General features: G+C 38.7%; 5 protein-coding genes and 15 non-coding genes across 37 annotated transcripts; 3 read left to right on the top strand and 17 right to left on the bottom strand.

Annotated features, from left to right (window-relative positions):
- Window positions 1-12,309: 12,309 nt before the first annotated feature.
- Window positions 12,310-91,813, bottom strand: LOC131930943 (glypican-1; the record flags this gene model as incomplete). The annotated part of the gene is made up of 4 exons (XM_059287608.1): window positions 91,443-91,813; window positions 73,504-73,680; window positions 22,091-22,794; window positions 12,310-12,572 (listed from the first exon to the last, which is right to left on the bottom strand). Coding segments are annotated over exons 1-4 (1,304 nt in total), but the record flags the coding sequence as incomplete, so codon positions are not given.
- Window positions 91,814-97,614: 5,801 nt separating this feature from the next.
- Window positions 97,615-101,705, top strand: LOC131930942 (DCN1-like protein 1). The gene is made up of 7 exons (XM_059287607.1): window positions 97,615-97,677; window positions 97,827-98,043; window positions 98,931-99,099; window positions 99,292-99,422; window positions 100,261-100,343; window positions 100,537-100,633; window positions 101,451-101,705. Exons 1-7 carry the CDS (start codon window positions 97,675-97,677, stop codon window positions 101,528-101,530), a joined length of 780 nt encoding a protein of 259 aa, XP_059143590.1. The 5' UTR covers window positions 97,615-97,674; the 3' UTR covers window positions 101,531-101,705.
- A 9,728-nt stretch (window positions 101,706-111,433) lies between these two features.
- LOC131930947 (glypican-6) lies at window positions 111,434-189,988 on the top strand. The gene is made up of 8 exons (XM_059287630.1): window positions 111,434-111,870; window positions 124,605-124,763; window positions 140,434-140,825; window positions 144,163-144,328; window positions 170,572-170,702; window positions 180,641-180,960; window positions 183,791-183,966; window positions 184,205-189,988. The coding sequence occupies exons 1-8, from the start codon at window positions 111,687-111,689 to the stop codon at window positions 184,552-184,554; spliced, it is 1,878 nt and encodes a 625-aa protein (XP_059143613.1). The 5' UTR covers window positions 111,434-111,686; the 3' UTR covers window positions 184,555-189,988.
- A 119-nt stretch (window positions 189,989-190,107) lies between these two features.
- Window positions 190,108-255,671, bottom strand: LOC131930945 (dedicator of cytokinesis protein 9). 18 transcript variants are annotated; one of them, XM_059287622.1, is made up of 57 exons: window positions 248,087-248,245; window positions 247,603-247,725; window positions 247,116-247,288; window positions 246,525-246,594; window positions 246,329-246,427; window positions 245,739-245,870; window positions 245,456-245,621; window positions 245,145-245,212; window positions 242,403-242,486; window positions 242,141-242,296; window positions 241,379-241,600; window positions 240,842-241,044; window positions 240,180-240,296; window positions 239,477-239,562; window positions 238,697-238,887; window positions 237,931-237,996; window positions 237,421-237,513; window positions 236,912-237,084; window positions 236,349-236,433; window positions 236,109-236,195; window positions 235,848-235,940; window positions 235,000-235,083; window positions 233,226-233,341; window positions 232,954-233,023; window positions 232,368-232,574; window positions 230,272-230,418; window positions 230,081-230,164; window positions 229,364-229,472; window positions 229,118-229,138; window positions 224,799-224,977; window positions 224,224-224,360; window positions 223,473-223,603; window positions 220,800-220,935; window positions 220,329-220,453; window positions 219,909-219,975; window positions 219,699-219,752; window positions 219,400-219,527; window positions 217,287-217,402; window positions 216,793-216,930; window positions 216,526-216,582; window positions 216,240-216,365; window positions 215,710-215,823; window positions 215,133-215,156; window positions 210,858-211,073; window positions 210,352-210,409; window positions 209,552-209,566; window positions 204,431-204,540; window positions 204,086-204,208; window positions 203,866-203,979; window positions 203,013-203,159; window positions 201,141-201,351; window positions 200,505-200,701; window positions 198,844-198,944; window positions 198,325-198,463; window positions 197,727-197,768; window positions 196,942-196,975; window positions 194,107-194,141 (listed from the first exon to the last, which is right to left on the bottom strand). In XM_059287622.1, the coding sequence occupies exons 1-55, from the start codon at window positions 248,231-248,233 to the stop codon at window positions 197,730-197,732; spliced, it is 6,474 nt and encodes a 2,157-aa protein (XP_059143605.1). In that variant the 5' UTR covers window positions 248,234-248,245; the 3' UTR covers window positions 194,107-194,141; window positions 196,942-196,975; window positions 197,727-197,729. The 18 variants fall into 18 exon arrangements, with proteins under 18 accessions (XP_059143604.1, XP_059143601.1, XP_059143602.1 ...); XM_059287621.1 differs by lacking the exon at window positions 196,942-196,975 and having other exon boundaries at window positions 190,108-194,141; XM_059287618.1 differs by lacking the exon at window positions 197,727-197,768 and having other exon boundaries at window positions 190,108-194,141.
- A 3,822-nt stretch (window positions 255,672-259,493) lies between these two features.
- LOC131930944 (2'-deoxynucleoside 5'-phosphate N-hydrolase 1-like) lies at window positions 259,494-261,211 on the top strand. The gene is given in 5 exon segments (XM_059287609.1): window positions 259,494-259,534; window positions 259,536-259,644; window positions 260,007-260,069; window positions 260,283-260,393; window positions 261,047-261,211. Coding segments are annotated over 5 exon segments (453 nt in total). The 5' UTR covers window positions 259,494-259,498; the 3' UTR covers window positions 261,181-261,211.
- A 3,266-nt stretch (window positions 261,212-264,477) lies between these two features.
- On the bottom strand, window positions 264,478-264,550 carry Trnak-cuu (transfer RNA lysine (anticodon CUU)). Its single transcript has one exon. It is a non-coding gene; the product is annotated as a tRNA-Lys (tRNA).
- Window positions 264,551-265,031: 481 nt separating this feature from the next.
- On the bottom strand, window positions 265,032-265,104 carry Trnak-cuu (transfer RNA lysine (anticodon CUU)). Its single transcript has one exon. It is a non-coding gene; the product is annotated as a tRNA-Lys (tRNA).
- A 4,161-nt stretch (window positions 265,105-269,265) lies between these two features.
- Window positions 269,266-269,338, bottom strand: Trnak-cuu (transfer RNA lysine (anticodon CUU)). The gene has a single exon. It is a non-coding gene; the product is annotated as a tRNA-Lys (tRNA).
- A 395-nt stretch (window positions 269,339-269,733) lies between these two features.
- On the bottom strand, window positions 269,734-269,806 carry Trnak-cuu (transfer RNA lysine (anticodon CUU)). Its single transcript has one exon. It is a non-coding gene; the product is annotated as a tRNA-Lys (tRNA).
- Window positions 269,807-270,319: 513 nt separating this feature from the next.
- Window positions 270,320-270,391, bottom strand: Trnak-cuu (transfer RNA lysine (anticodon CUU)). The gene has a single exon. It is a non-coding gene; the product is annotated as a tRNA-Lys (tRNA).
- Window positions 270,392-271,213: 822 nt separating this feature from the next.
- Window positions 271,214-271,286, bottom strand: Trnak-cuu (transfer RNA lysine (anticodon CUU)). The gene has a single exon. It is a non-coding gene; the product is annotated as a tRNA-Lys (tRNA).
- Window positions 271,287-271,578: 292 nt separating this feature from the next.
- Window positions 271,579-271,651, bottom strand: Trnak-cuu (transfer RNA lysine (anticodon CUU)). The gene has a single exon. It is a non-coding gene; the product is annotated as a tRNA-Lys (tRNA).
- Window positions 271,652-271,912: 261 nt separating this feature from the next.
- On the bottom strand, window positions 271,913-271,985 carry Trnak-cuu (transfer RNA lysine (anticodon CUU)). Its single transcript has one exon. It is a non-coding gene; the product is annotated as a tRNA-Lys (tRNA).
- A 474-nt stretch (window positions 271,986-272,459) lies between these two features.
- Window positions 272,460-272,532, bottom strand: Trnak-cuu (transfer RNA lysine (anticodon CUU)). Its single transcript has one exon. It is a non-coding gene; the product is annotated as a tRNA-Lys (tRNA).
- Window positions 272,533-272,811: 279 nt separating this feature from the next.
- Window positions 272,812-272,884, bottom strand: Trnak-cuu (transfer RNA lysine (anticodon CUU)). Its single transcript has one exon. It is a non-coding gene; the product is annotated as a tRNA-Lys (tRNA).
- Window positions 272,885-273,145: 261 nt separating this feature from the next.
- Trnak-cuu (transfer RNA lysine (anticodon CUU)) lies at window positions 273,146-273,218 on the bottom strand. Its single transcript has one exon. It is a non-coding gene; the product is annotated as a tRNA-Lys (tRNA).
- A 474-nt stretch (window positions 273,219-273,692) lies between these two features.
- On the bottom strand, window positions 273,693-273,765 carry Trnak-cuu (transfer RNA lysine (anticodon CUU)). The gene has a single exon. It is a non-coding gene; the product is annotated as a tRNA-Lys (tRNA).
- A 278-nt stretch (window positions 273,766-274,043) lies between these two features.
- Window positions 274,044-274,116, bottom strand: Trnak-cuu (transfer RNA lysine (anticodon CUU)). Its single transcript has one exon. It is a non-coding gene; the product is annotated as a tRNA-Lys (tRNA).
- Window positions 274,117-274,762: 646 nt separating this feature from the next.
- Trnak-cuu (transfer RNA lysine (anticodon CUU)) lies at window positions 274,763-274,835 on the bottom strand. Its single transcript has one exon. It is a non-coding gene; the product is annotated as a tRNA-Lys (tRNA).
- Window positions 274,836-275,250: 415 nt separating this feature from the next.
- Trnak-cuu (transfer RNA lysine (anticodon CUU)) lies at window positions 275,251-275,323 on the bottom strand. The gene has a single exon. It is a non-coding gene; the product is annotated as a tRNA-Lys (tRNA).
- Between the last annotated feature and the right edge of the window lie 434 nt (window positions 275,324-275,757).

Below are 275,757 nucleotides of genomic sequence, written 5' to 3'. Positions count from 1 at the left end.
ACCAAGGCTTATAATCTTACAACAGCAACGGGACTCTAATACAAGACTTGAGGATGTACCTTCAGGATAATTAAACATTCCAGGACTTTAAGTTAACCCTTTAACACTTGGAGTGGTGGAAAAAATAAAAATACAAAAAATGCAGAAGAAAGTGTCAACTGGCCGAACAAGCACTGCTGGCACACGGAGGGTTAAGATTTACAAGGTGGAATGTTGTCGCCTAAGGGGTTAACTTTTTTAAGGTTGTTTAAAGTACGTTCTGTATAGGTAATTTCGTTATGATCTATTTATAGACCATTCACACGTGTCACCGAATGACGTAGGTTCTTTATTTATTCTTTCGGCTGGACTGACCGCGAGTGTTACTTATTAATTAATTGTGCAGGTATTTCACTAGCCTAGGTCAACAATGGTTTTAAACTGTCAATGGTCTAGATAGATGGCCTATGGTCTAAAACTGAGGAAATCTCCGGAAATCACAAAGCCAACCTTTCTCAGCGCCCCCCCCCCCCCCCCCCCCCCCCTCTGAAAAAAAAAAGAAAGAAAAAATGGGAGAGAAAGCACATTTATCCTGAACCCTCAACTGTTGCACCTAACACTGCCGACGTGTGAAAAAAAAAAGGCAGTCGCTAAGTCCCGTTTCCTGTTCTAAATGAAACGCAAATAAGTCAGGGCTTTTCTTTTTTTTAACACCATTAGCAGAATTAGCGGATATCTTCTGTTTGTAGGTATGTATGACGTCAATTTCTTTAACTCTGGACGTCTCTACTATACTTACTAGTTAGTTCTCTATACATATTTACTTATTAAAAGGTTTAATTAATAGAGAGTTATATTATAATCTAATAGGAAATCTATTTTTGAATGGACAAAATCCTCTGTTTCTAGTAGGTTGTTGTCGTTGCTGTAGGATTCGTCGGCGTAACGATGTCGTCAACTAACAATGCCGTTGATAACTGGGTTGCTATACTCGTCTGACAAATACGAGTTGATAACCACAGCTGTCGACACTGACGTGATAGGCCATATCGCATCATGTGCGGGAGTGAACGAGCACTCGACCGCTCCTCGTGCTGTGCTCACGCCGGCCACGAGTCTATCTTTATGACAGACGAGAGGCGGCTATTGCTGGACCGTCAGACGGCCCGGCCAACAATACAAATTGAGTTTACGTCTTCGTTAACCGGAACTACGTCACGCCCGCACACGGAGCTGATGTAAATTATGCACCGCACGTAAGCCACGAGTGACGAGAACTTCGTGTACGGGAATTTTTTTTTTTGTGCGGTTCTTCTCGTCTGTGTGCGTGCGTGCGTGAATGTGTGCGTGCGTATGTGTTAATAGAAGACCAGAGCTTATTGCGAGTTGGTATGTCTGATTCAAGTGACTTGACCAGGATTGGCTCCGTTCCAGGGGAGAGGGGTGCGTCTAGACCCGTAATTAGTTCAAGGGTGTGTTGTGTTTAATAAAAACTTCATTAAGCTCGAAATTGTTTTTTCTCCTCTTCTTAAAGTGGGGTCAGAAGGGTCACCAAACATTCCTCTTAGTTATTTAACCATATAAATAATATTTTAGTTCAGAATATATATATATATATATATATATATATATATATATATATATATATATATATAGAGAGAGAGAGAGAGAGAGAGAGAGAGAGAGAGAGAGAGATAGATACAGATATATATATACCCCATATATCTCCCATAACATCTCTAAGACCGTTAATTATTATTAAAATCTTTACTTTGAATATCAAAGCATAGAAATCCACTAGGTTGCACTATCGCCAACAGCTGTATCTTGATGTGGGACAGCTGGCAATATCGGAAGTTAATGGAGTGGGGGTTCAGACCCCCCCCCCCATCCATACTCCACTGCGTTATGTATGCTAAGGTCCGACCTCCGCACAGTATTGTAATCAACATTACCGTATCACGGTACCGTGCTTTAGTCGTCTCAATCCTTAACCCCATCAAAGTCAAACTCCCGTTTTCCCAAACATTTTTTCAAACCGGCTAAAAGTCCCTAATGAGATTGTGCGACTTTTTGCAGTTGGACGTTAAATTCACTTTTCGTTCAATATCGAACCTTGCAAAAAGCCTTCTCCACCACCACCCCCTCCACTCTTTCATCCCCGTAAAGTTTGTCCACGGATTTCTCTAGCAAACCGACCCTCGTAGTCAGCCTCGGCTCCGACAGTCAGAGAGACGTGGGTCGGTTGTCGTCATCAGTTTTTTACTCAACAAAGTTCTCGGCTAAGTAGTCGGCATTCATCACTCAGACGAGGGCAACCATCACACAAGAGGGCAACCATCACTCAGACGAGGGCAACCATCACTCACGGCATTCATCACTCAGACGAGGGCAACCATCACACAAGAGGGCAACCATCACTCACACGAGGGCAACCATCACTCACGGCAATCATCACTCACACGAGGGCAACCATCACACAAGAGGGCAACCATCACTCACACGAGGGCAACCATCACTCACGGCAATCATCACTCACACGAGGGCAACCATCACACAAGAGGGCAACCATCACTCACACGAGGGCAACCATCACTCACGGCAATCATCACTCACACGAGGGCAACCATCACACAAGAGGGCAACCATCACTCACACGAGGGCAACCATCACACACACGAGGGCAACCATCATACACACGAGGGCAACAATCACTCACAAGAGGGCAACAATGTCCTAACGGATGACGTCCCACTCGCTGAGCCTCACGACAAATTCCTCGTCAGACTGACGAGCGTCATTTCTTCTTTGAGAGCGGAGGGAGGGGGGGGGAGAAGAGGGAGAGTGTCATGAGACGACAAATCTCGTGTTACCTCGCGTTGACAAATATGTCCGAGCATTCCGAGGGTTTTCCTTTCTCTCCTTCCAGAGCAAATGTTGCGCGTTGATTTCTGCCCTTTTTTTATTAGCCTCCTCCAAATATCTCCTTTCACCCCACAAAAGGACAGGTATTACAGTGCTAAAATCATCAAAGTTTCTGTTGAGGGGGGGGGGTACAGCTAACAATATTTTAATGTGCAAATTGTTATAATTTAGTTCAATGTCTCCCATTAGTTAATTTTATAATTCTACATTTTATAATTCTAAATTTAACCCAAACATCACTATGAAGAAAAGCTACACATTTGTTTACAAATAGCCGGCCATCTTTCCGATCCAAGCCTGCTTTGCGTACGGCTGAACTCTTGCATTTGTAGCAGAGCTTGAAATAGGAGGTCAGCCAAGGTCACTGGTCGCGAACAACTGCCATATTTTAGACTAGGAGTCAAGGACACGCCGTTTCAATCCTGCTAGTCTCGGTCAGGATCATGAGGGCGAAATATTTCCGGGCAGGAACTTCGATGAGAAGACCCTGCCAAGTGTTGAGATTTCCGAGGCGAATCTCGAGTTGAAAAGTTGAATCCGCGAGGGCATGTTTTTTTTTACGGGCGTGTTTACATAAATGGTGCCATATTTATAGAAGGTAACACATGATATGCATTGATTTAGTTGAGAAGGTAGTTTTAATTTATTGAAAAAATTAACATATTCGCTGGGTGTGAAAAATAATAAAGAAGTAGGTACACGTTGATCGCTCCATCAAACGGTGCATAACGGTGTGAGCCACCGGTTTATTTGATGCGGATTGTTCAAGAGAGAAATCTAATCACGAAAAAGATGTTTTTTTTTTAAATTGTAAAACCGTTTGACCACAAGTTCTTTGGCCCTTTAAGAACAAACTTTATTTAGAAGCAGGTACAAACAGGTATGAAGAAAGAAATGTCTGACCACCATTCCCCCCCCCCCCCCCCCCCCCCCCACCTCTTCTATTTTCTTTCTTTCCAACCTTTCCCACAGGCAAACAGCTTTATTCCGGTCGTGGGGCCGCGTCACCACACAGCTAATACACGCCGGCTTTGGCGTCAGCTGATTTGGAGCCCTCCAAACTTTCAAAGCCCGGGCGACGCATTAGAGTAGCCACGAGTACATATTGACAGAGGGCCGATCAACAACACACAAAACAACAGACAACGCTCTGATGTCATTTTCCTTGTTGGCTGCATCGAAGGAAGGGTGGGGGAGGGGGGCTCAGATGGGTGGGGTGAGGGCTAGGTGTGTTGTGAAAGTGAGAGGGGCTGGGGGTTAGTGCACTTATCCGAAACTTGAGGCATTTCGAATACTTGAACGTCTTTTCCCCCTAGGTACGAAACTTGTTAACTAATAAAGAATTAAGAAAAGTGCATCTAACATTTGCTGTAAGGTGTCAACCGGTTTAGAGAGTAGATAAAGTAGAGTTTAGCTATTTCTCTGACCTAGGCAAGAGTAATGTAATATCACATGTAATATATAATGTAATCAAATGTAATATATAAAGTAATCAAGTGTAATATATAACTTGAGAGTGGGGTTCTCTTTCCTTATCAACATTAAATATCTTTATCAAGGCCTCTGGTAGATTTCTTACCCCGGGGCCAATGTGTCGGGGAGGGGCTGGGGTGTGACAGTGAAACAGCAGGGGTGGGGCGAAACCCAGCAGAAAAATGTGGGTAAAATTCAAACATCACTGGACGAGATGATGTCGAGGGTACTTGCGTGAATGTGAGTACTCATTAGTTACACACAACCTGTTACGGGCAGGTGTCTGCTATAAACATAACCATCGATACACATAGCTGAGGAATTTTTTTTTACTTTATTTAGAATGTGGAAGGGGGTTGGTTGGGAGGGAGGGAGGGAGTAAATAGATGAGGAAAATTAGATAAGGAGAGAAATGTGAGAAGGCGGGCAAATAAAAACTCTGGAAGGCAGCAAGAGTTGCTTATGTCTGAGGGTTTAATAATGTTTTGTTTAGATAAAGATTGCATCTCGTTGGCTGGCTGGATGAGGAACTACGAGGGGAGCGGGGAATGCGAGGCGGACAAAAAAATTAGCGTTAAAATAATTTCGTTTTCCTCCAGTTCGGCGTACATTGAAAAACGGCGAAAGTTTTGTTTTTTAGGTTTTAACAGCTCACGATCTAATCCTAACGGCAATGTTTGTTTCTCTACTGTTCGTTAAATAATAACTCAACATATGGAACTAGCATGTTTATATTTTTTGTCTGTGAGTTTGAGTTTGTATGCATGTTAAGGGGGGGGGGGGGAAGAGGAGGAGGAGGGAAGTTGAGTAGGAATGTGGCGAAATGTGGGCCGTGTGTAAGAGGGACTTGCCTTTAAAACAATTTACAGTGAGTCTCACATAATTTACAGCGGATCTCAAATTTCGCTCTTTCGCCCACAAAGTCACTTATCAGGGGTAGGACGTGAGTTGAGGCCTCTTTTTATTTCTCAGATTAAAAGCATATTATATTTTTTAACAACCTCCCGTTTTACATAGACTTATTCCGTCAATCGAGCAATGAATGGACAAATCAGCGTCTAGAGTAACTTTAGGTAAGCTTCATAACGAGGAAAACCACAGCCAAGCACCACAGACCCTATCAGCGCCACCAGCAATTGACTTCAGTAGAAAACTGTCCACGAGTTAGTTCTTTGATCGTACCTCACCACAGCACACATGCAAATCAAACACAGGGACCGTCTTTGTCTGAGCCAGCTCTTGTGGCGAGGGGTTTCATTCGTGCAGCGTTTATATGTGTTAAAAAATGTCTTTAAGCTTCTCGTGCTTTCTAAGAAATCAGATTCTGGGAGTTGATCAGAGATAAAGTTACTCATGGCGAGGGTCGAGTGGAAACAACCCACCTGTCTCTTCCCCCCCCCCCCCCCCCCCCCCCCCCCCCCATACCTGCCTGTTCATTTTCTTTTCTTTCATTCCTACGTTTAACAAAGAATAATCTCGACTTTATTTAGGGGCGAAAATCAACATTCTCATCTAGAGGCGATCTTGTGGACATATGGTCGGGCGGTAGGACAAGCTAGGTCTAACCAGAGAGTTTAGATTCGGTTCCTCTGGACAGAGGCCAACCAGCTTTGATGGGTACCTGACATATCTACAGGACATCCCTGAGTCCACCCAGCTCTAATGTGTACCTGGCTTTAAACGTACATATAAAAATGAGGCATATTTCTTTAATTAGTGTCCCGACTATCTTTTTTACATTAATTAAATCTTTGACTACAATTCTATTCGAGATATGGTCAGATTTTGACAAAAAAATAATTAAGCTGATCCATGTTAGTCTCAAGGACCGAATGTTAATCTCATGTGTCGAACAATTTCAGATGATGCCGACACTGACTATTTACGGTTAGATCACGTGATTTAATAACCTAAAAATAGAATCCAATGCAGGAGGACACGTGACAGTAAAAACAGCCCTGTCGGTGGCAGATTAGCAGCCAGCTGTACTGGAGGGTGCGTGGCGCGCTAAGGGTTGAGAAACTGTTATTGAATCGTACACGTTGAAACGGGAATAAAAAGGGACATAACTGCGTCTGACAGGAGTTGTCTTGTCATGAAACCACTGGGGATTGAATGAAATTTGTCAAAGCCATATTCCAATAGTGATAGAGACGGGCAGATCGGAACGTAGAGAGGAACTTTTTTAACAGTCTCAGCTTTTTCATCCATCCATATATATATATATATATATTTATATTTATATTTATATTTATATTTATATATAAACAATATATATGTATGTCAGCCATTGTTCAAAGCAAAGTGGTCGAGGTCTGTGTTGGCTCAGCTGGTGATTTTCCCTGGCCACCAACAGACAACGGGTCTCTGTAGCGGCAACATGACCTCTCATGCCAGTCTACGGCAGTTGGTGGCGACACCTGCTGGACTTCCACACTTAAAGTGTGTGGGTGGGGGGGGGGGGGGGGGCTTAAACGTGGATACACCATAAGCATCTAGCATTTCATCTCAAAATGTCATTCTTTCCTGACCTTTTCTCCTAAATCAGCACTCATTAAATCGTCTATTTTGTTTACATAATTAATACATTAGAATTATTAACACAAGTGTTTAAACATAATTTATCACAAGTTGCTATAAAAAAAAAATATTTTTATATAAGCTGCCCACGCATTTCAATGTTTAGCATAAGTTTAATTAGGCTTACATGAAATATCTAGGAACACTAAGCTTACATTGGTAATGGCAATGGCTGGTCTGTAATGGTACCGCCCACTGTCTAGACTAGCAGAAAAATTCAGTCAACAATAGCAACTCGGATAATATATGCTCTCAACAGATGTCTCGGCAACAGGTTTTTGGTGTGTGACTACACCAGCATTTGTTTGGTCGACTCGTCAATGGGGCTAGACTAGAATTCATAGTGTGTTCATTAATGAGCACACCGTGTTGTGTTTGTCATGTGGAGATGACATCACACCCGAAGCGGTCTTACTCATTTGATGCTATGATAGTGTTGCCCATAAACAGTCAGTAAATGACACTCCGTTAGAATTCCTAACTCGCTTAACATAAGGGTACAGTTAAGCCCTTGACATAGCACTTAACCCAAAACTAACCGTTAAAACATAACGCGACCCACAGACAGAAAAGCAACCATTCAGAAATGTTACCAATAGACTAAGTACTTGTACGAAGTACCACCGTCCATAACCAGTAACGCCATTAAAAAACTGGCGCGAATTTCAAATTTCTTCAGCAAGCAGACGTAAACAGACGCCCCATTTGTATTTGGCATTGTAAACCCGTGTTTTTCACTGGGTATTGAAAGCCCGCCGGGAATGAATAATATCCCCTTGTGTGCGCCCCGGCAAAGATGACGAACGAGGCAGTAGATGGAAGAGTAGACTAGTCCGCTGACGGAGGGGTGTCAGGTTACGCTTATCTCTGTCTCGTTTATCAATGGAAGTGTGAAACGTTTTTGGCTGGAGAGTATAATTTTACGACACGCAAAGTTGAAGAAAGTCTATTGACAAAAAAAAAAGTTAGTTTTTTAAAAGTGTGGGAACGGTAGGGGGGTCTCGCCATCCCATATTGTAAATGTGTTGTTTTGTTAGAAAAGTGCTTTAACCTTCATGGTGACTCCCCAGATACCTTTTTACACGTATGCTTTAAATACGTGTATTTAAAAAAACCACCTGTCCTACCTTTTATAATATAAAATAAATGAAACTATAAACATTGAAACTACAACGCAGACTGTTGAATTATTATACTTAAAATTTTCAATGGACGAAAAATTATTTTTTTAAAATGTATATCCTGTGAAAATGGGATCGAACGAGGATATTTTCTGATGCATCAGCTGTTATTTGTTTATATGTCCAAGTTATGTTATAGTTGCTCGCCATTTCATATGTGGACGATCACTGGTGCATGTGTACTCACGCTGAGAGGGTGGTTGATAGTAGATGTGTTTTAGGGCACATCCGTAGACACAATGTGACAAATCACATGGTGAATAGATCTATGTAGATGTTCACCACTAGCTTTGAGCGATGTGAGCGATGTTTGCAATGTGTGTATCGCGGCAACAAAGTAAAACTTGGCTAAATAACAACATGACTCGTGTTGATACTTGAGATGTAAAACAACTGTTTTAGGTCAAAGGTTAAAGGTTTTAGAAGTGGACGTTTCAAAAACTTTTTGTCACACTGGGAGGGGGGGGGGGGGTGGCGTGATGGTGGTAGGGATGGGTTTGTGAAGTGGGATGGTGCAGATGTAGTGGGATGGTGTGGATGTAGTGGGATGGTGTAGATGTAGTGGGATGGTGTAGATGTAGTGGGATGGTGTAGATGTAGTGGGATGGCGTAGATGTAGTGGGATGGTGTAGATGTAGTGGGATGGTGTGGATGTAGTGGGATGGTGTAGATGTAGTGGGATGGTGTAGATGTAGTGGGATGGCGTAGATGTAGTGGGATGGTGTAGATGTAGTGGGATGGTGTGGATGTAGTGGGATGGTGTTGGTGCAGTCGGATGTTGAAGGACGGTAGGATGTGGTGTGATGGTGTGGGTGTAGTGGGATGGTGTAGATGTAGTGTGACGATTATAGGCATGGGTTTATGAAGTGGGATGGTGTGGATGTAGTGGGATGGGGTTAGTACAGTCGGTTGAGGTGCTGAAGGATGGTAGGATGTGGTGGTATGGTGTTGGTGCAGTCGGATGTTGAAGGACGGTAGGATGTGGTGTGATGGTGTGGGTGTAGTGGGATGGTGTAGATGTAGTGTGACGATTATAGGGATGGGTTTATGAAGTGGGATGGTGCCAATGTATACGTGATGGTTGGGGTAAAACTGTAACCCTCTAACAAATTAAACCCCCCCCCACCTCTACACCCATGTAAACCACCCCTCCCCACCAATGTTATCCACCACTCCCCACCAATATAAACCCCCCCCCCCCCAACCCCTGCCACGTCAAGCACCTCCTGCCTGTTTTGAAATATTCTGAGGGCTAAAAATGTGTCGAGAGCCGTGAATTATGGTGACATGTGGCTGAAGTATCCGTCTACCCGTACCTCGGGGAGGGGAGGGGGGGGTGGGGCGATGCTGAGAGGTCTAACACGTAGACGCCGCGACATACAGACATGCACTCATGCTCGTACAAGCCAAGTGTTCGTGGAATACCCAACATAAATAAATCAACCTACTCACACGGGCGCGGGGGGGGGGGGGGGGGGGGGGAAGGGAGGTTGAGTAACTCGCGGGGATTTCGCCCTCGCTGTATATCCAACCTCGGCAGTTTTTTTTGTTTGTTTTTTTTTTATCGAAGATTCGAGAACTTACGTTTTTGTTTCTTCTTCAGCCCTTCCCACTGCCATCATTATTGCCACCCCCCCCCACACACACACACAAACAACCTCATTATTTTTTTTACCATTGAACCCTTTAAAACTTATCTGCTAATTTTTTATGCTGTTATAAGTCGAAGTCAAAGAGATAGCGGCAACAGATGGTAGCAGCTTATGTTTGAGTAGTACCTTTTAAAAAAAAAAAAAAAAAAAATAATCGGGACCTATGTCTAATTTGTAATCCGGGCCCCCTTTTTAGTAATAAAAATGGGGGCCCATGTCTAAAAATGATCCGGAGGTCAGTTGACTAGTATATCACGAGTCCAGTGTATATCGTTACAACACTAGAAATATATCAGGGCAGGTAAAATGAAGGGTCTCTGCAGCTTGATCATCCCCCCTCCCCTCAACCCTAAACCTTAACTTAAAAATAATACGTTATTTCCAATAACGCTATCACCCCCCCCCCCCCCCCCCTACGAGTGGCCCCCGTCAAAGCTCGTCTCTCTCACTGTATGCTGATGATCACCAACAATGCAATGTCATCGCCACATTACCATTTATAGAGTCCGGCGAGTCACGATTATTGCCCTTCTGCTCATACACTACTTGAACATTGGCCCTGGTCACATGATACCCGTTCAATGAATGGAGTACACGTGTGTCGATGACGTCACGAACAACTACCGCAAAAATCGATAACAATCGTATATCAAATTGCTTTTTGTTGAAATAACATGATTTAAAGAAAAAATAGATGGTAGGCTATACTCTCCAGAGTGGTAGAGTCAGTGTCGGGATACTGTATATATATATATATATATATATATATATATATATATATATATATATATATATATATATATATATATATATATATATATATATGTGTGTGTGTATGTGTGTGTATGTATAGAAAGTGTATAAAAATAAAACAAGTATAAACACCTTTAAAACAACAAACTTTTAAATGTACTAAAAAAAGAAACTTTCTTTTGATATAACAGTAAAAGTTTAGGTCACTGACATGTGGTAGGGATGTCACTAATTAGACAAAAATTTAGATATTCTTGCGCTGTCATCGGGAATGAATTGGCCTGGAATGTTGGAAAGAAAACGCAGCAACATGAGTTACTAGATTGTACCACAAAGGAACCCACCCACAGACTAAACGATGTAAAAAAAAAGAGATGGCTAGTGAAAGACCTGAGTTTATTCGTTCATTGAACCGTGAAAGGTCAAGTTAAAAATAGAACGGCCCAAAATGGGTAAAGAAATGTACCATTCATTCAGAGAGCGACTTTAAATTTAAATGTAGTCTTAACTACTGTTAACTTTACCCGTCTGTTTCTTTTAAGCGTTGTGTGTGTGGGGGGGGGGGGGGGGGAGGAGAGATATTGAGTTTATAATTATTAACAGCTCATTGTGATTGCAAAGTGGATGATCTAAACCAAGTAATCAGCATATGACATTAAGTATGACAGCTGATTCTAAGATTCTAAAGTGTTCACCAAAAATGCAACATATTCCCCATGTACACTTAACTCGCCTGTTTTTCTTAGGTTCATTTTTTTTTTAAATTTCTAGTTCGTTGATCTTAAATGTTTTAAAATTTACCTTTCCAGTACTTTAATAACGTTTTGAAATCTAGGGAACAGATCTAGGTCAATAACATTCTTTTCTATTTTCTACGCAGTTTTTTTAACAAGGGAGTAGATAACGACCTGGACGTGTTCCCAGTTCTAGCCGGTCACTATCTCACATGCCTATCTACATTGAAATTCTTCTTAAGATTTTTATTTTTCGGACTAAAAATTATTTTTTTCAAGCTCCGGGTAATGTTTATAAAGGATTACTTTATTAAAAAGGCATTTAACAACTAATTTCTATTAATAATAATTATTTTTCTTTTAAAACAATTTCCAAATATAAAGAAAAACTAATTTTAATTTTTTTTCATTTAAACATATACTCAAACCACCCTCCCTACCCACCTACAGTCTGTTCTTGAATTATGAGCTCCATATGTTGCCCCATTCAATAATTTAACAGTTACATGCTGTGGTCTACAAACATACACGTTTAGCTCTTTCAATAATGACATCAAATGTGATACTAATGATTACAATCACACTGTGTTTAAATGATTTTTTTTCTCTCAAGCACAGCACAGAACGTGATGACCACACTTTGAGGTCAAGAAACATAACAACTTCATCTGCCCAATGGGTCGCTGGGTTTAAAGAGGATTCTTTACTTTACATTACAGAACGAGGAAGTTAGGGTTGTGAAAAGATTCATCACATAAGTTGTTAAAACAGAATTGTTACAAGTGGGAGACCACTAGCAATTTTCATCTATATTCTAACTTCTTATAGCTTAGAGGGGAGGCCACTTGGCTAACAGAAGAAATCTTTTTAGCTAGAGTCTAGATACTTGCCTATAGGGCTGGTAAGTAGGTCACCAACCAGCTCTACGGCTCAATAAACCTGCATGAGCCATAGAACTGTTTATTGACCTACTTACCAGCCCTATAGTTAAAAGAGGGAGGTAACTAGCAGTAGAAAATGTGTTTGACTTACTTTCCAACAGCTGTTCCATTCCAACACGTGTCACTCTGCATCTCCTGGTCGTAGAGCGAGGGCCGGCGACACAGACCATCGGCGAGTTGCTGCAGGAAGAACTTGGAGTCCTCTAGTTGCTGGACCAGGGTGCTGATGTCGTTACGGGTGGCCTGGAGGTGGGCGGAGGGGGTGTGGGGGGTGTGGTGGGCGGGGTTAGTGAACTTCTTGAAGACTTTTTCTTTGTTGGTGTCGTTGGAGGACTTGTTGCACAGTCTCAGTGTCTGATGATGAACAGAAGGTACGGTATAGGTACAGCACAGTACAGTAGTGGGTACATTCAATGATGGGTACAGTATTAAGTAGTGCTGACAAATAGGTAAAATAGTTTAGTACAGTGAGTATTGGCTACATTCTGCGACATATAGTGTAGGAACTATACAGTAAAAATGTAAGTGCGAGGCGTAATGTAGAGTAAAAATCTTGACATTGGCACGGTAAAGTGGAGGATAATTGCAGTATAACAATGGTACAGTGTGTGTTAAGTACAGTACACCAATGGTACAGAGGGTGATGGGCCAAGTACAGTAGTGTTGAGAGGTACAATTTAAGAGTATAGTATTGATTCGTTTACATTATATAAACATTATTAAAAACATTTGCGTGCATATCGACACAACTGTATTTGTTTTAACTACACTACACTGGTTATGGTTATGGTTAATGTTCATCAACTGTGGTTATTCTTTGTTACTTGTATCATGCTGTTTAGCAAACGATGCATTCAATCAAAAAGTGATAAGAAAGTTAATTTATACGTGTGGTAGTATTACATGCATGGTGGAGACAGCCTGGTGTTGTTAGGATATGGGTGGGGGTGGGGTATGGTTGGAATAGGGGGGGGGGTAAGGAAAAAAACAACATCAGAGTGGAAATGTACATAAGTAAACATAAAAGCGCACATTATGACCACATAACCGTAAACCTTTTTTTTTTTAGATGTCTGGGTATTGACGACACAGACGTGAAGAACGCTGTGAGTACCCGTGTTGGGAGGACGACATGACAAAATCATTACGGCAACACGACCCCCACCTACACGACCCCCACCTACACGACCCCCACCAACACGTGTTCTATCGCTTATCGCGGCGATGCAACTTTTTAGCGCTAAGAAAACTCTGCTAATATCGCAGATTATTTTTTTGGAGGGGTGGAAGAGAGGGGTGGAAGAGAGATATTTATTATTTTATGAGTTTATGATCTATGAATTTCATGCTTTTCTCATGCCAATCAGTTCGTTGCTTAGCAACAGTAGTGTTGGTTTTTTTTCCTCCAAAGAAATTGTTTTTAACTGAGTTTTTTTTAAATATATAGACCGACGTTTAGAAATAAAGAGATCGGCAGGATTGGAGGGGGGGGGGGGGGGGGGGTTACTGCAGCTGCCGAAAACGTTTTTTAGAATGGTTGGGGAAGCAATGCTAGCGCTTTCTTTTGATGTCGGGCGATAAACGGCCCTCGCCAGCCTCCTCGGTCACAGCGAATCGTCTTAATAAGTCTTATCACTGTTCAGCTTTCCTAGTGCTTGCTTTAGTTTTTTTCTGTACGTGAGACTTTTTAAAAACCTTTTTTTATTATTATTACCCAGCATGCTTTGTAGCAGTAGCTGAACGTTATTTGTTCAAAGCGTGAGATGATAACGCATGCATGTGCCATTATCTGGACACCGTCCTGAACGCAGAAGGCTACAGCGGTTACGTGACACGTAGAACGTCACCGTGTTGTTTTGTATTGCTAGCACGGCTACAGACGGGACAAGGAGCTGGTGTACATTTATAATTTTACTAGGCATGCTGCCCAGCTTCGCTTAGGCTTTCGAAAACATTGAGAATTTGCATGCTTAATTAATTCGCCCGAGGGTCGGTCTACGACCTCAAGAGTTATGAAGAGGTTTAATCCGTGGACATTTTTTTTCGATTTATAGCTCATATAAGGTACCGGTCAGTCGAGGTCAGTTTTGACCCCCTCATCGTAGACTTTTCGGCCAACCGGCCCCCGTGTTCTGTCGCCCCAAGGCAAGATCCTGCCAAAATTGAAGCGCCTGCGGCGCCGGGAAGTGCCCTATCGGACACCCGACAATCTAGATCTAGATCTAGATTCCTAAAAGAATTTTTTTTTAAGTTTAGCCCGAGCATAATAAAAATAAATACATTAACCAAGTTGACTTGGTGTGTCTCGAACCCGCACCACCTGCGTGGTTTAATGTACACTAACATCTTCGCTATTTAGGCAGATGACGTCAATAGTTAATGTATAAGCAATAGTGACGTCACAGTTTTATGCGTTCTTTTTCACATATATTAATGCTTTTCCGGTTGCATAAATAATACTGTTTCTCTACATTCGAATACGCCTTAAATTTTTATTTTTCTTCTTTAAATAAAATTGTGGTTATACATTTAAAACATCTAACATATTATTTTCAACAAAAGTCCGTAAAAAATTCTCGATATATCGCTGCCGATTCTGACGTGATGTCCGGCGAAAATTTTTTGCGGACAGAGAAAGAGAGAGAGAGAGAGAGAGATGTGCGCACATTGGGCTTTTATAAATTAGGATAGGCGAAAACTTTGATGGAAGTATATAAACTTGTACCTAACAAACTACTAAAAATCCAAATTAATTTAATTATTTTTTTTGGAATTTTTTACAATATACAAAAATAAATAAATAAATAAATAATTAAAAAAAAACGAGTCAGGGTTTTTTTGCCCTCTGTTTACTTAAAAAAGTTTTTAATTTTAATAGATCTAAGAGGTTTAAATAAACTTAATTTTGTGTCGAGTAAGATGCGGTTTAAGGGAGATATGTAACTGTAATTGGGGGTAATAGGCAGTTTTTGTGTAGATAAGGGCTAGTGGGCAAATATGGGCAAAAAGGGCAGATAATTTTTTTAAAAAGACAGACACGTAAATCGTGAGAAGCGCCACTCACATGGTGACGTCACGTGGTGAGCTGTCACCAAAAACCGTTAGATTCAAACCGACCACATCGCGTCTTATTATACACACATTTATCACCAGCCTGTGTTTTTGTTTACATGCAACTCGAGATAAAATTTTACCCTCGACAAAACGGCGTTTTAATAGCGCTAAATTCACATCTCTGCTGGAGCTCGTCCCCACATCACAAGACCCGGGGCACACGCCCTACTGAGTTACGTCACCGTCAAAGGGGCAGCAGATACGCTCGGGAGATATACGTCCTCGCCTTCCATGCGACCACGGCCGTAACTCGCGAGTTATCTTTGAAATTGCGCACCGGATAGGCGCAGATGCAACCGACAGAAAAGAAGGAGAGCCTCCATTTTTTTTTCAACACAAGTATGACGTCACACGCTAGAAAACGAAAGTGGTTTAAAAACTGTGATGGGATAAATGCAACGGAAATAGTTTGAAAGTGTGATGAAAATTCGTAATCGCTGGTATCACATAATTTAAATTTTAATCATAATCTTAAGACCAACCCTAACTATAAACCTATTTAAGAAGATCAACTATCGTACTCGGTAATTTCATTATACGAATAAGTGTGACGGCTATTGGATAAGAAACTTTTCTGCATACATCAAAACTCCGTTTCAGTGAAAGATTAATTAGAACTCATTTGGGGCAGGAGATATCTAAAGATACTCATCAACCTTACAGGAAAATAAATTCTGCCATCCGATACCAGGTACTCATTTAAGCTGAGTAAGCTCACATGTTCCCTTCCTTGAGGTTCAAGAACGTCTGCTTTCAGCTTCGTGCCTCTCGATCACGTGATACTTCCAAATTACGTATTTAAATTTGTGGGTCACGGCTATTGATCAGCCGGAAGAAACGAAACTTGGAATAAAAGATGCACGTCGGCTTGAAACAAATGATTTAAAGGGACGTAACCTCAAGGAAAAAAAAAAACTCCGGATTTTGAAAAAAAAATTCATTTACGAAATTAAATTAACTTTGAAAAGAAATGTATAAACTTTAAAATTCGGATAAATCTGTAAACAATTGTGGAAAAAAGGTTGCGTTTGTCTACATCCATCCACCCCCCCCCCCTTACTTCCCTGATACATACGCTTAATGAGTTAATGCTTTTATGTAAATACGCAAGACGCGAAGGAGAAAATGCATTCCATTCAAGTCACACATCGGAATTTCAGATTTCCCAGAGATAAATCAAACAAAACTAGGATTAAACGGAAAGCAATAAAAAATAGTTTATCTGTCTTTCGCTTATTTTTTTAAAGGGGCATTACGTGGGGGCGGGGTGGGGGGGTGTCCTAACCCTACACGCAATCTGATTTCCATGTCACTGGGGAAGACAAAGGCGCGCGAGGGCCGGGGATGGGGGAGATAATTCGATACAGGTCCCCTGGATTAAAACTTAACCCTTTTATTTAGTTTATTTTTAGAGCTACTTCCGGAATAGAGGCGAATCAAGATGGCGGGCTGTGTACACATTTTCTTACGCAGCCCAATGTATTATTTAAACAGAGAATTGTGGGGGATTTTTAAAAAAAATTCACGGTTTTATTGAAATAATTAAGGAAAGTAAAAAATGTTTTAAGCACTTATTGTAAAATAAAATGTGTTTTAGATGAACGCCCATGCATTTATTTTTGTTATTTTAAAGGCAGACGATTTACATTTGAATAACAACTGTCAGAGCGAATTTCTTGTCAATATCAGAACGTATCACTTGCTTATGTCGGAATGTCACAACGTATCACGTGCTAATGTCGGAATGTCACAACGTATCACTTGTCAATATCAGAGCGTATCACTTGCTTATGTCAGAATGTCAGAACGCATCACTTGTATAAGCACCAACAAGCACACGCGTAATTCCAGCCCTCGTTCTACCATCGGCAGCAAAAAAAAACAACAACCCAACCCATCAGGATCAATAGCGCCTATCAGTAACAGCACATTTATCACCGTCATAAAGCAGGCATCAGCAAGCGACAGGCTTTCAGGTCAGCGAACCGTTAAACGCCAGATCAAAACGTAAACCGATTTCAAGTCAGATAGTCAAGTGGTCTTCGATCTGTTCGACCTTTACCAATCATCATTTGAACCATTAGAGAATGAAAAAAAGATGAGCCGTTCAGCCGTTCAGAATACGAAATCAGCACACACAAATTTAATCAGTGAGGATGGCGATCCGTGTCTTGGCCCTAAAGGTACGTGTACCCTGGGGGTACGTCTATCCAACGGTACGCCTATCCTGGGGTACGGCTACCCTGGGGTACGGCTATCCAACGGTATGCCTATCCTGTGGTACGGATACCCTAGGGTGCGCTTACCCTGGGGTACGTCTTCCCTGGGGCTGTAAGGAGACGAGAATCAGATTTAAGCTTTGTTTCAGACCCAAAATATCCGAGTATTACCCTTTTTTTTTAGTATTAGCCTATTGTAGAAAGCATTAAGCACACATGTGTCTGAGGGAGTAATAGGCTTCAAACTTATTTTTCTAATTTCAGAAACCGCTAAATCAAATTCAAACTCCTGCTTTCAAATTGTTCCATTTGCCGCTGAAATTTGTTTTCTTTAAATAATTTTTTTTAAACTTTATTCCCGCGTAGCTGCGAGCGGTTGCTTCAGATAGGGATTATACAAGATAAACAACGTTTGCACTATTTCTAAACGCATCTAAACACAATTCTTTTTTAACACGACAGGTTAATTCCCTTGCTAGTCGTTAACTCGAAGCCTAATCCAAAACCTCGTTAAATCCTCGTGTTTAATTGATACGGTAATTCTTACATTATGCGTGGGTGTTTTGGGAGAAATGTCTCACTCTCCCCGCACACTCTCACACACACACACGCCCTCACACCTGAACTCCCCTCCCAGTTTCCTTCAATAAACTATCGCAGATAAATCCAACACACGAGCAAGAAGACACAATGATCTACTTATAAGGTGACTCATTGTTTACACGTTGTTGTTCTATTCATTCTTCTTTCATCGAGCCTGTGGTCAGGTGTATACACGAACACCGAGGGCCACCCTCCTATCGTGTTGCTAAATTCCCAGCATCGCCGTGTCTCCTCCTGATCCCCACCAGATAAAGCCCCAACCCTGCATTAGCTTAACAAACTCCAGCTAACGATTTGAAATTACACCCCACCTTTCCACACACACACCCACCCCTCCACACACACACACACACCCACACACACACCCCCACACACACACACCCACCCCCCCCCACACACACACACACACACCAGCGTTAAACAAAAAAAAAGCCAAAAATGGAAACAGCTTCCACGATTTTATGACACTTGACTTTTAATTAACTTAAAAAAAAACAGTAATTGCTCAACAGCTACATCTGTTTTAAAAGAAACAAATATAATATTTTCCCCCCACTAATGCTGCAGACACTGACGTCACAACGGTAATTATTTTAAAAAAGAAAAATTACACCAGCAGTTTTTTTTTTTCAGTGTAATATTTTTGTTTTGTTTCAAATAACAGGAGCTAAAAATGTAACGTTACATTCTAAGCTTGTAGCTTTCATTCATCAAGGACTTGAGTCTAACGCTTAGATTACTTTATGGCCGATATAAAACAGTAGCAGAAAGTCACATTTTTCTTTCATACCTAATGATGGTGTATTTACAAGTCATCGTGGAGCCGGCAGTGGATCTAGTAAGATTTCATAAAGCGGGTGGATGTAATAGCATGGAACAGCTGACCTAGTAAAATGTCAGTGCCGTGGGAGAATGTAATAGCAATGTAACAGCCAACGAAGACAATGGCGTGGTTTAAAAAGGGCTAGTGCGACGTGTACAATAAAGGGGTCTAAAAGGACGGTTAGTGAAACCCCTAACCTACACAATGAACATCTTAAAAATGGGCTTATGATACCGATCACCTACACAATGCACGTGGCCGACAAGGGCTTTTGTCCCATTCAAATGATGACGCCAATACGAGCCCCTGAATATCACCTGGTCTTTTGTCAAATCAACCACCAAATCGCAGAAAGGGCACGCTACCCAACCAACATTATAGGAAAGGGCAGACTACCCACCCAACATTATAGAAAAGGGCATGCTATCCACCCAACTTTATTGCACATTTGCCCCAACACGTTATCTTTTCATCACGCCCCACGACGGGGTGGCCGAGGGCTAATATGATTGTGTTTGCGCAGGTCAGGAAGCTGAATGGAAATACATACAGACGATAAATATGCTGTCCGGCGCGCAGACGAACTTTGAGACGAAATGGCAGACATCAGCAAACACACCAAGTTGTCATATAAATAGATATAGAAATCTGACAGCTTATCTCAATCTTATGGAATATTTTATGCTTTTTCGATCTCTACGTTGAAGCGAATTATGTGGTGGACTCAACGACGGCGGACTGACTTTAACACGGAAACAGAACCGGAGACATTCAGGTCAGTGTTCGTATGCTGTAGACACTATCGCGAGTTAAACTCTACTTCAACTGCCCTACGAACTATAGGATCTTTTTTTAAAAAATAAGCACGTAATGAATTACATAGAGTCATTTTTGTCGTGAACTTACTTTTTCCTAATTGTAACATCGAGAAAAAAGTGAAATTTTTTTAAAAAATCTATGTGACTTCCAATTTCACCAAATTTTAACCCTCAATAAAACAACAAACACAGCACAAGATTCACCCCTCGCGTTACGCTCGCCCACAGTTGACACAGTCCCCCTTGAACGCAGGGCCATCAACCCACCAAAATTACAAAAATCACCAACCCGTTTTTATGGTTGGCTGTCGTGTGCTGGGTGGTGCGCGGAGGTCTCCGGTTTCAGATATACGATCGCGTAATGTCGATCGCTCATTAATATTGCATTCAATGTCTCTTCCATCCCGTTTCGGTTGGCTGGTCACCGTTACCTTGGTTACGGCGTTATATAATTGGCTTCAACTGTCTTGTTTTCCTGTACTCATGGCTTTAATCATGCCTATATATGTATGTATGCATATATTTGTATGCCTATATTTGTACCTATATTTATATAGGACATTCCCCCCCCCCCAGTTGTTTACGCGAGAATCCAAGCAATCTATAAAATACCAGAATTAGGATGACAGTATAAATAAGCAAATAGTCGCATTCCATCTGGAACATTTACTTACCTAAACCAATATCCCTAAACCCCTTCGTAAAAGGTTTAGTCCGTGTCAATTAGTAATGGACAGGGTGGTGGGGGGACGGACGGAGGGGGGGGGGTCAATGTTCTACTATAATTTTCAGACAGGGGGTGTATTCACCTGGGTTAATGTCAGGAAGAAGTGGTAGGGAGGGGGTGGTAATTGACACGGGGAGCGTCCGGCTCCTACCCAAATCCTAGCTACGCCACCGTTATAATTAAAAACTTATACTCACTACTTGTTCTATCACCATCACTTAACTCCCCACTCAAAGAAGAAAAAAAAACATCTGTAATTTTTTTGTTTACCAAGTACATTCTTCAAGTTCGTACTTTAACAAAAAAACCCAAGGACACATACTTTACTGGTGACGTAGCTACTTCATTAAGCCGGGCACTTGCCACGTAGCATCTTTACATTACAGAGTCGGTACATGAGGAGAGGGGGGGGGGAAGAAAAGGCGGATAATAAAGCTGATTGACTTGAGTGATGTGAATTACTAATTAAGGGATTAGTCTATGGTCTTGGAGAAAGAAAAAGTTGATTTAAAAAGTTGAGTGAATTGAATTAGAGTTGAGGTATGAGTTTGCGGAGTGAATGTGAATTAAAGTTGAATAATTATTTGACGAGGTTGAGTGAAAAGGTTTCGTGAAGTGAACGGGGGTGGGTGGAAGGTGGGGGAGGGGGGTATGTTGATAGTGTGATAGTTGAGGAGTATGTTGATAGTGTGATAGTTGAGGAGTATGTTGATAGTGTGACAGTTGAGAAGTATGTTGATAGTGTGACAGTTGAGGAGTATGTTGATAGTGTGACAGTTGAGGAGTATGTTGATAGTGTGATAGTTGAGGAGTATGTTGATAGTGTGACAGTTGAGGAGTATGTTGATAGTGTGACAGTTGAGGAGTATGTTGGGAGTGTAACAGTTGAGGAGTATGTTGATAGTGTGACAGTTGAGGAGTATGTTGATAGTGTGACAGTTGAGGAGTATGTTGATAGTGTGAACGTGAAGGTCAGGGTAAGTTTGGATAGAGTGGTGGTGGGTGGTTGGAGGTAATGTGTGTGGGTGGTTGGGGGTAATATGTGTGTGGGTGGTTGGGGGTAATGTGTGTGGGGGTGGTTGGGGGTAATGTGTGTGTGGGTGGTTGGAGGTAATGTGTGTGGGGGTGGTTGGAGGTAATGTGTGTGTTGGTTGTTGGGGGTAATGTGTGTGGGGGTGGTTGGGGGTAATGTGTGTGTGGGTGGTTGGGGGTAATGTGTGTGGGGGTGGTTGGGGGTAATGTGTGTGTGTGGGGGTGGTTGGGGGTAATGTGTGTGGGGGTGGTTGGGGGTAATGTGTGTGTGTGGGGGTGGTTGGGGGTAATGTGTGTGGGGGTGGTTGGGGGTAATGTGTGTGTTGGTTGTTGGGGGTAATGTGTGTTGGTGGTTGGGGGTAATGTGTGTTGGTTGTTGGGGGTAATGTGTGTGTTGATATTCCTAATTGGGGAGTATGTTTGTACTTCAAAGGTGAAGGTCGGACGCATGTGCTGACGTGTTAACTGTGATTGGGTAACACGTTGGTACTGTGACGGTCGAAGGCGTGTGGTGATACAATCAAGGTCAAGGTTACCTCGTTATAGATCCGCAGGCTGTCGTCCATCGAGTGGAGCAGAGCGTCCGTGACGTTGCCGTCCATATAGGAGACGAACTCCTCGGCGTTGTGCTGCTTGACCATGACCAGGTGCAGGTTCTGGAACCCGGACACCACGTCTATCCAGGCAGACGACAGCTCGGTCACCTTGGCCAGGCAGCCCCTCATCACGTTGAGACACAGCCCTCGGCACGGCTTCACCTCCGCCTCCCCGCTGCACAGCGAGCAGAACTCGAGACGGGTGACGGCGCGCCGGCACTCCGAGTCGACGTCCACGTGGTCGGTGACGTTGACCGTGTGCACCATGACGTTGAGCGACTCGGTGAAGATGCGGGCCCGCTGGAAGGCGTAGGTGACCTGTTTCTCCAGGTACAGTGGAATGTTGCCAAAAGGTTTGATCGAATCGTAGTTCCTGGCCAGACAGCCATAGAACTCTTCGCCAAGGTGAGCCGTCTTGGAGGGGTCGCCGATGACGTACTCGAACACGAGAGGAAACAGGTTCTTGAAAAATTCCTTCATGGTATCCGACATCCGGGTCTCGCTCTCGTGCAACAGGTACCGGCGCAGACCGTGGAAAAACGAGTCGAGGACTTTTTTGTGGGCTTCTCGGGGTATTTTATACCACGTGGTCAGTTTGTCAGAGGTCCGTGTTTGAGCGTCTTGTAACGTTTGGCGCAAATGTTCTGGAAAAACAAAAAAAATGAACTTTTAAACATAAAATGGCATTTGTTGTTAATTTGCTAAATTCAAAGCTATGATTTTTACGAGAAATTTTCAAATAATTCGTTTCCTTATGTTAAATGTGAGGAGTAATTAAATGATATTTTGTTCTCATACTATATGCAAACTCAATTAAACAAGATTGTATCCGGGAATTATTCCAATCATGATTAACAAAATCACTTCATGTAAACATTTCATACATAAGCGAACAGAAATATAAAACATTGTTTCCATTCTATTCCAAATTTTAAAAACTCACAGGAAACATTTCAATACAACATTCACTTTCGTCATCAAATTTACAGCAAACATAATTAATTTTTTCCTCCCTTGATCTTCTTCAACCAAGGTTTCCTAAATATTAATGAAGTTATCTTAATTGATTCCTTTTTTTCCCTCACGAACCAGCAATTATTTTTTTAGCCCTCGCCCCACATCTCGTCCCCCCACCCTCCACGAGGATCGTAACGTGGCAGGTCATGACCTCCAGGCTAGATCAGAATATCCACCCATCAGCCATTTCCAACAGTTATTTTTTTAAACACACGTCACGTGCATCCATTCGGCCAACCAGAGATCTTCCATGACGCTGGTCATGTTTAACGGTTGTACCGGGAATATTATAGCAGGGGTCGGGGGGTGGCGATTAGACGCGTGGGTGTCGTTTTGACACAATGCGTTCTTTTTATTTATCCCATGTGCATTTTTACCCTGAGCGACGGCGGACTTTGAACGTGTGTAACAAAGGGCAATTAAGTCCAAGAATAAAGAAAATACCCCCGTCCCACCCCTTTTCTCTTTGCTAATGCATAAACTCGATTAAAACATTTGCACACCACAGGCCCTTAATTGCGTGAGTAACGCCTGGTTCAACACTGATGCAGCGCTGTGCTGGTGAAAAAAAGCGTGTTGTAGAGTATTGGCGCATACAACACGTATTTGTATATGGCAATATACATTCATAAATACACAAAGTGTATTGGACAAAAGTTCAGAGTGAGGGTTTGTAAATGAGGATTTGTATATATAGGCCTATATATAAATATATTAAATGACGTGTTAAAGATACCCATACAGACACACTTGAGAGAGATAAATAAGAGATAGGATCAACATAAGATTAAAAATCCATCGATACATTTCGGGCAAGTCTCCTGTTGAGTTGAACTAAAAAAAAAGGGGGCTTGATCCCTTCCAAAGATAGCGGTCACCTTTTTGAAGTGAATACATTTTAGTTAACCAAGTATCACTTGGGGGGGGGGGGGGGCAAAGTTTTAACTTGAGGATAAGTTTGCCAAGTGGTGAAAAAAAAATGGAGGGAACTGGGCGGAAGTAAGGCGTAAAAATAGATCTGTTTAGAAAAGAGATTTTTGTTTCTTTAAAAAATCGTTTAAAAAAAACCCTCCACTTTACCACGATCGTCCCCCCCCCCCCCCCCACCACTTTCAACCATCGCCCCACATTCTTAAAGATTTGTGTTTTTAATTGTTCCATTTTTACAATTTCCGTTTCATTTTTTTTTTAAAACTGTTGCCAAGTTTCATAATCGTGAACTTTGTTAATAGAAAAAACACATCGCAATGTGGGTGTACTTTTCTTTTCATGTGTTATTTTTTAGGGAAAAAAAATCCCTAGTTTTAAAGAACAAAGGCGACGTCTGACCGTTAAATTAGGACCGTTATTAAGGTCAAGTACCGGGGGAAATTAGCCTCGCTTTCAACAATTTTAAACAAAAAAAAATTCTTTAAATCTTGTGACGTCAGAAAACTCCGGCCATTTGACGGACAATGAAGGCGGACGTCTTGGAAACAGACGGCGCGATGACTTTTAGTGTCCTTCGGAGACAAGACTTGATTCACCCCCCCCCCCCCCCCCCCCCGACCCATTTCTACCCCAGCCCCCTGTCAATCAGATCCGAACGGCGATTTAACGTCTGGACGTATAAAAAAAACCGGTGCCAGTTAATCCGATTGGTAGTCGGTCTATATACAGTGAGTAAGGGCGGGGAGGTGAGGGGGGGGGGTGTATAGGTCACTTGGTACTTATGGTTTGATTCCAAAAAAATTTTGATGGGCATTTTTTTAATCTTAACTTAAGGTGTTTCGTGGGTCATTGCTGCTAATCTGACGTCGTTGTCTTTGTTACAGACAGCCGGACAGAAAAGCTGACAAACAAGCAGACGCACAACAGACAGACATGCAGACACACAGCCAACATGACATGCAAACATCCGCACCCAAAGAAATCAATTTCAGAATTATTTTTTTTTTTTGAAAGATTATTGGGGCGAGTGTACTAAAATAAAACCTAATGCCATTAATTTCCTGGCATATCTTAAGGGGGTAGAAGAAGTATTTTGTTTTTAAAAAGGGGGATAACTTTCCCCACTAAAAAAAAGAAAAAAACAAAACCGTAACTCCCAAGAGAGCACGACAGAAAGTAAAACTATGCCTGCAGGTGTATCGAAGATATTTCACGTCGATGACAACACTAGTGCTGCGCATCGCTCAGCGGGAATATCCGTTTTAAGTCGCACGTTGGAGATGCGCAGCAGAACTGAACAATCTTAACGACATCTTTTAATTAATTATTTTTTTTTAACAATGCGATAAATATTGATTATGCTGACAAAACTCGTTGGATGGTTATCCTCTGCTTCATTTAGTTTGAACTATGTTAAAACAGGAATTTAAGCGTGTTTGGTTTTTGGCTAAGGCAAAGCAGATTTGCAGAGTTAGGTAGCGATAGTGTTTAGGGATTGTTGTGATCCAGGGGTGGAGTGTATGGCCGTAAGCCAGTTGGATGTGGTTCGAAAACCAGTCTATAGATAATACGGTGCCACGCTGATACCTGTTATAAATATATACATGAATGTGTGTAGTCTGTGGGGAGGGGGTTGGTGTGTGTGTGTGTGTGTGTAAGACTGGCCTGTGTGAGCGTTGGTTAAGTAAGGTAGGCCATTCCGGCTTGCCTTGAGGCCGCCCCTTGTAAAATTATGAATGACATGTTAGATTGTCTCAATTTGTAAAAGCTAACGGTAAGAGATGTTATCTTCGTCTAAAAAAATGTTTATGGATAGGATGACAACAAAAATCCCTTTGCTAACTGAATAGATTAGCATAAATTAATACATCTTGTCAAAATATTTACATGACGTAAAAATAAATTAGAATTCCGATAATAAATTTTTCTAAAGCATGACACAACGCCGTGTGCCCTGTGGTGTTGACTGAATAGAAACATCGCTCCCAAGACTTGAATTAGACCTGACGAGTCCGCTAGATCAACACAGCTAGCCGCTAGTTGAAGAGATAAGGCAGAGACCGAGACCCTGGTCGAGTGTACGTGTGACGTCAAGCGTGAGTTCAGGTGACTGGAATTCACTCAAATACAAACACACCGACAAATTTGGAGGCGGTTTAAAAAAACGGAGAGGGGGGGGGGGGGTGTTATCGCCAAGATCAATTTAGCAGCTTCTTCGTATGGCGAAATGCCCGGCCTTGAGGTTGACCTTCGTCAGATGGTTTGAGTTGAAGCCAAGATGATTTAACAGGAGGGAGGGGGGATGGGGTGTACACTTTTTTTTTGTTAGCAGCAGTGGTTATACAGTACAGGCATTTTAATTTAGCTTGGATGTTGAGTCTATAGTTTTCAACGGTTATCTACACAAGTCCTAAGTCGAATTACAACGGACTTAAATACATGTCAATAGTTTACAAACGTCGATGAGCGATTGTTTTAGCTTTTTTTTTTCAAACACATTTTTTTAGAAGAATGAGTTAAACAAGATTAAACATCACGAGTCTAAGTCGAATCTTAAGGATCATCGAGTCAGGATAGGGATATTCGGGTCAAGAGGGTGGAAAACACGGAGACGATGGGCAGAAGGGGAGGGGGTCAAGTGCTTTTACTTCTCGATCACGGTTCATCTCTTTGACACAGTTAATCTTGATAATTTTTTTTTTACTTCTGTGAAAATTTAAATTGTAACAAGGATGTAGTTGGGGTTAAAGTTCGCCACGTTAGGACTCCTCCATTCCTACTCAAGACAAAATGGCAAGACAGGTGTTTTAAAAATGTCTTTAAGGAATTTTTTTTTTTAATGAAGAACATTACCCTATACAACACGCAAGTAACCAACGCTTTAAAATACAGCGGGTTAAAGGGTTACATTAAAACTAAACTTTGGAATTTTTGTTTATATTCGGGCAGAATACAGGAAACGTGGAAAGTATTAGATTGAGCTGTACACACCAATAGTGATACAATTACAGTAGCAAATCTACTGTATTAAATTAAAGAACAAGTAGCAGATATTTAAATGTTATGTTAACTCTACTAAAATGCAGCTACCTATTATCGAACATCTCAAGCAAGAGTTGCCCCGCTTCCAGCGCTACAATAATTAAGAGCAATTAAGTCGATGTCAGCTGTTAATAATTAACACGCGGCCACTTTGGAAGAGAAATTTAATTGACTCCCCGAGGCTTTCAAACATGTCGGACAACCTGCCGGACAACCTGCCGGACAACCTGCTGTTGGTAATAAACGAATTACTTGACCATTGGGGTAACAGGATGGAGTTAGGGTTTCTTTCAGACAATTTTCTCAAGGGGATGGGGATGGACTTGAAACTTGGGAGAGATAAACACTTGAAACTTCCGGAAAATTATTACAGTATATTACAGTATATTATTTCTATAAAAATTATATTTTTCTTTATTTCTTCCTGGTGGGGCGCAGTACGTGTTATTGGGTTGGGGGAGGGGGGGGGGGGAGAGAAACCTGAAGGAGACAATGGTTCATTTTCCAAGTTAACACATTTTATTCCAATTAAATGTTTGTTTATGTAAACTTTTTATGGTACAGATTTTACTGTATTAAAAATTATTTGGCTGATACTAACTTTATTACAGCCAAGTTTTTAAAAATTTGTACTGTATTAAAAAATTATTTGGTTGATACTAACTTTATTACGGCCGAGTTTTTAATTTGTATCACCAGCGAGAGCAACAGAGTCGCGAACATTGACCGAGACTTGGGCGATTTCTCTGGGGTTTTGAAAATGCAGAAAATCGTTCAGCTGGTTCGAAGGGAAATGTTTTAAAATTCAATTCATTTTCTCGGAGTTTTTACTGGTAAAGGGGAAAAAAGGGAAAGACAACATTGAAGTGACAAAGGGGGGTAAAAAAAAGGGTAGTTAAAAGCTGAATTTTCTATTTAAAAAAAAATTATTAGTTAAAAGAGGTAGAGACTGGGAAGTTTGGAAAAGTAACTGGTAAATATTTTATGCGAAAAATTGTTCGTTGTGATGTTAGATGTAATACGTGGTGAGATTTGGAAAAATTGGTCTGTCTACACAGAGTTTAAATTTGTAAAAAAAAATTAAATATTTTTAAAAATATACAACTTATGAATGTTTGGGAACAACAGTTATATTATAGTTATAAAAGTGTATTTTTATTAACATTTTTGAAAGCTATATTAAATTAATTAACATAGTGTTGAATAAAAATGAAATTTAAAAAAAAATGGCCAATATGGTGCACCATAAAAGAAAGAAAACTACAAGCTCTAGAGCTTGAAAACACGGTTCTACAATCTCGTTGATAAGTCTACTGCTGCAGTGATAGAACCACTAAGTAGGTGTAAAAACTCTAATCATATCAAAGAATAATCTTCAACACTTTAAGGCCACGAAAAGCTATACACGACGTAAAGGGGAGAAATAAAAACCACTGGCTTAAATATAAAGGGAGATAAACACACAGAGAAAAGGTTTGCATACAGTTCTTTATTTTTACGAGCATTTTAAAGCATCTCTGATACCCTCGGCAATGATGAGAAGTAAAAGAACATACACAGACTCGCGGGCGATGATGGCGAGGGCGTAAATTAGATAGGAGTTTTTGTGTGTCGAGATGGGGGAAGACCGCGAACATGTGGCCGATATTTATCCTGAAAGCGAAAAACAGCTGGACGGAGCTCAAAGACGGACAGGAGACTGGAGCCAATTTGCAAGGCCGGCTCTCGGCTCCTGTGGGCTCAGTGGGAGGGATACGCCAGGGTGTTCCAGGAAGCGTGACGGAGGGGGTGGGGTGTGGTGGAGTGGAGTGAGTAGTTGGGCCGGGGTGACGTAGTGGAGGAGCAGTACTGACGTAGTGGGGTTGGGAGGGGGGGGGGGGGTGTAGCTGTCTGGGAGGTGACGTAGTTTGAGGTGGGAGACAGTCTGGGGGGGTGGGGGTGACGGGGGTGACGTAGTGGAGGGTAGAATCTAAGAGGCTATGGGGTGGGGGACAGAATTTGGTGGGAGCGCCAGAGTGTAACGGTCGCAGATGAAATGGTGAGCTAGTCTGGTCTACTGTGGGGGGAGGGGTGGAGGGTGGAGAAGTAGGATGGTCTAAGATGGAAAGACAACAGGAGATTCAACAAATACTTCTCCGTGCCAATACCCTGGTTCGAATACCATCAAAGCAAAGCCAAGTCGGCCTTAACCAAAAACCAAAACCCGAATAAGAAATGAAGTAGAGAAATAATAGAGAGCAATGGACAACATTTTCTGCACGTTAGACGAATGCGGATGTGTTTAAACACAACAACCTATCGCTACATTGTATTCTTTCTACACGTGTAAAACAATTACTATAAATAGGCTAGCAAATACTTTTTTAAAAAACCCAGTGAATCTGATTAGGATTATTGAATTACATTTCGATAAGATAATAATAGATTACATATAATCGATAACAGTGTTATACATTATAGAGGAAGGAGACATATAACGGATGTGGAGGGGTATGAAGGGTGGAGGCATACAGCCACATAAACTGTAAACACAGATAAAGATATATTGATCGCCAGTGACCTTGAACTTTGATAGCGAAATCTCTGAACAAACTTTTTTACAAACCCGGGTACTAAATATATCCCAGGAACTTGAACTTTAAAACTGTTTTTAAAAAAAATCTCCCATTGAAATTTAAACCGGAAGATGCGCTAATGTGCTGCGCAGTAAACAAAGATCGTGAAAAGATTCAGTTTGTGCCGTGATCGAGAGACGGCGACCCGTCTGGAAACCGGCACACGGTCAAACCGGCACACGGTCAAACCGGCACACGGTCAAACCGTCACACGGTCAAACCGGCACACGGTCAAACCGGCACATAGTCAAATCGGTATACGGTTAAACCGGCTTACAGGTATCCGTACACACATTAAAGATCAACCCGGCTATGTTTAACCGGCAGGAAAAAGTTCTTCGCACGATTTTCACCGGGAATAAAATAAAAATTAAAATTTAGAATACATGTTAACCCTCTTCCCCCCCCCCCCCCCCCACCCCAACATAGGGTAACAGCCAAAAGGCAGGCCTAAGCTGAGATGGAAAGATGATGTGGAGAAAGATCTGCGCAGGGTCCAGATATGAACCAGTGGACAAGCAGGTGGTGAAGCTGACCAAAACTTTCCATAGGCTGTAAAGCCAAGGATGAATACATATTGTCAAACAAAGTTTAACATTTTAATTCCTCGCGAGGGTAGTTTGTTTGAGTACAATCTACTGATACATCGGTGAGATTTTTACCTCTTGATTTAGTAACTTTCTTCTCTCCTAACATCCGCTAGTAGAAGACTTAAGTCTGTAACGACAGGAATTTTTTTTTTTACAGTCGTGAAACAACAGAGCAGACGAGAGTGGCGTATCGCCGTTACCATCGCCAGGTGTGCGACGATTGTCAGGGTATAAAACTGACGTGTACAGGTAAGTCGATGACGGGCGATTGGCAGTTCCATTCCTGCGCCAGATTTTCTATAACATGACACCTTTTAGCTCCAGGCAACGGGAAATTCCGGAGGTAACACAACACGGCATCGGAAATTGCCGATTGCATTTCAGTAAAAAAACGATCGTAGATGGCGAGGGCTGTTGCACAACAAGGGCTCCGGCACTGTAGAAATTAGGTGGTTGTTTTTTTTTTTGGTAGACGGTTGGCTTGATAGTGTTAATATATGTAAATATGTTATATATATATGTATATGTATGCTACTATGTCATTGAGCACGCATGTGTCATATTACTGAAAAAGAATACTGACATTTTATAAAAAGACTGAATTAGAACGTGAGAAACGTTTGAATCGCTCCTATAAATTTATATCCAGGTCTTATGAACTGGGCTATCAGAAAAGTCTGCAAATGGCACCACGGAGCTTAAAATCTCGTGTCGTGAAGGGGTTGATTTGCTCGCTTTATCCTCGTTAGGCCGTCTGTGTTTGATAGTAACTACAACTTCAGCGTTAATCTTGAGGGTGCTAGAAACGGCTGCTTCCGGGATTAAAGGGAGAGGAAAGTTTGTGATTGGATTCAGGTGACTTTGTGGATCTGAGCTATGGCTATCGACCACTACCTTCAAAAGATAAGTACAGATCTTCTATTGAACAGTAAACGAGTTCTCTATAGATATCAAACAACCGAGGCTTTGTCGAGTGCTGTGTAAACTCTCTGACCCCCGGCAAAAAATTCGAACAACGAGTTGTTTATATGCGTCTGACACATTCTTGGCATCAGTCTCCGTTACCTCGTCATAACCACCTGTGGTATAGAGGACATAGACACACCTTGACCACCTGTGCTGCGGTGCGGTTAGACAACACGTTGACCACCTGTGCTGTATGTGCGTAGACAGCGCCTCGTTATCAACATATCACGTCCATTGCTGGCACTAAAATAAAGCCGTAGATTGGTGGTATCAAAGATCAAACAAAGGGCGGTAATCCAGTTACGATTGGTGGGTTATTTCCCTTGCACACACAACATATAATACGGGAATAGCTTATCGACTCGCGGCTGCCAGGTAATATTGCAAGGCGAAAGGTAGACGCCATCTTTATCTTCGTACCTGGACAATTCAAGTTATGGAGCAGGGAGGGTGCAGGTAGATGTGTGTAGTGGAGGGGCAGGTGAGATGAGGAGGGGGAGGGGGGAACTGAGGGGGTGATAACGATTACCGAGAACGTAAATACGACTGCTGAAGCTGAGGTTGCTGTTTTGGCCTCGTTTCTGTTTGGGTTGGCGTCAGGTTTTTCGCGAAGTATGATTAAATTACTACTAAGTGTGATTTAAATCACTACTAAGCATGATTTAGATGTTCACTAAAGCAAGAGTTAGATCATCACTAAATCATGATTAAAATCATAACTAAAGCATGATTTAAAGTATGATTTAAATTTATATCACTATGATATACGGCGGCCATATTGAACTTTATTCAAGACATTCGCCAAGTGTACTAAAGCCCACATTAAAAAAAATATTTGAAGGTGAAGGTCAACAAGTCTGGAGCGGTTAATCTCAAAACGAGGCAACCCTAACCTTATATTTACCAAGAGTAATCAGATCGACATTCAAATGTCTAAACCTTGTCTAAAGCTGTTGGGTTAAGTTTTGGTTATATATTTTTTGGTTGCTATTGTAGTTCATCTGGATCTATCAACATCGTTCACGTTCAATAATTTTTTTTCAACAAAATATGCTAATGGACAAAACCAGTTTAGCGTAAATTAGAAGTCGATTTTTAAAACAACTTAACGCATACACACATGGTCTTGTAGAAAAGATCTTGTATATTAACAGTTGACTCTGAATTATACAAACAATCTAGTAATTAAGATCTTGTATATTAACGGTTCTCCCTGACTTACACACGCATGGTCTAGCACAGGGGTCTCCAAACTTTTCAGTCCGAGGGCCGCATTAACTATCAAATTTCAGTTCGGGGGCCAGTTTCTTCCAGGCATGTCTTTGATTTTTCTGGTCCAACTTCCTCAGCCATCACCAACACACGATTTTTCCTTGGACAAAAAGATCTCCGCGGGCCGGATGAGAGGACTTCGCGGGCCGCATCCGGCCCGCGGGCCGTAGTTTGGAGACCCCTGGTCTAGCATGTAAACCGTTATAATGTTTGTAGTAACCATGGACCTGTCACGGTTCGTTGATCCCTGATCCACTAAAACTGATTACCGACAGTCTAGGTGCAATGGATCACGTCAAGTCGACAAAGCTATAAATAGATTGAACTGAACACGGAATCGCTTAAAAACTAATCGGAATCGATATTTTATCTAGGTTTACGCGAATCTCCTGCACCGAATCTAGGCAGGAAGGACGTCGCAGAGTCTACGAGTGGCGCCGAGGTTTCTTCCTGGAGATTGTTTATGACGTGCATGCGAGCAAACCCTCGGTATGACCTCGGGCGATAAAACGTTCGAGTGTTGTTTCTAATGGGAGCCGCTCGTGGTGGCGGAGTTGACTCGAGTTCAATCCACTCCGAGCTCGCGCCACAAACCGCCGAGTGCCCTATTCAAATAAGACGCGTCGATTGAAATAATTTACAGAATTATTTTTTTTAAGCATATTGCAAGCAGGTTTATACTTTATTTTTTTTTTATTTTTATTTATTTATTTTTTTTTTTTTTGCTGAATCGTTAACTTTCTCAAATCGTTAAGAAACGATAACATTGCCAATGGCTGGAACTTTTATTGAGATAATTACTGAGTACCTTCCCATTAGCGCAGGCCCAGAAGCAATAATCCGGGTTATGTGGGCTGTACCGTGTGAAAAAATGTCATTTACAGGTAGGCTCTTAAAATAGGAAAATACACGGTGAAATAAAATCGTGTCTTATTAATTTTAAGTAGAAATAAATATACATCTTAATAATTCAAGGTCACTGCAAATGGTCACGAAGAATGTGTGTGTGTGGGTATGTGTGAGGATATGGGCGTGCTGAAAACGGACCTTCAATAGAAGCAACGTCAAGCAATATTAATTTTTTTAATTGGGCAAATAATGTGACGGGTCTTGTGTAACAATAATGACATTCATCAAATGGTGACAGCGAGGGCTAAATTTCCAGCCCACTGTCATGATGGCATTGTGCTACAGCCACACCCTCACTACCACCCACGGTGTCGGGGTACGTAATGGACAGACACGCTGTGGCCTCTGACCCCCATGGACGTAAATACGTCACGTAATCCATGTCCTGCCCGACTCTTGTGTTTGAACCCTCGACCTAACCTCGTCAGGGACGAGATGTGGGACATCACGTGGCCGCCGGCTAGCAGGTGGGGCAGATATTTTGAAATTCTGTTGACATTGGCATGCAGCAGATGGTGGCGTTAACAAAAGGTGGGGGGAGGGGTGAAGATGGTGGGGGCATTTAAAAAAAATTAATTGTTGCGTTGAAATGTGGATAATTAGAAAAAAAAAACATTACGTAACAGCTAATTAATTGCGGCAATGGAATGCTAAGTGAAACTAATAGATTGCAATTGTACTTAAGTTGGAAAAAAAAGGTTTTTAATGTAGATAGGCATACCTTTAGATCAGATTAACGTGAGATTTTTTTAATGGGCGTTACTGATATAGAAAACTAATGAGGTTAACAAAGATGTGCTGTTGGTTTTAATTTAACCAGGATAATCTGGTCAGGATAAGGTTAAGATGTGTGCACATGTCCTGTTTTGGTGTAATTATAAAGGTATCTATCACGTAGACGGGAATAACCAAAGAATATAATATATAAACTATGTAAAGATGTTCAGATTCCTGAAGCTTCTTTCACAGTAAACCTTCATATAAACACGAGGTATGTAGAATCTTCAACAACGATATCTAATGTGACTGTAGTGTGTATACTACTGTACGGTCCGGAGTTCGGAGTTGTGATGGTCATCTCATTGTTGGATAGCAAGCATTACAGTAAACTGCTGGATTTGTGTGTATTAACGGGAGAATGGGTGGATTAACGGGAGAATGGGTGGATTAAGGTGAGACTGGGTGGATTAAGGTGAGACTGGGTGGATTAAGAGGGAAATGAAATAGGTGGATTAAGATTTTGTTGGCCGATGGTTAAGTTGATCAGCCGGCAAGACAACTCATGCCGACAGTCGACGTTATCAATTGCCCATACCCAGTCGCCCCCGCCCCCGCCCCCCCCCCCCCCCCCCCCCCCGTATGCGATGATTAACCAGATAGCTTCCCACGTGCCATTAAGGGTAGATGAGCCAGTCCTCGGGTAGTTAAACTTGATTAGCCTAGGCCCCGCCCCCCTGTGACGTTAATTGTCTCATGGACGGGTGGCTTTTCCTCCTTAGTAATGATGCCGTCAGTGAGGTCACTAACCGCTGTACAGATGACGTCACTGACTGCTGTAAAGCCGAGGTCACTACATCGCCATGGTAATGTTTTCGTCACACATTTGGACGTTTTTTTGTTGTTATACGAAAGTTGACTGTACAGCTTACACTTCAGATATTGTGGTATGGGGGGGGGGAGAAGACAGACAGAGGGTGAATACATTAAAAAATTAAGATATATAGCCAACTTTAAAATAGTACGTTTTCAAGAAATTATCTTCTGTGTGAGTACTAATTTTTATGCCACTATTACATAAATTGAGTATCTTTTCCTTTTATTTGTCTTAATCCCTCGGTTTTAGCGAGTACTACTGCTATTACTAACGCCGCCCTCTTGTAAGCCTCGGGCCTCATCAGAAAACGAGTATCGGATAATGCATTAAAGCTAGCGATATCTGTCAGCCTGCTGGCCGTAATGGTTATTGATTTTAAAGGGATTGGGGGGGGGGGTTGCTGTTATCTCCCCTGTGCTGGAGCCGGTAACCGGATGTGGAATATGCTTCCAACTTATTCGCAGAGGATTTTGGTTGCTCCACAGGGCAGGTGCTTGGTAGTGATTTATACCGGGGTTGGTCGTCTGCGGGTTGGTCGTCTGCTGAGGTTGGTATTGCTGAGGTTGGTATTGCTGAGGTTGGTATAGCTGAGGTTGGTAGAGCTGATGTTGGTAGAGCTGATGTTGGTAGAGCTGAGGTTGGTAGAGCTGAGGTTGGTATAGCTGAGGTTGGTAGAGCTGAGGTTGGTATAGCTGAGGTTGGTATTGCCGAGGTTGGTAGAGCTGAGGTTGGTATAGCTGAGGTTGGTATTGCCGATGTTGGTATAGCTGAGGTTGGTATAGCTGAGGTTGGTATAGCTGAGGTTGGTATAGCTGAGGTTGGTATAGCTGAGGTTGGTATAGCTGAGGTTGGTATAGCTGAGGTTGGTATAGCTGAGGTTGGTATAGCTGAGGTTGGTATAGCTGAGGTTGGTATAGCTGAGGTTGGTATAGCTGAGGTTGGTATAGCTGAGGTTGGTATAGCTGAGGTTGGTATAGCTGAGGTTGGTCATCTCAGTCATATGCTAGTCAACTGTTGGCGGGTTGTCTGCTTGTGTGTGAAACTACCCTACTGACCAGCTTGTGTACAACTTTCACACTGACCACTGTGAAAACTACCACACCGACAACTGTGACAACTACCCTACTGACCACTATATAAACCTACCACACAGACCACTATAAAAACCTACCACACAGACCACTATATAAACCTACCACACAGACCACTATAAAAACCTACCACACAGACCACTATATAAACCTACCACACAGACCACTATAAAAACCTACCACACAGACCACTATATAAACCTACCACACAGACCACTATAAAAACCTACCACACTGACCACTATATAAACCTACCACTCTGACCATTATAAAAACCTACCACACTGACCACAATATGAACCTACCACTCTGACCACTATAAAAACCTACTACACTGACCATTATGAGAAACTACCACTCTGACCATTATATAAACCTACCACACTGACCACAATATGAACCTACCACTCTGACCATTATAAAAACCTACCACACTGACCACAATATGAACCTACCACTCTGACCACTATAAAAACCTACTACACTGACCATTATGAGAAACTACCACTCTGACCATTATATAAACCTACCACACTGACCACAATATGAACCTACCACTCTGACCACGATAAAAAACTACTACACTGATCACAATATGAACATACCACTCTGACCACGATAAAAAACTACCACACTGACCACAATATGAACCTACCACTCTGACCACTATAAAAAACTATTGCACTGATCATTGTGAGAAACTACCACACTGACCACTATAAAAACCTACCACACTGACCACAATATAAACCTACCACTCTGACCACGATAAAAAAACTACTGCACTGATCATTGTGAGAAACTACCACACTGACCACTATAAAAGGCTACCACACCGACCAGTTAGTGTGACAGACTACAACATTAACGACCCGTTAAAAGTTTAGTTGCTGCAGATGTGACACACCGACCCCCAACTGTGCTGAAGATAAACGAAGCTCAAAACACGCTGGTGTTTAATGGAAGCTTCGGCCCTTAAATTCAAAATTTGACTCGGAACTCAAATTTACTGGGGCGAAAATTGTATAAGTCGTTTGATGTGGTTATTCGATTTACATAATAATGAGCTGTTGTAGCAAAATCTAATTTGGGGGTTGTCGCAGGTTGGGTTGTCACAGATGGGGGGATTATCTCAGGTGTGGTTGTCTAACTGCGGTGTGTGTTTGTGGGGGGGGGGGGGGGGGGGCTAGTGTTAAATGTGTGCGATAAAGGCTCACTTAGATTCTCAAGTTTCCCAGATATAATTTAGCTATAAAGGAATTGCCAAGGACGTGTGTCTATGGTTTCGTAATCTCAGGGCAAACAAGACAATAATGTAACTAACAAACGAGACGATTTGGAGTGGGGTGGGAGTGGGGGTGGGGGGTTACGGGAGGTGAGGGTGTGTGGAGAGGTGAAGGTCGAGATAGTGAAAGAACCTTCCATGTCATTGACAGTGACAAACCTCACAGACACGAGCCCTAGTGTCGGTAAAACTGACAATCACGTGCGAGACAGTGGCGAGGTTGAAAAACAAAACACGAGTCCAGTCGGTCTAGAGATTGTTATGTACGACACCCACACAGATGCGTGCAAAAGACGGGAGTTAGGTGTCGAGTCAGCTAAAAGTGTTAAATGACTAATGAGAAAAGCAATTAAATTACCACAATTACTTAAAATTGTCTGTCATTTGAACCCTCGTGACAGAAAAAAAGTGTAGTTATATTTTACGTGTGTTATTTTAAAGGAGTACATCAGTAGAAGAATTTTCGAAAGATAAGTAGTAACGGGTTAGTTTTAGTATAATTGTTTTGCCGCGAGATTCTTATAAGTGAGAGATCTAGACCGAGAGCGGTAAATGTTTGGTCACACGAGGGATAGTGAAGCACGATAAGCGAGCCCGGTAACAAAGGGGGGTAGAGATGCCGGGGAGTCAATACGAAACCTTATGTATACAACCTACCATTGACATATATTGGGTTTCAGAGATAAGCCAAATGTATACAATAGTCCGGGTTGCTTATCTGTCTAGCTACCCCACCCCGACCCCCTACATCGGCACCAACCCCCCCCCCCCCCCCCCAGCTTGGTGTTTATGGATACACACGTGATCGTTACATAAGTACACGTGTAGGTGTACATACAGGTACACATGTAGGTGTACATACAGGTACAGTTAGTCGTTAGGTAGTCCGACAAGGTAAAGGTAATAAAACAAACTATTGAGGTCGGTGCATGGAGCCACTTTCGGACGATGCTGGTAGAGGCACATTTAGGGGGGCAGTAACCCATCTCCCGTTAATCTCAGGGGGCAGTAACCCATCTCCCGTTAATCTCAGGTGGCAGTAACCCATCTCCCGTTAATCTCAGGGGGCAGTAACCCATCTCCCGTTAATCTCAGGGGGCAGTAACCCATCTCCCGTTAATCTCAAGGGTAGTAACCCATCTCCCGTTAATCTCAGCGCGAGTAAACAAGGGGATATCCTCAGTGCCGAGGCTGTGACGTGGGCCGCGAGTGTTCAAACATGACGAGGACTTATCCCCGAAACCAAAAACACTCGCAGGACGATTATCGCAGGCACGTGAAGATAATCCCAACCGCTACACCAGTTCCGTTACAACCCCACCCCACAAACGTCCACACACCTCACAACTAAACTCTCACACTTACGTTAACCAGCTCTTAAAGCTGCTAAATTATCTGCGTAACAAAATACTCCACAAAATTATCCATACAATTTATTTTTAAGTTTTACAATAGATATAAACATGCATGTTTTGAAAATATTAACTTAAGCAATTCAATTTTGATGTTATCTTTTACTACTTGTTTTCTTACCCATAAATTGTAAGTTGTACAGCACAGACACCTTAACATACAAGCATAGTTTATAAACTTGTAAGATTTAAAACATGACCATTAGGTTAACGGTTAATGGCGATAAGACAAAAATCTAAAGATAATGGTTGTATAGTGGCAGGTGAGATAGGTGAGATGAGTCTACCTGGGCGGGTATATCTACCGGACTGTTTGGAGCAAGGTGTGAGGCAGTCACAGGTCAAGTATGGTGGTCACATGGGTGAGCAGACTGCTGTTCACACCAGCATCAGCGGTCAGTTGGACTGGTCAGTCAGGTAGCCATGCTCAACTACACACGTCTGATCTTTCGGGGAGTTTTGTTTTGTTTTACTGGCGACACTAAGCTACTAGCAACTCGACCAGCACACTTCAAAAGCCCACTCCCCCCCCCCCCCCCCCATCTGCTGTAACAATACTCCACTTTACCCTATAGTTGTGCTGAATATTTAATCAAAATGGTCACGTGATTACCATACTGACGAGCACTACTGGGGTGCGGCCGATTCTTTAAAAAGTCAATTGGTCAATATTGTCTTGATCAGTGGTCACGACGGCATACAAAATAAAATACCTGTTACATAAAGGGGATGGGGAAGGGGAGCCTTTAAAAATGTAATGCCGATCTAGTGACGAGGGAAACTGTTGGCTCCGAGTGCTAGAAAAAAATAACTCCCCGAGTCTTGATGACCATCTGATCTGAGGACAGCCGCGTCGGGTAACAGATACCTAAACCTCGTGACCGCCGTCGGTCTGGGTGGGGGGGGGGGGGGGGGGTATGACAACAGTGGGGAGACATGTTCATGAACAGAATCGATCAGGAGAACTCACACGGGGATTTTCACCTCGACAGAGCTCATCTAGTGACCAGGTTGTACGTGTAAATAATATTAGACAACTTCCTGGCAATATGGGAAACGACGGGATGGGGCACGTTGAATTTGTTTAAAATATGTATGATATTATATGATGTATAGGATTACGATTACAAAGCCAACAGTAATAGATTACAAATGTTGATCTTGTATGTGACACGGAACAAAATTAAACTTTTTATTTTTAGATGCAGATATGGGTCAGTGGGACGTCTAAGGCTCCCCGGCTCTGTTGAGTACCTGACGCACGTTACGTCAAGGTTTCTGGACACAGAACTGACCACCTTCTCCTCATATACCCAGGTCACACAGGTGGGCGACCATGCTTACACAAGTGGACATGTTCCCCGTCTTTGTTATAGGCCGAAATGCAATTTATTTTACTCTAAATTAAAAGCTGGACTACTATTCTTAATGGCCGAAATGAAGCTACCCCACAGACCATGAAGCTATCAAACAGACCATGAAGTTACTATACTGACCATGAAAGTACCACACTTATCACTGACCAAGAAATGACCACACTGACCAAGAAATGACCACACTGACCAGCTCTTGTCACCAGCGTAAATCAACCTGCCAACCCTACAATTACCTTTCCAGATCCAACATAGCTACAAAACTAAATCACGGACCACGGTACATGTCCTCAAGGTAGCTGTTCTCGGCCGATACCCAAACGGCCTACACTACCACCGTCCGTACCTCTGACGTGTACCACCGTTATAGCTGGTTGAACCACCGTACATTTCCTGACGTATACCACCGTTACAGCCGGTCGAAAGGAGGCCGGAAACTTGGCGCGGTAACCGGCAAAGCTTTCACGACATCAATGGCCGGTGACTAACGGAGATTTGCTTCCAGTTTTTTTTTCCCCACTTCATCGATAGATCGATACACAAATCAGCCGGAACATGTTTCGGCTTTTGTCAATGGCACTCAAGGACGTTGGTTTTTTAAAAACCTGTTTTTGAGGTACTCAGGCGTCAATTTTGTGGGGATTTTTAAAATGGTTTATTATAATCATAAATATTACTAGGTACAATTTAAAAAAAAAGAATTGCTTCCGTTAGTAAGTGCTGGTTTTGAAAGAAGTACAGGACAAAATGGTGCATTCACGCATGCGTACTCCCATTATAATGAAGGTGTATAATGTGTTAGCGAGGCTGGTTAGTTCTTAACAACAAACAAACCTGAACTATACAATTAACCCTTTTAGGGCTGGAGTTGTTAGAATAAAACGTCTCGTTGTTTTAGTTAAAGTTTTAGCCCTCGCGGATGTTCCAGAAAAAATGTACTTTTGCGCTCACACAATTACTGTAACACCTCTACGTGTTTATCCCCCACTGATTGTGGTCCTCAGTTTGAAGGTCACTTGGAATAAACTGTAGTGTGAGAACCGTTAAAATGTAGCGGAGCCAAATTCCTGGAGAACTTTTGAATGTTAATTCTTATTCTTTATTTACCAAAAAAAAAAAAACATAAAAAAAAAACTAAACAAAATTTGAGCCTGGCGCAGACTTTAAACCGCGGTAATGGACTGTGTGATGTGAGCTAATTCGTTTCGGTAATGAGGACAAAGGCTCTTGATGAGCGCGCGAACAGGTGTGAGCAGCACGTGCCGCTACTACAGGGCTGGGGGTAGATGAGTAGGTACATGCTTCTGAGTGGTTCAAGAGGGGGGGGGGGGGGTTGAGTGGAACATACAAGAGGACTGGAACAAAGAGGCAACTGAAAACTTGGAATGTGAAGGACGATACGGTATTTTAAAGTAGACATTTTACATTATATATATATATATATATATATATATATATATATATATATATATATATATGTATATGTATATGTATATGTATATGTATATGTATATGTATATGTATATGTATATGCATATGCATATGCATATGCATATGCATATGCATATGCATATGCATATGCATATGTATATGTATATGTATATGTATATGTATATGTATATGTATATGTATATGTATATGTATATGTATATGTATATGTATATGTATATGTATATGTATATGTATATTGTATATGTATATGTATATGTATATGTATATGTATATGTATATGTATATGTATATGTATATGTATATGTATATTATATGTATATATATATATTATATATCTATATATATATATATATATATATATATATATTAATATATAAAGATAATTGACCATTTGTATACCAGGTCATCCTGGAATATTCGAACTTCAATTTCATATCAGCAAAAGTTTCACAAATCTAACACATTGAATTAAAAAAATCACTTTAAATGTTTTTCTACATTTATTTTCCAGGAAAAAAAATAGCACCTAAGAAGAAAATCGCGAAAATTTATAGTGTCACTGTCTTTATTTTTCTATACTAGAGTGGATAATAAAAAGTAATATTTTTCCCCTCTCCGCCTCTCGCCACAAACCGAGGTAAAATCGAGTTGTGATTCAAACCACGAGGCCAGATGTTGTCTCCCTTCATCTCGCCACGATCCTTGTCAAAACGTGCTCTGGCTGGAGTTATCCCACCTTCGTCTCGTGCAAATGGCGGAGGTTACCCCCAGCTTTGTGAATCACGCGCACTCGAGACCCCACTCGGGTTTCTTCACAATTGCATTCCTCAACCTTCCTAGTGCAACTCGTGAGTTTCATATTGGTCTCTTAGAAAACAGTGGTTACAATTTTTTTTACTCGTCAATAACATAATCTTCATTAAAAAACCAAGTTCTTCTAATTTCTTACTGGTCATTTAAATATTCTTTAAAAAAAATATCTATGTTCCTTAATTCCAACTCTTGTATATCATTTGTTTTGAAAGTTATGTTCATCAATATTCTTTTTTTTTTACTAAAGACAAATATTAGCAGGATAAAAACTGTCAATTCGTCTCGGTGGAGTTCGATTGTTATCTCGAAAATTCCAGAACCCAACAAAATTATTCTAATTCCACCTTTAACGTCAGAGTATAAACATTGTGCCAAGTGATATGGTAATTTCGTGCCTGCCATTAGTCCGCCGTGGTATTCAAATTGAATGGTTTAACGGTTTCACTTAAACGAAATAACAAGAGTATATATGTGTATATTTATATTCTGTTTGTTTGTTTCTGAATATGTGAAAGTAAGCTAATATGATGAAAACAGTTATAGAAACTACAATAACAATATGGAAATATTTTATTAAAAAAAAACAATCAGCTCGCCTTACATTATAAATCAAGCAAGTTCTACTTATTTAAAGGTTAACCAATTTGTCCTATTAAAAATTGTGGCTGACGTCACTTCCCCCCCCCCCCGCCCAGCTCCCTGAAAACTTCAGCATGACGTAAATCTAACGCGTCACTCTGACGTACCATTTTTTCCAAGGTTTATAAATCTGATGCCATCTCTAAGCAACGACTCGTGCAAACAATTTTTTTGTCTCCTCTATACCACCCAGTAACTAGCAGCTGGGGCGTGTCCGAGAAGAAATCTGTGGGGGGTGGGGGGGGGGGCTGAGTGGGGGGTGGGGGATTCAGAGACTAAGCAGAGAAATCCCCAGTTGTTGTTTTTTTTTTTAAATAATTTTTTATCACACTATTTTTTTGTTGCAAAAATCACCCCCCTCCCCCACTATTTACCATTTCTTAACAAACTCAGTCTTCTCAGCCAACGTTTTTCGAACGTTATCCTTACATCTTTCAAATTTTTTTCTCGATACGACCATATCTTCTGACTTAACAATCACACTATCAATCCTTCAGCAATTTTTTCTTTTTTTTTTTCTTTTTAAATAAAAAAAAAAAATTGCTGAAATGTGTTAGATAAATTGTATTGAAAAAAAAGTTTTATTTTTTATTAAAGAGTAGACCAATTTTTTTTTCAACGCTGTTGAACGAACTGTTGACCGGATCATTAAAAAAATAGAATCTAAAACAGTTGAAACTGGTTTAATAAGACGCCACGGAATTCATTTCCACTCGGCATGCGGACGGTCGGGCTGAAAATTTAACAACGAGCACAGAAAACATTAGAAGGCAGGGGCACATTTTTTTGTTTTGTTTTTAGGGGTTGGTTGATGGGAGATTGGGGGGGGGGGGGGGGGGGGGGAGAGAAATGTTAACTGTGATGATTCAGCAGTTATTCCCCCCTGCCAGTATGACGTCTAATAACTTTACCATGGGGCTTCTCTCTCGTCTCGCTGGTTACTTTCCAAAGTTTTTAACTCAAGCGTAACTTAATAACCGCTGCCATTTCTGCCCCAGTCACGTGCGCTGGCTTCATCCGGGTTCTGGTGGACTATTCAGTTTTTTACACCCTCCCCACCCCCCATCTTACACACTTTTTCAACGCATGCTGTCTGCAAGGGGAGTTTTTCGTTTTGCAGTGGAGAAAAAAAAAATCGTGTACGATTTTAACTCCAACAACCGCATGCAATACGCCATGACATGGGGGTCATCATACCCCAGGACTATCTCTCGCCCCCTCGCCAGACGAGAGGGGAAGAAGCCGTAGTACCCGAGGAGGCTGGGAGGGCTTTTAAAACGTAGATTAGTAGACTCGGTTTACCGGAGCGCTGGGTTGAGGATTTCTGTGATTGAATGTTAAGCGGGGGTTGGAGCAGGGGGGGGGGGGGGGGGGGCTCGCTTTAATTAGGTGCCACAGGCGGGTCGCGTTTAAGATGAAGTTGTGCTAATTAAGTTGGACAGGCAGAGGGTACGTCTGTTAAAAAAACCCAACCCACACCCCCGCTTTTTCATTAGCTTTTCATTTCGTCCTCAGTTCAAATTACCACCGTATGACTAAGTACCAATGCCTGTTCGGTAGTTGAACGAAGGCCTTCCTAGTTTAAATGTTTCTACTAACTTAGTGTTCTACGTTTTACAACTATAAACCGGTCCTAAAATTAACACGTTTAAAAGCATCAAGTCAGGTCTTACACTTACTTGCGTGTAGATCGCTCGCGTCGTCGTTATACTCTACAAAAGAACGACGTCAATATTTAAGACTAGAATCACCCCCCTTCCAAACACACGCGCACACACACCAAACCATTAATTAAAGAATTATGAATATCCCACGATTACCAAGTTAAACCCAATAGGATACGGGGATTATATATTACCTCTTCCTCCCCAACCTCATCCTCTGTCTCCTTGGTGCCTATGCTCTCATTAAAAAAAAAAAAAAAAAAAAGTAAATTGCTAAGCTACCCCCTCCCCCTATATCCCGTCCTTCAATTATTGTTTGCTGGGCCCTAATTATATTCCGAGCCCATATAATTAAAATTGTGAACACAGAAATTATATTTATAGTGTACAGAAGCGAAGACGTGTACACGAATTTGTATCTGTGTAGAGGGGTGTGTACGAAACAAAAACAGTGACACATCTTTAAAAATAAAATGGGGCCATTTTTTATTATTAACAAAACACGGTAGATAACGATACATAGTTTATGTGGATATAGATATAAAAAAATACTAGTAGGCAGTAGTGATTATAGATAGTATTAAAGAATCAGCTGTAAAAAATGCAAGCTAGAAACGTGGCTTCGATACCACTGTTCGCGCTCATACCCTTGTCCAAAACGTTAGACCCATTGAGCTTTATACACGGACATATTTTATTCCCTTTTGGTAAATTAGTAAATTATCCCCCCCCCCCCCCCACCTACACACACGCCGTCATCTACGTCAAAAACATGAGTAATATGATTAAATAAAGAAACACTAGATCAAATCATTTTTTTAAGCAAGTTGGAACTCAATATCATTACGTTCTCTCGGGCGACGAGTAAGTTCAATGAAACCGTAACTCCCATCGTCAAGTTTCTTAGGTTACGTCCCTTGAATTTAGTTATTAATATTTCATCATCATGATCAGGAGTTCCCGTGCCAACAAAAAAAAAAGTCAGAGCCGTAAGGATCTTCAATTTTCGGTGATTAGTACTTACGTAATTTTGAGAATTTAAGCTGGACGCGAAGTTCGTTTTGGTGCGTTATGTTGGCAAATGTTCAGTTCGGTGCGATTCATTACATTATTTTTGGTGCGTTTTTTTAAGGTATCGATATGCGTTTTAGGCAAAGTAAAAAAATGTTTAATGCAATATATTGGTATGCGTTCATTTAGATACACAAAGATAAGCTTCTTTTGTGCAAATAATTGACGTGCGTTCATTTTGGTGCGTCGTATGAGAGCCGGATGGTTTGCTTTGATTGTGATACACTTTTATGATAATGAATCTTCCAGGTTACCGTATTAAACAAAACAAAAAAAAAACTCCATCTTACAAGCGTCACAAAGTAAAGATTGTTGTAACTCTCCCCGCGTGAACTCTGTAAAGCTCGGTTATTTGCTGATCTCAATAAACGTGGAAATATGTTAACACTTTTTTTTTTAAACGGACGACGTTGAAAGAATAAGACATCGTAATTTCCGCCGTTCTCCGTGACTATCACCATGGTAACAGACGCGTGTGCTGTGATAAACCTTGAGTGACCCGATGCCGTGGCGAGGGGGGAAACTGTCATCAAGCCAGATTTGAGTCGGCGTGTGTCTGAGATATTCCAGACGCCGTCACAGAGATTCAGGTTTGTGTACAGATTTAAACAGAAACCTGTCATTGCCTGTTGGAATTAAGATATCGTTGATAGCGGGGTATGATGGGGTAGACCTCGGCGGAGGAGAGACTTCGACACACGTGACAAGACCTCGGCCAATAGAGACAAGACCTCGGCAAAAAGTGACAGAGCTCTGCACATGAGACAAAAAACTAGGCAATACGACACCAGACCTCGGCGAAAAGTGACAGAGCACGGAAAAAACAGAACAAGCCTCGGCACATAAGACTAAAACTCGGCTATAAGATACCAGACCTCGGCAAAAAAGAAACCAGACCTCGGAAAAAAGAGAAGAGACCTCGGAAAAAAGAGACGAGTCCTCGGAAAAAAGAGACGAGTCCTCGGAAAAAAGAGACGAGACCTCGGAAAAAAGAGACGAGACCTCGGCAAAAAGATATCAGACCTCGGAAAAAAGAAACCAGACCTCGGCAAAAAGAGACGAGACCTCGGAAAAAAGAGACGAGACCTCGGAAAAAAGAGACGACACCTCGGAAAAACGAGACGAGACCTCGGAAAAAAGAGACGAGACCTCGGTAAAAAGTTACCAGACCTCGGCAAAAAGTTACCAGACCTCGGCAAAAAGTTACCAGACCTCGGCAAAAAGTTACCAGACCTCGGCAAAAAGATACCAGACCTCGGCAAAAACAGAACAGTCTACGGCACATGAGACTAAAACTCGGCAAAGAGAAACCAGACCTCGGCAAAAAGATACCAGACCTCGGCAAAAAGATACCAGACCTCGGCACACGAGACCAGAGATCGCTGCCTGCTGATCCAGCATGGATCCTGCACGGATAAACCGGATTACCCTACCACGTGACCAGCCTGTAATCGACCCCGTAATCCACTAATTACCAGAGGGAAAAAACAGGCATGTAATCAGCACTATCTGCGGCCTGCCGGGTTCAATTTACGCAGCAGTCGTTAAAATGGACTCCATGGGCCCCACGTAGTTCAAGGCTGTCTTTGATGGCCAGACGGGACTTTGTGGTGGAACGGTTTAATACCATCGATTTGATGCACTGGGTCTTATCAGTCAATGCGAATCAGTTGTATCATCGATTTTTTTTTAAAATGTGGTTTTTTTTTTTTTTTTTTTGTTTAAAAAAAAACAAACCTTCTATCCTTCTTCCATTTTTCAACCCTCACTCCAATTTCTGCCCTCCTCATCTTCCACGTTATATCCTCTCCAGTGTGTGTCGAGTGTGCGCGAGTTCACATCTTCTGATTTAACTCCTGTATGACGACACAGAATATCTAGACGTGTCTTTCAACTGTGTCGCCACCCTCACACAAATCGAACACTCCATGGGATCAATAACGACAAAAAATCTTCATAATCAATTGAAGAAATTCTGACAATTAGTAAAAAAAAAAAAAGTTTCAGTAAATGGTTTTTCAAATGGTTGAGTCCGGCAACACAAAAAAAAATCCTGACCAGTGTTGCATATCCTGAACCTGGGGGTGGAAGGGAAGGGGTGGGGTAAGGTAAGGTAAAAAAAAATAACGAGTCCCTGGGAGTAGAAGGGAGGTAATTTCAGACGATAAAAATAAAGGAGAAAAACGAGGGCTCTAATTGGGCTGATTTCACAAGTAGATCGTATCACTCAAGCAGAAAAGCCTGCTAAAGCTTAGCCAGAACAGCTCTACAAAAAAGGCGCAGTGACTCACTCTTTTATATCGACACTCGCTTTCCCTCCATTTATTGACGCGTGTGTGCATAAACGCACATATCACAGCGCAGCGTTCCCGCTTTCAAAAATAAAAGCAGTAATATCTTCGATGATAATTAACCTGGAGGGAAAAAAATCTAACACACACATTCAGAATGAATTGGGGGAATGGGCAGAGAATTTTATGACTAAGATTATAAAAGTTAATTTTAGAGAGAAATGTATAGGACGCAGGAGATATAGAGGAAGCAAACGGGAAGTGTTTGTTTGCTACACATGCGCATAGAACGCGTCTTTTTTTTTTTAAATATCCGTTGAATATAAAAATAATATTCATTGATGTAAAATTTTACGTTAATTGTTAACAGCAATATAATACAAAACAAAGCTATGGACAATTTAATAGTTATAATTAACGAAAAATTGCTATTTCGTTGTAACATTATTTTATTTAGCTGCAATGTTAATTTTCATGACCTTTTACATTTATTTATCTAGAGAAACAACGTTTGAAAGAGAACACAATTTATACACTATATTCAAATTAAAAATGTGATAATAACTCATGACAATGCGACCATAAATTATGGCAATGTGACAATAACTTATGACATTGTGACCATAAATTAATGACAATACCACCATAAATTATGACAATAGGATCATAAATTACGACAATGTGATCATAAATTACGACAATGTGATCATAAATTACGACAATGTGATCATAAATTACGACAATGTGATCATAAATTATGACATTGTGACCATAAATTATGAAAATGATGATGCGAATGTCCAGGTAAAAACTCGACTTCAGTTACCACAAAAAAAAAATCTCAGGTTTCACTCACGAAAGAACAAAGCCTCACGCGCCGACCACCACGCTGACCACGTGCTGCCGTCCACCGTACGATAGCCCGTCCACGCGCGTGTGGTCAATACTCTCTAAACAAACCGCGTTTGTCGTACTGATGTTTGTTAATATCTGGTTACATTTCTTTATTTACCCTTCTTCTTCCCCCTACTCCTAATCCCCCCCCCCCAGCACGTGAAATTACTTGGTAAATATTGACAGACCAGGGAAAAAAGTTAAAGATTTGAGTGTATTAAAACAAGTAAAAAGTTAGAAACCAATAGCACTCAACAATACGTAACTGGATAACTATACTAGAAACAGAATGCTTTTAAAAAAATGTTAAATGCTGCTGGGTGCTATAACAATCGAGGGCGGCGTCGTGCTGTGGTGTTACAGGTTCGAACACAAGCCAGGTGTGAAGATGAATATTTAACAATGGCCGTGTCACGTGGCTACACCGGAAGCACGTGATTTAAAAACTATCAGCATAAAAACTATCAGCATTCTGTGTTCGCATGCGTGTCTACACCTCTACTTCAATTGGTGAGTTGAATAATATGACAAAATGGCTGCAGACAAGAATTATCCGATATATATATATATATATATATATATATATATATATATATATATATATATATATATATATATATATATATGTGTGTGTGTGTATATATATATATGTGTGTGTGTGTGTGTGTGTGTGTGAATTAGCGTGTGTATACACATACATGCAAATGGCACATGAACACTCTACAACAATGTCCAGTAATTAGGAGTGCGAGTGCTTATAAACAACACGGCGACGAATTAAATAGAAAAGCATGGTGTCCTTGACGGTGCCAGATTTTCCCACGTCGACCGTCTGGGTTTAATAACCCTCGCGGCAATTTGCATGTCAACGAGGTTCACTGTTCATTTATCGTCCGCTGTCAGATGGAAAAAAAATTGTACCGCAGCGCCGAATATTGATTGGCCATGTCATTAAGAGAAGGGGGGAAAAATAATCACCCTGTGTAATAATTATTTTTCATTCCCATCAATTCTTGTTAAACCGATCGGGAAAGGAAAGCCCTCGTAATAGCCTCGGCATTTGTCTTATTGAAATGTTTCGTTTAACTTGCATACAATTTTTGGGGCGTTATTTATACTTTATGGTGGGAGTTGTTATACAACAAATTAATTTTGATTCTGTTATAGCGCAGACAATCAATTTTCAAGAGATTTTAAACTGCTGGACCGAGAGAGAGACCATAGCTTTTAAACCCAGCATCATGTCATGTCCTTGACTGTTTGACTTGAGTCAGACACGCTAATGGTATTGCCAGCCCATCTCATTGTATCGTCTGCTGGCCGGGCAATAAACACTGGCCCTGACGGATTATTACCGCGAGGGCCATGAAAAAACCACGAGAGGACTCGTGACCGAGGTCTTGCCGGTGTAATAATAAGTTCGAGTATCCCAGGGTCGATTAGGTCCTGGGCATCGGTAATTTATGGCTTTATTTGGTATCGATTCCGTGCATAATTGATCGCTGGGTAACCCAAGTACCGGCGGGCGAGATAGTTAATTTCTTTCGTACACGCGGTCAGAACTGGATGACAAGGCCGGACAGGATGTGTACAGACATATGTACACACAGACATCAGACCGGACATACAGACGAGTGTACAACATACACAGCAGGCCGATTTAGGTGGATACTTACACTGTATCATTACTTCTCATATTTTCGTAAACTTCGACGCGCCCTAGTGCAGTTAAAGGATTGAGATCTGTCAATATGGCTCGTATCAACTGCATTCACCGTAAGAACGTTATCAGGGTGGGGATATCAAACTAACCGACAATGACATGTGGATGAGGATTCAGTGATTTGACGAGCTTTCAGTCGAGGGTTCCATGGTGCGGACATATCCAATATGATAGACCAGGTTGAGTCAGCGAAACAAGTAATAACTTAAGTCATTTATTCAAAATTTTATGTTGTTAAAAATGGACATCGGTGTACCTGTGCACGTCCCCATGATGGGGAAAGGTTTAGAAGAAAGAAAATGAAAACACACTCATTAGGTTGATATTTTAACACACATTCACATTTAATAACCGCCATAATGATATCCAAACCCCCCCCCCCCCTCCCATTCAGCATTGAAATCGTCAGCAATGTGTTTTTAATTACCGAAAAAAAAACGGCTTTAGCTGACACAAAAATGAAATCAAAGAATTTTATGAAAGAAACTTTCCCAGAATAGGACGCACCATCTGCTCTATGCCCCCCCCCCCCCCCCCATTAAACACACACAAGTAGACGTAATATTTCACTGTGCATACTGGCAAGTCACATTCACGCTCGTGGTCACAGGCTCAATTATTCATTACTGTGCCAGGTACTCGCCACGACAGATTTACAACTGTCTTTATATTTATAACCACCCCTCGTACAACTGACTTTATACCCACCCCTCGTACAACTGACTGACTTTATAACCACCCCTCGTACAACTGACTGACTTTATACCCACCCCTCGTACAACTGACTGACTTTATAACCACCCCTCGTACAACCTGACAATACACTACAACCGTCTTTACACCCACTCCCTGCAATACACTACAACCGTCTTTATACTCATACCATGCACAGCTTGGCAATACAGTTCCGGGAAATATTGTTCGGCTTCACTACCATTTAAAGCTTTAAATAAATTGTCTCCCCAACGTGTTTCCTAACATTTTTTAAAACAGCCAAACAGATCGTTTAAACTGCATATTGAGTGGGTTTCTCCAGGATTGGTTGGCCTCGGGAGAAAGTGAGAAAACCACCAAGTGTTGGCCATTGTTGGAAACTCGCAGCCCTCGTAGGGTCGAGTTTCTCAACTTTTCGTGGAAAAAAAAGTCCATCTTCCTGTTTCGTTTTTTTGATAGACTGCAAGTTCACGTTAGGTTATGCGAGCCTAGTGTAGAAGAATGAACATGAACTCATGATTATACACTGTTGTATACCGTGTGTATGAGAGCTAATGAGAGGCGTCGCGAGGTTGCTTTACACATTAAGGTGGGCTTTCAATTACATCACTAATCAGAATCTAATGTTTACGTATTTACGGGGCGAGCCGATTTTAAGCTACGTCTGTGAATAATTTTTTAGACTAAATAAAAAAATTAAATTTACATTTTGTTTTACGTTCAGCGCTTATGGGTTTGATTTTTCACAAGATAAATTATACAACACCATCTCCACTACATAGCAGTAGTAAACTATAAATTTCCGATGACATAAACATTTAGATCTGTTAAAAATAAACACAGCTTATGCAATTTTTTATTGGCCCGGTACACGAATGACAGTCAACAAATGAGTGTCATGCACTGTTATCTGCAACAAAGTACGAACCAGAGAACGAGTGCTCTAAAGTCCCGAGTGATGGGATAAAAATCTTTATTTCTCGAGGGAGAAAATATCGAATGTTGAAACTTGAGTCAGGGTTTACGGCGGATAACAGTACCCCGGGGACAGATGCCCGGATGGGGGTTGATCGCGTTAATGTTACCCAATCATGATTGTTAAACATTTCCGTGTGTAGAGTTCATTTCTTGGTAGTTTTTTTTTTAAATAAAAGGATTTAGGGGAGAGGGAAGAGTGGGGGCATGGTAAAAGAGAAAGAATGAAGAAAATGGAATGTATATTTTGTTATGTGTCTGTGTGTATACATATTTTAATAGCGTATTATGAGCATTGTACCGAGCACATATAGAATAACAGAACTCTGCGGCTGAGTTGAAAGCTTTCAGCGAGTGGCGCAGTCTAAAAAATAAAAGAAATATACAAATCTGTTGTGCCTCCACGTTTACGCCACATCTGTTTCCGGTGGGCTGAAACCGCTTCAACATGGCCGACCGCGAGCCGTTGCGGGGTCTCGTCGACCCAACAGTAAGCAGATAGGTGTCCACACCCACCTCCCCCCCACCCCTGGTCTTTACAGCCCGTGATCGCGCCAGTCCAAAAGCCAGATTTAAAAATAAACACGGTTTAAAAAAAAAACATTGTTTATAGTGTTATTTAGCAACAAGAAAACTTGACGTCAATGCGCAGGCTTGTGAAACTGCTCAACAGGGAATTGCCATTCACAAGACGGGGTCGTCCTTACATAACGTGACGCTGCCTAGTGGATTCTCTCGCCCCGTCGTCACATGTCGTAGCTGTTGTTTCAAAATCCCCCGGCCCCCCACCCCTCCTCAACCACTGATTTTAACGAAAATGTGTACATGAGTGTACGTACTTAAACAAAAAAAAAAAACAAACACCTAAACTTTAAGGAAACGCATGAAAACTAACAATTAAAATCATAATTTTTTTTTTAAAGAATTTTCATTTGCTTTTCCTAGCTTCCAAAATTCCCCTGTAATCAAACGTATTTTCTTTAACTCTTCAAGAATAAAGCCGGAGCATTATCCCAGCCCGAGGTTTTAATTACACTCGTTTTTAATTACCAGACGCTTAACACACGTTCATTAGCGCTGATTTTTCTACAGCGGTACACTGCTGGCGCCAAACATATTCAGCAGAAAGAAACGTGGGGGAGTAGATAAAAATATTGGAGGGAGGTGAAATCTGCGAGTAGCAATCAGACAGGAACACGCGTTCCTTTTACCTTAAAACATGGAGGTAAGTTGCTAAACGAAACAAATCTTCAAAAAGGGAAGATGAATTTTTTTTTTTTTATTAGCGTTTTGAAACATATTTGGGTATGTTTCATAAAATAATATAAGATTTAAAAAATATTTCGTAAAACATACCAAAAAATGGCATTTCATTTATATATATTTTTTTTACTTTATATAAAACACTATGGCTATGTGTATTGTTGGAAAATTCAAATGTATATTTTTAAACGAAACAAAAAGTTCCTGGTGTCACCTCAGTGTTTCGGTATTTACACTAAACAACAGCACCACACAGCGTGCTTGGCACGAGAGTTAACATTACGAGGGCTAAGACAACTCGGCCCAAAATTAAATTAACAGGAAAATTCAATTAACGCTGTACGATGACGTCACACTACGTCTAACATTCCGTCCTTTAAACACCCCCTCCCCCCAGTAACAAAAAAAAAAAAGAAACATATTCTCAATCCACGCTCTCGTAATTAAAATCACCTTTTTGTGCCCCAGTCACACCACACGCCCCTTCTTTCTCTCCACCGCCCCATCTTTCTATCCGCCCCAAATATTAACCATTCCATCATGCGTCTATTTAAATAAACGCTCTGCCAACTTATCCATTTTTTTCCGCCCTCGAGCGTCATAAAACCCCGAACTTTGCCAGTGATAAGAAAAAAAAACTATCTTAGTAAAGACTAGGAGCCAGCCAGCACAGACGACGAGCTGTGTTCACGGTGTGTGTGTGAGGATGTGGCGAGGGTAAGCCGCGAGATAAGTGCAGTCAGCCTTTGATACACCTGATCGTCAAATAACATTGAAGACACTTAGGTGGATGGTGGAGCTCTGTGCTGTAGATATTGTCGTACAGCAGGCGAGGTTTGTACTGATTCATTACTTAGACTCAAGACTTCCGTAAGGAAAATGTGTAGCTAAATTGAAAATGGATAGAGTTAGATTAAAATTAGATTGAAGTTGGTTTGTGACGGAATGAAAAGATAACGTTTGATGCAAGCAAACATAATATATTACCCAATCTCAGTTTTAGACACATATCAAATGTCTATTTTTAGATTGGCTGGCCTATGTGAACCAAATATATATATAGAAACCAGGGCACAACACAGACATAATGCCACGATCAAAGGTTATACAAGCCTGTCTGTAATTAAGTTTTATATTCCCTAGTTCGGAAAGTCTTGTCCAGAAATAAAAATCATATTTTTTTTCTTTAGACAGATGAAAGGAATCGAGAACTGGAGAGTTGTAGTTTAATGTTGGTGGCAAAGTGTATTTCATCAAAGTATCATCGCCGGTGTTGGCTACAGTGAGTGAGGTCTATGCATAGTGGGGTGGAGGTGGGAAGATGGGGGATACATAGTGAGGCGGGGGGGGGGGTGTAAACGCCAGACCGGCGTCAGTCTCCACTTCAGGTTCGCCGTTGATATTTCCTAACCCACTTTGATGAGCAGTTCAAACAGGTGTCCTACTTTTGACTCCTTCCTCATTCAACAAATCTCTTTCCCCCCCCCCCCCCACCACCTCACACCGTCCTAATTCTCGTCCACCAACGGACGACTGGTGACCACATATCGGTCAGATATTGACCAATACTCCTCAGTCCCCGGGGGAGAAAAAAATCGAACGAGACAGCAATCCCGAGCAAATAATTATTAAAAGTCATCTCACTATTTAAACTTCCAACAATTTTGTTTTTACTACAGCCTCAAAACATTATTTTTTAAAGCGGTGGAAGCTATTAAAAACCTTCATTAAAGGTAGTAGATATTTGAAATATAACATCACACTATATATATATATATATATATATATATATATATATATATATATATATATATATATATATATATATATATATATATATGTGTGTGTGTGTGTGTATATATTGTCGATTGCTGACAGTAAATAAATATAGTAGTTAAAGAGCACATGTTAAATATCACGTGCCCTGGGTTACAAAAGTCTGGCACAGTATTAAGACTTGGGCAACTCAAAAATTGCTCGCGTCGACCTAAAAATGGATTTCATTACCGGGCTATCTGTACAGTGAAAGGCTGATTGACATCTTGATTTGACAGATGTGGGTCATGTTGTGGGGGCCGGTGGTAGGGACGGTAGGTTGGGTGATACATAAAACACGTGGGGAATCCCGGGAGGGTAAACAATAGTCAGGTTTATGTGACGATTTTTATGGGGAATCTCATAACAAATTATCTCTGTGTACAGATTCGTGAGTCTATCAGGCTTGTATCAGTTAGTTGACTTGTGTTTAAAATTTAAAAAAGACATGTTAACATAATTGGGTTGTTTTTAACAAACCAGGTAAATGTTAACAGAATTGACTTGTTTCACAAAACAGACACGTTTTGACATAATTAACTCGTGTTGACAACGCCGAGCTGTGTTAACAGAGCCACGTTAACAAAACGAGCCATCCAGGGAAGCAGACGAACAAAGGACCCAGGGAAATATGTAGACACCGAAGAGCCGGGGACCTCAAAGGGATATGTGGGGTAGGAAATTGGATTATATATGATAAAACGAATCAATCAAACAAAACGTCAATTCCATTACAGCAATGGCCCTTTGTCAAGAGAAAATCTATAGCGCCCGAGAATATTGGCGAGGGCATTGTGTGACTTGTCCACGAGTTTTTTTCTCTTTTCAAAGCTTAGAGGATTTTTTTTAAAGATATGTCGGCTGTTAAAAAAAATAAAAGTAAGAAATGTATTTTTCTTTATTTCTTTAAAATATGGAAATTTCGATGCATCCTTAATAATCCTTTAATTCGTTTAACTGGATTAGTGGCCATACAAAAACACGTTGAGATTAATCTTTGTTTTGGATTTAAATAATAGTGAAATCAATTTTTTAAGGGAGGGGGGGGGGAGAATTGATAGGGGAGAGGCTTATTTTAAATCACTGAGATTTTCTATCAAAATTCCATTTTTGTTTTGATAGATAAGTCCATGTTTTTAACCGAATGAAGACACTTATCGCCATTGACAGGGTTATAAATCCCAACTATGACGATCAATTCCATCACACGGCGTGGGTCGATTCTCGGTGGAATTGGCCCTCGTTCTCCCCGCTCGGGGAGGAATCTTGTTGAAATAAAGGGGAGGGGACTCGTTCTGGGACACCGTGGGGGCTCGTCATGGAACAAAGGGACAAGTAGGGAAAATATGCTGTTTGTGTTGGGAGCTAAGTAGGCCTATAATACGCATCAAGGTAATGTCACGTCTGTCAGTTCTGTTCCATTTGTTGAATGGGCGCGGGAGATATATAGTTTGACTTCTAGAGCGGCCGCGTAAGGAGGTGGGCTATATTCCTCCCAGACCCTTAGATTTTTTTTTTTTAATGTGAAATTGTTGTACGAAGACATTATGTCATATCGTACAGAAATGTATTTACTTTTAAGCGACGCCCATACGCAGTGTGTATATGATTACAAAAGTGTCTTTTTCGGATGAAGTTTTAAATAAATTATTAGCCCAAAAATATACAAAGCTATGTTTCAAAATCTGTAACTGAAAATGTGTAGGGCTCCTTAGAGCATTGTTACCCCCTGATCCACATTACTAGGGTCAAAGAAATTTAGAACATAATTAGGTTGAAGATAGAATTAAGTCTTGTCAGCTGTGTTTATAGGGCCGGAAAAAAAAACCAAACCCAGGATTTTGTGGCGCTGTAATCACGTATCACGTGACTGACACTCTGTCAAGATGTGTGCGCAGATGTGTGCGCAGATGAAAATCTAACCTGACACCTGATGACAAATGGCAACTGTTCGAGGACGTCACGAGGGCTGAAATTCTTCACCCCTTCATTCCTACTACCCTCCACTACCCCTGGTCAATATTTAGAGTCCCCCACCCCCTCTCCCCCCCCCCCCCCCCCCCCCCCCCCCCATTAGTTCGCCTTTAAGACAGAACTACCCCCAAGAAATAAATGGAATGGACTGAACCAAATTTACTTTTATTTGTATAATCTGGGATACTCAAATAAAAAGCTGTTGATATCTTAAAACATGGAGGGTAGAGACATTGATCACAGTGTTGCACATTTCAAAACACAAATCAAAAAAACAATTCGCAGGTGAATCAGATGAGGTATGTAACGTGTACTTGTGCACAAAGTAATACAAATTAAGCGTAAAATAATGTTTCACGAATCATTACGGTAAGTTGTTATACACTTTGTTGAATGATTAATGTATGGTGATTTAAAAGGTCAAAACACGGATTTGTAATAGAACTGAAAATAGTTAATTTAAAAACACACGTTTAAAATCGAGTCGTGTTTTAAGAAAGTTTAAAATTGGCCCATGTTTTTAATTAGGCTAAAATTGATGCAACGCAAATATTTAAGATGACATTACGGAATACTTAATCACACGAGAAAGATGAATTTTGACTTATTCGTCCGCAATTTTTCACCCAAAAAAATAGTTCCTTCCTGATGAAAAAAAAAAAAAACTCCACCCTTAACTAATCAGCCATATTCATACTCCGCCTTCCCACAAAGGGAGGCGAGCACTGGCACATGATAATATCATTCCCTCAGTGATTGATGTGATAACTGACCTACTTGTCTCCCCTTGGTCGGGGAATCACTCTACCCATCTGGCTGAAATACTCGGTGCTATTTGCCAGAACAAAATACATTAGCTAAACTTGCAGGGGGAAATCTGTCTACAAGATTACAGAAACTCGTTCAGTTTGTACTCTAGTCGGAGATTAACGAAGAAATTAAATTAAAAAGTGTTTTTTTCTAAAGCATTGTTGGTCTCGCTAAACTCCCCTTATCATTCTACCTATCACAATAAATAAATATATACATAAATATATGAGCCTATATATAGGCTATATATGTATATATATATATGTATATATATATATATATATATATGTATATATATATATATATATATATATATATATATATATATATATATATATATATATATATATATATATATATATATATATATATAACAATAGGTGCAATAAATTATCCAACAGTCCGCAGACACACACCCTCCTCCCCACTACAAACAACAAAAAGACATTTACGTTAATAGTACACGCCTCCGTTATTGAGTAATATAAGGTGACGAAACAGCGGAAATGACGTAGCTTGGAGTTAACCGTAAAGCGGGCAGTGGGTTTATTTTATTTACTTACAGCGCCTACCAGCACAGCGTTAAGACAAATGAAGTGAATATTGACTTCACAGGGGCGAGCGAGGAAATCTTGGGCCGAGACTCTGGCCGAGGAGGGGTTTGATGAGGTAAGGGGAATGAATGGGGGTGGCCGAAAAAATAACGGCCCGGGGGAACAAGAGGTGGCCAACCGGCCGACCCTTTAGCCTATAAACCACGTAATCTTGGAGATTGGCTCCATTAAGCCGCTCCCTTATCGCGACCGCAAGAAGGGCGTTCTGGGGGGTGGGGGAATAGAGGGGGGGGGGGTCGTGAACAGACGGTGACCAGCTTGTAAAACGATCGATAAGGGGGCGAGGATCGAATGATTTTCCAGCTAAATATAATTTGACGGTGTTCATGGTGTTAGCAATGATCTTTTTTGTTTTTAAATTTAATCTTTACATAACCTGGGGTGGGGGAGGGGGGGGGGGAGAAACGCTACCTTGAACCAGACACCATACCGTTAAATGTTAGTCTTGTGTAGTCTCCACGTCCCCCCCCCCTCTCCCCCCCCCCCCCCCCATTGAAGAAAAATACAAAGTAAAAAGTAAAGATTAAGAGAAAATAAAATTAATATAAAGAGGGGGAGGGGGGGCGACAGACATAAAGAGAAATATTACGAGGAAGTTTACTGCAGTTTTAATGAGTTTAAGATTTTTTTTTCAAAAGCTCTCTCGTGAACACAAAGAGCTGAGCCTTGTGACGAAAACACTGAGGCTAAAGAAATTTAAAAGCTGATTTTAATCCGACTCGAAGAAAAACTTGGAGAAGAAAAAAAAATGGAGCATTATTATAAGTCGGGCGTAGGACGAGAAAATGGGCGCCCACGCTTCGTGGAAGGACGGTTGGGGGGGGGGCGTTGCTGGCGGTACAAATTGGCGGCAAATTACACTTCATTTATAATTATGAAAAGACAGTATCAAAGATGGCGGAAGATTATTTAATTTTAAACAAAATCTTGAATGTGGGTGGGGGGGGGGGGGGGGAAGACGACTTGAACACATTTTTATAAAATACTTTAAAAATATATTCTACTCTACATAAAAATATTCCGCGAATTAAGGAGGATATACATTTTTTTTTGTTGTTGGAAGGAACAGAATATGGGGTGAGATAGTTCAAAGTGGTGGTACAGATACACATGAGTAAACACGCTCGACCTCGACCTTCACAGTCCTCCCTCGTAAGTAACTCACCTTTAATGAATAATGAAGGTGATCACACACACACCACCTACGCATACTTTCCTCACTCACCGAGATCCAGTCTACCATCCGAGGGTTTCCTTATTACACACAACACACAAATATCGGCTTTTGGAAGGATTTGCGTTTGATTATTCATAACAATCAATCAATTTTATTTTTTTCAAACCTTTCAAATGTCAGTAAAAAAAAAGTTTTAAAAGCCATTGACTTTTGGGGATGTAGAGGAACGCTTAATTAATCTCAGTTTGGAGGGGAGTGAACTCGGGACAGGCAGAACGAAGGATGATTAGCCCCTCGCGATATTCTCTTTCATCTTATAGACTTCGGTAATGAACGGCAGCGCTACACGGTCCTAACTGGCAGAGAGCAGACTTGTAGGTACTGTCTGCACAGACTATGGTATGCTGCGAGTGTGTGTGTGTGTGTGAGTGTGTGTGTGTGTGTAATGTACTATTAATACTACTGCGTGGAGTGGAGTGGAGCCTATTTCGATAGAGCCAAAAGAACTCTAATGGACTTCACATGCGGTCTAAGAACGAGGATGATACCGTTAGTGTTTTAACTTTATTGTATTGTATACAATTTAGGGTTTCCGCTGTGGGGTAAGTGTGGGGAGATAGGGTGTGTGTGAGATAGCTGTGTATGGGTAAATGGGGGGAGAGGGGGAGGGGGGCAATAGCTATATGAAATACTGGAGCTGACCCCCCCCCCCCTATTTCGTACATCCAGGTGTAAGCTAAATCGTGTATGCACTTTGTGCTAGTAGAAACTATTATTACATCAGTCTTAACGATCTATATTTTAAACGTACATGTGTATTGTATGTGCACTTTTTAAAAAACAAACCACCACATTCAATAAGAGAATGTCTGAAATGACAGTACGACACACTAGAACGCATGAATCTGACGTACTCAATGACTCGAATACCAGGGCCAATCATTTGGTTCCGAGAGACGGGCGAGGGCGCTCTCCTCCACCAAGATAAGATCCCGGGGACGAGTGTATTATAGATAGTACAAATTGCACGTGAGTTTAAGTAACTGTTTTATTTAGCGCTCGCGTTCACCATCACGTAAACCTAGACAGAGTCACGTCTGCACATTTAGGCCAAAACAACGTCAGCACATTCAGGCCGAGTGAAGTCTGCACATTTAGGCCAAACAACGTCAGCACATTCAGGCCGAGTGAAGTCTGCACATTTAGGCCAAACAACGTCGGCACATTCAGGCCGAGTGACTTCTGCACATTTAGGCCAAACAACGTCGGCACATTCAGGCCGAGTGACTTCTGCACATTTAGGCCAAACAAAGTCGGCACATTCAGGCCGAGTGACTTCTGCACATTTAGGCCAAACAACGTCGGCACATTCAGGCCGAGTGACTTCTGCACATTTAGGCCAAACAAAGTCGGCACATTCAGGCCGAGTGACTTCTGCACATTTAGGCCAAACAACGTCGGCACATTCAGGCCGAGTGACTTCTGCACATTTACCACAAGCTACGCTAACGGAAAATATTTGCGATGTGTTCAGCGTGTACCTCTGTATGTTAATGTTGCATTGTAGTAACAATAAATAACACCCACGCAAGCAGTGGATGCAGTAATAGACAGCCGCTGACGTATAAGCTCAACATTTAGTCTGTATTGGCGGGCAGAAGACGAGAGAAATGGCTGTAAAATACGGCGCAATTGCACGTGCACGCTAGGAAATTAGGGCGGATAACATTCGTCGTGTCATCGTCCTTAGATGTAGTCACGAGAAACAAAATGGCAGCCTATCTTCCGGTAAACGAGAATCTATTTTCTCTCTAAGTACAGCGAGTCTAGAACCCACGGAAGTTATGCCGTCTGCAAAGGCCAATATAGTGTGTGTGTGTGTGTGTGCGCGTGTGTGTGTGTGCGTGTGTGTGTGCATGTGTGTGTGTGTGTGTTAGTGTATGTCAGTGAGTGTGTCAATGTGTGTGTTCACGAGTGCATTGACGAGTGCCACTCGGTAAATCAGAGCCAATGTTGTGTAGGTCTACTAAAGGGATGGCAAAGACTAATATTTGTGTGGGCAGTCACCAACTAAAGACTAAATTCCTCGTTATATAAAAAAAAAATTGCGTGTTTATTTTTTTTTTAACTCTAGTTGAAAAATTGCATGCAGTCTCAAATGTATCACGTTTTGAAGGAATCTATTTACTGAGAGATCTGGCGAGGGTTAAAATTTAAAAACACACGCGATGAAATAATCAATGTATCTACTTTTTGCGCATTCTAAACACTACGCTTAGTTAGACTACGCTGATGAATTAATTACAGCAACTAAAATATACTCATGCAATTTGTCAATTTATAGATGTAACATTAATATCTGTTTAATTAAATTCATATTTAACCTATTTTAGCTCATGTCATCAGATTCCCCATAATGGAATTACATATTAGAAAAAACTTAAACGTTGACCGACCTCCGCGGTGTCCAGTTAATTATATGAAAATAAAATTTAAAAAAATCGCTGCACGTGCTAACGAAAAGTGTGACATTGCGTCATTGCTAATTACATGACTTAAAAACATAATATCAAACCGCAGGCAATTATCATTTTAAGTTCAAACTTACACCAGACTCTTCACACACTTCAACATATAAGGACGCCACAGTACATACGCTATACATAACAAAGGCCCGCTGGATACGCCCCGTTAAATGATTATATGAACATGTTGCATACAGTCTATAGTCTATATAGTTTAGGGACAACAGACACATAAGAAAAGTCAGTGGTCCCCAGCATTTAGCTGACAGGGGCGTCAGACATTTGATTATTTTAAAAATGACAGTGGTCCCCAGCTAAAGCTGACAGGGGTGTCAAACATGTAATAAAAATAATAATTTAAAAAAATTACAGTGGTCCCCCGCACACAGTAAAAGACTCAGCTTAATCAATTGAAGAATGGAATGTGTGCATGTGTCGATGGAGGTGTGTGTGTGTGTGTCGATAGAGGGGTGTGTGTGTGATGGAGGGAGAGCCCTTATAAGTTGAGTTTTTACAAACACTTTTTTCTCCAAAGAATGTAAAGCCCGGGCATCAAGCAAAGTTTTGTATTGAAAAAATTCACCGTGTCAAGGCTATGGGGGCAGAAATAAACAATGGCGCTCGGGAAATTCCCGCCAACTGTCTGGGGATACTTTCATGTCTGGAGCATGACAAAATTGCCTACGTGAGCGCAGGTAAGCAGAAAATTATTAACGTCACACTGTAAAGATTGCAATTATGTCAGGGCTGGGATAGGGGGGGGTGTGAATTTTTTTAGCATGGCTTATAAGTGGCTAGCTGAACTATACACAGTGCACGTATACGTGAGGAAGTATTCATTTAAATTATACAAAATATGCGTGCGTTTTATTATACAAATGTAGACCTATAAGTGAAAGAAGTATTTACATACTTTAAAAATTTATTTTTAAAAAAGTTTTGGTGAGCCGAATTATCAAAACATCGTCAATTTTTTTTAGGTTTTATGATGTTTTTCTTTTCTAGTAGGGTTAGAGTAACACTGGCGTTAAAACTGATCCGATATAAAACCAAAACCTAACTAATTGTAAATCTAATACTGAAACCGTCAGACTATTTTCTTTTAAAAACCCGCTACATGTATAGTGATGCTGACATTTTATAATGATCGATGTATATGTTGTATTCATCGTTAAACTGAACACATTTTTATTCTAGAAATGAATCATCCCAACTCTCCCATTCATGAATCACATACTGATGACGGCGAGCGAGAATCTGGAGAGCTGCACCATTTGCTAATAGCCGTTTGATAGCCCCTCAGGAAACGTGATCTCAACAAACGCGTCGCTCTCGTCCATCACGAGTTGTTGTGCTGACCAGCGGCCTCCACTCCCGGGACCAGTGACACCACCGGCCAAGGTTATTACAACATTCCTCTCCCCCCAGCCCACCCCCCTCGTCAACACAAGCCCCGCTCCTAAAACCTCCTGTCATTGTTAAGACGCCCTCGGCGGTCCGCTCGGTCGTTGTACGCTACCGTCAGCTTATGCTCCCGAGCCTCTCTTTGAATCGAACTAAATGCGCTGCTCCCCAGGTAACAATAGCACGGGACAATAGCGACGAGTCGTCCCTCACCTCCCCCCGTTCCAACATTCTCTCTCCTAATCCAAACAATTCAGCGACAATTTTAATAAATCCTGGTCCTTTTTTTTCTGTTTCACAACAAAAAAAAAAAAAAAAAAAAAAAAAAAAAAAAAAAAAAAAAAAAAAAACCCTAGTTGTAAGAGAACTTAAAAAAGAGTACTTGAATCCGTTGTGTTTTATTTGACTAATTCCTGTCCCCTGAAAAGGTGTTGGCAACTCGACCACAATCACAAAGTCAACCTGGTTAAACAAATTTGACATACAACCAAGTCTCGAGGTTTCTGCGAGGGCCCGAGTTTTTCATGTGGGTGGCTTCCCTTGTGCACAGGGGAGAATAACTCCGCTCATCCGTTAGTAGCCACGTGATTACCACACCACTTGTTTACGAGAGACAGGCCCGGGGGGCGGGGTGGGTTATTATACCGTCCGGTAACTATTCAAAAGCTTGACAATGTCGTCCCCCATTCATTCAGTTGTCGTTTGGATACCACAGTATGGGTGGGGGAAGTGGCGGGAGGGGGGCTTACTATCTTTGTTGGAAACTACCACCCTACAATACAAATATCGAACGGAGAACCGATGAATTATCTCGTAGATAGCTATGTACTAAAATACTCGGGGGTAATAATATACCATTGAAAACACACCAAAGAGAGTGTAAAAGATTCGCATTTTTTTGTTTCTTTTGTGAATGGAATTATTAAAGGTCTGATTTTTTTTTAACCCTCGGCTACGGCTCGGGATATGTGGCATTCTTGCATATTTCTCTAAGTGGAGGGCTTATATGTGTGTGTGTGGGGGGGGGGGGGGGTCAGGCTAGAATAGAGACGAGAGAGGAGGAATCTTTTGTAGCAAGTCGACGTGATGGCATGCGTTAAATAGTGAACACAGTGGGTGGGTGGAGGAAGGGGGGGGGGGGGAAGTGAGATAGCCCCTCGGTAAAAAAAATAAAAGCCCTCGGAACCTACCCAGGGTGGCATTAGAGCGATAGAGATAACAGTATACTAAGTAAATAACGTGACGGAATGGTTATTGATCTCAACTGTGAAAAGTTTACATTCATTGTAGATAGCATGTAAAAATTGAAATTAAATCTATTCTTAATTCATATTGAGAATGTTTATAGCAATAATTAATTTAAAAAAAAAACATACATGATCTAAAAAAATAGTCACAAATATAGATCAGTGTTTACTTAATCAGACACATGTGAAAAGAACGGTAAGAAAACTTAATAACAAAAAAACTAGAATAGTTTTTAGAATAAATGAAAAATGGCTCGATGCCCCCCCCCCCCCTCTCTCTCCCTCCCTCACGAGCCGGTACACGAGTACAACAATCAGTGCAAGCTGTGTAAAGATAGTGGGGGCCCTCTAACCACAGGCACACGGAGCCGTGAGTCAGACTGCACTCCCTCACACGATGTTGAGTAACTTGCCAACCCTAACAACATTAACGGCCGCTTTATGCGTCGGCTGGTTACGTTGGCTTCTTACACCACCAAACATTGTTCATACACGATATACCACGCTGTTTGTGTTTGCTTTGCTCACACATATTATTCTATTTAGAATGCTGGGTCCCGATTAAGATTTATTTCTAATATTGCGACCTTTATCAAACACTACACATTCGTTTTTTAACGCAATTTTTTAAAAGAAAAGAACGTACTCCGATTAATATAATTATATTTGGAGTTTATTTAACAGACTTGTACTTAAGAGGGAGATGGCGCCTTCAAACTTGTGGATACCAGGGAGTAAAAATGCTGCCCTTAGACTTGTGTGGGCTGTGAGTGCTGCCCTCAGACCTGTGGGTACCGGTGAGTGCTGCCCTCAGACCTGTGGGTACCGGTGAGTGCTGCCCTCAGACCTGTGGGTACCGGTGAGTGCTGCCCTCAGAATTGTGGGTACCGGTGAGTGCTGCCCTCAGACTTGTGGGCTGGTGAGTGCTGCCCTCAGACGTGTGGGCTGTGGGTACCGGTGAGTGCTGCCCTCAGACTTGTGGGCTGGTGAGTGCTGCCCTCAGACGTGTGGGCTGTGGGTACCGGTGAGTGCTGCCCTCAGACTTGTGGGCTGGTGAGTGCTGCCCTCAGACATGTGGGCTGGTGAGTGCTGCCCTCAGACTTGTGGGCTGGTGAGTGCTGCCCTCAGACTTGTGGGCTGGTGAGTGCTGCCCTCAGACTTGTGGGCTGGTGAGTGCTGCCCTTAGACTTGTGAGCACCAGACAACGAGTGCTGCCCTCAGACTTGTGGGCTGTGGGTACCGGTGAGTGCTGCCCTCAGACTTGTGAGCACCAGACAACGAGTGCTGCCCTCAGACTTGTGGGCTGTGGGTACCTGTGAGTGCTGCCCTCAGACTTGTGGGCTGGTGAGTGATGCCATCAGACCTCTGGGTACCAGTGAGTGCTGCCCTCAGACTTGTGTACCATGGAGTGAGTGCTGCCCTCAGACTTGTGAGCACCAGACAACGAATGCTGCCCGGCCGTTATATTGCATGACAAGAGATTAACGTCAAGAACAAAATGGCGGACATTCATTTCCATAACCCCGCTGTTCTAATTATGGTCGACGTATTAGAGGCATATTTTTGTAGCATTTTGTCTTGCTGGGGGTGGGGGTGGCGGTGGTCGTTCTGGAGACTTGCCAGATTTAGTCGACAGTGAAACGTGCCAGATTGTTTTGTGTCAGAAGCTGGTTTAAGGGGAAGTGACGGGTAGGGAATTTATACAATGAGAAATTAATTTTGTACACATTAAGTCTGGTTTTCATTTTTTGTTGGGATTTCATCAAACACGAGAGACGGAAGGTACTGCTTTAGTTTATATTCTAGGTGGAGAAGAGTCAGGGTAAAGTTAAATCAGTGACTCCAAAGATTAAGGAGTCATTGTTTTCAAATAGATTCCACGGCTGTATTTTGTTAGTGCAAGTTGGTGTGGCGTTCGAAGTCTGATGATACCATTCAAAATATGCTCCAGATACATAGTCCAGGTTTCTATGGGCCTGGGTTCGAGTCCACCAATTCCAACGAGGTGTCTTGTTATACGAGCAACAAATGACAAACTTGATGTATCAAATATGCCAGCGATGTATGTATGTATGTATGTATCCTCTATTATGTTGTATCACGCCCGTGTCGGGTTTTCCCGATCACAAGCAAACAAGGGTTTAAAAAAAACCGAGTTTTGTGAGAGAGGGAGAGACAGCACAACATCGCCATACATTTGTATTCAACCGGTCCACGGGAGATATTTACATTGTTGACGTTGTTACGGGGTCAGTTTATTGTCCGTCACGTAACCTCGTCCCTGGTCAAAAGGGGTGCCGGACGCGCCCGACTCCCAGACGCGCCCACTAGACAGGCAAAGGACGATAATCTCGATGATTATACAAAGCGATGTATGTATCGCTGGGTCGGAGTGGTCCCGACCCTCGCGAGTTGTTCTGTTGACTCGATGTGGTCTCATTCTCTGTCAGCACGATTCGCACACGAGAATACATGGAAGTTGTATGCGTGACCACCTATCAATTAGCCAAACAGCTCGGGAAAGTGACGAGGGCTAAAACAAGATACAGACATAATGACCTAAAAGAAGGTAGACAATGCCCTAAATGAAGAAGACACAATGCCTTAAAAATATGTGGACACAATTGCCAATAGTTAGAAGACACAATTCCATAGGATACAGTTCCCTAAAAAAAATTGACAAAAATTCCAGTAACAGATGCAGAAAAAACTTCCCTAAAACAAGAAGCACAGACCTATTCCACTCGGAAAACAGAGAATTACAGCAACGTTTAGTTCTCCTCGTCGTGTATGGTCTGGCCGCCATAACTCACACTCGTGGTACGCCGTTTAATTACAGAGAGCCCTCGAGATCTCGTACAAAGGTCACGGCTGACACCGCACAAGGAGGGCTGAAATACGACAGCATAGGACAGAGATACAGGGGAGGGGGGGGATGGATAGAGTAACAAAGTTTTCACCGCTTTACACTTGTCAGTTAGTATGTCGCAATTCCTGCTGTGGGATATTCGAATACAATACAATCACACAACAAGTTACTAATATATTTTTTAATAAGCTTTTAATTCCCCCCCCCCAGCCCCTCTCCACCCACTGAAAAAGATAAATTATTTTAATCGATTTAGACAGTTAGCTCCCATCGTCAGCCGTGGCCGTTTCGCCCCTCGACCAAAACGTCATACGATTCCTATTTACTCTCAGCGACCGTCGTGCCAGTGTATCGATCTCGAGGGCTTTTATTTCAGGCGAGTGTCCCGACCACGGGAAACAATAGCTGGCCCATCAGTGATTTTGTTTAGACAATTAGAATAAGTGCCCTCACGACTCGTCGAGATCAACGCCTCGCTTTCAATCTGGGTCTCGTGTGGAGGGGGGGGGGGTGACCTTTGAACAAAAGAACATCTCTGTGGGGGTTTTGTAAAACGAAAAGGGTCATGGAAATTTAGATAGGGAACGGGATTGGTGACAAATTATATGGAAATTACAGGGGAATTGTTAATATTACTCCATTGTTTTAAACAGGATATGGTTACACGGAAGTATCTTTCAATGTTTTTATACACGCTCTATACGGAAGATGAAAGGATAAGCGTGCATCGCATGTGTCCAAAAAAAGCTTGTAACATGTCTGTCCACTGCCTGTCTCCAACAACGGATTGTCAAATTTGTGGTCAGCGCTATGTCCAGCGTATTAAACTTTCCAAAGTCCATACAAGTAGGCCTACTCGTCCAATCTGGTTTGGGCCAAGAACATCTAAATGCGGCTGTAGTTCTAGAACCAAAATCGACAAATAAGGCTCAGGCACCTAGCAGTTGTGTACTCTACCGCTTGACCACGCCGTCCCACTTTATTTTATACGCCCTCAGATTTCCTCCCCTCCCTTTTCAACACGCCACTCACTAGGGCTGCAACCCCATCCACGAGACAGGGTTCAACAATAACTCGACACTCACTCGGCTCGTTACCTGATTACCCCAACCATCTTCCCTCCGTCAACAATACCTGGGATTCTACCTGTCCATGCTGCACTCCGCGCCAGCCAACGATGCACCTGTGCACGTAAGCTCACCTGGATTTGTATTTTTATCCGTGATGTAACGCTGACCACGAGACCTCTTTCTGCCCCAGGTGAACCAAACTATCAAATTACTTTTCCTCGAGTTTAGTACCCCCCCCCTTACACACACTACCCTCACATAAAAAAGCCCTCGATCAGCATACGCTCGCTGTTTATTCTCATTCAATGCCGCGCATTCCGCGAGTCCCAAAAAACACCTCACCGTGAAGACATGATTGCGCTAGCTCTAAACTTATCCCCCAGAACTTAATCCGTCCACCCCTGGACGTCCACTCTAGCCCGCGCCCATAAAACCAGGCCTAATATCCCACGCCATATTAAAAGCTACTTTGTCCGACTGCGGTCCATTCATAAACGGAAATTCTCAGAGGACCCAAAAAATGCGATACTACCATACCCCCCCCCCCCTCTCCAGTAGCAGGGAGATAAACTTTAAGACCATTGGTACATTCCTGAGGGTTATCTTTCAGACAAGTGCCCCCCCCCCCGGACCCTGGATACCTGTATTGTATTCATACGCTCCCTAGTACCCATAATAATCTAACACTGTACGGTACCTTAAGGTATTCGCCTTTAAACGCTTTACAAATAAAAAGAGGGATTTCCTGGATAATAAATATCAGCGATAAAGAATGCCCCCCCCCCCTGCTATGATATATTAAAGATTACTACAAAAGAGTTTTAAAAATGTTTTTTATTATGTGTCATGGTTAGAAATATGCTAGCTTTGTGAGCATATACCTCGTCTTTTGTATAAGCGTTGTTGGCCTTGGGATCACGATATAAGAGGTCAAAGGTTTAAATGGATATTCTTTCAACGCCAGCTTTGATCTAATGCTAGGGTAGACATCGAATGTGGTGATGTGGTCAAGAGGTGGTGGGTGGTGGTGGTGGGTGGTGGGTGGTGGTGGGGGTGTCATGTGGTGGTGTTGGGTGGTGGGGGTGTTATGTGGTGATGTTGGGTGGTGGGGGTGGGTGTCATGGGGTGGTGTTTGGGGAAGGGGTGTCATTGGTGTCATATGGTCAAGGGGTGTTGGGTCCTGAGGGGTGTCATGTGGTCAAATGGTGTTAGGGGAAGGGGTGTCACACGGTCAACCAGAATACCATTACCCTCCGGTGAAGATCGATTCTTTTAGAGTATCACATAGCCATCCCATACTATCATTGTATCAGTCACCCCATACTATCACTGTATCACAAATTCACCCTTTAATACCATTGTATCACATAGTCACTCCATACTATCATTGTATCACATAGTCACCCTTTAATACCATTGTATCACATAGTCAACCCTCACTATCATTTCTCCCGAGTAACGACCGGGTCCTTAAGTGTATCACATACACAAGACATACACATAAAATCCATTTACATATATATGAAGCTTTTGAATACAATTGTTATTTTATGTAAATTTCCCCCCAAGAAAAAGGGTCGTCTATTCACTGTTAACACTGGCGCTCGTACATTAGACGGAGACACGAGAAAAGTTATCTGCCCTTGAAGAATTCACTTACGTCGTTACGGGTCATAAAGCGGGTCACAATTCCGTCTATTGATACACATAATGGCTCGGTAAGTTGGCTGTTCTAACAAACGGAAGTAGCGAGTAGCGGTAGGTTAGCGAGTAGCAGTAAGTTAGCGAGTAGTGGTAGGTTGGCTGTTCTAACAAACGGAAGTAGCGAGTAGCAGTAAGTTGGCTGTTCTAACAAACGGAAGTAGCGAGTAGCAGTAAGTTGGCTGTTCTAACAAACGGAAGTAGCGAGTAGCAGTAAGTTGGCGAGTAGCAGTAAGTTGGCGAGTAGTGGTAGGTTGGCTGTTCTAACAAACGGAAGTAGCGAGTAGCAGTAAGTTGGCTGTTCTAACAAACGGAAGTAGCGAGTAGCAGTAAGTTGGCTGTTCTAACAAACGGAAGTAGCGAGTAGCAGTAAGTTGGCTGTTCTAACAAACGGAAGTAGCGAGTAGCAGTAAGTTGGCGAGTAGCAGTAAGTTGGCGAGTAGCAGTAAGTTGGCGAGTAGCAGTAAGTTGGCGAGTAGCAGTAAGTTAGCGAGTAGCAGTAAGTTAGCGAGTAGCAGTAAGTTAGCAAGTAGCAGTAAGGTTGCAGTAAGTTAGCGAGTAGCAGTAAGTTAGCGAGTAGCAGTAAGTTAGCGAGTAGCGGTAGGGAAAAAAAGGACACTAAAATTCTTTCCGATGATAAGACCTGTCAGTCGGATAGACGGAGCAAAATTATGACTCTCGCTTGACTTGAAGAAAAATGGCGGCACATTTTTTTTTTACTGAGGTCATACAAGGTCACAGCCAGCACGAAGCAAAAGACATTATTAAAAGCGTGCAAATAAGCGGGTTTAACTATAGATTTAGTAGCTAAAGGCGCCTTGTTGGTGAAATGGACTCTCATATTACAGGTGAAATTATTATAAAATTGTTCGATAAAACAAATAAATAAATAAATAATTTAATAGTTTAAATAATTTCGTTGGGTTATCAATAACAACAATAACATCTGCTTAGTTTGGGTGGTAAATAGGAAGGTATGGCGAAATGTCTGGGTGGTAAATAAATAGCTACTGTGATATGGAAAAGGTAAATAGAACGTCATTTAATTCCGGACCGCAAATCTTTTAAAGTAGAATCAAATAAATGCTACAAAATATATGTGTAATATTCCAGTAAACACACTCTCGCTTATCACCGGGTAGACGTTCTAGACTAGTATTCTACAGAACGCGCAACAGAAGTTGACACTGACTCGAGATTGAATAGAAGTGGGACGCTACTGGTTGATTGAAACTGGTCACCCCCGGGTATACCAGGGGTCAGGCGGAGTCAGTATGATAGACAGTTCACATCGCCCTAGACTTGCAGGCTGAAAATACGCTTCCTTTTCAATCCCATTATCTAGATGTGGGACAGTGCTCGCGTTTTTCACACGTGAAACCAAGTCACGAGCGCTTCGTCGAGGATTAAAAAGTACATTAAAAATGTAATAGATAGTCAGTTTAAAGAAAAAAAACATAGCTATTTAAGTCACGTCTGAAAAATAAAAAAGAAATTTTCTATAAATTGAATAAAATAAAAATTGTAGAAATTTTTTTTTATATAATTAATTTGAAATACGTTCCCATTTCAGACTTAAACACTCTTGTATAATGAATAAGGAATATTACTAGACAACATTTTTTACCCTAAAACTACCTATACTGTTGTTTTCGCCTGGAGCAGTTACTAAAGAGGATGGAAAACGGTGAAAAAGCTGAGGCGCCATAAAATGTACAAATTAGTCACCCGAAAATATTTCAAGCTCTAATGGCCCTAATGTACTTTTCACGACATTCTCAAAAGGACAAAAATAAAACAAAAGGAAATTAACCTAATTCATCATAGGCGGGACCATTCACAATTTTAGAACATCTTTGAAGTACAGTAACGTATGGGGTTAGGCCCTAACAACAGACACTAAAAAATGGGGGGGGGGGGGGGGGGGGGCAAACAAAAGGTGAGAGTTTTTATATTACAGATGAAACACAGACGAAGAGAATGTTAAAGGGACGACACTCATCACTTTGTAGGACAACTCAGGAGGAAAATTACAAGAGCATTTGTTTTTCCTGGGATAATAATGCGATCTGTCACTGTAATGAACGTGTACTTCATAATGCCCCAAAGAGATGTTACCTCCCATGCCTCGACAATAATGTTATATGCACCCCCTTCGACGTGTGTATAATTAAAAGGAAATTACAATAAGTTACATTACACCTGCAACAAAATTTATGTTCCACCTGTAAAAAATGTGGGACAAAATTTATATTTCAGCTTTGAAATATGTGGAATAAAATTTATATTCCAGCTTTGAAATATGTGGAATAAAATTTATATTCCAGCTTTGAAATATGTGGAATAAAATTTATATTCCAGCTTTGAAATATGTGGAATAAAATTTATATTCCAGCTTTGAAATATGTGTAATAAAATTTATATTCCAGCTTTGAAATATGTGGAATAAAATTTATATTCCAGCTTTGAAATATGTGTAATAAAATTTATATTTCAACTGTGAAGTATGTGAAATAAAATGTATATTCCACCTGTGTGAAAGAGGGCCTTACCTTTGTACAAGTTTAAGCTCATCGTAATCCGGTCTTTAAGTTTCTGGTTGATGGCCCGGATCTGTGTGCGGAGGTGGTTCCCTGAGGCCAGGAGGAAAGTCTCCTCCATGGCCAGGGTGCAACAGGTGGAACCGTTCTCTAGCCGTTGGGAGTGGGCACAGGCAGATAGCAGGGGCTCTGTGGAGACACAAATAATGGGTTAAACAGTGGGAATGTAATGGGTTAAACATAGTGGGAAAATAGGAGTTAAACATAGTGGGAAAATGTCAGTTAATCTGTGGGAATGTAATGGGTTAAACATAGTGGGGAAAATGATGAAAAACCTTACAATGTATAGGTCGGAAATTTAAAGACGAGAACTCTGGTTATATAAAGGCCAGTGGTTATGTGGCGTTGGTTAAAAGGTTTGTAAGCCTGAAGGGTTCGAGGTTCAACCGGAATCGGATCCGTGGAGTAGATCCGGTCTAATGAATGAACCCGGTGCAGAATGGTTACGTTGGTGTCCTAGTTCGGAAAGTTCTGCTGTGTACTGATCGCACGGATGACCTTTAACGCCCTTGTCAAGGACACACGTGGACTTTTAAATCAGCTAACGTAACAGACGACACCTAACACCAGGTGTTTGCGGAATTATGGTATGTCCACAGCATATAAAGAGGCTGTGGTCAAGACCAGACACAGCTGCCTGCATTTGTCATCAGGGTAGAGCTCATTAGATTTGTGGGGTCACCCGCAGTTAACGTGTTAAACTGGGTTTCGAACTCGAGACTTCTAGTTTAATTCGGCACTATCGATACATTTAAATGTGTGTGTGTGTGTGTGTGTGTGTGTGTGTGTGTATATAGAGCAGGAAATTAGAGCACCATCATATGGTCTTTAAAAACGATGCACGTGGTGTTTTCGACCATTGTATATTACTACGTCTGCTCCCACACACGCCAAGTCCTTAAGATACAGGATGCCTTCTTTTTTAAAAAAAAAACATGGCATCCAGTTCAACGCCCACTTCAAACTCAATTGACTATCACAGCGCGTGATTTATGCCTTTCACCTCCCCCCAACTAAACCACCCACGGGATATTAGTGCGCTGGTAGCTCAGGGAACATTCTTGCTCTCGCCCGACTTTCGTTATCTCCAGGATAAACAAATTCATTAGCCGAGTGAGTTAAAAAAAATAATAAGCCTCTATTTCGATTTTTTTAAATTTTGTTTAACCCAAACTTTTGGTAAATCGAACCTATACATATTGCTAGATTTATTTTGTTAAAAGTATTTTTAAAAACAGTTTTGCTTTTCAGTTTACAACAAAATAAACCTTAATCAGGTCAGGTCTTATTTATATTTTGACTCAGCTTTTTCCCCAACTCTAACCTTAACCCAAATAACTCTATTTTTAGCCCTAACAACACCAGGAAGCACGCGTTAGCTAACGACACCTTTATGAATATTAATCACGGCGTAGATCTAATTAGCATCCGCGTCCAAAGTCCAGCGAACCTCGGGCCGACACAAAACCCTCGCCAGCGACTATAAACAAAGCCAGTCAAACATGAATGAATGCGATCGACGTCATAGCACAGACGTAAAAACCTTGAGCCTATGTAAATGACGTATGCGACGTCACGAGCATCAGCTAATGGCTATCACAAGTGGATGCGTCACAACTGTTTTTTCCCGTGTACTAGAATAGCTATTGTCTTTCTCATCAGCTCTTATATAAGCAGTAAAAAAAAATGAATCAGATATTGAATGTTTCAAATGGCTGGTTGTTTTGGGTTTTTTGTTTGTTTCAAATTATTGCCGATTTCAGAAGAGAAAACCTAAAGTGTCACATATATTGCTGCTAGAATATTTAATGAAGTTGTACATGACGGTCGCCATGTTTTAATATTTTGGCAACTGTCTCCTGTTCTATTTAAATAGGTCTCACATACTATAAAGTTAATGTTACTTATCACATATATACAGATACAAACTGCATTTGTTCCGAGATGGAGATTTAGCAAAAACTAACTTGTAGAGAGAGAGCTTGAAAACTTGATCATTGATGTAAGAAAAACATGTGAGGATACTGCGAGCATTAGCGAGGGTAATGCTATTAACAGGTGATTTCCAGGCTGGGATTAATAATTAATAGAAGTTGTTTCTTGTTTGAGATGAGATTATAGGTTGGTGTGGGGGGGGGGGGGGGGGAGTGTATGGGTTGAGGACTGTATGGGTTGGGGAGTGTATGGGTTGGGGAGTGTATGGGTTGGGGAGTGTATGGGTTGGGGAGTGTATGGGTTGGGGAGTGTATGGGTTGGGGAGTGTATGGGTTGGGGAGTGTATGGGTTGGGGAGTGTATGGGTTAGGGAGTGTATGGGTTGGGGAATGTATGGGTTGGGGAGTGTATGGGTTGGGGAGTGTATGGGTTGGGGAGTGTATGGGTTGGGGAGTGTATGGGTTGGGGTGTGTATGGGTTGGGGAGTGTATGGGTTGGGGAGTGTATGGAGGGTGGAAAAGATTGGAGATATTATGGTACGGGGGTGGGAGACTCAGCTCCTCCCCCACCCCACACACCATCATCTACACCACACCAGTATTTTTTTCATTGTGTTTATTTCACAATAATGAAAGTAGACCGAATTAGAAGAGTAGGTTATAACCAATGATTCTCGTTACTATGACAACTACTAAGTGAGATCGTAATTAGAAACGACGCCTCAGTGTGAAACCACGGATCTTACGTGGATGAAAGCATGAATGAAAGGCTATAAATAGAAAGAAAGGTATAGAAATAAAAAAAAAATAATGGGTACAGAAAATACGAGAGAAAAACATGAATGAAGACGTCATTGTGTGCACGTGATTTAGGGGAGTAAAAAACCGAGACCCGACTCGAGATATTTAAATAACGTGAGAACACGACACAATCATAATGGAAGGCACCTGTCTGACACCTGCTGTCATGGAAGACATTTTTTTTTAAAATTATAAATTGTGGTATGGAGGTATTAATCAGGATTTAGAATACTAAAATTGTGGTAGACAATGACTTGTTGTTCAGCGTGTTAGTTATGCGGCCGGCGGTGATTTTTATCTTTGTCGGCCTCAAACAATGGAGGGGGGGGGGGGGGGGGGTTGCACTGAATGGATTATATGACAGAATAAACTAATCCACCTGCATTAAAAAAAACCTAGACCTGCTTACTATTCTATTAACTCTAGCCAGAGTATTTTTAAACACATAAATCACTCTTTTGATAAACTTTGTCTGCAGTTTAAAAAATGTTTTTACCTGTAACTTGGATCTAAAATATAAATGATGGATGGTTCTCAGACTACGTTGTAAGAAACAAATTCTACAACGAAAAAAAAAAAATTGAAAAATTTAGCTCGGCCAAGCAGGACGGTTAAAAAAAATCATTTAACACCTATAGCCATGGTCCGGTGATCAAAGATGAAAAACGTTCTTTGTTGTAAAAAGAAGCCACCTCACCCCCACCCGTTCCCCCCTGCGGTGAATCAGACATATTCAGGGAATAAAAAGAAAGCAATACACTATCAGATACACAGAACCTTGGATAGATACACCCGCAGATAAAGATGCCACGCGCGCTGGCTGGGCCTTATAACGCGGCCGTAAAACCAAGATGAAACGACTCATCAATATTACATACATTTTTATGTCCACTCCTCGTTCGGGACGGCACACGAGTGAAATCGATGGACTAAGCAGCAATCAATAAGACAAGGACTTAGCCGCGCATTAATATAACATTAATGTCATTATTATTAATATCTAATACAGCCCTCCCACCGGTCGAATGCATGGGAACATGCAATTTTCATTAAGAAAAAAATGTTAATTTTTTTTATTTTCTTTAAAGATGAAAATAGAAAAAAGCGATAATGGCAATGGCTAAAAAAATAAGCACTTTGTACTTTACGCGTCCATTCTACCATACACTAATGAAAACGAAATAACAAAGCAGCACTTTTATAAACGACAAGATTTGCGCGTTTTTTTTTTTTTTGTATTGATTGTTTTAAAGAAAATCGGAAACTCCCCATCTCTGTAGGTCTTGTAAACAAACAAAACCCACATGGTCAAGGTATGACCACCACCCTACCTGCTGAATCAATGGTTTGTGATCCAAGTTTGAACAGGTAAATTTTGTGACTGTTACTTTTGTAGATCAATTGCAAGTCGGTTAATTATGATAATTAATGTTAATAAAACAAATTAAGTAGAACATACAATAAGATTTAACTTTTCTTACTATGCTTCACGTGGAATATATTTAAAGTAAAACTTATATAAATGTAAGTACGTTCATTAACCTGAAACTGGATCGGTTTAAACATCACCCCCCCCCCCCCCCCCCAAATACACACACATTACTTTTATCTTTCAAATTACTGTTTATAGCACAAGCTAAATTTAAAACTGAAGCCATTTCAATATTCCAAGTTAAGAAACTTCTATAATACAAATTTATATTGTAACGATACCGATCTAATAAATCCTCTTTCAGCTTTCTATAGCAGGTTAAAAAAAATAAAGATGCCTTTCACATTTTTTTTCTTAAAGTGCACGGTTCAAAGCCCAGCCTTAATAATTTAAGATATTTTGAGTTTTTAAAAAAAAAATGTAATTGTTTCCCCTTGTGCCCTTGGGCTTTCAATCAATGTTATAACTCCGTGGAGAAAATATTTGTCGTCTGCTCAAAGTTACAGGCGCGGGAAGTTTTGGCTCATATGTCATCATCAGCCTACAACAAAATGTCGACTTTTATACATTGTAATACAGCGGAAGAAAATATATCGATTTTAGGGAAATCGATATCTGCTGTGGGGGAGATATTTTTAGAAGTGAATTAATTCCTTCGTGCGTGTCCAGAATTTTACGACAGGAGAGTTAAACAAAATGGACAAGCTTGTAACAGGTGATGTAGGTGTGGAGTACCAGGTAATTTTACTGTACTTGTACAAGGTAATGTATGTGTACATGTACAAGGTAATGTAAGTGTACATCTAAGAGGTAACTGGTGGTGTACGTGTACCTGGTAATATTAGTGTACATGTACAAGGTAATGTTAGTGTAAATGTAAAGGTAATGTTAGTGTAAATGTAAAGGTAATGTTAGTGTACATCTAAGAGGTAACTGGTGGTGTACGTGTACCGGGTAATTTTACGACAGAAAACAACCAAGTTGACAGTCATGTAACCGATAATGTAAATGTTCGTGTAACATGTAATCTATGTGAAGAGATCATTGTGTATATATGTGCTACCAATCTTTGAGTGTACCAGCTATATAGTCGGACGTTATATTGATACACAGATGGTATTAAGATAAAACCTATCCAATCTTAGCTGGCCAATATTATTCCGGCAACTTCACTATTATGCTCTGAGTTGTTGATAATCTTTTCAATAGTCCAATAGGTTAGCTGACAACTGTACTACTGTAATGGCTTCATTATGTACGGTATTCTATAGATACGATGGCGAACTTGACACTAGTTTATTTTGGTACAAATGTACTTCATTTTGTACTGAGCTTTATTAGTTTTTTATTGTACAGAAATAAAGTAAATACAAAACAATAATATTTGGCCTTAAATGTTGATATACTTCTCCTGTATTTTCTTGAAGGTAAATAGAATAAAAGCAATATTTTTCCCTCATGTTTGGTATTTTCCTTCAAGTGAAGGCAATGAAAACACAATTTGGCCCTTATTTGGACAAGATATTCAAACCAGAAAATGCCACCAATAAAAACATTGAAACAAATGGAGGCGCTAGTGAATGGAGTTCAGGTAAGAATAAAGGTAACACGGGTGGGGAAGTACAACAAAGAACGTTTGTTGGGCCACTGGGGCGGGTGTTGCTGGGTCGTCTCTGACGTCACATGTTGACATCCCTTGGCAGTACCACAGCCAGCAGGTGGCTCGTTTTCCGTGTGTACAACACAAACCGAGGAGGGTGGCGAGGGTGGGTGGGGGTGACGCCGTGTTCGGAATGAGCCCCCCCCCCCCCCTGATTTGGGTCGACGCTCCCATTCACAAGACGAGACGAGTGTCGTGTAGGTGAAGATGTGTCATGTCGGGGAGATGCGTAGGAGATAGCGTCTTGACACTAAAATAGTCTATTGTGACAAGTTCCTGATAAACTTGGCGTTTCTTTCCTTCACATTTTGTAACCTCTCATTTCTGTTGTGAGTCAACGATGGAAACACGTCGGTAAAAAAAATAAACTGAAGTCGATCTAAAACTTGATCAAATGAAATTTTAAAAAATCAAAGCCGGGGCCAATCCCGCACACTGATTAAAAATCGACCCCCTGTGAGTCGACGTATCGATCGATTTAAATATCTGACTAATGCCGTGTCCTGTTGCTATTCTAAGAGCTAACTGCATTTGTGATACAGAAGAGTGTACCTGCTGGTACACAGAACACAGGTATGTAGTGTGTACAGACTAGGCTGATACATGTTGGTACACAAAACACAGGTGTGTAACGTCTAGGCTGATACATGTTGGTACACGAAACACAGGTATGTAGTGTGTACAGACTAGGCGGATACATGGCGGGTCATGGAACTATATAAATACGGTGTGTAGTACGGTACGTGTTGGCTCGGCGAGTGACGTATTCCGTGTCATCTCACTAACAGTATCTCTAACCCTAGCACTAATCTAAACTGTGTTCTAAACCTTAATCCTGATCTTAACGTGGATACAGGTAGAAGAGAACCCACTGTGTGATAGTGAATTGTCCTGCTGGTTCAACACACCGTAAACAGAAATTGGCGCACACGTTAAAGTCAGGACTTTTTTTTTAGGAGCCAGAAAAGCAGTTTATTTCAATGTAAGTGGTTGTTGTAGTGACGTTCATAGCCTACATCATCCCAGCCTAAAACACGTCCGTCACGTCAGGACATGTGTTTATGCGTGTGTCAGTTACACCACCACCCCATCCCTACCCACCTCACCCCCACTAGTGATTGGGACAAATCTGCATAAGCCTCTGCGCAATCAATACATGAAAGTTTATAAATCGCGCATAGAAATCTTATAGATAACTCTCTACACTGAATTTCTTTCGAGTAACGTGCCCATTGAAAAAAAAAAGAATGAAAAAAAAAAACCCAGAAAATAAAAGGTATAAATCTTCAAGTTCGGCGGGAATTTCCGCTGTCGACGGCTCCCAGAGAGTGGACCCGACACCGGAGACCGTTATAAACAAAAGGGGGCTAACCCGTGTCAATAGAAAGTTATTTCCCTTGCCCCGCCATTGTGTTGACAAAATACCAACGGCTGATTTTATCGAAAAGTTGGAACGAAATCGAAGAGAAAACAAAACCGTTTGCCTCTTTTTTTTTTATTGTGTAAACAGTTAAACCAAAATCGATGATCCGTTGCGTATAATCCTGCAGTTTACACTGTATGCAGATCTCGTGGTCTATACACACTATAACCCAGATTTAAGCCACCGTACAAATCTGAGGCGAATAGCGAGGGCAAGAAAACAGAAGAGTTGCCAAGTATTTAGTTGGATGTCTAGCTCTTTACAGAAGAAAAAGAAGCTTCACAAAGCACAGAATATTTGTAGTTATTGTTGGAAGTAAAGGCTTGATTTTTTGTTTGTGTCTTCTAAACGATAGAAACAGACACCTTTAAAAAAGATTCTACAGACACCTTTAAAACTATAAAAAAAAACTCAGACACCTGACTTTAACAACCCAGACACCTGCATGTCAAGAATGTCGAGAGCTTAAAGACCAAACAAATGTTCAAGTGATTCCCTACACGACGGTGTGGGTGTTACATGGTGTAGATGTGGAGAAACAGCCCTCGTCACGGCCTCGATAAGCCGAGGTGTCTGCCGGCTGTACTCTGTCTACTTACGTCATGCTGTCCTGTCCCACAAAGGGAAATCGCGAGCAGGAGAGTTTTTATATGGTTGATGGGGGCGGGTGTGCAGTGGCGATGTTGGGGGGTGGGGGTGGGGAGGTGGTGTCGAACTATCGATGTGTGGCACGAGAAAAGACCAGGTAATTAAAATTGACTTGGTTACCAGCAAAGACCTGGTGGTCAAAAAATGACATTTTGATCAGAAGTGACCTGATTGTGGGGAGTAAATCCGGTGACTTCGTTATCTGAAATGACCGGTCATTAACGACTTATCAGGAATGACCGGTCATTAACGACGTATCAGGAATGACCTGTCTTTAACTACTTGCCATTAATAACTTAAATCTGAAATGACCTGTCATTTACTTCATTAACGACTTATCAGGAAAGACCCGTCATGAATGACTTGATATGGCATGGCTAACGGTTGAAGAGAATCATCTTTGAACCTGAGTGTTCGTGGTATCAGCATCGCTTCCACGGCTGTAGTTCAGTTACCTGCTTGTTGCGTCACAGAATTTTTTTAACTGTAAAAATAGCATTATTTTTCCCTCGAGTGTCAAGTTTTCTTGGCAGCTTTTTAAAACAGCACTTCCCGTGACGCAACTTGATGATTGTGGTGGGGTGGGGCGGGGCGGGGGTATACTCAAGCTTTTAACTCAGCGTGGATGCATCCATAATTTGTGAAAATCCTCAAAAACCACACTAACGTAAAAAATGTTCTTATACAAATATCAGTTAAGACTTTTTAAGTACCGTTTGTTTTTGTTTCTGGCTTTGGGTTGTGATTGGGGGGGGGGGGGGGAGAATAGTAGTTTTGGGGATAACATTAGGGGTAGGGTTATTGTTGATGCAATGGTATGGGTATCGATTCTAGCAAAAAATTTAACGTCGATACAGAAAAGGGCTAAAGTTAGGATTAGTGTTATGAACTGGTAGCGATACTACCAAAGGATAGCTTCGATACTTGACTGCCAGAGTTTGGTCTAGCACCAACATAAACGACTGAGTTGGCTCGTGTCCTGCAGTGGCACCCGCCCCCCCCCTCTCCCCACACATAACGTTGCCCGTGGGTAACATTTTCCCTTCCATCCGTTAATGTAAAATGCGCGTTACTTTGTCACGTTATGTTGACGACGTTGACATTTCAGAATTTGAGACCCGCTGTACCTCAACATACCGTTGCTACACTTACCCCCCCCCCCCCCCCCCCCAGTATTCAATTAACACACGTACACACTCTAAACCGACATCTGTACTAATGGACATCTACTCCGCACACGAGAACGGCGAGTGATCCCTCACCGAGACTACCGGCGAGTACAGAGGTACAAAAACATTCACGACATATTGCTCGAGTATCGATTACCAAATAGATTCTAGAGCTAATTGGATCGACAAAGTAGTGTATCGATTCTGGGGCTAATTGGATCGACAGATCGATGCCTTGTCCTAAAGTAAATTCGTCTTTTCTTCCACGAGTACAGAGTGCATCAGATGCGGGCCAAGATCGAGTGCGTTAAAAGAAGATAAAAATAGCCGCGGTCGGCGAGGGTTTCGGTACTGTAACGTAGTGGAAGTTATGGAGAGCATCAATGATGAGAGCACGGGGAAATGGAGATAAAAATTTAATATAGGCACGAGTCGATGGTTGTGGTAGGGGAGGGGGGGGGGGGGGCTCAAGACGAGCGGACGGGGAGAGTTGATGCGTGAGGAGAGTTCAGTTTGACGAGAGCATCCAATTGAGAAATGGAAACATTTATGAAGCCAGGGTGATCAGACGAGCGGAACTCGAGGGTTAACGGGGTTCAATCGCTGGTGAAAAAAAAAAGCATAGGTAATGAGGAACTACTCGTATTAAAAGCCCTCGGCACCAGTGCTCATACGTGAAGCTTAAATAACACGAAACAGAACGTTCAATGCAGGTCACTGAGCATATCGATCAGTAATCCTTAACCACACCCTAATTTGACTTTAACATAAGCCTAACTCTATAATCGATTGATTTGCAATGCATGGATACTCCAAAGATACGGTAAAATAAACTACGAGTGCTTTGAGAAGTTTCAACTCATTTTTTTTAAATATCCGCTCTAAAGTATGCGACTCCGTAACAATAGGAAAGTATATGGTTTCGACAGGTTATAAACGTAACAATATGGAGATGTATACGATACTATTCACATGGGGATATAGATAACACGAGGCGCTGAATTAGAGGGTGGTGAGTAAAATAGCGAGGAAAGGTGCGAGGGCTATAAAAACTATATGGTGAAGACATTGATTGTGGTGGTGGAGGTGTCGATTTGAATCTACCGCCGCATGACTGTCAGCAGGTGTGGCCGGGGTGTGTTGATTGGTCAATCACTTACAGATAAAACACTGTCACGTGTCAATCACGGATGTTTTTATGGGAAACACGAGGGCTGATATTGCTTGATGTAACACGAAGGCTAACGACATTGCTAAACCATTATGCTCGATGTTGTTTAATATAACTAGACAGCTAACATTGCAAAAGGCAACAATTGAGCTGGAATTGCTAAATGCAACTGGTACTGTTGCGGTGTTAATAATTAGACTAGAACATAATTAAATAGGATTTTGAAAATATTTTAAATGCTTGCGCTACACACGAAATCAGATTTCCAAGATTCGAGTGTTATTGTGGCATAATCCCAACTAAACACTAATCACGTGGTTAATGTCTACGCCTATAGAACCGGAAGTATAAAAATACGGTCATATTTGTACAGATGTCTCATACCAAAAGTTGGGCAGAAAATAGCTGTTGTAACAGTGACATCGTGATAGTGACACCGTGGTTGGTAGTTGGGAAATTTCTAGAACATTTTGTGTTTAAAATAGGTCAGGTTAAACACCTGGACCGTGAGGGCTGAAAGTGATTAGAAGCCCCCAGCCTACATAAACCCCTAGCCTACAGAAGCCCACTGCATACAGAATCCCCCATACTAAAGAAGCCCACTGTATACAGAAGCCCCAATCCTACAGAAGCCCCAATCCTACAGAAGCCTCCATCCAACAGAAGCCCCTAGCCTACAGAAGCCCACTGCATACAGAATCCCCAATCCTAAAGATGCCCACTGTATACAGAAGCCCCAATCCTACAGAAGCCCCCATCCAATAGAAGCCCCCTGTATACTGAAGCCGTAGCACACATAAACCCCATCACACGGCAGCCCCTTACACACAGACGACATCAGCATAAAGAAGCCCCCAGTCTACAGAAGCCTCACTCTAAACTATCAAGCATTATAATGGTGAGACGCCCTATATTGTGACGCCGCCCATACATCAACCTACACCCTACACGAAGATCTCTTTGTTAGCTGACGGTAATTTAAGAATCAACAAATAACCAGGGAAACTGTGTCAAGAGCGCCCCTACAACACGGAAATGACGTCATATTTTCAGCCCTCGATTTGAATGAGCCCGGCCCCGGATAAATCCAGCCCGTCTGGAGCTCCAACCTCGCGTCACGCTCAACCCGTGACAACCGTTAAACAACCAGCGAGACCCCCACCCCCCCCCCCCCCCCCCCCCCCGCGTGAACATCTTCCTGTCCTTTCATCCCCCCACTCATGTACTCACCAATTTCACGCGTCACTGAGCGCCACAGGCACGAGACGTACCGGCGTCATTTAGCAGCATATCGTAGCTGAGTACCACGCAACACGCTAAATAGCTCACGCTCCGCACGTGGGCGGCTTTTAATTGTGATCTCTCGGAGATTTTCGCTAAAGGTCAGACCAGTTCCAGAAATAGACGGCGGCCATGTTTTTTTAAAGGACAGTTTCTATTTCTATACACTGAAACTTAAGGCGATTTCCGACTGAATAAAAATGGTGACCGAAAAAAGTATGGAATACCGTTATATTATTAGTGCTTCTTCACCCCCCCCCCAGAGGCGTAGGGAGGGGGGGGGGCTGGGGTGCGGACTGCACCGGGTGACACCAAGGCAAAAGATAGCAAAATATATAGAGAAAAATTATAATTCCACTTTATTAAGTGACTAATTCGAGTGTTAAATAGTGTTTTAAGAGGTGCAAATCGAAAGTTTGAGGGGGGGGGGGTGCAAAGTGCCGCACCGAGTGACACCCGACCTCGCTACGCCACTGCCCCCCCCCCTCATTTCTGAAACACCGCCATAATTGATAATAAAAGGGAAAGGTTGAACATTGTATTTTTCAGACGTTTTTAACATGCAAATCACGCATCTATCATTTTTGCACACACGATTTTGTCGAGAATTTTTTTCACGTATATTTTCTTAACTTTTTTCACAAATGACAAGTTTGAGGTTCAGTTCGCTAAAATAAATTAAAACTCGAATTCTAGGTTTGACATGTCTATTCCAAAAAAAAAAATTATCTTGAGAACCACTGACATGATCCCGTGTTACATAACAGCTTACTCGATCATTCACTCTCGCGTGCGTGCTACCTAAGCTCGGATTTCGCAACCTCCAATAAAAACCCTCCGACTCGCATCTTCTAATTCCGTCACTATCGGCATGTTCGGAAATCTCCGATCATTCAAATGTCAAACAATAGAACGCTTCTAGACGACTTCTGCCCAAAGACATATTCGGTGACCCGAGAGAGGGAGGGATGGGGGGGGGGGGGTTATCTGCTAGTGACATTTTATAAACATAAGGGTCGGGTAACTGCTTGTGACATTATATTTATAATTGTAATAAGTATACAGCGATGCAGTGTATATATAAACATGGACACAGATCTAAAACACATTAGACTAGTGGTTCTTAACCTTTTTGGGAGTACCGAACCCCATAAGTTTCTTATGCGCATTTAACGGACCCTTCTGAATGGTTTAATGGTTCAATGGTCCGCACTGACGAAATCTGGGTGTGTCTCTTGATACCCGCCAACCCCTCAGACTGATTCACCGAACCCCTAGGGTTCGATTGACCCAGGTTAAGAACAATTGTGTTAGAACGAGGGCTAAGACACCCGGTTGTATGGAAACACACGATGTACGACAGACCCCCCCCCCCCCAGCCCAACCCCACCCCTCACCACAAGACCCAGACAATCAATGTGTACGTCGTGTGTGTGAGAAGATTCCGACTCCAGCTATTAATAAATAAACACATCCTAATTAACTTGTTAATTATCCACTGATACACCAGCACCACCCCCACCCTCCCACATTCTCTCGCTATTGCTCGTGTTTGATAATCCAAAGTCACGAGTTCCCCTCTCCGTCATGAAACTGTGCAAGTTGAAATAACACAAATATTGATTTCTATAAAAGTTGTTTCTAAACCTAAGTCTATTATTGCACATACAAGGACGTGGCTATAATACGTAAGCCCAAAAAATAGCACCCCTTCAATGGCTGCATGCTAAGACTTTCTGTCTAGGTTAGGTTAGATCGCTACGATAGCTGTATATTTTTTTTTAAACCCATTCAACGCTGAGGTATGCACGCCGTAAGGCATTTATACACACCTGAATACACACAGAGGTGGGGAGGGGTAAGAAAGACATTAAAATACCTACAATAAAAGCTGGGTTTATAAAGGGGATTTTGTTTGTATTCATCATAACCCTGCTGTGTACGCTCGACGGCAACGTATGTGTATGTGTACATACGCCGGGCTGTTGTCAAGAGGATGTTTTGTTGCTGTTGCTATTTATAGAATGTTGGTGCTCGGAAAATCCGTACTATATATATATATATATATATATATATATATATATATATATATATATATATATATATATATATATATATATATATATATATATATATATATATATATATATATATATATATATATTCTAACAGACCAACAGATAGTTGTAAATAACACATATAATAGAAGTGTGCCAATTATTGAAGATTTACAATATTTTAAAAATTATCGATTCTGAAAGATTCTGAAAGAAACATTTTCAAAGTACGTTATACTTTAAAACCCAACTAATGTGTGAATAGCCAGGATCCGAACCCTCTACTACCAGCAACAACAAATGATCAGCGTTCACGTATGTAGATAACGTAAAGCAAGGAACAGCAACTCTAGAGACAGGGGACACAACTACCAGGTTACTCGAGTCTGTGTTATCAAAACAAATGTATTCGATGTGTTGTCGCATAATTATTGCTAATTAGTTCATTAGTATAAATACACGTTGCGGCATGTGTTAACCATTGCTCGCGGTGGTTATGTTTGTGATAGAAAAATGTATCCATTAAAGAGAAAGTATGATTACAGAAGTAAGAGAGAGCGCGATTACAGATGTAACAGAAAGTATGATTACAGATGTATTAGCGTTTATGTAAGCCGACAATAAATTACGACAATGGCGTCACCCGTCCCACATTCTTGTTCTCCTGAAGTTTAAAGTATGTAATTAATTCCTCACACGAGAACGGACAGATGACAGCGAGACTTCGAGAGGGAAATTAATCAAGTAGAGAGTTGGTTTTTTTTAATTAACAGGTTTGAAAATCCTGAACAGCTGAAACTAAGGCTAGCTGTAATGATCTTTAACTCCATGGAACTGTCCGTTGGTGTCGTTGGCAGCAATAACTAACTACAGCAAATGACAGTGACTTTTATAAATTAGAATAACAACAGGTTTCCATTAATAACTTAAGCTGTTTTTTTTTTTAAAAAACGTATCTAGGATACGGGGTTGGTCAACAACTAACCAGTGTCCGCTAATCCTTCACCAAGCGACCCGATACAATCCCAACTCGCCCACATGACCATTCCTCAAGTGGTCACAAATTTTGGGGCACTCCAGTTCACTTGATTACGCGGGGAAGGCTCGGCTTTGTTCCTTTAAGTAGGGGCAGCCCACTCGTGATGACTAAACCGAGTACTTATGACGCAACGATAGGGAATACCCGAATAGGATGGAGGAATCACAACAATGAGCTAAAAATGGATGCCTGTCCGTGTAAGAATAGTTAATAAACAATGGCTACCTTTATTCAAATACAGAATCGACATTATAAACCTAGAATTTTATATAGATCTACGAGTTTTATAAGACGAAGAAACCTCGGAAATATTACAAGAATTTAGTCAGTAAATGAAATAAAATAAATAAAAGCTTGTAAAAAACCAAGTGTGTAAGACGAAGAGATGTACACACACACACATAGTCACGTGTCAAGATAGAGCCCAGAACGAGGCCAACATCCCAGACATGTGGTGAACACCATTCACACACCATCCAGCCAGAAAAATCAGCCCTCAGACATCCCCCTCCTCCTCCCTTCACCTTCCACGCTGCACCTACAGTTCACCAACACCTGTTCAGGTATTCAAACTAAATAAATCTTCTAGCACGTTGTGCAATGACCTACACAGGAGCGCTTGATAAGAAATGCCGACCTGGAAACACACTCATCCGTGTGTGTGTGTATGTGTGTGTGTGTGTGTTGCACCCCACAGCCTCTGACCTATGAGAGCCGTGTGTGTGTGTGTGTGAGGGGTGCACCACACAGCCTCTAACCTATGAGAGCCGTGTGTGTGTGTGTGTGTATGTGTGAGGGGTGCACCCCACAGCCTCTAACCTATGAGAGCCGTGTGTGTGTGTGTGTGTGAGGGGTGCACCCCACAGCCTCTAACCTATGAGAGCCGTGTGTGTGTGTGTGTGTGTGAGGGGTGCACCCCACAGCCTCTAACCTATGAGAGCCGTGTGTGTGTGTGTGTGTGAGGGGTGCACCACACAGCCTCTAACCTATGAGAGCCGTGTGTGTGTGTGTGTGTGTGTGTGGTGCACCCCACAGCCCCTGACCTATGAGAGCCGTTGACCTTAAGCCATCAGATACTGATCAGGAGACAGCGAGACCAAAGGAGACCTACATTAAACTTGGCTAAAAAAAAAACTCGCTGGTGATACCCACAAGGCCAGATACTAGTAATACCAAAGTTCAGTGGCACGCGTGTTGGGCCATCTACACGTTAGCTGGTGTGTATGGCCGTGGGCCCACATATTTCAACATAAGAATCTCTCTACTGGGCCCGCATATTTCAACATAAGAAACTCTCTACTGGCCCGCATATTTCAACATAAGAAACTCTCTACTGGGCCCGCATATTTCAACATAAGAAACTCTCTACTGGCCCGCATATTTCAACATAAGAAACTCTCTACTGAGACGAACATCACGAGTTCCCAGCATAAGGAAGTAATTTACACGAGCATGTCTTAATCTTTGTCCGAGCGCAATAAAAAGATGGCGTAAATAAAGACAATCAAAATATAAAGGATTTCCGACTATTCCGAGATGAATGTTCAATAATAACGGGACTTCTAATGTGTGTTGACTGCTTTTTAATAACCTCACACTGAAGTGACATCTTACACACTACATACACATGAACTAAAATTTAACACAGCTAAACGAGAATCAAAGATAAAAACTAGGAAAGATAAAAGCACTCTAATGGAGATCCAATAATGTATAGACCAACTTTAAGTGCCTGCGCGGATAGTAGCTACGTTCTTCCTTTCGTATATAGTTTAACCACACAACTTGTATACTCTGATGTACCTTTGATAACCATGGGTCTTAAGGTTAGATCTAAGGCTCTTGGAGGGTCTCGGGTCAATGTACAGTATATAGACAGATTTCGGTTAAATATGGATCGTTTTTTTATACTGATATACTCGTGATGCAAATAAAAAGTAGGCCTATGCATTTTTAAATAATGTACACATAGTTCTTCTCCTGTGATATTAGATTTGGTCACATAGGTATAATCTATACATAGTTATAGTCCTCTGATATTAGATCTGGTCACATAGGTATGCCCACACAGATCGGTAAAATACAGGTGAAGCACAGACCACCTTCACATATGGGAGCCATAGACCACCACGTTCACACTCCTTGTGTGTTTAACATTTACGTAAGGTGTTTAAATAGACGGGGGCTTACAGCTTTATAGGCTCTATTTATAGCTTCAAGTAATAAGTAACACTGGCTGAACGACCAGAAATGTCCCCGTGTTCCCTTTGTAATAGTAATACACAGCCAAGACCTCTGCCTAGGGCTAGTAGGAGAGTATTTTATTAGAGAAGTCTGTCTGGGGGTTCTCGTGTTTGTATGTACACACTTAGGAACAATGTAATAAAATTCAGGTTAGTGACTGATAGATTGCAGCTTTTAAAATCTTGGTTTGTAAGCCAGCTCATTGTGTATAAGAGTAATAATAGATGTCTAGAGATTAATAATTATAGAATTATTGTCCTACTTAATATAGGCTAGACTACAGACAGGTTTTCCCCTTTCTTGAATAGGTAGGCCCTAGGTTATAATAATACCATAATAAAATGTTATACTAAAAAGTGCCAACAGTAGTAGAAGGCTATATTAACAGCAGTCGTCCACTGTATTTAGGGCTTAAGTTATTATATTACAGCTAGGTAGATAATATGATAATATTGATAACTGATTACGTAGCGAACTGGTCTATGGTGATTGGTGAAATGTAGGGTCTACCTGATTAATAGTAATGTAACTAATACTATAGTATAGGCTAAAAAGTGTAAAACGTAGGGTCTCTATAGGTAAGATAGTCCATTAGTCGTCCGACTGTTTAATAAATGATGATGTCGGGTCTAAAGACAAAACTGAACTAGTAAAGTAGTATCCCCTTTTTATAATTTTATATTGAGTAAGTATGTAGATATAGACTAGAAATCTAGGTCTAACAGCGATGAACAAATGTCATTAATAATCTAGACACGGCCAAGAGATAGTGATCGTGTAGCTGTAGACTATAATATAAATATAATATAAGCAGGCCTAGTACTAGGCCTATAATTAATAAATAATCAACAGTAACAGGCCTGAGCTTAGGTGTAATTAAATTGTATCTGTTTTATTACAAAATTATAATTAAGCATAGGCAGCATAGGCCTATGCCGGCTATGCCTACAGATTTAAATTTTAACATAATTTAATTTTAAATTTTCTGTGAATTGACTACGTCTTACGTGTATTAACTTAAGCAATAAATTACCTGAGATAGGGGACACAGGTACGTCATTAGCTGGACCAACTCCTTTCGAATTGTACACCTGAGCCACAGAGGAGCACGAGTTCACGGCCAGCGAAAAATGTGGGAATAAAAACAAACAAGCACACACCACAATAAACCCTCGACAGCTGTATCCAGACATGATGGAAATATTTCAAAGAAAATTTGGCACGTTTAGACACCACGAGTAAAAAAAAAAATTGCGTAGGTCCCGATGGTTTTTCAGTAAGTAATCCCTCGCTACTAGTGTGCTAACACACGCACTGCCCCGCGATCCACAACTGACTGTATGCTACACACACACATACACACATAAAAAGATAGCGCCGCTTGAAAATCTCGCATCACTCTGAGACGTGAATAGCAGCCGACAGATAGGCCAGCGCGAGTTGAAATCTCGATCCTGATTGGTTCGTTTTATTTCTATCGAGTCACCTGCGGGAAAACCGACGCGAGTCGAGCTTCTTTGAGGGTTGATTTTTTTTATCAAACCCAATATTTACCGGTGTTTAATACTCAATTTAAAATACTGCTACAAGATGTTTGAAAAAGGCTATCAATGACTCAGAGAAAAAAAGCAAATATTGTTTCTTTTTATTTATTTATTCTTTTTGTTTTTGCGTATTTAAAAACTTTTTTTATATTAGTTTGGATAACGACTTTTTAAAAGAAAATAAACAAATATATTTTAAATCCAGAATCTTTATTTTTTTTTACTTAGGCGACATCAAGTATTTAGTTGTTTTCCCTATTAGAAGAGTTTTTTGTTTTTTTTTAATCGTATTCATTGAACATGAATACAATTTCTGTGAAACCTATTTTACCATTACTGTAGAGATATTAGAGTTATAAAGGACGAACTCTTAGCTGAAACACACAATTAAATAGCCGACGTAAGAAATTATTTTACTTTTACCCCTCATTTTACATTTTAGGATGTCGGTCTTTTAAAACTAGCACACTTTCGATATACGTTCACATCGTATTTTTTTCTAGATAAGGGAAGTAACAAAATATTTACTAATATTTGTTGAAGTGTGGCACTCGACTAGCAGTTACCTCCCTTGTGTGAAAAAAGAACTACATTTAGAATCATTTAATTAGGAATAATAAAATTAATTTAATTAATGGGATACACGGCTACTATTTTTCCCTAGATGTATTGGCCGTCTACTAAAAAAATCCCAAAAACTGGACATATAACAGGTTGTTGGTTATCATCCTTCTTCTGGTCCTAATACTTAATACTTCCGACCCAGGAACATAGCTCTATTTCGTGCCTTATTAAACGTCCTGCTTTTTGCTTAAACCGGAATAAAGTTTTCAAGTTGCTTTATCAGTTATTCCATTACTTTGGGATTTTTTATTTATCCCTGTGTGTTTTTACTTTTCTAAATGTTGTGTCTCTTTATAATTCAGCATATTTTATAGATGATAAAATTATTTTTAAATAAAATTTCTTTACCTGCATTTCCCTATGTCCCTTCTTTGGGGAAAAAAAAAGGGGGGGGGGGGGCGGGAGGCAGAGGCGTAGCGACCCTTCCCGTCGCCCGGGGACAAACTTTTCGATTTGCACCACCCCCCCCCCTCAAGATTTCGATTTGCACCCCACCCCCCCCCCCCCCCCTCAAACTTTCGATTTCCACCCCCCTCAACCTTTCAATTTATTTTTCCAACCCATTTTGGCGACCCCTTAGGTCGGCGCCCGGGGACAAATGTCCCCTACCCCCGTCGCTACGCTACTGGGGGGAGAAGGAAGGGATTAATGGCATTCTATGTCCCGTATATCAGGAGCATAAAAGCACAACTTGTGTAACTAGATTACTCATTAGATTAATCGTTAATTAAATATAACTACATCAGTGCTCGGTTAATTGTCAGCTATTGGTCTAAGCCAGGGGTCTCCAAACTACGGCCCGCGGGCCATATGCGGCCCGCGAGGTTCTCTCTTTTTGTCCACGGAAAAAAAATGTTTGTTAGAGGTGGCTGAGAAACTATGCCCAGAAAATTCAAAACAATTTGAACATGTAGCTTAGGGTGTAAATACCATTGCCTGCCGTGTTGCAGACATCGGTGAAAACATCGTGACTCAAATAGCGAAAAATGCAAGCAAGTTGCGCAATTTTTTAATTGTAATGGTTCAGTTGCTGGACAGCTGTTCCACATCTCAACTGCTTATGTTCATTAGAGGTGTGGATAAAGACATAAACATAACACAAGAGCTGGCTTCCCTACATAGAATGTATGGCACTGTTACCGGAGAGAATATAGATAGTTCAAAGACATGTTAAAAGATAGAAACACAGAATCGCAAGATTTTTCATATTTCACAGCAGTAAGATGGCTAATTTGCGAGAAATTGTTCTAAGCAGAGTATTTGAGTTAAGAAAGGAAATAGGGGACTTCCTCGAAAGTAAATCCGGGTTCAAGTCAGTAGACCGTCCTTGAGTCCACCCAACTCTGATGGGTACCTAACTCACATTAGGGAAAGTAAAGGCGGCTGGGCATAGTGCTGACCACACTATCTCTTCATATGCCGATGTCACAGAAACAAGTGAACTCTACTTTACTTGCCCTATAGACCGTCAGGTCTGAAAAGGGAACTTTTTTAGGGGATGGAGTGGTCTAGTGGTAGGGAGCTGGACTGCTAACCCGTAAGTCTCGAGTTCGAATCCGGGTTCAAGTCATTAGACCGTCCCTGATTCCACCCAACTCTGATGGGTACCTAACTCACGTTAGGGAAAGTAAAGGCGGCTGGGCATAGTGCTGACCACACTATCTCTTCATATGCCGAGGTCACAGAAACAAGTGAACTCTACTTAACTTAGACCATCAGGTTTGAAAGGGAATCTTTACTTTACTTACTTACTTGAAAGTAAAGGCAAGCCACAAGCTGATGTACTTACTGTCTGATGAAGAGTGGGTATAGAAATTGGCCTCTGCTGCAAACATAACAAGTCATTAAAAAATTTTCTGAACCTAAAACTACAAGAGATAAAAATTTATTTTCTGATCTATACACCCACATAAAGGCTTTCAGATCCAAACTTGTCTTGTTTTTGGAAAGTTCAAGCCAACAACTTACGCACTCTCAATAGTGCAAGGTCTTTACGGCTGAAGCAACCACGGAGTTCCCCACGTCATTTGCATACGAGATCATCAAAGACTTCAAGCTGCGGTTTCAGTAGCGGTTTTCTGACTTGGATTCAAAGGCAGAAAAAAGTGAGACTGTTTCAGAACCCATTTGAAGCAAATGTGGCCAGTTACAAAGATGAACTGCAGCTGGAGGTCATTAGAGACACGTTCAAAGAAGGGCGGGTGGGTTTGTATAAGTTTTTGTAAAAGGAAGATTTTCCTAATAATAAAACTTTTGCATCAAAGTACCTTTCAAATTTTGGAACACGATACCTGTGTGAACAAATATTTTCAAGATTGAAATACGCGAACAACAATTTGAGAGCAAACTTGGACCTCGAGTGTGTTGTTGGCCACCGGCAGTGTTTCTTTCAGGCTTTTTCCTCAGGGGAGGGGGGGGGGGGAAAGAACACTTGAAATTTGTATATATTTCTATATCAATTATATTTCGTTAAGGGGGGAACGGTACACGTTTTTCGAGGGGGGGGGGGGGGTAGGCGTTGCCACCCCGAAGAGATGTCTTGAAGAAACTCTGGCCCCCGAACTGATATTTGATAGTTAATGCCCTCGGGCTGAAAAGTTTGGAAACCCATGGCCTATCTAAGCTGATGATAGTTGTGGTTATATTTTGGAAACTACAGCAAAATGTGGTATAGTTGACGAAAACACAGGAGCTAGAATAAAATACGTATAACACAGATTAACGGATAGCAAGACGACAGGCGGACGTACAGACAGACATACTAGGTGGAGGGGGGGGGGTATTAACGTGGGGGCTTATATGAAACTTTCTACACTGCTAGGATAAACTTTGTTCAACATTTTATATACAAACAGGGGAATATGCGTGATTAAATAATAATTTCTTTAATTGTAAGAAGGAAAAATATATAATCATCCCATAAATTTGAATAAGTATGAAATATTGTTTTTGTTTCCCTGTCGTTACCCAGCCTATCAGTCAGGGGTTGCTGTGTTCAAGTGTGCTGATGTGGGGATGGTGTGGCACAATGTCTGACCTTCCCGACCTAACTATCCCTGGACTCATCTTAGTCACGTGATGCTTCTCACGCCCACTTATCACTGCATCAAGTGGCAGTAAAATATCGCTACAACATTTTATTTTTGGACATAGAGGAGAGGCGATGTTATTTTTATTGTTTTATACTGGGCCTAGTTCTATTTGTAGATCAGTATTTTATTTACAGTAGATGAATGTGTAGGCTTAGCCAGGTCGAACTGTCCATTCTTCCCACTCCGTATATATATATATATATATATATATATATATATATATATATATATATATATATATATATATATATATATATATATATATATATACAGTGGCGTAGCGAGGTCGGGTGTCACCCGGTGCGGCACTTAATGGTGTCACCCCCCAGAGGCGTAGCGACCCTTCCCGGGGACAAACTTTCAAGTTTTCGATTTGCACCCCCCCTCAAACTTTCGATTTGCACCCCCCCCCCCCCTCAAGTTTTTCTCTATATATTTTGCTATTTTTTGCCTTGGTGTCACCCCCCTAAATGGTGTCACCCGGTGCGGTCCGTACCCCCCGCCCCCCCCCATCGCTACGCCCCTATATATATATATATATATATATATATATATATATATATATATATATATATATATATATATATATATATATATAAGAATGTGTTCTTTATTAAGTATAAAGGAAATCATATACAATTGAGTGATTTAAAAAGAGGTCAAAATTAGGTGAACGCTATCGGCAAAATGGCCCGCCAGTTTCGAAAGGATAACTTTACATTAACTAAAAAATAACAGCTTCTGTAATTTTGTGACGGTGTGTGATGAGGGGGGGGGGGGGGGGGGGGGGTTAAGATGGTGCGACGTCACACTTTTGCATTATAAAAAAGCAATGTTAGAAAACGAATTTTAGACGTTATTTCGCGTTTAAGAAAACTATTTTAATAAATTGTAATAGGAATTGATTAAAATACTCTATTTCGACAGAGTTCAGACAAGATTTTAGAAAAATATCGATGTTTAAAAAAAATTCAACTGCAATTTTGAGGGGGGTTGTAGGCTGAGGTGTGACGTCATTTTAGGGGGGTCTGGCTTTTTGTGACGTGTGACGGAGGGGAGGGGGAGGTAAAAATCGTCAAAAAAAGCATGACGTCATTTATGGATGACCCCTTGAAAACATCTGTGAATAATATCTCCCCCTACTGATCTAGTCTCCCTAGCAATTAACTTTTCGTTATTGAATCTAGCAATATTCAAATAATTTTATTTACTAATTTAAAGTTAATATATAATAAGATACACAATTAGACATTCTTGCGTTGTCATCAGATACAAATAAATTTGGGATGGTAGAAAGAAATCGCTCCATTAAAAGTGGGTAAAGATTGGAATAAGCCACAAGATTGGCCACAGGCACAGACTAACTAACATTATGCCAGAAATTAAAACTTATTTAAAAAGTATATATTTAAGTGGACAAAGGCTAAAATGACAAATTGCTCTTGTCCACTAAGCGCTGAAAAGGCGAAGAAAAATACGTTGTGTCATTTGACATTAGGTAAAGAACACAAAGGGTTTAAAAAGGCAGTTGGTGCTTGATTTAAATTTTACTTCGAAAAAGGCGCCACTGGTCTCGATTGAAGGTACCGCTCTTCCTACCCCCCCCCCCCCCCCCCCCCCCGTTTAATCCCCATTAACTTGCCTATTTTAAATGTTCTCGTGAAAATGCTATTTTTTTTCTTAGGTCCTAATTTGAAATAAATGTGCATATTTTGATTTCATCTTTGGAGAGTTCTTTTTTTTTTTACTATCCCATATTATGTGTACAAAGAACTTCGTTCTAACGTTATTTTCTTTTGTGCTTATTTAATAGACAACAAAGAAAACGTCTCTAAAACCTTGAAAATACTGTTTGTCAGGTAAGTCAGGTGCCTAATTGCGCATAATGATTTGTTCTGTTCTGAATTATTTTAGAAAGAATGAGCCATGTTTTTTATGCTTTTGTATTATTTGCGCATGCTCATCGTAACAGGAAGTAAAAATTTAGCTTTGCAAACATCCGAAAATGGTGAGAAACAAATTATTTCTTTAATTTGTTTTCTGTCCTATTATCTTACTTAAAACAGTAATAAATACCAAGTCATATACAAATTTGTCTTTTAATTTTCTTTAAGTGTTGTACTAAATACTTATCTTTTTTTAATTTTAAAACTACAGCAACGATTAAAGAGCTCTCAGAAAGACAAAGTTCGGCAATTTGTTGCTTTCACACAAACAGGAGAAAAGACAGCAATCAACTGCTTATGCGCTCATGATTGGAAACTAGATGTTGCTGTTGATAATTACTTCATGGCACCAGACCGTTATAACACTGCTGAACCAAGGTCTTCTGTTGATAAAAGAAAAATAGAGGCTTTGTGGCAGCGCTATAAGGGTTAGTTGAGAGTTAATGAGTTAGAGACTTAGAGACAGAGAACTTGATTAGATTTTTGAAGACTTCCCCTGCTAAGCTGCTGTTTTTCTTTTGACTTTTGACTCATTTTGATTTTAGTCATTAGTGCTAATGAGAATGACATTTTGCAGCATTATTATTTTCCATTCATTCACTAAATGTTATGGAGCCAACCACACAAACATCATTTTCTGATTTTTAGTAAACCCACCCAAGTCCTGAGTTGATGTAGTTTGGGATATGGACCATAGAATAGCATTGTGTAATTAGTGAAACATCAATATTAGGTTTTTTTTTACTGCTAAGACAATCAATTTCCCAAAATATAATGACCAAATAGTTACCTGGTTTATTTTATATAGGGTTATTAAAAACGAAGTGTCTACTCGGAATAAGATTTTTCGGCAAAAGATAGTTCTGCGCATGCGCAGTGACCTATGGCTAGGGTTAGGGCTAGAATGAGGGTTAGGGGTAGGATTAGGGATAGGGTTAGGGATAGGATTAGGGCTAGGGCTAGGGTTAGGGTTAGGGTTAGGGATAAGATTAGGGATAGGGTTAAGGATAGGATTAGGGCTGGTATTAGGGTTCTGCGGTTGTAAACACACGCATGCGCAGTACCATCGAAAACATCGCCGCTAAGGCAAGTCGTAGTTTCTCTCCATTGCGCATGCGTATCGCATTCGTATCTTATTCCGACTAGAATCGGCCTATTAAAAATTGTCGCTAATATTTGTAACTTTTATGTTGTTTAATTAACAACAGGACAAGTTGATATGTAGTTATAATCAAATCAAAGTTATAAATAAAGTAACTTAATTATGGTAGAAATCAATGTTGAGTTATGTTTAGATTTTTTCCCTCTGTTGTAGATCCTGGTGATGAAGAGAAAATGACTGTTGATGGAGTGATGAGGTTTTTAGAAGATCTCCAACTGGCTCCTGAATCAAGAACAGTTCTCATACTTGCATGGAAGTTTAAAGCAAAGACTCAGTGTGAATTTTCCAAAGAGGAATTCATCACTGGCATGGTAGAACTCAGGTTTGTATTTGAGACTCTGTGAGCTAATTTCTATTACGTGCAGGAGACATTTTCAGTATAGTGAACCATTGTATAACACCGCTAGTAGAGTTTATTTTGAGTCAATGACAAATCTCTAGCAAAATGTCCCGTTTGAATTGTATTGTTTAATCATTATTTAATTTAAAATGTTTTATTTTTTTTGTTTCACAGTTCCGATTCTGTAGATAAACTCCGAGCGAAATGCAACACTTTAGAGCAAGAGATAAGAGATTCAAACAGTTTCAAAGATTTTTACCAATTCACTTTCAATTATGCCAAGAATCCTGAGCAAAAAGGACTAGGTGATTTTTAGCTTTTTATATTTTGTCTCCACTTTTTTTTTACAAAAAGAATTCTTATGATGATACATTAGCAAGGTGATTTTTATTTTATAATTAAGTAGAACAAATAATATTGAACCTGATTATTTGCTAGTATCTGAACCCTAATCCTAGTATCTACAATAGCACTAATAGCAGGACAATTAAAAAGGTACAAATCAATAAATTCCAAATTTGTTAGAACATCTTTCTTATGGTATATTATTGTGATAAAAACTTCTCAATTTAAAAAAAAAATTCTTCTGTGTTGCTCATTATAAGCCCACGAGCTGACCCACGCCGTAAGCATATGCCGCTGTTTAGTTGTTTTATTTTCAACTTTTCAGTAATTAATAATTCACTACTAATGCTGCGACTGAACATATTTTGCTTTAAAACACTATCAGTAGCTGGTAAAGACGATTATCCTCACACTCTCTCCCGCAAACTCTGCGAAAGCAGCAGTCTGCGACGACAGTTTACAGACGACAATGAATAGTTATGGCAGAAATTGTTATTACCTCCCCTGTTTAAATCTAGATTATCTGCCCCTACCCCTAATAGCTGACCCGGCTCTACTATTGTAAACTTTCGGGGTGAACCACAGCTCACCTGACAGGTGGGGGATGAGGGTGGTGGCTAAGCTGCATGGTGTCTTCTATGGTCCCCATGAAGAGAATTATATATATAGATGGTTTAGCCGTCAATTTTTTTTACACAACGGTGTAATTGTTTAACAATAGATTTATTAATTACATTTATAAAACCTGGAATAATGTTTGAACATTCTATCAGTAATTTTTTTGTTTCACCACAACAGATCAGGATATGGCGATAGCATACTGGAATATAGTCCTCACTGGGAAATTCAAATTTCTAGACTTGTGGTGCAAATTTCTACAGGTATGTTTACAGCACAAATATAAACCTGTGATATTCTAATTACATTTTTCCTAGTTATTATTATCTCCATTTAATCTTTTTACTTCTTTTGAAAATAGAATTGTAAATCAGAATATAGTACATAAAAAGAAAGTATTTTTCTTTTTGTTTTCCTTCTTAAATACTAAAAAATTGTTTATTAATTTATTCGCAGGAAAATCATAAACGGTCTATCCCCAAAGATACATGGAATCTACTTCTTGATTTTTGTAATATGATTAATGATGATATGAGTAATTACGATGAAGAAGGTATCATCAATTTTCCTTTTTTTTTGTAAAACTTAATTATATTTGTTTATAACATTTTTAAAGAAATTGAGATAGGTCAGAATATACACTAGTCAGGGTTGTGGTCCTTTCTGGAATTCTAGGATTTCCTAGAAACCTGAAATTTCAAAACTGTCTTTGAGCCTGTCACAACTGTTACAATATCTATAGCAATGAAGTGTATGAACCACTGGACCAGCATAGAGTTCCTAAACAGCCAGGTTGCACCTGGACATTTCTACTTCTTTTTAAAATTGGGTAAAAAGTTCTAGGGGCTATTTATCTTGATTATACTACAGTAAAGATAACTGTACTGGTATCTATTGAAAGTAATTCAGATTTACAAATAATGTCAGTTAAACACTGTTTTATAATTCTATTAACAACCACGTCTACTACCACTGTTATTTTTGAGTGTTTGAATTCTAGGAATAACTTTAAAAATCAGCCCCTCCCAATTTTAAAACTTGTACTTATTATAGTCAGATCAAGTTTTTGTTAATTTTTTGGCCATAACCGAATGAGAATCCTTTAAAACTGTCATAAACATAAGTTTACCCTTAAAAACTCCTGAACTTTCTCTTTAGCGTAGGTGCATGAAACCTGCCGTGTCGATTTAGTTCACACGTAGTTAAGAATGTAAAGGTGGTGCTCTGCTTTATTGGAATAAAATATGTTATTCTAGTGCTATTCTTGCTCTGATGTGATAGTTTTTAAAACCGTATAATAAAGTTTATCTAGAAATGTTTGATTTATCTAATTTGTTTAAACTGATTCTTTTTTGCTTGTAATTTTTCAGGAGCTTGGCCAGTTTTAATAGATGACTTTGTAGAATATGCAAAACCAGTGATAAACAGCAAGAGGAGCACAGTGGTATAACTAGAGCATACGCTGTAGTGAGCTTGTTGTTAGGATTGTGATTCAACCCTGTTTCATCTATTCTCTTTGTTTTACAGTGGGGTTTTCTTTGGATTGTGGCTTCTCCCCTGTTAGGCATTCATCTTAGTTCCTTACTCTCTGTCGCTCTTATGAATCTCTAAATATGTCATATTCCATGATTGTAGATTTAAACAAGTTGGTTATAAAATGAATTTTATTAATATAAAATAAAGTAATAAATCTTCCAACAAAAAGAATTTTAATCAAATTATTGATTTAACTTTTTAAACAAACTTAAAACACCGGGTTCACTATGTTGGGGATGTTTGTGGTGTTTATTTTAATCTATGGTAATTCTTGTGCTAGTAGATTTTATAACTTCAGTAATAATTTCAAGAAATATATGGCTTGTCCTGCTTTTGTCCAAATTACCTTTGGGTTTATCCTGTGATTTTAGATAAGATACTTTTTCAGTTTTACATTTACAAGTGTCATGATTTTTTTTTTATTTAGTTTTTTTTATACTTAATTTTCTATTATCTTTAGTTACCATTTCAGCATTTTCTTATGTAGATCTTTACTGTTTTCTTAAAACAAACTTTGTTGAGATATGACTTTATAATTGTTTTTGTTTAATGACAAAGTATTTTTTAGAATAAGAGATGTTAAAATTAAAAGACTTTTATAGATTCAAACAGGAGCCTAGGTCTCAGAGAGTTTACATTTGTCACCCCTTTCCTGTCTTAACATAACGTATCTATGAGAGGAGATCCTTTGTTTGCCCGTATTCTGTCCATTATGTATTGAACATTAGATGTTAATGCCTAATTAATAAATACCTTGAACTTCCACCATAAAGTACCATGATATATTCTGATTATTAAAAAAATGTGTTTATATATTTGGCAATGATTAATTTTGAAAAAGATCATTTTGAAAAATAGTATCTAGTGTTAAAATCTCAGGCTTGTGTTTTTAGCATTTGGTGATGCCATTTGAAGGGAAGGGTAGCCAGGGATGGAGGGGCTATGTGTGGCCAAGACAACTCAGCATAATTATTTTTTTAAGATGACTACAATGTAAAGAGAAGATCCTGTTGATTATATTGGTTTTAAAAAAATATGTTGTAACATAGAATATGTCAAGTTTGTGTACATACGTCTTTTAGTTGCCGTGTGAATGGACCCCTGTGCTGTGAGAATATGTTGTACATACATGTTTAGTTGACGTGTGGATGTGACACTTTGCTGTGGGTACATGTATTTATGTATTTGAGTGAGTGAATGCATGGGAACCAATTCAAGCAGGTTTTTAAAAAATCCATTGGTAGAACCATTATCTGTGGTCTGTTAAAAATGGATGCTTTTTTTCTTGTCTGTATATACTGTTTCATACTGCGTGGACTACTGTTTTGGATAGATTGTTATATTATTAGTGCTTATTTCTTTTGAAACAAACATGAATAAAAATGATTTGAAATTGGTTATTTAATAATTGACTGAAAAGTGGCTTGAATTAGACTAGTGTTGTCTATTGTAGTCTCCATAATATTTAATCATGTGTGTTCTTTTTTAAAATAGTTATTCAATTAGTTAGCTGATAATTTAATCAGAAATGATGTGTACTAAGTGGACAGATTTTTTTAACAACAGCAACCCTTTCTCTCAATATGAAAGAAAATCACAATTTTTTTTTTTCCAACTGTGCAAAAAGCTACCTTCCTTGATTTAGCAAAAGAAACAATTAAATTTATCAAAACAATGAAATATTTTTCTGCAAGTAAACAGCAAGTTGTTAAATTAAAGTGAATTTCTTCACTTGGCACAAGTATTACACACAGTCCTAGTCAGATTACTAATGTACAACATACAGATGGATGTCCAGTGTTTAAGCTGTGTTATTCGTTAAGTTGGTCATTTTCTTTATATACACAACTTGTACTTATTACATAATCCTGTGCTCATAGTGGTTGAGTAATACACTAAATATATTTTTTCACAATCTAAACATCAAATTCTGTCATAATAAAAGCCTGTTGATCATGTCTTCGCATCAATTTTAAGTCACTCATCAAACTCGCATTCTTGATTAAAAATAATTTTATTTTTTCATAGCCAATTATTGTGTGAGATGTTAACTCTATTTTGATTGGTATTTCTACTGTAGCCTATGTTATCTATATTTTGATTGATTGTTCTACAGAAGCCTATGTTGAATATTTTGATTGGTTATTCTACTGAACCTACCATGTATACAGTAGTAGTTAGATTTTTTCTATATGTACCAGTCTCAAATGTTTTTAAAAATAATTGAAAAAGAACTGATCGTCTTCCGCCTGTCCTTCCAAGTTACACTAAATACATGTACATTATATCACACACATACACTAAATACATATACATTATAATACACTCACACATACACTAAATACATGTTCATTAGATTACACTCACACATATACTTAAATACATGTTCATTATATTACACTCATACATACATTTATGTACATTATATTCTATTCGCACATACATTTAAAGTTCAATACCCATTTATACAGAATTACACCCTACAGAAATACATTTTCACTCACTCATAAATACAGTTACATTTTAAATAAACGTACATGTATTTTTATCACTTGACCTTGTAATTATAATGTATTAAAACAATGAAGCATTGTATTTTTATATATCTTCAAGTAAAGCACAACCATTTTTGTCTTTCTGTAGTTTGTCTGGTGAACTACAAAACAGATGAGTTTATTCTAGCAAAAATGTGTGTTTTTTGGAAATAAAAGGTTGTTAATTACAAAAATTAAAGGGACAAAAAGCCTTTTTATAAAACAATAGATTGGTGGTGCAGATGTTGCTGCTAGCTAGGTTTACTTTGATAATATTAATACTTCAGTGTTTCTGTATGTTATAATTATCAAGGCTTGTCTTTATCCTGTTTTGTCTTCATGTAGAAAAACACCAAACACCCACAACTAGATTCATACTAGGTACATAGACAAGTAGACAGATTTACATTAAAACGTTTTTATATACAAGCCCATAAACAGGCATATGTATACATACATTTAAATCTAGTTTCCTATTGTTACATGTAAACTCACATTCAGTGTGATAAATACACAAAGATGCACTTACATTTATATACTTACGTATTTACATTAACAAAAAAATATGTTGTCTTAAACAATGTCTTGTCATATTATTGTTAAAATAACTATTTTTTTCTTCACATTTTTCAAGTCTTAAGCAAAATGATAAGGATAAGAACAGGTTGAATTGGTGCCAGTATATTTAGAAGAGTACTGTTGGAATGTATGTTTCAGCATTTGTATTGATTTGTATGACATTTTTAATAAATTATCTTCAATTATCTTACATTCTTATTTAACTTTTTAACAAATATTTCTCATGTTATGCCACACAAAAATTTGATTTCAACTAGTTTGAATAGGAGAGGATAAATAAAATTAAGTCAACTTGTAAAATAAAGAAAGTTGTAAGGAAGTGTAGGCCTACCTGGTGGCAGGAAACTTGTGCCTGTTGGTGTTTTATACCAGGTCTCATACACAGTAGTTGGGTAGTCTACTAAAACAAGTTGTTATAAAAATATAAACGGTGTTATATACCAGGTCTCCATACACGAGACACAATAGTTGGGTAGTCTACTAAAACAAGTTTTTTTAAAATTAAAATATAAACGTGTTTTATACAGTCTCAGACACCAGACACAATAGTTGGGTATTCTACTGACTAAAACAAGTTTTAAAAAATATAAACAATAATAAACTTCATCACCTTTTCTTTGACCTCCTTGCGTGACAAACGACTTCTGACAATGCTCTCCTCCAGTGGCGTAGCGAGGTCGGGTTTCACCCGGTGCGGCACTTAATGGTGTCACCCCCCCTCCCCCCCCCCCCCCCCCCCCCAGAGGCGTAGCGACCCTTCCCGGGGACAAACTTTTAAATTTTCGATTTGCACCCCCCCCCCGACGAACTTTCGATTTGCACCCCCTCAAGATTTTCTATATATATTTTGCTATTTTTTGCCTTGGTGTCACCCCCCCCCCTAAATGGTGTCACCCGGTGCGGTCCGCACCCCTCGCTAAGCCTCTGCTCTACTCCACCGGACACCACCCACGGTCTCATGCTAGTCTTTCATTCATTTTTTCCTAAGCCTGTTTTCTTCATCCTCGTCCAGAACAGTTACTGTATCGCACACGTTTTCTTGGGGCGTCGTTTGCCCTGAGGGTTCCTCTCTAAGTCCTTCACATTACCCAAAGATGGCAAGCTCACAGGGGAAGAAATAGGCAGCATACAAGAGACACTTCTTTAAAAAATACAAATTATAAGAATATCCAACAACGGGACCTGTTTAGTTTAAAATCACCTTTTAACACGGTGTCCCTGTTTGCCATAGCCCCAAACCTACCCCCCCCCCCACCCATCTCTAAAATTTTCAGGTAGCCTACAGATGGTAGGCTGCTTTGGTACCAGTGTTTCTTTCAGACTTTTTTCTCCGGGGGAGGGGGTAGGTGGCACGTGAAATTGGGGTGGGTGGACACTGGTAAAAACATTTTCTATAGAAATTCTATTTCGTTCGGTGGGGGGGGGGGGGGGGGGGGGAAGGGTTAGACGTACTTAAGGGCTGCTCCCCCGAAAAAAGTCTACCGCCCCCAAAACGATATGGAATTTATATAGAAAATATATGCTTTTACCAGTGATCCCCCCCCCCTCCCCCCGGAGAAAAAGTCTGAAAAAAAAACACTGGTTGCTATGCTATCGATGTGACGTGGGGTTATATCAGTTGTAAAGCCACGTATCCATAGCTTCCTTCAGAGTATATTTAGCTTAGTAAAGCAAAACAAAACTAGTTTTTCAAAAATATTTTCTACCCCTTTTGGTATCCCTATCTACATAATTGTTATTTAACAGACCGCCCCATTATCTGGCTCTATGCCACTATTTAAAGAATAATTGCAATTGCTGCTGAAAAAACTTGATTAGTCCGGCTACTGTTAATATCGGGAAAACCCCTTAAATCGCATTGCCTCACATCTATTCATAGAAAAAAAATTGACCCCGGTTAATCGAAAATATTTGACCGTCAACAAAGAGGCACGAAATCTCAGGAATTCCCCACTCCCCCTCCCCCACCCTAGTGTCCAACCGTCGAGTGACAATAGGCTTGATATCCAGACGCTTTGTCCAGACGTGTTCGTGTGGCCGGGGGCCAGTCTGTGGCCGGCCCTCGCCAGGTGGCCCGTCAACACGTTCCTGTGTTTGAAAAGGTTCAATTAGGCCAACACGCAACCAATTATGTTTCACCGACGCTCAAGGGGTGTCGAAAAGGTGAGAATAAGTGAAAAGGGGTGAAATATTTAGAAATGACTAGTTGACGCCAAAAAGTTTTATTTAAGCAGGGGCGTACGTCTCGGGTGGGTATTGCGGCTTATCGAATAATTATTTTGTGTCAACCATTTTACTGCGTTGATCCTAGTGGGCTACCGCTAAAAACTTGATCAGTACCCACCGGCACTCATTAATCACATGATAAATATAATTTTTAAGAACAGATTAAATTGATAATGAGGTGTCTAATTTTAGAATTTTAAATCATACAAACTATGGTGGCTAGAAATAAAAAGAAATAAAAAGTAGTCTGAACTGACGTTTTAAATGGTGTACTTTCCAAAGGAGAAAATACTCAAAAACAATGTAAACAAAGTAATTTGGGGGTGGGGTGGAATTGTGTTAATAAAGAGGTCATGTTTAATGAACTAGTACACACAAACCAGTGACGTTTCGCCCCACTTCACCCGTAAGTAAGGTAAACATGTTTGCTGATCATTCTATTCAAGGGATGTCAACGAATTGTTTTGAGTTATCGGAACATGGATGGCCTTTTTTCGCCAGCATTAGCAATCACATTTGACACAATTAGAGCACTTTCAGATAAACTTTCGTTGATAACAATAATGGTGACATCTAAACAAGTAAGGGTGGATGGGGTTGGGTGAGGGGGGGGGGGGGATAAATTAGCCCCTGGCAGCTTTTGAGTGCTACTTGAGTTTCAGACATGTCCGGCTATTCACTGACCACTACAACAACGAGAAACTGCTGGGGGGGGGGGGGGATTAGGGCGATCTATCGTGTCAGATTACCACTGAATGTTTAATTAGATGAGGGCTGGTTCCCAATGTAAACAGTGTATATATTTGTGTGTCTTTCAAATTCAGTGTTTCTTCCAGCCTTTTTTTGTCCGGGGGTGCAGTTGAAATTTTCGGGGGTGCGGACACTCAAAATTATATATTTCCTATATAAATTCCATTTCGTTCGGGGGGGGGGGGGGGGGCATAGCACCCCCAAGAGATGCCTGGAAGAAACTCTGTTCACATTACGGAAGCGGTTTCCGAACCGTTTCCCATCATGCCAAGAATTACCAAAACAAACAACAAATTTACACACACTCACGGGAGAAATAGAAAATATATATATATATAATTTATATGTAAAAAATATATACTTTAACCAATGTCTTCCCCCCCCCTCCCCTCCCCTTAATTCTCAAGTGTCCCCCATCCCCCTGAAGGAAAAAAATGTCACAAAGAAACCTTGGATATCATCACTCTACTCGCACAGTTTGCAAGCAAATCTTCACTACCAGTCTCGACTGCTTGATTTTCAACCCACGAATTGTTCGACCGCGGAACTTATTCACCTACTACGGGTCAAAATTTCCGGGGATCGAACCTTCGAAAGGAGCAAATTTATGAGAACATTCTACATTAATGTAGCATATTTCAGATTTAGTATTCAGAAATAATTTGCTCCATTTATGATTTTAATATGAAGCAATCGCCTTAAAGTCTACTGCCTCCCCCCCCCCCCAACGAAATGGAATTTATGTAGAAAACATACTTTAACCAGTGTCCGCCCCCCCCATTCGAAGAAAAAAGTGTGGGAGAAACATTGATATTTTTATATTGTTCGTTTCTTTAAAAGAATTCAACGTCTCCTATCATACTGGGCTTGAGCTCCCAAATGAGCCCCTCCTCACAGTTTGATAACCACTACACTACAATGTTTCCCAATTGATCTTACTTGTTTTTTTTTATTATGTTGGTACACAATGTTATACTTGTACATACTTATCGAAAGCTTGTTGCTAATTATCAGTGAGGTCATAGTTTGTAGATTCGCTAGTTTTGGGATTAGTGTTTCTTTCAGATTTCTGAGGGGGGGGGGAGGGTAGGGGACTGCTTAAAGTATATATTTTCTAAATAAATTATATATATTTTCTCTATTTCGTTGAAAGAGGGGTGGGGAGGTGGTGGACGGAATAGCCCCCCCCCCCCCCCGAAGAGATACTTGAAAGAAAGTAGGCATTTCTGTGTAGGATTCCCTTTTCGAGTTTCCTGTTTGAAGTTTTTTTGGGTTTTCTATCTTGCCTCACGGGCTACATTCTACGTATGTATTGCAGTCACCGTTCGCAATGCACACAAACACAGTATGTGCACAATAGAGGTGCCTTCACAACACACACACACTCACACACACTCTCACTCACACACACACGCACGCACGCACACACGCGAGCCCACCTCAGGCTTTAAGACGTGTAGCTTCGCCACTGAAGTGCGCCCATGCCAGCAGTAAAAAAAAAATGTATTTACCCTCGTTTTGATGGCATATCTCTATAAATAACATTCTTGGGCTAAGTAACGGCGGCTAATACGACGTGACGTTTGACCCACTTGCGAAGACGGTGGAGGAGATACTGAAATTCACAGCCAGGGATAAATCTTATCCCGGGGAGGAGCGGTCCAGCGTTGGGTTACACCAAAGGATATGTGATACATGGGGTGGGACGGCTGGGAAGGTTTTTTTTTTGTTATAAAGAGATATGCGACCACGTGATTAAGAAAAGCTCGCTAAGTTTTAAGCTCACGAGAAGCCTGTTATTTACAAAATAAATATTGTTCTCCGTCTATTTTTTCCATTCCAATTAATGACTAGCAAAGCAAAAGCCACTTTAAATTTGATATACTTTCAACCTTTCTCCCTTTTTTCCACACTATCTAAATCTTTCAAGGTTTTATTGAATGTTTTTAAACATCTCTTGTTGGATGTATGCTATCTGTGCACTTAGGCTTACACTATTCAGCAAGTAGTAATTTTAGTAATTTTTTTTGTTTATTATATCCAACATGTAGTAGAACACGTATTATTTTTCTGAACTAAATTTCCATTTATATTTATATCCTTTAATGATTATACTATATTTCTAATTCTTTGAGTACATTACTTTTACTATTAAAAAACGAATTCTAAGAAAGATAACCACACAACCCAATGTTCATTTTGTAATTCATGAGTTATCGACCACTAATTATATTTTGTTCAGGTATTGATGTTAAATCTTCTGTAGCTAAGCTAGATAAGAAAAAAAAATGTTTTCCTTAAACATTTAAAAATGAAGTATACGTATTGATATGGGACTGTGCGGTTAAATGGTAGAGCATTCGACTTCGAACCCAAAAATTTCAAGTTCGGGTCCCTGGCGAACCCGAAAATTTCAAGTTCGGGTCCCTGGCTAGAGTCCTAGCACGTCACCCAAAACATTATGGAAAGTAAAAGCGGCTGGGCATAGTGCTGACCACACTATATCTTCATATGCCGAGGTCACAGAAACAGGTAGACTCTACTTCACCTGTCCCGTGGGTCGCTAGGTCAGACCGGGAACTTTATACAGATTACCCATACCCTCATAGTTATATAATAATACGTTATCGGATTTCAACTAAAAATAACATTCCAATCACAAGCCCAAATCTTAACTTGCTAAACTAAAATGAAACAACCATGTTTAAAGTCTAGGACTAGCTCTAACCCCTTAGGATCACAGTAGCCTACACTTATTATCAACATTCCAGCTAAACGAATGCATTTATGGCGTAAGCCTATATTAATTAGCACCCGCATTCAGATAAATGATCGCATTTCCTATTTTATACAAAGGCTCACGTTAATAATAGACCTAGATTCGTTTTTATTCTGTGCTATAATCTAATATAAGCATCGGTCCTTAAAAAAAGTATGTAAACAAAACAGCAGATTTATTGCTTTGGACAATACACAATAAATTGAGTGATCTGTTTTACAGAGTTTCTTTCAGGCATCTCTCCGGGTGGGGCAGTGCCCCTTCCCCCCCAACGAAATAGAAAAAAAATTAAATAGAAAATATATTCTCTTACACTAGTCCCCCACATACATTTTAGTTGCATTATAGATACATATATTTTTATCAAGAGATTTAATCTGAGTAGGCATTCAGTAGGTCTTTATACTCACATCAAGATATGCCTATAAAGTTCTAGAGTAATCGAGTGCTTTGAAATAGTATCCAAATAATGCTGGTTTATGGATATTTTTACCTTACTCTCTGTCCCTTAAAACCATACCGCCCCCACCTCCCTCTTTAGTTTTACCTTCTTTGAGATGCTTTCTCTGGTGTCATGAATGGTACTTCAAATAGTCCAAAAATAATCCACCAATAGCTGCTTTTAAAGACATTGGGGATTCTCAACATAGAAAAAAATGTCGCCAATGAAATTACCCCCCTCGGAAGCATTCCATTCCGAAAACAAATTATTCCTGTTAAAATTAAACACGTTTCATTTAATTATGTAACATTTCAAAACGCTGTTCATTATATCTGGCATAAAGAAAGGAATTTCGTGCAATTCCGTTTTTACAGCGAAAGTGGTGTAATAATTTAATCATTTGCTTGAATAAGCCATTTTATTGGTCCGGGGAGGAAATTAGAACAGCCTGGATTTTAGTCTGTCGCTCGCTCGCTCTCTCACTCTGCCAAACATTTGTTACAGTAGGCTGGCGAGGGCTGGTGGAGTCGTTTAGAATATTTTCATTGTGGTAGTAGATTCATACGATGCTGGTTAGGCCTGTTCTGTGATCAAGTGAAAATGTTTTGGAGATAAGAATACCAATGTGTTGCAATGTTGTGTTACGAAAGTGTGAAGCATAATCGTTTCGTTTCCTTTATTTCTGTGATATAGTTCTGCACAGAGGATTAAGTTCCACAGCGAGGATTTATTTGCGGGTTTATTCTTTGCAGCAGAGAAAATGGCCGACACAAATATTAAGATCTCGGCAGCACAATGCTTGTATTCGTGTGTACTATTCATATTCCTCATGGTCTCTGTTACTACGGGCCAAACATTAAACACAGCATGTATAGAAGTTAAAAAAGCTTACTCTTCCGACAAAGGTTTCAACGAGAATGATGTTTCTTTAACAGCAATATCGGGTAGGTACACACATTTATGATTTAAAATGAGACCGAAAATCTAAGACCAAACTTAGTGACACTTCACTAAGTCTTTAGTCTTAAGATCACTTCGATTGTTTACTAAAATTTAAATCTAGTCTTGTCCAGGCTAAATCTAGATCTAGAAATCTAGATCTAGATCTAACTAGATCTAGATCTAGTCCTAAATAATCTAATCAAGATTTAGGCTAGAATATCATCAAGATATCTCGAGGGCAGGGGAAATCTAGAAAATCTAAAATCTAGATCTAGAATCTAGAATTCTAGATCTAGATCTAGAAAATCTAGATCTAATCTAGATCTATCACTAAAACTTAAAATTGTCTTAGGCCTACACCAATTTTTTTTATTCTTAAATATTATTAAATAATTATTGAGTCTAAATTCTAGAAGTTAGATGTAGGCCATGTAGGCCTAACTTAATTATTTAGCCTACTAGATTCTAGATCAAACTAATATTTAGTCTGAAGTCTGAACCAGTTGAAAACCACAAACCTGCTTTCTAGTTTGGTCAAAAAATAAAAAATATAATCTCGGCCTAATGGGCAATAGGCCAAATTAATAAATGCAGAATCTATGCCTATTTATTAAAAAACTTATTAGTTAGGCCTATTATTAGTAAGTATTAACTACAGTAGGCCTATTGTAACATATTGCTCATTATTCTTTTATATAATCTTTTTATATAGGTTTGTAGTTAAAAAGAGGCTTAATTTTCTGGCTTTGATTTTAAAAAGCCCACTATCTAACTTAATAGCCTAGATCTAGATCTAGATCTGTATGACTAGGGTACAATTCTAAAATAGTTATTATAGGCTAATTTAATTTGACCCTTAAGTACTTAGGCCAGAATTTTCATGCTACCAAGTAATGCATCCTACTAGGCCTAAAATATATTTAAGCCTATGAAGCCTACATAGGAGGTGTCGACCTGTTAAAATAGTTAAATCTGTGATTTTAAAAATTTAATAAATTACTAGACTATTTGGAATCACCGTCACATTTTCAATAATAAACTATGCAAAGTTTAAGCTTTGATTAGTTCTTATCCTGATTCAAATTCTAACCCTGGTCTATCTTAGGATTAGCTACTAAAAATAGCACAAACTTTTAGCCTCACATTGGTTATATCATGTGGTTAAATCAGGAATATCTGGATAATACTATGCATTCAAATGTAGTTTTTTCTGCTGAATCATTGTTACTGTTATTATTCATAAAACTGATGATGTATGTCAGTAGAAGAATTTGACAGTAATGGTATCTTAATGTTTAGAATAAGAGTGGCACTCATTAATTGTTAGAATTGGGATCTAGCAATTATGTGATGTGATATGACTATTTCAGTAACTGACATGGTTTATTATATTTTGAGTATTCTAATTTACATTATTTCATCACATTTGACAATCACTTACCTTAAAATAAACATTGAGGCTCATGAATACTAAGAGATATATAGATTACTGGCCCGTCTTATATGCATATTATATATATATATATATATATATATATATATATATATAATTTTTTTTTATGTCCCCAATTTTGTTTATGTTAACATTTCAGCAGTTCCCAGAATTATTCATTTAAAAAGTTACTTGCATATTTCAATCACTTATGGCATCTGTTAAACAGAATTATATTTATTTAATTAATTAATGAACATTCTTGCAAGAATTGTTCACTTTATTTATTTTGGTGTAATAATAAAATACACACTAGAAAAGGTGCATATTTGTGTTTTCACAATAACATACTTTTCAAAACAGCGTGAAAAAATATTTTACACATTGAACATGTATATATAAAACAAGTTAAGCTCAATTCAAATATTCAGTGAATTTCTGGATATATTTTTCAATAACTAAATGTGATTTCCATTACTCATAGTAGCTAAAAGGATTTTTTAAAAAGTCTGTTCATTTTCTATATCTATTACCAAATAATTTTTACAGCAATTTGAGCAATGCATGATTATTTTTTTTTCAAATGATTGTCATGTAATATATAGGCTACTCAGTAACTAATAGCAATTTATTTTGAGTGTCATAAAATATAATGGTGTTTACGTATAAGACTATAAATTACAGGTTTAATGACATTTTTAATGCCCTGATGGTGTTGGGTATTGATTTAGTGATGAAGCAATAAATGTCATTTTCCTATTATGAAAATTATGTCAAACCTCAACTGTTAATATTTTGAACTATTACATGAAAATAGTACAATCAGGAATATATCTTTTGTCACCCAATTAGTCCAACATTTGAAAAAAAAAAAATTTTCACTGATTAGATCAAAACAAAGGTGATAGGATTTGATAGAAATTTTAAAAATAAATTTAATTCTAAAATAATATTTGTAGTAGTTATCAGCAGAGTTATGCAGCTTTTTAAAGGGAGATCAATGAACCCCCATGGAATGTGAATGTAAGGGAGATAGCTACAGCAATTTAGGGAGAACAAAACCCTTTTTATTTGACGTCTGTGATAAAACAAGCATTCTTTTATTATTTCAGGCTGCCTAGGCTAGAGTTCATGTCTGCATGTATACATAAACTTTTTGCAGCTTGGTTATAAAAGCTAATTAGCTGATTTAAGCTTGATTATTTTATCTTTTGAGTTTATAACTCATTATTTATATTTTAACAACCATTGTATAATTTAGACACATCCTCATCTCTTTAGTTCATTATAATTTTATTCCTTAATTCTTTAAACATCACCAATCTTTATTTAATGTTAAGCAATCCCCTTCATTCTTCTTTTTTATATTTCCAATACCTATTGTACATTATCAATATGTGAATAGAATATGTAGTTAACTTTTAATAGGTTTGCCTAGCTATGAATTAAATTCACTAATGGGTTTAGTATGGATGCAGGTTTACAGGGGCTAAATTAATCATTGACTTTTAAGATATAGCTAAAATAATTTCCTTGTTGGTATTTTTTCTGAGCTTGACACTTTTAAACTGCAATTTTTCAAAATTAACTACTTGAAAACATTAAAGAGAACGTTTTTTTAAAACTATGTTTTAATTTAATATTCAATGTGGATCTACTCCATATTTTCCCATGGGCTAAGCTTGAGCCCAGATATACCTCATTATGCAAGTACATAGCTATAACTGTGATTTCCATTACAAGCCTCATTGTTGTCTTATCATTGTTATAAATTGTTTCCAGCCAACAAGTGGTTCGTTTGTTTCACTCTCCTTATCATGTGGCACTTTTACAAGCTGAATGATGCTGACAATTTTGTTTAGATCAGCTTTTTTTTTTTTGGCAAGTCAGTATGTCATTTGGCCAGATTATCTGCATCTTTAGTTAAACTTTAGACAGCTCTTGTTGGATATTTACAGAATACGATTATTTATTTCGCTTGTTATTCCGGATTGTATAATTAAAGAAATTTCAAGCTCAGAGGTCGTTGACCTTTTATTATCGTGACTATTCTTGTTATTTAAAAAAATGCTAAACATATCTCAACATTGTGCTCAAGCTAGAGTAAACTTAAGCTAGTATTATTCTTAATCAAAACTATTTCCTCTCTAGTTTCATTATGCTGTCCGTCTGTTATAAATAAGTAAAATTATGAATGTAGAAAATCCCTCTTCCTCCTCTCCCCTCTCTCTCGCTCCCTCCCCCCTCCCACTCCCCTAAAAAACCCGTAAGATTCCGACCGCTGAACTAGCCGAACGAGCAGGTGTTTCCTACAAATGGCGTGCGGGCCCTGACGTTGAACCCCGTGTACAACTGTGCACCGTTTCTCCCCGGGCTTCAGACGTCTACGTCTCGTCAAATTCTTGTTAATTAATTTTAATGAATCCATCTCGTTATGTCCTGTAAGTTTACTTTGGATTTAATAGGGGCGTTCCCTGGGTAGTTTTTCGCATTCCCCGCCCAGGGCAAGGTAAGGAATGTGTGTTTAACTCTTGAACACACTGCTGCATCCCTAGTCTTACAAGCCCCCTCTCCCTACCCCCCCCCCCCCCCCTACCACCCAGCTATCGCTAGTAAAAAATGTTTTAACAATGTGTATTAGCAAGACTACTAACACTTCCTTTCGATAGTGAAGAGCCAGTGACGACTTTTATGGCCACTGTATCTGAGTGGTGGCGCTATTTAAAGCTGCATGAAATAACAATGCAAGCAGTTTTTAAGGCGTCAGTGTGATTACTAACAACAACAAAGACAATTTCTCTGTTGACATTCGGCATCGTTCTGTCAGTGGGTTGTGGGGGTGAAATATTTTGATAAAACGATGCCAGAAATAATTTTTTTTTGGGTCGAGGCTGTTCTATGGGTGTCTTTGTTGTGAAGAAACGATCAGATTAAATTGGGACGAAAAGTTATTTAACGGTCTTTCTCCTCCTCCTCCCCCCCCCTGCCCTGCAGTCGCCGACATCTGGCCTGTGATCAGGTAAACATTTCGCGGAAGAAAGGGGCTACAACTGAAAATTTAGAGTTGTCTTACCTTGCTTGAAAAAATATTTTTAGATTTGATTTTTTTAAAAGTTTAAATATTTAACTTTATAATTGAAGTGTTACTAGGCACACCGGTCTAAGTGTTTAGAGAGATAATGGATGGTCATGTTTTTTCAATTTGTTAATTTTTTTTCTTTAAGTTGTGTTAAAACGGGGTGTGGGTGGGTGTGTTTGCTGAATGTACCTATCGAACAGACACCTCAGGCAGGGGTAGGATGTTTGCCTAGCACTTGAGAAGAAAGGCCTCGGTGTGCGTACCGAGGACACTTTATTGTAAAGCATTTTAGACCCGTGTGTATTAGGGTGGGGGCTTCTTCATACAGCACTTGTGCAAAGCTTTAGTTATTCTATCTTATGTGTGCTCTCTCTATGCTTTAATAAATTGATTTGACGTTCAGGGCTTTATCTTTATTTCACGAATATATATATATATATATATATATATATATATATATATATATATATATATATATATATATATATATATATATATATATATATATATATATATATATATATATATATATATATATATATATATCCGAAATACATGGGGCCTTATTCTCACACAAATTAGGCCCTAAATAGCCTTGTTCCCGATTAAAGCAATTTTTGTCTGTAAATGTAAAATACAATTATAAGGCGATATTGACCCGAGGGTGAGAAGATATAAGAAGGCTCTCGCTTTCTCTCCCATTAAAGAGATAAATAGCTTTTAAAATAATTGATGGCTGGATTCATCGGCGTAGCCCTGGGTCTACAGGCACATTGGTGTTTAGGGCCATCTCCCGGTTCTGTCGATAGTCTAGTGTTAAACTGACCGGACTCTTGGTTTAACACCACCCTCTTTTCATATTTATAAAGACGAAAAACACCCGACGCCCCGGGTCTACCGTCTCACCCTCCACCGTCTAAATACACCACCTTCTGAGTTTAAATTACCTTAGTATCAAACGATTAGAGATTTATGTTCTAAAAATAGTTTTGTTACCGTCGTGAATACGTACCTTCAAAGACTGTATAAAAATGTTTTAATTCGAAAGATTTCAATCTTACCTCTCCGATCTTTTAACTCACCTGTAAGATTTTTTCTTCTTCATTGAAACACTTTCCTCATCATCAAAGCCCAATTTGAACTCTGACCTTCTCTGTTTATCAGCCCCCAGACAAGCCTCGTGCCTCCCATTCTGAAGTATTTTTTTTTCCACGAGATATTCTGTACACGAGTCTGGTAACAGAGACACTAAGTTTTCTAACCTTTTGAGTACTCGAGGGTAGATCGAGTCGTGCGAGTTTGCTTTAACCTGGTTTATATGATCTCCCTTACACGATCTCCCCCACAAGATCTTCCCTACAAGATCTCACAGTTCAAGAGGATCTTTGTGTCCGTAAATACAGAGCCCATTTTCCCATTTGAAAATGTATCCCCCACCCTTTTACTCTTCATTTAAGTGAATATGTTTTAGGCTACTAACCTGCCAGTGGGTAAAGATCATATGCCTTTTGTTTTAGTAACGGTTAAAATATTTTTCCGTGATTATCAAAAACTAAAAATAAATAATAAATATATTGTGCTATATTTTCTCTTTCTTCTGTTGTGTCTGATTAGCAACGTGAAACATTTTCTTGATATGTGTTGAACACCTGCCTCTTTAGACGGGCATTATTCTTACGTTTTGTGGGTAAATATTTTTTTCGCGTGATTTATTTTCTTAAAGTTCATAAAGGCTCCTTCTGACCCACATCAACAGTAATAAAAGGGTGTTTAAAAAAGCAATTCTTCGATGTTGTTATAGTACGAATTCACTGTGATCGTTGTTACCTAATCCAAACAGTATTGAATCACATAAGTTTTAGATTTAAAATTATCTGGTATATTTTCGCATCGAAAAAAATCAACTTGATAACTGTCATACGTCCGTTTTTATTTTATTTAAATAAACGATTTGATTAAATAAAATAGCACATGAGACAGAAAACAACGCGCATTTTTTAACACGTTTTTATTAACTCAGCTTCGCGTGGATGTGTTTGTTGTTAAAATTGACATCGAAAATTAGCCCACTTCTGATTGCTCTATAGATCTGAAATTTGGCATGCAGGTTACTTTCGCCTAACAATTTCAGATGCAATCATAAAAACTAGCAATTAGAGACCGTAATTAGCTTAATTTAATTACGCCCCAAGGACCATAAAATTGAGGACATGATTTCTAAAGATACCGACAAGACTGTAGGCTTATTGACACAGTTACTTCGGCCCCAATCGATGTGAGCGCGCTGGCCGTGATCGTATAGTGGTTAGTACTTCGCGTTGTGGCCGCGACAACCCAGGTTCGAATCCTGGTCGCTCAAGATTTTTTTAGTCCGTGTATTTATAAACACTTAGTCAATTCATACTTAATCAAGTCATTAGATAAAGTAGAAAATAAACTATATAAAAAACTTTTTTAAAAACCACGTTTTTCATGTGTAGCAACGGACTAAAAAGGAGAAAATAAAATACTTAAAAAAAACTTTTTAAAAAACCACGTTTTTCTTGTGGACTAAAAAGTAGAAAATAACTATTTACATACATTTGATGACAAAAAACGTGGGTCGGGCAGATGGGTCGGGAAATTTGATGGTGAACGTACCCACGTTTTTTGTCATCAAATGTATGTAAATAGTTATTTTCTACTTTTTAGTCCACAAGAAAAACGTGGTTTTTTAAAAAGTTTTTTTTAAGTATTTTATTGTGTCTGCTGACTTCAACAGTATTCAATTACACAACAGCGACTATCTGCTAATCTGATGAATTACCCGTAGAACGCCCCACATTTCTGCGAGTCTGCCTGTGAAAATACGGCGTACAGTATAGCCTAGATTTGGAGGCATTTGTACAACTCAGGCCTATAGTGTATATTTATTTCCCTCGTGATTGTGGCATTACTTGTCTCGTGAACTAGGCGAGACGAAGCCTACCCTCGAGGGCAGGGTGTCGTATAAGTCATTCAAATCCGTCCCGCGTCTGCTACAGAGGCGGGGGACCGGAGAGGAAAAACACCTTCGTTATCTGATGTCTTTTAATTTTTGTTGTTGTGCATATTATATCGTTAATGTGCGTGCTTTGCCCTCGTTACACGGCCACTGTGATGTTGCTTAAAGTTAATGATCCGTGCTGCTGTAACATTTAAAATTTTACCTGTGTTTCTCCCCTCCCCCCCTTCCCCCCGCAATTTTCATTTTCACTCAGCTGCATAGTTACATTTTTTTTCATTCTACATCTGTCGGTTTGTATGTCTTTATGTCTGTCTGTATGAATGTATGTATGTACGTTTGTATGTATGTACAAGTATCGTCATAAAACAAAGTCTAGAGTGCGTTATGCCATTTATGGGGTTGACACCCAATAGAACAATCCCACAATTTACCGAGGAAATGTTTTATCCACTTATTGAATTAATAACGAGGATGACACCAAAGTAAAAACAAACAAAAAATGTTGGGAGGGGGGCGGGTGGAGTGTTGCTTTATGTATGGTACCCTGAGATATCGCACTTGGTGGCAATCGACCTAGTGTATAGCTGAATTAGCCATAACGAGTAACCCAATATTATACTTCTTGATGACATTTTGTCGTAGTTACTCATCACTCTAGGAACAGATGTGTCGCAGTAATTTGTACCACATTCAGACTGGCCATACACTGACACAACATCTGGCGTGGATCTATTTTAATTTACAGTTGCCAGAGTTAATTACAGTTGAACTTACCAGCAGTTATACAGTGTGGTGCGTGAACAATTAGGTAATTGCTCGTTTTTTGCTGAGCCATGTGAAAGTAAAATCTACATTTGCTACTCAGAGAAGTCTACTTGTATCCAGGTGACGTTGCTAGTATTGAATCCGGTAAATGGATTGGCACTTAGTCGCCAGGTGTTATTTATAATGTATACTAGGTGGTCTGTTATCAGTAGGTCAATGTTTAGCTGGTCTAAAGTATTAGTAGGTCAATGTTTAGCGGGTCTAAAGTATTAGTAGGTCAATGTTCAGCTGGTCTAAAGTATGAGTAGGTCAATGTTTTGCTGGTCTAAAGTATTAGTAGGTCAATGTTTAGCGGGTCTAAAGTATTAGTAGGTCAATGTTTAGCTGGTCTAAAGTATGAGTAGGTCAATGTTTTGCTGGTCTAAAGTATTAGTAGGTCAATGTTTAGCGGTTCTAAAGTATTAGTAGGTCAATGTTTAGCGGGTCTAAAGTATCAGTAGGTCAATGTTTAGCTGGTCTAAAGTATTAGTAGGTCAATGTTTAGCGGGTCTAAAGTATCAGTAGGTCAATGTTTAGCTGGTCTAAAGTATTAGTAGGTCAATGTTTAGCGGTTCTAAAGTATTAGTAGGTCAATGTTTAGCGGGTCTAAAGTATCAGTAGGTCAATGTTTAGCTGGTCTAAAGTATTAGTAGGTCAATGTTTAGCTGGTCTAAAGTATTAGTAGGTCAATGTTTAGCTGGTCTACAGTATTAGTAGGTCTATGTTTAGCTGGTCTAAAGTATCAGTAGGTCAATGTTTAGCTGGTCTAAAGTATTAATAGGTCAATGTTGAGCTGGTCTAAAGTATTAGTAGGTCTATATTTAGTTGGTCTAAAGCAGGGGTCTCCAAACTTTTTAGTCCGAGGGCCGCATTAACTATCACATTTCAGTTCGGGGGCCAGTTTCATCCAGGCTTGTCTTTGATTTTTCTGGGCAAAGTTCCTCAGCCATCACCAACAAACGATTTTTCCTTGGACAAAAAAAATCTCCGCGGGCCGGATCAGATGACTTCGCGGGCCGCATCCGGCCCGCAGGCCGTAGTTTGGAGACCCCTGGTCTAAAGTATTAGTATGATCTACTTCAGTCAGTAATGGTTAATAATAACATGAGATATGTGCGGCTGAATTTGACAATGAGCAGTGTTTATTTCAGGCATTTCTTTCGGAGGAGGGGTGGGGTGTCCTCGAAGCACATCTACCCCACCCCCTTAAACGAAATAGAATTTAACAAATATATACTTTTACCAGTGTCCGATTCCCCTCCCGGAAAATTTAGTCCGCTTCCCCGAAGTTTCAAGTGCCCCTTCCTCCCCCCCCCCCCCCCGAGAAAAAAAAGTCTGAAAGAAACACCGAATTTACATATCTCTGAGCTTATTTCCAGTAAAACAAAAAAAAAATGCGTTAATGAAATAATGTAGGTGTTGAAATAAATAAATCTTGGGGATCTCTTTAGAGACAGCCTACGGTGTTACCGCATTTATTTATCAACAGCAGTCCATTTAGAAGCAGTCTACATATGAGCTCCCATAATTAGCGGGTGTTTACAGTACTTGGTGACGGCACAGCCAATAGCGGCGGCCCCGCGGTTTATGGCTGTTTTATGTGTATGTTTCGTTTACTTGTTTAGAGAGCGGCAAGCGTGGCATAGAAAAAATAGAACGATATTAAAGTTTTATCGCGATATCATTTTCCGGGCCGTTCCACTAGTTTTTTTTTCATCGGCTTAAACGGTGTGTTCTGCTATAGATTTTTGGCTTTTTGATTAAGCAACTGGAAAAGCTGGCGCTCAGAGAAGCGATCCGTAGATTTGGCGGGCATTGTTGCTAATGTTTTAGGCGTTTAACCGTGGAGGGAGGGGGGGGGGGGGGGGGATCAGGCGAGATTGAAGGGAGACATGGTAAAATATTCATTTTTAATGCTCAAATGTGGGATTATTTTATGAAGTTGGTGTAGGTATTTTGTGTGTGGAAGGCTGAGGTCGGTAATTATGTCCGCAAATGGCACAAATCATCGTTGTATGATGTTCGAATGCAGGAAGATAGAATAGACGTCACATGCGTTTTAATTATCCCTGGCTTGATGCCTAGTCTTAGTTTTCAAGATAAATACGGATGGGACTAAATTATTGTGGTGAAGATTGAAGATAAATCGACTCCACCGTCGTAGGAAACATGACGTATTTGAAACGGCCTATTGTCGTAATTAACTTTAAACCTTAATTTAAAGAGTTCATTTTCGCCCCCCCCCCCCCCCACAGCAACATCCGCGAGATTTGACTAGTTCAACACAATGTTCATAAGTGATCCAACTAGCAAGTTTGGCTCACAGACCGACCCACTCACGACCCGTTCAACTCACCCCTCGCCAGTTGACCAACTTGTCACTCCTCGTCTTTTGTCTCGGCCGGGGATGAAATGCCACGGACAAAGTTTTCACTTCCTGAGAATAATTGCCTTCCAGACGGGATTCGTTCCCGCTATTATAGCATTAAATGAGACCCGCCTGTCAGTCACTAGCGGAACTCCTCCCCCTACCAACCTTTATCTAAAGGTTTCCACACTCCGCGGCATGAAGTGGTGACGCTTCCCCGTTGACAGGTTCATTTCAATTACTAATTACGCTGATGATTAAATTGTTACTCTACACTTCTCCGCCTTTTACACCATAATTATCGCCTTAAATACACTGTCATTTCATTTATTCCAACACTCTCTCTAATCTTCTCTGATTAGAAAATAATGAAAGGTGATTACTGTGAAGCAGTAACTGCATCTCTTTCTCTCTCTGTATATATATATATATATATATATATATATATATATATATATATATATATATATATATATATATATATATATATATATATACGATGGAATAGTTTCAAACAGAGGCTAAGAATTAATCGTTAATATTATTCAATATTTGGAAATTGCAATTTGTAAAAAAATATTTCCGAATCGGAAACCGCTAAAAAAAATTATGCTCATTGAAAATTCTTTCATCTGATTCTGTTAAGTCAAAAAATCTGGCACTTTTTGTTTCATTTGCCGGAGAGCTTACCCGGAGTGCAAGTTAACGTCGGATCCGTCTGGGTATTGATTGGACGGTCCGTCAAATGCTAGGTGACAGGCTCTCACGTGACTGTCCACAAAGGAGACCGTACCAGGCTGGTCTTAGAACTGCTCAGAAGAATCACATTTTTCCATTTGGGCTTTTGACCCTCAGAACCTTGTTTACTTTTTTTTTCTTTCTTATCGAATTATTCAAGCCCTCCAAACCCCGGTTGTGATATGTATATGGGCTTTAAATATGTATGTGGTTTTGTGCTATAGGCCTACTTCTTAATATTCGAATAGCTTTTCATTAAGTAAAAGATCTCACTCAAATCATTTATGATACAATTGATAGAAACACTACCTACCTTACATGCGTAACATTTCTAGTTATGTATGGAAGTAGCATATTAATAGCGTGAACTGTTTACATTGATACAAATATAGTGGTTGTATAGTTGTGTTAATTGAAAACAAAAGCGAAATGTGGCTGTGTTTTAATTAAATACACATTTCCTTGATCCGGACACCAAATCCGGAGTCCGCACACGGTATCAACAACTACACCAGCCCGAGCACTAAATCTCGAAAGCCTCGTCTTTAAAGAAACAGTAGTTACTCCCCCCAGGGGGCCGAGCTTGACCAACGGTTCATTTTATCTACAGTTAACGGTCAGTTTATGACCCTGGATGAGGTCGGGTCAGCAACCCGAGCTGACATCCCCGGCTGTTTAATGCGTCTTGGTCGTAATGACCAGGGCGTCCAGTGTTCTTGGGGGCCGGGATGTAATTTACTGCGGTATGCGAAGGTCGGAGTTGCCTAAGGTTAACCGGCTGGGGGTCAGCTTGGGTCATAGTACCTGACCTTTCCGCTGCTGTCGGAGAGGAGCCAGTCGCATTGACGCAACGCTTGAGGCTATTCGCTACACGATTAGAATCTACTCATGATTACTGTGGAGATATTTTCTACCCACTCAAGAATTTGGACAAAAAAATAATTCACTTCTGCCCTAGTTAAGTCATATTAAATGCCAGAATATATTAGTTTATTGTTACATACACGTATTTTTTTTTATTCCAAAATGGAATTCTTGAAATAACTATCACAACTGATTAACTGACGTAATTCCATTTTGCTTTACAAATGTTAAAACTCGAATATTATGCAATATATACATTTTTTAAAATAGTTCCCTCTAGCCCGACTAAATTTATAGACTTGTAGATTTATAAATTTATAAACTAATTTTTTTGTGATAAATCTGGTCATAGGAATATAGTTTATTAATCACACGATGCATATTTTAAATGTATTTTATTTTTATGTTGACTGAGTTATCAAGGTAACCCCACTAATAATTGCACTCTCTGTTTATTCCCCTTAGGTGCAGAGTTATCTATATGTCCAATGGCAGAAACATGCTGTACGCGGAGTTTAGAGGAAAAACTTGTTTTACTTAGTAAAAAGGATCATACCAAACAGATGGAGGAGGCTTTTAAACTTGTCAAAAATACATTTACAACTCAAACTAAGAAGTTTGACGGTAAGTCAATTCATGTAACTCTTGTTTCTCTTTCCTGTGCACAGTTGGACGATTCACTCTTTTCCCTCTAGGCCCCTCACACAGTAGGTCAGTTCACTCAAATATTTTCCCTTCTCTACCCACCCCCTCACCAAACAATCCTTAAGAGGTTATCACATATCAGCACAACGTTGATGGTCTACTGTTTCTGAATGTCAGCTACTTGATTCTTACACAGCTTTACTGAGACAAGCAAAACGTCTTATACCGCAACTGAACAATATAAAAAAATAAACAGAAACCATATATATATATATATATATATATATAATATATATATATATAATATATATATATATATATAATTAAAATTAAAAACCTATATTAAAATATAGGTTAGTTTCTGTGCAGTTCAGTACTCCTACTTTTTTATTTTTTAAACGAAACGCGATAAAGGTAACAGGAATACTTGATAATGGCTCGTCGTATCTGTGCATGGAATGCGAGCGACTACCTTTCCGCGGTGCAACCTTATCTTGCCTTATCATAAAACACGAATGTATCGAGGCCACGGGGTCGCGGACCTATGGGACAGATGTACACCTATAGCCGGTGGACGGGCGTTTATCTGTGAACAAGATTCACCTGTTTCATCGGATATTCTGCCTGTCTTTGAAGTCGGGCCCGCGACATGATGTTTAAACTAATTCGTTTAAAAGTGTAGTAAAGATAAACAGCAATTTAAAAGTCACCTCGTCGGTTATTTGGGTCTTTTGTGTATAAATAGGTGGATGAAATGACGAGACCATTTCAGTGCTTGGAGGGGGTTGGACGGGGAGTTGGACGGGGAGGGGGGGGGGGGGGGGGGGTTTGGACGGTGGACTCTGATAAAAAGTATATATTTTCTATATACACTGGTAAAAAGTATATATGTTTTATAAAAATTCTATTTTCATGGGAAGGGGGGGGGGGGGTGGAGGGACGGTAGACCTGTCTGAAAGAAACACCGGACCGTTTATTCAAAGTTACTTTCATGCCTCTCTTCGGGGGGGGGGGGGGGCTAAAGCTCCCCCCCCCCCCCCCGAAATAATTCTACCGCCACCCCCCCCCCCCCCCCGAACGAAATGAAATTTATATAATTTATATAGAAAATATATACTTTTAACAGTGTCCGCCGCCCCCCCCCCCCCCCCCGAAGAAAGTCTACCGCCCCCCGAAAATTTCAAGTGCCCCCCCCCCTTCCGGAGAAAAAAGTCTGGAAGAAACACTGCCGTTTATTCAATATATTTCGTTAGGAAAGCCAGTTCTGGTCAATCTAGTAGGAGAATGAGAAGGACCGCTAAATCTTATAAATTTCGTGTTCGACTGTTTAAAGATGGGACGACAAACGTTTTAACTATAATTGGTGTCGTATTTCATCATGACGTCGAGTCTACTCCAACCCCGTCGTGGTGTTTCTCGACCCTCTCCACTAGCAACCAATTATCGACACGACCTCCGATTCGCGTTACCGGGACGGGGGTAGGTGTGGGTGGCTGTAGGTTGTTTTATTGTGGCGCTTTATGACTCGGTACCGCGGTGAGGGTCATTGCTTGAAATATGACCCCTGTTGACCTCTCGTGATCCGGCTTTCCGAGGCCGCCTCAACATTCCAGAAACACGAGGGCTGTCATTTAGCCGGTGGTACCCGGTATATCATGTTCTCGTGCCCGGCTAAAGCCGGCAGGCAGATGTTGTTATCAGACTTAACAAGTAATGAAAACGATGAGTACATCAATCTAAACTTAACGGCTAATTATATCTAGGGATACCTGTTTCACCTATATAACTGTATGACTATATAACTCATATAAGTAAGATAACTAGGACTAGAAAATTCCACACACGTTAACCTTTTATCACACAACTATGCATAATCTTCAATTTTCACATCAAAACCACACACATCCATCCATTTTTTAAACAAAATAAATCCCCCTCCCCACCTTCACCCGTTCACCGCATCAATTTATCTATTTTCCTGCCCCAAAACTTCTCCCCCCCCTCTCTCTGTGCGCAGCCCTGGCCTCATTATATTTCACCCTCGCTGTTTATTTTTAAATCGTCAAATTCCTCGCCTTCCCGACTCACACGAGAGGGGAAAAAGTTTAGCTGGCGGCCAATACAGGAGAATACAGACACAGGACGTCTCTATAGATATAGATGCTGTGAGTGAACGTGCTCTAACTAGCTTCAACGGGTGCATGTATACCAGTATATACATGATTATAACATCTTATATATATATATATATATATATATATATATATATATATATATATATATATATATATATATATATATATATATATACACATACACTGATATTTGCACATAAACCTCATATTTTACGAATGTGTGTTACAACATGAATTTAACTTCAGTATATATAACAACACTTTCACCTTAAAATATGTTAAAATAACGACCTAATTATGGTAAAACGATCACATAGTTTCTTGTGGGACGCAGCTGTTTTCAAGAAAAAAATCTCCCGCCAGTGTTAACAATCATTCTTTGTTAGCAGACGAGAGTCCAGAAGCGTAGATAGCGGAGGGTGGGTGTAGATTCAAATACTAAAACAACACGCGAAAAATCCAATTTTTTTTGGAAAAAAAAAACACTTTACCCACGAGTTTCTTTCTTTTCGTTAAAAAAATCCCAGTTTATATTTTTTATTCTCCCAATGACGTATGTTCCTAAAAAATGTATGCTGTCTCTTCTTCCACATTGGTGCACCCCCCCCCCCCCGGAACATGTTTAGCAGTGCTGTATGTGTCCTGATGGATTTATTTCCCCTGCGTCCATGCAACTACTGCTCACTCACACACCAGATTCCTGTAGGGAAAAAAAAGAAATATTCAAAAACATTTTTAACGGTTAATAAATAATCTCAGTGGTAATGTTTGTGTTGTGTAGGGTGTCGGGTTGAAACAGTATAGGCATCCTCTAAACTACTTCAACTTCAGCTGTAGCATAAAGGAAATTAGAGTAAATTTGGCTTACACGTTAATTTATTTAGTCTAGGTTTCACTTAACCTTTTAAAACTTTTTTAATTCTTAGACATTTAAATAAAAAGACCAGCTTAATTGGGTTTTTTCCAGTGCTTGTTTAAAGAGATGATGAGTTTTTGTGTGCTACAACACAATTTAAATTAAGTTGCGAACATTTAAACTACATTTCATGTTCATTTACAAGCTGTTTATTTTTTTTTAAACATAAAAACAAGACACTGACATTTTCGTTTAAAATGCTACAGTTGAACGTTTAATCGATTGATGACCAGACCCCCCCCCCCCCCCCCCCCAACCATCTGTACCTGTTAAGCACCCAAGTATTGCACAAATGTTTCCATTTCCTCCCCCTGCCGGCGAGTGAATTTAGTTCATTCCGTTAATTGCACGTCGACCCGTCCAGACCCCACGCACCTGTGATGCAGCACTCGCCGGCCGGCAAACCGAGGATGGATCGAGGGAGTCAATCTGTACCGAGGCTTTTTACATGGGTGCATTTTTCAGCTATGATTGATGGAGACGGTACACACAGCTGATCTAGACGATGTCTTGTGATTAAGTGTACATTTAGCGTTATCAGAAGAAAGCAATCGTTTAATGTTATGCTAAATTTCATGGCGAGTTTGTGGTGGATGTGTCTTTAAAAATGGGGTGGCGGTTTGGTTTAATCACTGTCAATTATTAATTAAGCTTTTATTAAACATTTATTAAATACAAAAATTAAATAAAATATCACTTATATATCAAGTCAGAGGAGAAAAAAAGGGACGAATAGCATAACGTGTAGCGATTCTGACCCCCTAGCTTTCAAGTCACCAAATATGATCCGTAGATAAATGGAAAACTTATTTTGAAATTTTAAAAATTAGAAAAAAATTAAACAATATGTACAGAAATTATTTGAAACAAAAACTGAAAAGGTATCTTGTATTCACAATCAGCATTAAAGGTTGCAGTGTGTATGTGGACGGGATTCTGATAAATATCTACCATACTTTGACGGTCTGTGACTTTAGTAACCAGGTATTCAGGTAGATCAGATCTACACTAATTTCTAGATCTAGTTGTCGGGTAATATCCCACATGCTCAACCCACAGCTTACCTTTTTGCCCCCGTCGCTCTACTGGCCCAGATGGGTAAAAAACGAGGGGGGGGGGGGAGAGAAAAATCCCACTGAATCCTGGACTGACATTTTTTTTAAATTAAAAAAAAAGTTGACACGTCTGCGAGACGTAAGTGTGCGCAATGCGGTGCGCATCAGCGTGCGCAACAACGGAAGTAGAAAAATGAAGAAAAGCGTGTCCAACATCCACAGTAAGCCGTCACGTGTTCAAGAATTTAGAATCCTTTGTTCACCTCAGGTTATCAACGTACGACCTTCAACGTGCGACTTATCATTAATTTAATAAACACTTATAATTAATTCATGAGCTGTGTTTAAATTAAAAAAACATGTATGTACGTGTTTATTTTGTGCTTTACATAATTTTAATGTTTTAAAGCGTATAACGATCCCCAACCATTTTGTTATTCAGAATATCATTTGGTTTGCATTTGATCAAACTAAATGGATATAATCAGCAACATTCAAACTTAACACTTTGTTTGCTTCATCCCCTTTTTATTTGTACCGTATCACGCACAGATTCATGGACACTTGCGATTTTAGTCAATGAATAAGTAGGGAGGGGAGATAAATGTGTATCATGGACTAATACGTTCATCACATCATTACATCCCTAAGATCGACTAAAACTAAATTGGACGTAAATTTGTAAAATTTGTTATATTTTCAATAAAAGTGAATAACGTCCTCTGGCGTATAGATATACTTTTTTTCTGAAAAGCCGGATTAAAAAACCCTTAGCAAACAAAAAATGAATCACCGTTTTGTATCGCCTGTACCGGCGACGATCGATCCACCGGCCATAGCTGAACCAAGGGAGCGAAGTGTGTTCAGGCGGGCTAACTCCTGCACGTCATTTAGCCTACGTCGTCCCTGAGGCTGGCATTTTGATAGTTACTCACGTAATTGACAGCGGGAGGAAGGGATAGGGAAATGGCAGGTTCTACAAGCTTGCCTTGCGTAATGAACACTGGAGGTTTGCAGATCCCCCCGTGAATGCATCCATCAACTTTAAACTAATCAGGACCTTAAGTAATAACGTGGCCAGGGTAAAATGTATTCGACACGTCAGTGTATTGTTCACTTATTGATTGGAAAAAATCAATACATGATTTTGGATAGTGGTCTGGTTTAAGGAATATGAATATGAATACTTTTCGAAATGTAACACTTACAGGAGTTACAAACAACATGACCGTGAAGGTTGATTAAGGAATTTGTTGAGATATTACCTGGTCGGAGGAATCTTACAGGTACAGTCTGGGTCTCTACTGTATGCCATACCTGGCTCTGCTCTGGTACCTACCCTCTTAATCTCATCCTCTCTCTACATTCAATGCTGGTACCTCTATCATTATCACCTCTTTATGTTACAGCATTCACAACAGCGTAGTTTCTGCAGGTGATTTAGAGCCTTCCACCTGTCGTTCACTCAGCTTTGGTACCTGTATCTGTTTTAAGTCCAGGCACGTGTACCCACAAAAATAGGTACTTACCCCTCCCCCCCCCCCCCCGATCACACACCAAATTCTGATCTAATCACTGCCAGCAAACCCTGGTCTATACGCCTACACTAAACTCTGGCGTTTACACCTCCCACCAAACTAGTGCTTACACCCCCAGCAAACGCTGTACATCCATGTAACGACAAATTCTGGCCTTTGCACACACACTTGTGCTTCCACCCCCCCCCCCCCCACACTAAACTCTGGTGCTTCCACCGCCACCACACTCTTCCCTCCGCCACCACACGCTTGTGCTCCTACCCCCCAAACGGGAGTCCTACCCCAACTTATCCAACTGCCCATTCCACCATTGACCCACAGCCCATTCCACCATTGACCCACAGCCCATTCCACCATTGACCCACAGCCCATTCCACCATTGAGCCACTGCCCATTCCACCATTGACCCACAGCCCATTCCACCATTGACCCACAGCCCATTCCACCATTGACCCACAGTCCATTCCACCATTGACCCACTGCCCATTCCACCATTGAGCCACTGCCCATTCGACCATTGACCCACTGCCCATTCCACCATTGACCCACAGCCCATTCCACCATTGACCCACAGCCCATTCCACCATTGACCCACAGCCCATTCCACCATTGACCCACAGCCCATTCCACCATTGACCCACTGCCCATTCCACCATTGACCCACAGCCCATTCCACCATTGACATGGTGTGGTTCCCCAGAGGATGTATAGCGTCTACCCGCATCTAGCTGACGAGGTATGTCTTTAATATTGATCCTCGCTCCCTAACGAGCCCTAGTTTCTCCATAGGAAAACATCATTACAGCCCCCGTCTTCAATAAGATGGTGGAGATTTCCGTTCCTACCGCCCGCCCGTCAAACTGTTTTGATTTATTCTAGAGACTTGAAGAGGCTATAACGGAAATAAAAATCAGTTTTCATGCAAGGGACGGGTTTTGTACGAATATTATATATTGAACTAGCACGCATGAATATCTATAAATAAATATTGTACAGCATAGAATATAAAAAACGTGTTTTTAACTCTCATAATAAAATATATTGGACTGGAGATTTCATACCCAGACGAAAGAACCGTTTTTCAGTGCCAAGACCTTCTCCCAATTGCTGATATAGCTGTTTAAAGCACAGTGAACTGATTTATCGAGATAAAAAAATCTTAAATGAACAAATGGTTTGTAAAGAAACTGTCTTGTGAGAATGGAATCTATATATTTAAGAGAAAAAAAAGCGCTGAAGATATAGGGGAGATAAGAGACAGCCAGGAGCTCACCCGACTACTCCCTATTTCAGCCCTCTACAGTGGGCTCAGTGTCTACCTTCAATTGTTCGTTTATCTCGTCATCGCTGGAAATAGTTCTACTCAATCCGGCTGTCAGTTCCCTTTCTGTCAGCTTAATTGTATTCACCCGCCTAGTCTAAATGTTCTTCTTTGTCAAGTCTTTAGGTAATGTTTAAATCACGAAAATCCACGTACAATGCTGTTTCTTTAATATCTGCAGCAAAAAAGTTAAGATAAAATGTAGGCCTAGATATATAAAGAGCATTGTTTCATTAATATATATATATAATGTAAAGACACAGACATGTCTTGCGTTTTGCAATGTATAGTTTAGCTCCAATGCTTTAATTGACCAGCCCGTGTTGGCAAATCCCTCCAAATTGATTTAGGGAAAATTCCTGTCTATTGTCTCCATACCGTAAACGTATGTGTAGCTGTCTCGTTGTCCCCATACTGTAAACGTATGTATAGCTGTCTCGTTGTCCACATACAGTAAACGTATGTGTAGCTGTATCGTTGGCCGCAAGTTTGTCTAGGCTGTGGTCTGAAGCAGGTGATTTGGACCTTAATGTTTAATCAGCCTACAGGTCTGTCGCTAATTTTTTGTGTTGGTCTGGCCCTTATTACTTTACTTTAGACATGTAGTGCTATGGTAGAATCTTTTCCGTACTCAATATTTGAGCTAAACTGGTGTATTTGCTAAATGAACAGTTTAAGTCTTACTTGCCCGCTATTGTGACTGGTCAGTAAAATAGATGGGTTGTCCTCAGGTGTAAAAATAATTAATTATATAATGCAGGTATGTTGTTGACGTAAAAGTAATACAATGCAGGTATGTAGTTGGTGTAAAAGTAATATAATGCAGGAATGTAGTTGATGTAAAAGTAATATAATGCAGGTATGTAGTTGGTGTTAAAGTAATATAATGCAGGTAAGTAGTTGGTGTAAAAGTAATATAATGCAGGTATTTAGTTGATGTAAAAGTAATATAATGTAGGTATGTAGTTGGTGTTAAAGTAATATAATGCAGGTATGTAGTTGGTGTAAAAGAAATATTATTCAGGTATGTAGTTGATGTAAAAGTAATGCAGGTAAGTAGTTGGTGTAAAAGTAATATAATGCAGGTATTTAGTTGGTGTACAAGTAATATAATGCAGGTATGTAGTTGGTGTAAAAGTTATATAATGCAGGTATGTAGTTGGTGTAAAAGTAACATTGTGCAGGTATGTAGTTGGTGTAAAAGTAATATAATGCAGGTATGTAGTTGGTGTAAAAGTAACATTGTGCAGGTATGTAGTTGGTGTAAAAGTAATATAATGCTGGTATGTAGTTGGTGTAAAAGTAATATAATGCAGGTATGTAGTTGGTGTAAAAGTTATATAATGCAGGTATGTAGTTGGTGTAAAAGTAACATTGTGCAGGTATGTAGTTGGTGTACAAGTAATATAATGCAGATATGTAGTTGGTGTAAAAGTAATATAATTCACATATGTAGTTGATGTAAAAGTAACATTGTGCAGGTATGTGTAGAGAGTGTGCAGTAAAGATACGTTCGAGGCTGTGGAATGCACACACGCATGTGAGGAGACTGACAGAGGGCATAAATCTACAACTAATTGACGTGGCAGGTGGCTGGTTCGCTCCTCACCTTCGCTTGTTGCTGTCTGCCTAAATTCGTTCGGTTTTTTTTTTATCTTTAAACTTGGTACATGCTTAGCCTTTGAAGTTAGTTTTTTTAGTTTAAGTGGATTAAAAAACATTACTAATTCATTGAGAAGGCTTGCCGCTTTTCTTTGAGATATAACTGGCTGTTCGAAAACACATTATTTTATCCCCCATTTCTAGAGATTGGGAGAGGGGGGTTGTACGGAAAAAGTAAGATTACCAGTCATACTTTTGACAGGACGGTTCTAATTATAGCATTCATGATTTATAGCATAGAATTTAGATAGTTAGGAGAAAATATTTTTTCCTATCTATTCGTGGCTGATGGAGTTGATTTATACCATGGTAAAAGTTTTTTTTTTTTTTTTAAAATCTTGTGAATTTTTTTATCATAATGTTAAACGATATGGTGATTTTTGTTTTTCAACTGACAAAAAAATGTACGGTGTTTTTATTTTGTTGTTGTTGTGAAATTGTTGTTATTTGATGATAAAAATAGGGAAATAAAAAAAAATCCAATGATGATTAAGGTTTGGGTGTGTTGTACGAACTATCCCACGCGGAACTCGCATATTACCCCTCAGCCCTGGGCTCGTTTGTTGTCCTTAGAGTGAATGAGAAAATTACGTCAAGTTGTTTGGGGGTCGCTTCTGACCTATATTGTACGTCGTTGTCTGAACACAACTCGCCTAAGTTCCGCGTTTACTTCAGTTTTTAAACCCGTTTGTGTCATTATCGACGGCAAGGGGTGGGGTGGGTGTTTTGACACCAGACCTACACACAGTTGACATGGTGTCGGCGTCCCAGCAGAGCTAGGTCACCAGAGTCGACAATGTTTTAGGAAAGACAACCTCAAAACAACCTGGTGTTTATTTTTTCGTGTCTTTGTTTTTAAATGGTTGGGGGATACGGTCATGAGGGCTGAATCTTCTACTTGAATGTGAAACATTTCAAGGGTTCTCAGTGTTGATTCCCCCTTACTGTACCGGGGCATCCATTCGTATTAATTGCTTTTTAAAAATATTTTGCTTTGCGTATTGTTTATACAAACTTAAGGTTAGAGCAAGTGTTAAGTATGTGAGAACAGCGAGTAAAGGTCACATACAACAAGGTAGATTAAGCTAATTCTAAACCAGAACTGTTTTAATGCTAGAAATTATGGGATGGCTCGCTACTTAGATTCTAGAAATTGTGAGATGGCTTGCGACTAAGGTGCTAGAAATTATAGGATGGCTTGCTACTTAGGTGCTAGAAATTATAGGATGGCTTGCTACTTAGGTGCTAGAAATTATGGGATGGCTTGCTACTTAGATTCTAGAAATTGTGAGATGGCTTGCGACTAAGGTGCTAGAAATTATAGGATGGCTTGCTACTTAGTTGCTAGAAATTATAGGATGGCTTGCTACTTAGGTGCTAGAAATTATGGGATGGCTTGCTACTTGGTTGCTAGAAATAATGGGATGGCTTGCTACTGAGGTGCTAGAAATTGTGGGATGGCTTGCTACTGAGGTGCTAGAAATTGTGGGATGGCTTGCTACTTAGGTGCCGTTACCAAACAACTCGAGCTTGAGATTCCATTGAGGACACGTTGACGTCAGTTGGCATTGTCCGTCACTTCTCTAACGTCACTTGTCCACGGAGCGTATAATGCTTTCTGATGGGGTGGTGGGTGGGTGGTAGAGCGGAGCCATCGGGGTTCTCACACGATATGGTTTCTCTGTCCAACAGTTATAAAAGAACGGGATCCAATATTTATTCATCGGCAGCTTTAGTCTAGATAAACCCGTTTCTAGGATTAACTTTTATTACAGTTTATACTTTTATTTAAAAAATTAGTTATCGATATGATGTTCCTTAAAGAAGATTGAGTACAAGCGTACTAAGGTTATATAAAAAAAAAAACAACCTAAAAAATCCATTAGTTAAAGAGTGTTCATCATCTTAACCCACCACCGAACACAGGGTTATCTGAGCTGCTTTCAGACACGATATTTTTGTCACTCATCGATACGCCCCCAGTACCTTCATCCCATTATACCCCCCCCCCCCCTCACAACACCTCTCACCCCCCCCCCCCCCCCCAATGATTAGATTTATTGAACATCTGCTGCAGATAAAACATTCGAGAACTGCCTGGACTTAACAATGTCTGCACGAATCGCTTTATCCCTGTGCTCATATTTGAAGAGTCAGGCATTTAATCTTCTGTAATCTTTCCCTCTTAATCCTTGGTTAGTAAACCTAGATGTGACGACACAGGCATTTTTAGTTTTCTGCATGCTGGGTTAGTTTTTGGTCTAGACCATTTAACAGATTCATTCTTAGTTTTTACTGTCTTATAACCTTAATGTAAATGGTCTAGGTCTATTTTAGAAGTTTTATTATAAAATATATATATATACACTTAAAAAATAGATTAGTTTAGCCATACAGTATGTCATGAGGGTAAACTTGAGTTCGTACATCGAGTTATTTGGTGCGATCACGTTCAGCATGTCGTCTGCACTCCCTTTCAGTGTGCTTGCCAGGGAGAGGACGTCTCGCGCGATATGCCAGGATGCATGCCAGGATTAGCACGCGCTGTGTGCTCACATCCTTGACATGTTCATCTGGGGGCGCCAAGATTATAATTAATTACTGATTAAACCCCCCCCCCCCCCTAACATCTTGGTCTAAGCTCTGAAATACGACATGGATGTGGGATTATAAAATGTCAGCGTAGACTTTAATCTCGTACTTAAAGTGTGAGTCATCGTGGTTCTCACGTGCTTTGTTTGACGTCACACACACACACACACATGCACACACACACACACACACAATGGTAACATACGACCCCGGATGTAATAACACTTCAACTAAACTACATTAAAACAACAAGCATTGGGTTTTTGTTTTAAACATGACTAATACTACTTGACATACACATTTTTATTCTAAAGATGTTTCCATGAAACACCCCCCTCCCCCTCCCCCGCGCTTTTAATCTAAAATTGTTTACCCCAAGAAGCGACATGCTGTTTTAAGATGTTCGGTAATTTTTGTCGAGGATTTGTTTGTCATGTTGCATCTATGACACTCACAGTACACGCCCTTAAGGTCGTAAAAAAAAAAAAAACACCCGACAACGTTTGACACCATTCAAGCTATTCTGGTCTTTTGCTTACAAAAACCACTTTGTTGAGCAAACCACGTTTGTTTAAAAATGGTGTATTCACAATTATACTTGTGGTTTTTTAAGATGGCTAATTAAATCCTTTAGAATAATTATGAATTAAAGAATCCAAATCTTTCTTGAGAGAGGAACTGAGGACATGGCTATATTTGGACCGGGGTTACCCGGTACTAGGAAACTTTGTAATATGGTTATGTCAAAATTGATCTGAAGAAATGACAGTTTCTATGAAGCTAGTCCACACTTGTTTTTGGCAGTACACGAAGGTTGGTTGGGTGTAGACAATGACCAGTGACCACTAATGTCATTCGTGGATATCCCCCTCCGTCACCCGCATTTGGGACCACAAAGAGGAAAGCTAAACAGTGGACATTGTGATTTTGTTAATGAGTTCTAGACAGGTGGTATTGTGTATGTTCCTGCTGTGTTAATGACTACGTGATGTGTAACTGTTGTCGATTGCTGTGCTATGTCAACACGGGAGGGGTGGGGGCGTCGTGGGGTACGAGAGACAAAGAGGGCGTTGAAGTTATGAATAGCGGTGAATGTGCCGTTGCTGAATGCGGGTTTTGGTGGTGTTGGTGTTGCCGGTGTAATTGTGGTGGCGTTGGATGTGGTAGTGGCAGTAGCTAGTGGTACCTGTGTTGTTGGGGCATGTCTCAGCCCGACCACTTCGTCTGAGTGCTCACCTTCACGAGCAGGGAGATAACTTGTGTTTTACGGCGTTTGCCTTGGCCTAGGAAGCGAGGGCGGCCCTCATATATTGTCGTTAATTAGCTTCACGTGATTTCGTTTATCTCATTAGAGATTGGTTGTAATAAAGTAAAAACTCTCCTCCCCTTTCCACCCCACCACCCCGAATTAAGATGACATATTAACTGAACGAGCAAAAGTTATATTCACCTGGAGAATGTTAGGCCTTGGCGGTTTCGGGTATACGTTCGTATTTATAACGGTGCATGTAAAGCCTCTGCCTAAATGTGCCTAAGTGTATGATTGTGTGTATGTGAGGCTGTGTATATGTGGTTATATATAAGGTCTGTATATGTGGTTATATATAAGGTCTGTATATGTGGTTATATATAAGGTCTGTGTATGTGGTTATATATAAGGTCTGCGTATGTGGTTATATATAAGGTCTGTGTATGTGGTTATATATAAGGTCTGTGTATGTGGCTATATATAAGGTCTGTGTATGTGGTTTTATATAAGGTCTGTGTATGTGGCTATATATAAGGTCTGTGTATGTGCTTTTATATAAGATCAGTGTATGTACTTTTATATAAGGTATGTGTATGTGCTTTTATATTAGGTCTGTGTATGCGGTTATATATAAGACCCGTGTATGCGATTATATGCGCGTGTATGTGTTTAAAGAAGGCGTGTGCATGCACAAGACCTGTTTATAATTTTGAAAATCACATATAAATAAGTAGAGATGGGACACAGATGAGTCATATGACTGATGTGTCCATTTGATTTAGGGGAAAAAGAACAGTCTTGTAGAAAACAAACCGCTAACGTGTTTAAGATTAGTCAGTTTCAAGGTTTGTTATTTTAAAAAATCTGTTAAAAATATATGTTCCGGGTCGATGATATGTCTATTATATCAGTCTGATAGTGAGTTAGCTTAGAAGTAATTATAGAACCAATGCTTGGGTTGTGTGAAGGGGCGGGGAGTGGTCAGCCAGGATGTGCCCGGCCTCACCTTGGTGATTCAGTCTGCGTGGATCAGAAATGGCGTAGATGGAGAACAAATCCTGTGTACAGGCAAGTTATGGCCCCTCCATGGGCCGATTCACCAGCGATGTGAGTCATAATTTTCAAGCATAAGTGACGAGGGCCAATATTTGCTCAACGTCAGCCCTGTTGTGGACACACGAGGGGAAACAATCAGGCTTAGGGGTGGGGTCTGTGGAGACTCGGTTGTACTTAGTGGTTCCGTGCGATGTATAGAAAAATTATTTTAAACTCTCTACGTTAAAACAACTAAGTGAGTTTAATGTTGAAACGATAATTGAATAACACTCAAGGATGTCTACATTAATCTTCGTTGCCCCTTGTCCTTTGCTCACCTAGGTTGTGTTAAACATTTCGTGCATTTGTTTGCCACAACAATAAAGCCGATATGATTCCTTCTACTCTAGGTTTATTTCTTAGATTTATTTAGAGACAGTTGCAATTTTACCTTCATTACAAAACTGACAACAAACTACAAACTAAGACTCACGCTCATGACACCTTGTTTCTCTTATTTCAAATTACATATTTAAACTTATGTTTTTCAACTTCTATTATTTAACTATTCGCGAAAACTTCAGTGGAAATGGCTAAATCTATCACAAAACGCAAACGTTTGGTTTCAAATGCAGCACTGAATTCCACTCATTTTACTTATATTTTACCCCACGACAAACGTTATTTCTCCTCCCCCCCCCCTCCATCCGCCACACTCGGGTTCCTCGTTTGTTCTCAGCCACTCGCCACCCGCTTCGGGTTTTATCGTACGAGGAAGGTACAGCTCAGGGGGTACTGTTGAGCAAACCCTTTTTAATCCCTCAAAGTTTAATGATGTCTAAAAAGTCTGAATCTAGGTCAAAAGATCATTCACAGGGGACCCCGTACTCCGCCCCTCACTTAAGTAAGTCAACACAGCCCGTGACCACAGTGTACACAGTGTCCACTGTCTCGTAGCCTGGCGGCCCGCATGTGTCCTGGGAGACCTAGACCTCTTGGAGAATGTCCTGTGATAAGATGGCTGTAAACTTTCAGTTCCGGCCTGTGATAAGACCCCGCTTTGTGATTTTATCTTTTGTTATATACGATATATATATATATATATATATATATATATATATATATATATATATATATATATATATATATATATATATATATATATATATATATATATATATATATATATATCTATGAGAGAGAGAGAGAGAGAGAGAGAGGTGAGGAGGGAGGGAGGAAGGAAAAAAGTATAAAATAATGTATACAGTTATCACTAACCGTTGAGTTTGATTAAAACATTCCGCCCCCCCCCCCAATTAAACAAATACACCCTCCGTCCTATACAGTCTATCCCGTAACCCCCCCCCCCCCTCCCCCCCACACACTACTTCCCAGTGACTTTTCCTGAACTCAACGTGACCCGCGACACCCTTATCGTGACCTATCACAAGCGAGTGTCACGATCGCGAGGCACTGAACACACTCTCCACCCTCCCGGGGTGACGGGCGACTTCCTGCTGATGTTGACATCTCCCTAGCAACCAGTCAACATCTCCCTAGCAACCAGTCAACATGCTAAATTTTTTAAAATGTTGCTATTATACTGGTAATCCGAGCAGTTATCCTGGCCACACATACAAAAGTGCATGGCAAGTCTGCAACTCTTTACGTGTCTGTCCCGTTATAGGCCTCTAGCAATAACAGGTTCTGTTTCTCCTGAAAATAACTTCTTTTTATCTATTACAATGGGTATTTTCAAATCGTGATGATGTTTTTATTTTTTTATTTTTGTTGACCGTGGGAGGTGTTGCTGGTAGATTCGCTGAGTTGATGATATACATTTTATAATTGTGAATATAATCTCTTCCCGTCTGTGTCCAATACACATGGGGCAGATGAAGTAGAGTTCATGTTTAAATTAATTCGGTCTACAAGGGGATAGTCTGGTCAGGACTACGCCCAGTCGCCTTTGCTTCCCTAACGTGAGTTAGGTACCCATCAGAGCTGGGTGGACTCAGGGACGTTCTACTGATTTGACCCGGATTCGAACTCTAGACTAATAGAATATAAATGATTACTATTTTGTTAACATATTTCTACCCCTTAAAATAAATGTTGATATATTTTTATCTTGTATCCCCCACAGAGTTTTTCACAGAATTACTGGACAAAGCCAAGTCAAGCCTTCACGACATGTTTTTACAAACTTACGGGCTCATTTATCAACAAAACGCTCAAATTTTTACCTTGCTGTTCGAGGACCTACGGAAGTACTACAAGGGCAAGGACCTCAACCTCTTGGAAGTTATGGACAGTTTCTTCAGCCGGTTGCTGCAGAAAATGTTCGTGCTGACCAACGCCAACCACAACTTTGATGACGAGTACCTGAGCTGCATCACGGAGAGGATGAACGAGCTCAAACCGTTTGGGGAGGTGCCCATGAAGCTTTCGGTGCAGATCAAGAGGGCTTTTATTGCCGCGAGGACATTTGTGCAAGGGTTGGCCATCGGCCGTGATGTTATCAACAATGTTGTTGAGGTAGGTTTTCTAATCCGTGATGTTGTCAATAGTGTTGTTTAGGTAGGTTTTTGTGATGTTATCAACAATGTTGTTGAGGTAGGTTTTCTAGGCCCTGGTGTTATCAACAATGTTGTTGAGGTAAGTTTTCTAGGCCGTGATGTTGTCAACATTGTTGTTGAGGTAGGTTTTCCCCAGTTATTGTCCCAGCTTTAAGTTGTGTCCAGATACTAAAGGTCAGCCCTCCGGCCTTCTGTGTCCCTCCCAGCTGGTTTGTTATCAGGTCTTCTGGTCAGTTCAAGGATTTATAGAGTGTTGGGTCCTGGTTGGCTAAGTCACCCTGTCTTAAGTGAAGTTCCATGGTGACTAAAGAAAGCGCTCGCCCCCTACCAGACACAGTACAACTGGTGTCAACCAAATGACCACAGCTGATAAAAGATATCAAATCTAGCCAATCTGCCGTCTTTGAACTATCCCAGCCCGTTTGATGTACCCCACCCAGTTAACAGGGTACGTGTTCATAGTGGTCAGCATGTTAGCCTCAAGGGGCCAGAGCATTGTCAACGTGTTTAGTAGACAGGGAATGTAGTGGTCAGCATGTTAGCCTTAAGGGGCCAGACCATTGTAGTGGTCAACATGTTAGCCTTAAGGGGCCAGACCATTGTAGTGGTCAACATGTTAGCCTTAAGGGACCAGACCATTGTAGTGGTCGACATGTTAGCCTTAAGGGGCCAGACCATTGTAGTGGTCAACATGTTAGCCTTAAGGGACCAGACCATTGTAGTGGTCAACATGTTAGCCTTAAGGGGCCAGACGATTGTAGTGGTCAGCCTGTTAGCCTTAAGCACCATCACCATAGACTGGGTATTGTTACAGACCTGTACTTATCCCTGGATCATCCAGTTAATAAATCTAAGTGGATCTAAAGCGCTGTGGGTTAATGAGACGTTAGACAATTAGCTTTTGTCATCACGAGTGTATTGTGTACAATATGTACAATAGCTCCATGTGGTACTTGATATTTGGTGTCCAATGATGTCCATACTTTAAATAAGTGCTTGTCAGTTAAGTGTAGTTGGGTAATTAGCTCACTCATTACAACAATGTAGTGCATACAATAAGATACAGTTGTAACTTGTAACCCCACTTCAGGGCTAAATATTTCAGCTCTTGGCTAATATGGTATACTATTAAGTGTGTGGTATTATTTTTTTTGTTAAATTATTAACCTAGTCAAAAGAGAATACACCGGCACGTAATATATATTGTTGAAAGCACACATATTATCAAAGAATATAATGTAAAATCGAGCCAGTGAAATGACAATATATTTTAGCATCCCCCTTAACCTGGCCTAGACCCATTAAACCAGGTGAAAATATTACCTGGCGAGTTTATCCGTGACAGTTCCAGGACGGTTCTAGACTGGTCGGGTTCGCAGACATCCAGGCCCCGGCTTGTGGAGCGTCTGGCCAGCCCTGCCCCCCCCCCCCCCCCTCCCCAATCATTTAACGTACGGCTGACTGTTCATTCATGGCTTAAGTTGCCATCCACCTTCGGCCTCAGTTACCGCTGGGAGGCTGCCTAGTAAACTCTGCTATATCTACCTCCATGCCAAATTACCGGAATACATCCAGTCATTTAGGATAGCCGAGTCTTTAAGAATAACATGCCTTCCTTGTATGGGAATACATCCAGTCATTTAGGATAGCCGAGTCTTTAAGAATAACATGCCTTTCTTTTATCCTCCAACCGTCCCGTCAGTACCCAGCCCTCTCTGTATGTGGAGGAGATTAGCAAGGAGATTAACTTTTGGAAATAAATTTGTTGGACATTATGTACAGGCTACGGCATTACATTGGTGCGACTTGCGGTGAAATTAAAAAAAAATATTGTTAATTTGTCTGTTCATATTTACAGGCAAATCACTAGCTTTAGAAATTTTTCAACAGTCGAGTCGCTAAAGCTCACCATTGATAAACCGAACAGACTCTTGGTTCGATAGCAACTCGTCTAGGAGAGAAAACTCCAAAATCAAACAACTGCTGCCCTGTAGTTTGTTCTTTGGTGGACAAAGCTATGGAAGTAAATCTAGGCTGAAACAGGAGACAGCGGTATATTTGTCGCATACCAAGTTGGCGCGTAATACTTAATTGTGTTGGAGGAAATCCCTTCCAACATTACAAAGAACGAATAAGAAAAAATCCTATTCTTTTAGTGAATTATTTTTACGTTTCTTTGATGTATTTCGGCTTTGTTTGAAACTAGGGTAAGTTCCTTCAACCATTATTAATAAGTAATGAGTTAATTTTTGTAAAACTACACGGAGTATAGGGCTGGTAAGTAGGTCACCAACTAGTTCTACGGCTCAATAAAACCTGCATGAGCCATAGAACTGGTTGGTGACCTACTTACCAGCCCTATTGTAAATATTGTGTATAGGATTGCTGTGGTATAGCAGAAGAGAATGCGAGGGCTGAAATAGTTACCCAACATGAGGTACAATCTACTCGCTTGTCGTGTCTTCTGCTGTAGAGGCGGCCACACCGTGTCAGACCTGGAGCTGTTTTCCTACGTCTGCTGTGTATTTTCGCGTCTGTTTTTGTAGCCGTTAGGGGCGGAGGCGCGCCGAGATTTTTTTGGAGGCTGCACCAGTTGTGCAAATAAACATTGAGCCAATGAAATATTTCATTTGTAATCGTTCACTGCGTGGCTTTTATTTACCCATGGCAAGACATGGGCATTCACTGCAAGTGCTGTTTTATCGTCACTCGGCGATTTTGTCCCCTGATTAACGCCCATCACACAGACGGTAACGTCTTGGTAATCTCCCCTGGGGGCAGAAAGCAAAGGCTGATAAAGAAAAATGAGGACGGCTGTAGGCAGAGATCACCTCAGTCAGCGTTTAGTGTTGGGTTCAGCCGTGAATAAACACCGGGATAGTTGGGTGGGGGCGGACATAACGAGGCAATCATCAGATATTGTTTTGTATTTGATTTTTTTTTATCACCTTACAACATTTGTATATAACAAAAGCCTCTTTAAAAAAAATTACTGACACCCCGACCCCTAGATTATATTTACTTTGCCGTGTACACCCCAGACCCTTATGATAAATCTCATGTTTATCCCTGACACCCTTGATCCCTATAATAAATCTAAAATACAGCACAGACGCACTTGACCACTATTATAAAACTGTCATGTACCCCTAGAATCAGACCCTATAACAAATCTCATATACCCCAGGAACTCTTAACCCCTATATTACAACTCATCAAGTACACCTCTGATATTACAACTGTATTCTGTACACCCCTGACCCCCTTATATTACAACTGTATTCTTTACACCCCAGATACCGCCAACAGAGGGCTGCCTAAAAGCTGTGGTCAAGATGATGCACTGTCCACGCTGCCGTGGACTGACCTCAACCAAACCTTGCAGCAACTATTGCATGAACATTATGAAAGGATGTTTCGCACACCACGCGGATCTCAATACACTGTGGAATGCTTACATTGGTGAGTACATCCTGAGTCTCTCACTGTCTTACATTGGTGAATACTGTGTGTCCTGAGTCTCTCACTATCTTTGGTCACTAAAAATAAGGCTTAGTGTTTAGCCCCCCCCCCGCCTCTCCCAGCAAGTATGTATGTGTACATGGCTATGTACATTATGTGAGATATTGACTTATCATATGAGTTCGCAATGTAGTGTGTAGAGCCTTTCATTACATTACTGGGACAATAGAACAAAATAATACTAACATTGTAAACTAGTTAAGACAACACCAGAAAATAATACTTTGATTGTAAACTATTTAAGACACAACGCCACAACATAATACCAACATTGTAAACGGCATAGGACACAAACTCCTTACACTTAACCAAAAACACACCTTTTAGGTCTAGCCTAGCTTTCAACAGCCCGTTAACATGCACACCTGTTAGAAGGCTTTAAGCTTTGTTTATGCACAGTCTAGCTACCCTTCTGGGGTTTCAAACTTCATTCTTACACACGACAAAATTTAACACACTATATGCACAGTCTAGCTACCCTTCTGGGGTTTCAAACTTCATTCTTACACACGACAAAATTTAACACACTATATGCACAGTCTAGCTACCCTTCTGGGGTTTCAAACTTCATTCTTACACACGACAATTTAACACACTATATGCACAGTCTAGCTACCCTTCTGGGGTTTCAAACTTCATTCTTACACACGACAAAATTTAACACACTATATGCACAGTCTAGCTACCCTTCTGGGGTTTCAAACTTCATTCTTACACACGACAAAATTTAACACACTATATGCACAGTCTAGCCACCCTTCTGGGGTTTCAAACTTCATTCTTACACACGACAAAATTTAACACACTACATGCACAGTCTAGCTAACCGTCTAACTAATGTTTCAAACTTCATTCCTTACACACTACAAAAAAATTTAACACACTATATGTCTAGCTAACCGTCTAATATTTCAAACTTCATTCTTTACACTCGGAAAATTTTTACTTAAACACACTATATGCACAGTCTAGCTACCCGTCTAATGTTTTAACCTTCATTTTAAAACATTGAAAAACTCAATATAACACTTTTTACCTGATTTTTCCTCCGTAAAATTACGTTAGTAAGTTCTTTTTTTTAAATAACACAACGACTATGTAATTCAAAGTGAATTGTCAGTTTGATAAAATTAGTAAATTCTTAAAAAAAATACAAAACAAACAACAACAACGAATATGTAAAAAATCTGACTTGTTATCCATAAGATAACGTTAGTAAAGTCCTTTAAAAAAACTACCTAGGTAAAAAACTGACTTGTTAGTAAAGCCCTTTAAAAAACTACCTAGGTAAGAAACGGACTTGTTAGTAAAGCCCTTTAAAAAACTACCTAGGTAAAAAACTGACTTGTTAGTAAAGTCCTTTAAAAAAACTACCTAGGTAAGAAACTGACTTGTTAGTAAAGCCCTTTAAAAAACTACCTAGGTAAAAAACTGACTTGTTAGTAAAGTCCTTTAAAAAAACTACCTAGGTAAGAAACTGACTTGTTAGTTAAGCCCTTTAAAAAACTACCTAGGTAAGAAACTGACTTGTCCATATGGCCAGGTGAAGCAATTAACCGGAAGTTTACGTTGCTACTGGCAACAGGAAGATGCTGATTGAAAACGAGGGAGGTGTTTTATAAAGGTCCACCATTTTTTTTTTAGATATTTCAGGTACCGAAGTCTGGGGAATGTTGGCATTCCTAATTCTCTCCCCCCCTCCCCACCCCACCCCTCCCCATCGTTCACCCCTTGTAAAACTCGCCCGTATCATTATCTGCCTACCCTCGTCGTGTTAGCGGGATTGATAAATAAGATTTATGACAACATCCGCGAGAGGGCGGGTTAAGACGTGGCGGGATGGGCGATACATACAAGTTGCCTCCCCCCCCCCCCCCCCCCCATACAGCTTTTTATTTAAAAAAAAAAAGAAATATTAAAATGTTGTGAATATCTGTCGAGTTGTGGTCCCTGGTTTCTTTTTTTTTTAATCCAGTTTTTATCCCGAGTAAAGTTGAAATATTGATGTTTCTTGTTAATATTTTTAAGTAAAAATATAAAAAATGTCGTGAAAAAGGGTGGTTTAAAAGTCACGAATCTAGTCTGACAATAGAGGAATGTACCGATGTATTTAGTTTTATTTTAGTCTGGGTGTGGGGGGCCAAGTCTATGGATATATTTATTCTGTGTGTAGCCTACAAGAATCAGTGACGCGTTTTGTTACACATTGTTCCATTTCTTGTTTTGAGTACTGAAAGTGTTGCTTACATATCTGAAAATATTTGATAATGACGGTGACAATTTTAAAGACTCCACTTCCCCCCCCCCCTCCCCCACCCGGATCATCCCGAGCCCCCAATTCCGCTGAGTGAATAATTTATATCCCACCAAAAAGCTTTCAAAAAATGAGAAATGAGTATTTAAACCTCTGGCAATATTCGCGACTTCACCCCCCCCTCCCACCTTACATGAAACCCTTAACATGTTGGGTTTGGTGGGGTGTGTGGGGTGGAGGTGTTTTACAAAGTGTATTAAAGACACCCCGCTATCAGTGGCTGGACTACACGGTACACAAGAAGCCTAAGAATGTCATGCCTCAATGGATTAGCACGGAGCTTTGGGGGGAATAACGTACCAGAATAGGACTTCCCGAAGTGCGCCATTGTCCGCACCAAATAATGGTGCGCTATCTACTTAAAGCTAGCTAACACGGCGTCCACTCGTTTGCTGTTCCATTCGGTCATGCCAATTCTCCAATACATATCCATTAGCCTCGTGGGTACATCAACAGGGGGTCGGGATTAGCTGATGAAAAGTTAAGCTAGCGGTATTGTGGCGGTGATCTTAGGTCCCGGTAACAGGTCTTTTGTAAAGGGGGTATCAAATTCAATCATTGCTGTGGGGTGTTACACCCCCCACCCCCTCCCTTTCTTCTGGCGGTTTAGCTGTTTAATTTAATTGTGCCGTTGTTACTCGCTTACTCACTCGCCGTCGGCCTTGACTTTATTTCCCTGTCATTGGTTTGACAGACGTGACCTTTGACACCGCGCCGAAAGATGGAATCGTTCTAAAGCCCGCGACACTAATGGCGCTGGCCGCCGTGTCAAAGACTAGGTCACGGGAAATTAACCGAGGCCTGAGCGAGTTTTGAACCGGGCAGCGCCGGGGATCTGGGGTTGATTGTTCCGAGGGGATTGCGTTTCATCTAGACAGCGTCATTGGGGTTGGAGTTGGAAACGTTTTTTTTTTTCCTTTCTGAAATAACCTTACAAAATTTGCCAAGTGCGCCTACACTACCCAGACTGACCTATATTAATTATTAGCGCCAATCAGCGAGGGCTAAAGAAGGTTCCCAATTGTAAAACACGTTTGCTTCATCATTAGAAATACCGCATCAAGTAGAGTTCGTAGCTTTTATTTTTTTATTTTTTTCCAAAGTTTTAAAAATATTAACTAAAAACACTTTTTCGGTTTTTAGTCGAAACACGCAGTTATTTTTTATGTGAAGGAATAAGGGCTTATTGGTAGGTTTAATACTGTGTTTTGTTAGATGAATTTGTAAGGGCTTATTTGTAGATTTAATACTGTCTTAGATGAATTAGTAAGGGCTTATTCGTAGGTTTAATACTGTTATGTTAGATGAATTAGTAAGGGCTTATTTGTAGGTTATCGTTAGGTTAACTACTGTGTCTTGTTAGCTTAGATGCCCTGTACATACCATCATAAACTGGCGACCGAAAGTTGTAACGGCTGAGCGAAACCCCACCGCCCCCCCCCCCCCAGACAAACAGCTACCTACCTTTCAGGTAAGTCTGATCGTTAGGCCAGCCAGGGGAGTGAATCATGGCTTCTTGTGAATGACTTGTGACGGGGGGGGGGGGGGGGGGGTTACCAGATAGGCGCGGGGCGTACGTTCTTTCTTTAACCCAGCCAGACGGGGAGGGGGGGGGGAAGATGGAGGCACGTGACCTAAATAAACGTCTTAGAGGTTCAGGTACTTGCTCTGACAACAGGGCCAACACCAAAAATGTTTTTCTCAACATAAAAATTTACATTAAATATTTCTTTAAATATTTGTCCACTTTGTCTACTTTTAAAAACAACATTGGTATAATAGTTAATTATTATTAGGAGTAGCGATATAAATGATAATAATTATTTAAAGTCTTCTTAAGAATAGTAATAAAAATAATGAAATGTGATATTAATTGTAACAGTGGTTCTTAAACTTTTTGGATGTAACAAACCCTACGAGGTTTATAAGTGCGTTCACATAACCCTTCTTAATAATTCTATCGTCCACACGTACAAAATCCTATCTTAAATCATAAAAGTCGGGTGTCTGTCTTGAAATCCGCCAAACCCCTGAGACTGTCTCATCGAACCCCTGGGGCTCGATGGAACCCGGGTTGAGAACCACAACATTATAATCTAGTACAGATATAAAAGTACTCAGTGCCGAGGTATCTCCTAACGTGTGCCTATAGTTTGTAATGTGTACACACCGAAAGTAACGTGGGTTGTTCCATTATATTTGTCATGTAACTCGTGTTGATCCATCCATTATTTCACCCTCTCACGTGTTGCATGTGACGGTGAGCTGCCCAGTGACCAACTGGACACCTTGTTAACCGGTGTCAGAAGTGTTAATGAGCACCTTTGTCCAGCCCGTGTGACCACTGACCCAATACCCCCCCCCCCTCACGTTAATACACTGTTCGATCTGCCTGTTGATAGCAAAGTGTTGACACGGCGAGAGGGGGGAGGGGGTGGGGAGGTAGGTTGACCATGTCAAGTGTAGGTTGACCATTAGAACACGGGGGATTAACGTTACAATACCGGACTGTTCACGGTGGTCAGTCCTGGCTACGGTTAGACTAATTCCTAGTCAGTCCTGGCTACGGTTAGACTAATCCCTAGGGCTAGGTTAAACATGGTGTTGATGACGATACGATCTTTTAGGGGAGTGTTTTTTTTTATAACGTGGTACAGGACATCAACTTGAATATGTGCCTCAACTGGCAACTAGGTAGGGGTGTCTTAACTGGCAACTAGGTAGGGGTGTCTTACCTGGCAACTAGGTAGGGGTGTCTTAACTGGCAACTAGGTAGGGGTGTCTTAACTGGCAACTAGGTAGGGGTGTCTTAACTGGCAACTAGGTAGGGGTGTCTTAACTGGCAACTAGGTAGGGGTGTCTTAACTGGCAACTAGGTAGGGGTGTCTTAACTGGCAACTAGGTAGGGGTGTCTCAACTGGCAACTAGGTAGGGGTGTCTTACCTGGCAACTAGGTAGGGGTGTCTTAACTGGCAACTAGGTAGGGGTGTCTTAACTGGCAACTAGGTAGGGGTGTCTTAACTGGCAACTAGGTAGGGGTGTCTTACCTGGCAACTTAACTACGGTAGACTACCCTGGTGAGCTCAGGATAACGTTGGTCAGTCCTTGATTGACCGCTGAACACGGTGACCTGTAATCTTGACTATAGTTTATTTCATCGGTCCTCGATAGCTGATCATTCACTACAGGCATAGCGGCTGCGTTCATTACCCAGACGGTAAAGTTAGATTTAGATTGAAGCAGTGAATTAACCGTTTTAAATACATAATTATTTCGATTATATAGAATTCCTAGGTCATAAAAAAAAAAACTACAGCTAGTTTGCAGTGTTGCCCTTGGTTTGAAATGATTGACCTATAGCAAGTTCTACAATCGACTCTTAAGTGCCAGCCAGAGTTACCGAACATCCATTGGGACCATCCAAGCATGTCATTATAATTTCTTCCCGTTCTGTACACCGCCGGCTCTGAAGAGCTTACGTTAATCTACTCGGGGCTGGGAAACCGCTGGGGCATACAGTTAGGATCGGCTTTTCATTGAGTGGTGGCAGGGATAAGCCCCTGGTTACTGCTAGATAAACTCGATGTGTAATTAACTAAGTTATCGACCATGAAACGCGCCAACATTGCAGGTTGCTGAGGTTCGTCTGGCGCAACTTCCGGAATAAAAAAATTTACCCCATACATGTTAATTACATACATGGAGAACTCGATTAGTACTTAATGAGGCGTGTATAATATTTTTTATTATGGGATTAATATTTTATCAATAGGTTATGTTACCGCTGAGTAGTTTAATTATAGAGCGAAGGGTCCATTACACGTTATAATCGTTATGCTGCATGTTTAGATTTGAAGGTACGTCTTATGCTAGAATACAACCGTTAAGGATTCTGATACATATGTGCACGAGATAACTTAATTTCATAAACCAATACAGATTGTTTTGACTACGTTTTTTGGATGTTTACCGTATTGAGAGTATACAATTCATCAGGAAACACTATACTTGTTTTAGTTTAGGGTCATATTTCTCCTGAAAATTTCAAAACCTCGTCACATCCCTCCCCCCCTACACATACTTTGCTGTAGCCGTGTGCTGATGCTATACTGAACACAATAATTGCCAGAATATTCTCTAAGGCAAGACGGGATTAGTGTAGCTCACTTCGCACTTTATCTCGAACCCACCCCTGTCAATCCTCGCCATGAACTGACCCGATAGCCACTGTCCACGCAGGTGATGGCCGTTATCTTAATGCCACAGACGGAAGTGGTGCCCTCTGGGCATTCTTATTGACGCGAGAGCACCTGTATTTTGTCGGGCTGAGTAATGGGATAAAAATAGAATCCGCCATCTTGACGGAATCAGCCAATATGGCGACGACGAGGGCTGTAAAACTGATTCAGTGTGCGCGCCTGTAGACTCGGTGTATAAAACTGTAGCCGGTTTATGGGATGTTTGTTGAGGAAAAAACTAATGAAGATATTTTATGTGACTGTCAAGCGATTTACGATTAGTGAGGTACCGCTCCTGCCGTGTTGGGGCGTTAAAAGGATAATCGCTGGCAGGTGCTTCTTTCAGCTTAAGTTCCAGGACAATGTGCTCTTTATCCTCACTTGACCACAGGGGCCCTCGCCCTAAGCCTTTGTCACCCGGTGATAGCACAGTGTTAAGTCCAGTCCACTGTCACGGTCGTAGCTGGTCAGATGTCCAGCTGTGGTCACTACCACGTTGGTAGCTGGTCGGATGTCCAGCTGTGGTCACTACCACGTTGGTATCTGGTCAGAGGTTCAGCTGTGGTCACTACCACGTTGGTAGCTGGTCGGATGTTCAGCTGTGGTCACTACCACGTTGGTAGCTGGTCAGATGTCCAGGTGTGGTCACTACCACGTTGGTAGCTGGTCAGATGTCCAGGTGTGGTCACTACCACGTTGGTAGCTGGTCAGATGTCCAGGTGTGGTCACTACCACGTTGGTAGCTGGTCAGAGGTCCAGCTGTGGTCACTACCACGTTGGTAGCTGGTCGGATGTTCAGCTGTGGTCACTACCACGTTGGTAGCTGGTCAGACGTCCAGCTGTGGTCACTACCACGTTGGTAGATTGTAGTGGCGCGATAAAACAGTCCCACATAGCTCAAATCTTTAGTGCTGAGAAACATCCATCATCACGTTACTATAGTCCCCCAATATCTTTACAACTGTGCCAGCGGCTAGGCTAGGTCCCATCACTACAAAACCGAGCCACAGATCAGCATAAGAACAAGTCTAATCAAACAACTGCGATGATAACTTGTGTTACGAATGCGCGCAATCGTATTAGACGATAATGAGATGTAAGATTCGATTGGATCTTCAAAGATGGGCCGTTGACAAGCGAGGGACGAAAACCAGCCTAGTGCCCTCGTGTCGAAAGCTTTTTTTATGCATTAAAAAAAATCAATTTGTTTGAATTATAATAATCTCTCTACATTTTAAAATGGGGGGGGGGGGGGGGGGGGTAGAAAGAGGGTGTATTAATTTGAAACGAAGGCCGCCTATGAAGTTACAGGCCTTTGCTTGAGTGTTTCAGTTTTTAAAAAAATCTGGCTAATGTAAAAATGGTTTGTGGAGAGAAAAAAAACTTCTTGCCAGAGTTTCTCTTTATTTTAAAGTCTCCAAGTCTGGCCCCGTCCCGTTCGTATGCAAAGTCACGGCGTCGTGCTCCTTAACACATATCTTATGGCTGGGGGTCAGGCGCTGATGGGTACAGGAGTCATTGATAGTCGGGGGGGTGGGGGTAACACCGTACCTTCTAGAATATTTGCTTTCAGATTTTTAAATTAATGTAATTATAGACGGACCTTTAGTATAGCAGTCTCGTGCTTAAAGATAGAGGCTGGTCGTACATTTTAGTGTGTGGTGTCTTTATTTGCCGTCAACTTTAAGTCAATGTGTGGAGCGAGGTAATGGTAGAATGGCGGTATAGACAAGATGGAGAAATCATGCTTATTTTAAAAAAAATTACATTATGGGGAAGGAAGTGAAATGAGAACCCCCCCCCCCCCCCCCACACACACACACACTCTTTACTACAGACGGTATAGTTTGTAGGTAGACTCACATAACGAACCATATGTAGAATTACCTTAATCAACAGCACCACATTTGTACGTTACTAAGACATTGTCACTTAAGATGTAGGAATCTGGGCAAATAATAATCGTCTCTCTGTCTCTCCCACTATCTATGATATAATAATTTGTTTATATTGCTCAGCGTATTGTAGGGCAGTACATTTACGGCAATTTACGCTTTTGTAAAAACAACACAAATTTTTTTTCTTCTTGATTTTTGTGTCCTTTTACCCTGTTCCCATTCAGTGCACTCTACTACTTAACACCCTACAACCCACTCCTCAATACCCTGCTCCTCTCAGCACCAACTCCCCTCTACACCCTACTCTCCCCCCCCCCCCCCCAAACCCTAGATCAACTTATCACTACCCACCCCACTCCCCTCACCCCTTGTACCCAAAATCACTTAACTCCATCCCCCCTGCACATATCCCTCCCCCCACAAAACACAAAAAGCTGTCGTACTTGCCCCCACAATGAAACCCGACCCCCCGCCCGTGTAGAGCTATCAAGTCCAGATAGTTAAATGACCGAGTTGATTTATATCGCAATTAACGAGTCAATTGTCCCACTGACACTGCTGGCTCGCTACAAAAAACAAAATACTCAACAAATTGGGACATCACCATAACCACGACGCTGTTCGTTGCTACGATACCCCTATCAAGTTACCCTCCCATTGTGAGGATTTAAAACATTTGTTGGGGATTACGTAGGCTATAGAACATATATTTTCCCCATTAGCATTGCCACGTTAGTTTGTAAATTTAAAGTAGGAGATTTACACCTGGAGAGAAGAAGGCTGTTAGCACCTATGGTCAACTAAAGAATAGGTGACACGGCTAGTTTTACATACGTGCTAATCTAAGAGTCACCTAAATATTCAGCGTCCTACTCGCGGTAAGCTAAGGGTCACTGGCTGAGGTTCTACGTGTGGTGACACATCTCTGGAATCTGGGAGTTACTTAAGGTTTTATGGAATTCCTTGTCTACACCCAGACCCCCTACTGTGAACTCTGACCCCCTCATAACCATGTAAACTCTGACCCCCTCATGTAAGCCCCACCCTCTCCTACACCTCCCACGCACTCCTTGTAACGTGATAAAAAAATCACAGAGATGCCATTTTTGTGGAAAAATTCCGGCCCAAGTGAAATATTCACTTGACGGTCGTTGGGCCATTAGACAGAAGTAGGACACGTGTGAAAGGACAAGGGGGGGGGGTGAGGTCAAATGTCATCAAGGCTACAGACAAACAGAGCCTGAACAAGCCAACAGCCCTGTCACTGCTGGGTCTTGTGGAGTAAATTTTCATTCAGGCCGATTTTACTGTAAAACATTCCATTACGTGGGCTACAAAATGTAGTAAACAAGGGGCGAAAAATATCGGCATAATATTTGAAAAGATAACAAAAACGTTTTTTGTTTGTCGTGTTATTTTTTCTTTTATTTGACTGTAGCATCACCTTGTATAACCCCACTACACACACATAAATAAACGAAATAAAATCAAAGAAAGATATCCATTAACTGCAGTTATCTGTTACCTCTATTCGCCGAGGTTGTTTGAAAGAAATTGAATTGCTAATGCGATAGCCTTTAACACAAAGATTCCGTTATTTTCAATTATGATAAACTTTTGAAAAAGTACAAGACGTGAAACCACGCCAAGCATACAGAAGTTTGAGCAGAAAATAGGCCGAGAAAAATCTGATGGGATGATATGACCTGTCGCGGCGTGATAAGCCCTCACACTTGCGCCATCAGCTCGCCTGAGTGACGTAACTGGTTGCTCGTCATCTCTGCACGTTCCTAGCAGACTACAAGATATGCTTTTCAAAAAACTGATACGGTTTTTACCCCCCCTCCCCCTTGTATTTTTTAAATGAAAAAAAAGACCCCCCCGCCCCCTTTTCGCTTGGTATTTAAAAAGCCTGCACCAAACAGTGTTGGTTTAAAATTTGGCAGACGCCTGCCAAAAGGCCGGGCAAACTTTCGCGGATTCCCTCCAGATCATAGAAAAAACAGCCCGGGTCAAATCGTTTTCAACTCATTAACTGCGGGCCTTCGACACCCCCCCCACCCCCCCCCCCCCACACACACACACTCACCTTGCCGTGGGATGAAGTAGGGCGGCCAGTTGTTGAGGATGTTGCCGGGTTACAACTTGAGATGACACACCACAGATGTAACGTCATGTCGTTGTCACGAGTACCAAACTTAACCCGGTCGGGGCCCATTATGGTCGGGGCCCATAATGGTCGTTGCTTATTACATTACATCGCTCGTGTCTTTACAACTAGAATAGTGAAGAGAGAATCGTTGTATTTGTTACATTACAGAGTGAAACATTTTTTTTACTAAGTAGGATATACTAATTTCTTATTCTGGTAGATGGCGTACATTAGTATTAAATCACTGACGAGTTTTGTATAATTTACTCGGGTGGGTTCGTGTGTGAATGTGTGGAGGGGAGGGGGGGGGGAGACTCCAAGACATGCATGATTGTATTATAACCTGTTCTTGGTAGGACAAAGGCTATGGAAGCAAATCCAAAAAGAAAAGAAGGCTGAAATCGGAGTCAATGCCGCAATGGCGCATAACCAGTTGACACGTATCCTTAATTGTGATGAAGGCGTGGTCGAGTTGGCAAAAGCTCGATCCCTTCCAACACTAAAAATTAAGAACGAAGAAGAAGAAGAAATATTATGACCTCAAAAAAACATGACAATGTATATAGCCGACATCATAATTCACAATTGCCCTTGACTTTTATTACGGCTGTAAAATATATACAAGTCTGAAAATAAATTATAGTTTTTGTTTTTTATTCGCTTGATTGACATGTATTATATATAAACGTAAAGGCATGAACGACACAGCTGATAGTGTTCGACTGTAGAACTAAAGTAATTAGGAAACAATTAGGGTCTACACAGGGACAACTGACGTCTGACTTACGCCGGCATGGAAGTGGGTGCCAGACATGACAGAGTTATTAATGGTAGCCTCCCCTCTTGTGGGTCGTGCACCAGTTATCTCCCATCTTGCGCTGGCAATTTCTCCAACATGGAGCCCACACTGCTCGTACTTGTTCGCGGTTAGCATACATCGTTTGTGTTATCTCCCCTCTCGCCCTGGTGGTAGCGGGCTGAATGTATTGTGTCACATCCACCTCCCTCCTCCACACCTCCACCCCCCCCCCCCCAGCCTACCGGTAAAACATTCATCTCTGAACCCTAACTGGCCTTTAGCATGCTCCTCCTTGCCCCACACCAATACAACACCCAACTCTCCCCCTCCCTCCATCCCTTCCCCCTCCCCAATAAAACACCCAACTCTTAACCCTAACTGGCCTGTAAAATCCACCCTCCCCATCCCCCTCCTCCATCCCATATAAAAAAACCCAACTCTTAACCCTAACTGACCTGTAACATCACCACTCCCCTCCCCCTCCCTCCCCACCCAATTCTTAACCCTAACTGGCTGGTAACATCACCCCCCTCCCCCTCCCCAATAAAACACCCAACTTAACCCTAACTGGCCTTTAGCATCCCTACCGTGACAGTGGAATGCCACTCGGTCAGACGTAGATAACGGGTTTGTGTCTGTGTGTGTGTGTCTATGTGTGTATGTGTGTACGCGGCTCCTGCGCTCCTCCTCCGTCGTTTATCATTGTCCCACATTCCTACCACTGCAAGCATTGCTAATGTTGTTACTGGATGGCTTGGACATGGCCTGCTCGAGCATGTGAACGTTCAGACTGTTTCTCTGTACACATACATATGTCTATGTACATTTCTCTGTACACATTCATGGCTGTGTACATTTCTCTGTACACATTTATGTCTATGTACATTTCTCTGTACACATACATGTCTATGTACATTTCTATGTACTCATTCATGTCTATGTACATTTCTCTAAAATCTGTACACATACAGGAGTGGGAGGGGGATCTCCATAGATATTTGCCCAAAACATATTTCATCGTCCTTACTTACACATATGTAAAAAATATTTTGAGCTTTGTAATGTCAGCTTTTGTTTTACATTTGGCCGTGTTACTTTCTTGAAATGTAAGTTTGTTTAAGTAACTCAAGTGTATGTGTATAATCCATTTCGCATAAGCCATGCATTCCACCAAATTTCTGCATCCAGTAGAATAGTTTTCATTGTTCACACCCCCCCCCCCCCCCTACTTGTAATGCAATAGCGAGGCGAAGTGTTGTGAGTGGAGATGAAAGTCTAGCTGCAGTCGAGCCACAGTCGGACATGGCTTTGTCTTAACACGGCCTCCGTCTCACCGCCCCGCCCCCTCCATTTATCAGAAGCTTGGAGCTTTAGTTTCATATTTGTTTATTTTTAGTTAACACGTGCGCCCGTCGGGCCGCTCGCCACTAGTAAAAGCCCGTTGTACCTAGTGGGGGAGCAGCACACGTGACGAGGGCTGGAATTGCGTGAAACGTGACCGTGACGTATTTCCGGTAAAACCCGGTCTCGAAAGTTCATTGGGTGTGTGAGTGTATGTATGAGTGTGTGTGTGAGTGAGTGTATGTGCATGCAGACTGTCAATTTTTGATTAGCTTTATAGGTTTGGTGTGGGATGGGTGTTGGTGTGGCGGGTACTCCTTAGTTTAACAGAATCCCCCCCCCCCCCCCCCCCCGATGTCATCGTACAGTAATTCACGTGATCATTGACATGTATGTTTCAAGTGCATTTTAATTTAGGAAATTTTCTATCGTTTTTTTTTTAAATTAAAAATAAATTGAAACCATGTTCAAATATAGTCAGCTATTTAAGAGGTTTAAAAAAAAAATAGAGGCAGCACTGAAAATGAGCAAGATCCGATTTGCTATAGGACATATCAAGACCAGTTAACTTACTGCGCCGTGTATGGTTTAGTATTAGCTACCTCGTCCTTCCACTCCGAGCCTGTGTTAATCGCGAAAGAATACAGACACTTGTTATATACATATAGGCATCAGTTATCACATCTGCACTTTTAATGATTAATTAACCTAATAGACGAACCGGAAATGACGCGACCTAGGTAATGTCTCCCCCCCCCCACCCCCCATATCTGTCACCCACATCAACAACGGGCCGTTTGTTTTTAATCAGACGTGTACAACTTTACTGTCGACCCTTGCTTTACTGTCGACCCCCGCTGGGACCCGACCCCCGCTGGGCCCCGACCCCCGCTGGGCTCCGATAGACAGCCTGACCCGGCGTGTTTAAATTCTATCCCTTAATTCCTGTCAAAATACATTTTTTTGTTAAGTCTGTGTGGTGAAGGTTTTCCTCCTTTGTTTGGACATATGGCCTGCACACCCCTTCCTGCCTGCCGCGCTAAATGATTCTGTACCGCGGATATTGCGCTGTGGGGAATCAAATGGGCTTTGTGCTTTTGGAATAACTCGGAAACATATGGGGGGAGAGTTGGGTTGACCTTGCGGGTTAAAGTTTAGATTATGTTTTAACAACTCTTAATAACGCTGGTCTGTCTTGGAGGGGGGATTTTATTTGAGGTGTTGACAACAAGCATATGTATTTTTTATTTGTGTTATATAAACGTGCTGTTCATCATATCAGCTAATTGTTTAGACGTATAACACTGGTTATCTTTTAAATTAGTTTGCCAGTGGATATTAATTAATTAAAGCTAACACTAATGTGGGCTTTATCTAAGCAAACTGGTTCGCGGTGTCGGTCCGTAGCCCTATCAGGACACCTTCAAATGTGCTGACCACCCTCTAATATGCTGACCACCCTCTAATATGCTGACCACCCTGACCACCCTCTAATATGCTGACCACCCTCTAATATGCTGACCACCCTCTAATATGCTGACCACCCTCTAATATGCTGACCACCCTGACCACCCTCTAATATGCTGACCACCCTCTAATATGCTGACCACCCTGACCACCCTCTAATATGCTGACCACCCTCTAATATGCTGACCACCCTCTAATATGCTGACCACCCTCTAATATGCTGACCACCCTCTAATATGCTGACCACCCTCTAATATGCTGACCACCCTCTAATATGCTGACCACCCTCTAATATGCTGACCACCCTCTAATATGCTGACCACCCTCTAATATGCTGACCACCCTCTAATGTGCTGACCACCCTGACCACCCTCTAATATGCTGACCACCCTCTAATATGCTGACCACCCTCTAATATGCTGACCACCCTCTAATATGCTGACCACCCTCTAATATGCTGACCACCCTCTAATATGCTGACCACCCTCTAATATGCTGACCACCCTCTAATATGCTGACCACCCTCAAATGTGCTGACCACCCTCTAATATGCTGACCACCCTCTAATATGCTGACCACCCTCTAATGTGCTGACCACCCTGACCACCCTCTAATATGCTGACCACCCTCTAATATGCTGACCACCCTCTAATATGCTGACCACCCTCTAATATGCTGACCACCCTCTAATGTGCTGACCACCCTCAAATATGCTGACCACCCTCAAACGTGCTGACCAACTTCAAATGTGCTGACCACACAGTCGATTGAGTGGACGACTCAGCTTGACATGTCACGATACAAAGACCTATCTCTTCACCCGGTGATAAGTTGTACCTGGAAGATTTATTATGTCGATGCTTTTCACCAAGAAAAGTTACAAACGTATATCATTCGTTCTTTCTCCCTCCCCTACAATCAAGCAACCCCAACTCATTTTACCACCTCCACCCCTCAGAACAACCAGATAACTACCCACCCCCTCTCGGCACCACCCCCGCCTGAAGCTAATTGTTCCAGCCACACAATAATTAGCGAATGTTACGTAATCTGATTCCGTTTATCCCCGGCACCCCCTAGCAACGCCTTTTATCCCCGGGCTGTTTATAAACATCCACCACCAGCCAATCAAACTCTCTCACCTTGTGTTTCAACCCCCCACCCCCACCCCCACCCCCCATCATCCCAATAGTTGGACTAACAACTGCCGAAGTTTAGTTTAGGGAGTAATGGTGGTTATTGTGATGTTGTAGTTGTGTTGGGTTGATGTAGTGCAGACTCCCCAGCAAGATGCGTGGGACTCTGACATTTATACCAATACTGCGTGGGCACGAGGGTAGACCAATAAAAGATTGAGGCCTACTGTGTAATCTAAAAACCCACTATTGTAAGTAATTGCTGTGATCTTGCAGAACATCGTAAACTACCAAGTGTTTCGATTATAATTTTCAGGAGATGATAAATATCCGGTACGAGGGTGACAACAGTAAAATGGAATTGTTACTGTTACTTTATTGGGTATGGTGTTGCATGGTATATTAGTGCATTGGTCTATGGTGTTTTTAGGGCATAGGTGTATGGTGTTTTAATGGCATAGGTCTATGATGTTTTTAGGCCATAGTTGTAGAGTGTTTTTGGGCATATGTCTATGGTGTTTTAAGGGCATAGGTCTATGGTGTTAGAGAAAGTAGTCACTTGATGGAGAAATCAATTACAAAACTTGTCAACTTGAATCAATGGTGTGATACATCAGTGTGTAACGACATGCTCATACTGTTCTTGAGTTTAGAAGTTGGTACCAGTAATGTGACGGTCTTTAACATTTTCTTCCTCTAAAAATGCCCCCCCCCCCTTCTCCTTTACCTGAGATCAGAGCTAAGAAAATATTTTTGTCATCCCCGCCTGAATAGCCCAGTCGTTGACAACCGGTCATTCATGTCCAGCTGCGGTCATTCACGCCTGGCTGAGTTCCCACTGTACCGTCCTGGGGGTCAGCTGTAGAGGTCAGACACGACGGGGAGGTCAGATATGTTTTGTAGCGGGTTTAAGTGCGGTGGGAGATTATACACCCCTCCCCCCCCCAACTCAGCAAATTCCGATGTTTAATCGAGTTTCTTGGATCCTTGCAGTCGGCTGCGAACTTTTTTTGTGTGTGTGTGTGGCGGACACGAGTCAATGTAGCAGCACATGCGCACAGAGCAGCGCCACCGTGTAGGGCCAGCCCCCCCCCCCCCCCACATGTTTGTTCAAAAACTGGAAGTTAAATCAGCTTCCGGTGGACGTCACCTAACGGCATGTGAGGAATGCTGGGGGAGCTGTGAACTAGAGCAGGCTCCCCGGGGGGGGGGGGGGAGGGGCGAGCCTTAATACAAACTGTCAACCAAGGATAGTTCACAGAAAAAAATTTGTCCAGGAGATAACGGCATATTTTGTGGTAATTTAATACCTTTGTGTCTATGTTTGATGCCATTGTATGTATATGATTGATGCCATTGTATGTATATGATTGATGCCATTGTATGTATATGATTGACTTATTTTATATTTGTTTACCAGCCCATGTTTTTGTGCTTAAGTTTTTCACTGTTACCCGGCTAGTTCTTGACTCTGTTGGGATTCGAACCTTGTACAACTGCTTGAGCTGCATTCAGTATTCAATGTCTGTGTTGATTTACAATCAAGTGAACACAGACTTAACATAAAGTCTGCCTAGTCTAAAACACCAGTCACAGACTATGTAAAGTCTGCCTAGTCTAAAGCACCGTTCACACGAGTCACTTTACCCCCACGCCGCACCACTCTCATAGACCACCAACCTCAACCTACAACACGCAACAAGTTGACAGCCACGAGATAGACGCATGCAACAACCGGGGAGCAGACGAGTGCTGTTGTTTGCTTTGGCGTATTCTGGAATCATCCAGATTCTTGGCATCGGGTTGGCCGTACCATGCGCCAGTGTGCCTGTCGGTGTTGAAATATTTTTTTTTACACTGAGTGGTGATTCTAACATATTGTTTAAATATCATCAGGGTGTGTGTTAAGGAGAGGGGGGGATGTACATAATTACAGATATTTGGAATGCAGCGGTTAAAAAACAGCAGTGCCCATGGCAACTCTTTCAAACTGGGGCAACTCTTCTAAATGTGATTTAAAACATTTTAAACGTCAACCTTATGTTGAATACACGATTCTGGTTTGTGTTTAATAATGGCTACACAAAATACTAATTTCGTACCGGACTTCGTATACTTGACGACTGGGTACATTAGCTATACCAATTACCTCTCACAGCACTTAAGACCGCTGCAAAAAAAACGAGATCCGACCGCCCACTACTAAAAACATAATAATAAATTAAGCCTAGTTAAGTGGTAGTGTAAATAATTAATGAGTGTGTATGTTTGTTAAAAGACGTATTGTGCAAGACATCGAAAGATAATGTAACGGAGAAGCACACTTAACTCAAACCCAGAAAAAACATTCTTGTCAATTTAAATGACAAGTTCTCCAGGTTTGTTGGTGAGGGTTACCAGGACAACGCGAGCAGGCTCGAGATGACGAGAGATCCCGCAGTGAAGGCGCGTGTAGTCCCGGGCTGAATGGACGAGTTCACTGCCAGCCGAGGGCGAATTTGTCCAAATCTTTGACGAGCTTTTATTGCCCAGCAGGGATGGGTGGGAGTCGGGGGTTTCAATGCTGTTCGGGTCAGCCCGAGTGACGTGTTGTAGCAGCCGTCAACCCAGACTGGCAACCATTCTGTCCCGGGTTGATAAGAGTGACGTCTGCACCAAAAGTCACCCCAGTATGTTATTATCCTGTGCCGACCTCAGGTTGCCTACATTAAACTGTGTGCTCACCATGAATCACGTGCGTTAATATTGTTGTATATGTCATGATTCGATAGCCGTCTACTGTCGTACTGGCTACTGACTGTCCTACTGGCTACTGACTGTCCTACTGGCTACTGACTGCCCTACTGGCTACTGACTGCCCTACTGGCTACTGACTGTCCTACTGGCTACTGACTGTCCTACTGGCTACTGACTGTCCTACTGGTCACTGACTGTCCTACTGGCTACTGTCCTACTGGCTACTGACTGTCCTACTGGCTACTGACTGTCCTACTGGCTACTGACTGTCCTACTGACTGTCCTACTGGCCACTGTCCTACTGGCCACTGTCCTACTGGCTACTGACTGTCCTACTGACTGTCCTACTGGCTACTGACTGTCCTACTGGCTACTGTCCTACTGGCTAGCTATTTGCTCTCTTGCTGATATGTTGTCCTATGAATGTGCTATTGGACTATGCGTCCCTTCTGTTTTTTAAGTGTTTGAACTTGAAGTATTAGGGGTCATTCAGGTAGAATATGATAAGGAAAGTAATCAAAATGATGAGAGCGGATTTTCCCCCCCACATACAAACCAAAAACTAATAGAGCGTATTACATATTTTTTTTTACATGATAAACACATTTTTTAACGTGATAAGTTTTTAATATATTTTTGTTGTGTGTGTGTGGTCGTGTTAAGAATTGTAAACAGATTTAGGATCACATCGAGGGGATGACTTTCTGGTGTTTTCATTGCTCCTTTACTATTGGGGTACACATTTTTAAATACACTGCCAACCAATTTAGACCCGATCGCTGCGGTTAACATTTAGCATGCAAATTAAATATTGTGGTTTAAATGTGTAGTTGAGAATTGTGATGTTAATTTTACGTGTGGACGGCAACTTGGACCCCCCCCCCCCCCCCATGACACAAAAGTTGACTTTTTGGTTACTACGCCCTCTCCTCCGTCGTGTGAACGCTATAAGTATATGACCCCTTTCGCCAGCAATTTACTTGAAATTATTCAGAATATTTTTCACGAAAAAATATATTTAAAAAGTGTCATTCTCCCCCCCCCCCCTCATCCCATCCTCACCCACATCCCATCCTCACCCACCAACAAAGCTTTACCGCCAGCTTCGCCCCCCTCGTAATTTGTTCAAACTCCCCTCGACTGGAGGTCTCGTCCAGGCTGCTATAAGGCAAGAGCCCGGCGTGCCACCCTGAACACTATTTCACGCGCCGTGGCGTCCCACGCTTGGCCAGCCAGCGCACCGTGTGGATTGACGGCTTATCCCCACCCCCACCCCCTCGCTACCCCGCGGGGCCGCGTCTACTCATGCGTGCCGTGAAACCTGATCCCCTGGAAATTACAGCTCACGTCAAGTAAACCCTGCCAGCAGTCTAAAAAATTTAACTACACTATTCGAACTTTGGGAGCAAGTTTAAAAAAAAAAAATTGTAGTACAGGAAATTTTGGAACCTAGTTCTAGAAGCACACCTGTAGGTAACGCGATATCACCTGTCTGTTGACTGCGTATATTCCGTTGTTCGTCAAATCTGAAGTTTCGGTGCCGGGTGGGGGTAGGAGTAATCACAGTGTAGTGTGGCCCGTTTTTAGCACTAACTATTGCTCCATATAGCACGGGGGATTATCACGTGACGACCCCGGCCTCACCTCAGCACAAAGCCACTCGCTGGTTATGGCCCTTTCATGTACTGGGCCGCTTTATTCACCAGCGCCAGAGCCTACCCATAAGGGGGTAGGGGAGGGGTACGGCGGGGTTGGTAGTCGTCACAAAATGAATCAAAACTTTTCTTTTTCAAGTAGCTCTTAACACCCCCCCCCCCCCCCCCCGCTTCCTCATTTATTCAGTTCTTTTGTGAAACGTACCTTTTCATAGGACACTGTTCATTATTTAGAGCCGTCAAAATATTTCTCTCGACGTCCCCTCGCCGTTCTACCTCTATGTCTTATTTCATTTAGTTTTAATTTTACAAATAAAAAGTATTCAGGGTTTTTTTTTGGGGGTTGGGTTTAATGGCAGGGTGGTTTTAGGTGTGGAGGGGGTTGTGTTAGATGGTGCGGGGGTTGAGGGTGAGGGCTGTGTTTTTTTGGGCATATTTGGGGCGTGGTTTAAGTTATTTTAGGGCGGTGGGTGTGTTAGGTGTGGTGTGGTTAGGTATGGTGGGTCTGGTCTGTGTTGAGTTGGGGCGTGGCTTGTGTAGTGGTGTGGGGTCTGTGTTAGGTTTGGGCGGAGTCTGTGTTAGGTTTGGGCGGAGTCTGTGTTAGGTTTGGGCGGAGTCTGTGTTAGGTTTGGGCGGAGTCTGTGTTAGGTTTGGGCGGAGTCTGTGTTAGGTTTGGGCGGAGTCTGTGTTAGGCTTGGGCGGAGTCTGTGTCAGGCGAGGGCGGAGCCTGTGTTGATTGCGGTCATGTGTTGTGTTAGGTCACGTTATCTGCCCAGCCATCAAGTAAAAATTGTGTCATTTCACGGCTTGTTAGAATCACGTGATACCCTAATCTCGTGCTGTAGTGTCCCATGCTGGCTTAGGTCCTCGTGTCATTGTGTAACACGACCGCCAGATCTGAGTGGGAGGAGACGCCCAGGTGAAACAATGCCCCCTATCACCTGTTGCTTAGTTAGTCCATGCCCTATCTGGGGCTGGACGGTCATAAAAAACTGTAGCTTGCTCAGGTTTTTGATAGGTGGCTAAAGTAGAGGTAAGTGGTTTTATAGTAATTTGTGGTGGGTTTTTTTAGAGTACAGGCGAGGTGGTTTTATAGCAGGGTTAAGATTTATTTTTATCCCGTAGGGAGCTAATAACAAAGTTGTTTGATGAAGAAGTGAGACGGCTACAGATTCACTATGTTGCTCTTGTTTTCAGTTGGGGGGGGGGGGGGGGCATTCTAGAGGGTCAGTTACCTAAAAAATGCTACGTGCGTTTTGTACCTGGGTGGATGATACAAATACCGTTCACCATCGACTACTTTATTCCATAGGTGTTTGAGTATTGACTGAAGATACGGTCAGGTGTTTTTCGTTTTTTCCCGTGTTAGAAGCCCATCAGGTCTCCCGAACGTTTCTGAGTTAACGTTTAAGACAGGTGATACACAGGTACTGGTTAATTGGTTTAGGATGGCTTAGACCCTCATTAGTTACAGCTAAAGCCCGTGTTAAGCCAGATGGGGGGATTTCGCCGGATGTGGCCATGTTCCAAAAATAGCCCGACCCGGAGCCGCGTTTAATTCTCAGCACTTCACCCCGCGTCTTGCGCGGTGCGACTCAATGACGTCGGTGCGCATTATTCAATATTGCTTTCTCCTGGTGGGGATCTGTTCGGAAATTTCCATTCAGCATTGAAAAACTCTCCGGCATAGAGACGCGCTGTTTAGCGAGGGACAGAACTGAAAGCAGATAGAGCTAGAGCAGAGCATGAATTGATTAAAATCCTAAATGAAAACTTTTTGTCTGAAGTTATTTTAATCTTAGGCATACTTTTCTCGTAAGCCCCCCACCCCCTCCCCAACCACATTTTTCTGAATCAGCGCTAAAGGACCAACCATTTTGGCGTAGTTGCTACCCCCCTTCCACACACACATCCACATACCTACACACCCACACATCCACCCACACTCCCACCGATCTACACACCTATCCACCCACCCTCCCACCACACTCACACACCTCATACTCTATTGAAGATAACACATGTTTTTACTTTGTATTGCCCAACTTGAGCCTAGCTACAGAAATGACTCACTTGTTGTTGTACTCACCTACACCCAGTTCTCCTTTACAGTCTTGTATGTACCTCCCTCCATACCCTCCCATGTACCTCCCTCCATACCCACCCCTCTACCTCCCTCCATACCCACCCCTCTACCTCCCTCCATACCCTCCCATGTACCTCCCTCCATACCCACCCCTCTACCTCCCTCCATACCCACCCCTCTACCTCCCTCCATACCCACCCCTGTACCTCCCTCCATACCCACCCCTGTACCTCCCTCCGTACCCACCCTGTACCTCACTCGACACCCACCCCTGTAGCCCATCATGTTCCCGCCTCAATGTCCGCTCATGTTTTGCTACATTTATTTTGACTTCAGTTTATTTATGAAAAATAAAATGTGTAAAACTATCATGAGTGAAGCCATGATTACAAACACCCCACACACTTAGCCTCAGAAAAACAAAATCTACAATGGTTCCAGTGTTTAAGAATCGATAGCGAAAGTTGATGAGTGGACGGATATTTCCGGAGTGTTAAAGATGTCTATATATAGCAGGTCTTTCGACCAATGGAACGTGTACACTAACATCTCTTATATTGTTATTTTTTGTTGCTTGTCTTATGACGTTGCCTTGTGACGTTTTTGCAACATGTGTCCATCAACATTCACGGACGACTGTCCTATTTTCACCGCCTCTAGCCAGCTCTGACTTAGTGAAACAAGTCACTTGTAAGCCATTCCTAACGCCAAGCATGTGGAAGGATACATTCATCAGTTATGGCATACCAACGTGTCCATTTATTTTCTTGTGTGATAACTGAGGTTGTCGAGTTATGGCATACCAACGTGTCCATTTATTTTTCTTGTGTGATAACTGAGGTTGTCGAGCAGACAAGTAGCAATTTTGTGGCCTGCCCGGGGAAAGGCCTGACATTCATTGTATGACTTCTTCTTATCTCCAACCCAACTTTTGTTTCAAGACGGATCTATTTATAGTCAAGTAATGTCTAATTTACGTGCAAAGTAATGCTTTAAATACGTCGTTAGCCTTTGGTCTTATAGAAGTACACATTAGTTTTATTTTTAGGGAACATGCGAAATGGTCAACGTTCTTCATGCCCCTTATCTAAGATTTTGTTTTTTAAAGCGAAAGTCAGTCGTCTTCGTATTGCAGATATGCTGGAACATCAACGTACTTATCCTAAAGAGCTGACTCCGACTTGACTAGTTAGAACAGGGAAAGGGGGGGGGGGTACAGGTATAGGCCGGTTTGGTCATTCGTTTAACTGACTCGCCAATGACTGGCCACTCCCCCCCCCCCCCCTCTGTATGATTAGAGAATAAATTGGCCTGACGTCCAGGTGACACAGTCTAAAATTGACGCCGGTGTTTTCCGACTCGTGTACACAGCGTGCTCCGGTCGGTGGCGAGGGCAGGCCCCAACTTCAGCCGCTATTTATCTTCAGCAGACGGGCCCATTTGTTGCTTGCAGACGGACTAAATAGTTCCGTTTCCCGCCTTCAGATATTTATTGCGTTCCAACTAATATAGGATGGGGTGAGAAATAGAAAGTAGATGGCTACAGTAAGTCACTGACTTAATTAGGGATATTATATATATACGAGCTGACCCGCTGCGTATCATACGCCGCTATTTAGTTGTTTTTTTTTCTACTTTTCAGTAATTTATAATTTGTGAATTCGACAGTACCAATGCTGCCACTGAAAATATTTGCTTTAGAGCACTAACCCCCCTCCTTTCCCCTAACCCCGACCCTACACCCCCCCCCCCCCGTGAAAGCAGCCTCCTCTTAGTTACCTCCTGTAAGTTTAAAGTCGGTTCAAACTTAATTATCTGCCCCTAATAGCCGTCACTAAACCTGGCTGTACGGTTTGTAAACATTAACGTGACCACAGCTCAGCAGACCATGTGGGGGTGGTAAACGGAAAAAAAGTCACAGGAAAAAAAAACACAGAAAAAAAGTCACAGTTTTTGCTAGGAAAAAAAGTCACAGAAAAAAAGTCACAGTGGAAAAATTTTTTCGGAAAAAAAGTCACAGAAATAAAGTCACAGAAAAAAAGTCACAAAAATCTTTTTAGAAATATTTTTATTAATTTGTTAAGAATTGTAAAATTGTGTATGTTTATTGTTGTGGGTTGTATTTTTTGATAGCATAAATTATTTATAGACGTTAAAAGCATTATGATTTATAACAATTGTAAGTAAAAATACTCTAAGATAATTAACACAACAATCTCAAGTTTTGTTACGTATTTAATTAAATACGCGGTAGAAAAGTTAATTATAAAAGAAATTTAGGCACATTTTGCCGTAGGCTATTCTCTGGTCGGCTTCTCCTCAGTAGGCATTGTCCGAACATATTTTGTGTTGTTGACGTTATGCGTCAATGACAGCCTTTGAACCTTGTCGGCTTTCTGTTTTGATCCTAAGTTTTGTTATGTAATGAGCGTGATACATGTGGGCAGTAAAGGTGGTTGAACTAAACATAACTATTGTTGCCATGAGTTGAGGGCAGCAAGTCAGATGAACTTACCATTTCACGGTAATTTAATGGTATTAAAAAAAACACGATGAAAACCGTGGACTTTGGAGCATTCTATTAAATGCTACTAATCTTAAGTTTAAAATAATTACAATCTACATACTTCATAATAAATATTTTAAGATGAATTATAAAAATTCCTATGCGTATACAGCCTACACACATTACATTACATTTAATTAATCCTAAGTTAATTTGCACTCTCTAAATATTTAATACATAAAAGTATTAACAAGTATCATGCAAATATATATTTGTGACTTTTTTTCCTGTGACTTTTTTTCCTGTGACTTTTTTTCCTGTGACTTTTTTTCTGTGTTTTTTTTTCCTGTGTTTTTTTTCCTGTGACTTTTTTTCCTACAATCGTGGGGGTGGGGTAGGGTGGTAGTGATAGTGATAGTGATAGAGAGAAAGAGAGGGGACTGTAAGGAGGCGCTTGCAGCTTGTTTTCTAACGGCTCACAGAGGAGAATTATATATACGAGCCGACCCGCAGCGTATCATACGCCGCTATTTAGTTGTTTTATTTTCTACTTTTCAGTAATTCATAATTTGTGAATTCGACAGTACCAATGCTGCCACTGAAAATATTTGCTTTCAAACACTACCCCCCCCCCCCCCCCTTTCCCCTAACCCCGACCCTACACCCCCCCCCCCCCCGTGAAAGCTGCCTCCTCTTAGTTATTTCATAGTTACCTCCTGTAAGTTTAAAATCGAACTAAATTATCTGCCCCTAATAGAAACCCGGCTCTACGATTTGTAAACATTTAGCTTTGTAAACATTTAGCGTGTCCACAGCTCACCAGACAATGTGGGGGGTGGGGTGGGGGTGGTAGTGATAGTGATAGAGAGAAAGAGAGGGGACTGCAAGGAGGCGCTTGCAGCTTGTTTTCTAACGGCTCCCAGAAGAGAATTATATATATATATATATATATATATATATATATATATATATATATATATATATATATATACAGAGAAATACATATTATATAAGCACAATGCTATCAGAAAGATAAGGCAGCAGTAGACAGGTAAATATCTGAGGCTGATCTCTGGAAGACGGCATTGTTTTGTTACTGGAGCCGTAGTTTAACGACTCGTCTTTATCCTCGGCTCTGGTCGATTAGGGTTCTGACGAGAGGAGGGTGAGACATACAGTAAACCTGTCTGAACGATGGCTAATCACATCATAGTGGGACATATTTCAACATATTGTGGCACATCACAGTGGCGTAGGCCTATATCACATCATAATGGAACAAACCACATCACAATGGGGTACATCACCGTGGCGCACATCAAATCATAGTGGAACACATCACAATGGCTTACTGTGTACCGCGGGTTATATGCAGGCTTATATTGCTCGTTCTTGGTAGTGTCAACCAACAGTTCTGGCACACTGACTTTCCTTGGTACTTTCCTGACTTGTCTTGGTACTTTCCTCATTTGTCTTGGTACTTTCCTCATTTGTCTTGGTACTTTCCTCATTTGTCTTGGTACTTTCCTCATTTGTCTTGGTACTTTCCTGACTTAGTACTTACAGTTTACTGACTTTCCTTAGCACTGTCAATTGTGGCTCAAGATAACCCACTTTTACTGTAACAAGCCGAAACAGTCTACTTACACAATATGTTTGTGTAGGCTTATTCTGTAATCGTTCTGTTTGTAACTTATTCACCTTCTTAAAACTTATCTTAAAGTAGATTGCACAAAATATTGGGTTTCATTACTAACAGTCTTTTAAGAAATATGTTACTCATGTATATGCAGCTTGTAATGGCCAGTGGCTATTTAACTATGTGCTGATGTCTGTTATGTTTTGCTATTTCCAGAGGCATTGAACGGCGTGGCTGCCCGTCTTGAGGGACCTTTTAACATCGAGATCGTGGTGGACCCAATCAACGTCAAGATATCTGAGGCTATCATGAACTTTCAGGAGAACAGCGAAGTTATAACACAGAAGGTGGGTGCTTGTCTTGTGTGGTTGGCTTGTGGGTGGTTGTCTTGTGGGTGGTTGTCTTGTTTGGTCATGTCATAGTTGTCTGCCCATTGACTGTCTTGTCTTACCATTGACTGACTTGTCTGTCCATTGACTAACTTGTCTGCCCATTGACTAACTTGTCTGCCCATTGACTAACATGGCTGTCCATTGACTAACTTGTCTGTCCATTGACTAACTTGTCTGCCCTTTGACTAACTTGTCTGTCCATTGACTAACTTGTCTGCCCATTGACTAACTTGTCTGCCCATTGACTAACTTGTCCTACCATTGACTGACTTGTCCTACCATTGACTGACTTGTCTGTTCATTGACTAACTTGTCTGCCCATTGACTAACTTGTCTGCCCATTGACTAACTTGTCCTACCATTGACTGACTTGTCCTACCATTGACTGACTTGTCCTACCATTGACTGACTTGTCCTACCATTGACTAACTTGTCTGTCCATTGACTAACTTGTCTTACCATTGACTAACTTGTCTGCCCATTGACTAACTTGTCTGCCCATTGACTAACTTGTCTTTCCATTGACTAACTTGTCTTACCATTCACTGTCTTGTCTTACCATTCACTGTCTTGTCTTACCATTCACTGTCTAACCATTGACTGACTTGTCTTACTATTGACTAACTTGTCTGTCCATTGACTGACTTGTCTGCCCATTGACTAACTTGTCTGTCCATTGACTAACTTGTCTGTCCATTGACTAACTTGTCTTACCATTGACTGACTTGTCTAACCATTGACAACTAAAATAAACGAGTTACTCTGACTGGTGTTTAAAGATCCTGAGGTGGTAAACTGGAGGTGCAAAGATGGGGGGGGGGGTGCGCTTCATACACGCGTTACAATTAAGAATGTGAGGTGGTTGTGTGCATACCAGGTCCTTCAGTCCTTTGCCGACCAGTTCTTTAAAAAGGGTCACTACACTGAGAGCACCATAATTCTTCACAATGGGGGTCACTACACTGGGAGCACCATAATTCTTCACAATGGGGGTCACTACACTGGGAGCACCATAATTCTTCTCAATGGGGGTCACTACACTGGGAGCACCATAATTCTTCACAATGGGGGTCACTACACTGGGAGCACCATAATTCTTCACAATAGGGGTCATTACAAAGTGAGTATGGACAGCAGATACATCAGCAGTTAAAATAGTCGAGATTTAGACATTAGAGGCTGAGTCAAGATGGATGGGGGATGGTTATCGTGCTACAAGAGGAGATCGGGGGTGGGGGTTTAAAGTAAAGATGGAGTGGTGGGGGGGGGGTGTTTAAAGCTGACCGCATCTAGTAAAGATGGAGACGGGGGGAGGGGGAGAGGACGTGAGAAGTTGACCGCCTCTAGTAAAGATGGAGGGGGGGGGGACGTGTAAAGCTGACCGCCTCTAGTAAATTGAGCCGACCAGAAACATCAATTACAGGGCTTTTAATTTCTCCCGTATCTACTACAAAAACCGACCCCCCCCCTCCCCGGGCGTTGAGAGCTGGCACCAAGCCGCGGACAATGGCGAGGGGTTAAACACAGAAACACTGGCCCCCACAGGGGATGGGGTCCATTTAAGAAACAAAGAAACACCAATCGATAAGTAACTGCCGATCCTTTTTTCTTCTTTGCTTGCTGTAAAAGAATATCGATACGCCCGCTTGTCAAAAAGTATCGATACATCCGCCCCCCCCCCCCCCCCCCAATTTTCTCCCCGCTTCTTCTGTTGGTTTTTGTTTTCCCTTGCAAACCGCCGACCCCCATCTGCAACAAGGACTGCCGTCACGAGGCGAGTGTAATTAACCTCTCACTTTTAATGCACCGGCTTGCAAAAGGGATTATACATTTTTTTTTTACTGTTGTCGAGGGGGGGGGGGGGGGGAATGTATCGAGGGTTGGGTGAATGGACTCAAGGCCAGGGTGACCGTTAAATGAAATTTAGCCTTGCGCTTGTCTCGACGTCAGCGATCCTACACCCCGGCCTGGGGCGCTGGTTTAGAAGTTTATCGGCTCAACGTGTTATATTTATAGCGTGGTTAGGGCGCGAAAACTTCAAACCTGTCCGCGATGTTTATGCGATTGTAATAGAAAAATTCTTGAACTGACGGAAAATAAAGGGTATCCTTCCATATGTGGGTCAAAGGTTATGGTGCTGTAAGTATCCAGTTTAGATCATTCATGAAGATTTTGATAAACCTTATGATAAACCGTTTAGTCAAAAAAAGCGTGACGTCATTTATGGATGACCCCTTAACTCCTCATAAAATAGTTTCCAACAACCACAATCTACATGACCCTTTTCGGTCATATATATATATATATATATATATATATATATATATATATATATATATATATATATATATATATATATATATATATATATATATATATATATGACCGAAAAGGGTCATATATATATATATATATATATATATATATATATATATATATATATATATATATATATATATATATATATATATATATATATATATATATATATATATATATATATATATATATATATATATACCCCATTTTCAATTCTATTAGCAGAACCCTCCCCCCCCCCCCCAGGGATGATCGTGGTATACAAGTGCTATGTAGCTAAACAGTTTAGTTTTCATGGCATGCTGGGCATGTTGACCAACGCTATCTATGTGTCGGACGTTTGGTGTAATTCATTAGACTGGCCTAATCGAATCCCATCCATCGATCCCTCTATCTGTCGGCCCTCGACGTTCCTGTAGTGTTGGCTCGAAGGTGACGTCAGACGTGTAACGTTACAGTGTACACACGCTCACGAGTAGGATAACACGCGAGATTCTACACGAGACTTTGGTGTAGATATGATACACTTGGGTAGAGATTTAGATCTGAGAGCATTTGGATTCGTTGGGCATACAGAGAACATATGGTTGTTTTGGGCATTTAGCGAACATTTTTATTTACAGGGTAGAAATTTAGAGGGCATTCTTATTTTTAAGGCATAGACTTAACGGCAATTTCTATTTACAAAGCAAGGATTTAACCGGAAATTCTATTTCTATGGTATGGATTTGGCGGGCATTAACGTTGAGATGGATCAAATTTAACTTGAATTATGTTAAAATTGATTTTTTTTGTGTGTCTCTGAATGTTTTGTGTTGTGGTAACCCCTCCCCCCCCCCACCCCCGGACCACTATGGCTAATTTTGTTTAGCTATGCCAGAAAGTGACGTGGCACTCTCCTAAATACACGAGACAGGCCTGTCCCGCCAAATTTCATTAAGAGCGATGGCGTTTTTTAGTTTTAAATCCCAAATCATTGGTCTCATCCCCTGTCTTTCACGATTTTATTTTTAAACTTTATTTAAAAAAAAAACTGGAATGAAAAAAAAAAACGGCTGGATGTGTCTGTCACTCTAACGTCCTCTTTGTCCCCCTCCCCAAATTATGCGTCACGCAATTTTTCTAATTACTCCCGCGAGATGCCGGAGGAAGAAAGAGGCAGAGATGTCTCGCTATCTTCGTCAACCATCTCCTCGCCCTCCTCCCCCTCCCTCCTCCCCCCTCCCTCACCTAAATAGATTGAACAGAGCAAGATGGAGCACTTTGATCTCCGATAGGGGTTCTTATATCTTTATCTTCCCTCCCATCGACCGGTACGCCCCTGTCTGTTGACCGCCCTATCCGTCCATTTATTTCTGCTATTAATAATTCCGTCCGTTCTAAATCCAATATTCGACCCGTTAAAATAATCCGGCTGTGGTGATTTTATAATGGCTCGTGTGCTAGGGTAATTTCATATAAATGATGGGGTCAGTTATAAAAGACGGGGTCAGTTATAAAAGATAGGGTCAACTGAACAGCCGAGGTCATCTAAACAGCCGAGGTCAGCTATAATAGCTGGGGTCAACCAAGCTACAACAGCCGGTACCAGCTACAACAGCCGGGAACAGCTACAACAACATGCTACAACAGCCGGGAACAGCTACAACAACATGCTACAACAGCCGGGAACAGCTACAACAGCCGGGAACAACTACAACAGCCGGGAACAGCTACAACAGCCGGTAACAGCTACAACAGCCGGGAACAGCTACATCAGCCGGGAACAGCTACAACAACAAGCTACAATAGCCGGGACCAGCTTCAACAGCCAGGAACAGCTACAACAGCAGGGAACAGCTACAACAACAAGCTACAATAGCCGGGACCAGCTTCAACAGCCAGGAACAGCTACAACAGCCGGGAACAGCTACAACAGCCGGGAACAGCTACATCAGCCGGGAACAGCTGCAACAGTCCAGCTACACCTCGGGGACCAGCTACAAGAACCCGTGAAATAAGGAAGAAGCCGCTGATGAGAGACCCAGTTCAAAATGTCGAAGCGCTGAGACGAGCCGTCTTTCTGTTTCACAGTTGACTACATAAAATCACATTCTTCCCGAGAATTTAAGTGACATTTGACATTAATGTCACTCTCCGCCACGCCACTGTTCCCCCCTACCCTTATTCTGGAACTGGAAGAGTGGGGCAGTAGGAATACGTTGATGACTCATAGCTTGACCTTAATGGGAATGTGTGGACGTTTGATTCTTCTCAAGACAGTCTAGCCTCAAGATGCTGGTGGCGTAACCTTGGTGTGTTGTGTGTGATTTGGAGTGTGGTTCTGTGTGATTTGGTAGTGTGTTGTTGTGTGATTTGGTTGTGTGATTTGGTTGTGTGTTGCTGTGTGATTTGGTGGGGTGTGGTTGTGTGTGATTTGGTTGTGTGTTGTTGTGTGATTTGGTTGTGTGTTGTTGTGTGATTTGGTTGTGTGTTGTTGTGTGATTTGGTAGTGTGTTGCTGTGTGATTTGGTAGTGTGCTGTTGTGTGATTTGGTAGTGTGTTGTTGTGTGATTTGGTTGTGTGTTGTTGTGTGATTTGGTTGTGTGTTGCTGTGTGATTTGGTTGTGCGTTCTTGTGTGATTTGGTAGTGTGTTGCTGTGTGATTTGGTAGTGTGTTGTTGTGTGATTTGATAGTGTGTTGTTGTGTGATTTGGTAGTGTATTTTGTGATTGATTTGGTTGTGTTGTGTGATTTGGTTGTGTGTTGTTGTGTGATTTGGTTGTGTGTTGTTGTGTGATTTGGTTGTGTGTTGTTGTGTGATTTGGTAGTGTGTTGCTGTGTGATTTGGTAGTGTGCTGTTGTGTGATTTGGTAGTGTGTTGTTGTGTGATTTGGTTGTGTGTTGTTGTGTGATTTGGTTGTGTGTTGCTGTGTGATTTGGTTGTGCGTTCTTGTGTGATTTGGTAGTGTGTTGCTGTGTGATTTGGTAGTGTGTTGTTGTGTGATTTGATAGTGTGTTGTTGTGTGATTTGGTAGTGTATTTTGTGATTTGATTGTGTTGTGTGATTTGGTTGTGTGTTGTTGTGTGATTTGGTAGTGTGTTGTTGTGTGATTTGGTTGTGTGTTGTTGTGTGATTTGGTTGTGCGTTGTTGTGTGATTTGGTTGTGCGTTGCTGTGTGATTTGGTTGTGCGTTCTTGTGTGATTTGGTAGTGTGTTGCTGTGTGATTTGGTAATGTGTTGTTGTGTGATTTGGTAATGTGTTGTTGTGTGATTTGCACTGTATTGCTGTGTGATTTGGTGTTCTGAAGCTTTGTGACGATATGGTCATGTTCTTTTAAATGTGACGCGGTGGTCAAGTAGATGTAGCCTACGTAGTAGTGAGATTCGAACTCTGGTTCATTAAGTGTCAGAACAGAATTCGTTTCATCGAGTCCGGTGTTCAAATTGATTCCCCAAGCAAATAGTATTCATTTGATCCAACGGAAGTATTGTATGTGTAATGTAGGCAACAATGATTTGTAGAATGTTTTTTTTTTAAAGCTTGCTATTTAAAGCTTCAAAACCATCTTTTTCCAAACTAAAATAATTAAAAAAAACTTGATTAAAAACAAAAATGGCAAGGCTTATATTAACGAACACAAGAAAACCTCTATCCACCAACCTCTCCCCAGCTCTCTAGAGTGACGTCCCCTTGGCCCCGGCTTTATAAATTACCCGCCCTTGTTTAGCTGAGAGACGTCGTCTCCCTCTGACGTCTCATAATCTGTTTCATTAGCTGATTTATCATCGCCGTCTTCAAAAGTCACTTTTTAGTTTTTTTTTTAAAAAAAATCTGGGACATTCCTGACAACCTGTACATACCGGTGGGGAGGGGGGGGGGGTGGCTGGTTGTCATGGAGATATTCGTTAGGTTCTATTGAAAGTGTTGTAGTTGGTGTAGGGCTAGCGTGAAATGTTTGGCTGGTCGATGTCTGGGTCGCTAGTTACAGTAGTGGTAGGGGTAACATTTAGCTTGACCTTTGAACTGGCATGGCTGAAACAATTGGTGACGGTAATGGGGAAAACAAACATGTACACAGATACAATAACAGGTCCAGACAAATGGTGACCTATTGATGTGTCTTGTCACGAAAGATGACCTTATGTGTCCTTTAGTGATGTGTCTTGGCTCAGGAGATGACCCTGTGTGTCCTTCATTGATGTATCTTGACACAGATGACCTTGTGTGTCCGTCAGTTATCTACAGGACACGCAACCTCCTGACACTGGGAGCCTACCAGCGCAACAGTTCGCGACCCCGCGACATTAGGCGCGCCCCGTCCCACCAATTTTGGCTCATTACTCCATCCGGCGCGGGGCCGCCTCTGTGGGGCCCACAAACCCCCCTGGCAATCATGGCGGTGTTAAGTTCACAAGTCGCCAGCATATGTGACAACAGAGGGACCATAAATATCTAACCCCTGCTACACTCAGCGCTCTCGAAAATTGCCCTCACGTCAATTGGTGGATTTTCCTGTAATTTAAAACCCTCGCCTCCCCTCGTCCAATCCCCAGAATCAACTTGGTGCTACTTTAATTAAAGTAAGAAATGCATTTCACTGTGATCTAAATTGACATTTGTACTATTGTACTAGGGTTACATTGAGTAGAAACTGTAAGCTCAAAACAAAATCCTTTTAACAGAGAACACGGTCAGAAAGTCTGATTACCTAATTCGTTCAGTAACTCATGCGGCCAAATATAATTCTTCAACGTACTTTTATTTCGGCAATCACCTTTGCTCTTAATTTGATAGTAAATCACGAATTCCTATTTGCAATAGACGCACACACAAAAAAACAACTGATCCTAAATTTAGCTCCTATATTCTACTTAGTTATTCTCAAAACAAGATCAGTTTATTTAAATCGAAATTTTACTTACTTACAAATATACCGGATAAGTTTAAAAAAAAATGTGTGTGAATGATTTATGTTAGGGATTTGTACAGTTAGGTATTGCTTGGAGTTACGACAGGGGGAACATTTTGGGGGAGCGCTGTTGTCACTGATTGATGACCTTCACCTTTGGCTTGCTGGGATCTTCCAGTCTGGGATTATCCTAGCCATCCCATGCATGTGTGTTTATGTAATCTACCTGAAGACACGCTCCTGTCTAATCTACCTGAATGCTTGTCTCAGTTCTCCAGCTTGTTAGCAATCATTCTTCTAACCGTTATTTCATCCTTACCTTCTGTCTTGCTTTTTTTAAATTCCTGCTCGCAGTTTTTAAAATTTTTGTTACTACAGTTGTTCTAATATTTTTTTTTTACATGACATGAAAAATCTTGTCAGCTCTTGTACGTCCGCATAAAATTATTTGTGTTCTAATAACTATTTGTGTTCCATTTTTACCTTATAACTTAGCAACCTTGACATTATTTTTCTACCTGTACAAGAACCACCCACGCTATCTCTGACCTAGGTACCAAATCTCGTGTTTTATGTTTTTATGGCCGTACCCCACAGGACCTGGTCTAAAGTTACAACTGGACAATCCACAAAGACGTGCATACATCCTGGTCATATAGATATGTTTTTGTCCGTGTTAGCTATCCAAGTGTCCACTTATCCCATGTTGTCTATCCCTGTGTCCACTTATCCCATCTCTGTGTCCACTTATCCCATGTTGACTATCCCTGTGTCCACTTATCCCACATTGGCTATCATAATCCCTGTGTCCATCTTTAACCCCGACAAGATAATCCTCTATTATCCCTTTCTAGTTCCCTGACCACACCCCCTAAGATAAATGTTTACTCATTTCTCCATGCACAAAAGACGCGCCATGCATGTGGGGCAATATTCTTAGATCGATGGACGGCTGAATGCGGCATTAATAACTGGACGGTCACCTCGACCTAGGGTGGCCACGGGTAGCAATCAATAACAATAACGCCAGATTTTAGAGGGGGCTTTAGGACCGCTGGTGTAGGACATTAGAACCGCTGGTGTAGGACATTTTTTTTAGAACCGTTGGGGTAGAACATTACAACCTTTGGGTGCGGGGGGGGGGGGGGGATTAGAACCACTGGGGTAGGACAAAAGAACCGCTGGCAGAGGGTAGGGACATCAGAACCGTTAGGGGGGGGGGCATTAGTATCGTTGGAGTAGGACATTAGAACCGTTGTGGGGGGGGGGGCATTAGAACCGTTGGAGTGGGGCATTAGAACCACTGGGTTTAGGGACATTAGAACTTCTGAAGAGACACTAGAACCGCTGGGGGCGGGGGCATTGTTTGAAGAGATACATCATCTGGTAAATTCCTTTAAACTGATGACTAAATGTTATAAGTCACCAGTGCGACTAAAATTAACTTTGTTACTAACCCAGCACTTGACATGTGTCACCGTGTGAAAGTGTTTGAAAAAACCCAATGACTCTGTTCATCACTAGACATGAGAAAACCCAATAATTCTCTTCAACAAGAGACACGACACCTCATGAAATAAGACCACCAGCGCCATTTGTTTTGCTGTAACCCCCTTATCACGTGGTGCCTTTAATCATGTCTGTCCGAGCTAAGCGTGGACGCCGTGGCTGATTGTTGGCCGTGGCTGTTGTCGGCCGTGGCTGTAGTCGGCCCCGTGTTTGAGGGCCAGCAAGATGCAGCGGTCTGATGATTGCATGGGACCTGTAGGGCTCATCCGTCAGGGGTTAATGGGTGCCCGAGACAGGGGGTTTGTTGTACACGGGGTTAATCTGTGCGGCGTGACATACGCTGGTGGGGGGGATTAGCTCCCGTCATTGGAGGGGTTAACGTTATGGGAGGTGTGATGTCAGTGGGAGGGGTGACGTCAGTGGGTGGGGTGACGTCATTAGAAGGTAAACTTAATGGGAGGGGTGATGTCAGTGAAGGTTTAACGTTATGGGTGGAGGGGGGGGGGGACATCATTGAAACCGGCGGGTGGCGAGCTGTTGTTGGGTTAACATCAGTGAGGATGTGACTTTTAAGTTCTCATCAATATAGCATTTTGACAATGTAGGACTGACTTTGAGGCACAGAACTGTGACTTTATAACGATTTGACTGAGATGTTTCAATTACATGACTGCTACATAACCAGTGTTTCTTCCAGACTTTTTTCTCCGGGGGTGCACTTGAAATTTTCGGGGGGGGGGGGGGGAGGGCGGACACTGTCAAAAAAATATATTTTTCTATATAAATTCCATTTATGCCTGAATGAAACTCTGTACATGACTGATACATGACTGCTACATGACTGAGATGTTACAACTACATGACTGCTACATGACTTCTAAATGACTGCTACATGACTGAGACGCTACAGCTACCCAGCCATTGCATCTAGCTTTTGTACAAACCCCTCAGTGTAAGACCAGTCTCTCTACCGTTTATTTCCTTGCAAACATCTTCTCCCTTGTGAAGCCTATCTAGACTAGCGTAACTCTCCCACATCTCTAGCTTGACGCCATTCCCCTTAAGCTTATCTAGACTAGCGTAACTCTCCCATGTCTCTAGCTTGTTCCCCTTGTTAAGCCTATCTAGACTAGCGTAACACATCTCTAACCTGTCCCCCCTTGTTCCCCCAGATCTTTGCCGGCTGTGGGGACCCCCCAACATCAAGTCCAGAAAACGTCGCCAGGCTCAGGACACGACCGAGACCCAGAAGCAAACTTTCGAGTTCCCCACCAGCAAGAACACCGTCAAGCCCGCCCCCGGGGACAAGACGGGCAAGAGGAGGTTCCCTGCGTCCGGCAACAAGCTGGAGCGGCTGGTCAGTAACATCAAGGACAAGGTCAACCAGACCAAAGACTTCTGGATCAATCTGGCACACAGCATCTGTAACAAACGAGCAGGTGGCGGACACGTCCACAGTGGAGGACTGTTGGAATGGTCAGGATAGGGGCAGGTGAGATACGGCAGGGCACAGGGGGGGGGGGGGGCAGGTGAGATATGGCAGGGGTACAGGGGGGGGGGGGCAGGTGAGGCAGGGTACGGGGGGGGGGCAGGTGAGATATGGCAGGGTACAGGGGGGGGAGGTGAGATGGCAGGCAGGGTACAGGGGCGGGGGGGGGGGGGGGGCAGGTTAGATGGCAGGGTACAGGGTGAAGTAAAACTTATTGCATGCTTAAGTTCACACATACAACAAATTGTTTTTTTCTAAAGAAAAAAAAATCTATAATCAAAACAACTTTTAACTAAGTCAAAATTCTGTATAATGTCCCTTATTTGATTTATCCAAGTTCATTTTTAATTAAATTACGACTTACTATTGTTTACGTTTTTAAGGTTAGTTGGATAAGGAACATATAGGTATTATCTCGACCATCATAATACTAGCACGCATCTATCAGTATTGCTGCACCTCCATTAGATGATCCTGGTGGCGCCCCTGATCTCACACAACACCCCCGCTCCCATACAACACCCCCCCCCCCCCCCCCCCCCCCCCCCCCACCATCTTACAAACTGGACCAATTTAACATTGTTTAAAATAGCCATCAGAGTTATGAGTATTTAAACGAATATTTGAACTGTGTTTGGTAAAATAAATATTTGCCTGTAAGTTATAACCGTGCACAAACGTGAGCTGTGAATTGTTTAAACGCCGTCTGCGAAAGTTATAAAAGTTGCTGAGTGCTTGTCTCCCCTCGGCCAAAACCAAGGGAAGTTAAAAAAAAAATTGTAGATTTTTTTTTTAAAAAGAAAAACAGGAACATGAATCATTCTTTCTGTCTTAGCCTGCTTGTTTACACGTAACGCGAGAGACTGCGAGATCGAAGAAATGGGTTTCTGCATGCTAGACTAGGCTTTTGGGCAGGGGGGATGTTGGAGAGGGAAGGGGGGGGGTGTTGGAGAGGGAAGGGGGGAATGTTGGAGGGGGAAGGGGGGAATGTTGGAGAGGGAAGGGGCGAGAAAGGAAGAAAAAAAATGTTTTGGCCCTGAGGGGATGTAACTCGACTGAATTGTCTTCTCTTGTTGCTTGAGAAATGTTCTCATACGTAAACGCCGGGTGGAAGGTTTTAGGATTTCGCTCAATTAGAATCGCTCACACAGGGGTAGCTTCCCCTTGCCTAGACGACTAGTCTCCCCTTACCTTCGTAGTCTGGGCAAGCATTGGTTGTCTTGCTGTCCATAATTTGACCCGCTGTCTCTGTGTACTGATTACGTTCACATTGTTTTAGTTTAAACTTTTCAATTAAATAAATAAACCTGCACGATATGACTTTAATACGACAGAACCAAAATAGCCATCATAGGATGTGTTTTTATGTGCTAGACGATTTAAAAAAAAAACTTCACACACCTAATGCGAGCGATGAAAGGTCGCCTGAAAGAAATTGTTTGTTGCGCCTAACCTCCGACCTTGATACGTCAACGAGTGTAAAAATAATTTACATTTTCAAGATTAAAATATGCAGCAGCGAGAATGGGGAGATAACTCCGGCCTTCTCGGGACGTAACAGGGGGGAGAACTGCGTGGTGGTAGTCGTGAATGAGATGCGTGGGTGTGAAGTTTTTTTTTTTTTTTAAACTGGGGCATATTTATTAAATCAAGATTAGGAGACTTTTATCCCCATACTAACAATACTGTACTGTATGGCGTAACATTTGTCCTGTAGTGGCCAAGTAGCCGTAGCTATTTCCCTGCAGAATAGGGCTGGTAAGTAGGTCACCATCCAGTTCTATGGCTCATGCAGGTTTTATTGAGCCGTAGAACTGGTTGGTGACCTACTTACCAGCCCTATTGTTATATTGTTGAGACGTTACATTTTAGTATCGGTCACCAACTCGGCTAGTGTTGCTAGTTAATCCTCTGTGTTGTGAACGCATCGTGTTCTTTGTTTTTAACAAAACTGATGCTATTACATTCTCCCCCCTCCCCCATCCTCAACCTCCCCCCACCCCCTTCTCGTCAAGCAGGTTCTTTGTGTAGATGTAGCTTTAGTCTGACCTAGTTTGTGGTTTTGAAATTATCACCTGGTCAGATATGACGTCACTATCTTAGGTACCTTGACATTCCTGGGGTCGGGCACAAAAATCAAAATGTCGGGTAGCAAACGTTGATCTAACCTTACACCCGGGGATAACGTGCCCGGGCTAAAAATAGATTTCACTCACTCCCTCCCAGGACACTCGCACCTGTTGTGATTTCCTCAAGGGTGGGGGGGAGAGGGGCGTATCGGGGAGATGGGAGGGGCGTATCTCTTGTGTAATGAATAAAGTAACTGCATATTTTTAGCACATTACTTTCACATTTGTAGCGCAGCTTAACTGTGTTACTTCACCAATTTTAGTGTACTACTTAACAATTTACACCACCGTGTACTTAACTAACAAATTTACAGAACTTTCAAGTGACGTTTAGGTAGATTTACCACAGTACAGTCTTTTATCAGGCGCGCTAAGGGGAGGGTACTCTGAAGTTATCTATCTTTAGCCACATTGGTTGAAAAGTACATAAAAACATCATATTAACCCAAAGCTTTTATATCACTTAGCTTAGTATTGATTTTAAAATATCGGATAGCCGTACAGGAACTAAGTTTCCATAAGACTGGCCTAGAGTAGTGTCCACAATGTAGCTATAATCTCATTATGGAACCAATACATTTTTTAACTTTTATGTTTATTTTTCTTTCTTTTATTTATTAAACCAAACTGCTCAAATAACTGTCAGGTTAATTGGACTAATTTCTGCTGTCACATGCCTTGACCACCTGTGTTGTGTATCCCAGGTATTTGCCTGAAGTCCAGAAAGACGGCATCCTCAACCAGATCAGCAACCCTGAGGTAGAGGTGGACGTGACCAAGGTCAACACGGTGGTCAGCAGACAGAAGGTGCAGCTTCAGCTCATCACCCACAGGCTCAACATTGCTGGGAAAGGGGAGGATGTGGATTGGATAGACACTGGTCAGTCAAAACACGCTGTGGTCAGCTTTTAGTTTAGTCTTAGTTTTATACCAGCCCATCTACAAAGGTATATATATATATATATATATATATATATATATATATATATATATATATATATATATATATATATATATATATATATATATATTTATATATAAGTAGGTACTACACGTTTTGACTGAAAAGAAATGCGTTTTGACTGAAAATAAATGCGGAGTGAATTTGTTTTTTCCAGAAATTGAGGGAGTGTTGAGTGGCAGTGGGAGTGGGGACCTGGAACTGGGCAGTGGCTCAGGTGATAGACCTCCAGTCACAGACGTGAACCCTGATATAGACATCGACAACCAGCCAAACAAGGAGACCAAGAAGCCAACCCCCGCTCGCCCCCCACCAGAAAGGAACAACCCCCGCAAGCCAGAGGTGCCACCTAAAGCTGATGACAGAGAGAACCGCCAACGCCCGGAGTCGTCACCCAAACCCAACAAGCCAGGCGGAAGAAATTCAGCGTCTCTTCTATCCATCTCATTAGGTGTAGTTGTACTCGTGCTTTCATTACATCATGGACTAGCGGAGATCATGTGTTGATATTAATTATACAGAATGGCAGAAATTTTTTCTCAAATACCAAGAGGAATTCATTTAAACCTAAAAGTTTTTTTAATAAGTTTAAACATATTTTTTATAAAGAAATTGAACTTACTTTAACTAGGAAGAAAGTGAATGTCAAAGATTTCTGTTCCACTGCTTGAGTTTTACCTGGGCTATCAGCCCTCCCTACAGAGTTTTATTTTTAATATTTGAATACCAAAGACTTTATTATTATCTTCAGTACCACATACTTTTATTTACTTAATTTTTAATCTTGAAAAGAAATTTGTTGAAGTTTTTTTTTACGTAAAGAATGTTTTCAAATTCTTTTATGAATGACCAAGATTGAATATAGTTCAGCATAGAAAAAATGCGTACATTAAGTAAGAAAAGACACGACAGTGCCTTTCATTAGCTGTTAGATCTAGCTGCTACTTATTTATAGACCATATATTCCTACCATGTGACATACATCAACCAATCAGAATCTGCTGCTGAGGACTATACAATTTATTTTCTCATACAGTGGTGGATGTATACATTTCTACGGACTTTATTTTTTCATTTTCCTAATGGATGTGTATGGCAATGAAGACCTAGAGAAATGGAAGCTTTAACTGTAAGCTAACGAACTTGGAAGCTTTAACTGTAAGCTAACGAACTTGTTCCAGGATGGAACCTGGTCTTGTTCATAGAACTTCATCGACATTTACCTTGTGCATGGAGTAAGGAGATGATGAGATATCTCTCTAACACCAGTGGGACATGATGAGATATCTCTGTATCACCAGTGGACCTCAAATCAAATTTGTACCGAGCCATCATATGATTCAACATAAATGTATATAAGCTATTTATGTAGAGGACAGATTGATCATATGTTGGGAGGGACAAGCGTGGTCGCTGGCCACAGATTTGTTTGGTTTTCAGACTCTTCAAGCGGATTGTAACTCATTTGTGTACGATTGTGTAATTGAGTGATAGTCTGTGGTGTGTCAGAGATGGTCAGTGATTGAAGTGGTTGTGATGTGTGACAGAGTGGTCAGTGATTTGTCATGTTTGTTTGAATGGTCAGTAAATGCTATTTGTGTGATCGAGAGTTAACGAGTTGCATAACATTTTTTATTTGTAAGCATTAAGTAAGGAACATGTAAATATAAAGTTTTAAAACGGGGGTACGAGCTGGACATGAGATATTCAACATGTCCGCAGCATTAAACTAAGGTTTGGATTTTTTTTCTCTCAAATCTAATTTCTTGGGTGAAACCTTTTCTTTAAGAAAATTTTACATGAAAATTTTCACAGAAAATTTCCCTTGTTAAGTCAATTCAACTGGACCTAAGCTCTACACATCTTAAGTCAGGGTTATCAAAGAAAAATATCCAGCATAATAGTTCAATTTTTATTTAGTGTGGATGACTTAATTGTTTTTTAAAGTATATGAAAAGCACATTTTTGAAGTTCAGTCCACATGCTAAATTTTAGTATTAGGACTTTTTAAATAACATTTGAAAACATATTTATAAAAAAAAAATGTTTTTATTCTATGTATAGAATTGTGTGACACAAGTAGATATTGTATTTTTTTAAAGTTCTCAAATCTACAATCTTGGCATTGCTGTCTTTGGCTACTGCCTCCACCATAGACACATCATGTTCTATAGCAACATTGCTGGATTGGTCCTGGCTAATGATAGCAAGAAACAACTCACGTCCATATCTTGTAGAGCAAACTGTTGTCCACACCACTGCCCCACATCTACCCAGTACTGCCCCACCATTTCTTAATACTGCCTGACCATAACACAGTACTGCCCCACATTGACCCAGCCCCCTCCCTACCCCAGTAGTCCACCCTATCTCACTGTATTCACATTTCAAAAGCCACAGCAGTGCCCTGTCCAACAGTACTCCATCAGCACCCCACCCCACCATTGCCCCCAGCAGTACCCCATCCCACCATTGCCCCCAGCAGTACCCCATCCCACCATTGCCCCCAGCAGTACCCCATCCCACCATTGCCCCCAGCAGTACCCCATCCCACCATTGCCCCCAGCAGTACCCCATCCCACCATTGACCCCAGCAAAACCCCATCCCACCATTGACCCTAGCAGAACCCCATCCCACCCTTGCCCCCAGCAGTACTGCTTGCCCCTACCCAGCAGTACCCCACCGTGCCTGTCAAGGCTGAAGTCCCAGCCACAAAGGCAGCTCTACCATCATGTACATTTGACCAAAGAAATGAGCTAAAAATAGATTTATCACTCAGCATAAAATTATTTTTTTTACCTAACAACAAATTTACTGGTATTTTTATTTAGTGCACTTAAAGCATTGTTTTTTAAAATCACATTTTTACTCAGGACAAGTCACATACATGTATTAATGAGCTAAATCATCTACAGTTTTTATTCATCTTTTTAAACATTTTGTGTGTTTTTTTAACTACCTCAACGATGAAGCAACCTACCGAATTGACATTTCATTCATGCAATGAGTCAATCCCTCACTCTTTCTTTGCTCCTGAGTTTATGACAATCACCACATTATTAGGTCCTTAGTTTAATTAAAAAAACTAATTAAACCAATTATATTTATTTGTATGGATGGATGTGCAGCTAATGAATGAGTAATCTTAAATCTTTTTACAAAAAAGAAAATGATGGCCATATTTTATTCAGTATAATGTAAACTGTCAAAAATTCTTTGTTTTTCCCCTACCCTAAATGTAAATTGTTAGACTTTTTTTTCTCTCCTTTGTTCCATTGTGTTATGTGTGTGCCTTTTAGCTGATCAACAATTTGTTTCAAACTAACTACAAAATCACATGTAGGTGTTTTAATAATTTTAATTTCGCCCACCACAAAAATCATTTTTTTGACTTGTCTATTTAATCAGTTCTACAGTCGCAAATCTCTGCTACAAGCTTTGAGTCTATAAACAATTTTTTTTGGCTTCAATCAGAGTTATGATCACATGTCTTTTATAAGTTTTATGTTTTACAGAAGTATAACAATTCACTTTTTAATGAAACTTTTATTAGTTGTTATACATTTCAAGCAGCAAAGGTATATTATATTTTGACTTTTATACTTTTAAGGTAAAGTTTTAACCTCGTATAAAATTTCTTTAAGAAATTGTGGTCAGTCGATTATATCAAGCTGGCTCAGCTTATTTCTAGATCACAAAAAATAATGTTAAAGAGTGAAAGCTAGTTTTTCCCACATGTAAGTTGAAACATGCCCACAGCCCAAGATGGGCGACATGCCAGAATAAGATGATGTTGACGAAAGGCTGCTTTTCCTTGCCTCTGTAGATCTCTGTCCACCCAGCTCTGATAGGCTCCGAGGAGTGGCTGGGCAACTCTACTTCCCCTACCCCACAAACCACCAGTTCCTGATATTGTTGAACACGTGAGCCTCTGTGCCACTGAAGTGTTATAAAACCCTTTGTGTTTATGCATAATAAATACAAAGACGTAAACAGAAGGTTGAAATTTTTTTTTCCAATGAGGAAGGTGAGTAGATTGTATAGAGTTATGTGTTACTTACTGTGTATAAATATCATTGAGAAATATTTACAATAAGAAAGTGTACACTTGTTACTGTATTCATGATTACTTTCATGTCCTGGACTGTAAACCCACTTGTAAAGTCCAGGCTATTCTTTATAGTAATGTTGGTATGTGCATAAAATATTTGTATGATTTTGTAAAATATTATATGACAGCTGGGTTAGGTTTGGGGAGGGGGGTGGGTGTCATTGGGGTGGTATAAACTTTTGTCAGTCATGATTTAAACTGTATTTACCTGTCTGTGTATTTGTCACTTTATTGGAACTTTGTACTTGTCATTTTACCAGAACTTTGTACTTAGAATTTTTTTGGAACCAGTTGTCAGTTTATAAACAAACATTGGGAAAATGCTTTTTTTTTTTAAATTTTCTCAGAAATTTTTAATTTTACTTTATGGTGATTGAAAATTGTTAAAACTACAAAAAAAGTATGTTGAAAGAATCATCATGGTACAATTTGTTTTTTTGTAATGTTTACAATATACATAACATATACATACAACTAAAGCATATGCCATGCTGATCGAAGTTTTATATTTTTATTAAATATTGATACAACTAAATTAATTGTGAAATGATATGTGTGTTTTGTACCTATTGTCCAAGTTGTTAGACACATAATTTATTCTTTTAGTATTGATTGATATATTTGAACTATGTATTTATTTTGTCTTCTGTCAAACATTCAGTTAAAAAAAACAACTTTGGCTTGAAGCAGTATAGACCCCCATAGGGCATCTTTATTTTTTTAAAGTCACAGAATTTTAAGAAAAACTTGTTAAGTTCAAGTGAATTAATTAACTGTTTTGTATTACCATGTGCTTTTGTTTTTGTAATTTAATTAGTGGACATCAAAGTTTTAATAAATAACAATAAAATCATTTTTGAAATCAAATTTAGTTTTATGTATGGTTCAAGTAATTTTTTTTATTGCATGAAAAAAAATTGAGAGGTAGCTCTTTTCACATATTTGGGTTGTGATTCATCTATGTATTTTGTTTATCTTTAAATTTAAAAAAGAATTTCTGACTATGCAATAGTGAGATACATAGGAACTTGTAACATTATAGTGAAATATTTCATCTCTGTATAGCCCTAACAATACATGCATTTATTTTTTTAAATTAACATTTTAATAGTCATATTGGAGTGTTTTCATCTTGAATGTCAAACCATCAGTTTTTAGAATCAACATTTATATCTTGAAGTATTTGCCGGCATAATTTTAGTCATTTAAATAAATAAACAGCCAAAAACATTTTCTGGCCAAATCCTTGTTTTAACAGCTGTTACCATTGCTAATACATCTTTTGTTTTAAAAGACAGCCTTCAAAATAGTTTAGAAAAAAAAAGTTTTAACATCTTTTGTTTTAAAAGATAGCCTTAAAAATAGTTTAGAAAAAAAAAGTTTTAAAATAACCGCAGCGTTAGTTTTGCAATTGACCAAGCACAAATGATTGCTGTCAAATTGAATCTTCTCATTTGTTGGTGTGTGCAAGAGATGACACAGATGTGATCACAGCCAAACTGGCAAGCTGGCAGCAAGTCTTAGACTGTTCTTCCATTCACAAATTAAATTCTTCTAGACCCACCAGCTGTTTTTGTTAGCATTATATAAACAAGTTAATTGCCTAATTAGTGGATTAAAAGAGGATTTTGTATATAGAAGACTGAAATAAATTAGACTTTTTTTTTCTCAAAAGGTTGGTTGTATCCTGCCACTGTAGGCTTTTATTTTGTTTTTAACTTGTGTGTTTATAGACTTGTCAAGCTGTGGTCCTAGATCAGTTTGTGTTGGTTCTCATGCATTCACGATGTAAAGAAATGGAAATTAAAAAATATTTGTTAGTAACAAAACCGTTGTGTTTTTGAAAGTTCATTTTAACTTACTTTATGTAAATTTTTATTCCATCTTCATGTTCACTGACCTCTGTCCATCTGCCTAAAAGTAAAATGGTAAACTTCATATCTTTTGTTTTTACAAATAAATTTATTGATCATAATGAGTAACATACATTTATTTATAGACAAGCTAAAAAAATCTGATATAAAACAAAATGCGTTACACAAATTTTGATCATAACAAAAAAAAATACATGTATGAACAACTCTTTTAAAAAAAAAGCCAAATAAATATTAAGTCATCTTGTGTTAATATCAAACAGTGGATGAAATCTACGTGTGAAAAATATGGGGTGTTCGTTACATTATGACAGAACAGAGGCCAACACTAGCGCTAGCTGGCAACATGGTAGAGGTGCACTAATCAGCAGGTTGGGTGGTGAAGATCTGGTTTGGTCAGAAGAAGAATAAAACACTGGGTTATAAAAGGCACACATTGAAAACAATAATATGCCTGTATGACATTGCATAGCAGTGCTAATGTTATGTTAGTCAATGATTCTGTATGTAGTAATTTAAGTGGGAAAAATTGTAGTTAGCTTCACCATGCCTTGTATTGGCTAGATTAATTCTTAATATTGTACGAGTGAATAGATCATCTTGCTTTACTTTTAAACACAATTAATAGTAATATTTTAATAGGATTATCTTATATATAAAGATGAATACATAGTTCAATTAATATTTTTAAAAAATTTGTTATGTATAACGTTGATAATAATGGAGGGGTTTTATTTGAATGACTGAGCTAAGGTATACTGCATGCTAGGTAAAGGCTTTAATGTTAGGTGTGAGCAGTTCAAACAACCAATACATGTGTGCTGGTGAGCAAAATAAAAAACTGTTTCTCTCTGGACTTAGACATAATTTTTCAGCACCCTGTACAACAACATTCAATTTAAAAAATTTGTGAGCACAATTTAAAAATTGTGAGCCGAAAAATAGGCAAAAAAAAAAAAATAATTTGACTTCAAATGTTAATATAATGAGTTATTATCATCTTTTCTAACTAGATTTATTTAGGTAAAGTTGTAAATAGGTTAGTCATGAATATAACCAAGAACACAACTACACACATTTTTCATTAGGACCCTGACCAAGAAAATAAATGTAGGTGTTAGAAGTAAAAACTCAAACTGCAGTTAAAAAAAAAAGGAAATTCACACTTGACAAAATTAATTAAAAAATAAAAATATTTGGTGTATATTTCAGTCGGTTGATATGGAAGCCACAATACAACTGGTTCATCTGAAGCTTCCAGTGCAGATAGTTCATGCATTCCCAGATGAAACAAAGTTAAAACCATAAAAATAAATTAATTAAATATTGACCAGAGGATGAAGGGAGAGCACAAGCTGGATATGGGAAAGGGAGATAACTAGCCAATGCTGGTTTTTGTCACTACCAATTTAAAAATATCAAATATATCTGGGTAATAAATCAATCATATGGTGGTGATTGTTATGGAAGTCGTCCAGGTACACAGACAGGTGTTTACTTTTAAAGAGAGATTGTTCTATTCTAAGTTATAAAAAAACCTTATACAAGTTGTTCCAAAAATTTTTGTTTGTTCCTGTGATAAAAGTTATACTCAAGTATCAAATAATAAACAGGAAGAGGGCAGCACAAAGAACAAACCAAAGAAATCGTGTGCATATGTAACGGCTGATTGACTTGTCCTGACATATCACAGCAGCAAGGGAAAAAAACAAGCACACTGAACACAAGGCAACATTTTTTATCTTTTTAGCACTTTTTTTTTATCTTTTGAAAATTAACACATTTTTTATCTTTTGAAAATTAACACATTTTTCATCTTTTGAAAATTAACAAATTAGACCAAGAACATTTGAACGTTTATGAGAAATTTTCCTTTTTCATGGTCTCAAAAATGGTCTAAAATTAGAATTTTAAACATCTGAATCTCAAGATTTGTCTTTTTTTTTAACTGCACTTTTCCACATTTCAACAAGTACCACAACAGTTGTAGCAAACAAACATCTGAAAACATTTAGTACACATGTACAACATTAAACAGATTGTTAACACAAAAAATGTGTAATTTCATAAAAAATCTTAGATATTTAACAAGATGAGGACAGAGATGAAAAGTGTTTTGTTGAGAGAAAAAAAGAAACTACTGGGGCAGTTGGGAGGTTATATTAAATAATTTACTAAGCCAAACCAAATGTAAATTTTTTTTATTTTTTTTTTTAATTTTAAACTAAGGGAGACAACTGAAATAAAACGGTTTTTTGATAGTGTGTAGAGCAAAATTGGTAGAAAATTACAGACTTTAATTCTTTCTTCACACTTGTAAAGATCTTTTTAAAATTATATTTTTTTTAGTAATTTCATCTTTATTGGGTTTAAGTAAACTTAAAAAATTACTTGCTTTTAGCAGAAAGCCCAGAAGTTCTATTTTCTTCTGCGGCAAATGTGAAATTTTGTAGGGTTCATGAATTATCTTTCCTTTTCTTAAAAATGTGTCCAAGTGTTTATTGAAATGGTTATATCACAGATACAAGATGAGAAGATGAGTGTTAAATTACAATGAGGGTGTTCAGTCTCACCAGCTAGTTCACAAGGTCAGGAGATTGTCAGGGAAATGTATAATGTCACAGATTGGTCTACAATGTCAGGGTATTATGATATCAAGAGAAGGAACATTAAATATTATTAAAGCTTAAACAAAGGAAACAATGATGCAATCTTTTGGCTGAATGAAAACAAAAAGATGAAGGCAGGCAGTGAAAGTAAACAATTCTCAGTCAAAATATAAAATAAATTTGATTCCTTGCAGCAGCTGGATAGATAAAACGTATTTAAAATATTTTGGCTGGAAAAATACATAATGTACGTAATTTACATTTCTAGACCATCAACTAATTAGTTATACACATGAGGCAATATATGTTAACATTTGTCAATATTTACAACAAACTAAAACCTTTTACCAGATTATGAACAAAATAAAACAAAGCCATGGTGGTACAAATAACAAAATTAGTTCTGGTAAACAAATGGCAAAAAATCTGGCAACACGTCTATCACACCAGCAGCCATACTATATACAACATTTGTTAAGAAATTATTTCAATAATGAATTATTCAGACTTTTAAAAACATGGGATATCAACTTGAAAGTTGTTTGAAACAAAAATGTCTTGACAGAATTGACACTGGCAAGATTTAAAACAACCTTTAAAACCAATGTGGCACATTAACAAACTGGGGTAGGGGAAGGAGTGGAAGGGGGGGGGGGATAACTTATTACAACTATCAGATCTAATATCTGTGCTATTCAAAATGTTTTAACTGCTATTAAATATAAGGTAAAATGATTAGGGGTCATCCATTTATGACGTTCACATGGTGGGGGTTCCAAAAAAGATTGACTTAAATGGTCTTTTGAAAGGGAATTAAGTGGATTTTTGTAGACGGGGGAGGGGGGGGGGGGGAGAAAGAGGAGGGGGTTCCACAATCCAAAAAATTTGTGGACGTCATAAATAGATGACCCCTTATTTAGTATGTTTGACAAAAGCTTAACACATCAGTTAGCTACAAAAAAAATCCGAACAATTAAGCTCCCTTTTGAAAGTCACAAAAAAGTGTTTTGATTCATGGGTAGATTATAAGTGCACTTTAAGAGAGCCAAAAAAAAAACCAATGTACTTAAAGGCTATGTCTCACGTTAATGCTATTATTAATGTCCCTGCTTACATCAAACATTAAGTAGCTTAGGCCTACACGTAGAATATGTTCCTGAAATCAGGATGAGTTTTAAGTGAGTACATAGGAAGGATCAACTGGCTCACATCAAACTGTTATCCCTCTTGTCCAGAAGTTTAGATAGTTCAACAGAATATCCCAGTAGAAGAACAGGTCAACCACCTTGTCTAGAATGACCCTCTTGAAGGATGGTTCAACCGCCACTGTGTCCAGAATGACCCCCCCTAGAAGGATGGTTCAACCATCACCTAGTCCAGAATAACCACACAAACCACACAACCACAGATGACTATGCTGAGCTGGTGCCAACAGAGAGGCCTCCTATAAATGTCATTGACTGTCTTTGATGACTGCCCAGCCAATCATGCGGAACTATCTGGGAACAGAACAAATAAAAAAGGTTATCACTTGCTGGTGTAAAACAGAACCAACCAATCAAAACAACGCAACTTGCAACTGTTTAGGAAATGTTGGACCGGCACATTATTAAACACTTATATTTAATCTTCACAATCTTATTGACTAAAATAATTTTACCATTAACCTCCTCCCCCAATATGAATTATGTTAACTAAAATTAAAAGGTTCTTCATATATTTAAAAGACAAAATAAACATTATGAGACAAGTATTGAAAAATAATTCAGAAATGAAGGATTTTAAAACAAAATTATTATATTTGCAATTTGAGAATAATTTATGCAGGTTTTGAGAGTTTTGTTGCAGTAAAGAAAAACTGGAAAAAATTCAACATTTTATTTTTGAAATTACACTTTTTTTTTCCAATTAATATTAAATTCTTGAAATTAATATCACCATTAATTATTTAAATTAAATCTAAGTAAAAATGCAATTATTTTACAAACTAACATTTAAGCCACTACTAATACAAGAATCAACTAGCAAAAGATTTTGGCAGTGACAAAATTAGTTGGAGTTTTATCGTTACAGACATTAGAAGAGATTGAAAGAAATTCTTCAAGAGAAATTTAAACAGAAATATACACGAAACATTGTCTTACAAGGGAGAAGAGGAAAACTAAATTTTTAAGTCCCCTAAATATCTGCTAGACTTGGTTTTATCAATACACTGATTACATGGCTGAGTAGATGACATGACATTAACATTTGGGTAGATGACATGACATTTGGGTAGATGACATGACCTGGGGGTAGATATCATGACACATGGGTAAATGAGATGACATAAGTAAATGAGAAGACATGAGTGGATGTCAAAGCAGAGTAGATGACATGACATTTGGGTGGAGGTGATATTTGGGTAGATGACATGACATTTGGGTAGATGGAAGTCACAGAAATGGGGCAGACAACTCTAGCCAACACCACATGCTAAAAATAGTTCCTACAACAGATTCTAGCCATGCATGAAGTCATTCTCTAGTTGGGAAGTGCTTATAGCGGTCAAAGGTAGACTAAATAAGCAACTTGCTTTTTCTGTCAATGGTCAAAGGTAGACTAAATAAGCAACTTGCTTTTTCTGTCAATGGTCAAAGGTAGACTAAATAAGCAACTTGCTTTTTCTGTCAATGGGCTGGCAAGGAAAAAAACCCACTGCTTATATCCTCTGATATATGCTACAAAAGATGCTTATTTCATTAACTAGTTAAAATTCTTAACATTTGCTCTCATTAAAAATCATTAATGTCATTTTTTTAATAATCTTAACCTAACTGTAAACCCTAACCCTAGCCTTAACCCTAATTTAACTACAATGCTGTAAAATTTATATTACCTATGCCATTTACACTACAAACAAAATAAAAACACCAGTGCTCTACTCAGTTCAGATCCCAAAACCTTCTTGATAACCAACATTCTCTCAATCCTGCCATATAGATACTAGAAACAAACTTCAAAACATTTTATAAAATTAATAAAAATTGCGTTAAAATTATTCTAAAAATGTGTATGCCTATAAATAGAAACTATTATTGCAATTGCCAGAAATAAGCAGCTTATTTATTTAGCCTTCCATTTACAGATTGAGAGCACTTCCCTCTATTTGTTGAAGCTTCTAACACATTTAAATCTGTTTTAAAAAGGTCAGCGTCAGTAGTGTCGTAGTGTCAGTAATTAAACGGTTTTGATTAGACAAGTCACCTGAAACCTGTCCTGTAGGATCTTGTTAACAAAAACACTAATTGCTTTAGAGATATTAAGTAAAAAACACTAATTGCTTTAGAGATATTAAGTAAAAAACACTAATTGCTTTAGAGATATTAAGTAAAAAACACTCATTACTTTAGAGATATTCAGTAAAAAATACTAATTACTTTAGAGATATTAAGAAAAAACACTAATTGCTTTAGAGATATGAGGGGGAGAAACACTAATGGCTTTAGAGATATTAAGTAAAAAACACTAATTGCTTTAGAGTAATTAAGAAAAAAAACCACTAATTACTTTAGAGATATTAAGAAAAAAACACTAATTAATTTAGAGATATTAAGTAAAAAACACTAATTGCTTTAGAGATACTAAGTAAAAAAACACTAATTAATTTAGAGATATAAAGTAAAAAACACTAATTGCTTTAGAGATATTAAGAAAAAAACACTAATTGCTTTAGAGATATTAAGTAAAAAACACTAATTGCTTTAGAGATATTAAGTAAAAAACACTAACTGCTTTAGAGATATTAAGATAAAAACACTAATTAATTTAGAGATATTAAGATAAAAACACAAATTGCTTTATAGATATTTAGAAAAAAAAACACTAATTGCTTTAGAGATGTTAAGAAAATAAACAGCTAATAAAATGACAGCAGGATACATTTTTAAAAATCAGAATGCATATGATATAGAAATAAACATCTACTAAAATATAATGTGCAACACATATAAAAGTTTATCAATTCTAATTAATGACAAAGATATGTAAACTAAGCTGACCAAAAAGTATGTGCCCACTGGATTGTTAGAACTAATCTAGTTAAGTAAATGTGTTAAGTCATTTAAAACCAAAGCAAATTGTAAACGTCAATGTTTTTTTTAATGAAATGTACTATTGAAAAGATAATAAAGGAAGCATCAAATATGCTTTCAACAAAAATGCTTGTACTGAGTGCCAGTATGTCCCACTAACTTGGCTCTGACCATGATGGACAAACTGACCACAAGCAGTTTAAAATTTGGCTCTAGCTGTCCTTACCTGGCCGGCTATTTCTCTGATCTCCTAGGATGACCTAGAATTTGTGGGAGCTAAAATTAGTTTCCTTTCATTAAGGACATGATTTCCCTTAAACTTTTAAAACAGAATGATGACGGATGTTGAATGGGATATGACTCTAATACAGTAATAACTTGTGATGAAAGGGAGATAAGTTTTGGTAACAAGAATGGCTATTGCCTGAATAATTTTAGAAGCAACAATTTTACTTAAATTCATGACAAGAAAACTTCCATTGATAGAAACCTTATGACATACACCTTAAAATAATTTGTTACTAGCCATGGCTAATGATTTTTTTTCTTCTAAGCCATGGCTTATCTTAGCTGAGGTTGGTGTTTAAAGATCTTAAATAAAAGTTAATTTTTAACTAAAATGTAACTTTAAACCAAGTTGTTTTTATTTCCAGTTGGTTCAGCTTCATCTCCACACACAAAGACAAACAAAAACAACAAATGAAAATAATGCAAGACTTGAATTAAAATTTTCAACTCAACACAGTAAATTGGTGAAAATGTACAAAATGTTATCTCACTCTATACATGTGAACGATACCCCATCAATGCTGAAGCCCCATATCCAGATAGACTAGAATTTGTATAGAGCCGAAACAAGCATGAGATTGAATGATATACAGCATGAAATTATTATTATTTCCTCAGAACTTGTGTAAATATTAGTTGCAGTTTAGAATAATTAGAAAAAAAACTACTTCTTTCAAAACTACACTGTATGCAAAAAAAAAAAAGTAGTTTATTCAGATTTACCAATTAATGTTGTGTTCCTTGTTGAAAATCAAGAAAACTGATCTAAAGAGAAAACATGCTTGAGTCAAACAGGAGGAAAAACAAACAAAAATAAAATGGAGCTCTCGGGTGTAAAAAGTTAAAAAGTATTTGAAAATATGGAGCAGGGTAAGAGAAAAACAATCACATGCTTTAACAAAGAAACAATTAAAAAATTAAAACTTTGCAAACTTAAAAATAAAGGCTTGATAAACAATTTAACTATTCCACTTTTGGTATAAAAACTCAGCATGCCTAAATGTTTGTTGAAATTTGATGTTGAAAGATATGGAGAAACAAAGCCAGATAGCTTTGGAAACATTTAAATAACCAATGTTACTATTGTTAGACCCTAAAAACTGTAATCGCAGTCTAGTGGTCAGAAAATTATGATAAGCTAAGAACCATAACTGGTTTTAAATTATAAATGGAGAATTTTAACTAGTTGAATCAAGAACCATAACTGATGTTAAATAATAGGTGAAGAATGATAACTAGTTAGATCAAGAACCATAACTGGTGTTAAATTATAGATGAAGAACTTTAATTGATTGGATCAAGAACCATAACTGATGTTTACCTTCTCCCCTAACAGGATAGACAACCTCTCTGCTATCTCCTGGAAACCTGCCTTCAAGGATTCGTGGTATTCTTTCTGCTCCGTGGCTATAAGCTTGGCATTAAGGTCAAGGGCATCTTTACATGTTGTCACAAACTCTCTAAAAATAGAAAACATAAATTATATGTCAGTGGCATATATGATTATATAAATATATTTGTATGCTTAAATTTAGAGATCGTTCTAAAAATAAAATAAAAAATATTTCACTATACCATTATAAGTTTGGTATGTAAAGGGTATTTTTACTTTACTTTTTATAAAGAGAATCTGCCTTTTATTTCTAGTCATGTTTCAATTTGTTGGTGAATCTATAACTGATTGTAATTAAAAGATGTTTTTATATTTACTACTTTAAGTAAAGATTAGCATGTGACCTCAAATCCACCAGTAGCTAACTTGGCAGTGAGTACAACCTATGCCAGGTAAAGCAGACATCTTTAAGCCAAACTGAGCTTGAGGTAAAAAATGGGAACACACCTAAAAATAGCTTTCAACCTATCACTCTTATCCACCGGATACTGGGCAATTTTCTCTGGATTCAGGAAAGCTTCAGCATAAGCCAATGGACCTGCATTCACCTAGAATAAAAAGTTCATTCAGGCGTCTCAATCAGAGTATGTTATAGAGGTGGGCTAGGTGGATGGAAAAGTTGATGCATGAACTTACCTGAGTGCTTACACATCTAACATCTTACCTGAGTGCTTACACCTCTATCATCTTACCTGAGTGCTTACACAATCACTTGAGTGCTTACACCTGTGACATCTTACCTGAGTGCTTACACCTGTGACATCTTACCTGAGTGCTTACACAATCACTTGAGTGCTTACACCTGTGACATCTTACCTGAGTGCTTACACCTGTGACATCTTACCTGAGTGCTTACACCTGTGACATCTTACCTGAGTGCTTACACCTGTGACATCTTACCTGAGTGCTTACACCTGTGACATCTTACCTGAGTGCTTACACCTGTGACATCTTACCTGAGTACTTACACCTGTAACATCTTACCTGAGTGCTTACACCTGTGACATCTTACCTGTGTGCTTACACCTGTGACATCTTACCTGAGTGCTTACACCTATGACATCTTACCTGAGTGCTTACGCCTATGACATCTTACAAAATCTGCTTACACCTGCGACGTCTTACCTGAGTGCTTACACCTGCGACATCTTACCTGAGTGCTTACACCTGTGACATCTTACCTGAGTGCTTACACCTGTGACATCTTACCTGAGTGCTTACACCTGTGACATCTTACCTGAGTGCTTACACCTGTGACATCTTACCTGAGTGCTTACACCTGTGACATCTTACCTGAGTGCTTACACCTGTGACATCTTACCTGAGTGTTTACACCTGTGAAATCTTACAAAATGTGCTTACACCTGTAGCATCTTACCTGAGTACTTACACCTGTGACATCTTACCTGAGTGCTTACACCTATTACATCTTACCTGAGTGCTTACACCTGTGACATCTTACCTGAGTGCTTACACCTATTACATCTTACCTGAGTGCTTACACCTACGACATCTTACCTGAGTGCTTACACCTGTAACATCTTACCTGAGTGCTTACACCTGTGACATCTTACCTGAGTGCTTACACCTATGACATCTTACCTGAGTGCTTACACCTGTGACATCTTACACAATTTGCTTACACCTATGACATCTTACCTGAGTGCTTACACCTGTAGCATCTTACCTGAGTACTTACACCTGTGACATCTTACCTGAGTGCTTACACCTGTGACATCTTACCTGAGTGCTTACACCTATGACATCTTACCTGAGTGCTTACACCTGTGACATCTTACACAATTTGCTTACACCTATGACATCTTACCTGAGTGCTTACACCTGTAGCATCTTACCTGAGTACTTACACCTGTGACATCTTACCCGAGTGCTTACACCTGTGACATCTTACCTGAGTGCTTACACCTGTGACATCTTACCCGAGTGCTTACACCTGTGACATCTTACCCGAGTGCTTACACCTGTGACATCTTACCTGAGTGCTTACACCTGTGACATCTTACCCAAGTGCTTACACCTGTGACATCTTACCTGAGTGCTTACACCTGTGACATCTTACCTGAGTGCTTACACCTGTGACATCTTACCTGAGTGCTTACACCTCCCTGCAGCTTGAGCTGAAGTCTGATCATGTCTGGGACTGGACTGTTGATGGCCTCCCTGAGGTCAGCGACCTTTGTCCTCATCTCATCAATGGCCACCTCAATTGGGGTCAAGATTATCTCCTTCCTACCCCCCTCCTTCACCTCAATCCTCTTCTTCACATATGGGAATGAATGAGTTGCTAAAAACATAATATGCGAATGAATGAGTTGCTGAAAACATAATATGCGAATGAATGAGTTGCTAAAAACATAATATGGGAATGAATGAGTTGCTAAAAACATAATATGGGAATGAATGAGTTGCTAAAACATAAATTGAGAAGAAAATACATCTATTTTATTCCTACTATATCTAAATTGGACAAGCTCATCTAATCAAAAAGTAGGCCCTAGTTATATAAAACATCTTGAGTGTTTTTTCTCCTTTTAATTCTTGAAACTATTAAGCATCTTTTGAAAATGCTTTAAAAAAAATGCAAGTCTCAAAACAGATTAATTTAGAAAACCAGACAACTCTGATTAGAATTATTAGATGGATGTACAGAGTTGCCACATTGTAAAATCAGACCAAATTAATTATTTTCTCTAAAACAGTGAAAAAGTGTAGAGTGATCTTACTTGTGATGATGAACCTGCGTTTATGTTGCTCCTCTATACTGCCTTGCTCCTTGCCTGACCTGGTAAAGGGCAGCTCGTACATGAAGTTGCGAACATTGTTGTTACGCTCAAATTCTGTGACCCGGTTGGCCAGATCATTTTCTTCAAAGTAAGGTGTGACATAGACGATTTGAATGTAGGCATACTTAGGGTCAAGGTCACCTGGAGATATCTGTGAATATATTGCACATATTTCAAAATTATTAGATGTAAAAATAGTAAGAACCAAAAAGACCTAGTACTATCCCTGTTAAATCTGCCATGTTAAACCTGCCCACATCCCAGTTAAACCTTCTCCCAACCCAGCTAAACCTCATAGCCCAGTTAAACCTGCCCCCAGCCCAGTTAAACCTACCCCAGCCCAGTTAAACCTACCCCAGCCCAGTTAAACCTACCCCAGCCCAGTTAAACCTTCCCCAGCCCAGTTAAACCTTCCCCAGCCCAGTTAAACCTACCCCAGCCCAGTTAAACCAACCCCCAATACCAGTTAAACCTTCCCGAGCCCAGTTAAACCTTCCCCAGTCGAGTTAAACCTATCCCAGCCCAGTTAAACCTACCCCAGCCCAGTTAAACCTTTCCCCCAGCCCAGTTAAACCTGCCCCCAGCCCAGTTAAACCTGCCCCCAGCCCAGTTAAACCTGCCCCCAGCCGAGTTAAACCTTCTCCCAGCCCAGTTAAACCTACCCCAGCCCAGTTAAACCTTTCCCCAGCCCAGTTAAACCTGCCCCCAGCCCAGTTAAACCTTCCCCAAGCCCAGTTAAACCTACCCCAGCCCAGTTAAACCTTTCCCCAGCCCAGTTAAACCTGCCCCCAGCCCAGTTAAACCTTCTCCCAGCCCAGTTAAACCTGCCCCCAGCCCAGTTAAACCTGCCCCCAGCCCAGTTAAACCTTCCCCAGCCAAGTTAAACCTTCTCCCAGCCCAGTTAAACCTACCCCAGCCCAGTTAAACCTTTCCCCAGCCCAGTTAAACCTGCCCCCAGCCCAGTTAAACCTGCCCCCAGCCCAGTTAAACCTTCTCCCAGCCCAGTTAAACCTGCCCCCAGCCCAGTTAAACCAACCCCCTATACCAGTTAAACCTTTCCCCAGCCCAGTTAAACCTACCCCAGCCCAGTTAAACTTTTCCCCAGCCCAGTTAAACCTGCCCCCAGCCCAGTTAAACCTTCTCCCAGTTAAACCTCCAAGCCCAGTTAAACCTTCCCCAGCCAAGTTAAACCTTCTCCCAGCCCAGTTAAACCTTCCCCCAGCCCAGTTAAACCTGCCCCCAGCCGAGTTAAACCTACCCCAGCCCAGTTAAACCAACCCCCTATACCAGTTAAACCTTCCCCAGCCCAGTTAAACCTTCCCCAGGCCAGTTAAACCTTCCCCAGCCCAGTTAAACCTCCCAGTTAAACCTCCAAGCCCAGTTAAACCTTCCCCAGCCCAGTTAAACCTTCAACAGCCCAGTTAAACCTACCCCAGCCCAGTTAAACCTACCTCAGCCCAGTTAAACCTTCTCCCAGCCCAGTTAAACCTGCCCCCAGCCGAGTTAAACCTGCACCCAGTCGAGTTAAACCTACCCCAGCCCAGTTAAACCAACCCCCTATACCAGTTAAACCTTCCCCAGCCCAGTTAAACCTGCCCCCAGCCCAGTTAAACATGCCCCCAGCCGAGTTAAACCTGCACCCAGTCGAGTTAAACCTTCTCCCAGCCCAGTTAAACCTGCCCCCAGCCCAGTTAAACCTACCCCAGCCCAGTTAAACCAACCCCCTATACCAGTTAAACCTGCCCCCAGCCCAGTTAAACCTGCCCCCAGCCCAGTTAAACCTGCCCCCAGCCCAGTTAAACCTTCTCTCACCTTTTTGGAATCATTAATCATCTGTACATTCTCCCGACCAAATTTCTCACAAAATAATTTATGCAACCTTTCTCTGATCTCTGTCAAGGTTGTGACCTTGGGCTCCTTGTAAATATATTCTTTTTTGTCATCATCTTCAAAGTACGTCTGTAAATAATAAAAAAAAATTACGAAAAAATTCTTTGGTGCAGATTACAAAATCAAACATTGATTAAAATTAAAACTTTATTTTAAAAGGATTTCATAAACTTATTGAAATAGTTTTTAACTTCTTTGTTATTAATTTTAATGGTGAAGGCTTTCCCTCCAACACAGTTAAGTATACATGTCAACTTGTTTTGCGCCATTGAGGCCATCGACTCCGATTTCAGCCTGCTTTTCTTTTTGGATTTGCTTCCATAGCCTTTGTCCAACCAAGAACAAACTACAAGGCAGCAGTTGTTTGATTTTGGAGTTGTCTCTCCTAGAAGAGTGGCTGTCCCCAGCTATCGAGCCTTATCTGCCCGAGGGTTCAAACTCAAGAATTTTCAATTCAGCAACCATGAGCTTTACCGAGCCGACCTCATCAAGTTTTTTTAAGTGATTTAAAAGGAATTATTATTATTAAGCACAGCTTCACAACTAAAAAATAATCTAGCTACTGAGCTTTTTTTAACATTTCAAAAACAAAGTAAATAAATAAAGCTGGCTTTAAAACATTTATTAACATTTATTACTTCTCCATGCTTTAATTAAACAATTCGTTAATTAAATTGACTTACGACATGTTAATGGGGAGGTAAAAAGTGTAATGTCATTTACAGAAGATCCCCTTTAGTGTTTTACTAAACTTAAGCAACTTGACACCCCTCACCTGCCCATATAAAGTCACCATGTAATATTTCCCCAGCAGCCTCTTGCCTGTTTTCATTACATCTAGAACACTAGCATAGGCTCGGGATAAATAAAGGTAGCTGCTCTCTAGTTTCTGAAACAACAAAATGTACACAATCCAAGATTTTGTTTTCAGATGTTTTAATATATTTTTTATTTTACTTCATCTTATTTCTAACCAACTTTTATTTTTTGGTTACCTTGAAATTTCTGAGTTTCTCATAGATTGGAATAACAAGCTTATAGATTTCTCCCAGTATTTCATATCTCTGAGCCTTCTCTAAGAACTCCGCACCTTTCTCCAGATACTCCACCAGGGTTTCCTAAAACAGAATCAATTAATAATTAATTAGCACTCCTTATATAATAATGATTGTTTTTCTGGAAAATAATTTTATTTATAATTCAGTTTGTTCATAAAGTATTTATTCTTAGATTGGTATAAATTATGATAGTGAGTGAGTTAGTACTATACTTGATAATCTTGTTCAATGATTTTATCTCACAACAAAATGTCCAAAACAAAAAGGAAACATTTGACAGACCTCTGAATACTGGACATCTTGCATACCACTGTCATCTTTGATCCCAGTCTCCTCTACAACAATATTGGGGGAGATGTACCCAAAGGATGCGCAACCCTGGGGGTAGCTTCCTGCAAGAGGGAGACAACTTGAATCATGTGAAGGGAAGAGGGAGACAACTTGAATCAAGTGAAGACAAGAGGGAGACAACTTGAATCAAGTGAAGACAAGAGGGAGACAACTTGAATCATGTGAAGGTAAGAGGGAGACAACTTGAATTATGTGAAGGTAAGAGGGAGACAACTTGAATCATGTGAAGGGAAGAGGGAGACAACTTGAATCATGTGAACACAAGAGGGAGACAACTTGAATTATGTGAAGGTAAGAGGGAGACAACTTGAATCATGTGAAGACAAGAGGGAGACAACTTGAATCATGTGAAGACAAGAGGGAGACAACTTGAATCATGTGAAGGTAAGAGGGAGACAACTTGAATCAAGTGAAGACAAGAGGGAGACAACTTGAATCATGTGAAGGTAAGAGGGAGACAACTTGAATCATGTGAACACAAGAGGGAGACAACTTGAATCATGTGAAGGTAAGAGGGAGACAACTTGAATCATGTGAAGACAAGAGGGAGACAACTTGAATCATGTGAAGGTAAGAGGGAGACAACTTGAATCATGTGAACACAAGAGGGAGACAACTTGAATCATGTGAAGGTAAGAGGGAGACAACTTGAATCATGTGAACACAAGAGGGAGACAACTTGAATCATGTGAAGGTAAGAGGGAGACAACTTGAATCATGTGAAGGGAAGAGGGAGATAACTTGAATCATGTGAACACAAGAGGGAGACAACTTGAATCATGTGAAGGTAAGAGGGAGACAACTTGAATCATGTGAAGGGAAGAGGGAGACAACTTGAATCATGTGAAGACAAGAGGGAGACAACTTGAATCATGTGAAGGTAAGAGGGAGACAACTTGAATCATGTGAACACAAGAGGGAGACAACTTGAATCATGTGAAGGTAAGAGGGAGACAACTTGAATCATGTGAACACAAGAGGGAGACAACTTGAATCAAGTGAAGACAAGAGGGAGACAACTTGAATCATGTGAAGGTAAGAGGGAGACAACTTGAATTATGTGAAGGTAAGAGGGAGACAACTTGAATCATGTGAAGGTAAGAGGGAGACAACTTGAATTATGTGAAGGTAAGAGGGAGACAACTTGAATCATGTGAAGGTAAGAGGGAGACAACTTGAATCATGTGAACACAAGAGGGAGACAACTTGAATCATGTGAAGGTAAGAGGGAGACAACTTGAATCATGTGAAGACAAGAGGGAGACAACTTGAATCATGTGAACACAAGAGGGAGACAACTTGAATCATGTGAAGGTAAGAGGGAGACAACTTGAATCATGTGAAGGGAAGAGGGAGATAACTTGAATCATGTGAACACAAGAGGGAGACAACTTGAATCATGTGAAGGAAAGAGGGAGACAACTTGAATCATGTGAAGGAAAGAGGGAGACAACTTGAATCATGTGAACACAAGAGGGAGACAACTTGAATCATGTGAAGGTAAGAGGGAGACAACTTGAATCATGTGAACACAAGAGGGAGACAACTTGAATCATGTGAAGGTAAGAGGGAGACAACTTGAATCATGTGAAGACAAGAGGGAGACAACTTGAATCATGTGAAGGTAAGAGGGAGACAACTTGAATCATGTGAAAGTAAGAGGGAGACAACTTGAATCATGTGAAGGGAAGAGGGAGATAACTTGAATCATGTGAAGGGAAGAGGGAGATAACTTGAATCATGTGAACACAAGAGGGAGACAACTTGAATCATGTGAAGGGAAGAGGGAGACAACTTGAATCATGTGAAGGGAAGAGGGAGACAACTTGAATCATGTGAAGGGAAGAGGGAGACAACTTGAATCATGTGAAGGGAAGAGGGAGATAACTTGAATCATGTGAACACAAGAGGGAGACAACTTGAATCATGTGAAGGTAAGAGGGAGACAACTTGAATCATGTGAACACAAGAGGGAGACAACTTGAATCATGTGAAGGTAAGAGGGAGACAACTTGAATCATGTGAAGGTAAGAGGGAGACAACTTGAATTATGTGAACACAAGAGGGAGACAACTTGAATCATGTGAAGGTAAGAGGGAGACAACTTGAATCATGTGAACACAAGAGGGAGACAACTTGAATCATGTGAAGGTAAGAGGGAGACAACTTGAATCATATGAAGGTAAGAGGGAGACAACTTGAATCATGTGAAGGGAAGAGGGAGATAACTTGAATCATGTGAAGGGAAGAGGGAGATAACTTGAATCATGTGAAGGGAAGAGGGAGACAACTTGAATCATGTGAAGACAAGAGGGAGACAACTTGAATCATGTGAAGGTAAGAGGGAGACAACTTGAATCATGTGAAGGTAAGAGGGAGACAACTTGAATCATGTGAACACAAGAGGGAGACAACTTGAATCATGTGAAGGTAAGAGGGAGACAACTTGAATCATGTGAAGGGAAGAGGGAGACAACTTGAATCAAGTGAAGACAAGAGGGAGACAACTTGAATCATGTGAAGGTAAGAGGGAGACAACTTGAATCATGTGAAGGTAAGAGGGAGACAACTTGAATCATGTGAAGACAAGAGGGAGACAACTTGAATCATGTGAAGGTAAGAGGGAGACAACTTGAATCATGTGAAGGTAAGAGGGAGACAACTTGAATCATGTGAAGGTAAGAGGGAGGCAACTTGAATCATGTGAAGTAGAGCAATGTGATCTACACACTTCATATAAGTGTGGAACATTTGACGCTAAAAAACTAGAGCTGCCAATACAAAACATGTTTGTCAAGTTTGTATTCAGCAACTGGGTCATGTTTATCAACCAGTTTAGGAAAGACATGAAACAAATGTAATAGAACATCCAGATTAAAAATCTCCCATACACAACAAAGAAAACAAATTTGATTGAAGAAAACATATGTTACTGTTTAGTTAATGGAAAAAAAACTACTGTAAAACAGCACATTGTGTAGCGACAAAAAATTTAACAAAATAAATAGCTAATTATAAAAATGTATTTAATCAGTTACTTATTGACTATAGTCCAGAGGTTGGCTACGAAATTTTAAAAAAGCTTGGTTTCTATCAAGATCTATGTATTAGTTTTGTGCCTTGATGCAGTAAACTGCAAAATTTTTTGACACTGAAGGGATGTTTCTTTCTGTTACTCCAAGATGCTGCAACATTCCCCAACAACACAAGACTGATTTAAAATTATTCATTTAAATATACACATAAGCTAGCAATTTTTAAAAGTTTTAAGTTGAGCGAGTTAAAGAAACAAGCCTGAACTAGGCCAGCCAGAACTAGGCCAGTCTGAAGTAGGCCAGCATGAAGTAGGCCAGCCAGAACTAGGCCAGCCAGAACTAGGCTAGCCAGAACTGGGTCAGCCTGAACTAGGTCAGTCAGAACTGGGCCAGCTAGAACTAGGCCGGTCTAAACTAGGCCATGCTGAACTAGGTCAACCAGAACTAGGTCAGCCAGAACTAGGCCAGTCTGAACTAGGCCAGCCAGAACTGGAACAGCCAGAACTAGGCCAGCCAGAACTGGGCCAGCTAGAACTAGGCCGGTCTAAACTAGGCCATGCTGAACTAGGTCAACCAGAACTAGGTCAGCCAGAACTAGGCCAGTCTGAACTAGGCCAGCCAGAACTGGAACAGCCAGAACTGGGCCAGCCTGAACTAGGCCAGCCAGAATTGGGTCAGCCAGAACTGGAACAGCCAGAACTGGGTCTATCTGAACTAGGCCAGCCAGAACTAGGAGAGGTCTGTTAGGTTAGAGTTCCAATGTTGAGCATTGGTATACAACAGAAATCAGCCAACAGAAAATAAATATTTCTAAAGAAAGTAACAAACATCCAAGTGATCTCTACTATCATTTGCCTATAGATCAATATTTTACTTCTAAATTAGTTCAGAGTGAATATTTTACTTCCAAAAATTAAATACACAGATCATGCACAAAAGAAAACCAAAAGTAAAAAAAGCAAAAAAAAACCAACAACATCATTTAGTAAATATCTTTTCTAAGCGAGTTCACCAATTGAGTCATTTTTTGTTTGTTTTATACTTATTAAAAAAAAAAGTTTTTCTTGCATTATTTTTTTTAATTTACAAACAAAGTCTGATCATGTCTATAAGAAAACCTGGTAAAACAAGTTGTTATATAATGATAACTGTGGGGGGAGGGGGGATGACAAACAATTTAAAAAAAAACTAATTGGAAATAAAATTAAAACTCGAACATGAACTAACAAATTTAAAAAACTTTTTTAACATTCTAAACCGAAAACAAGATAACAGAATGGGAAACCTTAAATATAAAATCATTTGGATTAAGTGAAGTTTGCCTGTATCACAACAGCTGGTCAAGATTTACTACTAAAGCAAAAGTTTGTATTTACTATTTCAGTACCTCATGCTACAAAACAAAATATGCAAATGGCAGAATCTAGTAGCATGGACGATTCAAACTTTAACCAACCAAATAAAACACAGCTATTGAAGTCAAACCAAATTGTTTTAAAAACAAAGAGGTAAGTATGAGATTGTACAGAGAGGTAAGTATGAGATGGTACAGAGGTAAGTATGAGATGGTACAGAGAGGTAAGTATGAGATGGTACAGAGAGGTGAGCATGAGATGGTACAGAGAGATAAGTATGAGATGGTACAGAGGTAAGTATGAGATGGTACAGAGGTAAGTATGAGATGGTACAGAGGTAAGTATGAGATGGTACAGAGGTAAGTATGAGATGGTACAGAGAGGTAAGTATGAGATGGTAGAGAGGTAAGTATGAGATGGTACAGAGGTAAGTATGAGATGGTACAGAGAGGTAAGTATGAGATGGTAGAGTGGTAAGTATGAGATGGTAGAGAGGTAAGTATGTGATGGTAGAGAGGTAAGTATGTGATGGTAGAGAGATAAGTATGAGATGGTAGAGAAGTATGAGATGGTACAGAGGTAAGTATAAGATTGAGTGGTTAGAAATTTGACACTGAATCTTCTCCAAAATGCAAATATTTGACAAAAATGTCTTGACTTACTAGATTTTAACCTCCCTGTAAAGTAGAAGTTGGCAGGGTTTTAAGTTAGGATCAAAGTTAGGACCAAAGTCTAAAACTTACTCTTAAAATAACTGTAGGCTTATGTCTACACGTTTTATGTCTTTTCTGTAGTCAGCTGAATGGGTTAAGCACTCTTTTTTAACTAAATACTTTTTACATAAAAAAATATTTATTCTTCCTGACTGACCAATGTCAAGAGAAACATGATGGACACAACAACAACACCACCAACAGCAACAGCAGGTAATAAACTGCTGAGTCAGCATTTAAGCCATGTCAAAACTGTCTTGCTAGAGAGGTAAAAAAATGTCATCCACCATCACCAGCCTCTACTGGAAAACTTTATCTCTCAGTTTTTAACTGATGACATTTATAATCTCAGAATCACACAGAAATGAAAGTTGAGATTTTTTTTCTAAAATGAATTCAATCTAAACGTAAGGTAAAAACTAGTTAAATTATTTTCCTAATAGGCCTACACAATGGTGAGAAACAAGAAAAGGGTCTTTAATAATAAGTTTTATGTGAACAGAATTAATAAAATATAGTCAATAAAGATCTGAAAATAGAACAGTGAACTATAAATAACACCTTTATAGCCTAACAATAAACATGCATGAACAGTTCATGAAATGAACAACATTTTTTTTCTAGGTTTTGGGTATTAAAATAATTGATTTGTTTTTAACACTAGGCAGAAAAAATGTGATTTTAAATGAAAAAAAAAATAACCCTGATATCGGCAGATGTAATGCAAACAGCAAAGGTACACCACTCACCTTTTCTTTTCAGATATTCAGCAACCAAGGCTGCTATGTGGATGTAACAGAGGCCAGCCTGAGCATGGGATAAACAAGAATTCAAGCCAGGTTTAAAGAAAATACAACTAGTCATTGAAACATGTATTGGATTGATATTGTAGCAGCATAGCTAAATGGGTAAACAGGTAGCAATATTTATTTGGCGGATTGAAAAAATGCAATGGCTAATTAAAAATAGCACCAGAACTACACAGCTAACTTAAATAAGTTGAGGTTACTTTAATGGTGAGACCAAATGTGACTAATGGTGAGACCAAATGTAAATGGTGAGACCAAATGTTACTCTAGTGGTGAGACCAAATGTTACTCTAGTGGTGAGACCAAATGTTACTCTAATGGTGAGACCAAATGTTACTCTAGTGGTGAGACAAAATGTTACTCTAATGGTGAGACCAAATGTTACTTTAATGGTGAGACCAAATGTTACTCTAATGGTGAGACCAAATGTAAATGGTGAGACCTACCTCTGAGAAGTCTCCTCTCCGTATGTGCAGGACGGCCATGGCCTGAAGCCATGTCTTCCTGAGTTCAGGCGTACTAGCATAAGATTTGGCCAAGCTGTACTGGAGGTCAACTAGCAGCTCCGGGTCATTTTCATTCTCCCTCATCTGGGCCGTGGCCATCAGAACAGTTCGGATTCTTTTGGTCAGGTCCCTCACCTCCCCAGGGAAGGGAGTTTTCTGTTATTCACAATACAATTTTTGTCACTCAACATAATAGTAATAGTAGTGTCACTCAAAATAATAGTTTTGTCATTCATAATCATAGTTTTGTCATTCAAAACAAAATAAAAACAACAAACCTTGTTAAAAAATTTAAGAACCAGAAAAATAAAGTAGGAAATAATTAACAAAAAATAAAATTAAAGCAAGTAAAGCCAAATAATCTTTAAAAAATATAAATGTTTCACATATTTTATCAGTAGTGTACACAGTTGTTGAAAATTTACTTTTTTCAAATAGAATAAATTTTGGTAGGCAATGTAAAAAATATATAATAAATACAAGTTGCAAAGTTTATTAAAATAAAATTCAAATTCAAAACATGAAGACCGGCTAATCAATTAACTAGTTTAGTTTTTTCTACACATTGGACAATTCAAAACGTTATTACATGAATAAGGATAATAATCTCTATCATTAATTAGTGTAGATAACAAGGTGACTATAAATCAATTAACTCATAGTCTAAAACTATCATCTAATACCCAAATTACAACATCAAGATGACTTTCAATCAAACTGATACAAATCTGCTGACAAAATTAAATAGAGTGAAAATAATGAATGGACTGACATCAACAAATAGCCACTGTAGAGCAATGTGTGAAGACTAACTCAACAGTAAACCCTGACAGTGTCAGTTAAACACAAAAGCCTGACTGTGAACATGCTGATTTTAACATCAGCTGTAGCCTGGCCTAATCTAACACAACTGTTGATGCTACACTACTGGCTGGGTGTGTTATTTCAACATTCATCAACCACATCTAACTTACACAGCAGGTGACAACTCACATCACAAGAATCAACAACTACAACACCACCAGATCTCCACATAAGAATCAAACGTGTGTGAAGATGTTTGTGTTAGTAGCACCTGCATTACCTGACATAGTCAATGCATCAAGAGAAAATGTCAAAGTTAGAAGTCATCCATCAATCATTGGACCAGCCCCAAAGTGGGACACGGTATAGCTAACACCAGTGTTTCACATAGGTCACGCTCCAGTGAACACACAATTATCTGATTAACTCTGCATCAGGTCATGCCTCAGCGAACACAGTGTTAGTGGGTTAAATCAGTTCCTCTAGCAGTCAACACAATATCAAATCAGTTCCTCTAACAGTCAACACACTATCAAATCAGTTCCCTTAACAGACAACACATCATCGAATCAGTTCCCTTAACAGTCAACACACTATTAAATCAGTTACCCTAAAAGTCAACACACTATCAAGTCAGTTCCCCTAACAGTCAACACACTATCAAATCAGTTCCCCTAACAGTCAACACACTATCAAATCAGTTCCCCTAACAGCCAACACACTATCAAATCAGTTCCCCTAACAGTCAACACACTATCAAATCAGTTCCCCTAACAGTCAACACACTATCAAGTCAGTTCCCCTAACAGGCCACAGATGACAAAATATGTTCCTTTTAAGCATTTGATTGATGGGAACACAACTATCTAATGAAACCAGTTCCAGTTACAGTGAAACACACTAAGAAATCAGTTCCCCAAAAACTGAGCCCATGATAAAATTAGTCCACAGAGAAACACACTATTAAATAAGTTTGAAAAAAGTTAACTCCCTATTAACTCAGTCCATAGTTAAACACTATAAAATGAGTTCCTGTTTAATAAAATCCAGCAGTCCAACAGCATGAACTGAACAAGGTCACACAGCTGACAAACCAAGCTACATGACAGCACTAACAGTCACACCTATCCACCAACAATGAATAAAACACCAATAGGACTTCTACTTCTCCCACAGACAACTTGAATCAAACAATTCCACACTTCATCAAACAGTACAGAGTAAACTGAATTTTTTCTTCCACTGAACAGTTTTTACAAAAACCCAGAAAATTCGAGAGTAGCCTCCCCTGTAGTTTTTCAAGAAAAAAATCAGAGAGTAATGGGTAGGAAAAAAAATGTGTTCAGTCAAGCTTGACATAAGGCCCACTAACAGATCAGTTTATTACAGGAAATTTGGGGCTGACAAGGAAATCCAAGGGGAAAAGGAAATTCGTTTTTTTATTTTTTATTTTCAAATAAAACCTGCTAATACACATGAACTTGACCTACAACTAACAGCCTCAGGTATGTTATGCTACTATATCTTTATCTATAGTTAACTCTATTAAATTGTATAACATAGTATCACTGGGTGAACTATGGGCCAGATTTGTGTCTATATGTTTACTACGTGTTGCCGCAACATGTCTATAATTATACAAATACTCCATGCTGTGTATTTGTTATACCTAACTGTAATCATTTATATATTCTGTGGACACATTATAATTTTTGTCTAACAACCAAAGTGTTATAAGAGTATTTTGTCAACATCAGTTTTATTTTTTGTACAAAACGTTCGTAAGAATAATCAAGATATTTTTAAAAAAGACCATTGAACTACAAATGTTTAAAATCCTAACCAAATCCCAAAAAATAGAAAATAATTGAGTATACATAGTACAGTAGGAAACCAATTCAGTTAAGTTTTTTATTTAAAAAAAAGATGAAAATAAAAGATAAGAAGTAAAACTGAAGCATCCCATTAAAAAAAAAAAAAAATTAAAATAAAAAAAAAGGTTGACACTTATATTAACCTAATTTTGATCAATTTCTAATACAGTAATTTCTTCCAAGCTTTTCAGGAAAATTAATTTCACATGATATGCAAGGATATCTCATTTTCATTTATAATAAGATCAACATAAAGCTTGGTATATTCAACAACAAAAGGGAGATAACAAAATCAAGTAGTAACAACAACTCTTGAAAGTTTAGAAAGTTGTATCCCTGGATATTTTGAAACCTAATTGTCCACCACAGATTTTAACAAGCGGGATAAGTGTAATTTACAGGAGGGTTTTGTAGCAAATATTTGTCGTTTTGGGATGTCGACTGAATTAAGAATGAACTAAATGAAAAGATTAAATATAGCTCTCACTAATTGTTTCAAAACTTAAATATTGACATTCTTAAATTTTTACACTATCTGAATTTAAAAAAAAAAAAAAAAGAGTATAAAACAAGTATAAATAACCATTAACAAACTTTAAGTGCATTAAAAAGAAAATATTTATACTATTTCATATTCTATAATAATGTAAATAGAGCATTGGTGCCAAAATTTAGTTGAAAGATTTCTGGAGCAACCAGCGCTTTCCTTGTTATTATAGCAGAAGAAAATGTAATGATTGTTTTCTTACATTTAATGCATTTGAAAGTGTGTGATTTTAAAAGTTTTTACACTTGTTTTATTTTGTTGTAGCACTGATGAAAATTTGTCAAACATTAAAGGAGGGTTACTCTTGACTCATTTGTATGGAAGAAGTTTTGAAAAGTTAAGATAAAATAAAATTTCATGGTCAACAATGCAACTGAACACCTACAACCCACTGTGACTTCAAGGAATAAAGGGTCAAACTGTATCTTACAGCTTGGTAAGTTGTTTTTAAATAATATATTCATGTTACATATTGAAAAAAATTGTGTTAATGTACTTAAATTTAAAAAAAAAAGAAAAAAACCTATACAGCTATTGAAGCAGATTTGAAAAAAATAATTATTAACTTAATGATAAGGTTTTTAAAAGCCTTTGGAAATTTAAAGCATGAAGCAAACCAATTCAAATTTGTTAATTAATTTCAATAAAATATACAGGGGAGACTAGCAATGTTAGAATTATTTCCCTTAGCTGCAACAATGCTGTTTGCTGCAGTCATTGAATGGATTCAGTCCATTCAGTAATATGGGTAAATTATCAAAGATTAAGTGAAATAAGAATCTCTAAACCATTGCTACATGAACCAGAGAAATTAGGCCAATTATTTTTACCAGTAAGCTAAACACTGAAGTGTGATAACAGCAAGAATGAAATTAATGAAACAAAATATATATAAAACAAAACAAAAATTGAATTTTTTAAAAGTTGACCAAAATATTCTATCTACTGTAATAAAAGCAGTAAAAAGCTGAAAACTTGAAACAAACTCACTACAATCTCCTTCTGATCTAAGAACTGTACAAATAAAATTTTTAACTAAATAATAGAGAAAATGATTAAAGACAGATTTCTAATTCAGAGGAGGAACAAGTTATCTGCAGGAATTTTCAGAATAGAGGTGTAAAACTTACAGAACTATTTCTTTGTCATCATAGTTATAACAATATATTTCTATTTATCACAATTGCTTTAACTATTTAAGATTTAAAATAACTTTTCAAAATTAAAATGTTTTTTTTTAACCATTATAGCTTTCTTCTGCAACAATTAAGGATAAAACTTAAGTTCTGTAAATTGCAATTATGATAAAAAATATCAATTATCATAAATAAAAAAGCCTACAGCTATAAATAGTTAATTAGAAAATGTTTATTTTTTAAAATGCTAAAAAATGGTTTTGTAAAAAAGTATTATAAAAAATTCGCAACAAAAATATATTGGGTACACAATATAATAGAAAAAATATAACAATATTTTTAGTTTAGAAGACCTAAAATTACAGATCTTTGTAGTTTATACATGCATCACATCTGTTGACGTCATGTTATAAGAGAAGAGAGTAACTGACCTGAATGCTCTTGTCACTGTTGGCGTAGTTGTTGACTATAGCCAGACTCTCCTGGAACCTGGTTGTGCTCAGTCCCACCACGGCACCTATCAGCTTAGACACAGATATGATCACCTGGACAGGAGATAAACACAGATAGAATCACCTGGACAAAACACAGATATGATCACCTGGACAGGAGATAAACACAGATAGAATCACCTGGACAAAACACAGATATGATCACCTGGACAGGAGATAAACACAGATAGAATCACCTGGACAGGAGAAAAATTTGGGAGTGATTTGTTGTTCCCTTGAATGTTTTAAATCAATGATGCTGATTAAAACAAGCCATATATCTGAGTCTACTACAACAAAAATTGTGACAGTACAATCATTCTAGGTCTAATAATGCTAACTGTGGCAATAAAGTTGTAAGATGGCTATGGCAAAATGGTAAATAAGCTAGTTAACCTGCATTACAAAGAGACAAATATTAATATAAACCATTGCTAACTTTTTAAAAAGAAGAGTTCCAAGATTTTTACCTGCAGATGGACTCTTGTAAAGCTCTTCCGGTTTGAGAATTCAAAATTACTCCTCATCAATAAATACAGCAGGGCACAAGCCTCACGTCTGGTGGAGTTCAGCTTAGAGTTGCAGCACCTTAGGATCTGTAACAAGACACCAGTTATAGAACTTTGGCACTGGCTATACACAGACTAATGTGAACAAGATTCTAGATTCATAATGAAACAAAAACCTACCTGGATTTATTTAAAACTTCAACTTTTTTTAAAAACTAAGTTAACCAGAAAACAAATCTGTCCCTACCTCAAAGCAGAGCTCCCCACACATGTCTGCACTTCCTTTAAACAAAACAGCTTGAAACTGTGGACAGAACGTAGGTGTTGGGAGTTGAATAACATAAGGACAGTTTGACAAAGTTGGATTATTTACTAGTGTCTAATACTAGAAACAATGGTTAAGTTTGTGTTAGAATAGTTAGAGCAATGAACAAGTCACCTTTTTAATGGCATAGGAAACAATGATTAAACATGAGTTAGAATAGCTAGAACAACGTAATGAATAACAAGTGACCTTTTTAATGAAAGCCCTCCAGGCACCAAAGACGTGTTTCTGTAAAGTTTCTGATTGGCTGGAGCGCAGGAAGCCCAGGTACAGCTGGAACACGGTATGCATCATGTTGTTGTCCCCCCCTCTGGCTTCTAGATCTTTCTGTTGATATGTGTACAAACACAACATCAGCAAACCATGACACAACATTTAAAACTGACACTACATTATCAAAATATGTGTAAGCCATTTTAAATAATCGAGAATCTAATTACATTTTATCTAACCAAGTTCAAATAGAAAACATTTTCCTTAAGTAATTAAAATAGAACTAAAGAATGTTTCAGCTAGAAAAAAAAAACAACTTAAAATGCAGTACAGAAGAAACTAAGAATTAGAAATATAGAACTGAAGAATGATGCATTTACAAAATATTTACCTCAAATGTGGTGCAGAAGAGACTAAGAATGACTATAATTAAAATTGAACTAAAGAATGTTTCATGTTCAAAAAATTACCTTAAACGTGGTACAGAAGAGACTGAGAATGTCTAAAACTATCAGGCCAACTTCTGTGGAGATGTTGGCTTCTTGTAAGGCTCGAATCATTGCATCACCATCTGATGCAGTGGGAGCTGTCATAAGATGTCAAAAAAATTAGTTTTTTTTAATGATACATTAATGATAATTAGTTTTTTTAATGATAAATTAATGCTAATTAGTTTTTTAATGATAAATTAATGATAATTAGTTTTTTAATGATAAATAGTATTTTTTGTATTGCTGTAGGTAGACAAAAGTGACAGTTAGTAGATCGTTAGTTATCAAGTTTGGTTTCCTGCATGAAATAGTCCATGTAATAAAAATGTTTCACAAATAAAAATAGTATATAAAATTCTAATATATAAAAGCCCATGTGTGCACTTCTCTCTGTCTGCATGTCCCAAGCCTAAGAGATCAGTAACTTCAACAATATTTGGAGAACTTAAAGATACTGACTTTTATTGAAAATAATATGTTGTATGTTTTAAATGTATTTAAAAAAATAAAATAAAAATAAAGCAATATTCGAATGTAGAAACATTTTTAATTATGCAACCGGAAAAGTGTATATGGTTGTGACAAGAACGCAATAAACAATGACGTCACATGCCATATGTTTAAACTACGGAAAGAACACAAAACTAATGGCGAAATCTTCCAATTTTAGAATATGAAGAAATGAACTGTTTCATTCAAATTTGAATTAGATCTAGATTTTATAATGCTTTGAAATGTTTATAATTTTCTCTGTCAAACTAACACAAATTACTTTAAAAAACAACATAAAGACTATTGAACAGCAGGGTTTTTAATGCAATCATTTAAGGTTCTTAATTTGGTTTTAATTTGCTTTTGTAATTGCGTTAGTATTTGCGTTTTTGTTTGTGTTTACGTTTGTGTTTGTATTTTGTTTTAGTTCTGCCTGCACCCTGGCAGGGTGCGATCAGGCACCCCGGGCTATATTATGAGCACTATGCATTTATGTTTACAATTAATGTTGTGTTTATGTTCACGTTTAATTTTGCATTATTTTCTGAGTTATTGTTTAGGTTTAGATTTGCATTTCTATTTGTGTTTATGTTTGCATTAGTGTTTGGGTTTTATTTGTGTTTGTGTTTGCTTTTGAGTTTGTGTTTTGGTTGGTTGTGGATAGTGTTAAGATTAAAGTTAGGTTTAGGGTTATGTGTTCTTTTGTCAAATGTCCATGCCGGTATAAGCTGCTTAATAAACACACAAGTCATGGTCCTTTACAGATTGGTTTTTCACAGAGGCCAGTGCAAGGCCTACTCGGGACGGCTAGTAATAAAATAAATTTCAAGACCATAAGGCAATCAATTGGACTGTCCAAGGTAGCAAAACTTTATCTTGATACAGTAAATCTATTAAATGGGAATCAATTGTATGGTGGGGGGAATTGGTTTCTCTTCTTATTATTTTATTACTTTCCTTCTGATAAACGAACATATATTTACTACTGTGACGAGGACAAGAATACTCTCAATTCCGTGCTTTAAATAAGACAACTCGAAGGTCAATTTGATTCACAACATTTAATTATTACACATCCGATGCTTGAATATACTAGACTTAACACAATATATACTTCTTTTCTACACCTACTGTTCAATGTTTCCTACACTATTGTCACTACACTTCCCTAACTCTACACTTGTACACGTCCTCTCACTACAAATTCTCAACCCCGACTGCCTAGATTCAACTGTCTCCTAAACCTCATCGTCCTCACTTCTTTGTCTTGTCCATCCGGTCTAACCTAATTTGCATGTCGCCACAGTTCTGGAGTACCTGATTAAAATGTCAGACCCTGCTAATAAACTACCCCCATTACGGTCACCCAGGCCAACTAGATACGTGTCTGCTACACCTACCCCCCCACAATGATGTCGCCCGTAATTATAATCTAATTCTAACCCGTGCTTTGTCGATCGTCTCCGTCATGTACATTGTCTATCCTACACCTGCATCTACGCCACCACAAATAGGACAGTTCATGATAGAAAACTTTTTCCTGATACAGTAAATCTACTAAAAGGAAATAAAATTAATAGCCCTCCGTAATGAAACTTACTATGAAATGCTTCAGGTATCAAATCTCCGTACTGACTAGGTGTTCTCTGTGAGGAAAGACTAATTGGCCGCCCACGCTGATTTTGTAACGGTGTTGGCATTGTGGAAGACTTTTGACCACCAATCATACTATGGAGCAGAAAAAATGTGTCATCTCAATAAATCTATAGAGTAGTACTTACATAATACTTTTAAAGTACCTGTAGGAACAATTCTTCAAAAACAAGAACATCAAACATGGGACTACAAGGAATACCTGCATATCTTTAGTTAGTATGCAGATGTGGCAGTATACTTTACCTTAGAGTGACTATCTTCTTTCGCCCCTGGTACTGGAAATGCTTCAGACTTAGCCTGAAAGACACAAAAATTTTGTTTTAATTCTTCAAGTTTTAATTTTCTTTTAAAAAATAAAGACTAGTAATATGAATTTTTTTTTAAAATTCAGTAAATGTGGCCCTTAAACATTGGCACAGTAATATTTATTAGTTTGAAAATAAAACAACTCACTCCATGATAGCAAAGAAATCAATTATATCAATCTCTGATGAATTATTGAACCAGCCAAGTAGAATGTCTGGTAAAAGAAAAGAAAATCAGCTGCATTAACCCAATGGCATACAACGTAGCAATACTGGCATACAACGTAGCAATACTAAATTAAGTTGGAGGAAAAATAATTATGTTGGAATCTTTTTTTTTATCCTCTCCAATATTACAAGAGGGAAGAATTTAAAAAAAAAAAAAAACATTAACTACAGTGGTAAGCTAAATGAACAACAAAGAATCATTTAACAGAGAAATTGAGATTATATGAGAGTCACAATGAGGTTCTTCTTGACATAAAGGTAACCAGACACCCACCTTCTGGGAGATGTTATAAAGGTAAGCACCCACCTTCTGGGAGGTGTTATAAAGCTAAGCACCCACCTTCTGGGAGGTGTTTGAGCACGTGCAGGAAACACACCAGCAGGTCCCTGATCTCTGTAGTGTCCAGCTTCTCCCTGCTCACATATGTGGCTGCTGATGGAGTCTTGGACACAGTGGACGACATTCTGTAATGGTCATTGTGCATTTTTATTGACAATCTGTAATGGTCATTGTGCATTTTTATTGACATTCTGTAATGGTCATTGTGCATTTTTATTGACATTTTGTATTGGTTAATGTGAATTTTTATAGAGCTTCTGTATTGGTCAATGTGCTTTTTAATGCAATTCAACTTTTATCCATATTGTGTAATGGTCAATGTGCATTTTTTTGGAAAATCTTCAATAGTTGCACATTTTTATTACAATTTTTATTGAAAATCTTTAATGGTTGCAAATTTTTATTACAATTTTTTTTTTATAGATGTTCTGTCATAGAGACACTTATGCTAAATGAAATATAAAAACAAACCTTGTGACAATCTTGCCATCTTTCTTGTTTCCACTTTCTTTCTCTCCAGAAGAGTCACTGGCCAGTGATGAGTTACTTCCCTTATGTCCTGAGGCAGCTGCTACTGTTAACTCGTTAGGGTGGTGTGGGACAGCAACTAGGGTCAATTAGATGATTAATTAGAGGTTTAATTAGATGTTTAATAAGATGTGTAGGGTAGCAACTAGGACAATTAAATGTTTAATTAGATGTTTGGGACAGCAACTGTGGTTACAGGACAATTAGATGTTTAAAGGGGCTACCTGCCCCAGAAAAAAAAGATTCTTAATGCTAAGATGTTTAAGAACTTTTCCCTTATAACAATTACAGCTACAACTGATCTAGTAAATAAATATATTTACAATTATTGTGAAAAAGATTCAAAACAATTGTTAATTTTTTTTATCAATTTTAGTTACTGTTAATAATTGTACACTGAAAGTGTTTGCTAAATTATAAATACATTATTGGTAGTCTAACTTAATTAAAATACCATGCTTAAAATTAAAACTAAGATTTATGTGCTAATAATAACTTAGTTTAGATGTAAAGAAACATTGTAAAAGGTTTTGAACAATTAACATTGGGGCTAGACTTAGTGAATTTTTAAAAATTAGTGAACAATAATAGTAACAGAAAAAGGTTTTTATAAATTATAAGATACATTTTTAATTTCTAAAATAGGCATGAGTGATAAAAAAAACAATTATGCAGTTTAAACGTAGATAATCAAAACTTGTAAATCAAGAATGGAGTTTTTAAAATCAGTTTAAAATCACAAAGAGATTGTTTGAAGGTAAAGTTAAAAATTCTAAACAATAACATTCAGGCCTGTAACTTTTCCAACATGAATAAATTGGACTGCAAGTTTCTATGAATAAACTGGACTGAAAGTAGTTTCTATGAATAAACGACAAAGTTTCTATGAATAAACTGGACTGAAATTTTTTAAGAATAAACTGGAGTGAAAGTTTCTATGAATAAACTTGACTGAAAGTTTCTATGAATAAACTTGACTGAAAGTTTTTAGCTTAGGAGAAAGTATACATGAATATTTGTTCCATCATCATGCAGTTTTTATTCAAATTCTTACATCTACCAAATCATCTTAACAAGAATTGTGATCAATAAAATTTTTAATCAACACTAAAATCCATGCTTTAAATATCAACAAATCAAACTGAAAGATGTAAAATGGGAATCACATTGTTGAGAAAATAAGACCAAGCATACATCACTTACTTAACTGGCTTACAAAGTTCACTGAAAAAAATGGTATCAAGTTTTGAACTGGGTGGGGTCTATGTGGCATCTGGACTCATTAATCTCCGTCTCTACACTAGCCATGCTAATTAAGTCATGCAGATAGCTCGAAGACCATGCTTCGCTGGAGAAATGAAGAAGAATTGACAATTCTGTGTCAATCAATGTCCACAGGATGCAGCATGTTATAGGTACATTGGACCAACAAATGTCCATCAATAAATGTCCATAATTTGTCTATAGGATGCGGCTAGTTATAGGTACATTGGACCAACAATGTCCAATAAATGTCCACAATTTGTCTATAGGATGCGGCTAGTTATAGGTACATTGGACCAACAATGTCCAATAAATGTCCACAATTTGTCTATAGGATGCGGCTAGTTATAGGTACATTGGACCACCAACAAATGTCCATCAATAAATGTCCACAATTTGTCTATAGGATGCAGCCTGTTATAGGTACATTGGACCAACAAATGTCCATCAATAAATGTCCACAATTTGTCTATAGGATGCAGCATGTTATAGGTACATTGGACCAACAATGTCCATCAATAAATGTCCACAATTTGTCTATAGGATGCAGCATGTTATAGGTACATTGGACCAACAATGTCCATCAATAAATGTCCACAATTTGTCTATAGGATGCAACTGGTTATAGGTACATTGGACCAACAATGTCCATCAATAAATGTCCACAATTTGTCTATAGGATGCAACTGGTTATAGGTACAATGGACCAACAATGACCATCAATAAATGTCCACAATTTGTCTATAGGATGCAGCATGTTATAGGTACATTGGACCAACAATGTCCATCAATAAATGTCCACAATTTGTCTATAGGATGCAGCATGTTATAGGTACATTGGACCAACAATGACCATCAATAAATGTCCACAATTTGTCTATAGGATGCAGCTGGTTATAGGTACATTGGACCAACAATGACCATCAATAAATGTCCACAATTTGTCTATAAGATGCAGCTGGTTATAGGTACATTGGACCAACAATGTCCATCAATCAATGTCCACAATTTGTCTATAAGATGCAGCATGTTATAGGTACATTGGACCAACAATGTCCAATAAATGTCCACAATTTGTCTATAGGATGCAGCTGGTTGTAGGTACATTGGACCAACAATGTCCCTCAATATATGTCCACAATTTGTCTATAGGATGCAGCATGTTATCCTCTGCTCATAAAGTAGCTGTAATAAGGGGTCCTAGCATGCTAGCTTGAAATGTTCTAATCAAACAGCTGACCAGAAGATACACTGGACCATTCAATGACCACTAACCTACATGAAGCAGCATGCCATTAGGTGGGCATACACAGCCCAGCATGCCACCTGAAAAGCTCAAATCAAACAGCTCACCAGGACACTCACCCGTCCCTGAGATCATCTCAAACACAGCCGAGTCTTTCTTTTTGGGTTCCGGTGTGCTAGGGAGAGCAGGTGAACTTTGACCTTTGGCTAGACTCATTTGAGACTTGCTGACATCTGACCTGTGGGGGGGGAGAGAATAAATTTGTGTTTTATTTTTTCAGTGGGGAGATGATAAATTTGTGTCTATTTTTGCTAATAATTAAAATAAATGATGCAAAACCCACTTTTCCAATAAGTGCTGTGATACCTTCTAATTCTGACATGTTCTATAGTACTTTATTATTCCAACGAGTGCTATGGTAGCCATTTATTCCGACAAGTGCCAAAAAGTGCTATGATACCCTCTTTTTCCAACTAATGCTATGGTACCTTCTTATTCCAACAAGTGCTATGGTACCCTATTGTTCAAACATGTGCCAAGGTACCCACTTTTTCTAAAAAGTGCTATAGTACCCACTTTTTCTAAAAAGTGCTATGGTACCCACTTTTTGCAACAAGTGCCATAAAGTGCTATGGTACCCTATTGTTCAAACATGTTTCATGGTACCCACTTTTTCTAAAAAGTGCTATGGTACCCACTTTTTCTAAAAAGTGCTATGGTACCCACTTTTTGCAACAAGTGCATTAAAGTGCTACAGTACCAGCTTTATACAGCTAGTGCAATGGTACCCACTTTTTGCAACAAGTACCATAAAGTGCTATGGTACCCACTTTTTCCAGCTAGTGCTGCGGTACCTACTTGGAGCTAATGTCCCCATTCTGTAGTGGAACAGGAGCTGGAGCAGATTTGAGAGGAATTTGTAGGAGTAGATGTTTGCTGTCCAGCAGCACTCCAATCAGTGGCAGGTACAGGGCTGCTATCCTCCCCTGCTGGGACTGGAACATCAAGGTACATGGTGAAATAAAATCTTCAGCTGGTCTCTTAAGAAAGGGAGAGTTGGGACTTATAGGGAACATCAAGGTACATGGTGAGATTAGCTGGTCTCTTCAGTCAAAGATACAAAGAGTTGGGACTTTCAGTTAAAGATGCAGACAATTATTGGACAAAAAACCTAAACTGAGGTTTATATAAGGAAATACTAACGATGATGAATATCTGTCATCAAACGAATGTTTACTAACCCCCGAGGCATATCTGTCAAATGAATGATTACTAACCCCTGAGGCATATCTGTCATCAAACAAATGTTTACTAACCCCTGAGGCGTATCTGTCATCAAACGAATGTTTACTAACCCCCGAGGCATATCTGTCATCAAACAAATGTTTACTAACCCCCGAGGCATATCTGTCATCAAATGAATGTTTACTAACCCCCGAGGCATATCTGTCATCAAACGAATGTTTGGCCAGCTGGTTCCTGAGAACAGTGATGGCTGACCGGCGGATCAAGCGCTGCTCTGTCATGGCCATGCGCAGCTCAAACAGCAGTAGACCAACAAGGTAGTGGTGCTGTCTGTACTCATCTGACAGGCAGTAGTCGTGTTTCAGATCTGGACAGGTAGAAAATAGAATCAGACAGGCAGTAGTCGTGTTTCAGATCTGGACACAGGCAGAAAATAGAATCAGACTCATAATAGCCATGTTTTAGATCTGAACAGATAGAAAACAGATCCTAGACCCTTTGGGAAGGGGTATAAAAAATATAAAACTTATAGACAATTATTAAAGCAGATATCAGACTTTATAAATAGGATTATTCAAATAGATACTAGACTTTGTAGACAATATTTTAAATAATCGTGTCTATAAAGTCTAATGTCTTTTTTGTACCTGTTCATAAAGTCTAGTATCAACCTAGATCTATGGACAGGTGTATAGAACAGAAACAAGACTTGGATTACTAAAACAGATATTGGACTTAAAAGAACAGAATTATAAACAAAGTTGCTAAACTTTCTGAGCAAGAGCATTTAAAGAAATACAAGACTTTCCAAGCTTAAACGCAGTTTTAGCTGTGTTTTAAACTTGGTAATATTTTTTATGAGCTTCAAAATAAGAGAGCTTCACTTAAATTAATATTTAGATATTATAAATAAAATTCAACTAACAAGCGATTAAGCAAATAAATATATTATGTAATGTGGAAAACATTACTTAAAAAAATATTTCAGCACACAGGGGAATGTGTAGTTAGATTAAATAATTCTAGGCTGAAAACATATTTGAAATCGTAGGAATTATTACTTAAGAGTTTATTAATATTTTTAAGTGGATGCACTGAATTTGTAAAATCAAACCAACTCTAATAAATATTGTACAACCAAGATTATGATATAATAAAAGCAAGATAGCAAATGAGATAATAAATAAATGTGTATAATATAGAAACATACATAAACAAAATGAAGCACATCTATTACGGTGTGTTTATCTGATATTGAAACCAACTACCAAAGATAAAATTACGATCCTAGATTTCCAAATGATACTAATCCATTGCTTGCTCAGTTAGGATTATAGAGTTAAATATTGGATATGTTCAGATTGTAGGTTGTAATAAAAACTGGCAACAGATTGTAGCTTTTAATACTAGTTACTTTCTGATTGGAGCTTTTAATACTGGGTACGTTCTCTAGGATTTAAATACAAGCTACGTTAATGATTGTATGTTTTTAATACTGGCTCACAACAGAGACAGCTGTCAGTTGAATGCACATTGTTTAAAACACACAAACATAAAGATTAATGTGTTAACTAATTTAATAATATATATGTCAAGACTATGTTATGAAAATATATGAATGACTTCATGCATAGTGTCACAAGTTTTAGCAACAGTAAAAAAAAGTTTAACCACAAACTCTATCTAGTTAAAATAAAAAAGTTTGAAGTGCTCTGTAAAAAGTGCTAGATTTTAACACACTAGTGGCCAAAAATGTAAAAAATAAAAATAGTATCAAACAGATTTTCTTATGAGTGAATTAAGGGAAGTGCCCAACAGAAAAAGTGGGAATTCTATTTTTTTCAACTGTAGAATAATTTTAAAAGCATTTTATTAGACCCTATGAACCTTTTGAAATAGTTCTTATCATTATATATTATGGTTTAACTCTACTAAATAAGATTAAATTGCCCAAAGCATATTGGTATCTGTTTCTTTTTCAATTTTACTTGTTTTCTAAATTTTGGTAGGTAAAATGTTTATAGTTTTTTACATTTTGGTAGGTAAAATGTTAATTGTTTTTTATGTTTTGGTAGGTAAAATGTTTACAGTTTTTTACATTTTGGTAGATAAATGTTTATAGTTTTCTGCATTTTGGTAGGTAAAATGTTTATAGTTAACATTTTGGTGGGTAAAATGTTAATTGTTTTTTACATTTTGGTAGGTAAAATGTTTATAGTTTTTTACATTTTGGTAGGTAAAATGTTTATAGTTTTCTACATTTTGGTAGGTAATATGTTTATAGTTAACAACATTTTGGTAAGTAAAATGTTCATAGTTTTCTAAATTTTGGTAGGTAAAATGTTTATAGTTTTCTACATTTTGGTAGGTAAAATGTTTAGTTTTCTAAATTTTGGTTGGTAAAATGTTTATAGTTTTCTACATTCTGGTAGGTAAAATGTTTATAGTTTTTTACTTTCTCGTATATACGAAGTATAGAGAAAGTCTTGTAATCGTGCAAAAAAAAAAAATCGAGATTGCAATCTTGTCCGTATGTCTGTGTGTCTGTGTGTGTGTGTGTGTGTGTGTCCGTGTGTAAACACGATAACTTGAGTACCGTTACAGCTAGGTTGATGAAATTTCATATACAAGTATTTTATCAAAATCGTAGATCCGTATCAACTTTTGAGCGATTTCGGATAACCGGAAGTGGTACTTTTTCTACTTTGAATTTTTCAAAAGCCTATAACTTGAGTACTATTTTAGATAGATAAATGAAATTTGATATGTAAGTAAAAGATCTAATTCTCTACCTTCTGTCAAATTTTGAGAATTTTTCGTTGACCGGAAGTACTTACTTACGCTACTTCCGATTTCTCAAAAAACTAATGTAAATTTTAAAAGTACTAATAATATTGCGCACTATTATGCGCTTTTTTATTCGCGTTCACTTGGTGTGCAATTAATTTGTCTACGAGATTTTATTCTATTTTTAAAACTTTAAGTATTTAAAATGGATTAAAAATCATGTCTAGAAGTCTATAACCCGAGTTCCCATCCCCTGTTATTTTATATAAGAATATTCGAGAAAGTTTAGGGGAGATCACTCCCGGTTTATTTAAATTTATGGAAGTAACCAACCTAAACCTATATTCCTTCATAATTTAAATTTTGTCAACATCACTTCATGATTATTTAACACTTTAAATGAAAATATATTATTCAATATTATACATTTAAATTTTTTTTTCAGGTTTCTACAATAACTGTAACAATTTTCCTAATATTTCATTGTATATAGTAGTTTCTTAAAGAAGATAACAGATTTTTAAAAAAAGAAAAGAAGAAGTTATCTAAAAAAGTAGAACAGAGGTGAGCACATCCCCTTGTGAAAATAAAATTGTAATGCATTGAAAAGCTGGAGTGAGTAAATGTGTTAAGCGCATATTAATGAGTGAATGAGTAGACAAATACACATGTGGGCAAACCAAGCAGTTATAGGTTTTAAGTCAAGTGATTAAAACAAAAATGTTCACTTTTTTTCACAAGAAATTAAATAACCAATCATAAAAAAATTAAAAAACAAAAGCTTTGTGCTGACTACTAAGAAGCTACTTAAAAAAATATAATTTATTCTTATAAATTTCTGAAAGAAAAATTGACCCAGTTTTGTATTACCTTCCAATTTGATCTCTGAAAAAATGTTTATTTAATCAAGATTTAATATTGGGCAAGGTGCTTTATTGTATACATAGTTTACATATAACTATCATATCCATATGGTTATATCTGCAAACATACAAGAGAGGATTTGTGAAATAATGAAGTTTTACAAAGGACTTACAAAGCCCAAACATTCCATCATCCATTTTTTTACTTAATATATAACTGAACATTCTATAAATTATAAAGCAAGATTCATTTAAAGAACTAAAGGATTTATGGAAAAGTAAACTAATTTCCGATGCCTGCTGAAACTAGAGGATTTGTGGTAAAATAAACTAATTTCTGTTGATGGCTGAGACATTAACTATATTTTAGATAACAGATGAGATATGTATGAGACATAAAGTTATATTCAATACAGATACTTTAAACAAATGTTGTGGTTGTATTATTGTATTTCATCTTGAAAAACCAAGGAAAGAGTTAAATCGTGGGAGACACTTGCTCGGCATGGTTCTCAAACAGGTTGAGATCAGGAAGACTCGCTTCAATATATATATATATATAATTTTGGATACTTAGAAAAAGTATTTTAAAAAGGTATTGGCATTAAATTATTTTGATGTGTTATAGCCTTTGACCATTACCCAGAAATTAAGCAGTGTTGTTAAATAAGTTAATAGGTAGTATGTTTCCATGTTAATTATATTTTTTATGTATAGGTATGAAGAGTTTATGGAGGAATAAGCCTTACTATAATCCATTGGTATGCTATAACTGCTGACTGAATATATTGGAGGCAGAGGGGGGGGGGGGGGCCATTGCATGAGGTTATGAGAACAAAGTTCAAAGGTCAACTTACACTCCATTGTGTGGACAGAGTCTTCATGAAAATAAGATTTGTTGTGATAAATATTTGTGTAACTATGTCAAAAATCTTTTTAGGTAGTTTTTTTATTTACAGTTTGGGTAATCAGCTGAGGGATTCAGTAGGTTTCTTTTGAAATTTTAAAACTCCATTCACATAAATCTGTATTTTAAGTTTTAATACTGTCAACAAATAAAGGCCCTAAACTCCAACTAAAGATTTTTAACAAGAGTGATGTACCTTTAAAGTTTTTAACCATCCCTCTCCTCATCAATGGCAGGGACAAGGGAATGAAGTGCTCATGGCTACAAACTATACGAAGAAATTCAAACTTGATATCTTGCAGATACTGAAAAGTTTCAAAAAGCGGATTAATAAAGGTATGAAACAATCATGGTTTTTTTTAAAGTTTCTAAGTTAAACAAGTTTTAAATAAAAAATAAAATAATTTTTTTTTTGGTTAATTATTAATTACGAGCCGACCCGCGGCCTATCATACGCTGCTATTTAGTTGTTTTATTTTCTACTTTTCAGTAATTCATAATTTGTGAATTCGACAGTACCAATGCTGCCACTGAAAATATTTGCTTTAAAACACTCCCCCCCCCCCCTTTACCCCAACCCCTACACCCCCCCCCCCCGTGAAAGCAGCCTCCTCTTAGTTACCTCCTGTAAGTTTAAAATCATTTCAAACTAAATTATCTGCCCCTAAACCCGGCTCTACGATATGTAAACATTTAGAGTGAACCACAGCTCACCAGATCATGTGGGGGTGGGGTGGGGGTGGTAGTGATAGTGATAGAGAGGAAGAGAGGTGACTGCAAAGGCGCGCTTGCAGCTTGATATCTAACGGCTCCCAGAAGAGAATTATATATATAGATTTTAATAAAAAGTAATTAAGGCCTGATTAACTACTATAACTGTTCAACTTGGAGGGCCGGGGGAAACATTTCTCACCTTGCTATCACCTGGGTTAAAATTTTCTATATATTTAGCCACTAGCTTGAACACATAGCCCCGGTCCATCAGGGTAAAACAATTCTGAAAAATATTATATAAAAGACAACTTAAAATCAGTTTTAAAAAGTGTACATTGTTTCACTGGGTCATCAAACATAACAAAGCAAGTAAATGAGAGAGCGGCTAACCTTGACAAAGTTGGCCAAACTCTGGTTGGCACTTTTGGTCTCCTCCCTGTGGTCTGAACACTTCTGTATGATGTGTAGGGTCACCACGTGCAGAAGGTTCTGGAGCCTGAACTGGCACTCTGCTGTAAACCTCTCATTACGAGGCATCTGAGACATCAATTTTAATTGAGTTTAATTAACTGAGACATCAATTTTAATTGAGTTTAATTATCTGAGACATTAATTTTAATTGAGTTTAATTAACTGAGACATCAATTTTAATTGAGTTTAATTATCTGAGACATTAATTTTAATTGAGTTTAATTAACTGAGACATCAATTTTAATTGAGTTTAATTATCTTAGACAATTTTAATTGAGTTTAATTAACTGAGACATCAATTTTAATTGAGTTTAATTAACGGAGACATCAATTTTAATTGATTTTAATTATCTTAGACAATTTTAATTGAGTTTAATTAACTGAGACATCAATTTTAATTGAGTTTAATTATCTGAGACATCAATTTTAATTGGTTTTAATTATCTTAGACATCAATTTTAATTGATTTTAATTATCTTAGACATTAATTTTAATTGAGTTTAATTAACTGAGACATCAATTTTAATTGAGTTTAATTATCTTAGACAATTTTAATTGAGTTTAATTAACTGAGACATCAATTTTAATTGAGTTTAATTATCTTAGACAATTTTAATTGAGTTTAAATAACTGAGACATCAATTTTAATTGATTTTAATTATCTTAGACAATTTTAATTGAGTTTAATTAACTGAGACATCAATTTTAATTGAGTTTAATTATCTGAGACATCAATTTTAATTGGTTTTAATTATCTTAGACATCAATTTTAATTGGTTTTAATTATCTTAGACATCAATTTTAATTGGTTTTTATTATCTGAGACATCAATTTTAATTGAATTTAATTATCTGAGACATCAATTTTAATTGGTTTTAATTATCTTAGACATCAATTTTAATTGGTTTTAATTATCTGAGACATCAATTTTAATTGATTTTAATTATCTTAGACAATTTTAATTGAGTTTAATTATCTGAGACATCAATTTTAATTGGTTTTAATTATCTGAGACATCAATTTTAATTGAGTTTAATTATCTGAGACATCAATTTTAATTGAGTTTAATTATCTGAGACATCAATTTTAATTGGTTTTAATTATCTGAGACATCAATTTTAATTGGTTTTAATTATCTGAGACATCAATTTTAATTGAGTTTAATTATCTGAGACATCAATTTTAATTGGTTTAATTATCTGAGACATCAATTTTAATTGAGTTTAATTATCTGAGACATCAATTTTAATTGGTTTTAATTATCTGAGACATCAATTTTAATTGATTTTAATTATCTTAGACAATTTTAATTGAGTTTAATTATCTGAGACATCAATTTTAATTGGTTTTAATTATCTGAGACATCAATTTTAATTGAGTTTAATTATCTGAGACATCAATTTTAATTGAGTTTAATTATCTGAGACATCAATTTTAATTGGTTTTAATTATCTGAGACATCAATTTTAATTGGTTTTAATTATCTGAGACATCAATTTTAATTGAGTTTAATTATCTGAGACATCAATTTTAATTGGTTTAATTATCTGAGACATCAATTTTAATTGAGTTTAATTATCTGAGACATCAATTTTAATTGGTTTTAATTAACTGAGACATCAATTTTAATTGAGTTTAATTATCTGAGACATCAATTTTAATTGGTTTTAATTAACTGAGACATCAATTTTAATTGGTTTTAATTATCTTAGACATCAATTTTAATTGGTTTTAATTATCTGAGACATCAATTGATTTAAATTACTGGTACATAACATTTTTAGCAATTTAAAACTTTGAAAATTTATATACGAGGCATCTAAGACATCAATTTTGCAATTAATTTTAATTATCTGAGTTATCAATTTTAATTGATCTAAATTACTTGTACTTAACATTTATTAACAATTTTAAACTATTTTAAATTAAAATTTACAAAACAACACAGCAATACCAAAGTGATAGCTAATTAACTGCTACTTGAACAAGCCAGAACACTAGCCTGATGTACTCACCTTTATCCTGTCTGTGTCTATCAAATAAAGGGTCATACTCTTCAGGATGACCTCGAAAAAGAAGCCGGCGTGTTTTAAAAATCTGACCACCACAAGAGGGTCAGTGTTTGCAGGTCGCAGAATGGAGGACAAATGTTTGGCCAGTTCCTCATGGACAGTTCTTTGGTTCTTGTTGGCTTTTGATGCTGGCTCTGGACGAAACAAGTACTGGGGACAAATGTTACACAAAATTTAACACAGCTGGTTCTGGGTGAAACAAGTACTAGGGACAAATGTTATGCAACATTTAACAAAGCTGGCTGTGGTTGAAATAAGTACCGGGGACAAATGTTATGCTACATTTTAAAATTACATATGTGATAAAATAAAATATGACCCATTACATAACCTTTAACAGAACAGACAAAATACAACCAGACATAACAAAAAAAAAATAGGTAAGTATTTAAACAAACATTAGAAATAGCTAAAAAATTTATCTTAAGAGTAAATTAACTAATTCAACTGAATTTTTCAATTAACAAATAAATTAAAATATTTAGCTATGAGATAATTGCATGTATGAGAAACTATGTTGTCAGCTAACCTTGACATATTTCTCCAGAGATTCATGTTTTAGTGCATCATAAACACCTGACACAACATGGATTAGAACCCTGGTGGGAAACAAAGTAACATTTCAATCGACATGACATTGGGTATGACATGATATGGCACGACACCAGCATGAGATGACATGGCATGACAATCTCAGAGTGCTTTATATTCATCAAACATTACTTTCAATAAATACAAAGGCGGCAAACATTTATTATTATGAGATTAATCTTCTAGCCTACACAGACTTGTGTATGTTACCTGACTGAATTCACTGCTATATCTTCACTTGCAGTTTTTGACAGGAGCTGAAACAGCTGGTTAAGTAGTGTGGGCAGGAACTGAACATAAGTCGAGACCTCCACAGCTAGTAGAGACTGAAAAAAACATTTTTTAAAACATTTTTTATTACAAATCTAAATAATTCTAATTCTAATCCAAATATAATAAATAATTTTTTATCTATTTAACACTATGCTTTAGAGTATATACATAAGCAAAATGATTAATGATGGTCAGAAAAATATACATATTATTATTAATGAGAAAATATATTCTCAATGTTTTATATTTGTATCAAAACATGTTATGTCTTTTAAAAGTAATTAACATTCAAAATAAAAATTTAATTATGAAACTACGTGTTTGCAACAAAAATAAATTATTTTAAACCTATATGATAAACTAAAAAAAGCACATCCCAATGTTTTTCTTTTTAAAATGTCTAATAGATAAATGGGAATAAATATTACCAGCATTTATTTAGAAAAAAATAATTATAAAAATTGTTTTATAGGTAATCTTATATCAAAAAGTTTTAATAACTTGTGTGTAAAAACATAAGTTTGTGGAATACATTTAGCTTTTCTTTTTGACTACATTTCTGAGCCAAATGGAGCCAGTCTTTCATCTAAGGAATGTAATTAGGATTTCCTAACCTTATATTAAAAAAATCAGAACATTTTCGATTTAATTTAATTTAAAACTTTTACAAAACACTCATATAGAATGTTTTCACTACTGACTATAAATATTACACTAGGTGTGTCAAATAAAGATGATCAGCTGTAGTGATGAATAAGCTGAGTTGATTTATTGATGTCTTAAAGCTATATCAACATCATCAATTCAATAAGAGCAGTAGGTGTGCTAGTAATGTATTGTCACATTTGTAAATGATCACTTCATATTCAGATGTAAATTATTCGTACAACAAAACTGTCAGGTTTTTAAAACATGGAACATTTACGAGAAAATCCAATTTACTGTTTATCATTAGACCCCCCTCCCCCCAACACAGCACTAAAAGGGTACACTTAAGACAAAGCTTATATTTATATGCACTGAGATTCAAACAAATGCAAACATAAGCAACTTTTATTAGAAGCTACAAGACAAAGAAGTTATGTGTCATTGTGAATTCTTCTAAAATAATAAGCAAATCAATGTAGGACAAAGTTGAAATAAATAAATGCAAATGTGACGCTTTGACAAACAATACAAAACTAGTACAAATTAATAAAGAAAATGTTAGTAAGTTTATGTTAATGTTGATTTTAAAAGTGAATGGATGCAAGGTTAATATTGGTGATGAAAACAAATTGCATTTTCAATGAAACCACACAAAATTGGAATACTTCAAGAAGTTTTTAAATTAAAATATAAAGAATTACTGCATCACATAAAATAATACCACAATCCTTAGCCCATATCAACCCCCCCCCCCCCCCTGCTGCATTTACAATATCTTTTTTTTTTAGATTTTTAATGTTAGCGGTTGTGTTAATTTTTTTGTTGCAATTTTTATCAGCTCAAGAAGAAAAAAATAAAAAGCAGACAAAAACTCATACAAATAAAAGCCAATAACCTTGGGCAAGACACTGATTATAATGGGAGCTTGTGCTTCATATAAATACTTTACAAAATAAATAAAAAAGGGTCAAGTATAATTTTGGGATAAAGATTCACATGAAGACACTGCAAATAAGGGAGTGCAAACTGATAGATAAATTTCACTGCATGCTGAGTTAGTTACCTTGACCCCATTGGACAGGGCCTGTAACTCTGAAGGTGCAACATAATTTATGTCTTGAGGGGACCCACAGTCACCATTTTCCAGCTACAAGCAATCAATTGGGATTGGGTGTAATTTTTTTTTTGTTAAATTGTAAAACAAAATTTAAAAAAAGATAATAGAAAGAATATTTTTTTAAAGAAAAGTAAGAGATGCCCAGCATTATGAATAGTTAAAAACTTCAAACATAAGATATTGGAAACAATATAATTATATTAATATTTCCATGGTATTTATGAATACGCCCTAAAGATAAAAAATAAAAATCATAAAGGGCAAGGAAAAGGTGATTAATTGTGAATGTTAGAAATGTGCAAGGAATGGCCAGGGACAAAATCTTTATTTGTTTAGAGTATTTACATTATTTTTCTTGGCAGTTAAAAAAACTAATAGTGCATGAATACCTAAATATGGGCGATGGTTTTAGAAAATGTTAATAGTAACAAATTGATATAGAACAACATTAAATGTAACCTGTTCATGCCAATCTTAAACACTTAAATTAAAATTTAAATGCTCATAACCAAATAGAGATCTATATCTCTTGTTTAAGAAAGACAAAAAGCCTAAGTTTAATTATAAAATCAAAACTTTACAAGTCATGTTTTTAATATAAGAATTGTTGTTTTTAAAATATCAAGTCAAAATATACACAGAATCATTAATGAATAATAATTTTTACAAAGATATAGTTATGGATATATTATAATTTTCTGATGGTTCTGGACTAAATGCAAGGTTAGATTTGATAAAAGAAATAAATACTATGGTTTATTAAGATTTTTATCAGTTTAAACACTGTATTTTACCTTAATTTTGTTAACGTTGTTAGTCTCTAGCCCCGGTGCTCCACCATATTCCACTTTTTGACAGTGCAGGAAAAAATTGTGAAGATGCTGATCCTGAAAAAATATAGTCCCAAAATAGTTACTAGGAGATAATTTTAGAAGGGATAAGTTCCAAAATATTTTATTGTTAGACTAATTTGAGTATAAGTAGACACCAAGTTAGGTTCAGTTTAAAAATAGATGTTAGGATTAGGGTTCCAAATATTTTATTGTTAGACTAACCTGTGTATAGACTGTAGACACCAAGTGTAGGTTCAGTTTGAACAGAGGTTTTCCTCCATCAACCCACTTCACATCTGAGCTAGTCAACTGGAAAATTATAAAGCATAAAAATTTCTCTACATCAGGAAAACTACTTTAAAAGTTCAATACATTAAATTCTGAATCAAAGAAGAAAAAAATTAATACTACCAAAGTATGAATTATAACAATATGGTTGATCAGTTATTAAAAGCAACTTACTTTTCCTTGTGAGAGAGTGTCATGACTGAGGTAGTTGAAGGGTACATGCATTGAAACTGGGATGGATTTTTCCCCTGTCACAACTCTAAATAAGTAAAAATAAATTTTACATCAGGAACTATACAATAAATTTTAAATAAATATGTTCAAAATAAATATGCACAAGGATTATGTAAAAAGTAAAATGTTTGAAAAGTATAGTTTGTCAAAGCAGGGTCTAGAAAAGATGTACATTAGATTACAAGAGCATTAGGATTTCAGTTTTAACTGAAACATGCTGGGATAAGAATGATAGAGACATTAGATCACTTGAGCTGTATGTTCTTGTGTTTGTATGGAAGCATGTTGGGATAAGAATGACATTTACATTGGATCCCTTGAGCTGTATGGTCTTGTGTTTGTATGGAAGCATGTTGGTATTAGAATGACATTTACATTGGATCACTTGAGCGGTATGGTCTTGTGTTTGTATGGAAGCATGTTGGGATAAGAATGACATTTACATTGGATCACTTAAGTTGTAAGTTGTTGTGTTCTAACTGCAGCATTCTTGGACTACCCACCTTCCTTCATGCAGCAACGGCAGCCAGGCACAACCCACAGGAATCTCTATCAGACTTTTCTTCCCTGATGTTGGCTTCCCTCCCCCTGTCTTTGACCCTTCACAACTCACATGATAGAAGCGGAAAAACAAATGGTGTTTTTCCTTTAGCTGAACTGGCAGGTTAATCTTCACCTGAGGAGATAAACAAATGGTGTTTTTCCTTTAGCTGAACTGGCAGGTTAATCTTCACCTGAGGAGATAAACAAATGGTGTTTTTCCTTTAGCTGAACTGGCAGGTTAATCTTCACCTGAGGAGATTATTCAAGGTCTTGCACATTCTCTTGATCTCTTTTTAGTTATCCTTTAAGCTCATATAAGCTTTAAAAAATCTAATAAAAAGCATGTTTTTGTTTTTACAAATTAAAAAACATAATTGGAAAAGCATATCTATGTTAAGTGTCAATAGATTATTCTTATCAGCAGTGTATTTGCTTCTTTTAAAAAAAGTTTTGTTTGTTTACTACTCACCTCCTCCATAAAATCAGGAGTCTGGGCATGATGTAGTACTGTAGTGCTAGCAGTCGTAGTAAACACTGAAACGCCTGGTCTGCCATAAATTCTCTGTTCAATTTAAAAATAAACGACTTCAATTAATTTGATGGATGAATAAAATAATATTAGAAATATCATTTAATATTTGATTACAAATCTATTAAAAAATGTCTTTAACTGAATGGGCCTAGGCAAATCTAGAAATGTAAAGCAACACTGTTTTATTGATCAAATGCTGGCATAAAGAGTCTAGCATTGGTTATGGTCTAAGAGTTTATTCAGCTCAAAAGGGTTCCTTACAATCATTAGAATTAAAAGGCTATTCGTTGTACCACTGTGTGAATGTATAACTTGTGACCTCAAACATATTGCAACAGATGACTTATTATTTCACAGAAAAAAAGAGTAGAAATAGATTAGTGAGAGATGATAGTAGTGATAAATCCAACCCAGCTAACAATGAAAATGTAATGAAAAGCAACAGACCTTCAAGGGAACAGCTCCTTCCTCATCCGACTCCTTCAGCTCTATACAACAGGCAATGTTCCTGGCCTGTTGGGACACAAGAGGTACATAATGAATAGAATATAACAACAGGTACATAATGAATAGAATATAACAACAGTTTCAAAGCGATACATTCTTTTGTTAAATAATATAATAAAACATTTTTTTTTAAACTGGTTGAATGCATAGAAGAAAACATAATTCTGTTATCTTCCCCTTTGTTGAACACTGTAATGTTTTTATTATTTTTAATAAATAATTTAACATCTAATTAGATTGCATTGTCATCAGAAACATGATTGCATTAGAAGTGGGTCAAAGTTAAGTTACAAGATTTTTTTCCAAATATAGACCGGCAGACATTGTGAATTAAATAGATCTAATATAAAGAGATTATGATGTAACTTGGTAGATACATCTTTAGAAGCTCTAGATGACCACGATTCAAACATATCAAGCACCTCCATAACAATAGTTTTTTTTTACTCTGAGTAATAATAGGGTTTTCCTACTAGACTCTTACGTAATACTTAAGGCAATTACAAAAGATACAGCTGTTTACATATTTATGCATTTGGTAGTATGTTTCAAAATTATCTGAGTCTTTAATTACCTCTGTTTAACAAGACAAGCTTAACTGACTCGGGTAACGCTCAAAACTTCAGAAAACAGATATGCTACTGTTAAGCTGTCAATGAATCTTTAATAAAAGAATACAATGTAGAAATGAAAAAAAAAAATTTACCTTAGCAAAAGCTTTCTGGCCATCAAATTTGAGAGACATGGGCCTAACATAAAGGTTATTAATGTAAGAATCAAATGAACTACAAAGGGAGGCAACATCAGGCACGAACTCTTCTATCTCAATGGTTGGAATACTGTTGGGTGTAGGCTCTGTGAAGGGCTTCACTGGTACAAGTGATGGGGTTAGAGTAACTGGAAGGAGTAAAATGATGGTAATAGGAATAAATTAAATGATGGTAATAGGAATAAATAAAATGATGGTAATAGGAATAAATAAAATGATGGTAATATGAATGAATAAAATGATGGTAATAGGAATAAATAAAATGATGGTAACAGGAATAAATAAAATGATGGTAATAGGAATAAATAAAATGATGGCAATAGGAATAAATAAAATGATGGTGATTGGAATGAATAAAATGATGGTGATTGGAATGAATAAAATGATGGTGATTGGAATGAATAAAATGATGGTAATTGGAATGAGTAAAATGATATGAAAACAGAAAAAATCTATTGCAGTAACTGTAGGAAATAAATTGATGGTAACTAAAAAATAAGATGATAGTAACTAAGAAATAAATGTATGGTCTCTGTAAGAAAATAATTGATGGTAATGAAACAAAAACAGATGGTTACTGTAAGAAAGCAAATGATTGTGAATTTCACTGGATTATTGATGAGTTGGTACTTTTAAAGTTATAACGGAATTGTCAACAACAGAAAAGCGTATGTATGCAACATGTGATTACTTTATCCATACTAAATGCTCACTTACATTCTATATGCTTCTCTGGATCAAGCTGATCAATGAATACTTTAAAATCACCAGGAATTTCTTGCAGCTTTGATTTTTTCTCAGGTCTAGTTTTCCAGGAGAGAGAAATTTGTTGTTAGTGGAGGGAGAACTTTAAAAAAAACAAAAGCTGGCATTTTTTCATAACTGTTATCTTTTCTAAACATTTTTTGTGGAATTTTTTGTTTTTTAAAAAAATATATAGATAAAAGTGGTTGATTTTTTTTCAACAGAAGTCAGGAAAGGAAGGGCAATTGTGAGATTTAGACAACAAAGTAATGTGTCAAACAAGGTAAACTAAGAAGAGTGCTCAACTTCCACAAGGATATGCAGGGATGGGGTCATGGTGGGAGATGGATAAAAACTTTTTCAGAGCATAAAAACTATTTTTATGACATTCAAAATTTTGAAATTGTAAACATGAAGCAGCACAATCATGCAGATGCCAAAGCTGTCATTTAATGTTAGATCACTTTGGATTTTTGGGTTCATTCCCTTGCCTAAACCAGTGTTACCCAAATGGACAACTAAACTAACTGAATTAAAGATATAGAAGTAATTACATGATTAACTATTCCACATTAAATCATTTTAAAAATTCTCAACCAGCAGAAATGATTATCGATTGAAAATCTATAACTCTAATAATGCAAGTACCAAAGCCAATCAGACAAGCATGCCCCACCTTCTCAAGTCTTGCAACTGTTTCATCAGTTCTTCCTCGGAGAACTTGGAAGTTTCCTGTCTGTACAGTGGCAGCCTGGTTAAACCATGAGGCATCCCACCATCTGGTGACAGAGCTCTGAAATCAGCACAGATAGTTATAAAACAATGACAGATCAATATAAGTAAGATGTTAGAGCAAAGATAAAATTAATAGAAAGTTAGTAAAAAAGGGGGAGGGGATATTTTTGCATCATTTTTAAAAATAAGAACCAAATGAAGTTTTTAAATAACTCCCTCACAATTTATCAAAACTAATACATCCATTAACTTCTACAATTACTTCAGCAGTCCAGTTATAAATTGATCAGAGGCTAATATAGGCAGAGTACTGTGATAGCTCATCCATTTGTCCATTATAGGTGAACTTTACTTCACTTGCCCCAGGGAACGTTAGGTTCAAAAAGGAAACTTTACTTAGGTTATTTTGTGGTGGGTATAATAATATTTCACATCTTTTTCATGGTATTTTATTAATAAGACACTAATGTATTTCAAGTAGAATTAACATATACAGAATGCAAATATAAAAATGTGAACATTCACACTGAGATTCCGAATCAGGCCGCACTTCCTATTTGAATCAACTGAACTGATGAAGTAAAAAAATCAAAGAAAACTTACACAGCAGACCAGGCAAAGGGCATGCGGTAGTGACCAATATTGGAACAGAACTGCTTCATCTGGCGATAGACTTTCACAGCCATTTTGGGGTCATTGCCCTTTAGATATGGCTCTATACACTGGTTGATTGGCCCTTGTAGGACTTTCTCTATCCGAGCTACCAGGTAAATGTCTTGATGGCGCTGAACTATTGAAAAAATACCCTGGAACAAAGTAACATGAGATAAATGCTTGTTTACAAACACATTGAAAATATTTATTTTGGAGGAGTTCCTTTGTAGGTCCTCTGTTACTGACTGAAGTGTTTTTCTATGTCTACTGGATGTGAGAACAGTATAATGCCCTTACACTACGACTGGTTAGTCTAACTTTTCCCACGACCAACCACAGGTAATCCTTAAAGAGCTTGGGAAAATTATTTACAGTTTTTTTCTGATAATGATCTTTAATGAATCACTAGTTATTCCAGTCTAGTTAAGATACTTTTCTATAGGATTGTGCTGAAATTACCTATCTGTGGGATTGTGCTAAAGTTACCTGTCTGTGGGACTGTGCCAGCCATTCAACCTTCATCCCCCTGACATCAGGTGACGTAGGATCTTTCCCATTGATGGAGTGCAACCGGTCAGTTGCAAGCAGAAGCTCTGGGGGTATCATGGCACGGATCTCAGGGTCATTCGGGTCAATGTGGAAATCTTCGGAGATTTTCTTCCCTTGTTTGGCATCGTACATGGCAAAGGTGAGAAAAAATGGCTCAGGCTGTGGAAAAAATACAATTCAAATTTCTTACGCTTGCAAAATTTGGAATTTATTTAAATACTTTTTTTATTTTTTTTTTCAACAAATATTTCATTCTAACGAATAACTAAAGTAAAAAACAATTTATTAAGGTGCACTTGTTTCTTAAAAGATTACGAACCATCCTGGATAGTGATAAAATAAATGAATGGTAGAAACGAATAAAATGAATTTTTTTAAAAAACAAAATAGTGATCCTAAATGTAATTTCAAGACTTTTATTGCAACAAGCTAGTAGTTAAAGATTTTTTTATTTACACATGTTGGGGAACAACCATAGTAGACCAAATTTGTAAGCTTTAGCATTGTGACCAAAATAGTCTGACTCTCACCCAATGTAATACATTTATATTTAAACAATGATTTACTTAGTAAATTTAAGCCCTCATTTTTATTTGGATTTTTATGTGAATCTAATTAAAAGCAATTATATTTATAATTGATAAAGCAAGCACTAATAAAACTTTAGCTCCCTGATGTGTTTTAGACAAATTCTCTTACATTGCACTTTTTTGTTCCCTTTAGCTCTTCATAGAGCTGCAGACTAAACCTCAGCTCCACAAAACGCAGCAAGAACTTCTCAGCATACTGACGCGGGAAAACATCAATTTCTCCTTCCTCTTCATCATCAATTTCTTCATCAAAGTTCACATTTCTCTGAAATTAAAATACCTCACATGATTTCTCCACCGTTTAGTAAAACTTTTTTTCAGCTCTTTAAACATTTTTAAAATTAATGAACCATAAAAGTGAAGTAAATTACCCTCATGTCGGGATAAATGGCAAACAGATTCTGTCTGGCTTCCTGTCTGGCCTTGGCTAAGGAGGAATCTGTTTCTCTGCAATACTGAAAGATGTGGAAAAAAAAGTTGATTTTCAAAGAAATATGGCAATACACTACAGAAACCATATGATTTTATAAAAATAAATACCCAAACTACTTAGCAGTATCATTTTAACAGTAACAAAATAATTTATCCCTATTAACAAAACAAATGTGCATTTCTTTATTTAATCATTAGTTTTAAAGTTTTTAAACAATTATACCCTCTTTCACAAATTAAAACTACAATATTTACAGTACAATATATAAAATAAACTGTTTTCTTAATTTGCTGTGATTATTTCATGTATTATGTTATCAACATGTAAAAAATATCACAACAATGTTTTCATCCTGCTACTGATGTCAAATTCTACAGCTGTTAAACATTACAAAGATCCATGCAACATGCAGCAAAGAGTTTTCCACAGGGGACCAATTGTACAAGCTGGATGAGAAACTCTGGATCAATGCAAACTGTGAGGCTCAGAACTGTTTCTTGAAATCACACATAAGTATCAGCCACACACAACACAGGCTTATGGTACATCACTACACAATTGTTTACATTTAAAACAACAAATTTTAAACTGCTGAAACACCGACTATTCTTCCTTGTTAGAATGGAATCCACAGATTAAGGAATTAATGTAGTTAAATAATAACTTAACCGTGTACAGTTCATTTTTGGGAGGATAAAAAAAACACTGAGAAATTTGCAACAGACAAAATATTTTTAAAATTCATGCTTGGTGTTACAAAAGTTAAACAATCTGCTTCATAAATGAAACAATTATATAGCTAACTTGTTATGCACAGAACTTCTATAAATTACTTAAACAAAAATAAAGTTAAGTTTAATTAAAATCTAACATATGTATTTGTGTATTGATTAAGGAACTCTTCAAATAAAAAAAAATAAAAATATTTATTTACAGGAAGTTAAGCCAAAAGTTAGAGTGATGCTTTTAGTAGATGACGCAGCACCAGGTGGAGCTAACTGTTAAAATGAATAAGAGTAAAGACAACACTGATGGTGATGATACTAAAGAAATGAAGGGGTCAATACAAAGCTTCATTCTCCACACGCGTCTACTGTTGTGTTACCCCCTTCTTCTTCCTTCTTATCACTTTAGGGACTTCATTTGGCTCTTTGAATTCACTAGGCACTTCAGTTGTTGTGCTGTCTTCAACAGCGGTTACTTCAATGGTTGGGGATGAGGTTGTTGTGGGTGGTACGACAAATGATGAAACAGATGAGAATGGAGGAACAGAGGGTGGGGGAGGGGGAGGCGGCCTTCGAGGTTGTAGTGGCTGTTCACAATGAACATCAGATAATGATTCAAAGGAATCAGTACTTAGATCCATACAAAGTTCCTGAAAATTGGCGTAGCAGTAAGTTTGTTTTACACTTGTAAATTTTTATAATCTAAATAAGTTTTTACAAAATTCTAGAACTAAAACAGGTTTTTAAAAACGTTATATTCATATTCTATAACCAGTACACTATATACTAACATACAGACTTTAAAAGTATTCTAATGAATACAAAATGGAACAAATGGAACCCTTTGAATTCTGTTTACAGCTGCCATGATCCCAACCTTTTTTTTTATTACAAACTACTCAGATAATGCTTTCTAGGCCAAATGTACCATAGTTGTTCCATTAATACATAGTACTAAAACTCTTAAGCTATACAGGACTCAAAGGGTTAATACATTTATAAACATTGATCTCAGCAATACAGCTTTGGTGTGACAAGTCAACTTACAAATACATGCATCAACATTAATAATACACCAATCCAATGGCTATTCTTGTAGACAATACAATTGTGGTTGAATAATAAGGGGGTTTATAAAGAGCCAAAACCATAATAAATGCAAACAGTGAAAACATATGAAAACCTGCAGAAATCAAAATTTAATGTGTTGTCAGCTTATAGTTTAAAAAAGCAGCTAAGGATAATTTTGGAGATAGAATGTGTGGGGACATGTCAGGAAGACACCAAAGCGATAAATATTTTTTATCACAAAAAGAAAAATAATTCAGATTTGAAGAAACATTTTTATACCATACGGTCAAAATTCTTGAAGCATTTGAAAAGTAGTTTGAGAGATTAAGAGAAAATATTTCTAGAATATGGGACAATTTTGACCCCTGATATACAGGATTTAAGACTAAGAGAATGATAAATTTGTATTTAAAAAAATAGTGAATTGGAATGATTTAATTGAAAGGTAATTAATTAACACTAATAAGTTACAATGATACAACAGAAAAATGGCAGATGACATTAACAAAAGACAAAGTTTAATGATTCTTTTACAACACACAAATATAAATGTATAGATACACATTTATAAATATAAATTTGTAGATAAATACTTATATGGAGAAAAAACTATTTGTCAGTTTTTGAGAAATTTTCCTTTCTATTTCATAAAATTAAAAAAAATTAAAATTAAGGATGAGCACTTAGCTATTAGATCATTCTGACTAAATACATGAGATTGCGATGAGAAAGATTAGTTTAATACAAAAAGTATTCTAGTCCAATAATAATTTTTACAAGTTGATTTTGATTTTCAAATTAAAATGCAACACCCCAGTTTTAAACATAAGTTTCAATGTGTAAGATGTTTCAATAAAGCCACATGTTGAGAAAAAGCTGATTACCTTCACTACTGGATGATTGATGCTACTCTCTTTGTAGTTCTCCTGGGTTCCAGATGTGGGGTTATCTTCTGTCAAACAGATAAAACATTATTTATGACTTATGACAAAAAATTTAACACAAACAACTATCTAATATTCCATTACAGTATGATAATTAAATTAAAAAGTGAGGCTCACATCTCTATATAAATAATTTCACTAAATATTTCATATAAAAAGCATTTTTAAAATTATAAAGCATATTATAAAAACATAATTATAATTAAAAATGTAATAAATGATAAACCAATATCAGCTTTTATGTAAGTTACCTTTGATGCTCTCCCTTGAAGCTTGTGATGAGGTTTCAGCAGAATTAATAACTTTATTTAATGTAATTATCCAATCAGCAGCGTCAGCTTCATTGTCTGCAGCCAGGAAACAAGATGGACGGTTTGACATTTTTATCTCAAAGCAAAATTTGCCCTTTTTAGGATTCTGAGAAAGTAAAAATATGGACAATGAGTGTATAGAAATAAAGATTTATGCCAAATTTTTAAAAAGTTTTTTTTTTAAGTGTTTAGTACATACATTAAAGACGACACACTGACTGACCTTCACAGCTTCAAGAGCTAGATCTAAGAAAATGGCACCTTTGGCATCAGATTTTTTGTCATCTTTGTATATTTCAAGAATGTAAGTATAGTCAGACTGCTGCTTCAACTGGAAGAACCTACGCTTAAATTGCTGTTTAAACAAAACAATAACGCTGTTTAAAGGAAATGTTATTACAAAATATGTTATCATTAATATCTACATGCAAAGCATAAACCCTCTAATTCTAATTCATATTATCATATTACCCAGGTCTGATTTTCAATCATTTTTTTTTAAATATTTATAACTAAAAAGATTAATTTTTCAGCAAAAATGCCAGTTAAGAAAACCCAATTTATTAAAATGGTGAGGTTACTATATAAATTGAATTGAATTAAAACCCAAAACCAAAATTAAAAACCTATGATATGGTAAGATTAACATAACAAGGTAAAATGACTTTAAAATTACAATCCAGTCATGGTAAATAAATATTAAAAATTCACCCTCAACTTATCCTTGTCATTCTATACACAACTTTGATTCCCACATCAAAATAGATTTTAAAAATATGAAAACTAAAAAGTTCAAAGTTTTTAAAATCTTACCTTCGTAAAACTGATCACATTGTCTTTCCCTCCATCTGGTCCTTTCATCAACCAACCTTTCTTGACTATATTTGAAATAAATCCATGGCTTATGGTGTCCTGAAAATAGTTTTTAGGCATTGAAAGAACATTCTTTTAAAAAAATCCATGTTAACACATTTAAAGTTTTATGTAGTTAGATAAGATAAATTCATACATCATCCTTTTCCTCAGCATCTGCATCTATCTCAAACACCTGTTCCTGTAGTGGTTCTTTCTTTGTGATGCTGAAAGGATTTTTTAAAGAATAATGGCTTGATAAGTATGCCATGGGAAAATAGCAGCTAAAATAGTTATTTAATCAGCTGATGAATAACAAAAACAAAAGACCAAATTAATGTTGACATATACATAGCTATTTTAACTTTGATACAAGTGTTCGGAAAAAGAAAAAGCTAGTTATATAACAGCACAAGCATCTGACTTGTCAAAAAAAAACAAAAAAAAAACAAGCTACATGGAAAGCTGCCAATCTTAAACAGAAAATAAAAACTTTGTTCTATGACATTCTGCATGCAATGTGCTTAGTAACTAATTTTTTTTTTAAATTGACCGTAAAGTAGATTCGACAAGAAGTTTATTGTCATTTTTGTATTAAACAAGGTTATTTTTGTATTAACTTACGCCCACAGCTATATAGTATGTGGCGTGTGAAAATGAAAACAACTTGGGTAACATATGTAAACTCTCTCCATTTTCTGCGGCTACCAAAACATGCAAGATATCTTAATGCACAAGAACAACATACTTGGGTAACTGTTGGTAACTGCCTGAGTAGACCTGGTATTTGAATTTGATCATCTGTAGGTCACTTGTGTATGTTTTCAAGCACTCTTTCACCATTAAGCTGTTTACTTCTTGCGCAGCATTCGCTGGAACTGTGGACACTGCTGTTGTCATCTTCCGCAAAGGAGCCGGTGGCTGTTTGAATATTTTAAATTGATTTTTTTAGTACAAATAAATATAGCTTGTTTACAAAAATTAATTTTGTTTTTTAATAACCCATTTTAGCCTTCCTAATTAAACACACTAAACTTTAGAAAACATTATTTTTTTTTGTGAACCGTCTCTTATATTTTAAAATGTTGACACATTTTTTTTTCTTTAGTTCTTAATATATCATAAATACTATACTATATAAATACTATTTTTTTAATCAAAAGAGGAAGAATTTATTGAATAAACTCTGTTTTAAAGATGAGTAAATTGTCCAAGTTGTTGAGTTAGATACATACTGGTACTTCAACGTCATCGTGTGGGAAGTTAAGCATATCCCTCTGAGGGTCATTGTGCAGCAAAACTTTATTCTTGACCACGTAAGTTTCATAATCCACTGGCTCCACAAGTTTGGGCCTTGACTAAAGAGGAAAGGAAAGAAAAGATGGTAAATAGATAAAAGTAATGTTTTACTTTATTAAGATTAGCTGTGAAATCAACGTGGTAATTGACTAAAAAAACAAGAGAGATGCTGTAATTAATTGAAATCAACATGTGGATAAAGGAAAAATTTATTTTAGCAAAAAATACAAACTGTTTTATCTTTCAAATCAGCTTAAATCTACAACACTTTTTGCGTAATTTGAGTAAATTTATGTTTTTAAATAGCCATCACTACAAATGCAAGTGGTTTTTTTTCTTGCATTCATTAAAACACAAGTGAATGCCAGATGATAACATAATGTAAACATTCTAAAATTATACTCCATGTAATTAACTCACACTGCTGATGTTTTGTAGGCAAAGTAGGTTAACTGGGGTGAGTGTTTTAGCTCGAGGTTCCAGTGTGTGGTGCTGAATCATCTCTGACGTTATGTGTGGGGGGAGGGATTTATTCCTTTGGACTGGCATTTTTTTTAGTGTTGTCATATTTTAGTTTAAAGACAGTTGATAATCAGATTGTAATATTACAAGACAGTTTTTACACCAAGTTGTGGATAGCCAATAGTCAGGCAACATCATGTTTTTTTTAACTTTTACTTTTTTTTCCTAAAAATTAAAATAATAATCACAATTCTATGATATTGAGCTCAATGAACAAATTTGTGTTTTTACTATAAATTGATTTTTATTTTATCATTTTACAATAGCCTACAAACAAAAATTAAAGCTATTTGTGCGAAACAAAGTGTATTCGTTATATTTCCCTTATAGGCCTACAATCTAAGTTTTGCTAAATTTCCTTTCCTAATATTCATTCAGAAAAAGCCCCTGAAAGCATTATAGCATTCATCCACACAAACTCTATTACTTTCCTGCATGCCCTAATTGGTGATTCACATTATCACATCACATCTAAGCCTCAGGTAAATCAATTACTTTAAAGTAACACTACTGGCTTCATAAATGCATAATAAGCCTGACATTTACTGGTGACTTCATAAATACATAACAAGCCTCATATTTTGTTAAGCACATCTAATCCTATAGATTACATACATATTCAGCTACTCCTACACAATTTGATACAGAATCTAACCACTAAGCCAGTCTCTTTGCATTTTTTTCCAATCATTGTAAACATCATTTGTTTGGATAAAGGCCAATGTTTAAGAAAAAAACTCAATAGGGAGATCTTGAGCCAAATTTTTTTTTTATTAAATCCAAATAACCATGAGCCAATTTTTAAAGGCTGAATTAGAAATCACATCTTCTCATAATTCATCACTTCTTTAAAGCAGGAGTAATCCATGAACAGCAAACATGTGTATCACTTCAACAGATAAGAAGGTGTCTTACAGTTTAAAATGTTTATATCCACACTTATGATAACACTATACCCGTACAATGTAAAAACTTAGAGGAAGATTCAGACTCTAATCTGCAACCTTGAGCCACATAACTTGAATATTAAATAGAAACTTTATCACTTCCTTGTAGATGAAACTGTTTGCACATTCCCTATAAGCTAAGTTTCTTTAGATCAAGTCATCTGATAGAGCTGGCAGGATTCACTGAAGCATTTACTCATCGGCTTCTTCCATTCAACTCCCCCAAACGTACTCCACTTAATCAACACCAGACAGACTTTTACATTATTAATACAGGTACAAGAGTTAACTCCCTTATTTTTTGACCACTTGTTTCTGCCCCAAAGCAACATTATTGACAAGTGATCAATCAATAGCCAATGATGAGAAGGAAGGGGTTAAGAAATAGTAGAATTCATGACAGTCACATCACTACTAGTACAAACCCACCTGCTTATTTTTTTTGGGCTAAAATATTTTTTTAATTAATGACAGATGGATTGACTATATAGAAAGAAGAAGCCCTAAGTAGTAAACATATAGTGGATGGTGTAGGTTAATATTGACATAAAAGTGGGTGGATTAGAAGATTTATCATGCTATGTTAGCCAGATTCATAAAGTATAAGTATCATTTTAAATACATTTGTTAGAGCGTTTTAAATGTTAAACACATAAAAAGGGTTAAATAATTGTTTTAGAACAATGTTCTAAAACAAAACACCCTAAACAATTTTTTTTTAAAGGCAGATTTTCCAATCCACAAATCTGTTTAAAATTGATATATGCTTTTGGGCTTTAGTGTGTTAATATTATGAACCAACATTCAGATTTTTAAAATTTTTAAGGTTATCAAAGTGTTAAATAGTGAATGTTGCTGTTTATTCTATTACAATTTCTCTCCAGAAAGGAAAAGGGAATTATATACACATATTTCTCCCGTTCTCTAAAAAAAATAACTTTGTTATCAAATTGTTTTCTTAAAGGGGCTAAAGTAAGGCTATAGTACATCTGAAGTGTATACTGTGTATACAGAAATATTTCCTGGTGTTCTAGACAGAGTTGTTGCCAGGTCCTTGTCAATTATTGATAACCAAATATTTTTACTTGGCATTTACACTGTTGTGTAGTAATGTCAGCTGTAGCATAGCTGGGTGGCCAGACAGATGACAACACAGTTAAGCTTAGGATTAGATAAGCTCTGGTTACACAGAAATTTACTTCATGATCCGGTTCATGTTCCCAAGACTTTAATCTATTTTGTTTGATTCAGGCAACATTTCTCATTGAAAAACGTTCAAATTGTTTATAGCTCTCCTTTTAAAATGACTTTATTAAAACTTACACATACTCTTTGTTCATTCAGTTTCAGATTTATTGTAATAAAACATTCCTGGTTAAAAAAAAAAACATCTTTAAACATAGCTCAACCAAGATAATAGTCTATCTACATTTAGTACTAGTTATGTTAATTACAACATTGGATCTAATTTCAGTGAAAGTTCAGTCGTTTTTTTAAAAATGTATTTAGATAGAAGGCCCCAGTCCCACTACAAATAAGCAGTTTTATTCATCCTTTATATAATCTGTATTTTAATGGTCCATCCCAACCTCATGCAAAAAATTTTTTTACAACAAAATACAAATTTCTACACAGGGCATTGCAATTTTACAGACAAAAACTGTTTAAAACATTCACTAATGGTAGAAACAAAAAATGTTCAGCAGCTTGATGAAGCAGGTACACCAAGCACTGAAAAAACATATTGCTTATACGCAAGGCCAGGTAATATCTAATTTCATCAGCAGTTCAGTTTTCCTACAGGTAAAAGGAAGGTTGGGCTGACATTCAAATAATAGAAAGATAAAAAAAAAACCTGCATTGGATCAGGTAAAAAGAAACAACAGGTGGGGAGGTAATAACACTATTTCCCTGCACTTCAGATACTTGGTGGATTCCATTGCCTTGTTAGCTTTCTTATGAAAAATACCATTTATAATTGATTTTTATTTGTTTCCAAACTTTGTATAGCATTTTCTAATTTATCTTTTTTTTTTCTCGCTCAGGTGAGAAAGGTATAAGGTGAAAACTTGTTAAACACATTTTTTTTAATGAACCAGTATATAATAATAAAAGTTAACGAGAGCTTACTTGCTATTCATCTTCATAAACAAAGGAAAGTGTACTAATACAAAGCTAATATAACATTTGACACTGCATTTGTGGTATGAATCTGGGTATAAAAAAATGTTAGCAATGGTTTTCTCTTGGTATGCCAAATGGCAGGAATGTTTATAGATGGGTGGGGCTGTTTGTGTTGCTAGCCACCTCCGGGTGGTGTGTTTTGGCCCATATTTTTGGCCCATATGGCCAAGGGAAGGGAGTTCACTCAAGCTTAAGGATGAGCAATTTTAAAAAGGGAGGCTAACAGTTGGTTTTCATTACTTTATTTGACAACATTTTATTAAATGATAGGATTTTTGTAATCAATTAAAATTATTCAAATAGAAAAATTTGCTTTAATAAATTAATTACCGATTTGAATTTTATTTCATAATGGGGCAATAGCAGATGTTCAACTCTTATAAGTTATATATTTGCCAGATTGTGGTTTCCTCCTTACAAAATGATTTCTCATACAAATGTTAAAATATGAAAGGTGAAATGTCTAATCTAAACAAACTAAACTTTAAAATTAAGAATAATTAAAAAATAATAAATATCTAATGACAAAAGGCCGCTTTTTCTTCTTATTTTTAATCTTCTTTTAGAATGAGAATGAACTTAAAAATTACTCAAAATCTTTAAAATAATGTAAAACACAGCAATGCAAAAGTCTACTTTTGCTAACAAATTATTAAAGCAAAAAACAAATAATTAAAAGTGAATCTATGTTTTAGCAGATGTTTTAAGTTTAAGTCAGTAGACACAAGGTAGACAAGCTGAGTGCACTTTTCTGTCTCCACCCAGTTACTTACAGTTGAGTGTTTTCTTTTGAGTACATGTTTTAATTGACCAATTAAGTGTGTATCATATCGTTAGAGCTTTAATTAACCTGAGTACAACTTCCTTACACAAATCCGGGTTAAGCTGTAAGCAACAGAATCTAATAAAGAGTAAGGACTATTTTAATTGGATAATTGTAAAACCACAACTGTTTTCTCAAAAAAAAAAAAAAAAAAACAAAAAAAAAAAAAAAAAAAAAAACTTTTTCATATAGATCTACAAACCCTAAAGAATGTCAAATAAAAATTAACTTAAACTTTATAAACAGCATTTCATACATTTATTTAGCTGAGCAAGAAACAACTCCAATCTTAGTATGTGCAATATAAAAATAACAAAATAGCTCTTCTTTTTTATATTGAAACCTAAAATGTTATTATTACAGAGAATTTAAGGTTAAACAGATGCCATTAGAAACCAAATCAGTTAGCATCACAAAAATTGTTACTGTAACAGACATTAAAGAAAATAAAACTATCTATATATATAATTCTCTTCTGGGAGCCGTTAGAAAACAAGCTGCAAGCGCTCCTTACAGTCCCCTCTCTTCCTCTCTATCGCTACCACCCCCCACCCCCTCACATGGTCTGGTGAGCTGTGGTTCACTCTGTTTACGTTTTACAATCATAGAGACCGGTTTGGTGACGGCTATTAGGGGCAGATAATTTAGTTTGAAACGATTTTAAACTTAGAGGAGGTAACTAAGAGGAGGCTGCTTTCACGTGGGGGGGGGGGGAGGGGGGGTTTAGTGTTTTTAAGCAAATATTTTCAGTGGCAGCATTGGTACTGTCGAATTCACAAATTATAAATTACTGAAAAGTAGAGAAAAAAACAACTAAATAGCGGCGTATGATACGCAGCGGGTCGGCTCGTATAATTATAATTTACAAAAACAAAATCTATATTCACCGCTTCACGTTCACCTCCGGTTGAGCGAGCGTATTTTATTATAAACACAACCAAGACACACAAAAATGTTAGGAAATCACTAGGATTAGAATCATTAGAGGATAGATATAGCCTAGATCTAGGTCTACTTATTTTTTTATGAATGTGTTTTAATTAGAAAAGATAAAAAATATTATAAATAAGCATTACAGTACAGTTTCAATTAAATAGTGTGTGATCGTCGGTGTGAGACAAATCCCTACATGGTCAAAGATTGACCGTGAGTTCACATTGACTTTAATTATCAGCATACGTCATAGCAAAGGGTCATTGTGAGTTCATGTAAGTTAATTTATAGTATGATGCCTTGCAATTATGTGTTTCTACTTTACCCATGGGATGAAAATCTTAACTGACACAAACATATTTTTTTAAAGAAAAAAAAAGTTTAATCTAAATCAAAATAACTAGATCTAGTATACTGTATAGATCTAGTACACATTCAAAAAATTTGGTAATCTATCGCTTTAGGTACGTAAAAACGGCCGCGTCTAGTAATGTACGAAAAAGTTGCCTCATTGTCAAGGCTTTAATAGAAGTATATTGTGAAATATTTGTGTCAAAAATTCTAGATAACTGAATAATAAACCAAAATCTATGGCTAAATATATCAATGTAGGCCAGAAATTAACTTTAAACAGCAGTGTTTGAGAGCAAGATTTGCTTTATAAAAAGCAGCCATTTGTAGAGTGGCTTCCCCTGAATCTTCCGCTATAATTTTAACAAAATAAACCTTGAACAAGATGGCTGCTATAGTAAATGAGCATGATTGCATCTGATGAAAACGTCGCTAGTCTTCATTTATTACTAAAAAGATTTAATTCAATTTTTTAAAAACATGTAGGGGGTCATCCATAAATGACGTCACACTCGTAGGGGGGAGGGGGGTCCGTAATTTTGTGACGATGTGTGATGAGGAGAGGGGGGGGGGTCAGATGTTGCGACGTCACATTTTTGCATTATAAAAAAGCAATGTTAGAAAACGAATTTTAGACGTTATTTCGCGTTTTAGATGACTGTTTTAATAAATTGTAATGTTTAGACAAGATTTTGAACAAATATCGATGTTTTAAAAAAAATTCAACTGCAATTTTGAGGGGGGTTGTAGGTTGAGGTGTGACGTCATTTTAGGGGGGGGGGGGGGGTCTGGCTTTTTGTGACGACGTGTGACGGAGGGGAGGGGGGGGAGGTAAAAATCGTCCAAAAAAGCGTGACGTCATTTATGGATGACCCCTAGGCCCTACATAAATGAAATAAGGAAACATTTTTGTATTTTTCAAAACATAAATCCTCCTCAAAATGTGAAATAATTATTAAAATTTTAAGGGTCACTTGTTTTTCACATTACTAGTCGCGGGCGATTTTACGTACCTAAAACGATAGATTAGGCCTACCAAAAATTCAATATTCAATATTCCAAATTTTGGATTTTTCTCAAGTTTTGAAAAAAATAATTTAAAAAACTAAACCAAAAATTCATAAAGAAATAGGCAGAGTATTTTCCTAACGTTCGTGTGTGTTTCGGTTGTGTTTATAATAGGTGAATGTGAAGTGGGGAATAAAATAAATACGCCAATACGCTAAAATGGAGTTTACCTTCTAGACTATTTATATATTAATATATAATAAAATAATATTAGGCCTATATTTATTTAGGCCGGTAATCTATCGTTTTGGGTACGTAAAATCGCCCGCGGCTATTTATGTACGAAAACATTACCTCATTGTCAAGGCTTTAATAGAAGTATATTGTCATACTTTTGTGTCAAATATTATAGATACATGAATAATAAACCTAAATCAATTGCTAAATATACCGATATAGGCCAGAAATTAACTTTAAACAGCAATGTCTGAGAGCAAGATTTGCTATATAAACAGCAGCCATTTGTAAAATAGAGTGGCTTCCCCCTGAATCTGGCGCTAAAAGCTTATAAAAATAAAACTTAGACAAGATGGCTGCTATAGTAAATGAGCATGGTTGCATCTGTTGGAAACATCGCTAGTCTTCATTTATTACGGAAAAGTTTTAATTCAATTGTTTAAAAACAGGTACATAAATGAATCAAGGAAACATTTTTGAATTTTTTAAAACATAAATTCTCTTCAAAATGTGAAATAATTATTAAAATTTAAGAAGTCACCTGTTTTTCACATTACAAATCGCGGGCGATTTTACGTACCCAAAACGATAGATTACCTAGGCCTACTATTTAGTAGTATTTAGGCCTAGATCCTCTCTAGATCTAGATTCTAAATATTTTTATTTTCATCATTTTCAAATAGATCTAAGTAATCTAAGTGAAACTGTTATCTAGTGTTAACTCCTGGAACATTTATAAATTTATATTTTCTTTTTTTCAGTCATTCACATTTTGATTTTTATGAGTTTTTTTTTTACCTGAATAGCACTTTCTCTAAGAACATGAGATACTGTTTCCCTTATCTTGGCAGCATTCCCTTTTCTTTGTAAACCTACAACAAATTTTCTTTCAGCCATAGCCATCCCAGTGAATTATTGTGTATAAAAGATCAGATATAGACAAACTAATGTCAGCTCTCAAATAGCGGAAGTGTTTTGAGATGTGAAGTAGCCATTTTGTAAAAATCTTCCAAGGGGAATCAACAATGTTATTACATTTTTAAAGAGAGAAACAATAGGAAGTAGCTTAATAGGGGAGAGAATAAGGAAATTGTTTTGTGCTACCTTACTATAAAAAGTTACGTCCTTGTCTAAAAGTAAAGTAAATTAAATCAGATGCTTGTTTGGATATATCAAATTATTGTGGAATTTACGACGCTAAACTAAGATTTTACCAAATTATTTTTAGTTCTGAGTGATGTTTTCTTGATTATCATAAATAATTTGAGGTCCAGGGAACTCATAACTTTCGTTTTGACAGACTTATTTGTTGATCGGCCCCAGTGTTTCCTTCCAGACTTTTTTTTCTCCGGGGGGGGGGGGGGCACTTGAAATTTCCGGGGAGGGGGGAGGGCGGGCGGTAGACTCTCTTCGGGGGGGGGGGGGGGGGCGGACACTGTTACAAGTATATATTTTCTATATAAATTTTATTTCGTTCGGGGGGGGGGGGGGGTAGACTTTCTTGAAGAGATGCCTGGAAGAAACTCTAATCGGCCCTGTTCTTATTGACCTATCGTTGGCCGCAAAAAACACAGCTAAAAATCATTGTAGTCTATATACAGTGTCTAGTGCTAGGCAGTGGCGTAGCGAGGGTCGGGTGGACACCCGGTGCGGCACTTAATGGTGTCACCCCCCCCCCCCCCCCCCAGAGGCATAGAGACCCTTACCAGGGACAAACTTTCAAAATTTTCGATTTGCACCCCCCCTCAAACTTTCGATTTGCACCCCCCCCCCCCCCCCCCTCAAGTTTTCGATTTGCACCCCCCCCCCCTCAAACTTTCGATTTGCACCCCCCCCTCGAGTTTTTCTCTATATATTTTGCTATTTTTTGCCTTGGTGTCACCCCCCTAAATGGTGTCACCCGGTGCGGTCCGCACCCCCCCGCCCCCCCCCCCCCCCTCGCTACGACCCCCTGGTGCTAGGGCAACGCCATGCTATCCTCCCGGTCCCCTGCCAATTTATAGGGCCCTACACCACACTTGTGATGAGGATCCGAGGTATGTGGCAGATGAGACTCATTGAAATTGATCTATAATCTACCACCAGTGTTTCTTTAAGACTTTTTTCTCGGGGTGCGGACTAAATTTACCTGGGGGGGGGGGGGGGGGGGGGGGGAACGACGACACTGGTAAAAGTATATATTTTTCTAAATAAATTAATTTCGTTCGGTGGGGGGGGGGGGGGGGGGGGGGGGGTTAGACGTACTTCGATGAGATGCCTGAAAGAAACTCTGGTCTACCACCGATGATGGACTGACCACAATATAGTCGAAAACTGCACATTTAAAGTCTGCATTGCTATTAAAGACTAAATCTACAAATCAATACAACTAAAAACCGAAATCAATAGGCCTACTATTACTTGTAAAAAAGAAAATCTGTCGAATTTTCTTAACTGCGTTTTATGACGGACAAACTTAAAGCCGATTTCGTGCCGCCAAAGCCTAATCAGAGATGAAGAGACACTCGCCTTAAAAGTCGTCTATGGGGTCATCCATAAATGACGTCACGCTTTTTTGACGTTTTTTACCTCCCCTCCGTCACACATCGTCAGAAAAAAGCAGACCCCCCCCTCTAAAATGACGTCACACCTCAGTCTACAAACCCCCTTCAAAATTGCAGTTTGAATTATTTCTTCTTCTTCTTCGTCGTCGTTCTTAATTATTAGTGTTGAAGGGGATCGAGATTTATCTGCCAGTGGGTTTGAACTCGAGACTGTTCGAATGTATCAACCATGAGCTTTTTGCCGACTCGACCACGCCTCCAACACAATTAAGCGGTACGTGTCAACTGGTTTTTGCGCCATTGAGGCCATTGACTCCGATTTCAGCCTGCTTTTTCTTTTTGGATTTGCTTCCATAGCCTTTGTCCAACCAAGAACAAAACTACAAAGGCAGCAGTTGTTTAATTTTGGAGTTGTCTCTCCTAGAAGAGTGGCTGTCCCAGCTAACGAGCGAATATTTCTTAAAACATCGATATTTTTTTTAAAAATCTTGTCTGAACTCTGTCAACATAGAGTATTTTAATCAATTCCTGTTACAATTTATTAAAACATTTTTCTAAAACGCGAAATAACGGCTAACACTCGTTTAAATCTTATATTGCTTTTTTATAATGCAAAATTTGTGACGTCACACCATCTGAATCTCCCCCTCCCCCCCCCCCCCCAGAGTTTCTTCCAGGTATCTCTTGGCCACCCCCCCCCCCCCGAAGAAAGTCTAACACCCCCCCCCCCCCCCCCCCCCCGAACGAAATGGAATTTATATTTAAAACATATTATACTTTTACCAGTGACTGCCCCCTTGGCAAAGTATTTCACAAGACAGGGGTGCTGACAGAACCATGTGACACCATTCAAGAGGGTGATACGCCTTGTTTGGTGAGAGGATGACACTCTGCCTGGGTTACTTTACCGGGTGTCACACGATGTTGCTTTGTGTTAGCCATAGCACAAGCTGAGATCCTTTTTAAACTAAACCCTTTTCCTGGAAAAGAAGTTGCAATCTAAGGCCAGTAACTCATATTCTTTTTTCAACTAAATCTACATTTACAACAAGTAAAGATTAGTTAGTATAGATCTAGTTAAATAGTATAGTTAGTCTTAGATTTAATATTCTAGATTTTAGATCTAGATTCTAGATCTAGATCTAGATCTATACTAGATCTAGATCTATATTGAAACTATATTCAAATATTCGCTATACCGTCCTGGGTCTAGAATCTAGATTTTTTATTTTAGATCTAACATCGTTTGAGGTAGGGAGGCATATTAATTAATAATTATGATTAATATATTATTAGGCCCTATAATATATTATACTATAATTTTAATTAATTTATAGGCCTATTTAATAAAATTTATTTATTATGAATTATAGATCTAGATCTAGAGATCTAGATCTAGGCCTAGATCTAGATCTAGATATTATTATTATTATTATGAACGAGCCGACCCGCGGCGTATCATTACTAGACTAGAAGTCTAGTTAATAAGTTAATATTAATTTAATACTAGATCTAGATCTATATCATTATCTAGTACTAAGTACTAGTACATACGCCCATACACCGCTATTTAACTAGATCTAGATCTAGGCCTATCTATTTTAGTTATTTAGTAAATTAGTTGTTTTATTTTCTACATTTCAGTAATTCATAATTTGTGAATTCGACAGTAACCAATGCTGCCACTGAATATAGATCTAAATCTAGTCTAGATCTAGATCTATTTGCTTTGAAACACTATCAGTAGCTCGTTAAGGACGATTTCTGGCCTATATAATATATATTGATATATTTAGCTATTGATTTTGGATTATTATTCAGTTATCTATAATATTTGACACAAAGATATCCCAATATACTTCTATTAATTAAAGCCTTAACAATGAGGTGACTTTTTCGCACATTACTAGCCTCAGCCGATTTTACGCACCTAAAACAATAGATTACCAAAACTGGCAAAAAGTAAAATGCCCTAAATGATAAATGAAATGCCCTACTCAATGTTGACCAAGATGAATTAATATTTTGGAAAGAAATGCAATTTCTAGCGGGTTGTTATTATTATTAGAATATTAGGTTGAAGTATTTAGCTAGGAATCTGGCTTTTTGTGACAATGTGTAACATAGGGGAGGTAAAAAAAATCAAAATGTTTTGCTCAAATATTAGATTATTAGGCCCTCAATTTAAATTAATCATTAGACCTAAATTTCTGTTTTAATTTTTTAAAAGTCTTCACCTAAAATATCATTAACCGGTGGACACTTTTTTTCCTAGATAACCACAATGAGCCTGAAAATATACTTTGCTGGAAGTATAAGAGGGGGGTCGCCAGGATGTGGAGCTCTACCATAGTATTATTGCAATGCTAAAACCTTTTGGGAAGATTTTGACTGAGTTTGTTGGAGACAAAGAGATCAGTTTTGAATATAGTAATTTTTTGCTTTCATTAATTTACTTAAATAGTTCTTGTCAGGGTTTCAGTTCTGTAGCTTTTAAATTTTTGAAATATTTATTTTAAGCTAATATTTAAAATGAATTATCAGTCACAATAGCAATTTTATATAAATGGTATTCATGATAACAGTAGTTTTATTGTAAATCTAGGGGCTATGGCTTTTGTTAAATTTGGAGTTGGGTGCTGGTATTGTTGATAATAAATTATTATATTGATTAAAACAGAATAAGTTATAGATAAAAATCTTACTAATAAATTGTAAGGGTGTAAAGCTCTTTGATTTAATCTGGCACATTATTATTTATAATCATAAACTGCTTTTTTTCTAATTTATAGATGGTGTTTCTGTGGACAAAAGCATACATGATCATGATATGGAAATGCTGAAGGAATGCCACTGTTAGTAGTTTCTAAATTTAAATTTAACTTTTTTTTCTTACCAAAATTTTAGCTATGAATTCAACATTTTAAATGTTTATTGCTATACATATAATAATTGTAAGAAAGCCTCTTCATTTTAAGTTTTTAAAATATTTAATTAAAAAAAAAAATTAATAATATAAAATTGATTTTTAAATAAAAATAAATTTTAAAATGTCTTCTTTTCGTCAGGTGTTATTGCAGAAACTACGCAACCATCCCTAGGTGTGGGATATGAGCTTGGCAGGGCTGTAGCAATGAACAAACCTATTCTCTGTCTCTTCAGGCCAAAGAGTGACAAAGGTCAGGTTTTTACTAATGTTTCATGAAAACTTTAAAGTATTGTTACCACAACAATACCCATCTGGCTTTACAACAGTACTTAGGTAGACTTTACTTTCTTTGACTGCCATCCTTGTCAAGAGCCACTATTATAACTAATCCTGAAAGTAGAATTGTGTGCTGTCTTAAGAATAAGGCCTGATTTTGCTTGTGTTTGCGCTTGAAATTCCTAAGATAAATTATTTTTTTATCTACAGTTAAAATTGATGTTCTTTTATTTAGCTTGTAATATAATAGCTTACGTTCTTGACTTTTTCATTGTTATAAGGCTGAAATAATGAGTATTATTAGAAGCCCATGGATGGTTTTTAAAAATACTTATATTAATGAGGGGACAGCATGGCCTAGCAGAAGTGAGCTAGACTGCTAACCCAAAAGTCTCGAGTTAAAATCTAGGTTCAAGTCGGTAGAACCTCCCTAAATCCACCCATCTCTGATGGGTACATAACTGGATATAGTGCTGACCACACTATCCTTTCAAATGCAGAGGTCACAGAAACAGGTGAACTCTACTTCATTTGTCCCATAGACTATGATAGACAGTCAGGCTTGAAAGGGATCTTTACATTAATGATAATATGTAACATGTGCTTTGTATGTTTTATTTGTTACAGTTTTGTCTGCCATGATAAGAGGGGCCCACAATGGATCTTCTTTTATTGTTATCGACTATGAAAAAATATCAGAGGTAAAGGATAACATTAACACATTTTTAGAAAATGTCCAACAACAAGTATCTAAGACATGAGGCAAGGTAGATAACTCATGATGTCGTCCAGGGATACTAGATAACTCATGATGTCGTCCAGGGATACATGCAGATGACTGTCAAGGGCTAGACAACCCTGGTGTAAACAGGGTGAGCTGGGCATTGACTCAGTAGACAAAACGTAATGACTAGAATTTCTTGTTAATCTTATTTATTCTTAGAGGCAGTAAAAAAGTATGTTGTTTATTCTTGTGTAACAGTTAACAAACCTACATTCCGTTTGGTTGAGTATGTATAGTGTTGCTGCTAAATGTTTCATTAGTTTGTTTTTATTTGTAAAAGGTTGATTCATCATATGAGATCTGCTGAAAATTATTCTTTGTATTGATGTTGACCATAAATTCCAAGCTCAATAGATAATAAACCTTAAGTCCGTCCAGATAGATGTGATAACATTTTGTTTTTCAATTTTCTAAAATCTAACAGAAGACAAATGACTCCCCTTAATTAAAATTTTTTCTTTTCTTTTTAATCTGATTATGTAATTCTAAAAAGAAAAAAAAAACACTAAGAAAAAAAACTATTTGTTGTTTGAAAATATAGGCCTATCTGGTTATATGCTAGAACGTCCCTGACGGATAGGTACCTGACACATTTTAGGAAAAGTAAGGTAGCTGGGCATAATCATCTGTCAATGTTAAGAAACAAGAACTCTACTTCTGCTGCCCTATGAATTGTTAGGTCTGAAAGGGGAACCTTACTTTTATGCTACATCAATGTCACCAGAAACATTGTATGGGTTGAGAGTGTAAGTTGCGTGGTTAATTTAACGGATAGCCAGCTTTCCATGTTTTTATTAGAATATCAGCCTATTTGACATTTAGTTCACAAGAATATCAGTCCTTTTTGTATAAGGACATCTATATCTTTTAGACTGTTGGATGTACCCTTTTTTCTTTCGTTTAATTTAAAATGTAATGAACTTTTTCTTATTTTTTTTTTCATTTGTCACAAGTTTATTTCCAACAATGTAACAATGTGCCTATTATTATGAGTAGAATGTTAGCATTTATAAATGGACTTATTATACAGTGATAAAAATATTAAATTGACTACGTGTTACTTTATGTTAAATACGGACTTGGCCATCTTCTTGCTTGTTTTGTTGCTGTAACACTTTGAAATAAAATGTAAAATATAATGAAAGTAAAGAAATAAAATAGATAGGGTCCTGTACAGTTTCAATTCATTTTTGTGTGAAATGAAAATTAGACCTTTACCTTTTTCTTATGCATGTTATTAGTTAATAGATTCATTGGGCTTAGTATAAAAGAAAAAAGCAACTTATAATGTACCTTTAAATTAAATGTTTCAAAATTTTACTTAGAAGAATCTTTCACTACTTAAATTAATTTTAGGGTGGTGTTTTTATTTGACTAAGATAACTTACTCTTGAAAATTTAGACAAAGGAACACAAAATGTAACAGGTTACCTCCCTTGACAATACCAACCATCTATGTTTGCAACATTTAGTTTTGAAAATAAAAAATATTTTGGAACTTTTTTTATACCCACAATTAAATGTCTCAAAAAAACTGTTGAAGAATCTTGCAGCCTATCTCATTCCTCATTACAAAGTAGTATGCTATACATTATTATTACCCCCCCCCCCCCTTCCATCCACCCCAAGCAGACCAGGACATCTTTACTATAAAAAGTGGCTTTAAAATTAATTATGGGAATCACCCGTCAATGTAGATAGAATCATGTGTCTGAACATTCATCCAGCCTTGTGTCATAATGGCCTAAAAAAACAACAACAAAGGCTACCAACAACAAAATGAGAAAGCACTCACCGAGCTATTTGAACCGTATTTGACAAGGCAGGTGGCAGCAGTGTGTTTCTACCAGAGGGGGGGGGGGGGGGGACGGGACACAGGTAAAAAGTATGTTTTCTATATATATTCAATTTCTTTCGGGGGGGGGGGGGGTTCTTTTAGACTTTCCGTGGAGGTGGGGGGGGGGGTGAAGAGATGTCTGGAAAATAGTGACAGCCCTTTACAAAGTGTTCTTTTCATCACCCACACTAATATAAACGTCAATTCTAACCAGCCCTCTATACGAAATACACTAAGTCTATCAACAAAACAAACATTAACGTATGTGCCAATAAACACGCCTAACACAGTACTAACACTCATACTAACAGAATAAATTAAACTTGAAAAATATGAAGTATATTAGCAGTATAAGATACACTTGGATTATAGTATAGGCTAGTAAAAAAAAAATTAGATTGTAGGGCTGCACTTTATCACGGCGGATGTCTACCCGGCTAGGTCAAACAATAACAATTTAAAATCAAGCGATAATCTCATCTAATCAAAGCACTTTTTCCCATCCTCAATCTAATCGTACGACCGTCTGGTCAGAGAGTCACATGATGTTTGTGTTTCAGTCAGACGGTTGTAGTGGTAGGCCCTACGTGTGAATGTTATGTTGTCGTTGAATTGAGGTCACTGGGGTGGAATGGCTGGTTTGATTTCGTTGAGTTCGGTCAAGTTAGAGTTAGATCTAGGTGTATATTTTCAAATTTGGATTGAGGGCAAAGTGCATTTTCAAACATGGTACTGATGCTACTGATATTATAGTTATAGCTTGGTATGAGACAGTGGCGTAGCGAGGTCGGGTGTCACCCGGTGCGGCACTTAATGGTGTCAACACCCCCCCCCCCCCCAGAGTGCGTAGCGACCCTTCCAGGGGACAAATTTTCGATTTGCACCCCCCTCCAAACTTTGGATTTGCACCTCCCCCCCCCCCCCCCGCCCTCAAACTTTCCATTTGCACCTCTTAAAATACTATTTAACACTCGAATTAATCACTTAATTAAGTGGAATTATCATTTTTTCTCTATATATATTTTGCTATTTTTTGCCTTGGTGTCACCCCCTAAATGGTGTCACCCGGTGCGGTCCGCACCCCCCCCCCCCCCTCGCTACGCCTCTTGTATGAGGAACTAGTTGAAAATGTACGTGACAGTATTTATTTTGTCTGGGGTTCAGGAAACTTGTTTGGCGGCCAGGGCTCAGCATAGTGATGTAGCGGCAAGTACTCATAGTAGAGCGTGTTTCTTCATGTTTGATTAGTGTGTGTGTGGGGGGGGGGGGGTGCATATGTATAATAAAATATATCTGTGATGTTATGTCTCTACCTACCAAGAACCTACCTTGATGCTGTGTAAGAGAGTAATGGCATCTAGGTCAGGTTGGTAGGCCTGCATGTGTGGTTGTATGGTATCTGAGTGGGACTAGAAAACAATCGGACCAAAAAACTATCGCCCAACGTGGGGCTCGAACCCACGACCCTGAGATTAAGAGTCTCATGCTCTACCGACTGAGCTAGCCGGGCATTTAGAAATGAAAGATAACTCCGCAAACATAAAGTTGATGTTTGAGGTGTGAGAGATGTATAACAGATGGGAAAATTACATAATGAAATCCAACACATACAGAAAAGAAAACACATGTAATGGTGGAATTTGAAAAGAAATTAAACTTATTAGGAAGACTTGGAATGAAATGTGGGCAAAATAGCAAGCGAAGGGAAAGTATGGCTATTGGGAGTTCGAAAAAGGCGAAGAAGCTTTTAAGTTTGAGGCCTGTTCGACTAACTTCGGTGCTTGTTAATACAACTTGTTTATAAACTAGAAAACATCGGGACCCAATACCTAGTTACCAACTAAAACATAAAGACGATGTATGATATGTGGAAATAATCGAATAAAAGAAAAATGCGTCATGAAAAAGAAATTAAGTGAATTGGAAAAAGGTGGGGAAAAACGGCGAAAAACAGCAAAAGACATAAAAAATCCAAATGGACCCAAAAATATCGCCCAACGTGGGGCTCGAACCCACGACCCTGAGATTAAGAGTCTCATGCTCTACCGACTGAGCTAGCCAGGCATGAATTAACATGACAATATAAGTCTCAAATTTACCAACATTAAGTCCTAACACATTTGGCAGTAAAGTAGTCTTAATACCCAAAGTCAATGAACAATTTACGGTAGATGTGTATTGGGTGGCGGAGGAGGAGGGCATAAGTATAAATACCTAGATCTACAACAGAGGCGTATCCAGGTTTTCGGTGTAGGGGGAGCGGAAATAGCAAAAAAAGGCGCCGAATTTGTAATATCTTCTATATAAGTATATATATATATATATATATATATATATATATATATATATATATTAGGTGTATGTTATTTCTTCGATATGATGTAAAAGAAATTTAAATTAACACTCTGAAGAAATAAAAAAAACACACAATGTAGGCCGACGAAACAAAAAATGGTTTCACTCTAAACAAATATATATATATATATATATATATATATATATACTATATATACACTACAACCAGAGGCGTATCCAGGTTTTCGTTGTAGGGGGAGCGAAAAGAGCAAAAAAGGCGCCGAATTTTTAACACGCTCTATATACGTGTAGTATATATATATATATATATATACATATATATAATTACTAGATGTATGTCATTACTTCGCTATGATGTAAAATAAGTAGCACTCTGAAGAAATAAGAAAAAACACAATGTAGGCTGACAAAACAAAAATTGTATCAATAAAAAATATACACACACTACAACCAAAAACAATGAACGTAACACAATCTGTTTTGTAGTTCTTGTAAAAAAAAATTCTTACATAATAATTCCTGGGAAATTATTTAAGACAAGTGAAATAGGGGAAATAATCACTCTCTTAATATAAATATTTATATATCTACAAATTCGATTATAAATGTCTAAACAAATAAATAATTACTTTAGAATATAATGAAATTGTTTAACACTATTTGTGTTTACAAAATGTTTTTGTGTATAATCAGAATTTAATATATCGTCATCATAAATGCTAAAGTAATACAGCATAATGAAAGTTTTTAAAATCAGAGTTGGTATAAAAGCTCGTTGTTATATATAAATGAACCACATTCGGAATAACAGCCTACATATAACTAAATATAGGTCTTTTAGTTCAGATCATATATTTTTAATTAACTACTGCTTCTTTGTGTTCTTTGAAGATCATTTTTTAACATCGTGATAGGTATGGGTTGGATCACTGTATTGATCACACACCTTTTTACTGGTAATTGCAAAAACAATATTCACAGAGTTTTACGTTTAAAAAGCTAATTTTCTGGCGGCATGGTACTTTGGTACATCATTACGCGTTTTTCTACAAGTACTTAACAGATCAGTTCGGGGTGGGTTGGGGGGGGGGGGGTGGGGCTTCAACTTCATTCACCACTGTCCGGTCACTTTAGGTCAATTATCCAACCCAGTGTATACCTAGGTGTGACATTAATGTCGCTCTACACAATTGTGGTGGTGAGGTGGGGTTGAAACTGTTTCATATAATTTTTAATCGTAATCACTATAGCCCAAACTTAAAGAATACTACTACTTCATCGTAATGAAGTTGTTGACCTTGTCAACATTTCCCCACCACTACGCAGTTTGCTCATAAGTAAATTTAAATAGAGGTGCAACATCTGTTGTATTTGTTTCTGTATTGTAATTTTTTTTAGCGCAATTTCCATTCTGGAGAATTGCGTTTATTAACCCGTCATTTCTGGATGTATAAATGTATGAATGAATGGATGGATGGATGGATGGATGGATGTATGTGTGTCCGCAGCTTTAAGTCGTATCTCCTCCTCAACGAAGCAATATCGATGACTAGTTCCAAAAGCAATTATGTTAAGCAAGTTACGAGGATGAACATAGGCCATAAAAATTCCGGGTTTCTTTCATGGATTTCTTGGAAAAGCCAAAAAACCTCGGAAAAAAAGCAGCTTTTGGCCCATATCTCGGCAACCAGACCACTTAGCGACTTGAAACATGTACCAATCGATTCCTGCCATAATTTAGAACAATATTGCCGAAGAAAGTTTTCAAAAATATCCTTTCGTTCGGTCACAAAAAAAATTTTGAATTAATTAAAATTTGGACCGAATTAGTAGGCATTTTATGCAACCACACCACACTCGTCATCACGTTCAATAGCTGCGCCATCACGTTCAATGGCTGCGACGTCACGTTCGGTAGCTGGGCGCGCAATGGTTTTTAGTCATGTTACTCTATTGTAAATAAAACATGTAAAATACTGAATTTTTTTTTTAAATAAAAAACGTTTTAATAACTAACCAATGGTTTTACTAACCCTGCTCTTGATTTACGCTACGACAGAGCTATTTTTAGATAACACAAGGAAATTGCGCTAAAATTGTCACTAGACTTTTTTTAATTACTTGTTTAATTAATCACACGATTCAAACTTTATATATAAAGTAATTATGTGTGAAGTTTTATGTATAACATTTTCTAATTCCATTATTCGTAAGCAAATACATTATACAGTTGCCTTAAACTTAACACCCCTCTTGCCAAGTGGTACTACCCGTAGAGGTTTTTTTAAACATTGAAATGCATCGTATTGGTTATTTTTAGCATGGCAAACTGATGCAGCTGTTAATACGTGTTGTAAACGTAGACACTACTAGACTAGTACAATAATGCTTAATTGCTGAATGAAAAGAAATCCTGTGATTTACATAGATGTGCCGACCAAAAATATTTTTTTAATAAATATCATTGTTTAAAACTTTGAGTTTAAAAACTTTCCAAAAAGGCGCCACTTTGCTGAAAATGGCCAGAGGGGGAGCGGCCGCTCCCCCTGCTCCCCCCCTGCGTACGCTACTGACTACAACAAAAACAATGAACGCGGCAAAATCTGTTTCGTAATAATCCTTGTAAAAAAATTACATAATAATTCCTGGGACATATATTAAGACTAGCGAAAAAGGGGAAATAATCAATATCTTAATATAACTATGTATATGTCTACATATTTTATTATGAATATCCAAACAAATCAATAATTACTTTAGAATCTAATAAAGTAGCTTAACACTATATGTTTTTACAAAAATATTTTGTCTACAATCAAAATTAAATATATTGTCATCATAAATGCTAAAGTATTACAGCATAATGAACGTTTTTAAAATCAGAGTTGGTATAAAAGCCGTAGAAGTAAAAGATTCGGAATAATAGCCCACACGTAACTAAAACATCAGTCTTACATTTCAGATCATGCACTTTTAATTAGCTATTGACTTTTTGTGTTCTTTAAACATAATTTTTTGACCTAATGAGAAGGTATGGGTTAGATCACTGTATTGCTCACACACCTTTTACTGGTAATTGCAAAAACAATATTCACAGAGATTTACGTTTCAAATGTACCGACCAAAGATTTTTTAACAAATCAATGTTTAAAACTTTGAGTTTAAAAAGTTTCCAAAAAGGCGCCACTTTGCTACAAATGGCCAGAGGGGGAGCGGCCGCTCCCCCTGCTCCCCCCCTGCGTACGCTACTGATCTACAATGTATTCTCACCCAGGACGTACATTGCCGCGGTGGAGGGACGTACTGACAGCTAGGTTAGGCCAGCAGGTTCGTAGCCTATATGGATGTTGAATGGTATTTGTGTTGAGCTAAAACACACAAAAAATTACAGCATCCAGAACATGTATGCAACTCTAAGATAGAGGGGGTCCTGTAAAAGAAACCTTTCAGCGGATAAGTCAAACTTAGAAGAGAGATGAACTACAGATTTTGAACATTTTTTTTCTGAGAAAGAATTTCTATGTTGTCAACAACTGGAACGTTAAGACGATGTATGGTGAGAAAGTTAAATCAAGTAACAACAGAAATGAGAAACTAAATCATTCAAGAAATTTAAAAAAATGAAAAAAGAAGAAGAAAAAGAAAAAAAGAAAGAAAAAAAGAACATGATCCAAAACGCAAAGAGTTGGAAATTGAAAAAGACATTACAAATATTCTAAGACTTGGAAATGAATTTAAAGAATAGCAAAGGGTCAGAAAAGCATTGGAAGGACAATGTACATTAATTTATAAGCTCCACTGGGAGTGAGAAAAGTGGAGAAGATATGCCGTCTCGTTTACAACTAGCGTTATTTTTCACATAATGTATTAACATGATAATGTTAGAAAACAAAGGGTCCAAAACATTATCGCCCAACGTGGGGCTCGAACCCACGACCCTGACATTAAGAGTCTCATACTCTACCGGCTGAGCTAGCCGGGCTGTGTTTTCTACGTTATTTTCTGAACAACAAAATTAACTTTGTCAACTAGATGTAGACAAGAGCATAAAGACGATGTATGATATGTGGGAAATAAAGCGATGGGAAAATTCATTATAAAATCCAACTAAATAAGAGGGATACCCAAAATAACCGCAGTGTAGAGAAATTAATGAAGACATTAAAATTAAACTTATTGGAAAGAGTTGAAAAAAAGGTAGAGGAACAGCAAAGGACGGGAAAACATGACTATTTGGAGTAAGATTGGTCGAAGGAGCAAGACATTAAAATTAAACTTATTGAAAAGAGTTGAAAAAAAAAGTTGAGGAAGAGCAAAGGACGGGAAAACATGACTATTTGGAGTAAGATTGGTCGAAGGAGCAAGACCCAAAAATATCGCCCAACGTGGGGCTCGAACCCACGACCCTGAGATTAAGAGTCTCATGCTCTACCGACTGAGCTAGCCAGGCATTTATTTCAGCAGAACAATTAAGCTCAAATATATACCCAGTTAAAGTTACGACACATTTGACAGTGAACTAACATAAATTCGATGTTTGATGTGTGAGAGATGTATAACAGATGGGAAAATACATAATGAAATTCAACATATACAGGACAGAAGTGGTGGAATTGATTAGAAACTAAACTTATTATGAAGAGTTGGAATGAAATGTGGGCAAAATAGCAAGCGAAGGGAAAGTATGGCTATTGGGAGTTCGAAAAAGGCGAAGAAGATTTTAAGTTTGAGGCCTGTTCGACTAACTTCGGTGCTTGTTAATACAACTTGTTATAAACTAGAAAACATCGGGACCCAATACCTAGTTGCCAACTAAAACATAAAGACGATGTATGATATGTGCAAATAATCAAAAAATAGAAAAATGCGTCATGAAAAAGAAATTAAGTGAATTGGAAAGAGGTGGGGAAAAACGGCGAAAAACAGCAAAAGACATTAAAAATCCAAATGAACCCAAAAATATCGCCCAACGTGGGGCTCGAACCCACGACCTGAGATTAAGAGTCTCATGCTCTACCGACTGAGCTAGCCAGGCCTATATAACATGACACCATAAGCCTCAAATTTAGCAACGTAAAGTCCTGACACATTTGGCAGTGAACTAGTCTTAATACTCAAAGTCAATGAACAATAAGCGGAAGATGTGTATTGGGTGGGGAGGAGGAGGGCATGAGTATAAATAACACATGCTATGCGATACCTAGACCTACAATGTATTCCCACTGAGGACGTACATTGCCGCGGTGCAGGGACGTACTGACAGCTAGGTTAGGCCAGCAGGTTCGTAGCCTATATGCATGTTATATGGTATTGGTGTTGAGTTAAAGAAAATTTTACAGCATCCAGAACATGTTTGCGACTTTAAGAGAGGGAGAGAGAAGGAAAGGGGTAGGACATGTAAAAGAAACCTTTCATCGGATAAGTCAAACTTAGAAGAGAGATGAGCTACAGACTGTGTACGTTTTTTCTGAGAAAGAACCCACAGAACAACTGGAACGTTAAGACGATGTGTGGTGAGAAAGTTCAATCAAAGTTCAATCAAGTAACAACATAAATCAATAAAGAAATTTTTTTTTTAAATGGGAAAAAAGAAAGAAAGAAAAGAACATTATCCAAAACGCAAGGCGTTGAAAATTGAATAATTATAAAGACAGGATAATTATTCTAAGACTTGGAAATAAAAGAAAGAATAGCAAAGGGTCAGAAAAGCATTGGAAGGACAATGTACATTAATTTATAAGCTCCACTGGGAGTGAGAAAAGTGGAGAAGATATGCCGTCTCGTTTACAACTAGCGTTATTTTTCACATAATGTATTAACATGATAATGTTAGAAAACAAAGGGTCCAAAACATTATCGCCCAACGTGGGGCTCGAACCCACGACCCTGAGATTAAGAGTCTCATACACTACCGACTGAGCTAGCCGGGCTGTGTTTTGCTATGCTATTTTCTGAACAAGATAATTAACTTTGTCAACTAGATGTAGACTAGAGCACAAAGGCGATGTATGATATGTGGGAAATAAAGCGATGGGAAAATTCATTATAAAATACAACTAAATAAGAGGGATACCCAAAATAACCGCAGTGTAGAGAAATTAATGAAGACATTAAAATTAAACTTATTGGAAAGAGTTGAAAAAAAGGTAGAGGAACAGCAAAGGACGGGAAAACATGACTATTTGGAGTAAGAATGGTCGAAGGAGCAAGACCCAAAAATATCGCCCAACGTGGGGCTCGAACCCACGACCCTGAGATTAAGAGTCTCATGCTCTACCGACTGAGCTAGCCAGGCACATATTTCATTGGAGACCATAAAGATCAAATTTAAGCAGGTAAAGTTATGACACTTTTGGCATTGAACTAGTGTGTGTGTGTGTTGGGGGAGGGGGCATAAGTATAATAAATTATATCTATGATGTAATGTCTCTACCTACCAAGAACCTACCTTGATGTTGTTTAAGAGAGTTATGGCATCTAGGTCAGGTTGGTAGCCTGCATGTATGGTTGTATGGTATCTGAATGGGACAAGAAAACGATGGGACCAAAAAGTTATCGCCCAACGTGGGGCTCGAACCCACGACCCTGAGATTAAGAGTCTCATGCTCTACCGACTGAGCTAGCCGGGCATATACAAAGTGCATTCTCAGGGAAACAAAATTCCGCAACATAAAGACTTAAAGTCGATGTTTGAGATGTGAGAGATATATAGCAGATGGGAAAATACAAAATGAAATTCAAAAGATACAGGAAAGAAAACAGCAGTAGTGGAGTAATTGGTAAGAAATTAAACTTATTAGAAAAAATTGGAATAAAATGTGGGCATAATAACAAGGGAAGGGAAAGTATGGTTATTGGGAGTAAGAAAAAGTTGAAGCTAAATTTGAGGCCTGTTCGACCTACGCTGACTTGGTGCATGCTAATACAACTTGTTATAACCTAGAAAACATCGGGACCCAATACCTAGCTTGTCAACTAGAAATCGTAGAGAAATTGAAAAAGAAATTAAGCGAATTTGGGGAAAAACGGCAAAAAATAGCAAACGACTGTGGGCATTAGGAGGGGCTTGTAACTAAAAAAAATCCAACGGGAACCAAAAATATCGCCCAACGTGGGGCTCGAACCCACGACCCTGAAATTAAGAGTCTCATGCTCTACCGACTGAGCTAGCCAGGCTGTGGTTCTGAAAAAGAAAATTTACTTTGTCAACTAGATGTAGACTAGAGCATAAAGACGATGTATGATATGTGGGAAATAAACCGATGGGAAAATTCATTATAAAATCCAACTAAATAAGAGGGATAACCAAAATAACCGCAGTGTAGAGAAATTAATAAAGACATTAAAATTAAACTTATTGGAAAGAGTTGAAAAAAAAGGTAGAGGAAGAGCAAAGGACGGGAAAACATGACTATTTGGAGTAAGAATGGTCGAAGGAGCAAGACCCAAAAATATCGCCCAACGTGGGGCTCGAACCCACGACCCTGAGATTAAGAGTCTCATGCTCTACCGACTGAGCTAGCCAGGCACATATTTCATTGGAGACCATAAAGATCAAATTTAAGCAGGTAAAGTTATGACACTTTTGGCATTGAACTAGTGTGTGTGTGTGTTGGGGGAGGGGGCATAAGTATAATAAATTATATCTATGATGTAATGTCTCTACCTACCAAGAACCTACCTTGATGTTGTTTAAGAGAGTTATGGCATCTAGGTCAGGTTGGTAGCCTGCATGTATGGTTGTATGGTATCTGAATGGGACAAGAAAACGATGGGACCAAAAAGTTATCGCCCAACGTGGGGCTCGAACCCACGACCCTGAGATTAAGAGTCTCATGCTCTACCGACTGAGCTAGCCGGGCATATACAAAGTGCATTCTCAGGGAAACAAAATTCCGCAACATAAAGACTTAAAGTCGATGTTTGAGATGTGAGAGATATATAGCAGATGGGAAAATACAAAATGAAATTCAAAAGATACAGGAAAGAAAACAGCAGTAGTGGAGTAATTGGTAAGAAATTAAACTTATTAGAAAAAATTGGAATAAAATGTGGGCATAATAACAAGGAAAGGGAAAGTATGGTTATTGGGAGTAAGAAAAAGTTGAAGCTAAATTTGAGGCCTGTTCGACCTACGCTGACTTGGTGCATGTTAATACAACTTGTTATAACCTAGAAAACATCGGGACCCAATACCTAGCTTGTCAACTAGAAATCGTAGAGAAATTGAAAAAGAAATTAAGCGAATTTGGGGAAAAACGGCAAAAAATAGCAAACGACTGTGGGCATTAGGAGGGGCTTGTAACTAAAAAAAATCCAACGGGAACCAAAAATATCGCCCAACGTGGGGCTCGAACCCACGACCCTGAAATTAAGAGTCTCATGCTCTACCGACTGAGCTAGCCAGGCTGTGGTCTGAAAAAGAAAATTTACTTTGTCAACTAGATGTAGACTAGAGCATAAAGACGATGTATGATATGTGGGAAATAAACCGATGGGAAAATTCATTATAAAATCCAACTAAATAAGAGGGATAACCAAAATAACCGCAGTGTAGAGAAATTAATAAAGACATTAAAATTAAACTTATTGGAAAGAGTTGAAAAAAAAGGTAGAGGAAGAGCAAAGGACGGGAAAACATGACTATTTGGAGTAAGAATGGTCGAAGGAGCAAGACCCAAAAATATCGCCCAACGTGGGGCTCGAACCCACGACCCTGAGATTAAGAGTCTCATGCTCTACCGACTGAGCTAGCCAGGCATATATTTCATCGGAGTCCATAAAGATCAAATTTATACAGGTAAAGTTATGACACTTTTGGCATTGAACTAGTGTGTGTGCTGGGGGGGGGGGGGCATAAGTATAATCTATATATATATATAATTCTAGAAAACAAGCTGTAAGCGCGCTCCCTACCACCCCACCCCTACATGGTCTGGTGAGCTGTGGTTCACACTAAATGTTTACATTAATCGTAGAGCCGGGTTTAGTGACGGCTATTTGGGGCAGATAATTTAGTTTGAAACGATTTTAAACTTAGGGGAGGTAACTAAGAGGAGGCTGCTTTCACGGAGGGGGGGGTGTAGGGTAGAGGGTGGGGGTAGTTTCTTTCTTAACGACCTACTGATAGTGTTTTAAAGCAAATATTTTCAATGGCAGCATTGGTACTGTCGAATTCACAAATTATGAATTTCTGAAAAGTAGAAAATAAAGCAACTAAATAGCGGCGTATGATATGCCGCGGGTCGGCTCGTAAATTATATCTATGATGTAATGTCTCTACCTACCAAGAACCTACCTTGATGCTGTGTAAGAGAGTAATGGCATCTAGGTCAGGTTCGTAGCCTGCATGTATGTTTATATGGTATCTGAGTGGGACTAGAAAACAATGGGACCAAAAAGTTATCGCCCAACGTGGGGCTCGAACCCACGACCCTGAGATTAAGAGTCTCATGCTCTACCGACTGAGCTAGCCAGGCTTGTGCTATGCTACGCTTTTCTCTGAACAGAAAATAATTTATCAACTAGATGTAGAGCATAAAGACGATGTATGATATGTGAGAAATAAACCGATGGCAAAGTACATCATGAAATCCAACTAAATAAGAGGGACACCCAAAATAACCTCAGTGCAGATAAATTAATAAAGAGATTTAAAACTTATTGGTTAGAGTTGGAAAAAAGGTAGAAGGAACAGCAGATGACGGTAAAATATGACCATTTGGAGTTTGAATAGCGGAAACAGCAAAACTAAAAAAATCATCGGGACCCAATACCTAGCCTGTCAACTAGAAATTAAGCGAATTTGGGAAAAAAACGGCAAAAAATAGCAAAAGACTTTGGGCATTAGGAGGGGCTTGTAACTAAAAAAAATCCAACGGGACCCAAAAATATCGCCCAACGTGGGGCTCGAACCCACGACCCTGAGATTAAGAGTCTCATGCTCTACCGACTGAGCTAGCCGGGCTAGTATTCATCTTCGCTTTTCTCTGAAAAAAAAAAATCACATTTTCAACTAGAACATGAAGACGATGTATTAGATGTGAGAAATAAACATATGGCAAATAGGCCTACATCATGAAATCCAACTGAATAAGATTTATACCCAAAACACCCAAGTGAGCTAACCGTTAATTTATAAGCAGGTAACTTTACAACACATTTGACAGAGGAGTCAGGTCTCAATGCAGTCTAAGATCATTTGATCAATGAGCAGTTTTAAATTCATTAACTTCAAACAAGGAAGAAGCTCGTACGATCAGCATTAGTCACTTAAAAAAGCGGTAATAGATAGGAACGTAAACAAAATATGTGCTATGTGGGTCACAGATTAACGAAGGATGCTAAAATATTTAAGGAGAAGCGAGGTAAGGCGGGGTGCATATGGTGATGAGTTTTCTA

The sequence above is a fragment of the Physella acuta genome, unplaced genomic scaffold (assembly GCF_028476545.2).
Source record: "Physella acuta isolate Inbredline_101_S28 unplaced genomic scaffold, ASM2847654v3 ptg001869l, whole genome shotgun sequence".
Taxonomy (NCBI): domain Eukaryota; kingdom Metazoa; phylum Mollusca; class Gastropoda; family Physidae; genus Physella; species Physella acuta.
Note: the sequence above shows the minus strand (reverse complement) of the source record. Positions and strands in the feature narration are given on the sequence as shown.

Coding starts and splice junctions, on each gene's coding strand:
- LOC131930945 (XM_059287610.1), bottom strand. CDS start 248,233: ATGACAACACTAAAAAAAATGCCAGTCCAAAGGAATAAATCCCTCCCC. Junction 219,976..220,328: donor GCTCAAACACCTCCCAGAAG/GTGGGTGCTTAG, acceptor TTCTTTTACCAG/ACATTCTACTTGGCTGGTTC. Junction 198,464..198,843: donor AGGTTGAAAGCTATTTTTAG/GTGTGTTCCCAT, acceptor TTCTATTTTTAG/AGAGTTTGTGACAACATGTA.
- LOC131930947 (XM_059287630.1), top strand. CDS start 111,687: ATGGCCGACACAAATATTAAGATCTCGGCAGCACAATGCTTGTATTCG. Junction 140,826..144,162: donor TTATCAACAATGTTGTTGAG/GTAGGTTTTCTA, acceptor TTTACACCCCAG/ATACCGCCAACAGAGGGCTG. Junction 170,703..180,640: donor GCGAAGTTATAACACAGAAG/GTGGGTGCTTGT, acceptor TTGTTCCCCCAG/ATCTTTGCCGGCTGTGGGGA.
- LOC131930942 (XM_059287607.1), top strand. Junction 99,100..99,291: donor ACTGGCATGGTAGAACTCAG/GTTTGTATTTGA, acceptor TTTGTTTCACAG/TTCCGATTCTGTAGATAAAC. Junction 99,423..100,260: donor TCCTGAGCAAAAAGGACTAG/GTGATTTTTAGC, acceptor TCACCACAACAG/ATCAGGATATGGCGATAGCA.